This window comes from Eleutherodactylus coqui, chromosome 1, assembly GCF_035609145.1.
Source record: "Eleutherodactylus coqui strain aEleCoq1 chromosome 1, aEleCoq1.hap1, whole genome shotgun sequence".
NCBI classification, from domain to species: Eukaryota; Metazoa; Chordata; class Amphibia; order Anura; family Eleutherodactylidae; genus Eleutherodactylus; species Eleutherodactylus coqui.
Genome location: NC_089837.1, coordinates 331,798,396 through 332,086,753, shown reverse-complemented (window position 1 = coordinate 332,086,753; position 288,358 = coordinate 331,798,396). Strand labels below are relative to the sequence as shown.

Below are 288,358 nucleotides of genomic sequence, written 5' to 3'. Positions count from 1 at the left end.
GGGACCGTCGCCAGAAGGAGGGCTGGTCCCGCCGAAAAGCAAAGAGGGATGCGGACGGGGGGACCGTTGCCAGAAAGAGGGCCGGTCCCTTACGAAAAGCAAGGAGAGATGCGGGGGACCGTCGCCAGAAAGAGGGCCGGTCCCGCCGAAAAGCAAAGAGAGATGCGGGCGGAAACGGAGGACCGTCGCCAGAAAGAGGGCCGGTCCCACCGAAAAGCAAAGAGGGATGCGGGCGGAAGCGGGGGACCGTCGCCAGAAAGAGGGCCGGTCCCGCCGAAAAGCAAAGAGGGATGCGGGCGTAAGCGGGGGACCGTCACCAGAAAGAGGGCCGGTCCCGCCGAAAAGCAAAGAGGGATGCGGGCGGAAGCAGGGGACCGTCGCCAAAAACAGGGTCGGTCCCGCCAAAAAGCAAAGAGGGATGCGGGCGGAAGCAGGGGACCGTCGCCAAAAAGAGGGTCGGTCCCACCGAAAAGCAAAGAGGGATGCGGGCGGAGCGGGGGACCGTCGCCAGAAGGAGGGCCGGTCCCGCCAAAAAGCAAAGAGGGATGCGGGCAGAAGCGGGGGACCGTCGCCAGAAACGGGGCCGGTCCCGCCAAAAAGCAAAGAGGGATGCGGGCGGAAGCGGGGGACCGTCGCCAGAAAAAGGGCCGGTCCCGCCAAAAAGTAAAGAGGGATGCGGGCGGAAGCGGGGGTCCGTCCCAGAAAAAGGGAAGGTCCCGCCAAAAAGCAAAGAGGGATGCGGGCGGAAGCGGGGGACCGTCGGCAGAAAAGGGGCCGGTCCCGCCAAAAAGCAAAGAGGGATGCGGGCGGAAGCGGGGGACCGTCGCCAGAAAAGGGGCCGCTCCCGCCAAAAAGCAAAGAGGGATGCGGGCGGAAGCGGGGGGCCGTCGCCAGAAAAAGGGCCGGTCACGCCAAAAAGCAAAGAGATGCGGGGGACCGTCGCCAAAAAGGGGGCCGGTCCTGCCAAAAAGCAAAGAGGGATGCGGGCGGAAGCGGGGGACCGTCGCCAGAAAAGGGGCCAGTCCCGCCAAAAAGCAAGGAGGGATGCTGGCGGTAGCGGGGGACCGTCGCCAGAAAGAGGGCCGGTCCCGCCAAAAAGCAAAGAGGGATGCGGGCAGAAGCGGGGGACCGTTGCCAGAAAAAGGGCAGGTCCCGCCAAAAAGCAAAGAGGGATGCGGGCGGAAGCGGGGGTCCGTCCCAGAAAAAGGGCCGGTCCCGCCAAAAAGCCAAGAGGGATGCAGGCGGAAGCGGGGGACCGTCGCCAGAAAAAGGGCCGGTCCCGCCAAAAAGCAAAGAGGGATGCGGGCGGAAGCGGGGGACCGTCGCCAGAAAAGGGGCCGGTCCCGCCAAAAAGCAAAGAGGGATGCGGGCGGAAGCGGGGGACCGTCGCCAGAAAGAGGGCCGGTCCCGCCAAAAAGCAAAGAGGGATGCGGGGGACCGTTGCCAGAAAAGGGGCCGGTCCCGACAAAAGCAAAGAGGGATGCGGGCGGAAGCGGGGGACCGTCGCCAGAAAGACGGCCGGTCCCGCCGAAAAGCAAAGAGAGATGCGGGCGGAAACGGGGGACCGTCGCCAGAAAGACGGCCGGTCCCGCCGAAAAGCAAAGAGAGATGCGGGCGGAAACGGGGGACCGTCGCCAGAAAAGGGGCCGGTCCCGCCGAAAAGCAAAGAGGGATGCCGGCGGAAGCGGGGGACCGTCGCCAGAAAGAGGGCCGGTCTTGCTGAAAAGCAAAGAGGGATGCGGGCGGAAGCGGGGGACCGTCGCCAGAAAGAGGGCCGGTCCCACCGAAAAGCAAAGAGGGATGCGGGCGGAGCGGGGGACCGTCGCCAGAAAAGGGGCCGGTCCCGCCAAAAAGCAAAGAGGGATGCGGGCGGAAGCGGGGGACCGTCGCCAGAAAAGGGGCCGGTCCCGCCAAAAAGCAAAGAGGGATGCGGGTGGAAGCGGGGTACCGTCGCCAGAAAAGGGGCCGGTCCCGCCAAAGAGCAAAGAGGGATGCCGGCGGAAGCGGAGGACCGTCGCCAGAAAGAGGGCCGGTCTTGCTGAAAAGCAAAGAGGGATGCGGGCGGAAGCGGGGGACCGTCGCCAGAAAGAGGGCCGGTCCCGCCGAAAAGCAAAGAGGGATGTGGGCGGAAGCGGGGGACCGTCGCCAGAAAGAGGGCCGGTTCCGCCGAAAAGCAAAGAGGGATGCGGGCGGAAGCGGGGGACCGTCGCCAGAAAGAGGGCCGGTCCCGCCGAAAAGCAAAGAGGGATGCGGGCGGAAGCAGGGGACCGTCGCCAAAAAGAGGGTCGGTCCCGCCAAAAAGCAAAGAGGGATGCTGGCGGTAGCGGGGGACCGTCGCCAGAAAGAGGGCCGGTCCCGCCAAAAAGCAAAGAGGGATGCGGGCAGAAGCGGGGGACCGTTGCCAGAAAAAGGGCAGGTCCCGCCAAAAAGCAAAGAGGGATGCAGGCGGAAGCGGGGGTCCGTCCCAGAAAAAGGGCCGGTCCCGCCAAAAAGCAAAGAGGGATGCGGGCGGAAGCGGGGGTCCGTCCCAGAAAAAGGGCCGGTACCGCCAAAAAGCCAAGAGGGATGCGGGCGGAAGCGGGGGTCCGTCCCAGAAAAAGGGCCGGTACCGCCAAAAAGCCAAGAGGGATGCGGGAGGAAGCGGGGGACCGTCGCCAGAAAAAGGGCCGGTCCCGCCAAAAAGCAAAGAGGGATGCGGGCGGAAGCGGGGGACCGTCGGCAGAAAAGGGGCCGGTCCCGCCAAAAAGCAAAGAGGGATGCGGGCGGAAGCGGGGGACCGCCGCCGGAAAAAGGGCCAGTCCCGCCAAAAAGCAAAGAGGGATGCGGGCGGAAGCAGGGGACCGTCGCCAGAAAAAGGGCCGGTCTCGCCAAAAAGCAAAGAGGGCTGAGGGCGGAAGCGGGGGACCGTCGCCAGAAAAGGGGCCGCTCCCGCCAAAAAGCAAAGAGGGATGCGGGGGACCGTCGCCGGAAACAGGGCACGTCCCGCCAAAAAGCAAATAGGGATGCCGGCGGAAGCGGGGGACCGTCGCCAGAAAAAGGATCGGTCCCTCCAAAAAGCAAAGAGGGATGCGGGCGGAAGCGGGGGACCGTCGCCAGAAAAAGGGCCGGTCCCGCCAAAAAGCAAAGAGGGCTGAGGGCGGAGCGGGGGACCGTCGCCAGAAAGAGGGCCGCTCCCGCAAAAAAGCAAAGAGGGATGCGGGCGGGGGGACCGTTGCCAGAAAGAGGGCCGGTCCCGACGAAAAGCAAGGAGAGATGCGGGCGGAAGCGGGGGACCGTCGCCAGAAAGACGGCCGGTCCCGCCGAAAAGCAAAGAGAGATGCGGGCGGAAACGGGGGACCGTCGCCAGAAAGACGGCCGGTCCCGCCGAAAAGCAAAGAGAGATGCGGGCGGAAACGGGGGACCGTCGCCAGAAAAGGGGCCGGTCCCGCCGAAAAGCAAAGAGGGATGCCGGCGGAAGCGGGGGACCGTCGCCAGAAAGAGGGCCGGTCTTGCTGAAAAGCAAAGAGGGATGCGGGCGGAAGCGGGGGACCGTCGCCAGAAAGAGGGCCGGTCCCGCCCAAAAGCAAAGAGGGATGCGGGCGGAAGCAGGGGACCGTCGCCAAAAAGAGGGTCGGTCCCACCGAAAAGCAAAGAGGGATGCGGGCGGAGCGGGGGACCGTCGCCAGAAGGAGGGCCGGTCCCGCCAAAAAGCAAAGAGGGATGCGGGCAGAAGTGGGGGACCGTCGCCAGAAACGGGGCCGGTCCCGCCAAAAAGCAAAGAGGGATGCGGGCGGAAGCGGGGGACCGTCGCCAGAAACGGGGCCGGTCCCGCCAAAAAGCAAAGAGGGATGCGGGCGGAAGCGGGGGACCGTCGCCAGAAAAAGGGCCAGTCCCGCCAAAAAGCAAAGAGGGATGCGGGCGGAAGCGGGGGACCGTCGCCAGAAAAGGGGCCGGTACCGCCAAAAAGCAAAGAGGGATGCAGGCGAAAGCGGGGGGCAGTCGCCAGAAAAAGGGCCGGTCTCGCCAAAAAGCAAAGAGGGATGCGGGCGGAAGCGGGGGACCGTCGCCAGAAAAAGGGCCAGTCCCGCCAAAAAGCAAAGAGGGATACGGGCGGAAGCGGGGACCGTCGCCAGAAAAAGGGCCAGTCCCGCCAAAAAGCAAAGAGGGATGCGGACAGAAGCGGGGGACCGTCGCCAGAAAAAGGGCCGGTCCCGCCAAAAAGCAAAGAGGGATGCGGGCGGAAGCGTGGACCGTCGCCAGAAAAGGGGCCGGTCCTGCCAAAAAGCAAAGAGAGATGCGGGGGACCGTCGCCAGAAAAGGGGCCGGTCCTGCCAAAAAGCAAAGAGGGATGTGGGCGGAAGCGGGGGACCGTCGCCAGAAAAGGGGCCGGTCCCGCCAAAAAGCAAAGAGGGATGCGGGCGGAAGCGGGGGACCGTCGCCAGAAAAGGGGCCGGTCCCGCCAAAAAGCAAAGAGGGATGCGGGCGGAAGCGGGGTACCGTCGCCAGAAAAGGGGCCGGTCCCGCCAAAGAGCAAAGAGGGATGCCGGCGGAAGCGGAGGACCGTCGCCAGAAAGAGGGCCGGTCTTGCTGAAAAGCAAAGAGGGATGCGGGCGGAAGCGGGGGACCGTCGCCAGAAAGAGGGCCGGTCCCGCCGAAAAGCAAAGAGGGATGCGGGCGGAAGCGGGGGACCGTCGCCAGAAAGAGGGCCGGTTCCGCCGAAAAGCAAAGAGGGATGCGGGCGGAAGCGGGGGACCGTCGCCAAAAAGAGGGTCGGTCCCGCCAAAAAGCAAAGAGGGATGCGGGCGGAAGCAGGGGACCGTCGCCAAAAAGAGGGTCGGTCCCACCGAAAAGCAAAGAGGGATGCGGGCGGAGCGGGGGACCGTCGCCAGAAGGAGGGCCGGTCCCGCCAAAAAACAAAGAGGGATGCGGGCAGAAGCGGGGGGACCGTCGCCAGAAAAGGGGCCGCTCCTGCCAAAAAGCAAAGAGGGATGCGGGCGGAAGCGGGGGGCCGTCGCCAGAAAAAGGGCCGGTCACGCCAAAAAGCAAAGAGGGATGCGGGGGACCGTCGCCAAAAAGGGGGCCCGTCCTGCCAAAAAGCAAAGAGGGATGCGGGAGGAAGCGGGGGACCGTCGCCAGAAAAGGGGCCAGTCCCGCCAAAAAGCAAGGAGGGATGCTGGCGGTAGCGGGGGACCGTCGCCAGAAAGAGGGCCGGTCCCGCCAAAAAGCAAAGAGGGATGCGGGCAGAAGCGGAGGACCGTTGCCAGAAAAAGGGCAGGTCCCGCCAAAAAGCAAAGAGGGATGCAGGCGGAAGCGGGGGTCCGTCCCAGAAAAAGGGCCGGTCCCACCAAAAAGCAAAGAGGGATGCGGGCGGAAGCGGGGGTCCGTCCCAGAAAAAGGGCCGGTACCGCCAAAAAGCCAAGAGGGATGCGGGCGGAAGCGAGGGACCGTCGCCAGAAAAAGGGCCGGTCCCGCCAAAAAGCAAAGAGGGATGCGGGCGGAAGCGGGGGACCGTCGCCAGAAAAAGGGCCGGTCCCGCCAAAAAGCAAAGAGGGATGCGGGCGGAAGCGGGGGACCGTCGGCAGAAAAGGGGCCGGTCCCGCCAAAAAGCAAAGAGGGATGCGGGCGGAAGCGGGGGACCGTCGGCAGAAAAAGGGCTGGTCCGGCCAAAAAGCAAAGAGGGATGCGGGCGGAAGCGGGGGACCGTCGCCAGAAAGAGGGCCGGTCCCGCCGAAAAGCAAAGAGGGATGCGGGCGGAAGCGGGGGACCGTCGCCAGAAAGAGGGCCGGTTCCGCCGAAAAGCAAAGAGGGATGCGGGCGGAAGCGGGGGACCGTCGCCAAAAAGAGGGTCGGTCCCGCCAAAAAGCAAAGAGGGATGCGGGCGGAAGCAGGGGACCGTCGCCAAAAAGAGGGTCGGTCCCACCGAAAAGCAAAGAGGGATGCGGGCGGAGCGGGGGACCGTCGCCAGAAGGAGGGCCGGTCCCGCCAAAAAACAAAGAGGGATGCGGTCAGAAGCGGGGGGACCGTCGCCAGAAAAGGGGCCGCTCCTGCCAAAAAGCAAAGAGGGATGCGGGCGGAAGCGGGGGGCCGTCGCCAGAAAAAGGGCCGGTCACGCCAAAAAGCAAAGAGATGCGGGGGACCGTCGCCAAAAAGGGGGCCCGTCCTGCCAAAAAGCAAAGAGGGATGCGGGAGGAAGCGGGGGACCGTCGCCAGAAAAGGGGCCAGTCCCGCCAAAAAGCAAGGAGGGATGCTGGCGGTAGCGGGGGACCGTCGCCAGAAAGAGGGCCGGTCCCGCCAAAAAGCAAAGAGGGATGCGGGCAGAAGCGGAGGACCGTTGCCAGAAAAAGGGCAGGTCCCGCCAAAAAGCAAAGAGGGATGCAGGCGGAAGCGGGGGTCCGTCCCAGAAAAAGGGCCGGTCCCACCAAAAAGCAAAGAGGGATGCGGGCGAAGCGGGGGTCCGTCCCAGAAAAAGGGCCGGTACCGCCAAAAAGCCAAGAGGGATGCGGGCGGAAGCGGGGGACCGTCGCCAGAAAAAGGGCCGGTCCCGCCAAAAAGCAAAGAGGGATGCGGGCGGAAGCGGGGGACCGTCGCCAGAAAAAGGGCCGGTCCCGCCAAAAAGCAAAGAGGGATGCGGGCGGAAGCGGGGGACCGTCGGCAGAAAAGGGGCCGGTCCCGCCAAAAAGCAAAGAGGGATGCGGGCGGAAGCGGGGGACCGTCGGCAGAAAAGGGGCCGGTCCCGCCAAAAAGCAAAGAGCGATGCGGGTGGAAGCGGGGGACCGTCGCCAGAAAAAGGGCTGGTCCGGCCAAAAAGCAAAGAGGGATGCGGGCGGAAGCGGGGGACCGTCGCCAGAAAGAGGGCCGGTTCCGCCAAAAAGCAAAGAGGGATGCGGGCGGAAGCGGGGGACCGTCGCCAGAAAGAGGGCCGGTTCCGCCAAAAAGCAAATAGGGATGCGGGGGACCGTTGCCAGAAAAGGGGCCGGTCCCGACAAAAGCAAAGAGGGATGCGGGCGGAAGCGGGGGACCGTCGCCAGAAAAGGGGCCGCTCCCGCCAAAAAGCAAAGAGGGATGCGGGGGACCGTCGCCAGAAAGAGGGCCGGTCCCGCCGAAAAGCAAAGAGGGATGCGGGCGGAAGCGGGGGACCGTCGCCAGAAGGAGGGCAGGTCCCGCCAAAAAGCAAATAGGGATGCCGGCGGAAGCGGGGGACCGTCGCCAGAAAAAGGGCCGGTCCCCCAAAAAGCAAAGAGGGATGCGGACAGAAGCGGGGGACCGTCGCCAGAAAAAGGATCGGTCCCTCCAAAAAGCAAAGAGGGATGCGGGCGGAAGCGGGGGACTGTCGCCAGAAAAAGGGCCGGTCCCGCCAAAAAGCAAAGAGGGCTGAGGGCGGAAGCGGGGGACCGTCGCCAGAAACAGGGCCGCTCCCGCAAAAAAGCAAAGAGGTTTGCGGGCGGAAGCGGGGGACCGTCGCCAGAAGGAGGGCTGGTCCCGCCGAAAAGCAAAGAGGGATGCGGACGGGGGGACCGTTGCCAGAAAGAGGGCCGGTCCCTTACGAAAAGCAAGGAGAGATGCGGGGGACCGTCGCCAGAAAGAGGGCCGGTCCCGCCGAAAAGCAAAGAGAGATGCGGGCGGAAACGGAGGACCGTCGCCAGAAAGAGGGCCGGTCCCACCGAAAAGCAAAGAGGGATGCGGGCGGAAGCGGGGGACCGTCGCCAGAAAGAGGGCCGGTCCCGCCGAAAAGCAAAGAGGGATGCGGGCGTAAGCGGGGGACCGTCACCAGAAAGAGGGCCGGTCCCGCCGAAAAGCAAAGAGGGATGCGGGCGGAAGCAGGGGACCGTCGCCAAAAACAGGGTCGGTCCCGCCAAAAAGCAAAGAGGGATGCGGGCGGAAGCAGGGGACCGTCGCCAAAAAGAGGGTCGGTCCCACCGAAAAGCAAAGAGGGATGCGGGCGGAGCGGGGGACCGTCGCCAGAAGGAGGGCCGGTCCCGCCAAAAAGCAAAGAGGGATGCGGGCAGAAGCGGGGGACCGTCGCCAGAAACGGGGCCGGTCCCGCCAAAAAGCAAAGAGGGATGCGGGCGGAAGCGGGGGACCGTCGCCAGAAAAAGGGCCGGTCCCGCCAAAAAGTAAAGAGGGATGCGGGCGGAAGCGGGGGTCCGTCCCAGAAAAAGGGAAGGTCCCGCCAAAAAGCAAAGAGGGATGCGGGCGGAAGCGGGGGACCGTCGGCAGAAAAGGGGCCGGTCCCGCCAAAAAGCAAAGAGGGATGCGGGCGGAAGCGGGGGACCGTCGCCAGAAAAGGGGCCGCTCCCGCCAAAAAGCAAAGAGGGATGCGGGCGGAAGCGGGGGGCCGTCGCCAGAAAAAGGGCCGGTCACGCCAAAAAGCAAAGAGATGCGGGGGACCGTCGCCAAAAAGGGGGCCGGTCCTGCCAAAAAGCAAAGAGGGATGCGGGCGGAAGCGGGGGACCGTCGCCAGAAAAGGGGCCAGTCCCGCCAAAAAGCAAGGAGGGATGCTGGCGGTAGCGGGGGACCGTCGCCAGAAAGAGGGCCGGTCCCGCCAAAAAGCAAAGAGGGATGCGGGCAGAAGCGGGGGACCGTTGCCAGAAAAAGGGCAGGTCCCGCCAAAAAGCAAAGAGGGATGCGGGCGGAAGCGGGGGTCCGTCCCAGAAAAAGGGCCGGTCCCGCCAAAAAGCCAAGAGGGATGCAGGCGGAAGCGGGGGACCGTCGCCAGAAAAAGGGCCGGTCCCGCCAAAAAGCAAAGAGGGATGCGGGCGGAAGCGGGGGACCGTCGCCAGAAAAGGGGCCGGTCCCGCCAAAAAGCAAAGAGGGATGCGGGCGGAAGCGGGGGACCGTCGCCAGAAAGAGGGCCGGTCCCGCCAAAAAGCAAAGAGGGATGCGGGGGACCGTTGCCAGAAAAGGGGCCGGTCCCGACAAAAGCAAAGAGGGATGCGGGCGGAAGCGGGGGACCGTCGCCAGAAAAGGGGCCGCTCCCGCCAAAAAGCAAAGAGGGATGCGGGGGACCGTCGCCGGAAAGAGGGCCGGTCCCGCCGAAAAGCAAAGAGGGATGCGGGCGGAAGCGGGGGACCGTCGCCAGAAAAGGGGCCGTCCCGCCAAAAAGCAACGAGGGATGCGGGCGGAAGCGGGGGACCGTCGCCAGAAAGAGGGCCGGTCCCGCCAAAAAGCAAAGAGGGATGCGGGCGGAAGCGGGGGATCGTCGCCAGAAAAGGGGCCGGTCCCGCCAAAAAGCAAAGAGGGATGCGGGCGGAAGCGGGGGTCCGTCGCCAGAAAAAGGGTGGTTCCCGCCAAAAAGCAAAGAGGGATGCGGGGGACCGTCGCCAGAAAGGGGGCCGGTCCCGCCAAAAAGCAAAGAGGGATGCGGGCGGAAGCGGGGGACCGTCGTCAAAAAAGGGGCCAGTCCCGCCAAAAAGCAAGGAGGGATGCGGGCGGAAGCGGGGGACCGTCGCCAGAAAGAGGGCCGGTCCCGCCAAAAAGCAAAGAGGGATGCGGGCGGAAGCGGGGGACCATCGCCAGAAAAAGGGCAGGTCCCGCCAAAAAGCAAAGAGGGATGCGGGCGGAAGCAGGGGACCGTCGCCAGAAAGAGGGCCAGTCCCGCCAAAAAGCAAAGAGGGATGCGGGCGGAAGCGGGGGACCGTCGCCAGAAAAGGGGCCGGTCCCGCCAAAAAGCAAAGAGGGATGCGGGCGGAAGCGGGGGACCGTCGCCAGAAAAGGGGCCGGTCCCGACAAAAAGCAAAGAGGGATGCGGGCGGAAGCGGGTGACCGTCGCCAGAAACAGGGCCGGTCCCGCCAAAAAGCAAAGAGGGATGCGGGGGACCGTCGCCAGAAAGGGGGCCGGTCCCGCCAAAAAGCAAAGAGGGATGCGGGCGGAAGCAGGGGACCGTCGCCAGAAAGAGGGCCAGTCCCGCCAAAAAGCAAAGAGGGATGCGGGCGGAAGCGGGGGACCGTCGCCAGAAAAGGGGCCGGTCCCGCCAAAAAGCAAAGAGGGATGCGGGCGGAAGCGGGGGACCGTCGCCAGAAAATGGTCTGGTCCCGCCAAAAAGCAAAGAGAGATGCGGGCGGAAGCATGGGACAGTCGCCAGAAAAAGGGCCAGTCCCGCCAAAAATCAAAGAGGGATGCGGACAGAAGCGGGGGACCGTCGCCAGAAAAAGGGCCGGTCCCGCCAAAAAGCAAAGAGGGATGCGGGCGGAAGCGTGGACCGTCGCCAGAAAAGGGGCCGGTCCTGCCAAAAAGCAAAGAGAGATGCGGGGGACCGTCGCCAGAAAAGGGTCCGGTCCCGCCAAAAAGCAAAGAGGGATGCGGGCGGAAGCGGGGGACCGTCGCCAGAAAAGGGGCCGGTCCCGCCAAAAAGCAAAGAGGGATGCGGGCGGAAGCGGGGGACCGTCGCCAGAAAAGGGGCCGGTCCCGCCAAAAAGCAAAGAGGGATGCGGGCGGAAGCGGGGGACCGTCGCCAGAAACAGGAACGGTCCCGCCAAAAAGCAAAGAGGGATGCGGGGGACCGTCACCAGAAAGGGGGCCGGTCCCGCCAAAAAGCAAAGAGGGATGCAGGCGGAAGCGGGGGACCGTCGCCAGAAAAGGGGCCGGTCCCGCCAAAAAGCAAAGAGGGATGCGGGCGGAAGCGGGGGACCGTCGCCAGAAAAGGGGCCGGTCCCGCCAAAAAGCAAAGAGGGATGCGGGCGGAAGCGGGGGACCGTCGCCAGAAAAGGGGCCGGTCCCGCCAAAAAGCAAAGAGGGATGCGGGCGGAAGCGGGGGACCGTCGCCAGAAAGAGGGCCGGTTCCGCCAAAAAGCAAAGAGGGATACGGACAGAAGCGGGGGACCGTCGCCAGAAAAAGGGCCGATCCCGCCAAAAGCAAAAAGGTAAGCAGACAGAGGCGGGGACCGTCGCCAGAAAAAAGGGAAGGTCCTGCCAAAAACAAAGAGGGATTCGGACGAAAATAGGGGACCGTCGCTGGAAAGAGGGCAGTCCCACCAAAGACAGAGAGGGTTGCGTATGGAAGTCGGGGACCGTCGCTAGAATATGGACCTTCTGATTTAATATTCAGAGCCAGTGTAGAAAATCCACCTTGAATGCAGGTACTCTTACGTAGCTACAGGCAATATTTTATCAACGACAGCAACAACATTTGTAGAACTGCGATAAAAGCACAAATTCTGGAAAGACGCACAGTTTTTGCCATGTGGTCATTCCTGCTACACCTTCACCGTTTCATGTGTAAATGTGTACCTTAGGCTATATTCACACTGTGTTTTTCTGAAGTGTAGAAGAAAAAAACATGCTTTTTTATTTTAAGAAAACTTTTTAAAAAAACACGTTTTTTTTTTTACTGCAATTTTTTTTACTGCATATCAGAAACGCATGAAACAAGACACAAAAAATGCTCAGTGTGACTGCAGAATAAAGCAATTACTGTACAATCCCCCCATATAAAAGGGCTTCCCATAATATCTAACAATCAGCTGTTCAGTATATAAACATGAAGACACAATTAGTCAAGACAGATGTGAAAAATAAGACGCAGGAAGAAAAACACTTATCTGCGAACATCCACCTAGAGTGTCCAGGAGCTCCTCTCGCCAGGGATGATGTATGCGGCTATCAGCGGCTATATCCACGTAACGTCCACCTAGAGCGTCCAGAAGCTCCTCTCGGACAGGGATGATGTATGCGGCTATCAGCTGTTATATCCACGTAACGTCCACCTAGAGTGTCCAGAAGCTCCTCTCGGACAGGGATGATGTATGCGGCTATCAGCTGTTATATCCACGTAACGTCCACCTACAGTGTCCAGAAGCTCCTCTCGTACGGGGATGATGTACGTGGCTATCAGCTACCGTAGTATCAGCAGTTATATCCACGTAACGTCCACCTAGAGCGTCCAGAAGCTCCTCTCGGACAGGGATGATGTACACAGCTAACGATGAGGAGATGTTAAGGTGTAGCAGAGGCAGCAGAGCTCAGGCGACTGTTGTAGTGCCGATGCTGCAGGAACTGCCTGTGTGGATGGGTTCTATCTGTATCTAGAACTGGAAACCGCTGTGACCTCATAAGGTCTCCATGGAAATAGCTGCACAGTGGGCCTGGACTGTCCGGAGACCCCCCAAAATTTCTATACACATTTTAGGCAAATTTCACACAAATTAAAATTTTGCACTAAAATCCACAACAAATTCTGCACATGATTTTTGTGAGGATTTTGGTGCAGATTTCACTCGTGTTGAGATGAATAAAATACACCCTGAAATATCCACTACATACAGAGCATGCTGGGAATGCGAGAACCGCAGCAAGATGCCAATCCACGGCAGATTTTCCACCCTGTGAGTGAAATCCCCATTCACCAGCATTTTACTGTGCAACCAAATTGATGCAACCAGCACACAATGTGTTAAACCGGACTTCATCCAATATTTGTCTAGAAGTACTAACGAAGTGTTCCATATGTAGACCAGCGTTATGCAATTTATGTCGCCAATTCTGTCAGAATCCTAAAAAACGCAACACTGTGGGGTTTTCACCATTGCAAGATCAGATCCGCATGACAATTCAGGGTAACGCAATCTCATAGGCCAACGCTGCAGGGGGATCACAGCGCAATTTAGCACAAACAGGTGATACATTAAAACAGTGGAGTTTTCGCTTCCGGTGCTACAAGCGTCCTCCACCGCTCTCCTGCCCCCTGATGCCAGCGCTACCAACTTCCTCCACCGCTCTGTTGCCTCCCGATGCCGGCACTACCAAAGTCCTCCACCGCTCTCCTGCACCCTGATGCCGGCACTACCAACGTCCTTTACCGCTCTCTTGTCCCCTGATGCCAGTGCTACCAGTGTCCTCCACCACTCTGCTGTCCCCGATGACGGCGCTGCCAGCATCCTCCACCCTTCTCTGGGATCAAAACTGTCTAAAAGAAACTCTGTCATGGTTGCCCATAGCAACCAATCACAGCACAGTTTTGATTTCTGAAACTGCTCTAGTAAAATGACAGCTGCGCTCTGATTGGTTGCTATGGGCAACAAGGCCTGTTTGTCTTCTAGATATATTACATAAATGAGGCCCTCTGTTCTTCTTGACATGTCCACACCACACGTGACCTCTGCATCCATGCTGTAGTGGTGACATGTTCGTACTACACGAGACCTCTGCATCCATGCTGTAGCCATGGCATGTCTACACCACACGTGCCCTTTGCATCCATGCTGTACCGGTGACATGTCCGTACCACACGTGTCTTCTGCATCCACGCTGTACCGGTGATTTGTCCGTATCACACGTGTCCTCTGCATCCATGCTGTAGCGGTAACATGTCTACACCACACGTGTCCTCTGCATCCATGCTGTAGCGGTGACATGTCCGTACCACACGTGTCCTCGGCATCCATGCTGTAGCAATGGCATGTCTACACCACACATGTCCTCTGCATCCATGCTGTAGTGGTGACATGTCCATACCACACGTGTCCTCCGCATCCCTGCTGTAGTGGTAACATGTCTGCACCACACAAGACCTCTGCATCCATGCTGTAGTGGTGACATGTCTACACCACACGTGTCCTCTGCATCCATGCTGTAGCGGTGACATGTCCGTACCACACGTGTCCTCGGCATCCATGCTGTAGCAATGGCATGTCTACACCACACATGTCCTCTGCATCCATGCTGTAGTGGTGACATGTCCATACCACACGTGTCCTCCGCATCCCTGCTGTAGTGGTAACATGTCTGCACCACACAAGACCTCTGCATCCATGCTGTAGCGGTGACATGTCCGTACCACACGTGACCTCTGCATCCATGCTGTAGCGGTAACATGTCTGCACCACATGTGTCCTCTGCATACATGCTGTAATGGTGACATGTCCACAGCACGCGTGACCTCTGCATGTATGCTGTAAGAGTAATAGAGAACGGCCGGGGACAAGGGACGTATTGGCAGAGGAGCGGCGAGTATTAATCCTCTTGTTATTTTACACCATTGTAGACTGTTCTTTATTCCTGGGATTGAACAACCCGACTATGGTGCCCACATACCCGCATACGATGCGGCGACCCGCAGTAATGGCCAAACCTGCAGGATGCTGCGATTACAAAATAAAGCCTCTGACCCAAGAAACATATGACTAAAGAAGAAAAACCCCAACAGAGGATCCCTGTATTGTTTATGGTGTTCCATACTTCGCTGTTGATCTGCTGCTAACATCCGGCCACAAGGTTTTATGGCAAAAATCACCCAGAAAAACGTCACTGAAAATGCACCTTTATTATGCTGGTGTAAAAGCGTCCTTAACGTGTCTTCACATGTCGCAGTCACAGTGCGGCTGAGAACCACATCAACGACCGCGTGTAGTTTTGCTGTGGTTTCGCGATGTCATCATTTACTTTAGGTTTCACCTGTGAAAATTATGTGGCCAAAACCACGTCTCACATCTGCGGTGAAACTGATGGGATTCTCAGATTTGGTGTGAATATACCCTTACACACAGCGCTCCGCACCACGTACTTTACACTGTATTTACACAGGCGAGTGCGATATAGGTCAGAGAAAATCAAATCTATATCTCAATAGTAAACCTGTGATTTTCAGGCTTCTGTGATACGTTTCCATGTTAGAAATTTGATAATCGCATCACTGCACGTACGTTTTTACGCATGTGAAAAAAAAAAAACAACGTGTTCAAATAGCTAAAATGGGAAAAAAGCATTGCACTCACATGCAAATAACATAGCATGTGAGTGTAATGCTTTTTTTTTCACGCTCCCATAGAAAAGCATGAGCAGTGGAATCGCCCCAAAATAGGACATGCTGAAATTCTTCGATCTGGCACTCAAGTGCACCATGAGGTTTTAACCAGTACATGCGCAATGAGTAACACAAACCTGTCCACGATTACAAAGATACCAAAATTATTATGTTTTGTTTTTCCACTTTTGCATTTTTTTTACCTTGTTGCATTCAGAGTCCCATAACTTTTTTATTTTCCATGGACGGAGGTCTGTGACACGGCTTATTTAGACGACCGTATATTGGCCGGGTATTCACGCTGGCCGAAAAACGGCATCTCTCTCTGCAGGTGGAGGAGGCTGGAAGAGTCGGCAGCAGTGCTCTGAGCTCCCGCCCCCTCTCTACTTCCTCTCTGGGAATTAGCTCCACCCCTGCCCCACCTCCCCTCATTGCAAATACTGCAGAGGGGCGGAGAGGGGGTGGAGAGTTGGCGGAGAGGGGGCGGGAGCTCAGTGCACTGCTCCCAACTCTTCCAGCCTCCTCCCCCTGCAGAGAGGGACGCCGTATATCGGCCGGCGTGAATACGCAGCCGATATACAGTCGTCTGAATAAGCCCACAGCTTGTTTTTTCATTGGTACCATTTTGGGGTCAAACAGCTTTTCTGACCACTTTTACTGTGTTTTTTGGAAGGCAAAAAGAACAAACTAAGCATCTTGCCTCATTTTTTTATGGTTTTTGTACAGGTCATTATGCATATGATGATACCAAATATGTAAAATTTATTTTTTTATGCAAATGGGAAAGTGCGCAAAAAGGCTTTTTTCTGAGTGTTTTTAATCGTTTTTTACATTATTTTTAACTTTTTTTTTTACATATTTTTATGCCCTTGCAGGGAACAAGAGCTATAAAAGCTCTGATCACTATGATAATGCTTTGCAGTACTTGAATAGCAAGCACAGTCCATGAAAGGCCCAGGCACTAGAGTATGGTGTTTGTTTACCAGAGCAACCCATCAGCCCTCCGTTTTCCCACTTTGAACTCTTTAGATGCCACAATGTACATTGATTGTGGCATGCAAGGGTTTGGAGGTTGGGGTTGTGTGGCAAGAGAAGAGACTGGTATTCATAAATTCCTGCTGTAGCAGTGGGAGGCTGGCTATTAGTCACAGCTTGCTGCCACTGTGGTATGGCACGGGATTACTTCTGAACCCGCGCCATCCACAGGACGGGAGCTTACATCCTGTCGCGTTAACTGCCACTCTGTCAGGGTGGAAACTTGGAGTTTTGCCCCCTGTGGTGTTAAGGGGCTAAACTCCAATTACTAAGATATATAACTGTGGAAAACAGAGGACCGTCAATATTATAGAGTTGCTCTTGGATTACTTTACTGAAATGTAATGACAGGTTCCCTTTAAAGGGGTTGTTCCCAGTTCTAGCTGTTTGCTGCAGGAAGCAGACTGCTCCGTACATTGTACAGTGGCCCAGGTAGGTACTGCAGGCTGAGACTCATTCACTTCAATAGGGCTCATCCTGCAGTACCAACTTGGGCCGCTGCACAATGTACAGAGCGGTCTGCTTCCTGCAGCTAAACAGTTAGAAGTGGGCTAACTTTTTTAAGAGTGAAAAGCAGCCTAACCGTACCGAGATGTCAGAGTCTGGTGTATTGCAGGATGTGTCTGTGACTTGGCGTACTTTTATATGGAGCGATTATTAGCTGGAATGAGTGAATGACGACCGAGTTATTTGCTTTCAAACATCTGTTTACAGGCGCAGATCATCGTTAAAATTTTTTTTGTAATTTTCTCGTCATAAATTGTTCAGTCAATTGTTGGTCTTGTCTGGGAAGTCTGGGAATGCACCCGGGCCCAGGAGCTTTAGGGGGCCCATAAGACCTCTCCTCTCCATATAGGGAGCCCAGTACTATGAATAAAGCATTACTGCTACACCTGTCACAGCAGTAGGAGCAGATCCTGATCTCTAGCGGCACTTTCAATAGCACATGCGCAGTAGAGAGAACAACATTTTACAGACAAGGAATGTAATTTTTTCACTTCCCAATGTCATAGAAACGTGAAATTTGGCACGAGCATTGATTATGTCATAAAAAGGAAAAGCTAATGGGTCCCAACTCAATTATTCAATTCTATGCGCAAAGAAATTAGCATCCAAATTTTACGTGCGGAATGTAATTTTCTCACTTTCCGGTGTCATAGAAACGTGACATTTGGCACGAGCATTGATTATGTCATAAATAGGAAAAGCTAATGGGTCCCAACTCGATTGTTCAATTCTATGCGCAAAAGAAATAGCGTCCAAATTTTATGTACGGAATGTAATTTTCTCACTTACCAATGTCATAGAAACGTGAAATTTGGCACAAGCATTGATTATGTCATAAATAGGAAAAGCTAATGGGTCCCAACTCGATTGTTCAATTCTATGTGCAAAAGAATTAGCGTCCAAATTTTACGTATGGAATGTAATTTTCTTACTTTCCGGTGTCATAGAAACTTGAAATTTGGCACGAGCATTGATTATGTCATAAATAAGAAAAGCTAATGGGTCCCAACTCGATTATTCAATTCTATGCGCAAAAGAATTAGTGTCCAAATTTTATGTACGGAATGTAATTTTCTCACTTACCAATGTCATAGAAACCTGAAATTTGGCACGAGCATTGATTATGTCATAAATAGGAAAAGCTAATGGGTCCCAACTCGATTATTCAATTCTATGCACAAAAGAATTAGCGTTCAAATTTTACGTACGGAATGTAATTTTCTCACTTTCCGGTGTCATAGAAACGTGAAATTTGGCACGGGCATTGATTATGTCATAAATAGGAAAAGCTAATGCGTCCCAACTCAATTATTCAATTCTAAGTGCAAAAGAATTAGCGTCCAAATTTTATGTATGAAATCTAATTCTCTCACTTCCTGATGTCATTTTATATAAAGGAAACGTTGCATGGTTACCTCCACGTGGTGTTTCCTGGGTAACGCAGAGAACTATGCAAAATGGTGAACATATGTTTTTCCGGTATCTCTAAAGTAACCACAACTACATAAGATTTTCCGTGTGAACACCAGATAAACACCAGTACCAAATTAACTCGGGCGAAGCCGGGTATATCGGCTAGTACATTATAATAGTTTAGTGACATTTTCCCTTTAAAATAGAAGAAAACTGTTACTCATATACTTACAAGTAAAACAGCTCATCATACACTGGGTGTAAAGTTTTAGCTTTAACTTGTGTTCGTTGACCTTTCACCATTGGGAAAATATGATGGGGACAGAGCTCAATGATGACGAAGGGATCACTAAGACCTATAGAATATTATAGCATTAGACATAGAAATCATCTGCAGATAGTCGATCACATATAGCATATATCTTAAAGAGGCTCCTAGTATACATAGCATATTATCATATGTACATTATATAATGCTGCAGAGATCATTAGAAGTAAACGGCCTTCTTTAAACTCTCGATACACAATTGTTTGTGCCAAACTGTCACTTACAGTACTGCTTTTTTGCAAATGCTGGCTGTAGACACAAATGCAACAGCACCCCCTTTCAAATTTTAAAGGGAACCCGTCACCAGTTTTTGAGATAAACAGGGAGCATGATGGTCTAGCAATTTTTACAAGCATTCTACATATGTAGTTATTAAAATTGCAATTGTCTGATTCAACCCCAAAAACATACCTTCACAGCTGCATGTGCAATCTGTTACTTGGGCCCTCGGAGTCACTGTGGTGGAGCCAACGCCTTCCCAATTGACTGTTTGTACAGGGACCATTCTGCTTACATTGACCCTCCATGTGCTTGTGACATCATACTAGAAGTGCTGCTGTAAAGGTTTTTTGGAGTGAACAGCACACAGACAATTACTTGTCTGTGTCATTGGGTAAAGCTGCTACCGCTAGGGGATGGACACAGAGCAAAATAAGAGTTTGTCCCTCCCACTAGCTATACCCCTCCTGCAGGCACTGAGATACAGTTTACCCCTCCTGCAGGCCCATAGCAGGCGGGCCTTCCTGCTCTCTAGGTCTCTGCGCTTATCCCCTAGCTGGGAGCTGAAATGAAGAAAATAAAGACACGGTGAGTAAACGGGATTCGTAAGTATGGCACTACCACCCCTCACCTCCCTACTTCCATCTCCCCCTCCTCCTAAGCAGATAAATGGAGGTGAACCTCTCACTGGCGCTCCTTTAGGCTCTGACGCTGTGGTTGGCACTGCCTTACCCTGCGACATTACAGTTGCAGATCACTGGTCCTTTCAGGTACCACTAGCACTTTTGGGTCCTGTCATCGCAAAAGTGTAGATTTTTAACCATTTGTAGAGCTGCGCCATTTTATTGCTATGATTGTAAAGGCGGAAATGGCATTATGGACATGTTTTAGATCAGTGGTCCCCAACCTATTTGGCACCAGGGACCGGCTTCAAGCAAGAACATTTTTACAAGGCCCGGCAAGGTTGGGCGGGACATGGGCGGGGCTTTGGTTATATGGGGCAGGGTTATGAAGGGGGTTGGAGTTTAGTGCATTCTTATTTAATTATGACATTTAGAATGTCCTGGCAGTACACACATAGGGCAGTATATAATCTATCCCTCCCCCAGCACACACATAGGGCAACATATAATTTATCCCCCCCCAGCACACACATAGGGCAACATATAATTTATCTCCCCCCTCCCCCCCAGCACACACATAGGGCAGCATATAATTTATCTCCCCCCCCAGCACACACATAGGGCAGCATATAATTTATCTCCCACCCCAGTAATTAGCAGCCCCCCCAGTAATTAGCAGCGCCTCTCCCTGTAATAAAGAGCCCCCCCCCCTCAGTAATAAGCAGCCCCCCCCAGTAATAGGCAGCCCCCTCCCTTAGTAATAGGCAGCCCCCCCAGTAGTAAGCAGACCCCCCAGTAGTAAGCAGACCCCCCCAGTAATAACAGTAATAAGCAGCCCCCCCCAGTTGTAAGCAGCCCCCCCGTAATAAACATCCCCCCCAGTTGTAAGCAGCCCGCCCCCCCCCAGTAACAGGCATCCCCCCCTGTAGTAAGCAGCCCCCACCCCTCAGTAATAACCAGAACCCCCCCCCCCCCTTCAACCCATATACTTACCTCCTCCCCGCTGTCATCGTCGGTCCCTCTCTGCTTGCCCAGACGTCAGTGTGCAGCCCGGCACGCTTCCTCCCCGAGTCCTCTCCTGCGGAACTTATGAGCAGGGAACTTGGGGAGGAGGTTCCTGGTTGCACACGGAGGTCAGTGTGTGCCGGGACCAGCGCTGGTAATCGCCTCAGTGGTCAGCGGTGTCGGCATGCTGCGGGCCACATAGCACAAGGCAGCGGGCCCGATTCTGCCCGCAGGCCTTGTGTTTCGAAGAAAAGTTCCGCGGACCGGCGCTGACCTCCTAACGGCCCGGCCCCGGTCTGCGAACCGGTGGTTGGGGACCCCTGTTTTAGATGACGTGACAGCCGTTTGTCATCAGTATTTGCCTTTTGCGATCTACTGGGCAAATGTTGTCGGCATTTGTCCAATAGAAAATAATTGCAATACTGATGCAAATATGCTGATAGATCGTGAAAAGGCTGCAAACCTTCCACAGCAGAATTGGCTGCAGAAAATCCACAGGATTTTACAGAATCAGCAGTGTGGATGAGACTTCAAGGAATCTCAAGCAAACGCTGCAGTGGAAATCCGTCGCGTAAAATAACCTACAGTGCAGATTTTAATTCTGCATCTTGTCAATCCATGCTGCGGATTCTTAGCGCTGATTTCACCGTTTCATAAATGGAGTTGGTATAATTGGCAATGACCTTTTCTATTCCGTTGTCACCGGCATTTGGTATCTATGCAGTCTTAAAAAGATGTTTGTAATTTTTCAGATTAACAAATGATGAAAGTGATGAAGAAGAGTCGTCTGATGAGGAAGAAGAAGAGGGTAGTAGTGATGCTGCGAAAGGAAGTGATGAAGCCTCTGGAGAGGAGAGTGAGGAGGAGGAGGAGGATGATAAGGCAGCCTGTAGTAAACCTGTTGTTTGGAAAGGAGTCAAAAAGAGACTCAGAGACTGAATTGGGAAAACCATGATCGTCACATCCCTCTGTATGAAATCATATATGTATAGTATTTTGTACTGTAAATGTACATGTTGAGTATTAAAATTAATTTAAATTTTCATTAGTCATCACATATTGGGCACTAATATTGATTTGTTTTAACCTTTGGCTGACAGCTGATGTACATCGGATATGCATGGGGTTTGTATGAAGTGGGCCCTATCTGGCTATTAACAAGTAAAGGCCCGTTTAGACAACGATTATCGCTCAAAAGCCGTCTTTTGAGTGATAATCGTTGTGTCTAATTGCACTGACATTGTCCAGTTTTCGTTAAGCAGTCGCTGAACTTTCAGCATGCTGAAAGATAGCGATCAGTTATCAGGCATTCACAGTGGAATACAGCTGATACTATTGTTTCAGTTGTATCCCGCTCTCTGAAGACAGGCGGGGGATATAAAGAACACAGCTGTCCAGCTGTGTTCATCCCCCGCTCGGAGCGCTTGGCTGTATAACAGCCGGTCGCTCTGAGCAGGTAACAGCTGGATGCAGAAGACATGCAGCCCCGCTTGTCTTCTGCATCCCCTGCTTGGAGCGCAAGGTGATCGCTCAACGTTTGAGCAATCACCTTGCGCTATAAATGGAAACCCGATTATTGCTCAAAAGACATCTTTTGAGTGATAGTAATTGTGTTTAAATGGGCCTTTACTAGATATGAGCAAGCACACTTGGCAAGGTCAGTTACTCGAGCGAGCCTCGCTCATCTCGACTAACTGCCCTCTCCTCCGAGCGTGCGTGCGCGGTGGGGGTGGGGGTGGGGGTGGGGGTGGAAGAGAGAGACATCCCGCTCCCCTCCGCTCTTCCCTGCCGACCCCGCTATCTCACCGAGCACGCTCGGAGAAGAAGGCAGTTACTTGAGATGAGCAAGGCTCGCTCAAGTAACTGACCTTACCGAGCGTGCTCACTTATCTCTAGCCTTTACATCTTGTGGTCAGTACTGGCAGCAGCATTTAAATGGCCCAACAGAAGGGGCTCCCACTGTCTGCCGATCTCTGAGATCTCGGGGTGCCATTCATTGTGGAGGCCTGAGAGCTGCCATGGATTTTCGCCTATAGAATGTCTGCAAAAATACAATATACTGTGATACTGAGAAATTGCAGTATGTTATAAGCATTCAAATGATTGCAAGTTTAAAGTTCCCTGTGGGAACAAACAAAAAAATGTAAAAATTAGAAATCTGTTTACCTTAAGAAAAAAAAGGAAAGTTTCAACCCCCCCCTTCTTATTTTTAACATTGGATTTATTAAAGTCCTATCAATGAATTTGTAAAACAAACAAAAAGATTTATCCCACACAGTGAAAAGAAATACACAACACTAAAATTGTGTTGTTTTTGGTCATCCTGTCTCGAAGAAAAGATTTAAGAAGCATTTAAAGAGTCATGATGTATCTGAAAATAATACCAATAGAAACTGCAGGATGTGCTGCAAACAAATGAGCCCTCCTACAGCCTCATCGACAGAAAAGTAAAGTCACGGGGTTAGAAGATGACAATGAAACTTTTAGTACGTAACTTTTTTTTCTTTACAAAAAATATGGCCGTATCAAATTTATGCTTTATTCGTCCTGACCCACAGAATAAAGTCAGCTGCACCAGGTACGCCGTAAACACAAGATGCCCCCCAAACTAGCACAAGGGTTTTTTCCATTTCATACCACGGAGAAATATTTAAAAGTTTTTCAGTACGATAAGTTGTACCATAGAAAACTACAGCTTGTCCTGCAAAAAACAACACCTCGAGGCAGCTATGTCGATTGAAAAATTAAATTTTTTTTTAAAGCCGGGCAACCGCTTAAATTTTTTTTTCAACAGCTGTCCATGCAATAAAATAATAAAAAATACAAACTGTGACCTCTGATTGGCTGCAGTGGTCACCTGACTTCCACTTTCAGTACAATCAGACCTCACAGGAGCTGCTGCACCGTTATCCAGGGGTAGAAGAAAGTTGTTTTGCGGGAAAACGCCTCAATAGAAATGGTGTCCACGGCATCGGGGATCCTGTTTGCTAAGGACACGGCTCCTACGGAGCAGGAGAGGTTGGTCCTATGGATGAGGAAGCCCAAGGTAACAGTAGTGCCGCATATTTCTTGTGTGACACCCTTGTGCTGGTGACATCGACGACGCCTGGAGTTCTGTGGTGTTCGGACGCAGCGCCTACAGAGTGGAAGGGGTCAGTGATGATTGCAGAAGGCCCATGAAACAAGTGCCTTATGGCCACCAGATCGGGGCGTTGCACATGACATGTATATGCTGGTGAGAGACGCCACATGATGGCAAACGCAGCGTATTATGCAGTGAAAAAATTCCATGGGACTTACCCATAAGTTGTGATTGTGTAAGGAGATGCAGGGTTATGACACAATTCTATACAGCATGTGGAAGCGATGGGTACACATATGTATTTGCCTACTGACAGAGTTATACCCACATGCAGATCCGCGACAGAATAGCCTTGGCATTCTGCTGTGCTTTTACAGCCATGTGAATACAACCTTCGGACATGTTCACATGTTGCAGATTTTCTGCTGCAGAGAAAAATCCACACTAAAATCTGTAATGATGCGCATTTGCCACAGATTTAACCCCCTCATTTGAAGAGTAGAAACTCGCTGTGAAAATTCGCAGCTCAAAAAAAATGTTGCGGATTTAAATTCTGCGTCGCTTGTCATTTTATGCTGCAGGTCTTCCCCACAGCATGCGGACGGCGTTTCTTAAAATCCCATCCACAATTCCTGTACTATAAATGCTGTGGGTGTTTTCCACGTGGGAATGCACCTTAAGGCCACCTTCACACATGGCAGAGTCGCTGCGGCTTTCCGCAGGAAATACACACCACATCCACAGCTAAATGGTGCCCATTTGGCTGCAGTTTTTTATTGCAGATCCTAACCTCTGTAGTTCAAGAATTGAATTCTGTAACATAAATGGACATTCTGCAGATTTGTCGCAGAAAATTTCCGCACCGTGTGAATATTTTTGAAAATTCCTGCCTCTGGATTGTACTGTAAGGCTGGGTTCAGATGGGGCGGAAATTCCGCCGGCAATCTTAAGGCCGAGCTTAAACACCAAAGTGGACAAGATTTGCGCAACATGCAATGTCAGTAGCCCATTGATTTTTATTGGGCCACTCATACTTAGGTGTGTGAAAAAACACATCATTCACGTGAAAGAGAACTGCAGCATGCACTATAATGTTTGGAGATTGGCATCACGCAGCAAACAAACATCACTGTGTAGTTGTTGTGCAGCGCGCCGCTTCTCACGGCCATAATAATGGTGGCCAAAAACAATTGTACTATATTTTTCAGTGTATCCTCCATATATATATGGTGGCAAATTCTGAATATGAATTCACATGAAAAATGCGTCAAACAGACGCGTACTTTGGAGGCAGAATTACCGTGGACATTCACACGTAGTGAAACCAGTGCGGATTTTCCGGAAGGAGAATTTGGACCAAAATCTGCATCAAATTCCATGTAAAAAAACCGCACAATTGGTGTGGACTTCAAAGGGGTGACGTCTGCTGCGGTGCCAAGTCAAAGGGCGAAATCTGTTGCAAATCTGTTTAATAAAATACAAAAAAAAATCAACAATGGTGCAGAATGTGATGTAAATATTCCGCTGTGGAAAACCTGCATCGATTCTGTTACGTGTACCCTATGGCTGGGTTCACACAATCCAGAATTGCCGCAGAATTTCGGTGCAGACTTTCTGCAAGGAAATTCCACTGGCAATTCTAATCCCGGGATGAAGCAGCAAATTGGACGAGATTCGCTAAATTCTAGTCCACATGCTGCGGCCAAGCTGCGCTGAAATTAACATGGCGCACGGAAATCCAAGCCGCAGCATGTCAATATTATTGCAGTTTCCGCTGCGGTCAACTCTCTTCTTAATGGGGAAGAGCTGGCCGCAGAGGAATAAGCCGCTTGAAAACCCGCTGGACTTCAAGCTGCGGAAATCTTGTGGAATTTCCGTGCTGTCCCACTGCGGAAATTCGCGTGAGATTTCCGCGGGATTTCCATCCTGTGTGACCGCAGCCTAAGGTCTCCCTCACACATGCGTTCCGGTAAGCACCGCGATTTAAATCACGGTGGTTTACCGCAATTTTACTTTCGCTTTTAGCCTCAGGGAGCTGCGGCTGACAGCGGAGTTTAACATATCTCACCATTGATGAGGTGCGCTAAACAGGCAAAAATAGAACAGCCACCGCTCGAAAATCACGGCACTGCGATGGAGCTGCTGTATAAGCGGTCTCATTGAAAAAAAATTTTATTACAAAGGAAAAAGGGAGGAGTTCATAGAGATGAGTACTTACGCACCCGAGTACCGCCATTTTCGAGTACTTCAGTACTCGCGCGTAAAGATTCAGGGGGCACCGGGGGGGCGGGGAGAGGCGCGGCGGTGCGGGGGGTAGCAGCGGGGAACAGGGGGGAGCCCTCTCTCTCTCCCTCTCCCCCCCACTCCCCGCCGCAACCCCCCGCGCCGCCACGGCGCCCCCCGAATTTTTTCGCCCGAGTACAGAAGTACTCGAAAATCGCGGTACTCGGGCGAAAAAGGGGCGGGGCCGAGCACGTTCGCTCATCTCTAGGAGTTAATGCAATTTATATGAATAATATCTACAATACATAGGTAAAAAGGATGAAAACGCCTGTGCTTGGTAATTTATGAGAAGAAATTCATCATGAGAAATTAGGGTAATACAATAGTGTTTAATTCATCCATGCATTTTTCCACCTGAACACCATAAGGCATTAAGCCTCAAAAGAGCGGAAAAACTGTATTAAAAACCTCCAGAAAAATGCATGCTGGGTCTTGGCCAAATAGTGCCTATAGTTGAAGAACAGGAAATTGCAAAGAAATTGCAAAACTGAAGCAAAAGATTGTCAGGACAGCACCAGGACTGACGATGAAATGGGTTAACCAGGCGTCCGCCATGTAATGGGACACAGGCAGGATATCATTGCGCAGTACAAGTGTCTCTCCCTCGAGGGTCAGCTGTCTGAGGCTCCACAGTCCATCTTTACGTTGACTTTGGGCAAGAGATTTTGCCAATACTCTAGGACTGCATGATCTTTTCCGAATGTGACTCCCAGGATCTTCATAAAGTCCAGCTGGATGGAGAAAGGGGACGTACTATGGACTCCAACCTCCCGCAGTTGACTTTGGCTCCTGTAGCTTGACCATATTCCTCACAGGTCCGGATAATCACCATCACGAAGTTCATTGTCGAGCAAATACTTGGCCACCTGGTTCTCTGGATTTCTATGAATAGACTCTGTAAGGATAGACTCTGTAAAGAAATTCATGACACAAAAAAAAGAGAAGATGTGAAAGAAGGCAGTTTTATCTGAGCACAAAAGAGACCCAAGGTTATGGACGGAAGCGGGGGACCAGAGCCAGAAAAAGGTCCGGTCCCGCCAAAAAGCAAAGAGGGATGCGGTCGGAAGCAGGGGACCGTCGTGAGAAAAAGCGCCGGTCCCGCCAAAAAGCAAAGTGGGATGCGGGCGGAAGCGGGCGACCGTCGCCAGAAGGAGGGCCGGTCCCGCCAAAAAGCAAAGAGGGATGCGGGCGGAAGCAGGGGACTGTCACCTGAAAGAGGGCCGGTCCCGCCGAAAAGCAAAGAGGGATGCGGGCGGAAGCGGGGGACCGTCGCCAGAAGGAGGGACGGTCCCGCGGAAAAGCAAAGAGGGATGCGGGCGGAAGCGGGGGACCGTCGCCAGAAAGAGGGCCGGTCCCTCCAAAAAGAAAAGAGGGATGCGGGCGGAAGCAGGGGACCGTCGCCAAAAAGAGGGCCGGTCCCGCCGAAAAGCAAAGAGGGATGCGGGCGGAAGCAGGGGACCATCGCCAAAAAGAGGGCCGGTCTCGCCGAATAGGAAAGAGGGATGCGGGCAGAAGCGGGGGACCTTCAGCCGAAAGAGGGCCGGTCCCGCCAAAAAGCAAAGAGGGATGCGGCGGAAGCGGGGGACCATCGCCAGAAGGAGGGCCGATCCCGCCAAAAAGCAAAGAGGGATGCGGCGGAAGCGGGGGACCATCGCCAGAAGGAGGGCCGGTCCCGCCAAAAAGCAAAGAGGGATGCGGGCGGAAGCGGGGGACCGTCGCCAGAAAGAGGGCCGGTCCCGTCAAAAAGCAAAGAGGGATGCGGGCGGAAGCGGGGGACCGTCGCCAGAAAGAGGGCCGGTCCCGCCAAAAAGCAAAGAGGGATGCGGGCGGAAGCAGGGGACCGTCGCCAAAAAGAGGGTCGGTCCCGTCGAAAAGCAAAGAGGGATGCGGGCGGAAGCAGGGGACCGTCACCAAAAAGAGGGCCGGTCCCGCCGAGAAGCAAAGAGGGATGCGGGCGGAAGCGGGGGACCGTCGCCAGAAAGAGGGCCGGTCCCGCCGAAAAGCAAAGAGGGATGCGGGCGGAAGCGGGGGACCGTCGCCAGAAAGAGGGCCGATCCTGCCGAAAAGCAAAGAGGGATGCGGGCGGAAGCAGGGGACCGTCGCCAGAAAGAGGGCCGGTCCCGCCAAAAAGCAAAGAGGGATGCGGGCGGAAGCAGGGGACCGTCGCCAAAAAGAGGGTCCGTTCCGCCGAAAAGCAAAGAGGGAACCGAAAAGCAAAGAGGTATGCGGGCGGAGCGGGGGACCGTCGCCAGAAGGAGGACCGGTCCCGCCGAAAAGCAAAGAGGGATGCGGGCGGAAGCGGGGGACCGTCGCCAGAAGGAGGGCCGGTCCCGCCGAAAAGCAAAGAGGGATGCGGGCGGAAGCGGGGGACCGTCACCAGAAAGAGGGCCGGTCCCTCCAAAAAGCAAAGAGGGATGCGGGCGGAAGCAGGGGACCGTCGCCAAAAAGAGGGCCGGTCCCGCCGAAGAGCAAAGAGGGATGCGGGCGGAAGCAGGGGACCGTCGCCAAAAAGAGGGCCGGTCCCACCGAAAAGCAAAGAGGGATGCGTGCGGAAGCGGGGGACCGTCGCCAGAAAAAGGGCCGGTCCGGCCAAAAAGCAAAGAGGGATGCGGGCGGAAGCGGGGGACCGTCGCCAGAAAGAGGGCCGGTCCCGCCAAAAAGCAAAGAGGGATGCGGGGGACCGTCACCAGAAAGGGGACCGATCCTGCCAAAAAGCAAAGAGGGATGCGGGTGGAAGCGGGGGACCTTCGCCAGAAAAGGGCCAGTCCCGCCAAAAAGCAAGGAGGGATGCGGGGGGAAGCGGGGGACCGTCGCCAGAAAGAGGGCCGATCCCGCCAAAAAGCAAAGAGGGATGCGGGCAGAAGCGGGGGACCGTCGCCAGAAAAAGGGCCGGTCCTGCCAAAAAGCAAAGAGGGATGCGGGCAGAAGCGGGGGACCGTCGCCAGAAAGAGGGCCGGTCCCGCCAAAAAGCAAAGAGGGATGCGGGCGGAAGCGGGGGGCCGTCGCCAGAAAAAGGGCCGGTCCCGCCAAAAAGCAAAGAGGGATGCGGGCGGAAGCGGGGGACCGTCGCCAGAAAAAGGGCCAGACCCGCCAAAAAGCATAGAGGGATGCAGGCGGAAGCGGGGGACCGTCGCCAGAAAAAGGGACAGTCCCGCCAAAAAGCAAAGAGGGATGCGGGCGGAAGCAGAAGACCATCGCCAGAAAAGGGGCCGGTCCCGCCAAAAAGCAAAGAGGGATGCGGGCGGAAGCGGTGGACCGTCGCCAGAAAGAGGGCCGGTCCCGCCAAAAAGCTAAGAGGGATGCGGGGGACCGTCGCCAGAAAGGGGGCCGGTCCTGCCAAAAAGCAAAGAGGGATGCGGGTGGAAGCGGGGGACCTTCGCCAGAAAAGGGGCCAGTCCCTCCAAAAAGAAAAGAGGGATGCGGGTGGAAGCAGGGGACCGTCGCCAAAAAGAGGGCCGGTCCCTCCGAAAAGCAAAGAGGGATGCGGGCGGAAGCAGGGGACCGTCGCCAGAAAGAGGGCCGTTCCCGCCAAAAAGCAAAGTGGGATGCGGGCGGAAGCGGCGGACCGTCGCCAGAAAGAGGGCCGGTCCCGCCGAAAAGCAAAGAGGGATGCGGGCGGAAGCGGGGGACCGTTGCCAGAAAAAGGGTCGATCCCGCCGAAAAGCAAAGAGGGATGCGGGCGGAAGCAGGGGAGTGTCGCCAAAAAGAGGGCCGGTCCCACCGAAAAGCAAAGAGAGATGCAGGCGGAAGCGGGGGACCGTCGCCAGAAGGAGGGCCGGTCCCGCCGAAAAGCAAAGAGGGATGCGGGGGCGGAAGCGGGGGACCGTCGCCAGAAAGAGGGCAGGTCCCGCCGAAAAGCAAAGCGGGATGCGGGCAGAAGCGGGGGACCGTCGCCAGAAGGAGGGCCGGTCCCGCCGAAAAGCAAAGAGGGATGCGGGCGGAAGCGGGGGACCGTCGCCAGAAGGAGTGCCGGTCCCGCCGAAAAGCAAAGAGGGATGCGGGCGGAAGCTGGGAACCGTCGCCAGAAAATGGGCCGGTCCCGCCGAAAAGCAAAGAGGGATGCGGGCAGAAGCGGGGGACCGTCACCCGAAAGAGGGCCGGTCCCGCCAAAAAGCAAAGAGGGATGCGGGCGGAAACGGGGGACCGTCGCCAGAAGGAGGGCCGGTCCCGCCAAAAAGCAAAGAGGGATGCCGGCGGAAGCGGGGGACCGTCGCCAGAAAGAGGTCCGGTCCCGCCGAAAAGCAAAAAGGGATGCGAGGGACCGTCGTCAGAAAAAGGACCAGTCCCGCCAAAAAGCAAAGAGGGATGCGGGCGGAAGCGGGGGACCGTCGCCAGAAAGAGGGCCGATCCCGCCAAAAAGCAAAGAGGGATGCGGGCGGAAGCGGGGGACCGTCGCCAGAAAAAGGGCCAGTCCCGCCAAAAAGCAAAGAGGGATGCGGGCGGAAGCGGGGGACCGTCACCAGAAAGAGGGCCGGTCCCGCCAAAAAGCAAAGAGGGATGCAGGCGGAAGCGGGGGACCGTCGCCAGAAAAAGGGCCAGACCCGCCAAAAAGCATAGAGGGATGCAGGCGGAAGCGGGGGACAGTCGCCAGAAAAGGGCCGGTCCCGCCAAAAAGCAAAGAGGGATGCGGGCGGAAGCGGTGGACCGTCGCCAGAAAGAGGGCCGGTCCCGCCAAAAAGCTAAGAGGGAAGCGGGGGACCGTCGCCAGAAAGGGGGCCGGTCCTGCCAAAAAACAAAGAGGGATGCGGGTGGAAGCGGGGGACCTTCGCCAGAAAAGGGGCCAGTCCCTCCAAAAAGAAAAGAGGGATGCGGGTGGAAGCAGGGGACTATCGCCAAAAAGAGGGCCGGTCCCGCCGAAAAGCAAAGAGGGATGCGGGCGGAAGCAGGGTACCGTCGCCAGAAAGAGGGCCGTTCCCGCCAAAAAGCAAAGTGGGATGCGGGCAGAAGCGGCGGACCGTCGCCAGAAAGAGGGCCGGTCCCGCCGAAAAGCAAAGAGGGATGCGGGCGAAAGCGGGGGACCTTCGCCAGAAAAGGGGCCAGTCCCGCCAAAAAGCAAGGAGGGATGCGGGCGGAAGCGGGGGACCGTCGCCAGAAAGAGGGCCGATCCCGCCAAAAAGCAAAGAGGGATGCGGGCAGAAGCGGGGGACCGTCGCCAAAAAAAGGGCAGGTCCCGCCAAAAAGCAAAGAGAGATGCGGGCGGAAGCGGGGGGCCGTCGCCAGGAGGAGGGCCGGTACCGCCAAAAAGCAAAGAGGGATGCGGGCGGAAGCGGGGGACCGTCGTCAGAAGGAGGGCCGGTCCCGCCAAAAATCAAAGAGGGATGCGGGCGGAAGCGGGGGACCGTCGTCAGAAGGAGGGCCGGTCCCGCCAAAAAGCAAAGAGGGATGCGGGCGGAAGCGGGGGGCCGTCGCCAGAAAGAGGGCCGGTCCCGCCAAAAAGCAAAGAGGGATGCGGGGGACCGTCGCCAGAAAGAGGGCCGGTCCCGCCAAAAAGCAAAGAGGGATGCGAGCGGAAGCGGGGGACCGTCGCCAGAAAGAGGGCCGGTCCCGCCAAAAAGCAAAGAGGGATGCGAGCGGAAGCGGGGGACCGTCGCCAGAGAAGGGGCCGGTCCCGCCAAAAAGCAAAGAGGGATGCGGGGGACCGTCGCCAGAAAAGGGGCCGGTCCCGCCAAAAAGCAAAGAGGGATGCGAGCGGAAGCGGGGGACCGTCGCCAGAGTAGGGGCCGGTCCCGCCAAAAAGCAAAAAGCGATGCGGGCGGAAGCGGGGGACCGTCGCTAGAAGGAGGGCCGGTCCCGCCAAAAAGCAAAGAGAGATGCGGGCGGAAGCGGGGGACCGTCGCTAGAAGGAGGGCCGGTCCCGCCAAAAAGCAAAGAGAGATGCGGGCGGAAGCGGGGGACCGTCGCCAGAAAAGGGGCCGGTCCCGCTAAAAAGCAAAGAGGGATGCGAGCGGAAGCGGGGGACCGTCGCCAGAAAAAGGGCCGGTCCCGCAAAAAAGCAAAGAGGGTTGCGGGCGGAAGCGGGGGACCGTCGCCAGAAGGAGGGCCGGTCCCGCCGAAAAGCAAAGAGGGATGCGGGCGGGGGGACCGTTGCCAGAAAGAGGGCCGGTCCCGACGAAAAGCAAGGAGAGATGCGGGCGGAAGCGGGGGACCGTCGCCAGAAAGAGGGCCGGTCCCGCCGAAAAGCAAAGAGAGATGCGGGCGGAAACAGGGGACCGTCGCCAGAAAGAGTGCCGGTCCCGCCGAAAAGCAAAGAGGGATGCCGGTGGAAGCGGGGGACCGTCGCCAGAAAGAGGGCCGGTCCTGCCAAAAAGCAAAGAGGGATGCGGGCGGAAGCGGGGGACCGTCGCCAGAAAAGGGGCCGGTCCCGCCAAAAAGCAAAGAGGTATGCGGGCGGAAGCGGGGGACCGTCGCCAGAAAAAGGGCCGGTCACGCCAAAAAGCAAAGAGATGCGGGGGACCGTCGCCAAAAAGGGGGCCGGTCCTGCCAAAAAGCAAAGAGGGATGCGGGCGGAAGCGGGGGACCGTCGCCAGAAAAGGGGCCAGTCCCGCCAAAAAGCAAGGAGGGATGCTGGCGGTAGCGGGGGACCGTCGCCAGAGAGAGGGCCGGTCCCGCCAAAAAGCAAAGAGGGATGCGGGCAGAAGCGGGGGACCGTTGCCAGAAAAAGGGCAGGTCCCGCCAAAAAGCAAAGAGGGATGCGGGCGGAAGCGGGGGTCCGTCCCAGAAAAAGGGCCGGTCCCGCCAAAAAGCAAAGAGGGATGCGGGCGGAAGCGGGGGTCCGTCCCAGAAAAAGGGCCGGTCCCGCCAAAAAGCCAAGAGGGATGCGGGCGGAAGCCGGGGACCGTCGCCAGAAAAAGGGCCGGTCCCGCCAAAAAGCAAAGAGGGATGCGGGCGGAAGCGGTGGACCGTCGGCAGAAAAGGGGCCGGTCCCGCCAAAAAGCAAAGAGGGATGCGGGCGGAAGCGGGGGACCGTCGCCAGAAAAAGGGCCGGTCAGCCAAAAAGCAAAGAGGGATGCGGGCGGAAGCGGGGGACCGTCGCCAGAAAAAGGGCCGGTCCCGCCAAAAAGCAAAGAGGGATGCGGGCGGAAGCGGGGGACCGTCGCCAGAAAGAGGGCCGGTCCCGCCAAAAAGCAAATAGGGATGCGGGGGACCGTTGCCAGAAAAGTTGCCGGTCCCGACAAAAGCAAAGAGGGATGCGGGCGGAAGCGGGGGACCGTCGCCAGAAAAGGGGCCGCTCCCGCCAAAAAGCAAAGAGGGATGCGGGGGACCGTCGCCGGAAAGAGGGCCGGTCCCGCCGAAAAGCAAAGAGGGATGCGGGCGGAAGCGGGGGACAGTCGCCAGAAGGAGGGCAGGTACCGCCAAAAAGCAAATAGGGATGCCGGCGGAAGCGGGGGACCGTCGCCAGAAAAAGGGCCGGTCCCCCAAAAAGCAAAGAGGGATGCGGACGGAAGCGGGGGACCGTCGCCAGAAAAAGGATCGGTCCCTCCAAAAAGCAAAGAGGGATGCGGGCGGAAGCGGGGGACCGTCGCCAGAAAAAGGATCGGTCCCTCCAAAAAGCAAAGAGGGATGCGGGCGGAAGCGGGGGACCGTCGCCAGAAAAAGGGCCGGTCACGCCAAAAAGCAAAGAGATGCGGGGGACCGTCGCCAAAAAGGGGGCCGGTCCTGCCAAAAAGCAAAGAGGGATGCGGGCGGAAGCGGGGGACCGTCGCCAGAAAAGGGGCCAGTCCCGCCAAAAAGCAAGGAGGGATGCTGGCGGTAGCGGGGGACCGTCGCCAGAAAGAGGGCCGGTCCCGCCAAAAAGCAAAGAGGGATGCGGGCAGAAGCGGGGGACCGTTGCCAGAAAAAGGGCAGGTCCCGCCAAAAAGCAAAGAGGTATGCGGGCGGAAGCGGGGGTCCGTCCCAGAAAAAGGGCCGGTCCCGCCAAAAAGCAAAGAGGGATGCGGGCGGAAGCGGGGGTCCGTCCCAGAAAAAGGGCCGGTCCCGCCAAAAAGCCAAGAGGGATGTGGGCGGAAGCCGGGGACCGTCGCCAGAAAAAGGGCCGGTCCCGCCAAAAAGCAAAGAGGGATGCGGGCGGAAGCGGGGGACCGTCGGCAGAAAAGGGGCCGGTCCCGCCAAAAAGCAAAGAGGGATGCGGGCGGAAGCGGGGGACCGTCGCCAGAAAAAGGGCCGGTCAGCCAAAAAGCAAAGAGGGATGCGGGCGGAAGCGGGGGACCGTCGCCAGAAAAAGGGCCGGTCCCGCCAAAAAGCAAAGAGGGATGCGGGCGGAAGCGGGGGACCGTCGCCAGAAAGAGGGCCGGTCCCGCCAAAAAGCAAATAGGGATGCGGGGGACCGTTGCCAGAAAAGTTGCCGGTCCCGACAAAAGCAAAGAGGGATGCGGGCGGAAGCGGGGGACCGTCGCCAGAAAAGGGGCCGCTCCCGCCAAAAAGCAAAGAGGGATGCGGGGGACCGTCGCCGGAAAGAGGGCCGGTCCCGCCGAAAAGCAAAGAGGGATGCGGGCGGAAGCGGGGGACAGTCGCCAGAAGGAGGGCAGGTACCGCCAAAAAGCAAATAGGGATGCCGGCGGAAGCGGGGGACCGTCGCCAGAAAAAGGGCCGGTCCCCCAAAAAGCAAAGAGGGATGCGGACGGAAGCGGGGGACCGTCGCCAGAAAAAGGATCGGTCCCTCCAAAAAGCAAAGAGGGATGCGGGCGGAAGCGGGGGACCGTCGCCAGAAAAAGGATCGGTCCCTCCAAAAAGCAAAGAGGGATGCGGGCGGAAGCGGGGGACCGTCGCCAGAAAAAGGGCCGGTCCCGCCAAAAAGCAAAGAGGGCTGAGGGCGGAAGTGGGGGACCGTCGCCAGAAAGAGGGCCGCTCCCGCAAAAAAGCAAAGAGGGTTGCGGGCGGAAGCGCGGGACCGTCGCCAGAAGGAGGGCCGGTCCCGCCGAAAAGCAAAGAGGGATGCGGGCGTGGGGACCGTTGCCAGAAAGAGGGCCGGTCCCGCCGAAAAGCAAGGAGAGATGCGGGCGGAAGCGGGGGACCGTCGCCAGAAAGAGGGCCGGTCTTGCTGAAAAGCAAAGAGGGATGCGGGCGGAAGCGGGGGACCGTCGCCAGAAAGAGGGCCGGTCCCGCCGAAAAGCAAAGAGGGATGCGGGCGGAAGCGGGGGACCGTCGCCAGAAAGAGGGCCGGTCCCGCCGAAAAGCAAAGAGGGATGCGGGCGGAAGCGGGGGACCGTCGCCAAAAAGAGGGTCGGTCCCGCCAAAAAGCAAAGAGGGATGCGGGCGGAAGCAGGGGACCGTCGCCAAAAAGAGGGTCGGTCCCGCCAAAAAGCAAAGAGGGATGCGGGCGGAAGCAGGGGACCGTCGCCAAAAAGAGGGTCGGTCCCACCGAAAAGCAAAGAGGGATGCGGGCGGAGCGGGGGACCGTCGCCAGAAGGAGGGCCGGTCCCGCCAAAAAGCAAAGAGGGATGCGGGCAGAAGCGGGGGACCGTCGCCAGAAACGGGGCCGGTCCCGCCAAAAAGCAAAGAGGGATGCGGGCAGAAGCGGGGGACCGTCACCAGAAAAGGGGCTGCTCCCGCCAAAAAGCAAAGAGGGATGCGGGCGGAAGCGGGGGGCCGTCGCCAGAAAAAGGGCCGGTCACGCCAAAAAGCAAAGAGATGCGGGGGACCGTCGCCAAAAAGGGGGCCGGTCCTGCCAAAAAGCAAAGAGGGATGCGGGCGGAAGCGGGGGACCGTCGCCAGAAAAGGGGCCAGTCCCGCCAAAAAGCAAGGAGGGATGCTGGCGGTAGCGGGGGACCGTCGCCAGAAAGAGGGCTGGTCCCGCCAAAAAGCAAAGAGGGATGCGGGCAGAAGCGGGGGACCGTTGCCAGAAAAAGGGCAGGTCCCGCCAAAAAGCAAAGAGGGATGCGGGCGGAAGCGGGGGTCCGTCCCAGAAAAAGGGCCGGTCCCGCCAAAAAGCAAAGAGGGATGCGGGCGGAAGCGGGGGTCCGTCCCAGAAAAAGGGCCGGTACCGCCAAAAAGCCAAGAGGGATGCGGGTGGAAGCGGGGGACCGTCGCCAGAAAAAGGGCCGGTCCCGCCAAAAAGCAAAGAGGGATGCGGGCGGAAGCGGGGGACCGTCGGCAGAAAAGGGGCCGGTCCCGCCAAAAAGCAAAGAGGGATGCGGGCGGAAGCGGGGGACCGTCGCCAGAAAAAGGGCCGGTCCCGCCAAAAAGCAAAGAGGGATGCGGGCGGAAGCGGGGGACCGTCGCCAGAAAAAGGGCCGGTCCCGCCAAAAAGCAAAGAGGGATGCGGGCGGAAGCGGGGGACCGTCGGCAGAAAAGGGGCCGGTCCCGCCAAAAAGCAAAGAGGGATGCGGGCGGAAGCGGGGGACCGTCGCCAGAAAAAGGGCCGCTCCCGCCAAAAAGCAAAGAGGGATGCGGGCGGAAGTGGGGGACCGTCGCCAGAAGAAGGGCCGGTCCCGCCAAAAAGCAAAGAGGGATGCGGGCGGAAGCGGGGGACCGTCGCCAGAAAGAGGGCCGGTCCCGCCAAAAAGCAAATAGGGATGCGGGGGACCGTTGCCAGGAAAGGGGCCGGTCCCGACAAAAGCAAAGAGGGATGCGGGCGGAAGCGGGGGACCGTCACCAGAAAAGGGGCCGCTCCCGCCAAAAAGCAAAGAGGGATGCGGGGGACCGTCGCCGGAAAGAGGGCCGGTCCCGCCGAAAAGCAAAGAGGGATGCGGGCGGAAGCGGGGGACCGTCGCCAGAAGGAGGGCAGATCCCGCCGAAAAGCAAAGAGGGATGCCGGCGGAAGCGGGGGACCGTCGCCAGAAAAAGGATCGGTCCCTCCAAAAAGCAAAGAGGGATGCGGGCGGAAGCGGGGGACCGTCGCCAGAAAAAGGGCCGGTCCCGCCAAAAAGCAAAGAGGGCTGAGGGCGGAAGCGGGGGACCGTCGCCAGAAAGAGGGCCGCTCCCGCAAAAAAGCAAAGAGGGTTGCGGGCGGAAGCGGGGGACCGTCGCCAGAAAGAGGGCCGGTCCCGCCAAAAAGCAAAGAGGGATGCGGGCGGAAGCGGGGGACCGTCGCCAGAAAAAGGGCCGGTCCCGCCAAAAAGCAAAGAGGGATGCGGGCGGAAGCGGGGGACCGTCGCCAGAAAGAGGGCCGGTCCCGCCAAAAAGCAAATAGGGATGCGGGGGACCGTTGCCAGAAAAGTTGCCGGTCCCGACAAAAGCAAAGAGGGATGCGGGCGGAAGCGGGGGACCGTCGCCAGAAAAGGGGCCGCTCCCGCCAAAAAGCAAAGAGGGATGCGGGGGACCGTCGGCGGAAAGAGGGCCGGTCCCGCCGAAAAGCAAAGAGGGATGCGGGCGGAAGCGGGGGACAGTCGCCAGAAGGAGGGCAGGTCCCGCCAAAAAGCAAATAGGGATGCCGGCGGAAGCGGGGGATCGTCGCCAGAAAAAGGGCCGGTCCCCCAAAAAGCAAAGAGGGATGCTGACGGAAGCGGGGGACCGTCGCCAGAAAAAGGATCGGTCCCTCCAAAAAGCAAAGAGGGATGCGGGCGGAAGCGGGGGACCGTCGCCTGAAAAAGGATCGGTCCCTCCAAAAAGCAAAGAGGGATGCGGGCGGAAGCGGGGGACCGTCGCCAGAAAAAGGGCCGGTCCCGCCAAAAAGCAAAGAGGGCTGAGGGCGGAAGTGGGGGACTGTCGCCAGAAAGAGGGCCGCTCCCGCAAAAAAGCAAAGAGGGTTGCGGGCGGAAGCGGGGGACCGTCGCCAGAAGGAGGGCCGGTCCCGCCGAAAAGCAAAGAGGGATGCGGGCGGGGGGACCGTTGCCAGAAAGAGGGCCGGTCCCGCCGAAAAGCAAGGAGAGATGCGGGCGGAAGCGGGGGACCGTCGCCAGAAAGAGGGCCGGTCCCGCCGAAGAGCAAAGAGGGATGCCGGCGGAAGCGGGGGACCGTCGCCAGAAAGAGGGCCGGTCTTGCTGAAAAGCAAAGAGGGATGCGGGCGGAAGCGGGGGACCGTCGCCAGAAAGAGGGCCGGTCCCGCCGAAAAGCAAAGAGGGATGCGGGCGGAAGCGGGGGACCGTCGCCAGAAAGAGGGCCGGTCCCGCCGAAAAGCAAAGAGGGATGCGGGCGGAAGCGGGGGACCGTCGCCAGAAAGAGGGCCGGTCCCGCCGAAAAGCAAAGAGGGATGCGGGCGGAAGCGGGGGACCGTCGCCAAAAAGAGGGTCGGTCCCGCCGAAAAGCAAAGAGGGATGCGGGCGGAAGCAGGGGACCGTCGCCAAAAAGAGGGTCGGTCCCGCCAAAAAGCAAAGAGGGATGCGGGCGGAAGCAGGGGACCGTCGCCAAAAAGAGGGTCGGTCCCACCGAAAAGCAAAGAGGGATGCGGGCGGAGCGGGGGACCGTCGCCAGAAGGAGGGCCGGTCCCGCCAAAAAGCAAAGAGGGATGCGGGCGGAAGCGGGGGACCGTCGGCAGAAAAGGGGCCGGTCCCGCCAAAAAGCAAAGAGGGATGCGGGCGGAAGCGGGGGACCGTCGCCAGAAAGAGGGCCGGTCCCGCCAAAAAGCAAATAGGGATGCGGGGTACCGTTGCCAGGAAAGGGGCCGGTCCCGACAAAAGCAAAGAGGGATGCGGGCGGAAGCGGGGGACCGTCACCAGAAAAGGGGCCGCTCCCGCCAAAAAGCAAAGAGGGATGCGGGGGACCGTCGCCGGAAAGAGGGCCGGTCCCGCCGAAAAGCAAAGAGGGATGCGGGCGGAAGCGGGGGACCGTCGCCAGAAGGAGGGCAGATCCCGCCGAAAAGCAAAGAGGGATGCCGGCGGAAGCGGGGGACCGTCGCCAGAAAAAGGATCGGTCCCTCCAAAAAGCAAAGAGGGATGCGGGCGGAAGCGGGGGACCGTCGCCAGAAAAAGGGCCGGTCCCGCCAAAAAGCAAAGAGGGCTGAGGGCGGAAGCGGGGGACCGTCGCCAGAAAGAGGGCCGCTCCCGCAAAAAAGCAAAGAGGGTTGCGGGCGGAAGCGGGGGACCGTCGCCAGAAAGAGGGCCGGTCTTGCTGAAAAGCAAAGAGGGATGCGGGCGGAAGCGGGGGACCGTCGCCAGAAAGAGGGCCGGTCCCGCCGAAAAGCAAAGAGGGATGCGGGCGGAAGCAGGGGACCGTCGCCAAAAAGAGGGTCGGTCCCGCCAAAAAGCAAAGAGGGATGCGGGCGGAAGCAGGGAACCGTCGCCAAAAAGAGGGTCGGTCCCACCGAAAAGCAAAGAGGGATGCGGGCGGAGCGGGGGATCGTCGCCAGAAGGAGGGCCGGTCCCGCCAAAAAGCAAAGAGGGATGCGGGCAGAAGCGGGGGACCGTCGCCAGAAACGGGGCCGGTCTCGCCAAAAAGCAAAGAGGGATGCGGGCGGAAGCGGGGGACCGTCGCCAGAAACGGGGCCGGTCCCGCCAAAAAGTAAAGAGGGATGCGGGCGGAAGCGGGGGACCGTCCCAGAAAAAGGGGCGGTCCCGCCAAAAAGCAAAGAGGGATGCGGGCGGAAGCGGGGGACCGTCGCCAGAAAAAGGGCCGGTCCCGCCAAAAAGCAAAGAGGGATGCGGGCGGAAGCGGGGGACCGTCGCCAGAAAAGGGGCCGGTCCCGCCAAAAAGCAAAGAGGGATGCGGGCGGAAGCGGGGGACCGTCGCCAGAAAGAGGGCCGGTCCCGCCGAAAAGCAAAGAGGGATGCGGGCGGAAGCAGGGGAACGTCGCCAAAAAGAGGGTCGGTCCCGCCAAAAAGCAAAGAGGGATGCGGGCGGAAGCAGGGAACCGTCGCCAAAAAGAGGGTCGGTCCCACCGAAAAGCAAAGAGGGATGCGGGCGGAGCGGGGGACCGTCGCCAGAAGGAGGGCCGGTCCCGCCAAAAAGCAAAGAGGGATGCGGGCAGAAGCGGGGGACCGTCGCCAGAAACGGGGCCGGTCTCGCCAAAAAGCAAAGAGGGATGCGGGCGGAAGCGGGGGACCGTCGCCAGAAACGGGGCCGGTCCCGCCAAAAAGTAAAGAGGGATGCGGGCGGAAGCGGGGGTCCGTCCCAGAAAAAGGGGCGGTCCCGCAAAAAAGCAAAGAGGGATGCGGGCGGAAGCGGGGGACCGTCGCCAGAAAAAGGGCCGGTCCCGCCAAAAAGCAAAGAGGGATGCGGGCGGAAGCGGGGGACCGTCGCCAGAAAAGGGGCCGGTCCCGCCAAAAAGCAAAGAGGGATGCTGGCGGTAGCGGGGGACCGTCGCCAGAAAAAGGGCCGGTCACGCCAAAAAGCAAAGAGATGCCGGGGACCGTCGCCAAAAAGGGGACCGGTGCTGCCAAAAAGCAAAGAGGGATGCGGGCGGAAGCGGGGGACCGTCGCCAGAAAAGGGGCCAGTCCCGCCGAAAAGCAAAGAGGGATGCGGGCGGAAGCGGGGGACCGTCGCCAGAAAAGGGGCCAGTCCCGCCAAAAAGCAAGGAGGGATGCTGGCGGTAGCGGGGGACCGTCGCCAGAAAGAGGGCCGGTCCCGCCAAAAAGCAAAGAGGGATGCGGGCGGAGCGGGGGATCGTCGCCAGAAGGAGGGCCGGTCCCGCCAAAAAGCAAAGAGGGATGCGGGCAGAAGCGGGGGACCGTCGCCAGAAACGGGGCCGGTCTCGCCAAAAAGCAAAGAGGGATGCGGGCGGAAGCGGGGGACCGTCGCCAGAAACGGGGCCGGTCCCGCCAAAAAGTAAAGAGGGATGCGGGCGGAAGCGGGGGACCGTCCCAGAAAAAGGGGCGGTCCCGCCAAAAAGCAAAGAGGGATGCGGGCGGAAGCGGGGGACCGTCGCCAGAAAAAGGGCCGGTCCCGCCAAAAAGCAAAGAGGGATGCGGGCGGAAGCGGGGGACCGTCGCCAGAAAAGGGGCCGGTCCCGCCAAAAAGCAAAGAGGGATGCGGGCGGAAGCGGGGGACCGTCGCCAGAAAGAGGGCCGGTCCCGCCGAAAAGCAAAGAGGGATGCGGGCGGAAGCAGGGGAACGTCGCCAAAAAGAGGGTCGGTCCCGCCAAAAAGCAAAGAGGGATGCGGGCGGAAGCAGGGAACCGTCGCCAAAAAGAGGGTCGGTCCCACCGAAAAGCAAAGAGGGATGCGGGCGGAGCGGGGGACCGTCGCCAGAAGGAGGGCCGGTCCCGCCAAAAAGCAAAGAGGGATGCGGGCAGAAGCGGGGGACCGTCGCCAGAAACGGGGCCGGTCTCGCCAAAAAGCAAAGAGGGATGCGGGCGGAAGCGGGGGACCGTCGCCAGAAACGGGGCCGGTCCCGCCAAAAAGTAAAGAGGGATGCGGGCGGAAGCGGGGGTCCGTCCCAGAAAAAGGGGCGGTCCCGCAAAAAAGCAAAGAGGGATGCGGGCGGAAGCGGGGGACCGTCGCCAGAAAAAGGGCCGGTCCCGCCAAAAAGCAAAGAGGGATGCGGGCGGAAGCGGGGGACCGTCGCCAGAAAAGGGGCCGGTCCCGCCAAAAAGCAAAGAGGGATGCTGGCGGTAGCGGGGGACCGTCGCCAGAAAAAGGGCCGGTCACGCCAAAAAGCAAAGAGATGCCGGGGACCGTCGCCAAAAAGGGGACCGGTGCTGCCAAAAAGCAAAGAGGGATGCGGGCGGAAGCGGGGGACCGTCGCCAGAAAAGGGGCCAGTCCCGCCAAAAAGCAAGGAGGGATGCTGGCGGTAGCGGGGGACCGTCGCCAGAAAGAGGGCCGGTCCCGCCAAAAAGCAAAGAGGGATGCGGGCGGAAGCGGGGGACCGTTGCCAGAAAAAGGGCAGGTCCCGCCAAAAAGCAAAGAGGGATGCGGGCGGAAGCGGGGGTCCGTCCCACAAAAAGGGCCGGTCCCGCCAAAAAGCAAAGAGGGATGCGGGCGGAAGCGGGGGTCCGTCCCACAAAAAGGGCCGGTCCCGCCAAAAAGCAAAGAGGGATGCGGGCGGAAGCGGGGGTCCGTCCCAGAAAAAGGGCCGGTACCGCCAAAAAGCCAAGAGGGATGCGGGCGGAAGCGGGGGACCGTCGCCAGAAAAAGGGCCGGTACCGCCAAAAAGCCAAGAGGGATGCGGGCGGAAGCGGGGGACCGTCGCCAGAAAAAGGGCCGGTCCCGCCAAAAAGCCAAGAGGGATGCGGGCGGAAGCGGGGGACCGTCGCCAGAAAAAGGGCCGGTCCCGCCAAAAAGCAAAGAGGGATGCGAGCGGAAGCGGGGGACCGTCGCCAGAAAAAGGGCCGGTCCCGCCAAAAAGCAAAGAGGGATGCGGGCGGAAGCGGGGGACCGTCGCCAGAAAAAGGGCCGGTCCCGCCAAAAAGCAAAGAGGGATGCGGGCGGAAGCGGGGGACCGTCGCCAGAAAAGGGGCCGGTCCCGCCAAAAAGCAAAGAGGGATGCGGGCGGAAGCGGGGGACCGTCGCCAGAAAAAGGGCCGGTCCCGCCAAAAAGCAAAGAGGGATGCGGGCGGAAGCGGGGGACCGTCGCCAGAAAAAGGGCCGGTCCCGCCAAAAAGCAAAGAGGGATGCGGGCGGAAGCGGGGGACCGTCGCCAGAAAGAGGGCCGGTCCCGCCAAAAAGCAAATAGGGATGCGGGGGACCGTTGCCAGAAAAGCGGCCGGTCCCGACAAAAGCAAAGAGGGATGCGGGCGGAAGCGGGGGACCGTCGCCAGAAAAGGGGCCGCTCCCGCCAAAAAGCAAAGAGGGATGCGGGGGACCGTCGCCGGAAAGAGGGCCGGTCCCGCCGAAAAGCAAAGAGGGATGCGGGCGGAAGCGGGGGACCGTCGCCAGAAAGAGGGCCGGTCCCGCCGAAAAGCAAAGAGGGATGCGGGCGGAAGCGGGGGACCGTCGCCAGAAAGGGGGCCGGTCCCGCCAAGAAGCAAAGAGGGATGCGGGCGGAAGCGGAGAACCGTCGCCAGAAAAGGGGCCGTCCCGCCAAAAAGCAAGGAGGGATGCGGGCGGAAGCGGGGGACCGTCGCCAGAAAGAGGGCCGGTCCCGCCAAAAAGCAAAGAGGGATGCGGGCGGAAGCGGGGGTCCGTCGCCAGAAAAAGGGTGGTTCCCGCCAAAAAGCAAAGAGGGATGCGGGGGACCGTCGCCAGAAAGGGGGCCGGTCCTGCCAAAAAGCAAAGAGGGATGCGGGCGGAAGCGGGGGACCGTCGTCAAAAAAGGGGCCAGTCCCGCCAAAAAGCAAGGAGGGATGCGGGCGGAAGCGGGGGACCGTCGCCAGAAAGAGGGCCGGTCCAGCCAAAAAGCAAAGAGGGATGCGGGCGGAAGCGGGGGACCATCGCCAGAAACGGGGCCGGTCCCGCAAAAAAAAGCAAAGAGGGATGCGGGCGGAAGCGGGGGACCATCGCCAGAAAAGGGGTTGGTCCCGCCAAAAAGCAAAGAGGGATGCGGGCGGAAGCGGGGGTCCGTCCCAGAAAAAGGGACGGTCCCGCCAAAAAGCAAAGAAGGATGTGGGCGGAAGCCGGGGACCGTCGCCAGAAATGGGGCCGGTCCCGCCAAAAAGCAAAGAGGGATGCGGGCGGAAGCCGGGGACCGTCGCCAGAAAAGGGGCCGCTCCCGCCAAAAAGCAAAGAGGGATGCGGGGGACCGTCGCCGGAAAGAGGGCCGGTCCCGCCGAAAAGCAAAGAGGGATGCGGGCGGAAGCGGGGGACCGTCACCAGAAGGAGGGCAGGTCCCGCCAAAAAGCAAATAGGGATGCCGGCGGAAGCGGGGGACCGTCGCCAGAAAAAGGGCCGGTCCCCCAAAAAGCAAAGAGGGATGCGGACGGAAGCGGGGGACCGTCGCCAGAAAAAGGATCGGTCCCTCCAAAATGCAAAGAGGGATGCGGGCGGAAGCGGGGGACCGTCGCCAGAAAAAGGGCCGGTCCCGCCAAAAAGCAAAGAGGGCTGAGGGCGGAAGCGGGGGACCGTCGCCAGAAAGAGGGCCGCTCCCGCAAAAAAGCAAAGAGGGTTGCGGGCGGAAGCGGCGGACCGTCGCCAGAAGGAGGGCCGGTCCCGCCGAAAAGCAAAGAGGGATGCGGGCGGGGGGACCGTTGCCAGAAAGAGGGCTGGTCCCGACGAAAAGCAAAGAGGGATGCGGGCGGAAGCGGGGGACCGTCGCCAGAAAAAGGGCCAGTCCAGCCAAAAAGCAAAGAGGGATGCGGGCGGAAGCGGGGGACCGTCGCCAGAAAAGGGGCCGGTCCCGCCAAAAAGCAAAGAAGGATGCGGGCGGAAGCCGGGGACCGTCGCCAGAAAGAGGGCCGGTTCCACCAAGAAGCAAAGAGGGATGCGGGCGGAAGCGGGGGACCGTCGCCAGAAAAAGGGCCAGTCCCACCAAAAAGCAAAGAGGGATGCGGGCGGAAGCGGGGGACTGTCGCCAGAAAGAGGGCCGGTCCCGCCAAAAAGCAAAGAGGGATGCGGGCGGAAGCGGGGGGCCGTCGCCAGAAGAAAGGCCAGTCCCGCCAAAAAGCAAAGAGGGATGCGGGCGGAAGCTGGGGGCCGTCGCCAGAAAGAGGGCCGGTCCTGCCAAAAAGAAAAGAGGGATGCGGGTGGAAGCAGGGGACCGTCGCCAAAAAGAGGGCCGCTCCCGCCGAAAGGCAAAGAGGGATGCGGGCGGAAGCAGGGGACCGTCGCCAAAAAGAGGGCCGGTCCCACCGAAAAGCAAAGAGGGATGCGGGCAGAAGCGGGGGACCGTCGCCAGAAGGAGGGCCGGTCCCGCCGAAAAGCAAAGAGGGATGCGGGCGGAAGCGGGGGACTGTCGCCAGAAGGAGTGCCGGTCCCGCCGAAAAGCAAAGAGGGAAGCGGGCGGAAGCGGGGGACCGTCGCCAGAAAGAGGGCCGGTCCCGCCGAAAAGCAAAGAGGGATGCGGGCGGAAGCGGGGACCGTTGCCAGAAGGAGGGCCGGTCGCGCCGAAAAGCAAAGAGGGATGCGGGCGGAAGCGGGGGACCGTCGCCAGAAAAAGGGCCGATCCCGTCAAAAAGCAAAGAGGGATGCGGTGGTAGCGGGGGACCGTCGCCAGAAAGAGGGCCTGTCCCGCCCAAAAAGCAAAAGAGGGATGCAGGCTGAAGCGGGGGTCCGTCCCAGAAAAAGGGCCGGTCCCGCCAAAAAGCAAAGAGGGATGCGGGCGGAAGCGGGGGTCCGTCCCAGAAAAAGGGCCGGTACCGCCAAAAAGCCAAGAGGGATGCGGGCGGAAGCGGGGGACCGTCGCCAGAAAAAGGGCCGGTCCCGCCAAAAAGCAAAGAGGGATGCGGGCGGAAGCGGGTGTCCGTCCCAGAAAAAGGGCCGGTACCGCCAAAAAGGCAAGAGGGATGCGGGAGGAAGCGGGGGACCGTCGCCAGAAAAAGGGCCGGTCCCGCCAAAAAGCAAAGAGGGATGCGGGCGGAAGCGGGGGACCGTCGGCAGAAAAGGGGCCGGTCCCGCCAAAAAGCAAAGAGGGATGCGGGCGGAAGCGGGGGACCGTCGCCGGAAAAAGGGCCGGTCCCGCCAAAAAGCAAAGAGGGATGCGGGCGGAAGCAGGGGACCGTCGCCAGAAAAAGGGCCGGTCCCGCCAAAAAGCAAAGAGGGCTGAGGGCGGAAGCGGGGGACCGTCGCCAGAAAAGGGGCCGCTCCCGCCAAAAAGCAAAGAGGGATGCGGGGGACCGTCGCCGGAAACAGGGCAGGTCCCGCCAAAAAGCAAATAGGGATGCCGGCGGAAGCGGGGGACCGTCGCCAGAAAAAGGATCGGTCCCTCCAAAAAGCAAAGAGGGATGCGGGCGGAAGCGGGGGACCGTCGCCAGAAAAAGGGCCGGTCCCGCCAAAAAGCAAAGAGGGCTGAGGGCGGAGCGGGGGACCGTCGCCAGAAAGAGGGCCGCTCCCGCAAAAAAGCAAAGAGGGATGCGGGCGGGGGGACCGTTGCCAGAAAGAGGGCCGGTCCCGACGAAAAGCAAGGAGAGATGCGGGCGGAAGCGGGGGACCGTCGCCAGAAAGACGGCCGGTCCCGCCGAAAAGCAAAGAGAGATGCGGGCGGAAACGGGGGACCGTCGCCAGAAAGACGGCCGGTCCCGCCGAAAAGCAAAGAGAGATGCGGGCGGAAACGGGGGACCGTCGCCAGAAAAGGGGCCGGTCCCGCCGAAAAGCAAAGAGGGATGCCGGCGGAAGCGGGGGACCGTCGCCAGAAAGAGGGCCGGTCTTGCTGAAAAGCAAAGAGGGATGCGGGCGGAAGCGGGGGACCGTCGCCAGAAAGAGGGCCGGTCCCACCGAAAAGCAAAGAGGGATGCGGGCGGAGCGGGGGACCGTCGCCAGAAAAGGGGCCGGTCCCGCCAAAAAGCAAAGAGGGATGCGGGCGGAAGCGGGGGACCGTCGCCAGAAAAGGGGCCGGTCCCGCCAAAAAGCAAAGAGGGATGCGGGTGGAAGCGGGGTACCGTCGCCAGAAAAGGGGCCGGTCCCGCCAAAGAGCAAAGAGGGATGCCGGCGGAAGCGGAGGACCGTCGCCAGAAAGAGGGCCGGTCTTGCTGAAAAGCAAAGAGGGATGCGGGCGGAAGCGGGGGACCGTCGCCAGAAAGAGGGCCGGTCCCGCCGAAAAGCAAAGAGGGATGTGGGCGGAAGCGGGGGACCGTCGCCAGAAAGAGGGCCGGTTCCGCCGAAAAGCAAAGAGGGATGCGGGCGGAAGCGGGGGACCGTCGCCAGAAAGAGGGCCGGTCCCGCCGAAAAGCAAAGAGGGATGCGGGCGGAAGCAGGGGACCGTCGCCAAAAAGAGGGTCGGTCCCGCCAAAAAGCAAAGAGGGATGCTGGCGGTAGCGGGGGACCGTCGCCAGAAAGAGGGCCGGTCCCGCCAAAAAGCAAAGAGGGATGCGGGCAGAAGCGGGGGACCGTTGCCAGAAAAAGGGCAGGTCCCGCCAAAAAGCAAAGAGGGATGCAGGCGGAAGCGGGGGTCCGTCCCAGAAAAAGGGCCGGTCCCGCCAAAAAGCAAAGAGGGATGCGGGCGGAAGCGGGGGTCCGTCCCAGAAAAAGGGCCGGTACCGCCAAAAAGCCAAGAGGGATGCGGGCGGAAGCGGGGGTCCGTCCCAGAAAAAGGGCCGGTACCGCCAAAAAGCCAAGAGGGATGCGGGAGGAAGCGGGGGACCGTCGCCAGAAAAAGGGCCGGTCCCGCCAAAAAGCAAAGAGGGATGCGGGCGGAAGCGGGGGACCGTCGGCAGAAAAGGGGCCGGTCCCGCCAAAAAGCAAAGAGGGATGCGGGCGGAAGCGGGGGACCGCCGCCGGAAAAAGGGCCAGTCCCGCCAAAAAGCAAAGAGGGATGCGGGCGGAAGCAGGGGACCGTCGCCAGAAAAAGGGCCGGTCTCGCCAAAAAGCAAAGAGGGCTGAGGGCGGAAGCGGGGGACCGTCGCCAGAAAAGGGGCCGCTCCCGCCAAAAAGCAAAGAGGGATGCGGGGGACCGTCGCCGGAAACAGGGCACGTCCCGCCAAAAAGCAAATAGGGATGCCGGCGGAAGCGGGGGACCGTCGCCAGAAAAAGGATCGGTCCCTCCAAAAAGCAAAGAGGGATGCGGGCGGAAGCGGGGGACCGTCGCCAGAAAAAGGGCCGGTCCCGCCAAAAAGCAAAGAGGGCTGAGGGCGGAGCGGGGGACCGTCGCCAGAAAGAGGGCCGCTCCCGCAAAAAAGCAAAGAGGGATGCGGGCGGGGGGACCGTTGCCAGAAAGAGGGCCGGTCCCGACGAAAAGCAAGGAGAGATGCGGGCGGAAGCGGGGGACCGTCGCCAGAAAGACGGCCGGTCCCGACGAAAAGCAAGGAGAGATGCGGGCGGAAGCGGGGGACCGTCGCCAGAAAGACGGCCGGTCCCGCCGAAAAGCAAAGAGAGATGCGGGCGGAAACGGGGGACCGTCGCCAGAAAGACGGCCGGTCCCGCCGAAAAGCAAAGAGAGATGCGGGCGGAAACGGGGGACCGTCGCCAGAAAAGGGGCCGGTCCCGCCGAAAAGCAAAGAGGGATGCCGGCGGAAGCGGGGGACCGTCGCCAGAAAGAGGGCCGGTCTTGCTGAAAAGCAAAGAGGGATGCGGGCGGAAGCGGGGGACCGTCGCCAGAAAGAGGGCCGGTCCCGCCCAAAAGCAAAGAGGGATGCGGGCGGAAGCAGGGGACCGTCGCCAAAAAGAGGGTCGGTCCCACCGAAAAGCAAAGAGGGATGCGGGCGGAGCGGGGGACCGTCGCCAGAAGGAGGGCCGGTCCCGCCAAAAAGCAAAGAGGGATGCGGGCAGAAGTGGGGGACCGTCGCCAGAAACGGGGCCGGTCCCGCCAAAAAGCAAAGAGGGATGCGGGCAGAAGCGGGGGACCGTCGCCAGAAACGGGGCCGGTCCCGCCAAAAAGCAAAGAGGGATGCGGGCGGAAGCGGGGGACCGTCGCCAGAAAAAGGGCCAGTCCCGCCAAAAAGCAAAGAGGGATGCGGGCGGAAGCGGGGGACCGTCGCCAGAAAAGGGGCCGGTCCCGCCAAAAAGCAAAGAGGGATGCAGGCGAAAGCGGGGGGCAGTCGCCAGAAAAAGGGCCGGTCTCGCCAAAAAGCAAAGAGGGATGCGGGCGGAAGCGGGGGACCGTCGCCAGAAAAAGGGCCAGTCCCGCCAAAAAGCAAAGAGGGATGCGGACAGAAGCGGGGGACCGTCGCCAGAAAAAGGGCCGTTCCCGCCAAAAAGCAAAGAGGGATGCGGGCGGAAGCGTGGACCGTCGCCAGAAAAGGGGCCGGTCCTGCCAAAAAGCAAAGAGAGATGCGGGGGACCGTCGCCAGAAAAGGGGCCGGTCCTGCCAAAAAGCAAAGAGGGATGTGGGCGGAAGCGGGGGACCGTCGCCAGAAAAGGGGCCGGTCCCGCCAAAAAGCAAAGAGGGATGCGGGCGGAAGCGGGGGACCGTCGCCAGAAAAGGGGCCGGTCCCGCCAAAAAGCAAAGAGGGATGCGGGCGGAAGCGGGGTACCGTCGCCAGAAAAGGGGCCGGTCCCGCCAAAGAGCAAAGAGGGATGCCGGCGGAAGCGGAGGACCGTCGCCAGAAAGAGGGCCGGTCTTGCTGAAAAGCAAAGAGGGATGCGGGCGGAAGCGGGGGACCGTCGCCAGAAAGAGGGCCGGTCCCGCCGAAAAGCAAAGAGGGATGCGGGCGGAAGCGGGGGACCGTCGCCAGAAAGAGGGCCGGTTCCGCCGAAAAGCAAAGAGGGATGCGGGCGGAAGCGGGGGACCGTCGCCAAAAAGAGGGTCGGTCCCGCCAAAAAGCAAAGAGGGATGCGGGCGGAAGCAGGGGACCGTCGCCAAAAAGAGGGTCGGTCCCACCGAAAAGCAAAGAGGGATGCGGGCGGAGCGGGGGACCGTCGCCAGAAGGAGGGCCGGTCCCGCCAAAAAACAAAGAGGGATGCGGGCAGAAGCGGGGGGACCGTCGCCAGAAAAGGGGCCGCTCCTGCCAAAAAGCAAAGAGGGATGCGGGCGGAAGCGGGGGGCCGTCGCCAGAAAAAGGGCCGGTCACGCCAAAAAGCAAAGAGATGCGGGGGACCGTCGCCAAAAAGGGGGCCCGTCCTGCCAAAAAGCAAAGAGGGATGCGGGAGGAAGCGGGGGACCGTCGCCAGAAAAGGGGCCAGTCCCGCCAAAAAGCAAGGAGGGATGCTGGCGGTAGCGGGGGACCGTCGCCAGAAAGAGGGCCGGTCCCGCCAAAAAGCAAAGAGGGATGCGGGCAGAAGCGGAGGACCGTTGCCAGAAAAAGGGCAGGTCCCGCCAAAAAGCAAAGAGGGATGCAGGCGGAAGCGGGGGTCCGTCCCAGAAAAAGGGCCGGTCCCACCAAAAAGCAAAGAGGGATGCGGGCGGAAGCGGGGGTCCGTCCCAGAAAAAGGGCCGGTACCGCCAAAAAGCCAAGAGGGATGCGGGCGGAAGCGGGGGACCGTCGCCAGAAAAAGGGCCGGTCCCGCCAAAAAGCAAAGAGGGATGCGGGCGGAAGCGGGGGACCGTCGCCAGAAAAAGGGCCGGTCCCGCCAAAAAGCAAAGAGGGATGCGGGCGGAAGCGGGGGACCGTCGGCAGAAAAGGGGCCGGTCCCGCCAAAAAGCAAAGAGGGATGCGGGCGGAAGCGGGGGACCGTCGGCAGAAAAAGGGCTGGTCCGGCCAAAAAGCAAAGAGGGATGCGGGCGGAAGCGGGGGACCGTCGCCAGAAAGAGGGCCGGTCCCGCCGAAAAGCAAAGAGGGATGCGGGCGGAAGCGGGGGACCGTCGCCAGAAAGAGGGCCGGTTCCGCCGAAAAGCAAAGAGGGATGCGGGCGGAAGCGGGGGACCGTCGCCAAAAAGAGGGTCGGTCCCGCCAAAAAGCAAAGAGGGATGCGGGCGGAAGCAGGGGACCGTCGCCAAAAAGAGGGTCGGTCCCACCGAAAAGCAAAGAGGGATGCGGGCGGAGCGGGGGACCGTCGCCAGAAGGAGGGCCGGTCCCGCCAAAAAACAAAGAGGGATGCGGGCAGAAGCGGGGGGACCGTCGCCAGAAAAGGGGCCGCTCCTGCCAAAAAGCAAAGAGGGATGCGGGCGGAAGCGGGGGGGCCGTCGCCAGAAAAAGGGCCGGTCACGCCAAAAAGCAAAGAGATGCGGGGGACCGTCGCCAAAAAGGGGGCCCGTCCTGCCAAAAAGCAAAGAGGGATGCGGGAGGAAGCGGGGGACCGTCGCCAGAAAAGGGGCCAGTCCCGCCAAAAAGCAAGGAGGGATGCTGGCGGTAGCGGGGGACCGTCGCCAGAAAGAGGGCCGGTCCCGCCAAAAAGCAAAGAGGGATGCGGGCAGAAGCGGAGGACCGTTGCCAGAAAAAGGGCAGGTCCCGCCAAAAAGCAAAGAGGGATGCAGGCGGAAGCGGGGGTCCGTCCCAGAAAAAGGGCCGGTCCCACCAAAAAGCAAAGAGGGATGCGGGCGAAGCGGGGGTCCGTCCCAGAAAAAGGGCCGGTACCGCCAAAAAGCCAAGAGGGATGCGGGCGGAAGCGGGGGACCGTCGCCAGAAAAAGGGCCGGTCCCGCCAAAAAGCAAAGAGGGATGCGGGCGGAAGCGGGGGACCGTCGCCAGAAAAAGGGCCGGTCCCGCCAAAAAGCAAAGAGGGATGCGGGCGGAAGCGGGGGACCGTCGGCAGAAAAGGGGCCGGTCCCGCCAAAAAGCAAAGAGGGATGCGGGCGGAAGCGGGGGACCGTCGGCAGAAAAGGGGCCGGTCCCGCCAAAAAGCAAAGAGCGATGCGGGTGGAAGCGGGGGACCGTCGCCAGAAAAAGGGCTGGTCCGGCCAAAAAGCAAAGAGGGATGCGGGCGGAAGCGGGGGACCGTCGCCAGAAAGAGGGCCGGTTCCGCCAAAAAGCAAAGAGGGATGCGGGCGGAAGCGGGGGACCGTCGCCAGAAAGAGGGCCGGTTCCGCCAAAAAGCAAATAGGGATGCGGGGGACCGTTGCCAGAAAAGGGGCCGGTCCCGACAAAAGCAAAGAGGGATGCGGGCGGAAGCGGGGGACCGTCGCCAGAAAAGGGGCCGCTCCCGCCAAAAAGCAAAGAGGGATGCGGGGGACCGTCGCCAGAAAGAGGGCCGGTCCCGCCGAAAAGCAAAGAGGGATGCGGGCGGAAGCGGGGGACCGTCGCCAGAAGGAGGGCAGGTCCCGCCAAAAAGCAAATAGGGATGCCGGCGGAAGCGGGGGACCGTCGCCAGAAAAAGGGCCGGTCCCCCAAAAAGCAAAGAGGGATGCGGACGGAAGCGGGGGACCGTCGCCAGAAAAAGGATCGGTCCCTCCAAAAAGCAAAGAGGGATGCGGGCGGAAGCGGGGGACTGTCGCCAGAAAAAGGGCCGGTCCCGCCAAAAAGCAAAGAGGGCTGAGGGCGGAAGCGGGGGACCGTCGCCAGAAACAGGGCCGCTCCCGCAAAAAAGCAAAGAGGTTTGCGGGCGAAAGCGGGGGACCGTCGCCAGAAGGAGGGCTGGTCCCGCCGAAAAGCAAAGAGGGATGCGGGCGGGGGGACCGTTGCCAGAAAGAGGGCCGGTCCCTTACGAAAAGCAAGGAGAGATGCGGGGGACCGTCGCCAGAAAGAGGGCCGGTCCCGCCGAAAAGCAAAGAGAGATGCGGGCGGAAACGGAGGACCGTCGCCAGAAAGAGGGCCGGTCCCACCGAAAAGCAAAGAGGGATGCGGGCGGAAGCGGGGGACCGTCGCCAGAAAGAGGGCCGGTCCCGCCGAAAAGCAAAGAGGGATGCGGGCGTAAGCGGGGGACCGTCACCAGAAAGAGGGCCGGTCCCGCCGAAAAGCAAAGAGGGATGCGGGCGGAAGCAGGGGACCGTCGCCAAAAACAGGGTCGGTCCCGCCAAAAAGCAAAGAGGGATGCGGGCGGAAGCAGGGGACCGTCGCCAAAAAGAGGGTCGGTCCCACCGAAAAGCAAAGAGGGATGCGGGCGGAGCGGGGGACCGTCGCCAGAAGGAGGGCCGGTCCCGCCAAAAAGCAAAGAGGGATGCGGGCAGAAGCGGGGGACCGTCGCCAGAAACGGGGCCGGTCCCGCCAAAAAGCAAAGAGGGATGCGGGCGGAAGCGGGGGACCGTCGCCAGAAAAAGGGCCGGTCCCGCCAAAAAGTAAAGAGGGATGCGGGCGGAAGCGGGGGTCCGTCCCAGAAAAAGGGAAGGTCCCGCCAAAAAGCAAAGAGGGATGCGGGCGGAAGCGGGGGACCGTCGGCAGAAAAGGGGCCGCTCCCGCAAAAAAGCAAAGAGGTTTGCGGGCGAAAGCGGGGGACCGTCGCCAGAAGGAGGGCTGGTCCCGCCGAAAAGCAAAGAGGGATGCGGGCGGGGGGACCGTTGCCAGAAAGAGGGCCGGTCCCTTACGAAAAGCAAGGAGAGATGCGGGGGACCGTCGCCAGAAAGAGGGCCGGTCCCGCCGAAAAGCAAAGAGAGATGCGGGCGGAAACGGAGGACCGTCGCCAGAAAGAGGGCCGGTCCCACCGAAAAGCAAAGAGGGATGCGGGCGGAAGCGGGGGACCGTCGCCAGAAAGAGGGCCGGTCCCGCCGAAAAGCAAAGAGGGATGCGGGCGTAAGCGGGGGACCGTCACCAGAAAGAGGGCCGGTCCCGCCGAAAAGCAAAGAGGGATGCGGGCGGAAGCAGGGGACCGTCGCCAAAAACAGGGTCGGTCCCGCCAAAAAGCAAAGAGGGATGCGGGCGGAAGCAGGGGACCGTCGCCAAAAAGAGGGTCGGTCCCACCGAAAAGCAAAGAGGGATGCGGGCGGAGCGGGGGACCGTCGCCAGAAGGAGGGCCGGTCCCGCCAAAAAGCAAAGAGGGATGCGGGCAGAAGCGGGGGACCGTCGCCAGAAACGGGGCCGGTCCCGCCAAAAAGCAAAGAGGGATGCGGGCGGAAGCGGGGGACCGTCGCCAGAAAAAGGGCCGGTCCCGCCAAAAAGTAAAGAGGGATGCGGGCGGAAGCGGGGGTCCGTCCCAGAAAAAGGGAAGGTCCCGCCAAAAAGCAAAGAGGGATGCGGGCGGAAGCGGGGGACCGTCGGCAGAAAAGGGGCCGGTCCCGCCAAAAAGCAAAGAGGGATGCGGGCGGAAGCGGGGGACCGTCGCCAGAAAAGGGGCCGCTCCCGCCAAAAAGCAAAGAGGGATGCGGGCGGAAGCGGGGGGCCGTCGCCAGAAAAAGGGCCGGTCACGCCAAAAAGCAAAGAGATGCGGGGGACCGTCGCCAAAAAGGGGGCCGGTCCTGCCAAAAAGCAAAGAGGGATGCGGGCGGAAGCGGGGGACCGTCGCCAGAAAAGGGGCCAGTCCCGCCAAAAAGCAAGGAGGGATGCTGGCGGTAGCGGGGGACCGTCGCCAGAAAGAGGGCCGGTCCCGCCAAAAAGCAAAGAGGGATGCGGGCAGAAGCGGGGGACCGTTGCCAGAAAAAGGGCAGGTCCCGCCAAAAAGCAAAGAGGGATGCGGGCGGAAGCGGGGGTCCGTCCCAGAAAAAGGGCCGGTCCCGCCAAAAAGCCAAGAGGGATGCGGGCGGAAGCGGGGGACCGTCGCCAGAAAAAGGGCCGGTCCCGCCAAAAAGCAAAGAGGGATGCGGGCGGAAGCGGGGGACCGTCGCCAGAAAAGGGGCCGGTCCCGCCAAAAAGCAAAGAGGGATGCGGGCGGAAGCGGGGGACCGTCGCCAGAAAAAGGGCTGGTCCCGCCAAAAAGCAAAGAGGGATGCGGGCGGAAGCGGGGGACCGTCGCCAGAAAGAGGGCCGGTCCCGCCAAAAAGCAAAGAGGGATGCGGGGGACCGTTGCCAGAAAAGGGGCCGGTCCCGACAAAAGCAAAGAGGGATGCGGGCGGAAGCGGGGGACCGTCGCCAGAAAAGGGGCCGCTCCCGCCAAAAAGCAAAGAGGGATGCGGGGGACCGTCGCCGGAAAGAGGGCCGGTCCCGCCGAAAAGCAAAGAGGGATGCGGGCGGAAGCGGGGGACCGTCGCCAGAAAAGGGGCCGTCCCGCCAAAAAGCAACGAGGGATGCGGGCGGAAGCGGGGGACCGTCGCCAGAAAGAGGGCCGGTCCCGCCAAAAAGCAAAGAGGGATGCGGGCGGAAGCGGGGGATCGTCGCCAGAAAAGGGGCCGGTCCCGCCAAAAAGCAAAGAGGGATGCGGGCGGAAGCGGGGGTCCGTCGCCAGAAAAAGGGTGGTTCCCGCCAAAAAGCAAAGAGGGATGCGGGGGACCGTCGCCAGAAAGGGGGCCGGTCCCGCCAAAAAGCAAAGAGGGATGCGGGCGGAAGCGGGGGACCGTCGTCAAAAAAGGGGCCAGTCCCGCCAAAAAGCAAGGAGGGATGCGGGCGGAAGCGGGGGACCGTCGCCAGAAAGAGGGCCGGTCCCGCCAAAAAGCAAAGAGGGATGCGGGCGGAAGCGGGGGACCATCGCCAGAAAAAGGGCAGGTCCCGCCAAAAAGCAAAGAGGGATGCGGGCGGAAGCAGGGGACCGTCGCCAGAAAGAGGGCCAGTCCCGCCAAAAAGCAAAGAGGGATGCGGGCGGAAGCGGGGGACCGTCGCCAGAAAAGGGGCCGGTCCCGCCAAAAAGCAAAGAGGGATGCGGGCGGAAGCGGGGGACCGTCGCCAGAAAAGGGGCCGGTCCCGACAAAAAGCAAAGAGGGATGCGGGCGGAAGCGGGTGACCGTCGCCAGAAACAGGGCCGGTCCCGCCAAAAAGCAAAGAGGGATGCGGGGGACCGTCGCCAGAAAGGGGGCCGGTCCCGCCAAAAAGCAAAGAGGGATGCGGGCGGAAGCAGGGGACCGTCGCCAGAAAGAGGGCCAGTCCCGCCAAAAAGCAAAGAGGGATGCGGGCGGAAGCGGGGGACCGTCGCCAGAAAAGGGGCCGGTCCCGCCAAAAAGCAAAGAGGGATGCGGGCGGAAGCGGGGGACCGTCGCCAGAAAATGGTCTGGTCCCGCCAAAAAGCAAAGAGAGATGCGGGCGGAAGCATGGGACAGTCGCCAGAAAAAGGGCCAGTCCCGCCAAAAAGCAAAGAGGGATGCGGACAGAAGCGGGGGACCGTCGCCAGAAAAAGGGCCGGTCCCGCCAAAAAGCAAAGAGGGATGCGGGCGGAAGCGTGGACCGTCGCCAGAAAAGGGGCCGGTCCTGCCAAAAAGCAAAGAGAGATGCGGGGGACCGTCGCCAGAAAAGGGTCCGGTCCCGCCAAAAAGCAAAGAGGGATGCGGGCGGAAGCGGGGGACCGTCGGCAGAAAAGGGGCCGGTCCCGCCAAAAAGCAAAGAGGGATGCGGGCGGAAGCGGGGGACCGTCGCCAGAAAAGGGGCCGGTCCCGCCAAAAAGCAAAGAGGGATGCGGGCGGAAGCGGGGGACCGTCGCCAGAAACAGGAACGGTCCCGCCAAAAAGCAAAGAGGGATGCGGGGGACCGTCACCAGAAAGGGGGCCGGTCCCGCCAAAAAGCAAAGAGGGATGCAGGCGGAAGCGGGGGACCGTCGCCAGAAAAGGGGCCGGTCCCGCCAAAAAGCAAAGAGGGATGCGGGCGGAAGCGGGGGACCGTCGCCAGAAAAGGGGCCGGTCCCGCCAAAAAGCAAAGAGGGATGCGGGCGGAAGCGGGGGACCGTCGCCAGAAAAGGGGCCGGTCCCGCCAAAAAGCAAAGAGGGATGCGGGCGGAAGCGGGGGACCGTCGCCAGAAAGAGGGCCGGTTCCGCCAAAAAGCAAAGAGGGATGCAGGCGGAAGCGGGGGGCCGTCCCCAGAAAAAGGACCGGTCCCGCCAAAAAGCAAAGAGGGATACGGACAGAAGCGGGGGACCGTCGCCAGAAAAAGGGCCGATCCCGCCAAAAGCAAAAAGGTAAGCAGACAGAGGCGGGGACCGTCGCCAGAAAAAAGGGAAGGTCCTGCCAAAAACAAAGAGGGATTCGGACGAAAATAGGGGACCGTCGCTGGAAAGAGGGCAGTCCCACCAAAGACAGAGAGGGTTGCGTATGGAAGTCGGGGACCGTCGCTAGAATATGGACCTTCTGATTTAATATTCAGAGCCAGTGTAGAAAATCCACCTTGAATGCAGGTACTCTTACGTAGCTACAGGCAATATTTTATCAACGACAGCAACAACATTTGTAGAACTGCGATAAAAGCACAAATTCTGGAAAGACGCACAGTTTTTGCCATGTGGTCATTCCTGCTACACCTTCACCGTTTCATGTGTAAATGTGTACCTTAGGCTATATTCACACTGTGTTTTTCTGAAGTGTAGAAGAAAAAAACATGCTTTTTTATTTTAAGAAAACTTTTTAAAAAAACACGTTTTTTTTTTTTACTGCAATTTTTTTTACTGCATATCAGAAACGCATGAAACAAGACACAAAAAATGCTCAGTGTGACTGCAGAATAAAGCAATTACTGTACAATCCCCCCATATAAAAGGGCTTCCCATAATATCTAACAATCAGCTGTTCAGTATATAAACATGAAGACACAATTAGTCTAGACAGATGTGAAAAATAAGACGCAGGAAGAAAAACACTTATCTGCGAACGTCCACCTAGAGCGTCCAGGAGCTCCTCTCGCCAGGGATGATGTATGCGGCGATCAGCGGCTATATCCACGTAACGTCCACCTAGAGCGTCCAGAAGCTCCTCTCGGACAGGGATGATGTATGCGGCTATCAGCTGTTATATCCACGTAACGTCCACCTAGAGTGTCCAGAAGCTCCTCTCGGACAGGGATGATGTATGCGGCTATCAGCTGTTATATCCACGTAACGTCCACCTACAGTGTCCAGAAGCTCCTCTCGTACGGGGATGATGTACGTGGCTATCAGCTAGTATCAGCAGTTATATCCACGTAACGTCCACCTAGAGCGTCCAGAAGCTCCTCTCGGACAGGGATGATGTACACAGCTAACGATGAGGAGATGTTAAGGTGTAGCAGAGGCAGCAGAGCTCAGGCGACTGTTGTAGTGCCGATGCTGCAGGAACTGCCTGTGTGGATGGGTTCTATCTGTATCTAGAACTGGAAACCGCTGTGACCTCATAAGGTCTCCATGGAAATAGCTGCACAGTGGGCCTGGACTGTCCGGAGACCCCCCAAAATTTCTATACACATTTTAGGCAAATTTCACACAAATTAAAATTTTGCACTAAAATCCACAACAAATTCTGCACATGATTTTTGTGAGGATTTTGGTGCAGATTTCACTCGTGTTGAGATGAATAAAATACACCCTGAAATATCCACTACATACAGAGCATGCTGGGAATGCGAGAACCGCAGCAAGATGCCAATCCACGGCAGATTTTCCACCCTGTGAGTGAAATCCCCATTCACCAGCATTTTACTGTGCAACCAAATTGATGCAACCAGCACACAATGTGTTAAACCGGACTTCATCCAATATTTGTCTAGAAGTACTAACGAAGTGTTCCTTATGTAGACCAGCGTTATGCAATTTATGTCGCCAATTCTGTCAGAATCCTAAAAAACGCAACACTGTGGGGTTTTCACCATTGCAAGATCAGATCCGCATGACAATTCAGGGTAACGCAATCTCATAGGCCAACGCTGCAGGGGGATCACAGCGCAATTTAGCACAAACAGGTGATACATTAAAACAGTGGAGTTTTCGCTTCCGGTGCTACAAGCGTCCTCCACCGCTCTCCTGCACCCTGATGCCGGCACTACCAACGTCCTTTACCGCTCTCTTGTCCCCTGATGCCAGTGCTACCAGTGTCCTCCACCACTCTGCTGTCCCCGATGACGGCGCTGCCAGCATCCTCCACCCTTCTCTGGGATCAAAACTGTCTAAAAGAAACTCTGTCATGGTTGCCCATAGCAACCAATCACAGCACAGTTTTGATTTCTGAAACTGCTCTAGTAAAATGACAGCTGCGCTCTGATTGGTTGCTATGGGCAGCAAGGCCTGTTTGTCTTCTAGATATATTACATAAATGAGGCCCTCTGTTCTTCTTGACATGTCCACACCACACGTGACCTCTGCATCCATGCTGTAGTGGTGACATGTTCGTACTACACGAGACCTCTGCATCCATGCTGTAGCCATGGCATGTCTACACCACACGTGCCCTTTGCATCCATGCTGTACCGGTGACATGTCCGTACCACACGTGTCTTCTGCATCCACGCTGTACCGGTGATTTGTCCGTATCACACGTGTCCTCTGCATCCATGCTGTAGCGGTAACATGTCTACACCACACGTGTCCTCTGCATCCATGCTGTAGCGGTGACATGTCCGTACCACACGTGTCCTCGGCATCCATGCTGTAGCAATGGCATGTCTACACCACACATGTCCTCTGCATCCATGCTGTAGTGGTGACATGTCCATACCACACGTGTCCTCCGCATCCCTGCTGTAGTGGTAACATGTCTGCACCACACAAGACCTCTGCATCCATGCTGTAGTGGTGACATGTCTACACCACACGTGTCCTCTGCATCCATGCTGTAGCGGTGACATGTCCGTACCACACGTGTCCTCGGCATCCATGCTGTAGCAATGGCATGTCTACACCACACATGTCCTCTGCATCCATGCTGTAGTGGTGACATGTCCATACCACACGTGTCCTCCGCATCCCTGCTGTAGTGGTAACATGTCTGCACCACACAAGACCTCTGCATCCATGCTGTAGCGGTGACATGTCCGTACCACACGTGACCTCTGCATCCATGCTGTAGCGGTAACATGTCTGCACCACATGTGTCCTCTGCATACATGCTGTAATGGTGACATGTCCACAGCACGCGTGACCTCTGCATGTATGCTGTAAGAGTAATAGAGAACGGCCGGGGACAAGGGACGTATTGGCAGAGGAGCGGCGAGTATTAATCCTCTTGTTATTTTACACCATTGTAGACTGTTCTTTATTCCTGGGATTGAACAACCCGACTATGGTGCCCACATACCCACATACGATGCGGCGACCCGCAGTAATGGCCAAACCTGCAGGATGCTGCGATTACAAAATAAAGCCTCTGACCCAAGAAACATATGACTAAAGAAGAAAAACCCCAACAGAGGATCCCTGTATTGTTTATGGTGTTCCATACTTCGCTGTTGATCTGCTGCTAACATCCGGCCACAAGGTTTTATGGCAAAAATCACCCAGAAAAACGTCACTGAAAATGCACCTTTATTATGCTGGTGTAAAAGCGTCCTTAACGTGTCTTCACATGTCGCAGTCACAGTGCGGCTGAGAACCACATCAACGACCGCGTGTAGTTTTGCTGTGGTTTCGCGATGTCATCATTTACTTTAGGTTTCACCTGTGAAAATTATGTGGCCAAAACCACGTCTCACATCTGCGGTGAAACTGATGGGATTCTCAGATTTGGTGTGAATATACCCTTACACACAGCGCTCCGCACCACGTACTTTACACTGTATTTACACAGGCGAGTGCGATATAGGTCAGAGAAAATCAAATCTATATCTCAATAGTAAACCTGTGATTTTCAGGCTTCTGTGATACGTTTCCATGTTAGAAATTTGATAATCGCATCACTGCACGTACGTTTTTACGCATGTGAAAAAAAAAAAACAACGTGTTCAAATAGCTAAAATGGGAAAAAAGCATTGCACTCACATGCAAATAACATAGCATGTGAGTGTAATGCTTTTTTTTTCACGCTCCCATAGAAAAGCATGAGCAGTGGAATCGCCCCAAAATAGGACATGCTGAAATTCTTCGATCTGGCACTCAAGTGCACCATGAGGTTTTAACCAGTACATGCGCAATGAGTAACACAAACCTGTCCACGATTACAAAGATACCAAAATTATTATGTTTTGTTTTTCCACTTTTGCATTTTTTTTACCTTGTTGCATTCAGAGTCCCATAACTTTTTTATTTTCCATGGACGGAGGTCTGTGACACGGCTTATTTAGACGACCGTATATTGGCCGGGTATTCACGCTGGCCGAAAAACGGCATCTCTCTCTGCAGGTGGAGGAGGCTGGAAGAGTCGGCAGCAGTGCTCTGAGCTCCCGCCCCCTCTCTACTTCCTCTCTGGGAATTAGCTCCACCCCTGCCCCACCTCCCCTCATTGCAAATACTGCAGAGGGGCGGAGAGGGGGTGGAGAGTTGGCGGAGAGGGGGCGGGAGCTCAGTGCACTGCTCCCAACTCTTCCAGCCTCCTCCCCCTGCAGAGAGGGACGCCGTATATCGGCCGGCGTGAATACGCAGCCGATATACAGTCGTCTGAATAAGCCCACAGCTTGTTTTTTCATTGGTACCATTTTGGGGTCAAACAGCTTTTCTGACCACTTTTACTGTGTTTTTTGGAAGGCAAAAAGAACAAACTAAGCATCTTGCCTCATTTTTTTATGGTTTTTGTACAGGTCATTATGCATATGATGATACCAAATATGTAAAATTTATTTTTTTATGCAAATGGGAAAGTGCGCAAAAAGGCTTTTTTCTGAGTGTTTTTAATCGTTTTTTACATTATTTTTAACTTTTTTTTTTACATATTTTTATGCCCTTGCAGGGAACAAGAGCTATAAAAGCTCTGATCACTATGATAATGCTTTGCAGTACTTGAATAGCAAGCACAGTCCATGAAAGGCCCAGGCACTAGAGTATGGTGTTTGTTTACCAGAGCAACCCATCAGCCCTCCGTTTTCCCACTTTGAACTCTTTAGATGCCACAATGTACATTGATTGTGGCATGCAAGGGTTTGGAGGTTGGGGTTGTGTGGCAAGAGAAGAGACTGGTATTCATAAATTCCTGCTGTAGCAGTGGGAGGCTGGCTATTAGTCACAGCTTGCTGCCACTGTGGTATGGCACGGGATTACTTCTGAACCCGCGCCATCCACAGGACGGGAGCTTACATCCTGTCGCGTTAACTGCCACTCTGTCAGGGTGGAAACTTGGAGTTTTGCCCCCTGTGGTGTTAAGGGGCTAAACTCCAATTACTAAGATATATAACTGTGGAAAACAGAGGACCGTCAATATTATAGAGTTGCTCTTGGATTACTTTACTGAAATGTAATGACAGGTTCCCTTTAAAGGGGTTGTTCCCAATTCTAGCTGTTTGCTGCAGGAAGCAGACTGCTCCGTACATTGTACAGTGGCCCAGGTAGGTACTGCAGGCTGAGACTCATTCACTTCAATAGGGCTCATCCTGCAGTACCAACTTGGGCCGCTGCACAATGTACAGAGCGGTCTGCTTCCTGCAGCTAAACAGTTAGAAGTGGGCTAACTTTTTTAAGAGTGAAAAGCAGCCTAACCGTACCGAGATGTCAGAGTCTGGTGTATTGCAGGATGTGTCTGTGACTTGGCGTACTTTTATATGGAGCGATTATTAGCTGGAATGAGTGAATGACGACCGAGTTATTTGCTTTCAAACATCTGTTTACAGGCGCAGATCATCGTTAAAATTTTTTTTGTAATTTTCTCGTCATAAATTGTTCAGTCAATTGTTGGTCTTGTCTGGGAAGTCTGGGAATGGCTGAGAATCAGGGGCGTAACTATATAGAGGATGCAGGGGATGCGGTTGCACCCGGGCCCAGGAGCTTTAGGGGGCCCATAAGACCTCTCCTCTCCATATAGGGAGCCCAGTACTATGAATAAAGCATTATAGTTGGGGGCCCTGTTACAGGTTTTGCATCGGGGCCCATGAGCTTCAAGTTACGCCTCTGCTGAGAATGGTCTGGGAACGACTAAATGATAGCCTTTTACACAAAAAGACTGGCAAACGATAAATAATTTGTACGTTTACGTAAAATGAACAATATGTGAACGAATTACGGTTCATTATTCAATTGTTGAACAATAATTGTGCAGTGTAAACACGGACGTTTTCGCATGACTCAACGCTTATTTGAACAATAATCGTTCCATGTGAAAAGGACCCTGATTTGGCGCCCCGTTCATCGGCAAGTCTCTGTGAAGTTGCAGGAAGGCCAAAGCTATGAGACAAGATGTTGCCGGCAGCTCCTCCTCAGCATCTGCTCAATGCTGCTCTGCGCTCTGATGCTGCGGGTAGTAAAGATGGGGGACAAATGACTTATTGTAGTAATAAACTATTGTGGTGACCCGAGCGGGAGGCCCGCCGCAACAACCATGGGGAAACAAGATAGAATGTCACAGGTGGCTCTGCGATCTCTCCCATTAGCGGTGCCAGCTTGGCCTAGCTGTACATAAACGTAGTATTAAAGAATTGAATGTCACGTGACGCCAGCACCTCTTTTAGGGCTGTATTCATACGGTGCAAAATAAAGAGTCCACAGTCCAACAATACGTTTTCCAGAAAATCAACCGGAGGTACATGGTTCTACTTTACTCACAACTTTTCAGCTTGGATTCTCCAACAAGTCGTATTGTATTGTGCAGACATAATCTTCTTTACAGATATTCACTTCTCTTCCACACCTTCAATGTTACAGGCTTTTTAAGAGACACTCTTCCCTCGAAGTTTAGATGTCTTCAGTCTCAGTTATCTGATAGACCATCCGTGGGGTATGCACTCCCGACTCATTAACAGCATTCACTCAAGTTTTCTATTTGGTTCTCAGACTTCTTAAAGGGGTTGTCCGCCGCCGAAACTGATTTTTTTCCCCCCATGAATGCCCTGTAGAGGAGAAGCATCACACACTACAGCTTTACCCATAAAAACTATATTTTGCTCACCTTTTTATTCCTTTCCTTCCCTATATAAAGCTTGCCTGAAGGATTTTTCAAAGATGGTGCCGCTGGGTAGTTCCCATGATGCACTGCTGCCTTTCTCTCCTCAGTGCGCGCTCCCGATGACACCGGTCACATGAGTGTCATGCATGCTTCACTGCTTTGAATGGAGCCGGCCGGCCCCATTCAAAGTAATGATAGGGCAAGGAGAGCAGTGCGATCTGCTCCTACTGTTCTGACAGCAGTAGCAAGAGTTTCCTTCATCTCCCCGGAATGTCCCCTCATCACTGGACACTGTGACAACAGTGTCCCAGTGTCCAGTGATGAGGGGACATGAAGAAATCTCCTGCTACACCTGTCACAGCAGTAGGAGCAGATCCTGATCTCTAGCGGCACTTTCAATAGCAGACGATGGTCTGCTATTGAAAGTGAAAGTAGCACCAAACATGCCCTACACACACACACACACACACACACACACACACATATGCCCACCCCCCTTACAGTGCCCCCTCCACAGTGTCCCCCTCCAGTCCCCCCCCCCCACAGCCCCCCCTTCACAGTGCCCACACACAATGCACCCCCCCACAATGACCTCCCCACAGTGCCACCAGCCCCCCCCCCCCCACTCGGCATCTGACAGCCCGGCCGCCGGCACTACTAGCACCCCCCCCCCCTCCCCCTTTCCCCACTGCATCTGACAGCCCGGCCCCCACCAGCACCCCCCCATCCCCCCAAACCCCCCCTTCAGGTTCTTACCTTACCAAGAAGATCAAGCAGCAGCACGTCCCCTGCAGGCAGACCAGAGCTTCCCAGCCGCTGAAGCTCTACTGCACATGCGCAGTAGAGAGAACAACCAGGAAGCAAGAAGCGCGTTCCCGACGTCCCGTCAAGACATGGAGCCGGCCCGACAAGAAGAACAGAAGACTTGTCGTAACCATGGACGACGGAGGAGCAACACGGGGGGCACCCCTAAAGGTAAGTCAATAACTTCTGTTTGCATCATTTTCCATGCAAAATGTATATTAAAAAGTGCATGGAAATGGGCAAACAGAAGTAATGAGATGTAATGTTTCTGGCCGGACAACCCCTTTAACCTGGAAAGGGGTTTTCCAGGACTGAAAGAAAACATCTAAAGGGCAAGACTGGGAACACTCAATCACTTACCCGCTCACTTACCTAATAAATAACCAATGTCTTACAACTTCTTGCTGAAATTGTGGGGTAGGCCACAGCTTTATTAATTAAACGGTCTCAACGATAACTTAATTTAACGATCGATCACTATCCATGCTGTCCGTGTTAATTCTTACAGTTCGTAAACCGTCCACTGAGGACGTTTGTAAGCCCCGTTCCTTCGGCTTGCAAACCTTCCTCTATTCCTTAACAGCATGGACAAATTCCGGGCCAAAACCAACTGTGACAACTTCCGATGACTGTCCTCTCTAACTAGCCCACCTCCTCTCCCTCCCTGACCTTACGGGCGGGTGGGCGGGTGTCTCTGCTCTGTTCCTCTCTCTTCACCGCTTGACTCCTGACTGAAGCTCCTTCCGCTCCCCCCCCTTCTTTCCTGTCTAAACTCCACCCCTTATGCTCGCTCTGCTTAACCCCTACCGTGCCTGTTCCCAGTCATGTGCCGCCTCCTTAGTTAGCTCGCGGCATTCAGGACTGGGAACACTCAATCACTTACCCGCTCACTTACCTAATAAATAACCAATGTCTTACAACTTCTTGCTGAAATTGTGGGGTAGGCCACAGCTTTATTTATTAAACGGTCTCAACGATAACTTAATTTAACAGTCGATCACTATCCATGCTGTCCGTGTTAATTCTTGCAGTTCGTAAACCGTCCACTGAGGACGTTTGTAAGCCCCATTCCTTCGGCTTGCAAACCTTCCTCTATTCCTTAACAGCATGGACAAATTCCGGGCCACACGGGATGTGCCGCGTTACTGCGGCTCATTCCGTCCCCACCCCACCAACCCGAGCTAGAGCTTTCTCGACCCCATCCTGCAAGCCGGATAGGAACGTATCCAACCCCACCTCGTTGAGGTGAACACCGTCCCTCCTCAATGCCCCCTTCTCCTTCTCTTCCAACTCCCAATGGCGAACCGCCATCCCTCCAATAGACTGAACAAACTGAGCTATTTTCCTGTTCACCAGCCTCCTGGCTCTATCCACCGCTTCCAGGTTTCTTGCTCCATTCCAGTGTCTCCGTGCCACTATGTCTGACCAAACGATGATGCCTCCATTAAAACATTCCCGAAAACGCAACAAATCCTGTTTCATAATGACCAACAGGTCGCGAGTCTTTACTTTCCCGAGATCGTTTCCCCCGGCGTGAACAACCAAAACCACTCTCCGGGGGGTACTTCTGGCAATGTCCACCACCAACTTCCACATGTCGGGCCATATCAGCACCCGGACTCCGTGCCAGGTTACGGATGTTCCGGTCAGGCCTAGCTCCGATCCTAAAGGCTGAACGGCTGCCCTCCTTTCCGCCCAGTAAATGTAGGAGTGACCGATTATATGCACTTTCCACGGCTCAGCTGCTGCAAACAAATGAAAACCAAACGAGGGCAAAAACTTGAAAACACACGAGCCTACCGCTAAAACAGAAAGCGGGATACCAGGTGCTAACTTAAATCTCCCACAGTTAGATCGGGTCGCACATATGACTTATATTTTTGTGACTTCCATCTCCCAAGCCGTTTCACACCATCTTTGTTCATCCCTCCCGCATCTGCCGACGTTGCCGCTCCAATTCTAAAAGAATGGGTCCCGAATTCCTTCGGGTTGAGGCCCATAGTCCTCAAAGACGATTTTAACCCTGCCGAAACTTGAAAACGAGTGAGGGGGAGGCCGGACGCATGGACCAGAAATTGCTCCCCTGCCGGCCTTGATGCCATGTAACTGGCTGCCGTATCTACTGAGCACCATCCTGAGCCTAATCGAGTGATCGGCACCCACTCACCCCTGCCATACACGTCGGTTTTTGATTTTTTAATCCTGACGCGTAAACCGTCATCCACCGCTACCACGTCGTCAACCATTAATCCTCCCGGCATAACAACTTGCTCTTCGGCACTAACTCGCCGATCCTGAGCGCCGCAAAAAACGCCAGTAAGAATGCCGTCCTGAACAGCAACGCCTCGTGGTCGTTGTAACACGTGACTTGTAAAGAGTCCAATAATTTACACAACAACTGATACGTAATCGGGCGACGGGGAATCTGAACCGACCTTTTCTTTCTTCCACCCGCGCACTATCTGGCGAAAAACGAACTCTGTTGTAACGTCCTTAAAACCGTGCAACTTTAATAAAAAATGCCACGCCCGCGAGGTGCTTTTTGCCGAATCTACCGACGCCCGTCTCACCCGCAGAGACGCCAACATATCCAGGGTCGCTGAACGGGCCTTCTTGCCCCCAGCCACAGAACCGTCCACAAAAAAAACAACCATTTTTGCCACACCGCGTTATAATTTTCCAGGTTCCCCACCGCTACGGATGACTCGACAAGCTTCAGCAGCTCTGCTCTACCAGTTACCACAAGAAATGCGGGCAGCGTACCCCCAATGCATCCGCCTGTGGGTGCCGCTCTCTGAACCGCTCCATCTGCGAACGAGAGAGCGCGTCAGCTGCCACGTTTTTATAACCCGGTACATGTTTTGCCAGTAAATATATATTAAGCTGTAAACATCTCAGAACCACATGTCTCACAAGCGCCAACACCGGTGGGAAGATGATGACTGCCGGTTAATAATTTGCACCACTGAAGCATTATCGAACCAAAAAAAACAAAACCTTGTGGTCTTGTAACTCCTTGCCACCACCAACGGGAAAAACCTCCAACAGAGTAATGTTTTGATTCCATCGTTTCTCCAACCAGGATACCGGCCAGGGTTCCCTGCACCAGTGATTCCGGAAAATTACACCAAAAACTTGTTGATCCCGCTGCGTCCGCGGACAGGCTAAGACCTGTATCCGACCACTCCTCTTTGAGGCACACCGCCTGCCCATTAAAGGCTTCCAAGAAGATTTTCCATATGTGTAAATCCCCTCGTATCCCTGGTGTGACTCTAATGAAGTAATGTGGCTCCTTTATAGAGACAATCTTCTAGAAAAACGGGACCCATGAGCCTGCATGTGACGCAACGTAACTTTTTTACATTGTACGACATCGTTTACCGTCTGCCGAAGGCGGGCCATTTTTTCTATCGGTAGTCTAAAAACCATTTCCTCGGTGTCTATCTCGATCCCTAGGAAAATCAGCCTAGTCACCGGGCCCATCGTTTTTTTCTCTGACAATGGGACCCCCGCCTCATGCATCAGCGACCGGAAAGTATGCAACAAAAAACCCCAGGTGCCCGATGATACCGTACCGATAAACAGGAAATCATCCAGGTAATGGGTCACCGATGTGATGCCCGTTTCAAACCTGAGCCTCCATTCCCGGAAGGAACTGAAAAGCTCGAAGTAATAGCATGAAATCGAACAGCCCATCGGCAGGCACATGTCGTAGAAGAACTGGTTATCTACCTTGCATCCCAACAAGTGGAACCCTCAGGATGAATCGGCAGCCGCCTAAAAAAACCGACTCAATGTCGGCTTTAGCTAAATGTGCCCGCTTACCTGCTGCTCTAACCAGAGCGACCGCTTGGTCAAAGGACGCATAAACCACCGATGCTTGTTCTTTTGTAATGCCATCATCTACCGACTCCCCTTTTGGGAAGGATAGATGATGTATCAGTCGAAACTTGCCTGTCTCCTTCTTAGGGACTAACCCCAATGGGGAAACCCGCAAATTCACAAATGGTGGTTCGTCGAAAGGGGCCGGCCAAGCGGCCGGCCGCCACTTCTTTATTCACCTTTTCTTTCACTAGCTCTATATTTTTTTTTTAAAGCCGATTTTAAATTTGCGCACATAATGGAAGCTGCCTAAAAGGAAAACGGGATTAAAAAACCGTAGGTAAAACCCTGTCTAAGGATTCTTGCTTCCTCACCCTTGAAAAGTAGGTTTAGAGGGCGTTGCGCTAAGATGAGTTGCAACCATACGCCGAAACGCGCCGACGAAAGTCCTCGTCATAGCGCCACCACACGACCCACAGGTGAGTCCCGAGGAATCTGAAAACCGTAAACCATCCTTGACCGACTCTTCGCTTCTCCCGCTCGCCACCGCTGACGATTCCGGGGCGCGTGAGTTAAATTACCAACCACGGGAAAATTACCAACCACGGGCGAGCCTCGGCTCCCCGCCACTAAAAAATTGGATCAGAAATCGTAAACCATCTTTTACCGACTCTTCGCTTTTCCCGCTTGCCACCGCTGACGAGTCCCGGGCGCGTGAGTTAAATTACCAACCACGGGCGAGCCTCGACTCCCCGCCACCAAAAATTGGATCAGAAAGCGTAAACCATCTTTTACCGACTCTTCGCTTTTCCCGCTCGCCACCGCTGACGAGTCCTGGGAGCGTGAGCCACATTACCAACCACGGGTGAGTCTCGTCTCCCCGGATGACCATAAGACACTTTTTTTTTTTTTGTATATACGAGTCAACATCACCACTGGCTGCTAAGCCACCACCCTCCCGCCCCGCAGGCGGGCCCGAGCCCCCTGGGGATCCACAGGACACCGATAACACATCACTTTTATCCATTTCATTCAACACCTATTTCAACACCAAAACCAAATCATTTTTCTCCGCTGCCTTAGCGGGATCCATAACATTCTTCCATGCATTTAAACAATGTAACTCACCGGCATGACTGTCCTCCGGCACCGCCAAGGGCAAGGTCCCTGCCATCCTTTCTCCGGGGCTCCTGCCTCTGCTATACGATGGCTGCCACGTACTCACATGCGGAGCTTCTCTCGTTGCAGAACCATTTGCTGTACAAAGGTGGCCCTGCTCCGGCCGTTCTTGTGGTGTATCCCGCCTCGCGTGGCGTATATTGTGCATACTTGCTGTATAAGGTGACGGAGGTGCTGCTTGGCAGTAGGTTTCCTGGTGATACCGCTGACCTGGATCCCTTGCCCCTTCGCCCAGAGCCTCTCCGCTTGGTCTCCTCCTGTTTTCGCTTGCCTCTGCCCCTAATCTAGCAAGCTCGCTTTCGCGCCTTTTCTGGTATCTCCCTCCTGGCTCTCTCTTGCTGTCTACGTTCTGCACCCACACCTTGTCGATTGCCGCTAGCGCGACTGGCGTACCCCTGCGATGAATCCCCCCCCCCCCCCGGAAGATGGGGCCACCACGAAACGTGGATTGACATAGCGGTGCCTATGCGTGCTAGTGCCTGCAATTGCTTGCTGCTGTAAAAAATGATGTCTGCGAGCCACACGGCTACTATGCTCGCGACCCTGGGTGCTGCCTGCGTACCCGGTGCCAGCGGGTGTGATATATGGTACGTGCTGGCTATGGCGCCGCCTATGTGCGGAGTGACCGACATAGGCCCCTATTGGGGGGCCCTCCGTAATGAGTGCCACCCCGGACGTCCCACTACCTCCTGATATCTCCCCACTTTCCCTGCATCCCTGTGCGCTCCCTGCCCTAGTGCCTACACTACTAGCAGAGCTGGTGGCCGGGCTATAATCCCTATCCCCCCCCCCCCTGTGTTTCCCCTCCCGGGCAATGGGTTTAAGGGCCTGGCCACCTGCTCCCCTGGGGCTTCTCCTCCCCCCGTTCTCCCCGGTACCTGACGCTGCCGCATCGCTGTGCCGCCATCTTGAGAGGGCCTGCTTTCCCGCCATGCCTCCACACGTGTCTCGTGCCTCCTCAATTGCTCCGTGCTATGTCCTGCTGCAGCCGTGCGCCCGACTGCGCGCTGGCTCCTGGAAGCGGAGCCTCCGCTTAATGCTGCCGCTGTGCCTCTTCTGCCTTGCGGACTGCCAATCGGCTGTTCCCGCTGCTCCTCCGCGGGCGCTCCAACTGCCGCGCGGTTTGAATCTCCCGCCGCACACCTCGTGGCGCGTCCCGCCGCCGCGACCGCTCCTGCGGCCGACCCTCTTAGCTGCGGGGCTTAGGCTAAGCCTCGCTGGGGGTTTTTTTCTTCTCTTCGGGCGGCCTCGCCCGGCATTCCCCGTTTGCTCCGCTCCTCCGCTTGCCGCCGGAAGCCCTGCAGCCGGCCCGACTGGCCTCCCTGACTCCGAGCCCGATCGGCAACTTGCCATTATTTCCTCCAGCCACTCAGCGCCGTCCCGATGAATCGCCTCCTGGATCTGCGCACGCCGGTCAGCCATCCTCGAATCTTGGGGCTTCTGGATCCCACGGACTTGATGGTGCTCCTTTCTTCCCACTTGCAGGTACTCTTTTCCGCGCCTCCCTTCTTCTCGCTGCTCCTTCTCTCTGTTGCACTCTCGCTGCTTCAAAAATCCTCTTTTTCTCCTTGAAAACTTCTTATGCTGCTGTCTCTGCTCTGTCCTTCTCTCATCACTGCTTGACTCCTGACTCCACCCCTTATGCTCGCTTTGCTTAACCCCTACCGTGCCTGTTCCCAGTCATGTGCTGCCTCCTTAGTTAGCTCGCGGCATTCAGGGAAAGGTGTAAAATAAGTCATGCTCACCTCTTAAATGCCCTCCCTTGTCCAGCGTAATCACCCTGATACCTGTTGCTTTCATTCTGGTAGAAGCTACAGCACTTGTACCATTTAATTGTATGCTTGTCAGCCAATCACAGGCTTCAGCTGCAGCTTTTTCCGGAACTAAAGCGGCAGGGGGGGGCTACGCTGGACGAGGAAAGAAGCATTTAAATGAGAGGCGTATGGCTTTTTTACTTTCCACTATTCCCTGCCCATTATATACTACTATTCAATCCAGGAAAACCTCTGGGTGTGTTTACATGGGGCAAAACGTGCGGCATGTCCACAGCAGAATTGGCTGCAGAAAATCTGCAGCGTACTTTAACATTAAGGGCTCCTGCACACGGTCGGATTTGATTTGTAGAATCTGGGGCCAGTGTCTGTCCCCAGATTCCCCAGCTAATAACGCTAATTGTCTTCTATGAAGAGCCGCTGCTTTCTGCGCATGACCGGAAATTTCCGCTTGTGGCAGGAAAAATGCAGCATGCGATTTTCAGTCCCGCGGCCCTTTTACAGTGAGCACTGCAGTAGAGTCGCGGGATCTGCCTAATCGCCTAGCGACTGCACAGCCTTTTCTCTACTGCCCATGCGTGCCAGCATGACGGCAGACGCTCCTGCAGTACAGACAAAGAAGAACCCGGACGGGCACAGAAGTCCTAAAGTGAATGGTATTTTATGGAATACCATTCACATGTTGCGGAAACAATCCGCAACCGAATTTGTAAAACCGCAGCATGTAAATTTCCGCTGCAGAAATCTGCAGCATATTTTATAAAATGCACCTTCATAGAAGCATCGGGAATCTTGAGGTCCTATCTGTCAGGCCAGCTCAGCAATAGTTGGGGCATTTTAATACATATGTGCTGGGGAAGTCGAGGTGTATAATCCTTGTTTTATGTGCTATAAGACACTGCAGGAGGATTGCACAGTGCATTCGTCATTTTTCCGTTCTGCCGAGCTCGACACGAAACAGTGTGACATTGAGAGTCTAATGAGGCCGGGTTTTCCTCTACATATACAGGGGAATGGTGGGTGATAGGGAATTTAGGGGATAGGAAGGAGAGAAGTAGTAGAGGGGGGTCAGAGGGAGAAAAGGTATAAGCGTGAAGAATAAGGAATGGAGGAGTAGAGAGGGGATGGTGGGTGACAGGGAGTATAGGGGAAATTGGTAGGTGATAGGGATAAGATGGGGGTACTGAGGGAGAGAAGTAGAGGGGAAATGGTGGATGATGGAGTAGAAAAGGAAGAGAGAGGAGGAGTAGAGGGCATAGTGGGTGACTGAGTAGGGGGGGAACAGAGGGAGAGATCGTGGATGATGGGTAGTAGTGGGGGGGATGGTGGGTGACAGAGGTGATAGAAGGAGTAAAGCGGGAGATGGTGGGTGACAGTATGGAGGGGAAGAGTAGAGGGGGGATTATAGGTGTGACTATCCAAAAATGATAAAATATTAAATAAAAAAAAAAAAACCTATACATCATTTAAATTATAGAACAGGTCCCAACATACCACAGGCCAGCCAACAACAATCACAAGAAGGTTGGGGGAGTTTTATCAGAAGAAAGAAGGGATGGTAAATCACAGAGTATGGATTTTGAGCAGCCCGGCCCATCACCCTCTTCAGCCATCCTGCAAAGAAGATCAAGAACACAGCGCCAGCAACCAGTACATCTCATGCCAATTCACGTCCAGAGTCAGGATGACAACAACCTGGGCAGCAGAATGTGGAGGCGGAAGCGCTTTCAACGAACTGTCATGTAAATGAGATGGATTATTGGGATTGTATTGAGATTGAGTTATCTGCCAGAACATCATCAGTGGGCATGAATCCCAGTCCTGTGTTTCGTAATAGACATCTTTTCATTAAACAACCTCAGAGCTGATCCCTTAGATCTAATGGTCCACATATGGAATCGAATTTAGTCTTTAATCTTCTGGAGCTTCCTTTAATTCCTCTATGTAGTCTTTCCCCTCAATTCCTCCATCTTCTTGTCTTTCTTACCTGAACACCCCTTCTGCTACTTCTTTTCAAATCTTGACTTATCTGGCACCATAAGGCCTGTTTTACATGGGTTAAAAAATTGCACGATTTTGTAGCAATGCAACATCACTACAAAACGCATGTATGAGAAGCTCATGGTTTCCAATGAGTTCTTTCAGACTACAAAACATCTCATGTGAAAGAACCCATTGGAAACCATGGGCTTCACATACATGACTTTTGAAGTGATGTCGAATTGCTACAAAATCGTACGATTTTCGTAGCCCGTTTGAACGAGGCCTTAAGGCCTCATGTCCATGGGCGGGCGGATTCCGTATGTAGGAGCCTGCAGCGTAATCCAAACCTGCCCACGGCCGGTGACCCTGCGTACCTATATCTGCAGGCAGCAACCGCGCGGACCTGTATTCTTCTGGAATATCTGTACTGCAGATGGTCCACACAGCTCACTGTTAAAAACGCGCAGTACAAATTTTTTTCCCGCAGATGGGTCGCGAATCGGACTGCTTCCATTGACTTCAATGAAAGCCGTCCATGCGGTAAACGCAGTGAAATGGAACATGCTGCAATTTGTTTTCCGCATCAAAAGATCCGCCAAACAAATCCGCATGCTCTAATTCAGGTGTGGACGCCAATGCTTTTCTATGGGCAGCTTGAATTGCAGATCTTCCGCAAATCAAGTCAACCCATAGACATTGGGCCTTAAGCCAACAAGTGTAATCTCTACCACTACTTCTTCCAGCATCAGCCCTACAAGTACTCAAACTGCCTCTTCTGATTCATCGTCTCACACGGTTTTTAATTTGCAGTAATTTTATTTGCACATGATATAAAAATGTGTGACGAGTATTCCACAAGCTTATTGGACATGACTGTAACCTTCTGCTTGCACATCCTCAGTCTGTAGTAAATCACTAAAGGTACGTTCACATGGGGTGGAAACGCTGTGGAGTGTCCGTTGCAAAAAATTCCACCGCAAATTGGGCAGCTTTTCCAATCTGGAAAATATCCACAGCTGACGTTAGTAGCTACATCGCTCCCCCTCAAAATAGACACTCCAGCACAGACCCCTTGGCAGCCTCTAGTGAGCGCGGACCACCGGTCAGCACCTACGGTGCTCAGCCGCACACAGCAAGGGTGTCACAGGAATGCCTCCATAACATTGTCACACTTCTGTGGTCTTCCTGATTGCCAGATTTATAGCATAGAGAACATGTCTGGGACCATCTGGGACACCAACTTCAACAGCCTATGAGTTTGCACGATCCAGAGGCTCAGTTATAGCAAATGTGGACTGATATGCCGTAGGATACCATAATGAACCTGTATGCCTCCATGCCTGCCCGTAGAGGCGAGCGTATTAGTGCATGAACCATGGGTTTGTTTTTTTTCCCTTTGGACTATTCACACACACATAAGTTTGAAAAAAGATAGTGGGAAGATAGGTCCGGCCTTATCTTTCTCGCAAGTAGTATTAACGCGCAAGAATCCTGATAGTGAAAATGAAACCAGTGAAATTAATGGTTTCATTTCATTCCGTTATGCAGCCATGGTTTTCATAGCTGTATAATGGGACTAAAACACGCTCATCTGTTTAAACCCTAACCTCCATAGAAGCATCTCCCCCTGTACACCCAGATCTGTGCTGGCGAGGGCACTGCCCATTGTAACCTATGGTAATACACATCATATATCTGGATAATGAACACTTATAGAATGGAGCAGATAATGACCCTCACAAGGCTTTATTATTCCTAATATTAGTACAATTTGTGGTTTGTTCCTCCATGGGGACCATTTTAATTGTCACACAACTGCAAGTTTCCTAAAACTTGAGCAGTTTGTGATGAACTATGGGCACTGCTGCCAACCCAGACATGAAGTGCCATCCCTGCCCCATCTACTAATATGTGGCACTAGCAGAACCAGCCATGAATTTCTCATTTTCTCTGGGCACTAGACCATCACTCATGGTGCCCACATTACTATGTATATGGCAGAGCAGGGTACTGGCAAGCTGATGTCAACATCGGCTTCAATGACCTTTGACCTCCACTCGGCCAACTGCCATTTCCTTCCAACTGTCAACGGCAGCGATTGGATAGAAAACTGCAGATTGTGAAAAATGGCGTCCACTGGACACAGAGGATATGGCGAAAAACGTAAACGAGAAGAAGAGAGCGTGAGCGGACTCACAGAGATAAAGAAGAGGAAGAGCGGAGAGGATAGGCTTGAGGATAAGGAGCCAAGACTGGGCACCAGCCAGGACCCTGCGCCATCACACCACAGATTTGACATCAGCTGCTTCACCGCCCTTCAGATATTGGGTAGAGGAAGCTTCAGCAAGGTGAGTTTTATTTTCAGTTACCAGCCATTTAATCCACATAGAGAGGCTCAGGATACATTCACACATTGTGAATTTTGGTGTTTATCTACACCAAAAAAACGCATCCAAATCCGCTCCAATTCCACTACATGTGAACATAACATTAATGTAGTTTTACAGGACGACTATCGAGCACTTAAGCACCCAACAGCCGTCTGAACGATTACTAAATGTAGGTGGAGCGCGCTGGGGATCTCTTCTAGCCATTCAGAGTAAACAGGTAGTCGCTCATAGATGGACAACTCCCTGTTTAAACACACAAAAATATATACATATCTTTCATTAAAGCGTATAATTAGCATATTGTGCCAATGCTATATGCTGTCCTTAGGCTGGTATGACAGTATAAATCAGACAGTGTACATAGTAGTATATATTCATATGTCCATTATTTTGGCTCTTTATGGTGGTTTTTGGCCAATTTAATATCATTTTTGTGAGATCTACATTTCCCATCTTCCTTGACCGTTCTCGCTGGACTTTAAAAAAAAAAAAAGTATTTGAAAGTGGATCTCCCAAATATGATGTGAAATCAGCCTTATTGGGTTATAGAATGCCAATGCTGTTTGCTTGGGATATTATTTCAACAATATCCAGTATGATGATAGTCTTTGCGTGGTATAATAGTATTATTTGAAGGATGTATTGTGGCGTTATTTGAGCAATGGATAGCGCTGTCTTTTCTGCATGGTATGATGGTATTAGTTAACAAAGTATAGCAGTATTACATGGGAACATTGTGGCGGTATTATTTGAACAGCATACGGTACCATTAGGTGAACAGTCTATTTTATTATTACATTTGTATGGGGAAAGTTATTGTAGGTAGCTATGCATTTTGCGCAGTGTAATACCCTTCCCCTTGCACATTTTGAACCTCCCATAGACTTCATATTGTCTTTTACACAGTAATGGAGCTCTTACACAGTAACTAGCCCCCTTTATGGTTTCCGCACAGTAATTAGCCCTCCTTGTTGCCCCCACACAATAAACAATGGCATACTGTAGCTAGAGGGGGCAGGTGGGCATGTGTCCTGGGCGCAGTAAGGACTGAGAAGGGGAGGCACCAGCCAACAGTTTAAGACACCAGCTGATGCTGCGGCTACCTGGCCCTTTTTTTACAGTAAATCAGTCACCTGTAAGGATGAGCAGCAACTACAGTATCAGATGATATCTTAAAACGGTATTACGGAGAGGAAAAGTTTTCAGAATTTTTCACCCATCTGTTACATATAGATAAAAAAGATCAAACAAATGCGCGTGTTTTAGTCCTGTTATGTGGCCATGAAAATCACAGATGCATAATGGGAGGAAACAAAACCATCAATATCAATGGTTTAGTTTCCACTGTGGGGCAGGGATGGCACTTCATGTCTGGTTTGGCAGCGGTGCCCATAGTTCATCACAAACTGCTCAAGTTTTAGAAAACTTGCAGTTGTGTGGAAATTAAAATGATCCCGATGGAGGAACCTTTTACATTAATACTACATGTGAGAAAAATGGTGCAGCACCTATCTTCCCACATTTTTATACCTGCATGCACTAGCGCAGAGTTTGGATAGTCAAAAAAACGTACATTCAGGTTTTGACGCACATTTGCTGTGTGAACCTAGCCTTGAGGCGAGGAATAGCCAGAAGCCCCTACTGATAAATCCCCCATGTAATACATGGATATGATTTCCCCTCTGGCCACTGTCAGTGATCATTTCCTTCTTGCTCTCCTCAGGTGGTCCTGGCATCATTCCCCGAAAGAAACACCTTCATGGCCATCAAGGTTATCAACAAGGAAAGAAGCGAAGAACACATCTTAATGAGAGAGAGACGGATACTCCTGAAGGCCCAAGACTGCCCCTTCATATGCCAACTGTATGCCGCACAGCAGTCTGCCAGCCGAGTCTACTTCATCACGGAGTATCTGTCCGGCGGAAGCCTGGGGGCAATGATCAAGATGTGCGGCTGCTTGGACATCAGCAATGTGAGGTGAGTAAATGACTAATCAGGAGACGGGAGGGAAACTCTGAGGGTGACATGACAGGTCAGACATAGAAGAATGGAGGGCGTACAGGCTGCGACAAACAGCGCCTCCTCTCTTCTAGTGCTGACAGACACTTTGATGGTGACATGATGTCATGGAACTGATATCATGGCATTGATACTACACTCTTCTCTCCGTCAGATTCTACACAGCGGAGATTGTATGCGTCCTCCAGTTCCTGCACCGACGCAGCATCGTCCACCGGTAAGCACAACTTTCCCACATTTCTCTGCTTCCTTGCACAGGTGGAGATAATGGACGCAGCTTTCCCAGAGTCCGGAATTAGGACTGAACTGATTTGCATCTTTTCTTTATTGCAGAGATATAAAGCCAGAGAACATCATGCTGGACAGATCTGGACATATCCGCCTGATTGACTTGGGGCTGGCCCAAGACGGCGTCACCTCGTCTAATAAGATCAACGGAATGACGGGCACATTTCAATATATGGCTCCAGAGGTGCTTCTTGAAGAGGAGTACGACGCAGCAGTCGACTGGTGGAGCCTGGGGATTGTTGTATCCTGGATGGCGGCAGGACAGTCCCCTTTCTACCACGGCCCCATCAGAAGAAAGCTCATCAAATCCGTCACCAGAAAGCAGCCCAAATTTCCATCTTGGCTTGATGCTGATGTGAAGCATCTTCTGGAGAGACTGCTGCGAAAGAATCCTGAGAAGAGGCTGGGTGTCTATAAGAACATCAGAGGTCACCCTTTCTTCAAAACCATAGATTGGGAAGAACTGGAACGGAAGAAAGCCCGCCCGCCATTCAAACCATACAGGAAAGTTCTGGAGAATCGAAACCTGCAGTGGCCGGAAAATAAGACACCCCTTCACCCCATAGACGGATTCTCGTACACTTCACCAAGCTGGACCCGGTAAGATCTTCCTTCTCTAGGGATGATATTCTTCAGTCTGACCTCTGTGTTCATCATCATTGTTCCTCTGGTGTCAGACAGCACAGGAGGTCATATAATAACCTATCTTCATGTCCCCATGTCAGTTCCAGGGTCTTCTCTCCCCTCAGCTTAATTATTATTAACTATGTCTCTGCTTCTTCTTAGGATGATGAGAAGAATCCGATTGTGAAGGAAGCGACAACCATCTGGTAAGTACCTTCTATACACACCTACACATGCATATCTGTACACCTAGACATACCTATACGCATAAGACATCTACCATTATAGCCATACATTGTAACAAAACTTCACATACATTAGAAAGTTTAATATTAAAAAAACGTTTCCTCTAAAATAAGAAAAGGCTTTGGGAAAAATATTAAGACCGGCATTTGAAATGCCGGTCTTGTTATTAGCACTGGTGCTAGATGCTCCTAATATATGAAGAAGCACATCGTTCTTCATATATTAGGTGCCTCTCAGCTCCTCTGTTTTCGTACAGAGAAATGTATGCCAGGTACAATCTGGCATACATTTCTGGCATAATTTACACCAGCTTCTGGTTGACAAGTTATGTGGCCTCAATTATGGCTACCAGAATTACAAAACCCCTAATATCAACTCATAATACAGAAATTCACTCCTATTTATATCAGGTTCAAATCAGATCCTGATATAAGTCGTCATGTTAGAGTAGTTCACTTGTTTATATCCACAGCAGGTAAAAGTAACATTTCTCTCATGTCTTGTAGGCTGAGCCTACGCCAACTGTCTCCTGAACCCAAGACTCTGCTGCTGTAGAAGACCTCGGCTTGCCCAAAACATCCTCTCTCCACCAACTGTATGATGCATACTTCCACCAACCCCTGAATCTTGACATCCTCCGGCTGGCATCGGACATCATCCTCTCCTGAAGACACTCTACACCGCCGGAGCGGCCTGTGCTTGATTGGTAACTGGTGAGTTCAGGAAAAATAGCCAGAGCGGCTATTATCCCTGAACTCCTGGTTGCTAGTAAGACCTCAGCACAGGCCGGGTAAGTAGCCCACACCGCATACATTAGGATTAGACACAAGTATAGACACAAACACATACATAGACACAAACACATACATAGACACAAGTACACACAGATAGGTGTAGATGTCGGCTTTGATCCTGGGACTTGTTCTGATTGCCATATTTGGGGTCAGGAAGGAATTTTTCCAACTTGTGGACAATTGGCTCATACCTCAAGGAGGTTTTTGCCTTCCTCTGGATCAACTCACAGCCTTAAATAGGTATAGCTTTTATTTATAGGGAAGTAGCCACATAAATAACATAATACATACATATAAAAAATAATAAAGAACTTTAGCTTTGTAGTATTTCTAGCTGACATGACATGCACCAGGGAGGTGAGCTGCTGGCGTTTGATCCTGAGATTTATTCTGATTGCCATATTTGGGGTCAGGAAGGAATTTTTTCCCCCTTAAAACAGGATAATTGGCTCTTTCCTAAAGGGGGTTTTCGCCTTCCTCTGGATCAACACAGTCTCTAAGTAGGTTTAGTTCCTACACTTTATAGTTCACACAAACATACAGTAAATAGTAAGAACAGATTATATATTCAAATCCATAACTAGAAAACAATATACTTTAAAAAGTCAAATATCGGCTTTGATCCTGGGACTTGTTCTGATCGCCATATTTGGGGTCAGGAAGGATTTTTTCCCCTAGGGTACGTTCACACGTAACAGAAATGCTGTGGATATTCTGTAGTGGAAAAATATGGAACATTTCTGCATCAAAATCCACATCATTAGGGCTTCGACAGACGACCGTGTTTGCGGAACGTTTTGTGAGCGTGAAATTCACGGCCACAAAATGTGATGAAGCGAAGCCATTGATTTAAATGGTTTTGTTTTCATGAGCGTGTTTCTTGCGCAAGAAAATATAGGACTTACCCTATCTTTCTGGCACATATTTTTTATATATGGGAAAAAAAGATCGATCCTGCCCTATCTCTCTGCTTTTTTTTATGCGTGCAATAGAGCAGAGTTTAAACTGTTAAAATAAAAGGCCGTGGACTTGTTCATGTGCAAATATGCTCCGTATCGGCGAGTGTATTTGCGCATGCACTTTTCTGCTTAAGCCCTTAGTGTGGATTCTGATTCTATTTGAGCTGCAGATCCCCCATTGATTTCAATCTGTAACGCCACCCCTCTCACCTTGGAATACTGAGCTCTTACTACAGTCACATCCTTCACACAGCAACCACTATTGAGCCCGTCGCCACCATCGCCGTTGGTCAGGGAGTGCGCCCACTCCCACATCACCTGACCAGCAGCGCTCAGTAGCGGTTTCTGGGTGAGGAATGTGCATTACGGTGAGGGCTCAGTATTCCGAGGTAAGAGCGGCGGCGTTGCAGACTGAAATCAGCTGCAGATAAAACTGAGTCTAAATTCGCAATGGTGCAGATTTTGCTGATGTGGAAATGCTGCACATTTTTTCATGGATTTTCTGCCAAGGAAAATCCGCCAAATTTCTGCTACGTGTGAACATACCTTTGACAACGATTGGCTCATACCTCAAGGGTTTTTTTTTCCTTCCTCTCGATCAACTCAGCCTCTAAATTCCACATTCTAAAATCTACTATTGCCTATAACTTGAAATAAAATCTTCTTTTCCCCCTTATATCTTTGTGTCCGTGTCTTTATTTCCACTGGAAGTCTATGTAGTTTTCCCATGAATGGGCCAAGCTCCCCGATGGTTTCTACTACAAAAGTCAAGTAATGTTCCCCACAAAACCAGCGCCTCTCCATGGGTCGTGTCCAGTCTGTTCTACAGCTGCTGCTGTCCTGGGCACTGATTCTGTTTAGGGCTTAGACAGATGGCCATGATTTTGTCCCGTTTTGCAGCCATGATAATCACGGCCACATAACGGGGCGAAACGAAACCATTGAGTTCATAGTTTTGTTTTCACTAGCAGTATTCTCGCCCGTTGATATTATGTGTCAGTAATATTGGGCAGGACCTATCTTCACGATTATTTTTCAAACTCGCATAGAATAGTGCAGAGTTCAAAAGGTTAAAAAAACCAAAATATTTCTACTTCTATTCATGCTGAAGCGCACTGTGTAGCAGGGAGCATGAACAAGGTACGCCTGTGTAAAGAAGCCCTTACACCCAGTTTTAGAAATTGAACCCGATTCCTCTTTTTATAGTACATTCGCACAGCATACTTTGGCCAGGAGTTTCTATGTGTTTGTGAAATTGTGGCCAAACTGTGACAAATGTGTGAATGTGCTCTTATTTAGGATGGGTTCATTGTAGTCGTACCTCTACCTCAAGGTGTCTTATAAGTGCTGAAGTAGATGGCTGTGATTTCCTTATGTTTTGGGGAATGAAAATCATGGCCACAAAACATTATGAAATGAAACCATTGATTTCCATGGCTTCATTTTGACTAGTCAGATTCTGGCGTGTTAATACTACGTATAAGGAAAGATGGCACTTGCTCTATCTTTCTCACACGTAGCTCTTATTGCGAGAAAAGACAAGGCCGGACCTATTGTCCTCCTTTTTTTTTACCGTGCACAATAGCGCAAAATTTAAAAACGTTTAAAAAACCAAAGGATTTTACCTTGTTCTGGCGCTAATACCCTCCATAGCGGTGAGCGTATTTGTGCATGCGCCAGTCTGTTTCAGCCCTAAGTGACCAGCTGTAGTTCGGATATTTGTCTGTAGGGATCAGTTCACTCTACACAATGGAGAAGCAGAGCCCAACCTGCAGAATCCAGATGTTCTGGCACTATAACTCTAAGGGCGCCTTCACATGAGCGTATTTGTGCGCCAAAAATATGCCGAGAATAAAACCCATTGATTTCAATAGGTTCATTCTCAATACTCTTTTTTATTACCACAGTATGCTCTATGTTTGTGCACTTTTGCACATCAAAGATCACCATAGAAGTCTATGAGAGGTGCACAATTACGCAATGCGCAATTCCTTGGGAAAAGGAACATATCGGGAACTCGTTAGTCTAATTAGCCTTTAACCCCTTAAGGACCAAGCTGTTTTGTACCTTAAGGGCCAGACACTTTTTATGGATATTACCCATGTGGTGATATTACTGTCCTTTTTTCTTTTAGCTACCAAAATTATTTTTAGTGCGTTTTTTTTTCCATGACATATAGGGCGATTTTTAAAATATCTTTTTCACTTACTTTTTTCCCCATTTTTTAGTTTTATTGGGGGTAAAATGCTAAAAAAAGGATTTTTTTTAACATTTATAGATATTTTTTTCTATTTAGTATATTTATGCTAAAATAAAGTATGGGAACGGGTTCCTCTATTTATTTTGATATATAGTATGAATGGTTTTGGTTTACAGGGCGCATACGGCGATGGTTTTGGTTGGCGTCGGTTTTGGGTTATTTTCTTTCCTATGTATGTATTGTTGTTTTATTCTGTAATATTGTTCTACATATGTATGTAATTGTGTTTTTACTATCTATGTCCCCCATGACGTCATATAAGACCTCTGGGGGACATTATTTTTTTTTTATTTGACACTTTCCCACTGTAGCTGGGGCATCCATAGGAGCCCCAGTTACAGGAGAAAGCAATCCCTGTAGTAACAATAGTCACTGGCAGAGCTGGCCAGGGTCTAGTATGACCGTCCAGCTCTGCTGTAGCTGGGAACCCCTGCGGTCACATGACCCCTTCCACTTTCACTTTCAGTACACAGTGCTCATTGAGCACTGTGTACTCGGGAAAGCAGAAGGCAGAAAGGATTAAAAATCCCTCCTGCCTTCTTCTCTGGGTTATCAGCTGTCCATAGTGACCAGTCAATCCAGGAAGTTCTTATCAGTCCAGAAACACTGACAAATGGACCGGGAAGTTTTCACTATGCTTTTCTGATCTGTTGTCAAACATTTGGGGACCCACTGTGCAGATAGCTTCTTCATGTTCAAATGTTCATGGATAATGACACAAACACGTTTACAAGAAATCCCCATGATGTCTGCTATTCCTCTAGCTGAAATTCAACGATTCTCCGGTATAAGGTTGTGCACAGCATTGACTATCTCCGGAACAACAACCCCTCTCAGTCGTCCAGGATGTTCTTCATCATTGGTGCTGAAGTGGCTCGTTTTAAATTTGGCAACCCAGTTCTTAACTGTAGAATATGAAGGGCATCGATCCCCCAATGTCTACGACATATCACCATGAATATCCTTCGCGGACTTTCCTTGCAGAAACAAGAATTTTATCACTCCTCTGCTCTCAGTTGCTGTGACTATCGCCTTAGACTCCGCCATTTTGTTTTCCCGCATGCCTAGATCACGGTTGCCATAAGCTACAAACACAACATTTTTAAAACATATATTAGACACATAAGGCTTTCATGTGATGTAACATTCGTTACCAGAGAAACAAGAACATAAAGCCAAAGACTTATCAGCAGCCCCTCATAGTAATCACAACAAGAATGAATGAGAGCAGCAATAGGAGTTTTGGCTGTTTCCACAATAAGGAAAGGGTGGATTCTGGAGATATTTTTTAGGAGTCAGTAACACCAGCGTGCAAGTGATTCAATATAAGGAAAAATCTTAGTTGTAAGTAATCCTAAATCTAAAAATTTAGCAAAAATAGGAATACAGAAATACGTATTTGGGATCATGGCATCTGTAGCAACCTGTACAGTGCAAGGCAAATACTGTTAAAAAAACAACAAAATAATATTTTGGTCATTTTGCCTCCCCAAAAAATGCAATAAAGGTTATCAAAATGTCATATGTAACCCAAACTTGTACCAATAAAACCTACAGCTCATCACGCAAAAACAAGCTCACACAGCTACATACATGGAAAAATAAAAGAATGATCAAATAATTTTCCAAAAATAGGCTTCTTACTGCTCAAAAGTAGAAAAGCCAAAATTTTGGTGATGTCATAATTGTACCGACCAGCAGAAAAAAATTTACCATGTCATTTATACTGCATCGGGAAAACCCCACAGAATTGATGTGTGCTTTCAGCCTGCCACCCCATTTGTTTTTATAAAAGTTATACATTATATGTACCCCACAATGGTAGCAATAAAAACGACAAAATTGTTGCGACCTTAAAGGGGTTGTGTCAAAAAATTAACAGCTGGGCATGGGCTAAAACAAGAAAATGACAGCATAGTCACATGTCTTCAGCCACCTGGTACACAGCTGGTCGGCTCCCGTGGCCCGGTCCTCAGCATGGGAATCCGCCAGAAGTCAGGTGAGTGCTGCAGCTAATCAGAGGCCAGAGTGTCACTGTCCTGAACTCAAGCTATCATGGTGCTCAAGATGTGAGCAATGATACCAGCGGTCTGGACGGTGAGGCTGCAGCCTCTGATTGGCCGCATCGGTCACCTAACTTCTGATAGATGTCCATGCTGAGTGCTGCAGATGAGGTTGCGAGAGCTGCTCAATTGTAGGGGTTGGGCATTCAGAAACATTCTGGCAAAATGGTTAGCAAACTCAATGTGATATATACTCATCTGCTATAACAGCAGGAGGCAGAGAATGTGGGGATTGTTTGCACCTTGTCTGCAGAGCTGTCAGCCTGTGAGTGCACAGGAGCAGCCTGTGAAGATAGCCCTTCCCCCATCTCCTAGCATCCCTGTTACTACAGAAGCTCAGTACCTAACAGCAGGCAGTGGATTGCAGAGGAGACCCCTAGTGGAGGCCACTTCAAACTTGATTTACAGTGGTAAAACTAAATGTTTAAAGGAGATGTCCCGCGCCGAAACGGGTTTTTTTTTTTTTTTAAACCCCCCCCCCCGTTCGGCGCGAGACAACCCCGATGCAGGGGTTAAAAAAACCACCCGCACAGCGCTTACCTGAATCCCGGCGGTCCGGCGTCTTCATACTCACCTGCTGAAGATGGCCGCCGGGATCCTCTGTCTTCATGGACCGCAGGGCTTCTGTGCGGTCCATTGCCGATTCCAGCCTCCTGATTGGCTGGAATCGGCACGTGACGGGGCGGAGCTACACGGAGCTACACGGAGCCCCATAGAGAAGAGGAGAAGACCCGGACTGCGCAAGCGCGGCTAATTTGGCCACCGGAGGGCGAAAATTAGTCGGCACCATGGAGACGAGGACGCCAGCAACGAAGCAGGTAAGTATAAAACTTTTTATAACTTCTGTATGGCTCATAATTAATGCACAATGTACATTACAAAGTGCATTATTATGGCCATACAGAAGTGTATAGACCCACTTGCTGCCTCGGGACATCTCCTTTAATAGGAAGCAGTACATTTCAAGATTGATAAGTCACAAACTGGCTATTAGATGAGCAGATATTGGCTAAAACATTAGTGCCCCTTAAAGGCCGGCTGCACACAACAGGGTTTGAATTGGTGAATCTGCGATCATCTCCCCTGCGGATGATCTGCACTGCGCATGTGCGACGGCCGGACCATCCATAGTACAGAAGGCCGCCTGCACACGACAAGAAGTGACAGGTTCGCGCGGTGACCGGCCGGGCACAGGTTTTGGAATCAGACCCGTTCGTGTGCAGCCGGCATAAATGAACAGCAAGAAGGAGCCAGAACTCCTAAACGATTCTGCTCAGTAAACACAGCTGAGCATTCTATCACTACTGCGCAAGTGCATAACGCTGTGGCCAGTGCGCATGTCACAGGGCTGTCAGCCAGAGAACGGTGTGGGGGCGGGGCTAGGATCAGTGTCTAATGATTGGATGGTAAGAGCTGCTCTATGGACGCCTCTGACGCGATCACGTGAACGCAGCGACCGTGCCTATTGGTTGGACTGTCTGGTGGTGACGTAGGAAGTCGGAACGAGGAAGTTTTGACTGTAAGACAACAACAAGAAGGTATTGGCCGGTGGCTGCGCAGTGTCAGTACCGGGCGGTGAGCGGCGGCCATGTTCCGTGGTCTGGGCAGCTGGCTGGGCTTGGACCCAGAGCCAACGGAGGAGGCAGAGGAGGCTCAGCACATCCCGAGAACCGGCGAGGAGGGACCCCCGGATACCGAGAGCGGAAACCCCGGGGCGCCGCCAGCTGAGGAGACGGAGGACACGGAAGACGCGCTGCTTACGCAGGCCAAGGGCTTCGGCAGTAAGTGACGCGCAGCAGCTTATATATGACCTCGGCGGCTATAACCACCTCCGCCACTAGAGGGAGCTGAGAACGCGCTCCTGGCCCCTAGTGTCACTTCCCTGCGATGCGGCTGCCAGTGCCCCCAGGAGGGAGGAAGAGTTTGGCTAGTGTGTGGCTGTGCTATGGGGCTGGCAGGTAGGGGGCGCACCCTCAGGACCTCCAGGTAGTGTCTGGCTGTAGCAGGCCTGTGGTGTGGGTTCCCCACTACAGATCTGTAGAGCTCTACAGTCTGGGTAGTGGAAAAAAACCGTAGCGTGCTGTGATCTGCGCACCTGCTGGGTCTTCAGTGGATTCGCATTACAAATTTTGCTCCTCTGTAATGTAAAGAGTTAAATGAGCAGTAAGGCCTCATGTCCACGGGCAAAAGAAGAATTAAAATCCGCAGCAGATTTTAACTCTTCTCCCGCGCGCGGATCCGCACCCCATAGGGATGCATTGACCACCCGCGGGTAGATAAATACCCGCGGATCGTCAATAAAAGTGATTTTAAAAAAAATGGAGCATGAAAAAATCTGGACCATGCTCCATTTTCATGCGGGTCTCCCGCGGGGACGGCTCCCGCGGGCTTCTATTGAAGCCTATGGAAGCCGTCCGGATCCGCGGGAGACCTAAAATACGAATTTAAAAGCATTTACTCACCCGCAGCGGGCCGGGAAGGTCTTCTCTTCCTTACGGCCGCATCTCCCTTGCTTCGGCTCGGCGGATGTGCCCGGCGCATGCGCGTGGCACATCGACGACGTGCCGCCGGCGTGACGAATTCATCCGCCGGCCGAAGAAAGAAGATCCGGCCGCGACGCAGAGAAGAAACGGAGCGGATGGGAGGTGAGTTTATTCTCATTTATTCTTATTTTCAGCACTCATGTCCGCGGGGCAGGAGGGACCCGCTATGGATTCTACATGGAGAATCCGTAGCGGGCCCGATTTTCCCCGTGGACATGAGACCTAAGTCCACCACATCTGCACGGAACACATGAAGTCCGCAGCAACTTTGGTGCAGACTTCGGGCCAATTTCACAGCAGAGCGTTTTTGTCCGCCTTGTTCTCAAGCACCCGCTATGCAGAGAGTCACAGCGTAATGCCACTTATATGATCCTGGCTGAAGGAAGACGCGGAGTACAGGCTGCTGCATCTATATGGTCATGTTGGATAAAGGTGCCCTTAAGGTCCCTGCACACGGGCCGACTGTAGGACGCATAAGTGCCTGACCGCTGTCCCAGCGACTATCCATCCTGTACTCTTATATAGGGGCGATAAGGTGCCAGATAATGGAGGCGGAGCCTTGGGAGATCTTCCCGCCTCCATTCAGAGACTGAGCGCCTCCTGTGTACCCGAAGCGACAAGCCGCTCAGTAGTCAGTCAGTCACTGAACGGCTGGCAACAGCTGAGTGACTTATCGCTCCGTGCCCTGCCGGGGGCCGTGTGTACACGGGCTGTGATTATTTGGTTGACTATCGTACTGCGTAAAGGTACCTTTATATAAAGTACAGATCCCTTTACCTAAAATGACATTTCTGTGCTGAAAAATTCCTCTAAAGTTCCAGTTATTACCTGTTGTCACATGACTCCCACATTGCCTATAGAAGTCTATGGAGTGGAGAGCAGGAGAAAGAAGACAGAAGCAGGGACCTGCACAGATGCACTGCTGGAGTTAGTGGTTTCTGCCCCTCTGCAGCTGTAATTACATGTGCACTGCTCAGTACTGCTGTATAATCTATATGATCCTTCTGAGGGTGCACTACAGAGAGACAGGAGAGGTTATCTTCTCTATGTACGCAGTGTATAGAAAACCTCACAATGGCTAGTTGCCACCTTCCAGCTCAGAGTGGACTGAAAACAGGAGCCTGTAGAGGGGGAAACTGGTGATAAATCCGAGATACTAATGGCCAGATATAGTGTTGTTTCCTCACATACACACAGGCCAGTTTATTCTGAAAAGTCACATGAAAGTTTGGATATGCTTTAGCCCCATAAAGGGAGCCTGTCAGGCCCCCTAAGCTGCTGGACTATGAGCATCGGGGTATAGTGACAGATATGCCTGTTCCTTCTACTCATTGGTTTAGTGCTTCCACAAATCCTACTTCTGAAATATTGCAGGGCTGCACTGGAGAGGAACCCAATAAAACTCATGGATATTCAAAATCCAATTCCTCATCTGTTGATGATTCTAGTTAGCAGTGTGTTTGAAGTGGTATTATTGTACCTTGATGCCACCGGGTCGCGCGTTGGCAGCGGTGAGGGGGGGGGGGGGGGTCGCGCGTTGGCAGCGGTGAGGGGGGGGGGGGTCGCGCGTTGGCAGCGGTGAGGGGGGGGTCGCGCGTTGGCAGCGGTGAGGGGGGGGTCGCGCGTTGGCAGCGGTGAGGGGGGGGGTCGCGCGTTGGCAGCGGTGAGGGGGGGGGGTCGCGCGTTGGCAGCGGTGAGGGGGGGGGGTCCCGCGCGTTGGCAGCGGTGAGGGGGGGGGGGGGTCCCGCGCGTTGGCAGCGGTGAGGGGGGGGGGGTCCCGCGCGTTGGCAGCGGCGAGGGGGGGGGGGTCCCGCGCGTTGGCAGCGGCGGGGGGGGGGGGTCCCGCGCGTTGGCAGCGGTGAGGGGGGGGTCCCGCGCGTTGGCAGCGGTGAGGGGGTCCCGCGTGTTGGCAGCGGTGAAGGGGTCCCGCGCGTTGGCAGCGGTGAAGGGGGGGGGGGTCCCGCGCGTTGGCAGCGGTGAGGGGGGGGGGTCCCGCGCGTTGGCAGCGGTGGGGGGGGGGGGCGCGGGTTGGCAACGGTGAGGGGGGGTCGCGCGGTGGGGGGGAGCAGCGCTGAGGGATTAGAGAGGCAGCGGTGTCAGCCGGCACGGAGCTGGCGGGAGGCTGCTGGGACACAGCACAGAGGCAGTGGGCGTCTGGCTGTCTCAGCCGCCAGGGCACAAGCGCCACCTGCGGCAGCATTGCAAGCAGTGAGCAGGGGAGTGCATGTCAGGGAGCACAGAGTTTTGGCGGTAGGCACGGAGCTGATAGCCGGCTTCTGGGGCCCAGCACTGAGGCGGCGGGCGGCCCGGAGCTAGGGGCTGCTCCTTCGGTGACACTAATCACTGCAGCGTGTGCATTAATTTGTGCCAGCGTTGCAGCCTTAGGCTGAGTGTGTGTGGTCTTCTGAGGCGTACATTATAAGATGTTAATGCTGCCATGGTACAGCGGTAACATGGCAGCATAATGTACACCTAAGAAGACCACAAACCCTCAGCCTAAGGCTGCAGCGCTGGCACACATCCATCAACACTGTGCTGCTAGGACCTTCCAGCCTTGGCCCTATCCGAAGCTAGGGGTGTGAGAGGGACGTTCCTCCTGTCAAACCCCTAGCTTCCGATGGCGTCAAGGTACAATAATACCGTTTGAAGCTTAGATGACTAGAACATATATTTATGGGACACTTCAAAACTTCCTAAATAAAAATGACTGCAGAAGTGCTGGGGTTGGTATATTGTACTGATTCCAGGTCCACAGCCCCAGTTGCAGCGGATATGTGGAGAATCTGTCCTGGCCCAATCTGAACCTAAAATGCTGCAAGTTCACTGTGAAAGCCTCTGCACCATGTGAAGGGGACTTCTGATGTCTCCACATGGCTTGTTCTGTAGATCTCCATGGCAGAAGTTGTGCAGCATTTCCAGCGTGGGAATCTGGCCTTATCAATAGCAAAGTAGAAATTTGTTACCCCCTCCTGTGAAGGGACTACAACACTCAGAAGCCTTATGGCAGCACATCAAAGTGTCCGGAACTTCAGAAATAAAATAAAAGCAATGCATGCGAACAAGTAGCGCCTGAAAAGTCCCAGCAGCCAGGTAGCCAAAGTGGCTGCTAACTTTTCATGGCCCCTGGTGCGCTGATCTCCATGGGCTGCAGAGAATGCAGCGGTCTCTGGGAGCTCGCAGCGTCTCCCTCTAAGCGCATCTGAATGAATTATCAAAACTGCTGCAAAAGAAAAAGTGGAGCTGTCGCTTCTAGATCAGATTTTCCAGTAATCTCTACTAATGAGAGCTGTGGCCGATTAGTTGTACTACTCTTCCTTCTCATCAGGTTTGATAAATCGCCCCCCACTGTTTTCTTCTGCGGTGACTATGGGATAACAAGTAGCAGAACTTTCCCTATGTTTGTAGGCTCAGGTACGGGTGCATTATGTCTATGCTGGAAGTATTGGTGGGGACGTACAGAGTGATAGGTAACGCCCTGAGCTCCTGATTGGCACCCACCCAGTCTAGTAGCAATCAGGGCACAGAGGATCCAGACCTTCCCTAGGGATGTGGCTTGGCCGGCATCGTTGTCCCCTGCCTGTAGGAGCTGTCCGAGTAGCAGCAGCAGGACTGGCGGAACCACTGTTACAATTTGGATGCAGAGGACTTTGAGCGGCCGCAGCAGGGTGAGTGGCGTAGACCCTTCCAGGACCTGTGGAGGAGAAGTCCCAGTAGCAGCAGGAGTAGGACCGCCGGCAGCAAGACTGGTGAGCCTGTCGGTGTCAGCACGGCAGAGCAGGAGAAGCCAGCCAATGAGCAGAATGCTGGTGCCAGATTAAAAGGTGCAGGGGGCTGGAGATTGACTAAGACAGTCCTCAAAGTGCAGAGATGGGCCGGCAGCATGGATGAGAGTGACAGCGGAGCTGGGAGCCTGCCGGCGGAGTGAGTCACGGCAGGGTCGGGAGTAATGACAGCTGCGGGGTTGGCAGGGGAGATGGCATGACAGCAGTAGGGTCGGCAGGGAAGAGGGGAGCGGAGATCCTTAGCCCATCAACCAATCAGCATCTGTGGGCGTCACCTGGCCGTCCCTCTATTTCAAACCACCTAAGCCATGTCTCCCCCACCCCATATTCCTGGTGGAGACATAATGCACCAGCACCCTAGGCTCACAGGAGAAGTTTGAGTCTTACTGACCCTTCAGTATAAACAGCCTAAACTGGATGGACACGTCTTTGTCTGGTTTAACATACTATGTTGCCCCTTGATGTTGGTGGTCATTCCTCTTGCAGTTGTGGCCATCACAGGAACATGATATGATCTGTGTAGAGTCCTGGCCAGCTGCTGATGATAATTGTCACACTCCACTGCTATAGTTCCAGTGCAGATGGCTATCAGCTGAAAACAGATGATGGTCTTGTACGTTGACTGCAGCGAGAAAATAGATGGCTAAACTGACTTGATGCATTACGTCTTCTGTTGACAACTTGATCCTTTTTTGCTTTGTCATGTGTTAAGCAAGGGAAGGAGCAGCTGAACGCGGCCTGATAAAGAAACCTCTGCACTGCTGGGTCTTCTTTGTATCTAAACCGTGTTTTGTGTTTTACTTCCAGGTTATCTCTTGAACATTGCTTCAGTCGCAACAAAGAAGATTTCTGAATCGGTTACGGAAACTGCTCATACTATCAAGAAGTCTGTGGAAGAAGGAAAGATTGATGGCATCATTGATAAGGTTTGATTTGTTATGTTTTTGGCTCCCATAAGGATATATTCCCTCTCCTCACTTTAGCACCTCTAGTTTAGTCTTCTATGCCTGCAGTCCTGCAAGAATATCATTGTGTGGCGGATCAGTATCCATCCCAACAATCGTAGTCTCATCTCTAACCCTCCTTTGAAGGCCATTGAAAGGGAACCTGTCACCATCGAGCAGCCCCATAAACTAAATTACAGTGCGGTTTGGGAGGTAACGAGGAGTCAGGGTATGTATATTTTATACTTCCTTGTATCCGCCAGTGAAGTCCACCCGCGGTCTGAAAATCCGACTCTTTTTAGACTTCTGTGAGGGCGTGCACACAGCAGTCTCAAAAGATTTACATTTTCGGACCACACAGAATTAACCAGCGGACACCCAAAAGAAAAAAAAAAAGCCTCATCCGGCTCCTCATCACCTCCACGAACAGCACAATTAGTTAGTTTATGGTGCTGTTTGGTGATAGGTCCCCTTTAATGCTGCACTGTGATAGAATCTTAGATATTTGGCCCGTCTCCAAATGACATCAGATCCTTTGATGCATTCCGGATTCTCTCCTTGTAGTTCAGCCTGTTTTTTTATCATCTGAATTTTAGATTTGGTCGGCACTTCCATTGTATCTGCAGCATAAATAGTGATTCACTGCCCTAGCTGGTGCTTATTACATACCTAGTTACATTCTTCTCTGGTAAACACTCTTTCATCAGTCCAGCATGTTTTGTCTGTGGAGTCATTCTTATTACGCACTGCTTTCACAATGAGAAAGGCATATCACTTGACGTTATTGCCTAAAAGACACATTTTGCTGCCCTCTTTTAATCCCATTACAGGCTGTGCACACATTTGGCATATATGTTAGATAATACCGTATGATGTAAACAAGGTGGCGTTCAGCCTTGTAAATTTTGGTATTGGTGAAATCCGTTTTATGTCATCTGTACATGTGGTTCTACTTGGCATGCCAAACAATTTACATAGGGCTTTAAAAAACAAACAAACTATTAGTCCAGGATCCAATATCTGAAAATTTGAACCTTGAGCTTTCTTACAATACAGTCTCAGGGTGCATTCAGAGGAACGTATATCGGCTGGGTTTTCACGCCGGCCGATATACGGCATCTTTCTCTGCAGGGGGAGGAGGCTGGAAGAGCCGAGAGCAGTGCTCTGAACTCCCGCCCCCTCTCCGCCTCCTCTCCACCCCCCGCACTATTTTTAATGAGGAGAGGTGGGACAGGGGTGGAGCTAATTCTCAGAACTTAGCCCCGCCCCGTTCCGCCTCCTCTCATTGCAAATAGTGCAGAGCACGGCTCCCGGCTCTTTCAGCCTCCTCCCCCTGCAGAGAGGGACGCCGTATATCGGCTGGGCGTGAAAACCGAGCTGATATACGGTCGTCTGAATGCGCCCTAAGGCTGCTCTCACACAGGTGTATGTAAAAATGGCGCATTTTAACCTCAACGCTACAGGATGTACTGTTGCGTCCTGCAGGTTCAGAGATTGTATGGAGGGGGATCGAGGGTTGATCCCGTTTGAATACATCGTGGCTGCCGGCTGTTTCTTACAGTCGACACCCGGCGGCAACATCTCCAATAAGCGGCGCCACTGAGTGGAGCTGTTAACCTTCTATCAATTCTGACATTGAAATTTAAATGACCCGATCGATGTTCACGGGTCTCGCACTGCCCCACCCTGATGATATCGCGGGTTGCTGTGCAGTTCTCATGGCAGCTGGAGGCTTTCTGAAAGGACCCAGGGCTTTCATGGCAGATTGCCTATTAAGCTGTGCCTGTAGCATGGCTTCATAGATTGCCTGTCAGATCGCAGTATGATGTGTTGCTCTGGCATTACACCATACTGCAGGAGTGATCAAAGCATCACAAGTTCTTGTTCCCTATGGGGACTAGAAATTAAAAAAATCAAAACAAAAAAAAAACCTTTTGCCATATTTATATAAAAAAATCTAAACAAGAAAACAGATTTGGTATTGCTGCATCCAATCTATCAAAGTAACACATTATTTACCCCGCATGATGAACACCGCCATTAAAAGATAAAGAACGCAAGAATTGTACTTTTTTTGGTCATTCTGTCTTCAAGATAAAATGTAATAAAAAGTGATCTAACAGTTGTATGTACTTCAAAATGGTACCAGTAGAAACTACATGACGTCTCCCAAAAAATGAGCCCTTGTGCAAATATGTAAATGGAAAACTAAAGTTATGGCTGTCGCAAGATTTTGGCAGGAAATTAAAAAGAATTAAATATCTTTATTTAAAAAAAAAACTGTATAAATTTGGTATCGTTATGTCATTTTTTTGGTTGCAGTGTGTACATCATAGAAACAAGACCGACCCACCCCTCCTCAAACATTGTGGATTTTCTGGGGGGGTTTTTTTCCTATTTCACTTCACTTTGAAATTTTTAAAAAGTTTTTCTGTACATTATATGGCATAGTGTATAGTACCATTAAAAAATACAGGTTGTCCTGTAAAAAAAACAAGATATGTCTATGGTTAAATAAAAGTTATGATTTTTTTATTTTTTTTAAAGGGGGAGGAAAAAAAACAAAAATGGGACGTGAGAAAAGGGCTGTGTCTTTAACGGGTTAAACGTGGCATTTTCTAACGTGTTCAACAGCACTTTTTAAAGTACCCCATCATTGCAATGGGTGATGAGGCACATTAAAAAGTGCTGAAACGCATTAAAGGAGAACAGGCAGCATTAGAAATGCCCCACTCTCAGGCTGGATTTAGACGAGCGTATATTGGCTGGGTTTTCACGCCCAGCCGATATACGTCGTCTCTCTCTGCAGGGGGGGGGGGGGAGCCTGGAAGAGCCAGGAGCAGTGCTCTGAGCTCCCGCCCCCTCTCTGCTTCCTCTCCGCCCCTCTGCACTATTTGCAATGAGGAACTTGCAATTCTTGGAACTTTGCCCTGCCCCCGTCCTGCCTCCTTTCATTGCAAATAGTGCAGAGGGGCGGAGAGGAGGCAGAGAGGGGGCGGGAGGTCAGTTCCTGCTCCTGGCTTTTCCATCCCCCCCCCCCCCCTGCAGATGAGGACACCTTATATTGGCTCGGCGTGAAAACCGAGCCGATATACGTTCGTCTGAATCCAGCCTCAGGCTTGTCTGAGCAGCCCCTATTGAAGTCAGTCAAGGCATTTTAGAGTATCTAGTGCGGCGTTTGAAACGCCATGCTAAATGCTGTAAAAAAACTGCCTGCGTGAGAGCGGCCTAAAACTACATTCCCAGGTACAGAAAATGGTGTAGATTTTTGCAGTGGAAAATCTGCACCAAAATCCACATAATTTCCACGTCAAACGCACCATTGCTGTGGATCCGCAGCTGATTTCACCCTTTTTAAAGGAAGGGGTGAAGTTTGTGGCAGATCTGCACCAATAGTCCAGACTTTGAGTTAAAAATTATGTGGATTTTGGTTTAGATTTTCCATTGTGGAAAATCCTCACCACTGTCCGCTACATGTGAACATGCCTAAAATGTCCTGCTTCGGCACTTGGGATCGGTGCCTGTTCTTGGTTATCACATGCAGGTTCTCACAGTAATAGTGGCAGTGTAATGCGGTTCACAGGTTAGTCATTACCCCCATGGAATATCACACTGGGACCCGGTTTCCTGCTGTCTAGATCTGTATGAGCTGAATGTAAATGCTGTTCGCTATATCCTTTGGGAAATAACTCCTTTCATTGTGATTCTCTCTATTAACAGACCATCATTGGTGACTTCCAGAAGGAACAGGAAAAGTTTGTGCAGGAGAAGTCAAATAAAAAGACAGGTATGTTTAGATAGCAGATCATGTAAGCCTCCCATGGCTGACTGCTTCTATATCTCTGACGGGTCACGTTACAGATCTCCGTTCCTTCTAGTTCTGAGTGGCACGCTGCCACGTTTGTCCTGTTCTTCCTGCCTGCTTCTCTTCGTATCCTGTTTACTCCCGCTATCGTCTTTTATTGTTTGCACATTTTTAAAGTGTAAGCTCACCTTTTTAGTATCCCTAAACATGTTCTATATAGCAGTCCTAAGGTTATGGCGCAAACTTTGATTGTCCCCCCCCCCTCCCCCCCCCCCCCACCGTGCTTCTGCCACTACATTACATTAGGGAATGACCAATTATACCACTTCCTAATATATTGCTGTTTACTCTAAAGTATGGAAACATACAAACCTGCTCCATTCCGTAATAGCCAGATCTGAGACAACGGATATCTGCTGTAAAACTTCTTAGATGCATCACATTAGTACAACATCTAAGGAGGGTCCCCCACCCCTCCCAGTAGCCCTAGTTTTAGAATTTAAACTTAACACTAATAAATAAGCCTCTGTTAATACTTTTGTGCCCCCATTGGGAAGACAAGCTATTTAATAATTGTCTGAAACTGAAAAGCCATGCACTATTGGTTTTAGTGGGAATCTGCGCAAATTTTTCCATGCATGGATTTTAAATCTGTATGCAGGAAAAAAGTAAAGTATTACTTAAAGGCAATTCTGTGTCAGGAGTCTGCATTCAGATAATTGGCCGTACAATTACATGGCCACAGTAGTCAGAGCCCACGGGGAAGAATCTGTATCAGATTCCTCAGTGCGAACATATGCACACCTTCTTTAGTTTCTAACGTCTTGGTGTATCAGCTCAGTGCAAATCAAGAATCCCCTACAAAACCATGCCAAAAATGTTACTTTGGAGACCTATTTTTCCCTCTTGTGAAACTGATTCTGTATCTAATTAGTGGCTCCACCATCATGACCCTGTTTTGTTTTGTTCTCTTTAACAGAAGCTGCAGTTCCTCCTTGGGTTGGCTATAATGAGGAGGAAACTATTCAACAGCAAATCCTGGCTCTGTCCGCGGTAAGATTGTGGGATTTCATTCTTCCTGCAGATTTACAATAGAAAGTCAGCCTCTAGGCACACTTAGTGTGAGATATATGTAGGGAATAGTTTCCCATGTGTACATCTAATATATACACAGGGCTCCATTCACCTAATGGAATCCAAAAGTGTCTTTTTGGCCTCTGCTGGGCGGTACATGCCAGCTTATTTCCTTACTTGTCTTCCCCCACCTCCCTTATGCTTGGCATCAGTATAACCTATTCCTTTGCAGTGGTGTAGGTCTGTTAGGGGTATAGGTCAGGAAATTTTCCTGACGTGTACTTCTAAACACAATGGGGCTTATTTACTTAGAACAGTGTTTCACATGCTAGTCTGTATAAATGCTACAAGAGACAAATGTACGAAGAGTGTTTGTCTTGTTTGGCGCCTCCATGCATCAGATGGAAAATGATGCTAGCTATGAAGTGGAGTAGGTCTCTAGTTTAATGTACTGGTGTGCATTATAGTAGATGGAATTGGGCTATACCCAATGCACCTAGGCCTCACCCACTGTTTCAAAAAGTAACATGGTGTGGTTTAAATTCCCTAAAGGTCGCAGTTTTGGTGCATACACTGAAATGGCGACATTTGGAAACCAAAATTTCAACCTCCAGGGCGTAGTAAATAATGGCCCACTTACATGCAACGATTATCACTGAATTTGTTCACACGAGCGAAAGTGAGCGATAATCATTACATTTAAGCATGTGGCTATCATGCACTAATCATTCCGTTGTCGTTTATCACAGAGTTTCGGCATAATAGTCATTAGTTCATTCGCTTGTCGTTAGATATAAACTGCAGTTATTCAGTCTTTCAGAGGACTTGAGGGGAGGGGTGATTGTTTGCCCAGCTAAATACAATGACTCAGGCCACAGTAGACAATGGCTTTTTCTTCCTACTAATTAGAAACCTCCCAGAGATTCCTATACACATATACAGTGTTTACTCAGCTAATGAGGGAAATGGAGAGGATTTCATGTTATCTTTAAGTAAAACACTCAGCATTTTAAAGCAAAAAAGTAAATAGTTCGCTCAAATGACAATCGTTGCGTTAAGATGGGTCTTAAAGCCCCAGAATAATTATTGATTAATCCAAATTATGTTTTGCGCACATGAATGTGCTAATGTTCTTAATTTACTAAATCTACAGTTTCGAAACTCTGGTCCGTATATTGGTTGGACGTTACTAGTTATTGTGGCTTTCCAGAGCATTTCAGCATGGAAACTATGAATCCTTGAGGTTGGTGTTGCATCTTCCGCCACCTCTTCAAAATACAGCGTTTGTTAAATGTCTTGCTGCAAGACCTAAAAAAGCTGGAGAGACCGAAGGAAGTGTAATAATTGCTTTTAACCCTTTCCAATCCAATGTCGGGCCTGCCCTGACATCATCATTTCCCTCCACAGCTCCGATGTCGGGGCAGGCCCGACACTGCAGTGCAGGAGTGCATCTGCACCTGATCATCAGACACATCGGGTGCAGATACACTCCTGCACTGGTCCTCATCGAGGACCCCCGAGGAGAAGGCAGAAAGGGTTTTTAACCCTTTCTGCCTTCTCCTTTACACATTACATAGCACTCAATTAGCGCTATGCAATGCATAGAGATTCCGGCCGGCGATCATGTGACCGCCGGTGTTACCTAACCCCCAGCAGTCACATGAACGCCGAGCCAGGAGCCTGCACCGTGGGGGGACCTGCTTACCTGTCCGGCGTCTTCCGCATTCTCCCTTCGCCTCCCGGCCCGGCGATCATGTGACCGCTGGATGCCACCTGACCCTAGCGGTCACATGATCGCCGAGCCGGGAGGCAGAAGGGAGAATGCGGAAGACGCCGGACAGGTAAGCAGGTCCCTCCATGGTGCAGTGAGCACCTGCACCCTCCTGAACTCTGTCAGTTCAGGAGGGTGCAGGGAAATTTATTTTTTTTCTCATCCATTCTCCGCAGCTCCAATTTATTTGGGGCTGGGGAGAATGGATGAGAAAAAATGGATTGGAAAGGGTTAAAGCAGTAATTTCCAAGTGCATTATCCTGCTACATAAATGGAACCAGTCACATCCCCACAAACTAAGTTATGGTGCTGTTAGGGGACGTGACAAGGAGCCGGGTGATGGATTTATTTTTCTTATATACTGACTGGATCCGGCGCCGTCAACCGGTAAAGATCACGTGGCACGTATGGGAGAGTACACACAGGAATCTGAATAGTCAGCTTTTCATGTCGCATGATCTTCACCAGCTGACAGCGATGTACTGCGGGAGCAGGTCAGTATAAATAATCACCCGGCTACCTGTCACATCCCCTGACAGCACTACAACTTGGAACCCGTCTCGTTCCCACAGCGCCATAAACCATTTAATAGAATATACCTCTCTCCATGTGAATAAGTTTTCCAGTATGTTATAGCGAGGATTTTCCATTGATATGATTTATTTTTGCAGTATTTGTATTACTGTTTGTTTGTTTTTATCTTCTCAAGGACAGGAGAAACTTCCTCAGGGACCCTCCCGCTGGTGTGCATTTTAACTTCGACTTTGAGCAGATGTACCCTGTTGCCCTTGTAATGCTTCAGGAAGATGAGCTGCTGAACCGCATGAGATTTGATCTTGTTCCAAAACTGTGAGTCCTCTGAATGTTTGACAGTTAGTCTGCACAGTGTGTGAGGGAAGCGGTCACATATCCACAAGCCATAATTATCTGCACCAACCAATGAAGGTGGTCTTAGACTGCTACTGTGACTCCCTGTAAGCAGCACTCTGAATAATAATCATCAGAGGGCTGTTCATGCTTCACGTAGATAAGACCAGGCTGTTTGGCTGCTGCTATCTTCACATCATGTTTTTACCATAAGGCCTCTTCCGCACGGGCAATTTCCTCACACTACAAGAGTGCGAGAAATCGCATGTCTGTAGAGCCCATGCTTTCCTAGGGGTTCTTTCACACAAGCGATGTTTTGTAGCGTGCAAGATTACAAAATCGCAGCATGCTCTATACAGCAGCGATTTGCATTTTTGGAGGGGTTTTTTTGTAGCCCATGTTTACCTATGGAGCCTCCTTGTTTATCACATTGCATAACACGAATTTGTGATTTTATTAAATTTTTTTTAAACCATTAGAAAGTCCTATTAATCTTCCCGATACAAAATCGCACGTGCATAGCAGCGATATCGCTGTCGCCCGTGTGGAGGAGGCCTAAAGCTGAGATACATGGTTGTTAATGCTGTCTGCAAAAAAAGAGAAAAGTGTACTACTGAAGCCATATGTCTGCACACCTGGATCCCGGGCCGGTGACTTCTATTGTGCGTAGTTGAAGAAAAGGTATACATCCTACTATACTACGTTCTCCTGTTCTTGTTAATAGGATGTATACTTTGTGTAAAGGGCTCAGGATCCGCCCCCGTGCCGCCCCCTCCCATTGCAAGCTCCGGACTGGAGGAGAGAGGCAGAGAGCCGGTGAGGGGGAGGGAAGCGGGGACTGCTTAGTTGGAAGCGTATATCGGCCGGCCATGAAAACCTGACCGATATGCGTTAGTGGAAATAAGCCCTCAGGCTGTTGGTTTCTGACTGCGGATATTAGTCGTTGAAACCCACGGCAAAACCTGCAGCATTTTAGAAATTGATTCGGCTGCTGCGGATTTTCGGCGTAGTTCTTTTCGACTCACCTGTGGATTGTTGCCAGTGAATACGTCTTGTCTGAAGGCACCCTTATTGTTTTCCCAGCATTCTCTATTCTAGGATCTTTTAAGGGAAAAGGGAGTTGTCCGATGTGAATGAGCCCTGATTGGGGCATTAATCTTGCTGGCGTGTTGATTGCTTGAGCACATATATAAAGTTTGTCTCTCAGCGTTGGGATGTTTCTGTTCCTTTTAGTGTGAAGGAAGATGTGTTTTGGAGGAATTACTTTTATCGGGTGTCTCTGATAAAACAATCTGCCCAGCTGACCGCACTGGCTGCCCAGCAAGCTACTGAGAACTCGGATAAGACCAATGGCAAGTCCAGTGATGGAGGCTTAGAAGGTAAGAAGAATGTTTGTTTGGTTCTGATTGATGGATAAGAACGCATGGCAGACATGATGATTCCATGAAAATTGGTTACACAATATTTTGGATTTTTTTTTGCCCAATTCCCTGAGATCCGGCCCGTTCTCAGTCTTCATGCACCATTGAAATCCACTCCCCAGTTTTCAGTCAATGTCACATTCCTGCACAATAATGAGCTGGTTGTCCATTTATTTTTTTTTGTTTTTCGTGTTTCCATAATTAAGTGTTTTTAGCAAATGGAGCAAAATATTGGTGTAATCAAGGCTGCTCTGAGTGCTTTTTATGGCCTGATGACTTATTGCACGTGCCGCCAAATGTCACACAGGTTTGTAATGGGTTTTGTTTCTTCAAACTCTTCTAGAAACTGTAAGACCAAAGACTCCACCGGTAGCTATCAAGTCCACGCATAAAACTCAGGAGGTAATGATCACCTTTTTTCTTTCATTGACAGATTAGTTGATGTTTAGCCTCTTATAAAGATCATAAGTTTTATTGTGTATTTTACCAGAAGACCGTTATCACACTTGGGCCGGCAGTACGTGGGCAGGTCGGATTCCGCATGTGGGAGCCCATAGTGGAATCCGACCCTGTGCCCGGACCTGCTTTACTTGATCTTTATCTGTACTGCGGATGGTCTGCAGGGCTCACCGTTGGACATGCACATTACAGATTTTAAATTTTTTTTACGCTCCTGCATTTTCTTCAAAGTCTGTAGCCCTTTTGCAATGTCAATTGCGGATGGGTTGCGGGTCAGACTAGTTCCACTGACTGCAGTGGAAGCCCTTCATGCCGGAACCGCAGGAAAATGGAGCGTGCTGCGTTTTATTTATTTTTCTCATCCGCAATTCATTTCTGCTTGTGTGCATGAAGAATATTTTTTTCCATAGCATGCCTTTGGAGGGCTATTGCTGCGGGATCTGGAGGCAAACGTCTGCTCGGATTCCACAGCAAAAATCGGCCCGTGTGCAGTATGAGGCCTTATAGGAACGCACACATAGAAAATTCACAAAAAATACTAATATCCCAGCTATTCCTATTGTCATATTCCAGTCAAAACTGAGAAATACATAATGAAAATGTCTGTCGCAGGAGCTCAGCTCCCCCCTCTTTCCTCTCTGCCCTGTCTGCAGTAGGACACAAGAATTCCTAAGGCCCACAGGTTCCAGATAACGCAGGGGGAAAGGGTTATCTGCAGGATTTATACAAGATTGTTTCAGCGATTTGCAGACTGCGAAGCAGCGTGAACAAGTTAGCTTTCTCACAACCGTTACTGTGTTACCCCGAAAATAACACTTGTCTTATATTAATTTTTGCCCCAAAAGAGGCACAATGTCTTATTTTCAGGGGGTGTCTTATACTTACCTAGCCGACTGCATCCCGGTGCCGTGTCCTCCACGCTGACAGTATTCTCTTCCTGGGAACAGGGCTTTGAATACCCCGTCTCCAGCAAGCGAATGCTGTGATTGGCTGAGCCACGGCGCTCGTGATCCACTCAGAGCCGGTGCTTGATGAACCAATCACAGCCATTTAGTGATGTCATTCACTGGCTGTGAATGATTGGCTGGCACTTGTGATCCAATCACAGCACTTGCTTGCTGGGGGCGGGGTATTTAATGCCCTGTTACCAGGAAGAAAATGCTGTCTGCGCGGAGGGCACGGCAGCCTGTAGCAGCGCCAGAGACCAGAGCGAGGGACCAGGATGCTACTGGCTAGGTGAGTATTGCTGGGTTTTTTCCTAGTATAGCTAGGGCTTATATTTAGGTGGTGAGGTGGCATATATATGTGGTATATCTGCCTGTCAGAATACAGGTTTATGAAATACTATGGTATTGCATTGTACTATATGAGCAATCATATGATCACAAGTTCAAGTCCCCTTGAACTCTTTTTAAACCTGGATGGACTATAAATGTGACTGATGGGAATTTCTCTGTGACTATAATGCAATTTAATTAATTTAAAGGAAGAAGAGGAGATTTCTACAAGTCCTGAAGTGTCAGAATTTGTGAGTGAAGCTTTTGACTCTTGTAACATCAACCAAGAAGACCTGAGGAAAGAAATGGAACAATTTGTTCTGGACAAAAAAGATGACCTCAACACAGCGGATGGTAAATCTATTTATTTCTGTTAAAGGGGAATTCACATAACAGGTTTATTATGTCATATATGCTTCATAGGGGAGGGGCCCAGAGGTGGAACCTGCACCTGTCTGGCTGACCCAAGTCTTAACAGAGGTCTACAATTCCCCTATGAAAGTCAAGCACTTTCCATTGACGTCTGTTGCTGTTTGTGCGCCGTAAACACAAGACGCACTAAAAGATGGCGAAATGTCGTTTTGTTTTTTTTTCATTTTACTCCACTTAGAATTTTTAAAAAGTTTTTCAGTACATTATATGGTACGTTAAATAGCACCATTGAAAAATACAACTCGTCCCGCAAAAAACAAGCCCTCATACAGCGACATCGATGGATAAATAAAGGAGTTACGATTTTTTTGAAGGGGGGAGGAAAAAACGAAAATGGGAAAAGAAAAAAGGGCCGCGTCATTAAGGGGTTAAGGACCAGGCTGTTTTGTACCTTAAGTACAATACAGTTTTTAGGGATTTTAGCCATGCGGTAGTTTTACTGCCCTATTTATTTATTTATTCTTATTTTTTTTATTTTTTTTTTTTCCCTTTAGCGGCCAAAATTATTCTTCCTGCACTTTTTCCGTGACTTATAGGGCTATTTTTTTAAATATCTTTTTCACTGACTTTTTTTTTTCCTTTTAGTTTTTTGGGGGGTAAAAAAAAAGTTGTAGTGTTGTGATTTTTTTTTTTTTTTTTTTTTTTTTTTTTATTAGTATATTTTTAGTAAAATAAAGTATGGGAACAGGTTCCTCATTTTGTTTTGGACGTTTTGATATATAATATGTATGGTTTTGGATTACAGGGCGCATGTAACGACGGTTTTGGTTGGCGTCTGCTTTGGGTTATTTTCTTTCTTATGTATATATTGTTTTGTACTTTTTTTTTTTACTGTATGTAATTATGTTTACTATCTATGTCCCTCATGACGTCATATAATCGTATAAGACCCTTTTTTTTTTTTTGTGTGTTATCATTTGATACTTTCCCACTGTAGCTGGGGCATCCATAGGAGCCCCAGTTACAGGGAAAACTTCCACTGTAGTGACAATAGTCACTGGCAGAGCAGATCAGGGTCTGATAGGACCCTGCAGCTCTGCTGTCCCAGGGGATCCTGGTGGTTACATAACCCCTGGGCTCGCATAGTAGAAGAAGAAAAAAAAAATTTAATTATGTATATATGTATGTGTGTGTATATTTATTATTATTACTTAAAGGGGTTGTCCTACAAAGAATATTATTTACACACTTTATAAATAAACAATCAAGCACCTAGCAGGAGTTGTCATTTTGCTGTGCAACTGTGCATGCAGTTATATCTCAGGCAGATATACAAATGATTAGACTTTTGGCATGATTTAGATGAATGGTCATGCCCCCCGAGGCCCTAAAAGTAGTCATGTAGAGAAATAAAAACATACTTAAATAGTCCACTGGTAAAGATGTGAAGGTTTTATGGTCTCTGAATTAGTGTTAGGGGGTTATCTCTGCTATAGATTTCACAAACACATATGAATCCTCTTAAAGCATTTAACCCTTTGTTGAAAGTGTCAAAAGTTGTTATAAATTTATATTCCCAAATTCTTCTATGGTTTTGTGATTTGGAATTGCCTTTAAGTATAATAACTTTCACGTGTTCTATGTTGTGTCTGTGACTAGAAAAGTGCTCGGCCACAGGGAATTCTGTCTTTCCCTCTCTAATTGAGTGTCGATAAGATCTCATCCTGGCTCTCAGTTTTTGTCCTGTTTCCCCAATATAAAGCCCCCCAACAGGACATTTACTGCACAGGATCTGGTACATAACATTGGATGTGGAACATGTAAGGGTCCACGGAATCTTGTAGCCTGCTGTGTGTTGGGGATTTGTATCCAGTCTGTGCTCTGTATATGTGAGCAGAGGGCAATGCACTCCTGATTTATAAGGTTCCTCAAATTTGGAGGTTGCCTGTAACACAGAAGGAGGGTCCCGGAATATGGTTTTCAGACTGTCATCCTTGTGTAGGATATGATGGAGTTTCTTTGCAGCTTTCCTTAAATACCCCTAGCTGTGAATTGTAGGTCACTACTAGAGGTACACGACCGCTTTCTTCCTTCTCTTTGTATTGGAGTAGTTGATATCTGGGTATCCTGGTGATTTGGTCATCAATTGAGGTGGAATGGTAGCCCTGATTTAAAAGTGCCCTTTTAAGGAGGTATAGATGTTTCTCTCTGTCTGTTGGGTTGGAGCAGATCCGGTTATATCTTATGGCCTGGCTGTAGACAATGGACTTTTTGATATGGTTAGGATAGTAACAGTTCCTTCTGAGGTATGTGGGTCAATCAATTGGTTTGCGGATGTCTGTATTCAGTTGTTTGAAATTTTTATGATGGTGTCCAAAAAGTTGATTTCTGTATACAAGTAGGTTTATGGTGGAGTGGAATGCATTGAATCTCTCATGGAATTTTATTAGTTCTTGTTTGGTGTGGGTCCAGATGATTATGATGTCATCAATGTAGTGGAAGTAGGCCATTGGTTTGTTGGGGCAGGAGGCCAGAAAGTCACTCTCCAGTTTTGCCATGAAAAGGTTGGCATATTGCAGTGCGATCTTCCTGCCCATGGCGGTTCCATTGAGTTGCAGGAATATCTCTTTGCCAAAGGAGAAATAATTGTGTGTGAGGATGAATCTTGTGAGTGTAACAACGACTCAAAGGTAACCCCATTGGCGTCAAGGTGCGCCTGGCAGGCGGTTAGGCCATCTTCGTGTGGGATGTTGGAGTATAAGGACTCCACATCCATGGTGGCCAGGATAGACTGCACTCCTAAACTGTTCAGACCTCACGAGGTGGTGCAGTCTGTCTGCAAAGAAGTTCTCAGTGGTGTCTTGCTGGGAAGCGAAATAATCGGCTACTTCCACATGCAGCCAAAGAGTTGTCTGTATGTTCAGGCCGTGAAGTTGTCCTTCAGATGGGGTACTCTCTGATGGGGATTGGACTGTGTAGAGCATCACCCAAATCTTACCTTTCACCAAGTATCAGTGAAAAAGTGCTTGTATTTAAAGCTGTGGTCGGTGTCTGAGCTTCTGTATAGCAGGCAATAACTATTTTTCTGGGGGAAGCGAGTACTTGATCTGCTGCTCCCCGCTGGGTGATGTGTATTCGCACTAACTGTGAGTTCTGTGTTTCTTCCATCAGAGGAATCAGAAGACTGGATAAAGGAGCTGCAGCAGGTGGTCCAGGAATATGAGGTGGTCTCCGGCACAGACAAAATGAAAGATGAGAACTGGGACAAGGAGATTGAGGAACTTCTTCAGGACAATTAACAGTTTGCTCCAAAGCATATTTGCTGAAATCTAACATTACTCTACTCATTCCTGCACAATGCAAAATACTCTCGACTAAGTGAAGCGATCCTTGGGATTTTAGAATGATCAACTCTAATGGGGATTGCGGTTGAACTTTTCATGTCAGCTGGAAAAGTAATGTGATTTGCATGGACCTTTTTGGGAATTCTTTTCGGTTTTATATGTAAAAAGTGACCATTTAATAACTAAATCGATGATTTCAATGTAAGCGGTATATTTTAAACTGAATTTAGTTTAATTGTAATAAATGTTACACATATATTTTTTCTTTCGTCGAACGTCTTCAGCTATTCCCTCATACCAGATAAGTTTTATATACTTTGGTAACTAAAGAGGTTGTCTAGAATTGAAAAAAAAATGGCACCGTGCCTATCCACTGTCGTCTTTCTGGTATTGTAGTTCAGTTCTATTAAAGTGAGCGGGGCTGAGCTGCGATACCACACATAATCTGTGGCGCTGAAAGAAAGGGTGTGTTTTTACTCCTTCTCTCCTGAACAACCCTTTTAAATGACCTTTTCCATATGGCTGCTCAAATGTTCATAATTACTCCAGCATCCAAAAGCACTGGTGGTATCAAGATCTGCCGCAACCCTTCACTATCATAACAACTGAAGATAGGACTTTGGCATCGATTTGAGTATGGCATTAGCTGCCAAGCTGTGACCTGAGGATATATGAACTTGCACTCCGCAGACTGTATCAGAGATGATTGATTAATTAGATTAGCTGCAATAAGTAAAAAGTTGAAAATCCAACATGAATTATTTTATTGCTTCCCATAGATGCCTCATAAGTAGGATTTAAAAAAGTGGCCATGCCTATGTGTACTGTATATTTGTCCTTCCCCAAACAGTGCCTCATCTGTCCATGGGCAAACTGTTCAGTCCATGGCCTATTTAATGGGAATGACTATCATTCAGTCATTGGCCAAGTTTACATTGCACGATTGTTTGAACGATAATTTGTTTATCGTTTAGATGATTTTTTTGTTTGCATGAAATTTATACAGGACGATTACCTTTCAGCTTCCCATGGCCCTGTTTCAATCTGTGTAACTGCATGCAGCGACTGAACGACGAGACATTCAGTGTAAACAGCAGTTGGTCACTTTTAAACATCTGTCTGCTTTCTGTGAATGACGGCGGGTAGGGGAGGAGAACACTCCCCGGTCCACTCCGCCTCCATTCCTGCGAGCGATGCCAATTATTATACTCGCTCCTGTGTAACAGTACAGTAGCGAGCATCACTGGGACAGGTGTTGGCCATCGTTGGCCCAAAAGCTCATCCCGTGTAAATGTGCCATTAGTTGTTAAGCGGTTTTAGGTTTCTGTAAGTTGGGAAAGGTTATTTATTGGAGATAAGCGAGCACGCTCGGATAAGGCAGTTACTTGAGCGCGCATCGCTCTTCTCGAGTAACTGCATTCTCGTCCGAGCAGGCTCAAGGGGTGCGGCGGGGGGGGCGGGGGGAGCGAGATCTCTCTAAGGCCACCCTTCCTACCCCCTGAGCCTGCTCGGACGAGAATGCAGTTACTCGAGCAGAGCGATGCTCACTCGAGTAACTGCCTTATCCAAGCGTGCTCGCTTATCTCTATTATTTATCCATCCTTGAAAAGAGATAAGACATGGTGCCTTGCACTAGTAGCATTTGTATTCTTTATATAACTTTATTTTGTTGACGCTTTCCTCTTGAGACTGACAAAACTGAAGAATTAGATTGGTAGAATAAACTTAATGACAAAAACAACCAAACCGTTTTAAATAATGCCTGCTGTTTTGTAGATGCCTCCTTTTAATACTGTTAATTTTTTTCAGGAAAAAAAAAAAAACTTGGTTATCGCCGTGTTAACCATTTACATGCAAAGACAATCAAACGATTGAAAGATTGACAGTTTTAGCGATCATTTTGCATAAACTGCTAATGGACGCTAATGTCCATTAGCAGTTTATTACTTTCATTTGTGTATAAATGAGCCTCCAGCAGCTGTTTGCAAATCCCAGCATGTGGTTTGGGCTTTGCACTCAACTGCATTGTCTTCGCATGGGCTGCCAGCTGAATACAATGTAATCGGCTGCTCCCGTAGGAGAACATAGCATGCGGTCCCTGCTATCTCTCTCCGGCTGAACAATGTATTTGAAGCTCACCTAAAAATCATTGTTCAGCCGAAGCGTGAAAGATGGAAGCGCTTTACACGCAATGATTATCACTCAAAAACCATAATTTGATCGAATTTTGAGCGCTAATCATTGCATGTAAATGGGGCTTTAGTAAAAGTCTATAATATGATATTAGTACCACTTTAATCACAGTGGGGGATAACTTACAGGTCCCACAAGCAAAAACTTGATGAAAAAGATTTAGTTATGGTTCTCAGTGTTGTGTTGGAAAGCAATTTGAGAGCTGAAGGGTTTTCTTTTTTTGTAAAATGTAATGATCGATGCAAACTTATGAAAAAGTATGGCTATATTAACTCCTTCCCAACTGCCTAAATCGACTGTTTAAGGACTGCCTTTTTCAATATAAATGTCTATGCAGTCCTTATCTATTAATGTTCCTTAGGGCTTATTCACACGAGCATAGGCGTTTTTACGTGCGGCCATCGGCGCTGTAAAAACGCATGAACGGGCGCACAAATCTGCCGTTTGTGCGCCTGTTCAGACAGCCCAGGTCCGGCGCATATACGCCAATCCCAGATTGCTGGCAGGTGGGTTAAGACAGTTTAGCTTTTCCAAATGCCCTCCCCTTTTCTGCCCCCCTCGCTGGCTTTCGGCAACAGGGCGGGAGCTAGTGTGCTAAGCTCATGCCCCCTCTTCGCTCCGTGTCAGCTGCCTGCAATGGAAGGGGCGGGAGCTTAGCAACTAGCTCCTGCACCATCTTGCCCCCTCCCATTGCAAACAGCCGTCAAGGGGCGGAGGGAAGGGTGTGGGCGTGTCTGCTAAACTCCCCACCTCCCTTCTCTGAAGCTGCCATTGGCTCCGATAGGAGTCTATGGCAGCGGCTGACGTATTTCGGCCAGGAAGATAGTTCTGGAACTATCTTTCCTGTCTTGCGTAAAAGCGCCCAGCCAAAATGTGCTAGTATGCACTATCTTGGTTGGCTGGGCGCTTTAACGTCGTGGTAAAACTTAGACTGGTAGAGTAGGAAGGGACCTCCGGGGTCATCTGGTCCAACCCCCTGCTCAGTGCAGGATCACTAAATCATCCCAGACAGATGTGTCCAGCCTTTGTTTGAGCACTTCCATTGAAGGAGAACTCGCCACCTCCTGTGGCAACCTGTTCCACTCATTGATCACCCTCACTGTCAGATTGATTGGTTTAGTAGGTGTTTTTGGCATGTATGTCTATATAAATGAAGCCTAGCGAGCTGAATCAATGGGGACTAAACCAACAAGTATAGAATCTCTTATTTTATCACTTTCCCAGTCTTTAGAAAAATATACAATTCTTGGAACCCCCCCAGGATACATACAATCCTTACATAGCACAAGCCTGTATCTCAAGGATCTTCCCTCCACATTGAGTTGAGTAGCATAGCCTCAAGGGATTACAAACTGTCAAGTATTTGCTGTAGCTTCTCTCAGGAAGTGCTCCAACAATGAGCTAGTGTGATTGCCAAACCACATAAGTAACTATTTTGTCTCGTCCTCATTGAGAGTTTATTTTATTGGTCTTGCATTTTTGTTCACATATGAATATTTCTCCTTTTGTTGTGCAAGAGCTTATAATATATATATATATATATATATATATATATATATATATATATATATATATATATATATATATATATATATATATATATATATATATATACACACACACACAATAAACTCATTATAATGCTTGCTTAGGTCAAAAACTTATGGGAGTATGTGAGAAACCATTCCTACTCTTGGGATTGGTGTCCGATTTGGGCAGAGAATATATGGAGGTAACCCCATGAAAATATATTGTTTGGTCAGTGTGCCCGGATGGTGAGGATTCTGTGCAGTACAGACAACCTATAACCTGCTCCGCTTTCACATTTACACCAATTCTAGCTATCCTGATCATTCAGAATTTTCCCCATAATTATTTATTAGAATGGGTGCTTTTTAGAGATGAGCGAGCACACTCGTCCGAGCTTGATGCTCGTTCGAGTATTAGGCTACTCGAGATGCTCGGTAGTCGAGCAACATGCGGTGCTCGAGTGACTTTGATTTCTCTTCCCTGCAAGTTTAGTGCCATTTTTTAGCCAATAAACATGCGGGGAAGGCAGTACAACTTCCTGCTGTGACGTACCAGCCTTGTGCTCGACTACAGCAGTGAGTGGCTGGGCTGATCGGGTGCCCGCCGAGTACTTTAACGAAAAAGTCTGAGGGGGTCAGGGAAAAAGCTGCTAACGCGGAGATAGGGAAAGTGCTAGTGTAGGGTGAGGTTAGGCAGGTATCCTGACATCAAGAACCCAACAGTCCTCCTTAGGGCTACTCCTCATTGTGTGCATTACTTTTGTGGCTGGCTGGGAGCAGTAGTGCACCATTTATTTTTTTTAAAACATCTAGGCCTGTGCAGAGCATTTCACTTATACCATTCTCTGTGTGCAATTCATTAGTCAGAGTTCTCATCGCTAAACAGTCTGCTAATTTTTCCTGGGCCTGTCCAGAGCATTTCAGCTATACCGTTCTCTGTGTGCAGTACATTAGGCAGAGTTCTCATTGCTAAACAGTATGCTAATTTTCCTTGGGCCACTGCAGAGCATTTCACCTATACCATTCTCTTGTGTGCAGTGCATTAGGCAGAGTTCTCATTGCTAAACATTACGCTGTTTCCTGGGCCTGTACAGAGCATTTCACATCTACTGTTCGGGATTAAGTAGCCACAGTTATCAGCACTATCCACTGGGTTAGTGGTTCTCTGTCACTCCATACAGCTTCTCTTATCTATAAGTCTCTGTGAGTGGTAAATTAACCCTAGCTATCAGTGCAAGACAGCGGTTTAATTTTTTATGTCACAGAATAGAGCCTCTGTTATCCACAAGTCTCTGTGTGCAGTGAATTAGCTCCAATTCTCAGTGCTATACAGTGGGTTAATTTATTTGGGCCCTGTTTGATCCTTTATCCGACAGGATGAGGAGTAGGGGTAAAGGTCGAGGGCGCGGACGCAGGCGTCCAAATGAGGGTGTGGGCACAGGCCGTGGTCCTGGGCGGGGTGAATCACAGCCTGCTGCAGATGGATTAGGAGAGCGCCGCGCCTCTCCGCTCCCCAGCTTCATATCACAATTTGTGAGTCCGCGTGGCAGACCTTTATTACAAGCACAGCAGTGCGAGCAGGTCCTGTTGTGGATCGCGGATAACGCGTCCAGCAATGTATCGAACACCCAGTCTTCCACGCAGTTCACTTACCGGGCTAGGGACTGCACCTCTGAATCCTCTGGCTGCTCCTCCTTCCTTCCAGCCTCGTCACTCCAGGAAAATGACAGATTCTGAGCAGGCAGACTCTCAGGAACTGTTCTTGGGTCCCTGTCCTGAGTGGGAAAAAACGGTTCCTCAACCACCTGATGAGTTTGTCGTGACCGATGCCTAACATTTGGAAATTTCCCAGAGTCCAGGTGATGAGGCTGGGGACTTCGGGCAAAGAGCTTTTTGTGGATGAGAATGATGAGACACAGTTGTCTGTCAGTGAGGTAGTAGTAAGGGCAGTAAGTCAGAGGGAGGAGCGCACAGAGGATTCATAGGAAGAGCTGCTGGACGGATGAGGTGATTGACCCCACCTGGCTTGCTAAGACTTCTGAAGACAGGGCTTCAGAAGCGGAGGCAAGTGCAACAGCTGGATAGGTTGGAAGAGGCAGTGGGGTGGCCAGGGGGAGAGGCAGGGCCACAGGCAATAATCCCCCAACTGTTTCCCACAGGACCCCCTTGCTGCAAGCCTCCATGCAGAGTGATAGGTGTTCAATGGTGTGGATGTTTTTTAGTGATGACTGACGAACAGTGGTGTGCAACCTGTGCCGCACCAAGATCAGCTGGGGAGCCACCATTACCAGCCTCACCACCACCAGCATGCGCAGGCATATGATGGCCAAGCACCCCACAAGGTGGGACGAAGGCTGTTCACCCCCTCCGGGTCACACCACTGCCTCTTCCCCTGTGCCCCAACCTGCCACACAGATCCCATTCCCCTCCCAGGATGCAGGCACGAGCGCCTCCCGGCCTGCACCCACACCCTCACCTCCACAGTCCTCCACGGCCTCTAGCAATGCCTCCCAGCGCAGCATTCAGCTGTCACCAACACAAGCATTAGAGCGAAAGCGCAAATACGCCGCCACCCACCCGCATGCACAAGCTTTACACGTACACATTGCCAAATTAATCAGCCCGAAGATGCTGCCATACAGGCTTGTGGGAACGGAGGCTTTCAAAAACATGATGGCGGCGAAGGTCCCGCACTACTTGGTCCCCAGTCGCCACTATTTTTCCCGGTGCGCCGTCCCCGCCCTACACCAGCACGTCTCCCGTAACATAAACCATGCCCTCACCAACGCGGTTACTGGGAAGGTCCACTTAACGATGGACAAGTGGACAAGTACTGGCGGGCAGGAACACTATATCTCCATGATGGCACATTGGGTGAAACTTGGTAGGGGCTGGGACCGAGTCAGAGCCTGGGACGGCTCACGTGCTACCCACGCCAAGGATAGCAGTGATGGTTTCTGCGTCGTATTATGCCACTTCCTCCAACCCCCCCTCCTCTTCCGAGAACTCCGCCTCTCAAGAAGTGTGAGCACGTCGCCAGCAGTCAGTAGCGCACGGCAGCAAGTCGTGCTGTAACTAATCAGCCCACGTCTTCAATCTGGTGGTTCAGCGGTTTTTGAAAAACTACCCCCACTTGTCTGACCTGCTTGGCAAGCTGCGCCGCGTGTGCGCACATTTCCGCAAGTCCACCATGAATGCTGCCACGCTCAGCACACTGCAACGTCGGTTTCAGCTGCAAGAGCACCGACTGCTGTGTGACGTGCCCACGTGCTGGAATTCTACGCTGCACTTGTTGGCCAGGCTTTATGAGAGCAATTGTGGAATACCAGCTGCAACATGGCCGGCGGAGTGGTAGTCAGCCTCCTCAGTTCTTTACTGAGGAGTGGGCATGGATGGCAGACATATGCCAGGTCCTTGGAAACTTTGAGGAGTCTACCCAAATGGTGAGTGGCGATGCGGCCATCATTAGCGTTACCATCCCGCTGCTTTGCCTGCTAAGAAGTTCGCTGCTAAGCATAAAGGCCGAAGCTTTGTGGTTAGAACAGGAGACGGGGGATAACAGTATATCGCTTGATAGCCAGACCACCCTCACGTCTATATCTCAGCGCGTTTTGGAGGAGGGGGAGGAGACTGCTGGCCACACTGCAGAGGCTACCCATGCTGCTTGCCTCTCATCTGTTCAGCATGCATGGGTTGAAGAGGAGGAGGATCCTAAAAGTCATCCTCCTAGTGAGGACAGCAATGTGTTTCGTACTGGGACCCAGGCACACATGGCTGACTTCATGTTAGGCTGCCTTTCCCGTGACCCTCGCTTTAGACGCATTTTGGCCAACACGGGTTACTGTGTACACCCTTCTCAACCCACGGTATAAGGAGAACCTTTCCACTCTCATTCCCGAAGAGAAAAGGGGTACGAGAGCGATGCAATACCACAGGGCCCTGGTGGAAAAAGTGATGCTAAAGTTCCCATCTGACAGCACTAGCGGTTGAAGACGCAGTTCAGAGGGCCAACTAGCAGGGGAGGCGCGGGGATCAGGCAGCATGTCTAGCGCAGGCAGGGGAACACTCTCCAAAGCCCTTTTCCAGTTTTATGACTCCCCAGCCTGACTGTGTCACTACTCCCCAGTCAAGGCTGAGTCGGAGGGAGTACTGTAAAAAGATGGTGAGGGAGTACATAGCCGATCGTACCACCGTCCTCTGTGATGCCTCTGCTCCATACAACTATTGGGTGTCAAAGCTGGACACGTGGCACTGACTTGCGCTGTATGCCCTGAAGGTGCTGGCCTGCCCTGCCGCTAGCATCTTGTCAGAGAGGGTGTTTAGTGCAGCTGGGGGGGGGATCATCACAGATAAGCGTACCCGCCTGTCAACTGCCAGTGCCGACATGCTTACACTCATAAAGATGAACAAAGACTGGATTTCCCCAGACTTCTCTTCTCCACCGTTGGAAAGCAGTGGATCCTAAAGATTCTTTTAGCTGCTACAGGAGAAATATGCATCCTCTATCACCCAAAAAAAGAGAAGTAGCTTGGTCTATCCCTCTCGGATATTACTCCTCCTCCTCAAACAGCATGTCATCACACTGAACTGCCAATTTCCCCAGTCGTCTCCACGACAGCACCAATTGAGATTGCCTCCTCCTGATAGGACAGGAACATACTGAGAGGTTAAAAGCTCTCCCCCTTCCCCACTTTCCTCAGTGTCTTCCTGTCCTGATCTCTGAGAGGGGCTGGTGGAGAAGCCAGCCAGAAGCTACTCACAGGCGGATCGGAGGGCAGTGGGTCAGCCTGTCCTCCCTTCCTAGCCAGATGACTCCCGGGACGCCACATGGGGTGGTAGCCCCCAGGCCAGGTTCCTCCCGCGGCGGCCCATGGGGGATACAAAGCAGGAGCCTCAGTCCCCCTCCTCCTCCCTGCAGAGTTACAGCGCGGCGCTCCAGGAAGCCCCTTGACGGCGGGGGCGGGGCATCGCGTCATGTGTCCAGCGCGATGACATCATCGCGGCCGCACCAGGAGGCGCACAGAGTGGGCGGGGCTTAGCGCAGGAGCGCGAAAATTTAAAACAAAGGAACCTGAGAGAAGCCAGAAGGTGGACCAGCACTACAGGTCGCAGGGTGTCTGCAGCACCGGTATAGTAATGAGTGCTCCAGCCCCAGAAATAGCTGAAACCTCTGCGTCAGCGGCCGTAAGTAGCCAGTGCGGCAAAAATACAAATGCAAAATCCAATGTATTGTATATGGAAAAATTGCATATTTACGCGCAAAAAATACTTTCCCTTTTTTGTCAGGGGGATAAAAAAGACATCCCCCCAGAACAAAACTCAAAAAATGCGTGGAGTGCGGGACGAGACTGCCAGCTACGTACCAGAGGCCTCTATGCAAGGCGTGCGTAGCTAGGCTAGTCAAAGAGGAATCGGGGGGATTCATGGAGGACGTTAGGAACCGTTAGAAACCTGGTGAAAGAGGAGGTTCGATCAGCCCTAACGTCACAGCTGGCGCCGCCAGCTAAACGCCAGAAAAAGCCGTATGTTCCCGACGGAGCAAGAGGAACAGGCGGCCGAGGAGTCCTCAGACGATGAGGACTACAAAAGATACCTATTCCATCAGGACGACTTAACGGAATTGATTAAGTCAGTCAGGGCTACACTAAAAATGGAAGAGCCCAGAGAACCACGTACATTAAAAGATGAGATATTTGGGGGACTAGGGGAGAGGCGTAAACATACCTTCCCTGTCCACAAAAATATCATTAAAATTATCCAAAAGGAGTGGAAGAAACCAGACACAGGTTCCTTCTCCGCTAGAGGTGTAAAAAGAAGGTACCCATTCGAGGAGGAAGTTTGCGCAAGCTGGGAGGAGGTACCCAAGGTAGACGTCCCAGTGGCCAAAGTAGCTAGGAGGACGAGCCTGCCCTTTGAGGACGCCACACAATTAATAGATCCCATGGATCGCAAAGCTGAAGGCCTTCTTAAAAATTCATGGGAGGCAGTGGCAAACATACTTAGGCCAGGGATCGCAGCCACTTGCGTGGCGCGCACTCTGGTGGTATGGCTAGAACAGCTGGAGCTACACTTAACCAATAAGACGCCCAAGGGAACAGATCCTAAATTCTCTTCCTATCCTGCGTATGGCAACAAATTTCCTAGCGGATGCTGCGGCCAAAACGGTTAAACTCTCGTCAAAAGCTACAGCCCGATCTAACTCAGCCAGAAGAGTGTTATGGCTAAAATCGTGGTCAGGCGACCTAGCCTCTAAAAATAAGCTATGCACCCTCCCGTTCTACGGTCAGTTTTTGTTCGGACCAGACCTAGACAAGATCCTGGAGAAGGCGGCCAACAAAAAGAGGGGATTCCCGGAAGAAAAGCCGCAGAGAGGGAAGACCTTCTTCCGAACCCCAGTGCAACAGTCCGAGGCCTACCGAGGCAAGGGCAAGACAGGCCGCTGGAGTTACCCCAAGGGGGGCAGAGGAAGAAATATCCTCTTTAATCCCCACCAGGGGGAGCCCAAGCAGAGACCCTGACGCCAGCTCCGTAGGGGCAAGGCTGGGGAACTTTGTGGATCAATGGGCCGCAATTTGCGAAGGCCCATGGATCCCAAAGATCTTACAGCAGGGATACCGGATAGAACTGGTGTCCCTCCCCAGAAGGAAATTCGTTATCACAGGAGGCTCAGGGCAACAGTTACAATTACTAAGGCAAAGCGTTCAGGACCTGCAACATCTAAACGCAATTTCCCCCGTACCGCGAAACGAGGAAACCCAGGGCCATTATTCCAGGCTCTTCCTAGTAAGAAAACCCTGTGGGAAACAGCGGATGATAGTGAATCTGAAACCTCTGAACACCTGCGTCAAGTACAGAAAATTCAAAATGGAGTCCATCTCCTCAACGATAAAGTTGATTCCCAAAGGGGCCTACATGGCATCCATCGATCTGAAGGACACTTATTTCCACGTAACGATCCACGAGGGGTCCCAAAGATACCTAAGGTTCACAGTGGATATGGGCAAAGGAATAGAGCACCACCAATTCAGATGCCTGCCTTTCGGGATCTCCTCAGCATCAAGAATTTTTACCAAAATTATGGCAGAGGTAGCCGCCTACCTGAGGAAAAAGTCGATCCTAATAATACCCTACCTGGACGATATTTTGATAATAGCAGAGTCCAGGAAACTACTAACAAAACACCTAGAGATAGTGCTAGAACTCCTCCAGTCTCTAGGATGGATCATAAACTGGGAAAAATCCAGCTTAGACCCCGACAGGAAGAAGACGTTTTTGGGCATAACGCTCCTGCCTGCCCAAGGAAAAAATACTAAAAATCCGAAGGCTGGTCAAATCCTTCCTACAGAAACGATCATGCACAATTCGGGAAGCCATGTCTCTCCTGGGAAGCCTGACGTCATGCATTCCCGGAGTAGCATGGGTCCAGGCTCACACCAGAGCTCTGCAGGCCTCCGTCCTATCCACGTGGGACAAAAAGCAGTCCTCGCTAGCGACAAAAATGTATATCCCAAACACAGTGAAAACATCCCTGCATTGGTGGACATCCCCAGCGAACCTGCAGAAAGGGGTTCATTGGCTACAAAACCCAGCAACGCACATCACAACGGACGCAAGCGCCTGGGGATGGGGAGCGCATGTGGGGAACCAGTTCTTTCAGGGCCTGTGGTCCCAAAGGATAAAAGAACAATCCTCCAATTACAGAGAGCTACAGGCTGTATGGCGGGTCCTACAGCAGTTAGGAAACTCGCTACGGAACCAGCATATAAAGATACTGTCGGACAATATCACCATGGTCGCCCATATTTGGCTCCAGGGGGGCACAAGGTCTCCTGCCCTGCAAAACATTTTGCAAAAAATTTTCCACTGGGCAGAGGGCTGGATCCTTTCGATCACGGCAACACACTTAAAGGGGACGCTAAACCAAAAAGCGGATTTTCTCAGCAGGAGGCAAATAGACCCAGGAGAATGGTCTCTCTCCCTGGAAGCATTCAGAACCTTGACCAACCGGTGGGGGATCCCACAATTGGACCTGTTTGCAACCAGGGAGAACGCCAAAGTAGGCAATTTCTTCTCCCTCCGGCCAGGAGATCGTCCTAGAGCAATAGACGCCCTAGGCCAGGACTGGGGAGAGGGTCTGGAGTACGCTTTTCCTCCGATACCGCTGATCCCCAGAGTCTTACAACATTTCAGAACCCATGTATGCACGCTAATCCTGGTGACCCCCTCCTGGCCCAAGAGAAGTTGGTTCGGTCTTCTGACAACGTTGAGCGTCCAGGACCCAGTCACCTTTCCTACCTGGACAGATCTGCTATCACAGGGGCCACTGAACCACCCGGACTTAGACAGACTCCACTTAACAGCATGGCTCTTGAGGAATCCTCACTAAGGGGGAAGGGATTCTCAGAGAGAGTGGTAGAAACGTTAATTTCCAGCAGAAAAAAGACGACCCACCTTATCTACCAGAAGGTTTGGAGAAGGTTTTCCTCATGGAGACAGGAAAGGGATTCCGGGGATTCTATCCCTGACATCCCTTTGATCTTAGAGTTCTTGCAGGAGGGCCTACAGATGGGCCTCTCTCCAAGTACCCTGAAGGTCCAGGTCGCAGCCCTTAGCGCCATATGCGACACAAAGTTCGCGGACAATAGATGGGCCAACAGGTTCCTGACAGCAGCAGCTAGATTACGACCTAGACCCATAAACCTTGTTCCAGACTGGAACCTTAATTGGGCCCTAAGGGCCATGACAGCGGAACCATTCGAGCCGATCGAAGCACTACCGATAAAAATGCTTACGATCAAGACCATTTTCCTAGTAGCCATCACGTCCGCAAGGCGGGTTAGCGAGCTTCAGGCTTTGTCCGTTCGCCACCCATTCCTAAAAATCTCGGACACCAAATTAGTATTTAAAACGGACCCTGCCTTCATGCCAAAAGTGGTATCACATTTTCATAGGTCCCAAGACATAATAATTCCCTCATTTTTTAGTAAACCTAAAAACGAGGAAGAAAAAGCCCTAAGCTGCCTGGACATTAGGAGAGCAGTCCTAGGCTACATAGATGCGACAAGCCACTGGAGACGGGACGACAACCTGTTCATCCAGTTCAGTGGCCCAAATAAAGGGAACAAAGCGGCAAAAAACTCCATAGCCAGGTGGATCCGCCTGGCCATCATAGAGTCCTATAAGGCCCTCGGGAAGGAAGTCCCTTTAGCTCTTAAAGCCCATTCTACAAGGGCAGTAGCATCCTCATGGGCCGAACATAGCTCAGCTTCGGTCGAGCAGATATGCAAGGCCGCAGTCTGGAAAAAAACCCACACGTTCAATTAACACTATAGGGTAAAAGTGCAGCAGGACGAGGACATGGCCTTCGGCCGCAAAGTCCTCTCGGCAGCAATCCCACCCTAATAAACTTTAGTTGGTACATCTCAATTGGTGCTGTCGTGGAGACGACTGGGGAAAAAATAGATTATACCTACCCGATAATCGGGTTTCCGAAGTCTCCACGACAGCACCCGTACCTTCCCCCCCTAAGAACAATAGTAAAGAAATTATAGAATATAATTTCCACAAAAAAAAAAATAACTCAGTTAGGGAAAGAATTTAATTTAAGCTCCTACCCCGGCAATTCGTTAGAATCCACTGAGGAAAGTGGGGAAGGGGGGGAGCTTTTAACCTCTCAGTATGTTCCTGTCCTATCAGGAGGAGGCAATCTCAATTGGTGCTGTCGTGGAGAGTCCTGGAAACCCGATTATCGGGTAGGTATAATCTATTTTTTTTCTGCAGGCTAAAAGGCTCTGTTAAAACCAATGTTTTCGGAGGGCTGCCTCCAGGCTCTGTTACAAATTAAGCACCAACGAGCTGTATCTTTAAAAAATGTTTATGGGTTTCACCTGCCCCCAGGGTTAAGCAATTTTTCAGGGGTACACTTGTACTCTTGGTACACCAATTTTTCAGGCCCTCGCCTATACTCTTAAGCAACTAATTTTTCCGGGCTTCGCCCATACTCTTGGTAAACAAATTTTTTCAGGTGTTCGCCTATACTCTTGGTACACTAATGTTTCAGGGGTTCGCCTATCCTCTTGCTACAGAAATGCTTCAGGGGTTCACTTATACTCTTGCTACAGAAATCTTTCAGGGGTCCGCCTATACACTTGCTACTGAAAGGTTTGAGGGGTTCGCCTACACTCTTGCTACAGAAATGCTTCAGGGGTCCGCCTATACACTTGCTACTGAAAGGTTTGAGGGGTTCGCCTACACTCTTGCTACAGAAATGCTTCAGGGGTCCACCTATACACTTGCTACTGAAAGGTTTGAGGGGTTCGCCTACACTCTTGCTACTTAAATGTTTCAGGGGTTTGCCTATACTCTTGCTACAGAAATGCTTCAGGGGTTCGCCTATACTGTGGGTTGCACAAAGGTTTCCCATAGCGGTGTTCAGCTATCTGGCACAAATACATTGTATGACTTGGGTAGGGTGCAGACGGCTTTTCAATTGCATTGTTCAGCTATCTGACACATACACAGAATGAATTGTGTGGGGAAACATGGGTTTCCCATGCTATGTAACTCACGGCACCTTGCGTCACACAAGGTGGAGGCTGGGACCGAGCCTGACCCTGGGCCCGCTTACGTGCTTCCCACACAGAGGATTGCGGGTCCTACCTCGGTCACGGTTTCTCGGGCTTATTATGCCACTTCCTCCTCCTGTTTGGGGTCTGGGGATCAGCGCTGCTCGACATGTATTTACTCTTGTGTTACCAAAGTTATCTGAGACACTGGTTTGGACCAATCGAAAGAAGCATAATTGAATTGAGACGTTCACAGCTGTACTAGCATCCGAGTCCGCTTTATGCTCATGATTGCTGAGGGTTTGGGCAGAGGTCCTGGGGGGATGCAACTGCGCCAGGTTTGACCTGTGGAACTTCTTCATGGTTCACCCAGTCTTTGGAGCGATGAAAGGAACCATAACTGATTTAATGAGATGTTCACAGCAGTACTAGCATCTGAGTCCGCTTTATGTCCATGATTGCTGACAGTGTGGGCAGAGGCAGAGGTCCTGGAGGGGATGCAACTGCGCCAGGTTTGGCCTGTGGAACTTCTTTGTGGTTCATCCAGTCTTTGGAGCGATAAAAGCAACCATGACTGATTTAATGAGACGTTCACAGCAGTACTAGCATTCGAGTCTGCTTTATGCCCACGATTGCTGAGGGTGTGGGCAGAGGTCCTGGGGGGGGGGGGGGGGGGAAGCAACTGCGCCCGGTTTGGCCTGTGGAACCTCTACGGGGTTCATCCAGTCTTTGAAGTGATGAAAGCAACTGTAACTGATTTAATGAGACGTTCACAGCAGTATTAGCATCTAAGTCCGCTTTATGCCTACGATTGCTGAGGGTGTGGGCAGAGGCAAAGGTCCTGGGGGGGGGGGGGGGGGGAAGCAACTGCGCCAGGTTTGACCTGTGGAACTTCTTTGTGGTTCATCAAGTCTTTGGAGCGATGAAAGCAACCGTAACTGATTTAATGAGGCATTCACAGCAGTACTAGCATCTGAGTCTGCTTTATGCTCACGATTGCTGAGGGTGTGGGCAGTGGCAGAGGTCCTGGGGGGATGCAACTGCGCCAGGTTTGGCCTGTGGAACTTCTTCGTGGATCATCCAGTCTTTGGAGCGATGAAAGCAACCATGACTCATTTAATGAGACGTTCACAGCAGTACTAGCATCCGAGTCTGCTTTATGCCTACGATTGCTGAGGGTGTGGGCAGAGGTCCTAGGGGGGGGGGCAATTGCGCCAGGTTTGGCCTGTGGAACTTCTTTGTGGTTCATCCAGTCTTTGGAGCGATGAAAGCAACCGTAACTGATTTAATGAGATGTTCACAGCAGTACTACTGTGTTTCCCCGAAAATAAGACAGTGTCTTATATTATTTTTTGTTTAAAAAGGTTTAACTTTTTTACATGTATAGCTGCCTGGACACTATTTAAATTGACTTTTTTAATTAACTGTTAGCAGGGCTTTATTTTGGAGTAGGGCTTATATTTCAAGCATCCTCAAAAAGCCTGAAAAATCATTTTGCATCCTTAAAAATTCTGGAAAATCATGCTATGTCTTATTTTCAGGGTATGTCTTATTTTCAGGGAAACAGGGTAGCATCCGAGTCTGCTTTATGCGCACGATTGCTGAGGGCGTGGGTAGAGGCAGAGGTCCTGGGGGGGGGGGATTCAACTGCGCCAGGTTTGGCCTGTGGAACTTCTTTGTGGTTCATCAAGTCTTTGGAGCGATGAAAGCAACCATGACTGATTTAATGAGGCATTCACAGTAGTACTAGCATCTGAGTCTGCTTTATGCTCACGATTGCTGAGGGTGTGGGCAATGGCAGAGGTCCTGGGGGGGATGCAACTGCGCCAGGTTTGGCCTGTGGAACTTCTTAGTGGTTCATCCAGTCTTTGGAGCGATGAAAGCAACCATGACTGATTTAATGAGACGTTCACAGCAGTACTAGCATCCGAGTCTGCTTTATGCCTACGATTGCTGAGGGTGTGGGCAGAGGTCCTAGGGGGGAGGGGGGGGGGCAATTGCGCCAGGTTTGGCCTGTGGAACTTATTTGTGGTTCATCCAGTTTTTGGAGCGATGAAAGCAACCGTAACTGATTTAATGAGATGTTCACAGCAGTACTACTGTGTTTCCCCGAAAATAAGACAGTGTCTTATGTTAATTTTTGTTTAAAAAGGTTTAACTGTTTTTACATGTATAGCTGCCTGGACACTATTTAAATTGACTTTTTTAATTAACTGTTAGCAGGGCTTTATTTTGGAGTAGGGCTTATATTTCAAGCATCCTCAAAAAGCCTGAAAAATCATTTTGCATCCTCAAAAATTCTGGAAAATCATGCTATGTCTTATTTTCAGGGTATGTCTTATTTTCAGGGAAACAGGGTAGCATCCGAGTCTGCTTTATGCGCACGATTGCTGAGGGCGTGGGTAGAGGCAGAGATCCTGGGGGGATGCAACTGCGCCAGGTTTGGCCTGTGAAACTTCTTCGTGGTTCATCCAGTCTTTGGAGCGATGAAAGCAACCATAACTGATTTAATGAGACGTTCACAGCAGTACTAGCATCCAAGTCTGTTTTATGCCCACGATTGCTGAGGGTGTGGGCATAGGTCCTGGGAAAGGGGGGGGGGGCAACTGCGCTAGGTTTGGCCTGTGGAACTTCTTTGTGGTTCATCAAGTCTTTGGAGCGATGAAAGCAACCGTAACTGATTTAATGAGGCATTCACAGCAGTACTAGCATCTGAGTCTGCTTTATGCTCACGATTGCTGAGGGTGTGGGCAGTGGCAGAGGTCCTGGGGGGGATGCAACTGCACCAGGTTTGGCCTGTGGAACTTCTTTGTGGTTCATCCAGTCTTTGGAGCGATGAAAGCAACCATGACTCATTTAATGAGACGTTCACAGCAGTACTAGCATCCGAGTCTGCTTTATGCCTACGATTGCTGAGGGTGTGGGCAGAGGTCCTAGGGGGGGGGGGCAATTGCGCCAGGCTTGGCCTGTGAAACTTCTTTGTGGTTCATCCAGTTTTTGGAGCGATGAAAGCAACCGTAACTGATTTAATGAGATGTTCACAGCAGTACTACTGTGTTTCCCCGAAAATAAGACAGTGTCTTATGTTAATTTTTGTTTAAAAAGGTTTAACTTTTTTACATGTATAGCTGCCTGGACACTATTTAAATTGACTTTTTTAATTAACTGTTAGCAGGGCTTTATTTTGGAGTAGGGCTTATATTTCAAGCATCCTCAAAAAGCCTGAAAAATCATTTTGCATCCTCAAAAATTCTGGAAAATCATGCTATGTCTTATTTTCAGGGTATGTCTTATTTTCAGGGAAACAGGGTAGCATCCGAGTCTGCTTTATGCGCACGATTGCTGAGGGCGTGGGTAGAGGCAGAGGTCCTGGGAGGGGGATGCAACTGCGCCAGGTTTGGCCTGTGAAACTTCTTCGTGGTTCATCCAGTCTTTGGAGCGATGAAAGCAACCATAACTGATTTAATGAGACGTTCACAGCAGTACTAGCATCCAAGTCTGTTTTATGCCCACGATTGCTGAGGGTGTGGGCATAGGTCCTGGGGAAGGGGGGGGGGGGGCAACTGCGCCAGGTTTGGCCTGTGGAACTTCTTTGTGGTTCATCAAGTCTTTGGAGCGATGAAAGCAACCGTAACTGATTTAATGAGGCATTCACAGCAGTACTAGCATCTGAGTCTGCTTTATGCTCACGATTGCTGAGGGTGTGGGCAGTGGCAGAGGTCCTGGGGGGGATGCAACTGCGCCAGGTTTGGCCTGTGGAACTTCTTCGTGGTTCATCCAGTCTTTGGAGCGATGAAAGCAACCATGACTCATTTAATGAGACGTTCACAGCAGTACTAGCATCCGAGTCTGCTTTATGCCTACGATTGCTGAGGGTGTGGGCAGAGGTCCTAGGGGGGGGCAATTGCACCAGGTTTGGCCTGTGGAACTTCTTTGTGGTTCATCCAGTCTTTGGAGCGATGAAAGCAACCGTAACTGATTTCATGAGAGATTCACAGCAGTACTAGCATCCGAGTCCACTTTATGCCCACGTTTGCTGAGGGTGTGGGCAGAGGCAGAGGTCCTAGCGGGGGATGCAACTGTACCAGGTTTGGCCTGTGGAACTTCTTCGTGGTTCATCCAGTCTTTGGAGCGATGAAAGCAACCATAACTGATTTAATGAGAAGTTCACAGCAGTACTAGCATCCGAGTCTGCTTTATGCCCACGATTGCTGAGGGTGTGGGCAGAGGTCCTAGGGGGGGCAACTGTGCCAAGTTTGGCCTGTGGAACTTCTTCGTGGTTCATCCAGTCATTGGAGCGATGAAAGCAACCGTAACTGTTATAATGAGCCATTCACAGCAGTACTAGCATCCGAGTCCACTTTATTCCCACGATTGCTGAGGGTGTGGGCAGAGGCAGAGGTCCTGGGTGGATGCAACTGCGCCAGGTTTGGCCTGTGGAACTTCTTCATGGTTCATCCAGTCTTTGGAGCGATGAAAGCAACTGTAACTGATGGCACATTGGGTCAACCAGGTGGAGGCTGGGACCGAGTCTGACCTTGGGCCCGCTCACGTGCTTCGCACACAGAGTATTGTGGCTCCTACCTCGGTCACAGATCCTCGGGCTAATTATGCCACCTCGTCCTCCTCCTTGGGGTCTGGGGACCAGCGCTGGTCAGCATGTATTATCTCTCGTGTTACAAATTACCAAAGTTATCCAATTTATCCAGTTATGCGCTACTGGATTGGAGCGTTCACAGTAAGCGTAACTGATGAGACATTCACAGGGTCACTGTATACCTGTGGTGGCTGCTGTTGCGACACCTCCTGCTTCAAACCAATCTTTGGTGTTAGTATGCACTGCTGCATTGCGGAGATGTGTAGAAGTACTGGCATTCGAGTCCCCTTTATGACCACGTTTGCGGCTCCTGACAATTTTGTGACAGAGGTGGCACGGGATTGGAATTATGATCTACGTCAATTTATCATCAATTCTCATCAGCACTGTGGGCTATCACCCACACTTTCAAAGAGGTTTGCTGCCAGGCCCTGCCAACCCTCTGCAGTGTGTGTCTCCAGTTTCTCCTCATCCAGTACGCACTTATAAATAGATATGAGTGTGGTGTGGCTATCAAGCGAGCATGTGGCATGAGGGCAGCTGAACGCTGCAGAGGGAAAAATTTTTGTGCGCTGTGGACGCAGGCTCGTGCGGGGGGTTGGACAGCAATGCCAGCATGTAACCCAGGAGAAGAGGCAGCGGTGTCACCTGCAGGCGGTGATTGTCCTTCGTTGCACCTAGTGTGGTGCTTAGCTAAGATGTGCCATTACGTGTGCTGTGCTGCTTATGGTCCGCCCCAAGTAAATTGTTAGGGGGGTGACCGCCAGGCTCTTGCCCCCAATTTGGCTTAATAGAGCAACCTGGGAGCCTCAGATGCAGCCATGCATGCTGCCCCTGCCGTTCCCCATCCATTTCTGTGGTGTCTCCATGATTTTCTCGTGTTTTACACAACCCCCCCTATGCAGAGCATCGGTCAGTTCGAAAAATGACTTCAATGGGGTTCGTTACTCTAAACGAGCTCTCGAGCATTACGAAAAGTTCGACTCGAGTGATGAGCACCCGAGCATTTTGGTACTCGCTCATCTCTAGTGCCTTTTTTAATTTAAAAAGAGCTTTTGAGACAGACAATTGAAGATTAAAAAACAAGACTGTATTTTGGCAATTAATTTTAATTAAAAAAAGAAAATGAGTCGTTCTACATACAGCTTATTATTGAGAATGTGATATGTAAAAGGCTGCCCCAACAGTGAAAGAGTACAGACTAGAGCAAGACAGATTGAAAACCTATAAAAGGGCTATGCAGAGTATAGTTCTATTGTACGTAATGATCTCTGCGTTATGAACTATGACACACGGGACTTCTTTCTTTTAACTATATTTTTGGAGAATATTACATGACTTGAACACAGCATGACTCGCTCTGTCCTAATAAACCATTTGTAGCATTATAGGTACAGTCAGCATTAGAAGTACAGCCTTACTATATTTACAGGGCGGATATTTACATTTCCAGCAGGTAATTTTTTTCCTGGTCAGCAAAATTTGGCGAATCGGCCAGGAAAGAATCATGGGCGGCTTCAAGGTCCTTAAGTATCTGGAAAAGCTGTGTAGCGCTGTCCTTTCTTGCAGTATCTGAAATAGAGATTTATTTTTTTTCACTGCAGTGAATTACAGAATGGGGGTTATGAGAATTCCTTGTACCCCAGTACTCGCCAGATAGTGCCCAATGCCAGGCTGATGGGCTACAGTCTGGTAGTTGTGCTACAGTAGGAAGACCTAGGAAGCTGCGGTTCTCTGCGCAGCTGGCATGGAATTCGGGTTCCCTTTAAACTGTCTTTTCTTCCTCACCCCCAGACTCTGAACTTATCAGCTAGAAAATGCTGCCCAAACTGCAGGCATGATGTTATAGAGCAGGAGGAGCGGAGCAGATCAATATATAGTTTTATGTTGAAAGATTTGGTATGATTTGTATTTTATTCACTTATATCTCTGCTCATTTTGAGCTGAACAGTCCAATGAATTCATGAATGGGTGAGTGAGAGCTGCCTCTGATTGGCTGAGGGCTGTGACCAATCAGAGGCAACCCATTCAGCAGGTGGGGATTTTAAATCCCCGCCTGCTGAATACTACAGAAAGCAGTTCAGGAGAAGAGCCGGCTGGACGTGGCTGATCTCCCCGCAGCTGCAAAAAGGTGAGTATATATATTTTTTTTATTTTTTACACTTTTTTGGATGGTTTTTAGGGAAGGGCTTATATTTGAAGCCCTTCCCCGAAAATTAATACAGCGCTTGCCCGCAGCACATTGCAATACAGCCGGCTCCATTGAATTCAATGGGCGAACATCGTTCTCCTCTGCCACAGCTGTGGCAGAGGATACCGGGCAGCGCCCATGTGACTGAGCCCTCTGGTCTGATAAAAACGGCTAGCAGAGGTTTTTTTAGCCATGACTCTGGCCTCTGTCACGCGATTTTTTTTGTGCGCATCTGTTTTGTGCACAAAAAAAAAAAAAAAAATCGCACGAAAAAATGCCCGTGTGACTAAGCCCTTACACAAATAGCACATATCAATGTGTGGTATCCTGCACAGCGGACAGCGCAAGGACTGACTGAACCTTTCCCCATAAAACTATATATCAGTCTGCTTAGCTCCTCCTGCTCTATAACATCATGCCTGCATTTTATACAGTATGTTCTAGCTGACAGATTCCCTCCAATGATCCAGCATAAATATAACACACTGTCTCTAAACTTGGAGGGTCTTTGTCAAGTAAAGTCTTGGCAGCAGTAAACATGAAAATACTGACTGTAGTAAAAAAAAAAAAGACCAAACAACTATATATCTCTCCTCCTCTATTATATGATTCCCTTCAACAAGGCAGCATAAGAAACCTGATTTGTTTTCAATATCCATGTCACTGCTTTGAATTCAGGGCATGCATTTGGTGCTGATGTTTGCCCTATTAGGCCTCAAGTCCACAGGTGGGGCATCCCGCACGGAATCCAGCAGTGCCCGCAGCCAGTGAGCTTTATTTACCTGTTTTCCCTGTCAGTGTCGTCTGCGCGGATCCCTCCACACTCAGGTTCACTGTACTGTGCATGGTCCTCACGGCTCGCCGTCGGACATGCGCAGTATATATTTTAAATTTATTTTTTTTTAATCTCCTGCTTTCCCGTGGGATCCGCGGCACATCTGCAGTGTCAGCTTTGGGTGTGCCGCGGATCAGACAGCTTCCATAGACTACAATAAAAGCCTTCCCTGCGGGATCCACAGACACATGTAGCATGCTACAATTTGTTTTCCTGACCAATAGGTGCGCAAATCAAATCCGCATGTTTAACCCCTTAATGACATGGCCTATTCTGGTGTTGAGGACCAAGCGATTTTTGGTATTTTTCCATCTCCATTTTTCAAAAGCCATAACACTTTTATTTTTCCGTCGACGCGGCCTTATAAGGGCTTGTTTTTTGCGTGGCAAGCTGTAGTTTTTATCGGTGCCACTTTTGGGTACATAGACTATATCGTAAAACTTTTATTATTTTTTTTATGATAACAAGGAGAGAAAATACATCAATTCTGCCATAGATTTTTTTTTTTACAGCTTTAATCATGCAGCATAAATGACACACTAAATTTTTTCTGCGGGTCGGTACGGTTACAACGATACCAAAATTCTTATATTTTGTTTAGGTTTTTACAGTTTTTTGCAATAAAAACCCTTTTTTTGGAAATCTTTTTTTTTTCTCTATAGCTGCATTCAAAGTCCTGTAACTTTTTTATTTTTCTATGTACGTAGCTCTATGAGGGCTTATTTTTTGCGAGACGAGCTGTAGTTTTTGTGTGTTCAATCTTGGGGAAAGTACGGCTTTTTTGATCACTTTTATTGCATTTTTTGGGAGGCAAAATGCTAAAAATTTGTGAACTCTTTCCCTGCCGCGATCTACTTAGATCGCGGCAGGGAAGGGGTTAACAGTGGGGGGCACATATCCGATGTCCCCCCGCTGTTGCAGCGGGACGCCGGCTGTGACTGACAGCCGGCTCCTGCTGCGGGATAGCGCGGGATCATATGTGATCTCGTGCGATCCCCAGAACGTACCGGTACGTCCTGTTGCGGGAAGTACCAGGCTCCCAGGACGTACCGGTACGTCCTGGAGTGGGAAGGGGTTAAATTAATTTGTGGACACCCATACTTCCCTATGGGCGGCTTGATTTGCAGATCTCCCACGCGGTTTGCGTAAATCAAACCCACCCATGGAGATTGGGCCTTAAACTGTTGATGCGATCACAGTGTTCCAGTGGTCTGTTATCAGAATATTACTGTTACATGAAAAAGGACAGGAGATGCATTATTGAAGGGACCTTCTAGTTTTGGGACAAAATTCTGCCAAGAGACTGGAGGGGGGTATAATAAGTTCAATTGGTCTTCTCTGCCATCCTTTAGATCTACCACTTCTGGGTCCTCTTTTTGCCTACCCAAGATGGCCGATATAATCTTTAGATTAGCTAATCTCCACAGTGCGTTGGCAGTGTTAGAATACCAATGCATTATACAAGCTCTGATTGGACAGCCGAAAACATGACCCAAAACTGGCGTATCAGAGGGGCGGCAGAGCACAACTACAGGTAACATACCCCCCTGCTCCCTCCTGCCCTGGGACAGAACTTTGTCCTCCCAAAAGCAGACGCCACTTTAATAAGAGTTGTTGCATTTCCAGAGGCAGACTGCTATGAAAACACCACTTGAAAACGTACCTGCAGTTAGGCGAGATTTGCTATCGTTATGTTGTGTTAGTTCCACGTACTTTTCCCTGCAGATACAAATAATATTTATCTTAATATTATGCTCATTGCATGGTTGATAAGGCCCCGTTCACATATCGGTTTTCTCTTTCTGTCACTAATTTAGTTCAAAAATGGCATAATCTGCTGCGTTTTTGCTCTTAAAAATATTGGAATTCTAACAAAAGTCCACATATGTTGATGGGATCCACCAGTTGTAGCTGCTTCACAAGTGGAATCCTTGACACTAGTATGAACAGAGCTTTAACCCTATTTCCAAATATCCAAAATGGTGACTCACTTGTGTGCATCTACATAAGATAACTGATTGATTTTTCAACCGTTGGTTTGCTAAGGCTGCTTTCACATAGGCGACAAGATCGTGTGATTTTTGTAGCGGCGTTGCTACAAATCGCATGTATGTGAAGCATATGCTCTCCAACGGGTTCCTTCACATTAGCAATGTCTTGTAGGCTGCTACATTGCAAGAAAAAAAAATTGTGGCATGCTCTATACTGCCGCGATTCACAATGTTTTGTAGCCCATGTTTCCCTATGGAGCCTTCCTTTGTGTTGCATCGCACAAAAATGTGGTTTTGAATGGCTATAATTGGTTCATCGAGCGCTACAGTGATTGGCTGAGCCGTGGTGCTCGAGAACCAATCAGAGCCAGTGCTTCCTGGAGGTGGGGTTGTTGAAACCCCTGACCAGGAATTGGTCGCTGAGGACTACAAACACGTGCCGAAGCTTTAGGAAGAGAAATACGGTGGAGTGGACAGCGCCTGTTAGGTAATGTATTGTTTTTTGTTTTGTTTTTTATGCAGATAGGGCTTATTTTTAGGGTAGGGCTTATATTTCAACCCCCCCAAAAATCCTGGTAAAAGAGTGCTACAAAAAGGCAGCGATATTGCACAGAACATAGCTGCGTTATTGCTGCGATATCCTCGCGGTGCTATGTTGCTGCCACCCGTGTGAAAGGGGCCTTAATGCAAAAATGAAACATGATTTCTATATGTCAGTGCATGATCACGTATGGCGGAAGAGGGGTTTTGTAAGAAAGCTGTACAAAATTGGCTAATAATACGTGTTGCAAAAATGCTTAGAATTACCTATTCTGTGATTTTAAAAAAAAGTGCAGGCTTTAACAGTTTCCTAATAAGTCAGAAGATGTGATTAGTGGAGTTTTGTGTCATGACTCCAACGATTTTAAGAACAAAGGGGCTTTGCGTACGACGGTGTCAAAAACTATTCCCTGCGTAAATACACTGTGTACGTGCACAAAACAAAAATGCAGAAGGACCCATTGTTTAAGTGCACAAATACGCAATGAACATGCCTATCTTGGCACTTGAGACGCAAAATAGGACATGCTGCTTATTTTCCGTCACATAAAAACTACAGAAATGTAAATGAACACAGCGTAAATATGGCCGTGTAAAGGAGTCCGAATGTAGGAAGAAACAGATCAATAGTGTCCCTGCTGCATCTGCCATCACAGACAGTGAGAGTAGGACCATGTACAGACCTGAGTGCTGGTGCAAGGTTTACATCCAGGAGTGATCAATTCAGTGCTTGGTATAGGCATTGGACATTTGCCCAGGGACCGGTTAGGATTGGCAGGCACATATAAGGGTGGTAACCTATACCTCCACTTCTCCAATGGTCTGTGCTGTGTGTTGGAACACTAGTTGGGAAGTCACAGGGCAGAAGGTGGAGAATGGACTGCTGGAGGACTATCGGCTCAGTCATGTCAGGCGACATTGATGACAAACACATTTCAGGCAGACTTGTACAGAGCTGGGCTGCTTAAGGAAGAAGGCATGGAGGTCAGATATTTAGATGTGAGGCCTCTGCCACATAGGTAACAGCAAAACCAATGAGTTTCTTCTAAGGGGAAATAATAGAAGAGGCAGTCGATCATCTCTCTCTTAAGGCTCATTCACATGGCCATCAAAAACACACATGAGATAGCTGTGTGGAAAAAGGAAAATAAATCGCAGCTAGCGCTGCAGAAAATCATCTGAGCAGACGATTTTTTACAGCGCTAGTTGTAAGCATGAGGGCTGTTCGCATGGCCGGAGCTGACCGAAAAGATGCGCTGCTGGGGAGAGAGAGATTGAGGGGGTCCCCGGGGAAACCAGTGAAGGGAAGTTATGTCACAGAAGTGCCGGGGTTCCCCTGCAGGGGAGATTAAGGGATTCCACAGCAGCGTGGATGCCGGGGTTCCCCTGCAGGGGAGATTAAGGGATTCCTCAGCAGCGCGGATGCCGGGGTTCCCCTGCAGGAGAGATTAAGGGATTCCCCAGCAGCGCGGATGCCGGGGTTCCTCTGCAGGGGAGATTAAGGGATTCCCCAGCAGCGCGGATGCCGGGGTTCCTCTGCAGTGGAGATTAAGGAATTCCCCAGCAGCGCGGATGCCTGGGTTCCTCTGCAGGGAAGATTAAGGGATTCCCCAGCAGCACAGATGCTGCAGGGTAGATTAAGGGATTCTACAGCAGCACGGATGCCGGGGTTCCCCTGCAGGGGAGATTAAGGGATTCCCCAGCAGCACGGATGCTGCAGGTTAGATTAAGGGATTCTCCAGCAGCACGGATGCCGGGGTTCCCCTGCAGGGGAGATTAAGTGGTTCCCCAGCAGGGGAAATACCGGGATTTCACCTGCAAGGAAGATTAAGTGATTCCTCAGCAGCGCAGATGCTGGGGTTCCCCTGCAGGGGATATGGAGGGATTCCCCAGCAGCGCGGATCCTGGGGTTCTGCGCTACTGGGGAATTCCTTAATCTCTTTTTGCTGGACGCCTTGCATAGTCTCCCATAGGAGCCTATAGCATCTTCTGCGCTTTGCGCACCAAAGATCGGTCAGGCTCTATCTTTTCACGCAGCAGGGAATTTATGTCGCTGATGTCCTGTATATTTAGGTGTGTTATTTTGCGCGCCTAAAGTTCCTTCATCTGAACGTTTCCATAGGGAACCATTTGTTCTAATAGTCACTTTTTTTTTTGCGCATATAAGGTAACTGCGCAAATTCCCCAGTGTGAATGAGCCCTTAGGAACAAAAGCATAAAATGGCTTAAAAACAGGAAGAAACATACGGTGAATACTTTCATAAAAGAAGCATTTCAGAGAGTGACACCGAGCTGAATCTTTGCCCCAGAGGATGGAAAACATATCTATGCTTATACTGTACGGAAGGAGGTTACAGATTGGAAAGCTGTGTTATTGGTAAGTATAAAAAATTTTTTTTATGACAGAACTCCTTTAATAATACATATCATTTTGTACGTTAAATTTCTTAGGTATAAGCAACCCTGGAGAGTGCATAAGCCACACATGTCAAAACACAAGGCCCACCACCTCATTTTATGTGACCCACCGGCTGTGCATTAAACCTTAAAGGGTTTATCCACGCAGCACCCGCGGGGATACACCAGGGTAGGAGCAGAAGCACTGCTCCAACCCCTGTGTAGTGGCCGGCGCTCATAATTGCAGTCGCAGCTCTCACTGAAATAAATGGGAGGTGCGCTTGTAATTGCTGGGGTCTGCTGGACCGAAGCTGCAAGTAGGGTAAGTGTAAAGCCTGTAGGGATGCTGCCCAGCCAGAGGCCAATACAGGGGGGAGGGGGGGGGGGGGTTGCTAATGGCCTCCTAGGACTACTCTGGAGGTCACTATTATTACTGGGACCGATATAGGGGACACTGTTACTACTTGCACCACTGTGGGGGCACTGTTACTACTGCAGCCACTATGGGGGTCACTATTATTAATGTGGTCACTATTACTACTGGGGCCACTATGGGGGTCATTATTTCCACTATTACTACTGGGGCCACTATGGGGGGGGGTCACTATCACTAGTGGGCCACTATGGAGGCACTGCTGCTACTCTGACCACAGTGGTGGTGCTTATTAGTACTGAGCCCGCAATGGGGGTCACTGTTACTACTAGGGCTACTGTGGGGGCCACTATTACGGCTCATTCACACAGGTGTAAGTGAATTTCATTCATAAAAATATGCTGCCTATTTGTGCGACCAAGAATCACTTACGCCCGCATCTTCCCTGCAGCTCTGGTGTGTTTATTTGCACATATTGCATACTTGTGCCCGTCCACTCACTTTAATGGCCTATTGTGGTGTGTAGTATGTACCATATTCTTTCATGCGATTACACATCGTGTGAAGAAATACACTCATGTGAATGAACACATTGAAATCAATGGTTCTATTCATTGTGCAATTATGCTTATGTGAATGAGTCTGTACTATACAGTTATAAATTGGCTCTTTGAATGTAACCATAAGACTGATGTGATCCTTGGTAAAAATAAGTGTGTGACACCCCTGGCATAAGCCGACACTGGTGGCAGCACTAGCACATCTTGAAGGTCAAAGGTTGCAGGTTCAAATGAGAAAAATACCTGTGGATCATGTAAGTCAATGGTTCTCAACCTTTCATACCCTATGGGCGCGGTCACACGAGCGTAGGCGTATTTACGTTCGCACGTGCGCAGCGTTTAATCGCCGGAAAGAACGTTTTTCGGCGATCATGACCAGAGCTAGAAAGCGTATTATCGTTTGTTCCTACTTTGCAAACTATCTTTTCGGCCATCGAATATGCGTTGGCGAGTATTTCGGTCGCATATGTTCCGTTTTTTTTCGGGTTGCCGTTTTTACGCGCCGTAAAATCGCCCGTGCGAACGAATACATTGGAAACCAATGCCTCAGATGGTCACGTTTATACAATTGGGCGCAAAAACGCGCCGTTTATGTGCTCGTGTGAACGCACCCTAAGAGCCACATTCAACATTGAGTGATGGTCAGTAGCCACATTCCACTCAAAGACGGAGGAGATCAGTTTTTAGGCTAGAGCTACACGGCGACTCTGGCTGCATACACTGCATGGCTGAACGTGGTACTACGACTCTGTTACATCGCACCCTACAGTAAGTGAATAAGCTTATGTTGCAACTCACAAGTTGCTGTGGCTAAATCTGATGGCTTCCTGCAATTGTTTGATCTTAGCAACTTGCGAATTGCAACACAACTGCATTGACTTACATTAGGTTGTGATATCGCAGGGCCACAGTGTGCTCTTTGGCTACATGACGTGTTGTGCAGTCACCGTGTAGCCCTAGCCTAAGGGTGCCTACCCACTGGCGATTTTTTTTCCTGCGATGCTAAATTGCGTTTTGCGTTTTTTTCTGAAGAGCAATTAGCATAGAATGTGTTCTTGTCCATTTGGTTTTTTTTTCTCGTTTCGTTGCAATTTTTCACATAGGAACTGTCAGTTGCATATGTCTCCTTATTTTTCTCTTAATGCACCCATGATTGTCAATGGAAATTAACGAAAAACGCCGCGAAAAAGGCGCAAAAAACGCTGCGTTTTTCACGCACGAAAATCGGCAACGCCAGTGGGTAGGCGCCCTAAATGTGAAGAAATAAAAAAATTGTGAAATTGCAAACTTTTGGCGATAAATATTTCAGTGGAAAATTTCCCAGTAGTATGATGTCATCTAACCCAGCACGGTTTGGTTGATAAGCAGTAATAGCAATTGCCAGTATGTTTGGTCATAACTCCCATGGCAAGCTACACAAAAAGTCACGAGCCACATTCTAAAAAAACGACATCAGCATGATTTCTTACTATATGACAAAAACTTCACTCGATGATATATATGTATAATACTGGCATGTACCCATACTTTTATTCCAATGAAAAACAAGAACTGTACCTCATTAACTCTCTGACTCCAATCAAATGTCTGAAAATGAGCTGTGCTTCCAGGTCTGGATTCAATATATCATTCCATTCTTGTAATGTGACTTCATGCCGAGTTTTGTCACAGCCAGCAACTAAAAGTGAAATAAAGAACTTACATGTGCAATACATCGTCCAGTCTGTAGCAATCAGAGGGGCGGTACAAGATTAGAAAGCATACTGTAGCTATTTTCTTCCAAAAACAGCGCCACACCTGTCCACAGGCTATGTGTGATATTGCAGCTCAGCTCCATTAATGTGAATGGGGTTGAGCCGCAATACCACATACAACCTGTGAGCAGGTGTTACTGAAGAAAGCAACCATATTTGTCTAATCCTGCACAACCCCTTTAGTAGGGTAGTAACCTCACCAACATTTGTAGCACATCAACATGTGTGTTTTACACCCATCTCCACAAGGGGAACCACATCTCATCCAGGCAAAGAATAAATTGAGAAATGGATCTATATTAATTTTCATTAACAGTGAAGAAGGCAAAGGATCTGAATTTTATGAACAGGTGCAGAACCCAGGAGGTGGGACCAGCATGTATGAGACATTTATAGCACATTTTGTGGGTGGATATACCATAAATGTTGAGGAAGGGAGTGCCTTTTTAAAAATATTGCTTATTTTAATTAATTTCTCTTTACTAGTAATGCTGCTAACAACAGTTTTTATGTAGGAACAATGGATTAACACGATTGAAGTGATTGTAGTATTTTTGCATTCATTGATCTTTTTGTGCATTTACAATTGGCATTTACTGCTGTACTCAATCAGAAGCAAATCAATTGCTAATGTCCCAGTATAAATGGCTCTTAGAGGAAGAAATAAAGTGAGGAGAATGGTAATTTGTGTTTAGAATAAAGGTGCACTTGCACACAAAAATGATCGATCCAAAGATGGCTTTTGAGCAATCATTTTTGCATAAACTACTATTTGGCATTAATGCCTATTAGTATCAATTAGTAGCGTGTGACCCGCCGGGAGCTGTGTTCAGGGAACAGACCACACGCTGTTCTTTGAATACATTCTCTTTGTTCTGCGATGGAGCTGACAGCTGAGACAATGTAATCAGCGCTCACCGGGCAGAACACAGCATGCGGTCCGTCTTATCAGCTCTTCTGCTGAATGATGGATTTCATACTGAACTGAAATTCATCGTTCGGCAGAAAAGTGAAAGATGGGCACATTTACACTCAACGATTATCGCTCAAAAGATGGCTGCTTGTATCGTGCAGACATAAAAATCAAGCGATCTTTGTAAACAGGCAGTCGTTCATCTATGAATGACTGCCTGTTTACTATGAATAGAGGCACGCGGGCCAGAACGATCCCCAGCTCGCTCCACCCCCATTCATTGAGCGATGATTGATCCTATATGAAAGCATAGGAGTGATTATAACTGGGATGGCTGTCGGGCACTTCTGCACCTGCCAGACGTCCCATGTAAAAGGGATACATGTTCCTTAGTCTTGGGAACACAAGATTATTAAGCTTTTTATAAAAAAAAAGGTTAAGGGAAATAAGTAGCATGCAATACCTCCTTTGTCCTTCTGATGGCAGCAGCTCCATTTCTCTCCTTTGTAGACACCAGGATGGTAGGAAACAAGCATGTCACTGTTGTTAACACAGACCTTTCGCAATGCTGAGAGCCATTGATTTAGTTCATTAACACACTAAAATACAAAGAGAGGCAGGCTTAAAGAAATGCTTTTATGGGCTAGTAATTTTAGACTATAATCAGAATGCTTGGGGTGCATTAAAAGAGGTCTAGCTTATATGATGAGAACATTGGGGCTTATTTACTATTCAAAATAAGACATGCAAGAGTACAAGAAGAGCCTAGGTGCCTTTCTTGAGTGATACAATATTACATGTTATAGTCACTGATTACTTCAGAAGGGCTTGTGACCCGGGGATTATTCGATTACCAGATTTGGGGTCAGTAAGGATTTTTTTCCCTTAAATGAGGAAAATTAGCTTCTACTTCATGGGTTTCTTTACCTTTCTCTGGATCAACACAGGATTCTATGTATACGACTGTATGAGCCTGGCCTAATCCCATAACTGTGGGGAAGTTGCCTAAATGCCCCTCCACATATTCTTAATAGTCTGTGCTATATGCAAGAGTATTCCAATATTATAACTAGAGATGAGCGAACATACTCGATAAGGCAAACTACTCGAGTGAGTAGTGCCTTATTCGAGTACCTACCCGCTCGTCTCTAAAGATTCGGGTGCCGTCGGGGAGCGGCAGGGGAGAGCGGGAAGGAACGGAGGGGAGATCTCTCTCTCCCCCCCGCTCCCCGCCGCAACTCACCTGTCACACGCGCCGGCAGCCGAATCTTTAGAGACGAGCGGGCAGGTACTCGAATAAGGCACTACTCACTCGAGTAGTTTGCCTTATCGAGTATGCTCGCTCATCTCTAATTATAACCCTTTTGGAGACACTGAAATTTTCACTTTTTGGGCTTTATTACTCTCCATATTCAAAAAAAGGGGGCTTGTTTTTTGCAGGATGAGTTGTAGTATTTTTTTTTTAATACTGTAAATTTTTATTTGAGGTTTTCAAATTTTACAATATTGTAATAAACATTTAATTGAAATGCATCACAGTCCCATTAATATATCACAGAAGCTGTTTGTAAATGTATGGATTGGAGGAAAGAGAGAAGAGAGCACAACTAGTAGGCAATCAGTAATCTTCTCTTTTAGTGTCCCGGTCCAATCTGGAAACTAGACTGTTGATTAACAGTAACAGGATACTAACAGCCTGGCCAGGGCCTAACCTAAATTTAGGGGAAATAGGGAAGAAATAGGGAAAGATAGGGAAGGGGGAGGCGTGACTTCTGAGACAGAAGGAGTTTTTGTTCCCATGGGGTGGACGCTGTAGAGGGCAGTTTTGGGCTGTAAAATGATAGTGTAATAGAGATTGATCATTATTATTATTATAGTTCTCGTTTACAGGAAGGTTAGGAATCTATTGTTTTGTGATGGGTAGGAGTAATCTAGCCATGGGGACCATGTGTTTAAGAATTTCTCGTGTCTATCGGCTAGAATAGAGGTCAGCTTTTCATTTATTAGATACCAGTCCATCCTACGCTTGACCTCAGTGAAGTCTAAGGAAGCTTTGGCCACGAATGGGCAATAATTTGTTTTGTGGCCAGAAAAGAAAAGGAGATTAGCTTTCTTGAGTCAGGAGGGATATTGTTTATGCGCTTATTTAACAGTGCTTCCCAAGGGTTTTTGAGTATGTTGTGGCCTATGATTGAGTATATTAGGGAGTAAACTCGAATCCATAGCCTCCTAACCCGGGGACAGGACCACCATATGTGGAGCATATCTCCCGAAATTAGACATCCGCAAAAACAGTTGAGAAAACATCCGGGTATTGCATGGGCTACTCTATCTGGGGTTAAATACCAGTGGAATAAAATTTTAAATGAAGTTTCTAGCATTAATATATTTCTGGCGCTACTGTTGGTAGACTCCCATATCTGAGTCCACTCCTCTTCGGATAGAGTTTCGCCGAGGTCCGTTTCCCAACGCATTATGTACGGCAATTGTGTACGATAGGAGGAATGCACCAAGTCTGAGTAAATCTGCGAAATTAGGGCCTCTTGCATGTGGGTATTTATAACAATATCTCTCAAATGGAGTTCAGGTCAGTGGAGAACTCGTGTTCTTAAGGAGAGAGAATCTAAAATGTTTTAACTGAGGTATCGGAATACTTCCGAAGGCGGTATGTTATATTTTTCCTGTAGAGTAGGAAAAGGGATGAGGCCATTTATTGAGAGCAAATGATATAATTTGATGAGGCCTGACTTCGTCCAATTCCCAAATGACTGAGGTGATTCTATTCCTAGTATAAACATAGGATTTCGCAAGAATGGTGTAAGAGGTAGATGAGGAGATATTAGGTTCCCTGAATATAGAATCCCAGATATGAAGGGAATGGTTAATAACAGGGTTGCTGACTAGGGGTCTGTGTTTAGGTGGTATCCATAAAATGGAATCGATTGTAAGGGGATGTATTTCTGTTGCTTCCAGTGACACCCAAAGAGGGGTGTTAGAGGAGGAGTGCAAGAGAGCTAGTTGAGCCACATGGGCCGCCTGGTAATATTTCGGAGTTGTAGTATTTTAATATACCATATAATGTATTGAAAAACTTTAAAACATTTTGGGAGTAAAATGGGAAAAATAACACAATTGTGACATTTTTGGGAGAATTCTTTTTCCAGAGTACATGTTGTGGTAAAATTGACATGTTCACTTCCTCTTGTGGGGCAGTATGATTAAGGCGAAACCAAATTATTTATAGGTCTGACAATTAAGATACATGGTTTACGTGTTCCGTATTATAAGATGTTGCCTATGTAAAAGAAAAAATGATGCTGATAATTATTATAGACAACAGGAGTAATTAATATAAAACCGTGGTTGAGACATCCCATTGTCAATCGTTATTGGTGGGGCAGAAGATTAACATTTTTCATTATATTGTTGCATATTGTGAATGTTATCAGTACCTTACACTGCAAATATAATGCTTCCAGGCCGCAATTCTCATCTGTATAAATAATTTGCATTACATTTGAATTTCCAAAGCTTTTTTCTTCCACTTTCTCCAGGGCACGGATTCTTGATAGAGGTATAAATGAACTTTTCTGCACAAAACATAACGAAACCACATGAATTAAATACTGCACTATGGGCACAGTGTAATGTCCAAACTGTGTGCAGAATGATCTACTAAGAGGTCATAGTTCTCAAATCAAAGCTATAAAGTGTGTTGTCTATGCTTGGCAACCCTTTTCTATAGGAATTGTAAGGGCATATAGACATATATGGAAGCCCCCTGTATGATGAAGAGCAGCTAGCTGTGAACAAACAGGTATCGTATATTCCGGTGTATAAAAGGTGACGGGGCGTATAAGACGACCCCCCCAACTGATGCCTTATACGCCTGGAATACGGTGTAAAAAAAAAAAAACAGTACTCACCTCCCCCGGCGTTCTGCGGCACTGCTGCAGACTGTCGCTCCCTCCTTGTCCCCGACAGAGCATTGCTTTCTGGATGTGGGGCTTGAAATCCCCGCCTCCAGAAAGCTAATGCTGTGATTGGCTAACACAACACATGCGGCGTAAGCCAATCACAGCCATTCAATGCCATCATTGAATGGCTGTGATTGGCTAACTCACGGGGCGTCAGCCAATCATAGCCATTCAACATTGAACATTGACGCCGTGTGAGTTAGCCAAATATTGTTAAATATTTTTAGGAATTAACTGAAGTCATTCCTATCCTTCAAACCTACCTGGACAACTGTGTGACACATGCTAAGTGAACATGGATATTGAGGGGGCTCGCCGATGCTTGTGGGCTCCTCACTGAAGGAGGTGCCTTTCCTACTTTTATTTACGAATCGCCTATAGTCTTGAAGCGCTGGGGTTTTTGTCAATTTGTTCTTTCTGTCCAGATTAACGTCCCCCTAATGCAGTGGTACAGCGGCTCACATTAACCCCTGGAGAGGAGTGAATTAAATACATATGTGAACACTTATGGCCATTGGTGAATGTACTGTATGTTAATATACAGTTTTTGCAGATTTCATCAATCACCTAAGATGAAGCACTGGCGAAAGTGATGGGTTATTCTCCTTTGCCTTTCCCTTTATCCACATGCACTTTACTATTAATTTATTGATATTTATCAGATATTTGTCAGATATACTTATACTGGGCTAAGTGTGAGTTACACTTACAATATCACTTGAGTTACAGTGATAATATACTTTTTGCGCTTGCTTTGGGTGGGTCTCAAATCTTTTTGTGCTGTCTGCATATTTCTGCTTTTAATGTTTTTTTATAGACTTTTGTATGTTAATAACAATATAAAATACATATACAACAGTGGTGAATTGATTGTTCAGCACATCTAATTACCTGGTGTCTAAAATGTAATGTAGTTATACCATTTTTTTTACCAAAACAAGAGGCGATAGGGCAAAACAGGTGATATTTTTTTGGAATTAAATATACCCCAAAATAGGTCAACCTTACAAACCACTAAATAATTGCACTGTGTAATCATTAACAAGACCAAATAAGGAGTATCAGGAAAAAACATCAGTTTCTGAAACATTTTCTAACCTTGGAAAATTGCGTCTTTGCAAAACTTATTGCATCAACAGTTAATGAGAGGAATAGCTTTTTGAAAGATGATGTCAGCAGGTATCCTTTACATTTAGTCTTGTAGACCATTAGTTGTCCTTCTTTGACTGTTAAGCTCTGATGGTTTAGTTCCTTCTGCAGATCCAGCTCTAAAACAGAAACAATTCTGAGTTCACATGATACGGCATGATACTTTTAGCTTGCAGATATGCCTCGTATTAAATGTCATTATTTTGCAGTCATCACACAGTTGATGTATTTGCATCTGACACTAATTAAAAAACCTCTGTATAGAATTCGAATTTAAAAAGTTGGGTATCTTCGTAAATAGAATGTTGTTACCGGTCTTGTACAGATTCTGAGTTACAGTCTGTACTATAGTCTAAAGCTCACCATTCTGTTGGCTTCAGAGCTACAATCTCATGGCATTTCTGGCTGACTCAATATCTGTACACAGCTCGTTCAGGCCATTTGTATTCTGTAAAGTTATCTGACTTATGCCGTCTTCACACGGGTGACAAAATCATGTGAGATTTGTACGTTGCGAGACACACAAATATGAACCCTATTCTTTGGAATGGGTTCACACACATGAGCAATTTTTCCCTGCATAGCACCACGATGTGATGCTATGCAAGAAACAAATCGCAGCATGTTCTTTCTAGCTGCGAGATCTCACACTGCAGCCCCATAGTCTTCAATGGGGCCGGTGGCAGCAGCTCCAGCCCCATTGAAAACCATGAGAGAACTCTGCGATCCTCTTCTGTGGCTGTGACAGCCGTGGCAGGGATTCCCTTCACCTCCGAAGTGATGCAAGGCTGTTTTCACATTGAAACGCCTCACATTCACGGGACTTTCACATGTTGGCAAGTGTGATACACGGCCTGATATCGCCCTTGCCCATATGAAGCTAGCCCCAGGGAAACTTAAGTATCCCCATGTTTTAGATCAGTTAAACTATTAAGAATGTGTTTGTCGTCTGTGTCCAATGTTCACCAGCAGAACTGTGAATGTAATAATACAAAATAACTAGTGTTCAGATTGAATATGAGCAACTTAAACTGGGGAATCTTTTTCCTTGATTGGCAATGCATTACAAAGTCCATTTCTTATTACTGGCTATTGTCTTAGACCATATCAAGGTGTAAGCTGGAGTCAAGGTGACTGCTGCAGCACAGCTTTGGGGCTGCGGATTCGTTTTCAATTAAGGTATCATGTTTCTCCGAAGCTATAGACTGCAATGTAGTGATATTTTAAGTGACAAGCCCATGATGAGAGCGATACATACTTATGAAATCACACCCTCAAATCATGGCCAGATGTAGCTTACGAAAATGTATTTGTGGTATGAGGGAAAGGATCAATACAGATTCCACCATCAACTAATAAGAAATGATATATTTTCTACAAACTCTGAATCCTACGGTATTTGTACACAGCCACTTAAGACAATCAGTAGTAAAGTGATCTTGACTTCCCCTTCTTACCTTCTTTCTCCTCAATGTGTATAAGTTTGGTGATGAATTCCTTCAGTTGAGAAACTCCTTGCTGAATGGTTGGCTGCAGTGGAGCCATCCAGGACTCCTTGGCTCTGCTTGCTGGAGCATCCATATTACCAACGTTCTGTACAGCCTACAATAACAGTATATGACGGTTTAGAAGAAGTGGCAAATGTGGAACACAGGAACTACCAAGAAAGGGTCTACCAAAATATTACTCATGGATTCAGCTAGTAACAGAATAGACATACAGTATTTAATTAGCACAAGGAATACACTGCAGGTATCCACATCAGCTGATCTTACCTGAGAATCTGTGTCTCATAGATTATATAATGATAGAACAGGAGTGGGTAATAATGCTAGCACGTTACTCCTGTGTTATCAACCCAGACGTTTGCATTTATGTTACCAGCACTAACTTTGTGCTTTTAATTAGGTCATACTTCTGAATATACTTCCACTAAATTGTCGCTTTAAGATTTACAACAGGTAAGTAGTACAAAACAGAAAGAAAACGGATTACATACATGTTGACAAAAGTAGTGGGACACAGGTGATGAAGTTTGACTTTATTCACATTTTTCAATAAGGTGTTGGGCTGCCTTTGGTCTCAATGACTGCAATAACCCTCCTAGGCATGCTTTCCATCAAATTCCAATAGATGTAGAGGGATTTGCCTCCATTCCTCGAGGAGAGCTTCAGATAGTGAAGCAGGAAGTGATGGGTGTATTGGGAGTGCATGGATACTCCTTTTAGTTCATCCCAAAGATGCTTGATGAGATTGAATTCCAGACTCTCAGAAGTTTTCAGACCCTCTGTTTCTCAAACCAAGTCTCAACACTGCTTCCTGTATGACATGGTGCTCGGTCATGTTGGTAGAGACATGGAGCTGTACCAAAGTATTGCCACAGGGTAGGTAATGCCACACGGTCCAGAGTGTCACTATACCCATTGGCATAGAGGGTGGACTTCACTATAACCAATGGCCCTAGTCCTTCCCGGCAGAAACACCTCACATGGCATATCTTCTTCACCTGACAGCACAGGATTGGAGCCCCAATACTTTTGTCAACATAGTGTATATACATGTAAAAATGTTATGTGTACATGGTGATGGGATTGGGTAGGAGCAATGAAAAATATTTTTCTATAGGACCCAACACTGGAAGCTTGAATATTTTTACTGAGGGCAAACAAGGACAAACAGGAACAACTTCAGGTGTGAAAAGTATTGCAAGCTGGAATCTACCGTATGTCAGACATTCCCATTTTCCTCTGCTCCGTGCACACATACCATACATAAAGCTTTGTCACCTTAGCTAAGAGAAGCAGCGTCCGGCTTGTGCGAGCATCGGCATGCTTTTCCCTGAGATGGAAGAGCTTAGGTGACATTATTGCGGGGGAGAAAAACCGAAGGCATAAGAAACTTGTCACTGCAATGAATTTAACATTCTGGAAAACAAACACAGAACAAATAGGTGATTAGTGACATTATTACTGGCATTAGTTTATTAGGGTAATAATTGGAAAAGTGTAGAATGCAGTGCAATGCCCTTCCCTTCATTCATATCCTCTCCCATCCCTTGCTTAAACTTGATGGACAAATGTCTTCTTTCTTCCGTACTATGTAATCATTCTTCATGTGCCGAAGAGGTAATCTGTTTCCAGGTTCCCCTTAATGGATGGTAGTCCGTGCCCTTCGAGGAGAGCAATCAACAGGATCAGCCAATCTTTTACTGTGACTATGCCTTGGAATAATCAGTTCCTCGTTGCTAAAAACCTACATTATGTGTTCCTCGTTTCCTTGAGCCCCACAGTATTAAATAAATGTAGTAAAAAGTAGAAATAAAATGAGAAAAATGAAACAAAGACCAATTTTTATCTATATAGGGGCCCATCCACACAGGCGTATTTTCAGGTAGGGTTGTGTATGCACAACACATGGACCCATAAGACTATGAGCCTAGGGAGGGGTATCATCTCTCCTTAGGGAGAGAACCAAGAAAGTGAGTGAGGAGACTTATCAGTCCATCCATGTTCCTTTGGGTAATATGAAAATAAGGTAGATGAACATTACCTCTGCAGTGCCACCTATTGGATGGCAACATTCCTTTAAATCAATGCTTGACCTTATTAACACCAGAGGGTCACTTTAACTCTAAACATACTACTAAACTGAATGTACTATGCATAAACAGAATAGAGCCCTCTATTAGAATATTCTGTGTGTAACAGTGGGTTCTTGATATACTTTAAACAAACCATGTGTTTATTTTCTGGAAACCGTTCTTCCACTCGCTTGTACAGTTGCCGGAAAGTAGACCGTATGGTTACAGGACAGATCTTCACTGACTTTGCTATTGCTATCAGGAGTTCGGTAAGATAAGACTGGAGGTGCTGGGCGCTCTGGAGGATTATTTCACTCTCGGTCTGGATCCGGTGTAAGCCTGAACACCTGAAAGCGACATTCATAGCATCAATAATGTGCGACCGCCAATGTCACTGTGATTACATTGCACCTAGCAAATCTGCCACTGGATACAATATCAGCACAAGACCTTTTCATGCATTATATTTCCATGGCTAAGCATCCAGAGAAACGCCTCATGGCTAACATCAATTTGAGAAGTATAAACTGTAAAGCACACCACCATTACTCTATGAATTGTCCTTCAGCATTTAGCAGTTTGATGAACTCACCTAAATAGATGAATACCAAGAGAATGAAATAAAGGGTCCCAGAGGTATTTTGTAACATTTGGTCTGGGTGTCTTATTACCAGAGCAAAGTAATATTAATGCTGCAGTATACAGTACAATGACTTTCTACAGTAACAGTGTGGTTCAAAGTGTATTTCCAGGATATGCCATCAGTTTATGGTATATGGGAATCTGAACAGTGGGATCCCAACTGATCCTGAGAATGAAGCGGCCACAGCATATGCTTAGCAATGCATCCTCGTCTGCGTTTTCCCTGCACAGCGACACTCCCAGCTACCCAGCTGTGCAAGGAACACCAGAGGTTATCATAGGATGGTAGAGTTGGAAGGGCCCTCTAGGGTCATCTGGTCCAACCCCCTGCTCAGTGCAAGATCACTAAATCATCCTAGACAGATGCCCGTCCAGCCTCTGTTTGAAGACTTTCATTGAAGGAGAACTCACCACCTCCCGTGGTAACCTGTTCCACTCATTGGTCGCCCTCACTGTCAGAAAGTTTTTTCTAATATTTAATTTGTGTCTCCTCTCTTTCAGTTTCATCCCATTGCTTCTGGTCTTTCCTTGTACAAATAAGAATAGGGCTTATCCCTCTGCACTGTGACAGCCCTTCGGATATTTGTAGACAGCTATTAAGTCTCCTCTCGGCTTTCTTTTTTGCAAGCTAAACATTCCCAGATCCTTTAACCATTCTTCACAGGACATGATTTGCAGGCTGCTTACCATCTTGGTAACTCTTCTCTGAACTTGCTCCAAACTTCCAAATGTCCACTTCCAAACTTCTAAAAGTTAAGAATTGTAGTGACGTTACTACGGATAGTGAAGATACTACTAAGTGTACAACTTCACGCGCCAAACCTCTGTCCTGGCAATGTTCTCCAAGCAGCTAGACCTGGCTAATCCCGACAATCTTCCTGTTTACAGTGTTTCTTTGCTCTTCCCAGAATGCACAGGGATCCAATCAAGATGTCATCACATTACAAGATGGGAACATCCCTTTTCCTGTTTCAACATGACAATCATCCTGTGCAAGGGCCATAACAAATGTTAGGCATTATAGGTAGGGAGATTGTATAGAGGTGGAAAGTATAAGGAAGATTCTTAAAAAGCAAGAATCAAAGATTTTTGTGTGTCAAATTCTGCAGAGATAAGTTGTAGTCAGAAGAAGTCATCATAGTGGTTTGTGCCCAGAAAGAGAAGAAAAGGAGAAAGGCGATGTGGGAAGCAGATCACGGCACATCCTATCTTTGGGTTGACCGGATTCCGCATGCGGGAGGCCGCAGCAGATTCCGTCTGTCCCTGCATACCTTAATTTGCTGAATCACAGAAGAGTGCGGCAGCTCGCAGTTGGTCATGTGCAGTACAGTTTTTTTTTCCCCACGCCGTCGCTTAGTAATGACATAGGGTGCCCACAGCCCATACCCAATGTTAATTGCGTATGGGCTGTGGGCTGGGCGACCTCCGTTAACTTCAATGCAAGCCATCCAATCTGCGGCAAAATAGATAATGCTGTGATTTTTCTTCTGCTCGCTGAATACGCAATTCGTTTCCACAAGTGTAAGCATTAAAGTGAATTTACATGCTTTTCAATGCCGCTGATCTGCAATTGGAATCCACCCGTGTGAATCCGGCCTTATCAACAATTTTCCATATGCAGTTGCACTGGCTTTCTGTGCAGTACAACAATTAGTATTTCACATTCCGGATGGAGGGATACTTCAGCAAAGCCTCCATAAAACCTGCAGTACAGCTGGGGCCAACTCACAGGCTTTTCTTTTGTTTACTATATTAGGGGTCATAAGGTTTTCTTTCCCAGAATAAATCCCTTTATTGAGGGCTATTAATGCCCAATGTCCACGGGCGGGTTTGATTTGCGGAATCCAGGCGATCCGCAAATCAAACCACCCATAGGGATACATGGGCATCTGCATATGAAATAAATAATGCGGATTTGATTTGTGGACCCCCTGGTCCCGAAAAAAAAAATTGCCGCATGCTCCATTTCAGTGCAGATCCCGCATGGACGGCTTCCATTGAAGCCGCTGTGGGGGTCCCACATGCAGAATCTGATCCACCCATGGACATGAGGCCTAAGTGTATTAGTAAGAAGGTGCATACAGAGTTTCTCCATACTCTAGCTCTTACTTACAAGATACATGCAACCTCTTCAGAATATAACTTACAATTACTTAATAATGCAGGCTCTTTTACAGGAAGCTGAAGTGAAACACCGTCCAACAACACTAATACATTTCCTAGCTAAATCATGTTTTATCTATCAAACAAATCTAGCATGAAGTCAGCAGCAGGTTAGAGATTTGTGGGGCAGGTTTAGTAATTTACTGGCAGCATCCATACGTTTTTGTTAATAGTCCAGGATTTACAGGAAATATACTGCTATTTTCTCTTGAATATTCAGTCACAGGAAGTTCAAACATCTAATCTCTTGGTCATTAGTTCACTTTTAAGGTTAACTCCTTAGTGACAAAGCCTGTTCGTACCTTAATGACCAACTAATTTTTCAGTTTTTTTTTCATTATTGCATTCCTAGAGCCGTAACTTAAATTTTTCTGTTGACAGCCACATAAGGGCTTGTTTTTTGCCAGCAGAAGTTGTATTTTTTAATGGCATCATTTTGGGTACATATAATGTATTGTATAATGTTTATTATTTTTTTTAAGGGGGACTGGGAAAATAAAAAGAAATTCAGCGATTTTTTTTTTGGATTTCGTTTTTATGGTGTTGAATGTTGTTATGGAAATAGATCATATTCCAGAAGATTTCAGTGGTTTGCTCCAGATTGGTTATAATGGGAAGCTTCATGCATGAATATATGTATTTGAACTCATGGATGCTATCCGTCAGCCCCCATACCCTTCTGGTTTATTGAAAGGAAGTACAATACAGTTATACTGAATATGACGCCCCAATTACGTGCATATCCCTCCCAACATCATAACAACTCATGATTGGCCTAGTATGTAATGACGCTGATAATTAACATATGTTTACGCCCAAGGTGTATGTTGCTATGTGAACACATAATTCCTATATACCCAAGTAGCGTAGACTTTAATAATATTCCAATCTGGACAAAGAAATCCAAGGAAGGAGATAAGGAGGAGCCCCCCTCTGATAAGCGGTGGGCATCGCAGGTCTTTCTCATAAGAAACACATCTGTAGACCTTGTTAAGTCCTGAGAATTGTGTAGAGGAGTGTTGGAGATACTGCACAAGAATGCACAGTGTACAGTATTGAACCAGTTAACCATTTCACTGCTAGCTATTTTCCATGAAGGTGGATATATGAAAAAAAAATAAATATATATATATATATATATGTTTGCCTACGCTGATATAAGAAACACATTTATATTATTATTACTACAACAGTGTGAAAAATAAATAATGTGATAACATCATCCTCTGGGTCGGCAGGATTCTGGCGATACCAAGTTTAAACAGATTTTTTTAATGTCTTTTTGTACACAAAAAACACTTTTTTAAAGTTTTGTTTTTGTGTCGCCGCATCCCAAGAGCCATATAGGCGAGAGAGGGAACTCTGTCAGCCTTTACATATCGCGCCCTGTAAAGAGCTCAACAGCACCTAGTCTTCACCTAGCAGCATAACAGCAGAAGGCGCCCCAGATGTGTCTTCTCTATAGAACAGTTGCAGACACAACTTTTCTGTTCCCATATTACAATTTATTAATAAGTATCTCTATTATATCACATTTATTTTTAAGAGTCCTGTGTCCTGAATCTGTTCCACCACCCCCATTTGTTTTACTCCTCTCCCTTCCCATTCATATGCCGCCATGACCTGGGAGCTGTGAAGGAGAAGCTGTACTATTCTGCAGATGGCTTCTCTTCTAAGGGTGACTACTCACTACAGTTTTTTTTCACGGCGAAATTCGCAGCATTTTTTTTCTCCAGGTGTCTATGGGACTTGTTAATGTTAAAATCGCAATTTACCGCAAAGTCGCGATTTTGCGCGATCGCGATTTTAACATTACAAGTCCCATAGACCCCTGCAGAAAAAAAACGCTGCAAATTTCGCAGTGAAAAAAAACTGCAGTGGGTAGTCACCCTAACAGTGCTCACTCCCCATCATAGCTGCTGCATTGCCAGGTGCATTTGGATTTTCCCACAAAACTATATATCAATCAGATCAGCTCCTCGAGCTCTGTAACATGCTGCCTATAGGTCACACAGAATTCCCTTTAAGACTACATTCACATGGGTGAGCGCGATATCAGGCTGAAAAACCTCGCCTGATATGGCGCTTGCCAAAGTGCGATTTTCACAGCAAAGTGTTTTAAATCAAAATCGCATTGCATCAAAATTGCGATCTTCACGCACTTGTTTCATGTGCGTGATAAATTCGCAAGTGTTTCCCACTGACTTAAATGGGAAACATCACATCGCACTCACATGCACATCACACAGCATGCTAGCGTCATGCAATGTCTTTTAAGGTCTTATTGAAAACAATGGGCGAGGCATTCGAAGGAAACGCAAAAGATGCGATTTTGTTAATGAATCCATTGAAAAAAATATGACTTCATATTTGTGTGAGTTTTGTGCGCATCGCACAAAACTCGTGCGCGAATATTGTGTGAATAAACCCTTAGGATGAGCAGATAGTGCTGAAGTTGGAGATCAGAGACTGACTAGTCCTATGCAGCAAAATTTATATCAAACATATATTTTTTAAGTGAAAGTTACAAGTTCCCTACATTTAGTGACGATAACATACTTTTGTATAAAACAAATGAAGTTGTGTAAAGTTGCAAGTGACCCTGTTACCACCTCTGCAGGCAATGGCTAGATGTCTGTGCGAAGAAGATGAAACAGGGGTTGCTGTTCTTTTAAATGAATGGAAAATGACTAAACAAAATGCATAGAAAGATAGTTTTGCAATTACAAAGTCACAAGTGTATCCGCTGCCTAAAGGCTTAGCAGGTCATAATCACCTTTACTGACAGCGGCTGTGGTCGGCTGTGACATTACTGGATGGCATAGTAGAGCAAAACATGGTTTCCTGTTTTCTCTTTGGGTAGAAAGATGCTGCATAAGCAACTCTGTAGCTACATGAGCATCACCTGCTGCTGCAATTATATACAAGAGCAGCTTTATAAAGATGTCGCTCCCACTGGGGAGCTGAGAATTTGTTTGGACCTAGCAATTTTCCATACTGAAAAACACTGTTCTGTCTTTGAGGGTGGTTACAGACGGCCATATGCGCAAATATGCTTGCCGGTAAGGAACAAGGTTTCCCCCCCCCCCTGCCGGCTGTTCAAACTCCGCGCCATAGAACAGGAGTTTGAAAAAAAAACATCAGGAAGATAGATCTTATCCTATCTTTCCTGCATGTAGTTAATACTATGTATGGGTAAGATAGGTCCTGTCCTATCTTTTCTTACCTGTACTATTAGACCGGTTTCACACGGGCGACAAAATCATGCTATTTTCTTGCGATGTGACAGTGCTACAAATCGCATGAATGTTAAGCCTTCACTTTCCACTTGATTCCTTCACATTATTAATGTTTTGTAGGCTGCTACACACTGCTACATGCTGAATATTGCCGTGATTTGTGCTGTTTTGTAGCTCATGTTACTCTATGGAGCCTTCATTTGTGTTGCATCACAAAGCATGAAAACATGGTTTTTATGCAGTGCGATGCAACTTTTACAGTAGAAAATCCTACTGATTCCCCTAAAATAGCCCCTAGCTGCAGTAAAACAAAAAAACAATGCTACACCTAACAGGTGCTGTCCACTCTGCCGCATATCTCCTCTGTAGTCTTCAGCCAGAGCTTCCTGGTCAGAGGTTCAAAAACCCCACCTCCAGGAAGCGCTGGCTCTAATTGGTTCTTAAATGCCACGTCTCAGCCAATCACTGTAGCGCTCGATGAACCAATCAAAGCCATTCAATGCGATGACTGCGATTGATTCATCAAGGACTGGCTTTGATTCGCTGAGCCGCAGTACTCGAGAACCAATCAGAGACAGTGCTGGTGGGGTTTTTCGAACCTCTGACCAGGAAGCTCTGGCTGAAAACTACAAGCAAGTGTTCCGGAGCTGTGGAGAGGAAGTGTGCTGCAGAGAACAGCTCCTGATAGGTGTTGTATTGTTTGTTTGTTTTTGTTTAGGTCTTATTTCCAGGGTAGGGCTTATATTACAAGCCCCCCAAAAAATCCCAGAAAAGAGCTCTACAAAGTCGCGCGACTTGTAGTGACACAGAATCGCGATATCATCGCGAGAAAATGCATCAATATCACACAGAACACAGACATGATATTGCTGCAATTTTCCCGCAACGATATCGCTGTCACGCGTGTGAAAAAGACCTTAACAGGCAGGAATCTCGATAGTGATAACGAAACCACTGAAATCCATTAAAATCAGTAGTTTCGTTTTGTCCTGTTACGTGGCTGTGATTATCACGGCTGCATGAGGGGAGAAAACTTGTTTGTGTGTTTAAGCCTTAAATGTGGTCTCTGTACACATAAGAACATTTAGCGCAGGCTCACACGAGCGTAATTTAATTGCGTATTACTCGGTGAAAGGATCCAATAAAGTACACCGATTTTCATTTATCCATTCACATTTGCGTATATACATTGCGTATAATATGCTTGTAAAAAAGAATGCAGCATGTTCTATTTTACTGTATAGTATACACAATAGAGCCCCATTGTTCTCTATGGGCGCGTAATAAAAACTGTACATACGCAATTACATTGCAGTGTTTATATGCACCGTCACTAAGCAACAGAGGGAGAAATTAAAACCAGGAAGACTGCAAATGGCAGCGTGTGTGAGATATGCTGTCATGCGCAGTCCAAAATTGCTGTCATACACAGCGAAACACCGGCTTACACAGCGATAGAACACTGCATTATACACGCAGCCTCGTGTGAGCCGGCCCAAGAATTGATGGGAAAAACTACAACAAGGTACAATTAAATGAATGACTGTCTATCAGACAATTATCATCCGGAACTTCAGGGACAAATGGCGGTGGAACGCATTCTGGCCCCAACAACGCTCGTCCGCTCTTGTTTTCTGTCATTTAAAAAAAAAAAAGGCACAGCAAATCAAAAAACTTACACATGACCACAGTACCAGACTAAGGCCCAATGTCCACGGGTGCATTTTAATGATAAGATCCATGCATGTCTCCCACGTGGGAGATCTGCAGCTCTAGAAGCCCTTAGGGATGCATAAGCATCCGCAGGGCAATTTAATGCATGTGGGTGTGATTTTTCCCCCCCAGGATCCTCCATTTTTTCTGCGGATCCCACAGGGACGGCTTCCATTAAAGTCAATGGAAGCCATCCCCGCCACGGCACAGCAACAGCTGTCATTGTGGGAGAGCAGGAGATTACAAAAAAAATTTGAGCACAGTATGCCGAGCGCATCCGCTGGGCAGAGGAAAGATGATCCGTCCGCTATGGAGGAGAGCTCTGCAGCGTCCGGACAGGTGAGTAAATGTAATTTTTAGCCTCATGGCTGCGGGCACAGGTAGAAACCGCTGCAGGATTCCATACTATGAAACCATGCGTGCCTGTTGACATGAGACCTACGTTCGGGGTCAAATGACTGTATGGTAAAAAGCTGTATTTAAATTGCAGTGTTTTATCGGCATGTGGAGCTGTGTATCACTGCGTTTGTGATTACGTATGCCTGCGAATGCTGTCCTGCACTGGATTCCTGGGTTCTTTTTTTCTTTTTCAACTTTTAAGTCATCTTTCCTAGCAACATGTGTAAAATATGCCGTACATACCCAATGCACTTGCATATGTACAGCATTTTCGTTTGCACCCGTAGAGAACAATAGGGCTCTATCGTGCGTAATACATGGCAAAATAGAACATGCTGCATTTTTTTATGCGTGTATTATGCACAATGTATATACGCAAGTGTGAATGGATCCATGAAAATCAATGTACTTGTACTGACTCCAATCACCGCATATTATGTCCGCGCAATACACAATTAAATTACTCTCCTATGTGTCCAGTTACAATTTACAGTTTCCCACTTTTTTTCCTTGGCGGCACTTACCCTGCTTCTTTTATTTCTACTTTACTGGGGTCAAGTTCAATATATTTTTTCTCTTCAAAGATTCGATTTATGGTTGGCCCAACAACACTATGTAGATACTGCGTTCCTGCCACCTAGGAAACAAATCACATCACAACTTAACAGGAAGGAAACAATTGCTTTATGTACCTTTTACCTTTATGTAAATACCGGCTAAGTTCACAGTAACAGAATGGAGATATCTTATCAGCCAAAGACATCATAGAAATAAAAAGACAAATAAATGAGCAGCTCCTGAGTATAAATCGTATGTAGAGATGAGCAAGCGTACTCGCGAAGGGCAAATACTCGCGAGCATTGCCCTTAGCGAGTACCTGCCCGCTCGTCTCAAAAGAAGATTCGGGATCTCTCTCTCTAACCTCCCCCCCCCCCCCCCCACTACCCCCTGCTCACTCCCGCAACTCACCGCTCACCCCTGCCGGCACCCGAATCTTTTGAGATGAGCGGGCAGGTACTCCCAAAAGGCAATACTCGCTCAAGTATTTGCCCTTAGCGAGTACGCTCGCTCATCTCTAATCGCATGTAAGCAAACCCAAGCAGCAGGTTTGTTCTTTCATTGTGTTTATCATGCATGCCTTCTAAGTTATAACTTTTTTATCTTCCGTAGATATAGCCATATGAAAGTTTGTTTATGCAAGACAAGTTATATTTTTAATGATACTATTTAACGTATGACATAATGTACTGAAGAACGTAAAAAAAAATGTAAGTAAGGCAAAATGGAAAAAAATGGAACTACAGCATTGTTCTTTGGATTTAATGTTTACATCATTCAAGTAAAAATGACTTGTTAACGTTACTCTGCATGGCAGTACAATTACGCCGTACCAATCATATATTAGTTTATATTTATGAAAATCTGTTAATACTTAAAAAAAAAAAAACCTTCTTTTTTTTTTTTCAAGGAATCTGTCAGCAGGTTCGGGCAGCATGAGCCCATGTATGTTTTGTTCTGAAATGTTGCGGCGTTACAGAAAAAAGATACTTTGAACTTTGTACAATATACTGTGTAACCATGTGGCAGGAAAATTAACTGGAGGGAGTGAATATTTCACCTAAGCTGGGTGAAATGAAAAATTCAGGAGAGATGGTTTGCTGAGATGTTATTTAAAGGGGTTGTCCCGCGCCGAAACGGGTTTTTTTTTCCCCAACCCCCCCCCCCCCGTTCGGCGCGAGACAACCCCGATGCAGGGACCTAAAGAAAAATCCGCACAGCGCTTACCTGAATCCCCGCGCTCCGGTGACTTCTTACTTACCGGCTGAAGATGGCCGCCGGCATCTTCTCCCTCGGTGGACCGCAGGGCTTCTGTGCGGTCCATTGCCGATTCCAACCTCCTGATTGGCTGGAATCGGCACGTGACGGGGCGGAGCTACACGGAGCCCCATTGAGAAGATAAGAAGACCTGGACTGCGCAAGCGCGTCTAATTTGGCCATTAGACGGCGAAAATTAGACGGCAACCATGGAGACGAGGACGCCAGCAACAGAACAGGTAAGTGAATAACTTTTGATAACTTCTGTATGGCTCATAATTAATGCACAATGTACATTACAAAGTGCATTAATATGGCCATACAGAAGTGTATAGACCCACTTGCTGCCGCGGGACAACCCCTTTAAGTAAGTTACAGGCTAGATCAGGGGTCCCCAACTCCAGTCTGCGTGGACCACCATCAGGTCATGTTTTCAGGATATCCTATAGTAAGAGCCCCTGTAGGAATGTCTGCAGCACCAACAATAATTACATCATCTGTGCGATACTGAGGAAATCCTGAAAACATGACACTGGCGTCCATGAGGACTGGAGTTTTGCACGCCTGGGCTGCATTTTTATTGGAGTGGTGGGTAGGTTGTTAGTGGGATCCATCAGTCTCTCTCCCAGTCCAGTACAGGATTTGCTTGGTTCCCTAGTCAGCTCACTGAGCTAGTAACTGGGACATAAAAGACTACAAGCCCAGATAGTCAGTCTGGGTCAGAGGCTGGAAGTGAACACAAGTCCACTGTGAGCTTCTGATTGGTTGCTTTATTTCTCTTTATTGCAAAAAGCTGCAAGTGGCTGTTTCTCAACTAATCTTCTGTTACTAACATATAATAAAGTTGGATGGACTTTATATGGACTGTGTGAACGACTGCATCCTTGCTGAACCCCACCCCAACTGCAGACACTGCTACAATTGCAATACTTCATCGTATGTGTATTTAGGTAGGTGGCCAGTTCCCCTAAGTGGTGACTGAAGCGAGTCAGACTTTTACTCATTGTACATACTTTATGTAGGAGATTCGCAGCTTTCTACCAGCAAAAAGAGCTCTGAATACTATTAAAAAAATGTAAGAATTGAATGTTGCACCTACAAACAACATGATAATAGAAAGGAGCAATTCTAATTTGATCACCACTAGCATCATAAATATTTTACACAAGTTTAAAGAGTCACTTGGGTGAATTTTTTTTCATCCATTATGTAGCTAGCCTTCAGTATATATAAGTGGGCTAGAAGCTTCCTAGAGTCCTTTTCTTCAGACGGGTCTCAATTCTGACTAGCTGATATTTACTTGGGTTTATGTGTTCTCAACTTAGTCAATTTTTCAGTCAATTAGTGCTTTGTGATGGATCCTACCACACTAGCTCTTTAGAGGGGGACACAAACTCCAATCACAGTTACTCAAAGTTACAGGGCCTCCTGTCACACTGTTATAATGAAGACAGTTCAGCTCATGGGCTATGTACCTATGGTCTGAAGCTTATTTAGGTGAATATACAGAGTAGTGATAATCAGTATCCTTCCTGCAGGCAAATATGGTACAGGTTCTAGTTGCCCATGCGATGTGGTGCTAATGCACCATGGGACTGAAGGCACAGAATAATGGAAGAGAAAGCAGGATGAAATCTTAACATCAAGATAAGCATCAGACAGGGGATGAACTGCATGGGAGTGACAGCAATATACAAAGGATATTTTCAAAGTGTGACTGACAATCAGGTGAGGGATGCAAGGATGGAAACTGTATTTTTGCAAGAGTAGCCCTTTACGAGAAATAGATTCATACCTTAAGAAATGATTCCATTGACTTAGAGGCCAAAGAATTGCTTCTGAATAATGTGTTTGGTTCATCTATAGTAATTATAAAAAAGTGAAGAAAACATTTCAATGCAATATAGTAGAAAACTTAAAGCGTAAAATTTTTATGACGTGTTATGTACCATAGCTGATAGAAAGAGAGCCAATATAAAGTTTTAGGTTATGTTCACATTGGGCGGACATTCAGTAGCAGCAAACTGGATGACATTTTCAAAATCTCGTCCATATGCTGCATAAAAAAATGTGCACACAACCCTGCAGAAATGAACATATGTTGCAGATTTTAAATCTGCAGCATGTCAATTATGACACCAGATTTATCTTCCTTTATCAGGAAAATTTGCAAAAGAAAACCACTAAAAGCAAACTGTTCCATTTATAGAAACATAAGATTACTTACCGGTAATCAGTTTTCCATGAGCTCATGGCAGCACCAGTGATAGACTGCGTCTCATCCAGACAGGAAATGGGGACCTCCCAAATCTCTTTAAAGGCAAGTACACCCTTTACCTGCTCAGTTCTGTAGCAAAATCCATCCAGGGCCGTTATGCTATAGGCAGAGCCATCAAGGGCTATTATAGCCAGAGCAAACAAAGGCTGTCAGGCCATAGTCAGAGCCATAAAAGGTCATAGGCTGTAGACAAATTATAGACCAGAGGCCATAAGCCCCAAGCAAAGACCATATGGAATATCGATCTGCTTGAGCGCACATATAGCCATCCCCTTACATTTTTCATTGAAGAAGGGTAAAGGCAAAGACAGAATTTAATCCCTTATGCGGGGTAATTCTACTCACTGGACTGGCTGGAGATCCTCTCAGAAAGCGCCCATTTCTTCCGCCACTTCCCCTGCACCACACAGTGGCTACTAGACATCACCCAGAGCAGTACACACCTGAACTCCATCTGGTGATGGAAGCACCACAAACCTCCAGGCCAGGTGACACACAGGGCTAGTATACCACCACCCAAAGGTTCTCCCACAACTGCAGGAGAAGTGTCCGATGAGGTAGAGAGAGGGACTTTCCTACAAAACCTCCAGAGACAGGGGAGCACAGCATCTACTGCAGGAGAAGTATCCAATGAGGTAAAGGGACTTCTCTACAAAACCTCCAGAGACATGGGAACACAGCATCTAATGCAGGAAAAATATCCAATGAGGTAGAGAAAGGGACTTCCCTCCAAAACCTCCAGAGACAGGGGAGCACAGCATCTACTGCAAGAGAAGTATCCCATAAGGTAGAGAAAGGGACTTCCCTCCAAAACCTCCAGAGACACGGGAGCACAGCATCTACTGCAGGAGAAGTATCCCATGAGGTAAAGAAAGGGACTTTATCATTCTTGACTGTAAGGCCGCCTGCACACGGGCGGAAATCCCGCGGCGGTATTTCCCGCGGGATTTCCGCCACTGAAAGTTTGCATAGGAGTGCATTACAATACGCACTCCTATGCAGACGGCCGCGGTTTGGCCGCGCGAAATCTCGCGCGGCAAACAAACCGCGACATGTCCTATTTTTGTGCGGGGCTCGCACTCACCCGGTCGCCGGCTCCGGTCTGCGCATGCGCCGGCTGCGCTGCAGCCGGCACATGAAAGAGCCGGGGCCGCCAGGCGCTGGAGAGTACGCGCTCATCCCTGCAGGCTCTCGGGTCGGGTCCCGCGGCGAGAATTCTCGCTGCCAGATCCGACCCGCTCGTCTGCAGGCGGCCTAAGAACAGTGAGACTATGGAACTCTCTGTCTGAGAACGTGGTGATGGCAAATTTTATAAAAGAGTACAAGAGGAGCCTGGATGCGTCTGATAGAACTATGATTAGAGATGAGCGAGCGTACTCGGAAAAGCACTACTCGCTCGAGTAATTTGCTTTATCCGAGTATCGCTGTGCTCGTCCCTGAAGATTCGGGTGCCGGCACGGAGCGGGGAGCTGCAGGGGAGAGCGGGGAGGAACGGAGGGGAGATCTTTCTCTCCCTCTCTCCCGCCCGCTCTCCCCTGCTCCCCGCTGCGACTCACCTGTCAGCCGCAGCAGCACCCGAATCTTCAGGGACGAGCACAGCGATACTCGGATAAAGCAAATTACTCGAGCGAGTAGTGCTTTTCCGAGTACGCTCGCTCATCTCTAACTATGATCTGTTCACTTGTCCGGCTTTTACAAGCGCAAAATCTTTGCACTTGCAAAAGATTGGACATGCGTGCCGCGGCAAGGTCCTCGCAGCGCAAAAAGATTCCCCGCGGGAGTCCTCTCATCACTGAACACTGTGACAGCACTGTCAGTGTTCATTGATGAGGGGACTTCCTGCGGGGACGAAAAAAATTCCCTGCCACAGCTGTGGCAGAGGATCGTGATGTTCTCCCATTGCTTTCAATGGCGCCTGCAGCCGGCCCGATTGAAAGCAATGGGATGCAGGCAACCAATGAATGGCTGAGCGCTGTGACCAATCATAGGCAGCCCTCAGCTGTCATTCAATGAATGGCTGAGTGCTGCCTTTGATTGCCTCAGCGCTCAGTCAATCAGAACCAGGTCTTTCAGGAGACAGGGATTAAAAACAAAAAGCTTCAAACTGTGTTGGAGAAGCCAGCGAGAAGACGCATTGGAGCTGCACAGCGGCGGAGAGGTGATGTATATATTTTTAACAGCAGCTAGGGATGATTTTCAGGGAAGGGCTTATATTTCAAGCCCTTCCCCGAAAATCACTACGGGGGTTGCCTGCATCACATTGCTTTCAATGGGACCGGCTGCAGTAGCACCGGCCCCATTGAAGGCAATGGGCACGGAGCATTTTTAGCATGTGTGGAGCACATTTTATTTGCGCACATAGGTGCACAAAGAAAAAACACTCGTCTAACTGAGCCCTAAATGGGGAAAATTGGCTTCTACCTCATTAGGGTTTTTTTTATGTTCCTCTGGATCAACATTGGGGGGTGGGGGCAGATGTAATAGGCTGAACTGGATGGACATATATTACTAAGACTTCCCTCGATAACCTCCAGAGACAGGGGAGCAGAGCATCTACTGCAGGAGACAAGAGGATGATTCCAGGCTTACCCGTAGGCTCCAAGTGGAGACTTACACCCAACAGGTAACCTCTCATGCCATGTAGTTTGAAAGTGAGGCCCTGCAGTCTGCCACCTTTAGAAATCTGGAAGATTCCTTGAAAGAGCAGTCAGCCAAGCAGGAAACAGGAACTGAGGAGGTAAATGGTGTGCCCGCCTTCAAAGAGATCTGGGAGTTTCCTACCTGTATAGGAGGCGGTCTCTCACTGGTGCTGTCATGGGCCTAAGGGAAAACAATGTTCCATGTACAAAATCACTGACATGAGGTACGCCATAGTTACAAAAACAAGCTATATAATATTGCCATAGAAAGAATCTAAAAAGTTGGTTACTTTTTCAAGATACTTTGCATTACTTCTCTTATTCAGATACAAGCAGCCTAAACTACATTCACTCTTCTGCAGGCACCAATGCTGAAGACTCCCAACAGTCTTCTGTGGGTGAAGGTCTGATGAGACACTGCTCTGATTGTGTACATTTTTCTTATTTTTAAACCAGGCGCTGTTCAGCATTATAAGAGCTGGTTTAAGCTGTTTGATGTGTGTTCTACAAGCTTGTTGACCACATCTAGTTAAGTAAAATTCTCATCTGCATCAGAAGCTCCATTAAGAGCCTACATCGTAGATTGCATTAAAAAAAACTAGAAAATCCGGTACCATGGCAGAAACAAGATGGACCCCATTATAGTCAATGGTGTCTTTAATGTGAAGTTTCTAGCCATTATTTTCATTTTTTTTGGAATGGAACAGAAATATGAAATAAGTCCAGATGTGATCCTAGCCTATCAATCAGCAGACAACAATACAGGATGTAGCTTATGATCAGAGAATGGTAAATAATGTAAGGTTTTTACAAAAATCACCCAATTTTTAAGTAGATTTTATCTAGCCTTGATTACACATTTCATATTGTTTTGTGTTTGCAGCTTCTATGCACATCTATGAACATGGTTAACATCTCCATGGTTAAAATAGGTTATAAAGAAGCCCTTTGTAGTTTGGTCCTTCAGTTATACTCCCTTTAATTAATCCTCTAATTTTTGGTAACCTATAGAAGTAGCAAACATTAACTTGACACTTAAAGGGGTTGTCTCACGCTGAAACGTTTTTTTTTTTTATTCAATAGGCCCCCCGTTCGGCGCGAGACAAACCCAAGGGATGGGTTAAAAAAAAAAAAGTTTATTACTTACCCGAATCCCCACGCTGCGGCGACTTCTTTCTTCCTTTACCAAGATGGCCACCGGGATCTTCACCCACGATGCACTGCGGGTCTTCTCCCATGGTGCACCGTGGGCTCTGTGCGGTCCATTGCCGATTCCAGCCTCCTGATTGGCTGGAATCGGCACACGTGACGGGGTGGAGCTACGAGGACCAGCTCTCCGGCACGAGCGGCCCCATTCACCAGGAGAAGACCGGACTGCGCAGGCGCGTCTAAAAACGCCAGAAGACAGAGAATTTAGACGGATCCATGGCGACGGGGACGCTAGCAACGGAGCAGGTAAGTGAATAACTTCTGTATGGCTCATAATTAATGCATGATGTATATTACAAAGTGCATTAATATGGCCATACAGAAGTGCTGAACCCCACTTGATTTCACGAGACAACCCCTTTAATGCGTTATGATAAGTTGAGTCAACACAATGCACCAGTTACATTAACATCTATTCACTGAAAAAGCCAAAAATACCTGAAAGTCTGCAAAGCAGACACGGTCGCCATAGGCACGATCGCCATAAGGCAGGCACAATCGCCACCGGCACAATCGCCGTAGGGCAGGCGCAATGGCCTTAAGCCCTGAAAATATGTAGTCAGCCAGACAATAATGTGTGGAGGAGCAGATGTCTATGGCTGACATCTTTGGTATCGTTCACATGTGCAGGCTATTAGTATATGCAGTCACTCCTCCCCAAACTGGGCTGGGTTGAGTGGGTGACTGCATATTAGCCTGCCAGGAACAAGCTGCTCCTCCACACATTATTGTCTGGCTGACTACATATTTTCAGGGCTTAAGGCCATTGCGCCTGCCCTACGACGATTGTGCCGGTGGCGATTGTGCCTGCCTTATGGCGATCGTGCCTATGGCGACCGTGTCTGCTTTGCAGACTTTCAGGTATTTTTGGCTTTTTCAGTGAATATGTGTTTTTTCCTTTTCCTCACCTCTGTGATTTTATGTAATTTATTGTGAGTTAGCGTAGGTACTGACGGAAGCGGTGTGACCTCGACGCGGTCCGTCAGCCTATGCGTTTTGGCCAAAATGCAGTACTAACACCCGCATTTTATTAGTATGCATTAGTATCTTTGTATGTAGTTTGCTAGTTGGTGGGGGAGCCCAAGATGTCAGCCAGTGTGGCCCACCTTGGAGATACAGGGCAACCCGCTGTCATATCAGCCAGGGTTGATATCCTGTATGGTGGGTCACCACCCATCTATGGCTGACATCTTTGGTATCGTTCACATGTGCAGGCTATTAGTATATGCAGTCACTCCTCCCCAAACTGGGCTGGGTTGAGTGGGTGACTGCATATTAGCCTGCCAGGAACAAGCTGCTCCTCCACACATTATTGTCTGGCTGACTACATATTTTCAGGGCTTAAGGCCATTGCGCCTGCCCTACGGCGATTGTGCCGGTGGCGATTGTGCCTGCCTTATGGCGATCGTGCCTATGGCGACCGTGTCTGCTTTGCAGACTTTCAGGTATTTTTGGCTTTTTCAGTGAATATGTGTTTTTTCTTTTTCCTCACCTCTGTGATTTTAGTTACATTAACATCTGTACAAATTAGTAGACTGCAAGAAATATGGTAAAACTGTAAGGGGTGGTATGAATATACACTGACATCAGTATCAATCTGTGACTTTCGATCTGCACCAGTTCTCCAAATGAAGTACCTCAAGTATGTAAACCCCTGTGCCACATATGAAATCTGTCACAATATCTACAAAAGTGCACCATTACAATAAATTCCACTTACTTGTGTTATCAAGTTCTAGTCGGAAGAGCAGATCCAAGAATTCCTTTGCTAGCCCTTGTCCCAAAAAGATTTTTACAAGGTTGGCCGCCACTTCCTGTCTACACTCAGCTGATGTAGTCTCATCGATCAGTGTTATTAAATGTCCGATTTTTTGCTATTTAGAATAAATATCATGCCATGAATATGGGTAAATCATAGCATGCAGTAAACAATTGTATATCAATACAGTGTATAACTAGCAGTTCAGAACAGAGATTCAGAACCGCCTCCTTTATTGTGCATTAGACAACCACATTAAAACCAATCAGCTGACAATCTAATATGCATGGGGGGCCCCTTGACATTTAGGAAAAAAAAGGAATAGGCATGTTGGATTTCACTATGCCTGATCCTTTCTCAGATTCCAGAAGTGGCTTATTTCCCTATCCTTGAAATAAGAATGCCCCCTTGGCTGAGCGTGCATATAAATGGTGGAATTGGGAGAATAGCAGTCAATCGTTATTTCATGTGTATAGTCACCTTTAGCCACTATAGAAGCATTCTCATGTACAATTCTAAGAGCTTTGCTCTTCAGAGCATAAAGGTGGCCATACACATTAGATAGAAGGCAATGGTTCCACGGACACAACAATACACATTATATTGGTTCTTGCAGTTGCCCATATATTTTCAATGACACCAGGCTAAGAGCAAAAGCTATCTCTGGAAATATTCTTTCAAAGAAAGATCTTTCGTTGATGAAAAAAAAAATCTTTCTTTAAAATGAAAGATCTGTCATTCAACCATTGGATGGAAACTTTAAACATATCCAACTTCATTACAGGTGATAAATGTCCATCAGTCAGCTCAAACAATCATGTGTTAAATTTCCTCCTGTCGAACGATCGTTTCGGTTGAAATAGTCCATTTTCATCAACTTCAGTCTGTGTATGGCTACCTGGTGTTAGTAGTGCAATGGTTTGAACCTCGCAGTGGTGGGGTTCCAGGTTCAAAACCCCATCAAGGCCAGATTGAAACCTAGTACTCCAGTAGTGCTAAGCCAACACACCTGAAAGCAGAGAGCACTTTTTGGGGGGCCTTGTGTAGCACAGAGTGTTAAGACAGCAGAATGCACTCCTAAGCTCTTACTCACGACCTGAAAGTTGTAAATTCAATCCCTGCAAGGTTCAAGTAGTCGGCTCAAGGCTGACTCAGCCTTCCATCCTTCCGAGGTCAGTAATATCAGTACTAGAGATGAGCGAGCACCAAAATGCTCGAGTGCTCATTACTCGAGTCGAACTTTCAGTGATGCTCGAGAGTTCGTTTCGAGTAACGAACCCCATTGAAGTCAATGGGCGACTCGAGCATTTTTGTATATCGCCGATGCTCGCTAAGGTTTTCATTGGTGAAAATCTGCAAAACCCAAGAAAGTGCTGGAAACGACACAGAAACTGATAGGGCAGGCGAGGGGCAACATGCTGGGCTGCATTTCAGGTTCCCAGGTCCCACTATTCAGCCACAATCGCGGCAAGAGTGAGACCCCCCCCCCCCGCACTGTCAGCATAAAGATCGTTCTCTTCTGCCACAGCTGTAACAGCTGTGGCAGAGAAGAACGATGTTAGCCCATTGAATTCAATGGAGCCGGCAATACAGCCGGCTCCATTGAAAGCAATGGGCTGCCGGCGAGCGCGGGATGAATTTTCGGGAAGGGCTTAAAAATATAAGCCCTTCCCTGAAATTCATCCAGAAATGTGTAAAAACAAAAAAAAATATATACTCACCCGGTCCTGGCAGACGGAGTGCAGCCGCGGCCAGCGGCAGTTCTCCTGAACTGCTCTCTGTAGTATTCAGCAGCCGGGGATTTAAAATCCCCGCCTGCTGAATGAGCTGCCTCTGATTGCTCACAGCCTGACCAATCAGAGGCAGCTCTCACTCACACCCATTCATGAATTCATGAATGGGTGAGTGAGTGCTGCCTCTGATTGGCTCAGCGCAGGGACCAATCAGGGGCAGCTCTCAGCTGTCATTCATGAATGGGTGTGATTGAGAGCTGCCTCTGATTGGTCAGGCTGTGACCAATCAGAGGCAGCTCATTCAGCAGGCGAGGATTTAAAATCCCCGGCTGCTGAATACTACTGAGAGCAGTTCAGGAGAACTGCTGCCGGCCGCGGCTGAACTCCGTCTGCCGGGATCGGGTGAGTATATATATTTTCTTTTTGTTTTTACACATTTCTGGATGAATTTCAGGGAAGGGCTTATATTTTTAAGCCCTTCCCGAAAATTCATCCCACGCTCGCCGGCAGCCCATTGCTTTCAATGGAGCCGGCTGTATTGCTGGCTCCATTGAATTCAATGGTCAGTGCTCGTTTAATCGAGATGAGTACCGTGTGGTGCTCGTCTCTAGTAACGAGCATCTCGAGCACCCTAATACTTGAACGAGCATCAAGCTCGGACGAGTATGCTCGCTCATCTCTAATCAGTACCCAACTTGCTGGGGGGTAATAAACAAATTACCTGAAAGTACTGCAGAATCAGTTGGCGCTATACAAATAACAAGTCCCTTTCCCCTTTCCCTTTGAGGTCCCCATAGATATTACATTTAAGTTGATGAAAAAGAACGATTTTACCTAAAACGATCGGTCATCTGGTTGGTTTAGCCACAAATGATCATGTTAGACGACCAATGGTAAACTGTTATCATCTGGAAATAGGTTGGCCACGCTTGAATTTTACAGCCAGTAGTGAATGAAAATTGTTTGTGAAAATTAATGTTCTTGTGTCCACAAACAATCTTTTGTTCAAAGAATGTTCTCAGGAAGATCATTCGTCTGTCACCCAGTGTCACATGGCTAGAGTGGACTAAGGCCCCCTGTCCACGGACGTGTATTCACCGGTGGTAAACCACAGGTGAATCACGCCGGCCGACGCTTTCCATAGCATTGCTAGCCCCAAGTTCTATTTGCCCGGATGCAATCACACGGGATGCAAAACATTAGTCCGGCAAACTTACAGCCCATTGGCAGTGGGAGGCAATGTTCTATACTGCATTAATTGGTAACCAAAAGGAAATATTGGGTAGTGTGCATGGCCTAGAAAAAATTAGATAATACAAGAGTTTTCATTTAGGATCTCTAAGGCAAGAACTCTGCAATGTGACCGGGTTCCTAAACAAATAAAAGAATCATTGAAGCTCCGTGGGTGAGGCACTGATTCTATTTTCAATACAGTAAAATCTGGTCCAAACATTCAAGTAATAGAAATTCTAGAAAATTGTGGAGATAGATATCGCACTACATGTAAAAAAGATCATACGTTCCGGCAAGCAAATTCTTTTATCCAAAGTTTAACTTTATGTGTGATCTGTAAATTATTTAATGCATATGGTCAGCATGAATCCATACTGAGATTGCACATGTAGGATATCATTGTACAAGCTTAGTGAATAAACCATAATCATCATTACATTTTCTTTATTTAAAAACATAGCACCCATTGTTTAATAAGTCATTGATACTGTTTTTATGTGGAGAGGGTAGCACATTAGCTAAATGAATGGATCAGATAGCATTGCTTAATACAGGTATCAGATGGCAAAGTGACCTAATTAATAGATTCTGTGAGTGACAATCCTGGGAATGCTGATTACTTGTCTAACTCACACGGGACGGTTATCCCAAGTTTAGATTAGGTATTCCTTGTTAATTTATTATTCTTTATCATCTTTTATTTCATCAGATGTAAATTAAAAAAACTTACATAAACCAGAATCCGCATCAACTTACATTAATAACACGTAGTGTAGCAGATGTCCTACTAAGACATCATAAAGCATTGCATTTGCTCTTTCTATTGTATTACCTTATGAGATGCTTTAACATCCTGGCACAGCAACTGCACCAGAGGCTTGTAGTAATCTGAAGGTAAAACAGTCTCATCACGGAGACGCACTTGCAGCTGTAGAGAACCAAGGTTTCCCCTAAACAGAAGAGACATCAATCAATGTTTGTGAAGACTGCATTTGGGTATATTGTATGCCATCTATTTAACATGGTGTTGCTGAGAGCCTTCATTTAATGTTTTTCTCTATGGCAAAAAGCACTACATGTATAGTTCCAGGTAAATAAAATAAAAAATAAATCTTGTATAGCACCAACTTATTCTGCAGTGCTTTCAAGTAATTTATTTATTATGCCCCCAGCAAGCTGGGTATTCATTTTACCGATCTCTGAAGAATGGAAGGCTGAGTCAACCCTGAGCCGGCTGCCTGAACCCTGTGGGGATTGAACCCACAACCTTCAAGTTGTGAGTGAGAGCTTAGGACTGCATTTCTGCTGCCTTAACACTCTGCGCCATACAAGGCTCTGACCTTCATATCTGTGAAGCAAGGCTAGGGGGCTGCCAATCCTGGGTCCCATTATCGCCTATTAAAGCCAAATACAGGAGAGGTAGCCTAAATAGGAGTTAGGCCAGATCCACATATTTCAAAATTATGGTGGATTTGCAATCAAATAATTTGCCATTACCTTAAGAGATAGGAATACCCAAGGATGTTGCAGGGAAGTGTATGGAGCTTACACTGTACATACAGCGGCTGATGACTGGTTTACAGCTGACACCCTCCTGCAACAGCTAAGATTGGACCCAGGTGGTTTAATCTCTTAGATGCTAAAGTGAATAATGGCCACAGCATCAAAGCAGTTACTGATGGGTTGCTGTGACGACTTGTGGCCTAACTTTTGCCTCCAAATTTGCCACCTTAGTACACTTACTACACCAAAAAAAAATAACAGAATTGTTTTGCAGTCTCCTCGACTTCCCCCCAAATACTGAATTAAAAAGGATCGAAAAGACATGTGCCTCAAAATGGTACTAATCAGAACAGCTTGCCCCTGCAAAAAACAAGCCCTTAAAACAGCTCTATCCATGCAAGAGGTTTGAAAAAAAGTTGTGGGTAACAGAATATTGCAACACAAGGCATTTTTTAAGAGATTCTTTGTTTTTTAGTTATGCAAAAGTTGCAAAACATTACAATAACCATATCAATTCTGTATCACTGGAATCATACTGAACTGCACACTAGCCCCAGGATGTAAATGCACATCTTGGCTGGGAGGCAGTTCCTGTGAATGGACATACATTTACATCCTATGGATGGTGCCGGCTCAGAAGCTGAGCCTGCGCCATCTGCAATGGGAGCCGGCAATCAATGTTGATTGTGGCATGTAAAGTGTTCATAGAGGGAGGGCGCTCCCTCTGTAATGTCATCGGATAGCGTACAGACAGGATGTCCATGTGTTGTGCAATCCGAATAGCAGCCAAGAATTTGAGACGCAACTCATTTATTGCCTGCGCGCGTTATCAAGGGGAGTGATAATAATATATGGCCACTTTGATGTTTTAGGTGGAACACCTCTTTGTTGATAAATTGTGTGTTGTTTGAATGTATTGAGTTCTCCTGTAAAGTGTATAAAGTCAGTGCCTTTCTGATCCTATTACTGACTAACACAATAAGGGCCCATTTACACGCAACTATTATCGCTCAAAATTCATTCAAACAACTGCAAATAAGCGTTAATTGTTGCGTGTAAACGCTACTATTGTGCACATTTTGTCTGAACGATGATTATAGGGTGAACTTAAAATCCATCATTCAGCCGCAGAGAGATAAAGTATCTCTCAAAAGACAGCATGCAGTGTTCTCAGCGGGAGCTGGGAGATTACATTATATTCTATCAGCAGCCCAACGAGAACAATGCAGCTGCAAACAGCTCCTGGAGGCCCTCTTACATGCAAATGAAGATGGTAAAGTGTTAGTGGACATAAGTGTCCATTAACACTTTATGCAAAATGATTGCTAAAACTTTCAATCGTTTGAAAGATTTTTGCTGCGTGTAAAATGGCCTTTAAGCTATAGTTACTACTTTCTTAGCCATTGCCAGCGAAAACTTTATTTTTTCAATGCCATTCCATCAAAGCTTAGTGTGTATATTTGGGTGCCAGTCACAAAGAGGATGCAAAACAGGGACACAGCTGGAGTTTTCCTGAACTACAGAAACTAAAATAGATCTCCTATTTTATAGTTCTCATAGCCTGCAATGTCACAGAACATCACACCATAATCAATTTAACTAAAAGTCTAAATATCTCATACTAAGAGGATTAACATATTTTAAGAATCAATCTTCTCTACTGGATTCAGCATTGCTTTGTTATAAAAAGTACAGAATATGTAACGCAGGTTCTAAATATAAAAAAAACCTATTTCCTCTAAATACCTTTTTTGTTAGAAAGTAGACAAATATGCTATAAAAAGAACCTAATGTAAGGATTTTGAATGCTTTCTGAACCAGTTAAGTGCTACTTAAGGTTTTCTAAAGGTCTGACATTTTCTTGGCTGAACTTTTCAAAGACTTTGTGACTCATTAAACAGTTTCACTTAATATGTATTTATAAGCCAAAGGGGGAAAAAATAGTTTTAAATACAGAACAAAATTTGAAACACATCACAGAATGACAGTCATGACAAAAAACACCAAAAAACAATATGCTGACATCAACTTACTCGTCCACACTAGCTTTGGATTTTCCAGGACTTAGTCTGAACCATCCCTCTTCCTGAAAATCTTGTTGAAGTCCATTTAAGTTGATCATTACCTAAAATAATGATGCTTATTTATGTTTTGTGTTTCACAAAAAGAATTACAGGGTGGTGATTGTTCAAAATGGGGAAAAACAATCAGCAAAAATTTGCAAAATATATAATCTGCACATTCATAAAATTTGTGTGTTTTTCTCCCAGTGAACTCAGAGTGGAACAGCCCAAAATATGTGGTTTGAGGTCATAAAGGATTTGCAGCCCATGAAGCCAAAACGACTACAGTTGGTCTTTTGTAGTTTGTAATTAAACCCCCAAATCTGTTCCTTCTTTTTGAATAAGCCTGTATTTTTCTTCAACCCAAATAAGACTGTTCCGTTCACATTAAATTTGGAAAATGGGCTTGAAACCAATGTTTGAAGAGGGCTACCGTATGAATTCTCAACAGGTGTGCAACTGTAGCTCTATACAGTAGCATAAATTGGCCATTAACTCCTATTGTTTAAAAATTAACATTTAATTACAGGTTCCCTTGTACTGAAAAGTATGCTTTCAATTCAGATATTGACATAAATTGGGCAAAGAAATGCTAATAGTAAGACCTTTTGTTTTCTTATTAAAATCTATGGGAAATAGTATATACATCAGATCCTAACTATGTAAAACCCGACTTACCAGCAAAATCTAACTGCTGTAGTTAGGTTATGTATATGGCCAGGCCACTCTACACTGCAAGGTACGAAATAGGTCTAAAGGTGCACTAATCCATTAGAAGCAAAACGTGTTTCTAAATATAAAACAGAAACAACAAAAAAAAGAAAAAAATGGGGAAAAGGCTACAAAAATTGGGACCAATAATATATAATAGGATACAAGATACAAGCCTTTTTGATATAAGTCTGGCTATCCTTTACATTTCAGTTAGATTAGCTTATTTAGTTAACGTATTTAAAAAAAAATACAGTAGGAAAATGAAGCTTGTCAAACAAAGAAACATTTATTTATGTACAAGAAAATGTGTTAAAAAATACACAGCTACTAGAAACAAAAATATTTCTTACGTCAAAGAATGGCCTGTACTTTCATAATAGTCTGACTATCAGCAAACCTACCAAACCAATGGAAGAAGTCCAGCACAAAACAATAAAAAGTTTATTTAGACTTTGTTGCTTTTACATAGGAGCAATCATCATCTGCTGGTGTAGTGGGCCGCAGATAGTTGCTGCCCACCTGCTTCTGTTTACAGTAAACAGGCAATCATTCATAGATGAACAACTGCCTGTTTACACGGGCCGATCATCATTCAGTTTTTATACAAGCATAAACAGAAAGATAATGCTAAGCGGATATCATTTGTCATTCAGCCAGTGCATACATTTACATTGAAACACAATTGTTCAGATTCTTTCACCATTGAAATTGCAGCAACGGATGCTCGCCGATTTTCATGACAATACTGTGCAACAATTTTCTGTCTTGGGCATAATTTTGCTTTTGATGAGCGGCCTGCTTTCTCTCCAACAGCAGTTGAACCCGTTTTTATATTTTTCAAAACTATATCTTGAGTTGTCATGCAATGTATACCCATTGTTTTGGAAATTGTATATTGAGATTTTCCCTTTTCATGTAATTTTATAATTGGTTACCTCTGTAGGTCGTTACTGGTTTGCCAAAAGCCATTTTTATAAGAATTTTATGAAAAAGCTTTGCGACTGAAATACACTGTACTGTATAATTTGCCTGTCTTAACCCGTTGCAGTCCAATTTTGGATTCAGGATTTCCTAGGGGGCTTTCTCTTTCTGCCATTATCCAAAGGAGCCATCTGCTGGCCAGTATTGTGGTATGGGACATGCTGGAGAGGCCCCCAACAACAGAGCAGCCAGTAATCTACAGTAAGAATACCCTGCCGGACATCTTCCGACATCGGAGCTGTACAGCCTTCAATTAGAATGTCTTCAGACGTCAGACAGTGGATTGGAAAGGGTTAAAGAGGAGGGACAGAGTGCAAAGTTCTTCAAATTAATCAACTTTATTAAGCAATCTGCAAACAATAGTTGGACTATTATGACAGTTCCTTGGAAGGAGGGAGGGAGATGGACTATTATGCAACATAGGTTGATGTTGAAGAACTTGTTTAACTTTTCTGTAAATCATATTGTTTGAATTCCAAAGCTTTCATTGTATAAAGGAATGATTATAGTGTAAGAAAATGTAAAGTTTGATTAACAAATGAAAAATGTATGACGATTTTACTAAAACACATGCCTTAAAAACAAATGGTAGCTAGACTGTTATGAAAAGGGGTAGTACAGTAAAAAGGAAATTTTGTAAAGGTGGCCAACACAAAGAAAAGTGACCTTTCCTACAAAGAAAGTCAGTTCAATGCAAATTGTAAACCTTGAGGTAGTCTCTGGAGTTTAGGGACCATTTGTGACTTATTAGTTATATATTCAACCCAATCTACTATGCTAGCTAAATGACTTTACATTTATCAGCCTACAACTAATTATTACAATTTTCTATCCACGGCTGAGTATTATAAAATCGGCCTGTACAATGGTCCTATTCAGTATCAGACACAAACGTACACTGAACAGGGGACAGAAAATAGCAATATTACTGGATAGACACGTCTAATAATAGCAACTTATTTTCTCTAGCTAGCAGAGCAATACGGAACAACTAACCCCCTGCCAGTAATGCACAAAAGCAGCCGCACCGCATTGTGAAAATTTCCCTTTTCTAATCATTTTTAATTTCTCTTGGTGTGCTACAGGAACAAAACATTGTTAAACAGCCAATTATTTTTCCGTAGTTCTCCATCTATATCTGTAGTGTTTCTGGAAAGAAGGTGATTTAATGAAGCCTGATTAACACTTGTGATGCTATCTTTAGCCTCTGGGTTACTTACATGCACACGTTTAATTTCTGGTAAGGATGTCTGAAAAATAGGTTGTATAGCTTCATCACACAGATATGCTATTTTCCACATTGAGTCAACTTTCTAATGTCAACATCATCCAGGTACACTCGACTATACATAAAACCAGGATATATTTAATCTCACACTGAGCATCAGAAAAAAAAATATATATTTTTTCCCTCCTTTATATGTTTGGGATAACCAAGTGATCGAGTCTTAACAGTTCGTGACTAAAGGGCCTTCTACAAAGGCAGATAACTGCCATGTTTGTACCTTGTGCATATATTTATCCAATTTGGGACATTAAAACTTACACTTCTGTACGATAAGCCCAGCACAGACGTAACAAGGTCATCAATAGTTGATCAGTTGGGGTTCGTTGCGCCAAAATGGAACGGAAGCAGATAGCTCTGACCACGGTATACTGGCCGTTGCTGGAAATTACAGGCACAGCTCCCATTTAAATTAATGAGAGCTGTGCCTGCAATTACCAATGCTGGCTACTACACGGTGGCATTGTATACTGTGGTTTAGCACTGACAGTGGGAGTCCAAACAGCTATTCGGCCATTGTCTCAATTAGGAGACACCAGATAATCAACTACTGATGACCTATGCTGAGACTAGCCCATCAATAGCCAAGAAAGCCCCTTTAAACAACGATGGGAGATTTTTTTCTTTTTTTTGAATATTGGATACTAAAGGACACACTAGTCTCTCCCAAAGGACAGCATGTTCCCAATCCCAAGTGTTTTTTTCCAACACTTTTCTAAGCAGAAAGGGCTTGGAATGCAACATTCTGATAGATGAGCATTGGCGAGAGCGGCTGAGAGCAAAGAAGTGCATATCTGTTCAGTTACAGGTCGAGCAGTGACTAAAGATCTCCTCATAGTCTCCCAAATGGTGTCAGTGGTTTTAACTTCACATGCAAAGTTGCTGTAGGAAGAACACCTAGGAAACAGAATCTGCTGCTCTAACAAGTAAAATGTGGTGCAGCCTAAGAGAATAGAGAAATGCATGAGCAAATGGAAAGAGTTATTATTAACCCTTTCCAATCCACTGTCTGACGTCTGAAGAAATTCTGATTGAACCCTGTACAGCTCCGATGTCGTAAGATGTCCGGCAGGGTATTCTTACTCTATATTACCGGCCGCTTTGTTGTCAGGGGTCTCTCCAGTATGTCCCATACTGCAGCACTGGCTCTAGCCAGCAGATGGCGCCATGGTAAAATGGCAGAAAGAGAAAGCCCCCTAGGATACCCTGAATCCAAAACTGGATTGCAAAGGGTTAAATCTGTGATGCATTTTATCTATCTTACCTTTCCCAGAAAATCATTTTTACTGACAAGGTCCCAGTCCCAAACCTCTATTGTTAACTTTTCATTGAAAGATTCATCCAAATCGAACTCAAACGTTTCGTTCCATCGGGGATAGCATGACTTCTTCACAACCTATAAAAATGAGATTAAACATGACAGGAAAACAGGACTTGGTAAAATACATGTTTGAAATGAGAAATAATAACTAAATGTTGTAATAATGTAACAATTATTCATGGTAAATCATTACTGAAGTCTAGTGATAACTTTCTTGTATGGGCATCTTGATTCATTATCAGAATAAATTCTGTTCCTGGAGTTCATCATTCTTTATGTCATCAATAGCTGATCAGTGAGAGTCCGCCCTACCAGGCAAAGCACTATACATGGTATACTTGGTATTGCAGCTCTAGTTCGGTCTAATTGACCTGAATGAGACTGAGTAGCTCTCAGGCCAGGTGACTGAGGTACTTGACATCACCGGCCTGAGAACAGGCCACGGCACTCACCCAAGTAAATAAATAAATTATCTGAAAGTGCTGTGGATTTTCAATGCTATAACATCCTCATGATCTTTTAGCAGCAAGTCTAAAACAAAGTGTAAAGTATGGGAGAAACCAAGTAACCTTGGTTTTTGGTTTCTCTTACTGAGAACAATTACACTTTGCTCTATTGGCTAACATGGTACCAAACTTTTTTTTGTTTTAAGTATGGGAGAGGGACAGAGCAGTGGTTTGAGCTTCTGATAGGACATGAGCTCAGTTTCAGGCTTTCAGAGCAACAGATTTTACACCCACCTGCTGTGGTTTAGTAATTTGGACACATGAGTACATACAAACACAACAAATAATTATATAATGTTATATACGTACCGTGCTCTCTTGGATTTTGCTATTGTAACGCACTCTGACAAATGGGTCTGAGGCTCCATTCCGATCTTTTCTTGCTAAATCTCTGCAAAGCAAATTAAAAATTAGGCATTTATGCATGGTGGTAGTCAAAAATTATTGTGATAAAGCATCTCCTAATGAGAATATTGTTTGCAGAAATCCATAACATCCGTAGATCTCTATACTGTGTAAAGAAAAGTACACCAAGTGCCTTCCCAGATTGCATATAAGAATAGAATGGAGGAATGCTCTTAAAGGGGTTGTCCCGCGCCGAAACTTTTTTTTTTTTTTTTTTTTTTAACCCCCCCCCCGTTCGGCACGAGACAACCCCGATGCAGGGGTTAAAAAAAACAAACGGAGAGTGCTTACCTGAATCCCGGCGGTCCGGCGTCTTCATACTTACCTGCTGAAGATGGCCGCCGGGGTCTGCTCCCTCCGTGGACCGCAGCTCTTCTGTGCGGTCCATTGCCGATTCCAGCCTCCTGATTGGCTGGAATCGGCACGTGACGGGGCGGAGCTACACGGAGTCGGCATTCTGCACGAGCAGCTCCATTGAAGAGAGCAGAAGACCCGGACTGCGCAAGCGCGGCTAATTTGGCCATCGGAGGGCGAAAATTAGTCGGCTCCATGGGAACGAGGACGCCAGCAACGGAGCAGGTAAGTAAAAACCTTTTTATAACTTCTGTATGGCTCATAATTAATGCACAATGTACATTACAAAGTGCATTAATATGGCCATACAGAAGTGTATAGACCCACTTGCTGCCGCGGGACAACCCCTTTAAAACGAGAACACTAAAAGAGAAGAGCCTACAGGCTTGCAAACAACCATGTGGTATAACTGGATATTAGGATGCAATAGATTGTTAGCAGAACAAGCACTTTTTGTCTATCCAAAGAATATTTTGTGAATACAAGAGCAGATGTCTCATCCATCCATATCAAACTACAACTTCCAGTCTTGTACTTTTTTATATTTTACTGAAGGTAGAATTTTGTGCTTACAACCCTGTTACTCAAATAAGGAAGATAGAACAATACCTCTGCAGCGCCACCTATTGGATGGCAGCGTTCCCTCAAATCAATGTCAGACTCTTTATACAAGTCTTTATAACAATGATTGGGAATAGGAAACCATGCCAGAACCCATACACAGACAGCTGTTTCAGGGTGTTTGCCTCTCAGCAGTGTGCACTAGGTTTCTGGCTTAGCTGGTGAGAGGCCTATGATGGTTAAGAGACGACACCCCTCTTGACGAACTCTTTTACTTTCACATCATCTCAGTAATAACTAGTGAGATGTTGCAGCTCTGATGCATTATGCTACTGAGGGCAGTTATGATGCCCTGCTAGGCATGTCGGGAACCTCTTGAATGAAAGTTTGAGAGTTGATTCATTTGTATAATCTATTTGATAAATATGAGGGTATGTTTCCACATGTTGGAAATGTTGCGGATTCTTCGTCACAAATCTGCAGTGGAAAATCTGTACCAAATCAAGTGGTGCCAATTTTGACAGAGATTTTGTTGCAGATTTCACCACATCATTTGAATAGATGGAATCTGCACTGAAAACATGTACCACAAATTGACATGCTGCATATTTAAAATCTGTTTCGCATGTTCATTTTGCTGTGGATTTTCTGCTAAATTTTCCCTTGTGAAAAATACCCTAAGGGCTTCTTTACAATGGCGAGAAAATTGTGCAAGATTTGTGCGTTACGAGAAACACAAATCTTGCACAAATATGTAACCCATTCTTTTGAATGGGTTCATTCACTTGTGAGATTTACTAGCATTTAAGGCTAAAATTAGTTATGTCACTAAGGGGTTAAAAATGCACGTTAGATTACTGAGTTCTGTGTCAAATGTACTTACATGAGACAAAAATTCAAAATCTACAATAAAAAAGTGATATTTTCACGAGGATTTTTTAAAGTTAAATGTGACTGTTGGGGTGTTAAATCTTCACTACAACTAGGTAGTTAACCGTAATTCTTCTGCACATTAGTGGAGAACACAGTCTAGGTTAGTGATGACGAACCTTTTAGAGACTGAGTGCCCAAACTGCAACCCAAAACCCACTTATTTATCTCAAAGTGCCAACAGGTCAGGGGGCAGGGCTTATCACAATGTATGATTTAACCTCCGTCATTATAAAAAGGACAGGGCCGATTCCAAATAGACCGGGTGCAGAATTTGACTGCTTTTTGAATGCAGTAATGCTGCAGAATTTGCCACGGAAATTTCCACTGAGGGCATTCTGCAGCATTTCCGCCACGTGTAAACATGCTTCAGCAATGACAGTGACCCCCAGAGCGGCCCCAGCAGTGGAAGTGACCCCCCACACAGTAGCTTCAGCAGTAACAGTGAACTTCCCCACAGCGTCCCCAGCAGTAATAGTGGCATCCGACAGTGGCCCCAGCAGTAATAGTGACATCCTTCAGTGGCCCCAGCAGTAATAGTGACATCCCTCAGTGGCCCCAGCATTAATAGTGACATCCTACAGTGGCCGCAGTAGCAATAGTGCCCCTCTGAGACCCATATAATTACCCCCTCCTCATGGAAGCACCACTGCTCCTCTGCTTGGCGCCGATCCCAGGTGCACACTCTAACGTCAATGTGTGCTGTTGGACACCTCCTCCCCCTGCTCTCACGGAACCATGGAGGAGACGTCAGGGGAGGGGAGAGGAGGATCACAGCTGCACACTGACGTCACAGTGTGCACTAGGATCAGCGCCGCTGAGTGAATACTGGCAGGGGAGCCGCGGCACCACTGACCGTATTCACTAACGTGGTGAGCGGTTGACGGTGGAGCGGGCCAGCAGGAAGGGCTCTGCGTGCCGCCTCTGGCATGCGTGCCATAGGTTCACCACCACTAGGTGGATGCTCTACACCTGATGAACCAATACTCTTTTCTTGGTGTTTTTGTCTGTTAGATGTGCTGCTTAAAATAAAAATGGAAAAACGTGTAGGGCCAAGCAGAAATCTTAGATACCCTACAGTAGTATTACACACAAATACGTTTTCATGAGATCAAATTTGCAACAAAATCTGATCAATAATATATAAAAGTGTTTTATCTCTAGATTCAGGTCATGCACACCAACTAAAAGTTCATTTGACTTTAAGTAAAGTTCTTCTCCACTTTTACTTTAGACTTTAAAAACATCTATAAATATTGGTTGATCAGACAGGCCCTTTCAAGCAACAGCATTAAGGAATATATCTCTATGAATCACCATGCAAGTAAATAGTTACAACATAATGGAAATTATGGAACAGTAACATTTGATATTTGATAGCTTTTAAAAAGATAAACGTCAATGTAATTCACTTGGGTATTAAATGGCATTAAAGGTCTGATTTGACTTGTCTTCATTGTTTTCCCTGACATTTAGTCTAAGGTGACCTCTGTGCTACCGTGGCCTGATGAATTAAATGCTCCCTCAAGGGTGCTTCACCAAATGATATAATCTTATTTTCTAGGTCACAACAGAAAACACGACAGTTTCCAATTTCACTGAAAGATCCTATACAAGCATCATATTTAGTAAGTGGTATTACGGTATTTATAGAGAAGCCTACCAGTAAAAGAATAAGCTCATGTGGAGGCCTGGCACATATATTATACATACAGAATGGCCCCCAGCCCTTTATGAATGTAATAAGAGCTTTGCCTAAACACCACAATTTGCTGGATTGTTACATGACTCACCCTCTGTAAGTGCCGTTTACGGAATTTTATGTATTCTCACTAAAATGTTAGCACAAAACCATTTCATAGCAAATTACTTTTTTCCTTCTCTAGTTATAATACATATTAAGTTAATAAATAGTGCATGCATCCTGCTTGGCAGAGCCGCTGTAATAACTTGCTTCATGCTAATACACTCCCCCGAAGAGTTACTATGTCACTTTATTAAGACTGTTTTATCTATTTAGATTTTCTGAATTAAAGGGGTTGTCTCGCGAAAGCAAGTGGGGTTCAGCACTTCTGTATGGCCATATTAATGCACTTTGTAATATACATCGTGCATTAAATATGAGCCATACAGAAGTTATACACTTACCTGCTCCGGTGCTGGCGTCCTCGTCTCCATGGCTCCGTCTAACTTCAGCGTCTAATCGCCCGATTAGACGCGCTTGCGCAGAAGGGTCTTCTGCCTTCGGCTCGGTTTGGCAGCATCAGGAGGCTGGAATCGGCATGCGTGAAGGGGCGGAGCTACGTGATGACACATAGAAGGGGCGGGGCCAGAACGCCGCTGCTGCCGGGCCGAGCCAAAGGCAGAAGACCCTTCTGCGCAAGCGCGTCTAATCGGGCGATTAGACGCTGAAGTTAGACGGAGCCATGGAGACGGGGACGCCAGCACCGGAGGGGGTAAGTGAATAACTTCTGTATGGCTCATATTTAATGCACGATGTATATTACAAAGTGCATTAATATGGCCATACAGAAGTGTATAACCCCACTTGCTTTCGCGAGACAACCCCTTTAATTAAAAGGGAACTTGTCCGGACCCCTAAGCTGCCTGGGCTGCAGAGTATAGTGACATACATCCTGATTTCAGCGGTCTCTCACACCAATCGGTTTAGTGGTTTTTCAAATCTTGTTCTTGAAACTTTGCAGGACTGCAGATGAGTCCAATAAAGCTGATGTATATTCATGTATGCACGGCTCCTCCTGCCCCTACTCCCTCCAGATGCTGATTGCCAGGTCCTCTGTGTGCAAAGTACGACCCAATGCCGTGTTTGCACTGCATGATCCAGAGCTCCGAATCTTGTAGCCAATACAACCCATAGGACATGCATTGAAAAATGCATTTCCGTGCCCACGAGCAGAAATCAACTGCGATACTCTGCTCGCGGGATGGAAATCGCGGCATGCCCTATTTCAGTGCGAATCCGACCCGGCCGTCAACATTCGGCCTCACATAGAGGGACCTGTCAATCAACATTTAGAGGAAAAACGAAAGTGAGGAGAGTGTGCATATATGAATATGCATGAGGTTCTTTGGACTCATCTCCAGTCCAACCCTGCATAGTTACAAATGTCAAATTTATAAAACTACTAAACCAATTGGTAGAAGTGTCAGACGGCTAAAATCAGTGTGTCTGGCAGTATATTATGCTGCCTGCAGCCTGGGAAGCTTAGGGAACTTGACAGGTTCCCTTTAATATATGTCCCAGTTCAAAGTAACATGTGATTTTATTTTTGTTTTATGGCATATCCCATCAAAGATCAACAAAAACATATTTAAAGAAGACTTGTCAGTTCTCCTCACATAGCTGCTTTAGTACATACTTGTATTCTCCATGAAGTAACAAATCTGGAGAACCTTGTCTTAGAACTCTGCATTGCATTGTGTTGTTCTTCCTTCTAGAAAATTATGAAAAAAATTGACAGCTAGCTGTTACCATCCACCTTAGCAAAAGGCCGAGTCCCTGCATAGTCTGCCAATGATTGGACAATGTCATAGTGTGAATTGATATAACCCCGAGCTGGTAACAACCAGTTGTCAATTTATTCATAAATTTCTAAAAATTAACAGAATGGAAGATAGGGGATGCGCCACAAGGTCCGTTTCTCACTTCTTTACACACCAATCTCCAATCCCTTGTAATTAGGGAGAGCTGCAGGATAAACAAAGGGTATCTCTTGCATAGAGAACCCCCAAAGAGAAAAACAATAAACTGTTAACGAAAAAAGCCCCTGCGCTACCGGAAATGGTAATGAGTTTCAATTTCATTCCATGAATAGTTATTCACTATAAAACAGACACTTACTTAGTAGGAGGGGGGTATAGTGTCCAGAATCCCCCTCCTTGAAGTGATGACTCCAAATGGTTTTCTCCAAACCAGTACACCGATAGTAGGTTTTAGGTAATGTATGTATATATGTAAGTGTATTGTTGAGAAAGGTACCACTACATACCGAAACGCGTTGTCTATCTTTTGCATGCTACATAATAAATTACCTAAAACCTACTATCGGTGTACTGGTTTGGAGAAAACTATTTGGAGTCATCACTGCAAGGAGGGGGATTCTGGATACCATACCCCCTCCTACTAAGTAAGTGTCTGTTTGATAGTGAATAACTATTCATGGAATGAAATTGAAACTCATTACCATTTCCGGTAGCGCAGGGGCTTTTTTTGTTAACAGTTTATTGTTAAAAATTAACAGAGGTACAACATGGAGTTCTAACAAAATTTGCTCTAGAATTGGTATTTTATGGGAAATACAAGTATTTACTAAAAAACAGGTTTGGAGTAATAACAATTCCTAATCAATCAACAACTTGCAATAAAGTTATTACATTTCTGAATGGCCAGTACTAGCTGGCATCTAGGTAGTAACATTACCTGCCGAACTGGAATAGATCTAGCCCTTTTACTACTTGTACTTGTTGGCTGCTTCAGATTTGGGATAGCAGATAATATAGGGAGGTCGGAACCGGAGCCAGCAGGGCAATAGGTGGAGGCGGACATGACGGGGTTAACGGGGAGGAAGGGGTTAATACTTTTAGAAGTAAACAGGAGAGTATGATGTTAAAAGGGGAGGGGCTAAAAAGGGGGCTGTGAAGGATTATGGGTAAGAAAGAGCGCAAAAAGAGGGGGTGGAGTCATTCCAGGTGGAGCAGAGGAAGAAGAAGGACCTGGAGCCGGACAGAAAGAAGAGGGAAGACCAGAGGCAAGGGAAGAGAAGAAGACCAGCGGGAGAAGAGAGAAGGGCAGCAGGAGAAGACCGGAGGAAGAAGAATTACAGGAGAAGACCAGAGGGAGAAGAATTACAGGAGAAGACCAGAGGAAGAAGACTTCCAGGAGAAGACCAGAGCGAGAAGGGAGTAGGAAGAGCCTGAAGAGGATGGTACCTGGGTAGAATGGAGACTTTGCTGGAGAGGATCCGGGCGGCGGCGGCGGAGAGAGGCATCGGGTGGCTGGAGAGGATGGCAAGTGAGGGTGAGGAGGGAGCGGCGGCAGTTCCGGAGAGAGAGAGGAGGCCGCGTTGGGCGCGTGCGCTGGAGAGGCTTAGCCCCGAGCACGCGCCTGTGCGCCGGCGCCGCACAAGGAGCCCAGCAATGGTCCCTCCAGCCGTGTTGCCCCCCGCAACGGCGGGCGGGGGGAGCAGGGCTGGGAGGAATCCTGCCCGGCGGCGTAGCGCAGTGTGCAGCTCAGGTGCCCGTGCTGGAAGGGGGACGGGGCCTGCGGCTGCACAGTCGGCTCCAGGAGCAGTGAGAGGGGGAGGCCGTTCCAGCATCGTGGGTAGCAGAGAGGAGCGCCCCTGCCCCAGCTCGTCGGGAGGATCTGGAGAAGTAGTTAGCAGGGGGTCCAGAGCTGCAGGTGAGGAGCAGTGTGGACACAGTGGGGGGGCCGGCCAGGAGGCCAGGGAGCGTGGGGAGCAGAGGATGGAGCACAGAGGGGGACAGCGTCAGGCTGGTCCAGGAGATGTGCCTAATGCCGGTCTTTTGAGTTTCAGCGGGGCGGCTGCGCGCGCAGCAGAGAGGCGGCAGTCGGCAGAGGAATTAGATGGACCGAGCAGGACGTGGATGGATTCCAGGACGAGACGCCAGGAAGACGGATCGGTGGCTGGTGGGCCCACAGCACCTATGCAGCTCGGTGAGTTACCCATTCTACAAAACACTTGCAATGTGGTTACTAGATCTGTGCCCGCCGGGGAGAATTTGGGGGTAGGCAGTGTCGGCGTCGTTTTTTCCGGGGCGCGTGGAGGGGACAGTGAGATGAGGGCATTGTTAGGTTGTATGTGGGAATTTTTGCGGAGCCAGGAAATGGGGCCTGCCGGATTGCCTGTTTCGGCGTATAGCACGCTGTGTAGTGCGTCGTCCGGAAGGGGGGTCTCAGTGACGGGTGCCGCTGCCGGGGGGACTGGGGGAGAACAGGCAAGAGGTATTGGGGGGCCAGGCATTGGACAGTCGCCGGTTGCGGCTTGGAGTAGCTCGCTGCCAGCATCATCCAGTAGGGTAAGTACTCTGGGTGGGAGCTCGGTAGGGGTAGAGGAGTCGGCGTCGGGGGTTTGCGGTAGCGGTACAATTGGACGATAGGGCAAAGGGTGAAGTGCATGTGTGCTTCGAGGGCCCCTTAGGGGCCCATTTAAAAAAGGAGGTTAGGGAGAAGATATGGAGGGACGAATATGTGGAAATATTCTCCCTCCTGCCTTTGGAAAAATTCAATTTGGAAAAAGGCAAAAGAACGGAGTACAAAAAGGAGGAGGAAGAAAAACGCAGGTGGCGTTTAATTCCTCAGACTTTCAATAACTGGTTGCAGGCTTTTGCAATCTTGGCAAGTGTCATAGGAGAGAAGGCGCCGGGTAACTGCTCGGGCCTTTTCTGCTATTTAGACTCAATAGGCGAAGCGTATCGAGTGTATGGGGGTCAAACCTGGCTAAGATACGATGAGCAGTTTAGGCAAAGGAAGGCGATAAGGCCGTCAATCCGATTGGGCCAGAAGGACATCGGTTTATGGCTACGGGTTATGGCGCCAAGTCGCTATGGGCAGTCCTTTCACGGGGGAGCCGGGCCATCAGGCCTGGCCTCTACCTCTCAAGGAGGAAACCAAGGGGGACAGTCAGGGGGTAACAGGGTTGGTTTGTGTTGGCAATTTAATGAGGGCCAATGCAAATTTGGGCAAGGTTGCAGATTTAAGCATATCTGCTCCCATTGCAATGCCGGGTCGCACGGAGCATCTAAATGCTTCAAGAAGGGGAAAGGAAAAGCCCCAGGGGGGTTTGGAAAAAGGGACGACGCCGGTGAAACTGGAAGGGATGGTCAGGTTCCTAAATAGGTATCCTGACAGAGAAAAGGCCAAATTACTATTGGAGGGTTTTCGGGATGGTTTTCACATTCCGACTCCGTTGCACGACATTCCTTTCTCGACGAGGAACTTGCTTTCGGCCATGAGGAATCCGGAGGTGGTTTCGGAAAAACTTTCGAAAGAAATTAGTTTAGGTAGGATGGCGGGTCCTTTTCAGGAGCCTCCCTTGCCGTATTTTGTGGTGTCTCCTCTTGGGGTAGTGCCCAAGAGGGAACCGAACAAGTTTCGGTTAATACACCATCTTTCTTATCCAAAAGGGGCATCAGTGAGCGATGGCATAGACCCTGAGCTTTGTTCGGTGGTTTACACATCGTTCGACGCGGCGGTACGCTGGGTGAGAAGGTACGGGAGAGGGGCGCTGTTAGCGAAGGCTGACATTGAGTCAGCATTTCGCCTTTTGCCAGTGGCCCCGGACAGCATTCGCTTACTGGGCTGCTTTTGGGAAGGAAAGTACTTCGCTGATAGGTGTTTGCCCATGGGATGCTCAATCTCGTGTGCATACTTTGAAGCCTTCAGCACATTTCTGGAATGGGTAGTGAAGGACACGGCAGAGTTGCAGTCAGTAATTCACTACCTTGATGATTTCTTGTGTATTGGACCAGGGTAGTCGCCAGTGTGTGCGACTTTGCTGGGAACATTACAGTGGGTGGCTGAGCGCTTTGGGGTGCCATTGGCCCCGGGTAAGACGGAGGGACCTACGACTTCCCTTCAGTTTTTGGGTATCTTGATTGATACAGAGGCAATGGTGTGCCAGTTACCCGAGGATAAGTTGAAGGACTTAAAAAGCGAGGTGGAAAGAGCCCGGGGATTGCAGAAAATTACACTGAAAGGGCTCCAGTCATTATTGGGCAAGTTGAATTTCGCTTGCAGGATAATGCCTATGGGGCGGATTTTTTTGTCGTAGAATGGCGTCCGCAACAGCAGGGGTTCGAGCCCCGCATCACTACATTAGATTGGCGAGGAATGTAAAAGGGGATTTGGCAGTGTGGTCGTCATTTTTAAAGAAATACAATGGGAGATCCATGATCATCTCTGAGGTGAGTGACAATGTAGATTATGAGCTTTTTACGGATGCGGTGGGGAGTGCAGGATTCGGGGCATATTGCCGAGGGCAATGGTGCGCTGGGGAATAGCCAGAGAAATGAAAGGTGTAGGGTATGACAAAGAATCTTGTGCTGTTGGAATTGTTTCCAATAGTGGTGGCTATTGCGCTTTGGGGCGCTCGTCTCCAGAATATGAAGGTGAGGTTCCATTGCGACAATATGGGGGTGGTACAGGTGATTAATTCCCTGACTGCTTCCTCCCCCCCTGTGGTGAATTTGCTACGCCACCTGGTATTCGAGGGCTTGAAGCTGAATATTTGGATAGTGGCGGTGCACGTTCCAGGCATTAAAAATTCAATCGCGGATGCTCTTTCTCGGTTTCAGTGGGAGCGATTCAGGACCCTGGCCCCAGAAGCGGAGGAGCAGGGGAGGACGTGCCCGTCTCATCTCTGGAGTGTGGTAAGAGAGCAGTGGGGCACCTGATTGAGAGGTCACTGGCTCAGGGTACCAGAGCTGCTTATATCGCAGCATGGCGGGAGTGGGAAGGTTGGTTAGGACATCTTAGGTCAGGAGAGTCGGAGGAGGATAGAATGGTGGTGTTGTTGAGTTGGTTGGGAAAGGTAGAGCAGGACAACATTTCGGTGTCGTGCGTTAATCGCTTTATGGCAGGGGTGGCGTTCGGGTGCAAATTAAGGGGTCTGGGGGACATTACTAAGAACTTTTTAGTTAAGCAAGCGGTAAAGGGTTTTAAGAAGGGAAAGGAAAGGGTTGATTCCCGTAGGCCAGTTTCGTTTGAATTATTAGAAAAGATTGGGTTGGTGCTGGAAGGCATTTGTGGTGAATTATTTGAAAGATTGTTATTTAGGTTAGCATTTTCATTAGCCTTTTTTGGGGCATTAAGGGTGGGGGAGTTGGTTTCACCCAGTAAATTGACTGGGGGAGGGTTGCAGATGGCGGATGTAAGAGAAGTCGATGACCATCTAGAGTTGTTTATTCGGCGATCAAAAACAGATCAGGCAGGGCGGGGACAGTTGGTCAGGTTGGGGAAGATTCATGGTGCGATAATGTGCCCCGTGAAGGCGTGGAAAAATTATATTAGACTAGCGGGTGAGAGATTGGGCCCTTTACTGCAGCACGAGGGGGGTCAGTTTTTGTCACGTTTCCAGTTTGCAGCAGTCTTTAAGAAGGCGCTGCTATGGATGGCTCACAATTTGGGACTCACTCGTTCAGAGTGGGGGCAGCTACGGAGGCAAGGGTTCAAGGGTTACCGGGAGAGGCGATTAGGAGGATAGGCAGGTGGCAATCAGGGTGGTATAAATTGTATGTGCGCCCTCAGTTATTGTAAAAGTCTTGTGGGGGAGGAGGAGGGTAGCAGTTTATAAATGGGGAGTCGTTCAATATTGTTCTCTTTTATTGCAGGTCCACAATCGGCGTTAGTGTGGATTATGGGGCACTCGTATGTTTATTGGGGGGCAGAGAGAGCTAGTGTTAGGCAAGACGGGAGGTAGTTGAGGTTCCCTAGGTCTGAGGCGGTGTTGAGGTGGATGGGAATTGGAGGGATGTCATGGTGCAAGGTCTTGCATGAATTTGAGAGGATGGTGAGCCTGGACAGGGTCCGGGACATAGTCGTGGTGCACGCCGGGGGTAAGGATTTGGGTAAGAGGCCATTCAGGGACTTGTCGAGAGATATTAGGTACGATATCTTAAGACTATTGGCGTCGCATCGTAAAATGGTAGTTGTTTGGTCAGAGATAGTGCCAAGAAGGATTTGGAAGTTCGTACGGTCAGCAAAAGGTTTGGATAAGGCGAGAATCAAACTTAACAGAGAGGTTTCTCGCTTTGTCGGTTGGAATGGGGGAGTGGCAGTGCGACACATAGACTTTGGGGCTGGCACTGGGAATTATTGGAGGCAGGATGGGGTTCATCTGAATGAAATTAGGCTGGATTTGTGGCTGGAGGCAGTGCAGGAGGGAATTGAGCGCGCCTTGGTCTTGTGGAGGGCGGCGCAGGCTTGAGGGCTCAAGCCGTGCTGGCTGTGGCGGTTAGGGAGGGGTCCTTGGAGTCAATATAGGAGGGGGTGGGGGGGGAGGCAGGGGTAGTAGAGTTACCTCCTCCCCCCTCCGGTTCAGATTAAGTAGTAGGTGGGTCTGTCGCCTCTTGGTTTGATAGGGGGTTCCCTGCAAAAGTGGTTGTTGTTGCTAGCCGGGGTATGGCTAGATAGCCCCGGGGTCGGGAGGTAGGCGACTTGAGGCGAAGTGGCGAGTCTCCTGAGTCAGGTGATTAGAGACGGGAGGCGTCGTTTAGGAAAATAGGGTCTCCCGAGTCAGGTTTTAGGAGACGGGAGACAGTTACACCTATTTTTCTTTGGTTGGTGAGGCGACAGATAGTTTTAGTTTGGAGCTCCAAGGATCTGTTTTAGTTTGGAGCTCCAAGGATCTCTCCAAAATAGTTTCGGAATAGGGTTAAAAGTGTATTTATGTTATATTATTATTTTGTAATAAATTGTCTGCTGTGGCCAAAAAATTAATCCAAAAAGAAGTTGTCAGTGGTCATTTTAGATAAGTGGGAAAAGGGGGGGTAATGGGCTACAGCAGACGACTCCGTTGTACCAAGTCATGTTGCCATAAGAAGAATCAGAGCAAGTCAACTGATTTACAATAATCATAATAGAGTATATACTTATAGTATGCTAAAGAACAATGTCAACTTGTCTTTGGCAAGTTTTAAAGCATAAGATACTGTGGGATGTGATGGTACAGTGAACAACACAGCAGTCAAACTACTAACGGCCACTTGTGCGTTTGTATGTATGTATGTATATGTGTTTGTGTGCTTCTAATGCTCTCCCCCTGGTGACGTCATCGCTCCGCCCCCTGGTGATGTCATCACAGGTCCTACAGTATATATAAAACACAGAGCCTGACCGACAGAAGAACAAATTTAGTGATCTTAGAAGGGAGGACAAAAACAGCACAATGAGAATACAACTAAGCAGTGCTGTGTCTGTGACATGCATGTCATGTAGCAAAACGGTGTCTGTGACATGCATGTCATGTAGCAAAACGGTGTCTGTGACGTGCATGTCATGTAGCAGAGCTGTATCTGTCAGGCACATGACATGTAGTACAGCTGTGTGTGTCTGTCACATACATGCCCATGTACCACAGCTGTGTGTGTGACATGCATGTAGCAAAGCTGCTTATGTGTGACGTGCATGTAGCAGAGCTGTGTGGCGCATTGTGCCACCAGCAACACTGGTACTATAATTTTCTAATAATTACTAGTACTATATATACACAAGATTAATGGAAATGGACATGAAAGAAGCAGTATTTCTGAAAATATATAGGTATTCACAAGGTAAAATGTATTTTACAAATACACTTTCTGCCTATAAAGGGCATATTTACCATGGTATAGGTTGATCATGGTCTAAAGTTTTTCCATTTTCCAAAAGGAAATGTATCTCTTATATTCCGGTTTTCTAATATGTAGTTTGCTTTTATTTTCTGATTGTAGATTTTCTTCATTCTATTGTTTGTACATGAGGATGTGGACTACCATCTTTCCTCAGCTGAAGTCAACAGCATTCAGAGATTTGCTTTGTGGCAACCTCATAGGCTATACACACAAGGGGCAGAGGGGGACTTCTATGGAATAATATTCTAGACATGCTCTATGACATGTGTGGAATTGTGCAGAGAGGTGGAGTAGAAGAGCTGTGACCCTCACCAGTGGATCATTGGTTACCTATATATAAAGTATTACCTTTCACTGTAATCCTGCCTGTGATGACATGGTAATGAGATAACTGGTGGAAAGTGTTCTCTACAGAGCAGGAGGTATCTTACGATTTTTAGTCTTAAATATGGGTAACATGAAAACTTGATTAATACAACAGATCTTTTTTGATGCCCCATTGTATTTAAAAGGGACTGTCTGACATTACAGCTCCCCCCACCAGCTACCTTTAAGAAACAATGCAACTCTGCAAAGGCTGTGTTTAGTATTGCAGCTCCTTAAGTGAACACACAGACAAGAGTGAGTCTGTTCCTGTAAATATACAGACCTTTTTCCTATCTCAAACAACTCCATTAATTGAAATATTCACTAATCCGCCAAGACAAAGTATATTTGGTTTTGAAATCTACTTGACTTAAGCTTATAATAAGTAATAGAAAAACAAATCAGAACACATAATAAATACCTCTATCTAACTACCTTACCTTGCCTCAAACACTGTACAGCGCAGTTTTTTCAACAAATCACTGCCAAATATTTCAATCTTAAGATGGATTTCCCCTTGAACTTCTTCATCAGGATCAATTTCTGTTAGATTCTGCCATCCATTAAATCCTACGGAAAAATGTTATGAGTTTATTACAGCATTTATGTCATAGTCGTATAAATTCTAATATTTCTTGTAATGATATATACTAATAAAGTAGAACTAGCTTTTGTACTTTTCCTAGAAAGTACCCCCTAATATTTAAGCCATACGCCATGGTGTAAATTCTCTCAAGTTTTAAGTCATTCTTTTTAACTCAATCATTTTTGAGAGTTTTGAGATTTTTTCCAAATATAAACTTACATTTCTAACCACCTTCCCCCCTCCCCCCCTCTCGCATTCCCAACAGTTAAATCGGCATGTAACACCATATTCATTAAACATATTAGATGAAAATGATTTCAGTCTATACATAATGTCCTTCCGCCGGCCCCATTGAAAACAGTGGGCGTTAGCGCAGATTTTTCTTAGCGCTGCAAGCCTTGAGTAAAAAAAACATTGCAAATGAGAATGAAACTATTGAAAATCATTGGTTTCAAAACCATGCGTTTTCATTCACTGGCAGGAAAGTCTATCGCCAGTGGGTAAGAGCCCGAAGATATCTATATTAGATAGGAGATGTCCAAAGTGTGAAAGGCAATGAGATGATGATGAAAAATTGTGTTTTCACTGGAGTAACCCTTTTGATTCCAGAATGATCCGTACTTGATAGTAAAGGCTCCATAGAAACATATCAACATGCTGCCATTTAATCAATAGATATACTATAGGTTGTATCCACAAAGAGGACCATCCTCCTCACACACGGCAGAAAAAAAGCTTTCCACACTTACACAATTGCATCGTTAAGGCAACTCTCAATAGAGGTTTCGCTCACTCTCGCATCGTAGGAAAGTCTATCGCCAGTGGCTAAGAGCCCTTAGCCTGATGTAATAAGGTTTGTTATCAAAACAACTCTGCCCTCAAATGTATGCATTATGTATCACTACACACTATGTCTCACACTCACTCATCATCACCATAGCGTCTACAACAAACTTCTAGCCTTAGGGTGCTTTTACATGGGTCAAGCTGTCTGGCAAATGATGCCCGACCGCTCATCTCAGTGATAATCGTTCCTGTGCTTTTGCACTGACTGCACTGAGTTAATAATTGTTCAGTTCCAAAGCACCCTTACATCATCTACATTACACAAGCGGTGCAAAGCTTGCCCTTTTTAATCAAACACACAAGCTTGCATCATGAAATGTAAACTTTTTCATGAATCATTTGCTTAAGTTCCATGAAGTGGCAAAATGTTGCTTTAATCATTTCAAACTTAAATCTGGTAAAATCATGGTACATCTTCGGATATCTTAGTGCAAAAAGGAGCGCCAGCTGCACAAGCATAGAGAGTGAGACAACGAAGAGACCTCCGCGTTGGTTTGCTCTGGGTATTTCATGTATTTGAAATAGCTGATACCTTTACATTATAACGATTATTTCTAATAATAATAATTTTACTGAGCATGGAGATTTATATAGATTGCAGTCGCTGTCCTGGGACAGGCTTTGTACTAGTGTATATTATTCTCACTTCCATGCAGTCAGCCTCCTAACGCATAATTACAAGCCACTATCTTGATTTTTAGACTTCTCCCCCCTTTCTCTTTCTCTATGCTATGCTAGCAATCCCATGATGCATCAGCACAGCATCACATGACCAGCTAGAGCCTGTATCATCTCTGCAGGCTGGGAGAACAGTATGATTATTATTACCCTGTATATTTACCTAAATAACCTAAAGACTATAAGTATGCAGCCTTCATTGTAACAGTGTGATAGGAGCCTCTAATCATCGTCAGTAACCATGATAGGAGTTCCTATGCTTCCCCTCACCTGCCCCCCTGTGAAGAGCCTGTGTAGTACAGTCCATGTAATTTCATCATACAGGAATTCTGGTGACTGAAATAGTGTCTTCTTCAGAAAACAGAGAGACAAGAAATTCTCAGGTGGTCACAATAAGTTCACGGTATTAGTGTATCTTGACGCCACCAGAAGTACAGGTGGAGCCAAGATACTAGGAGTTTGACAGGGGGTTGACGCTCCCTGTTACTGACAGGCTGTCCTGCATTCTCCCAGTCCTCGCTCTCACAGGTCCTGCAGCCACCACCGGAGTATATGATGCGGGCCTGCTGTGCCTCTCCCTGGCTACAGTTTCCCACCTTCTGCTGCTCTGATTATTCCCGGCGGATTCATGCCGCAGCTGCTGTGCCTCTGGCCGGCGGCATGGTCCCAGCTCCATGCACCACGCAGCTGTGATTGCAGGCGGGCATGTTTTGCCTCTCCCTGACGCCAGTCTCCCAGATTACAAGCATGCCGTTGGTTCGCCGCTTCCTCCTGCTGGCGTCCTGACCCCGGCGGTGTTAGCAGTCCTGCTGCTGTGCACAGCGGCAGTCTGAGCGAGGGAGGTAGCAGCACGGCAGCCGAGAGCAGAGGAGCACACTGTCAGTGCTGCTCTGCGGCCCACCCTGGTGTGTCCATTCAGTGGAGGAGCGGCGGTGATGACTGGAGATGGTCTCTTTCCATCCGGGCCGCCAGTCACCGCTCCCTCGCACAGCAGCGCTGCAGAGTGCAGACCAACCGGTCTCACCTTCCTGTACCGCCTCGTCCGCTGTCCAACAGAGTGCAGACCGACCAGTCTCACCTTCCTGCACCGTCTGATCCGCTGGCCAGCACCGCTGAGAAGTCCCAAGCACTGCCTCTCACTTTCCTCCACGGCGGCCGGCGGTGGCTACAGGACCTGTGAGGACGAGGACGGGGAGAATGCAGGACAGCCAATAAGTAACAGGGGGTGTCAACACCCTGTCAAACTCCTATTATCTTGGCTCCACCTGTACTTCTGGTGGCATCAAGATACACTTATACCTAAGTTCACATAACCCAACCGAAGAGAAATTTTAGATAGGTAATACTTACTGACATATATACATGGGAGCTCTAACTCCAATTCTATCCATTCAGTTGTGTCCGAATCTTAAGAATTTATAGGTTAGTCCTCTCCATGTTTCTCTATTCTCTACTGCTGCTTTCAATTGCCTGATGTCATTTTCAGTGTCCATCTTGATGGTGTCCAGCTAACAGTTCCCTGCTTCCTTTTACCACTGACCATTTTAAGTAGCATATGATTTTTCAGCGAATTCACCCTCATCACGTGTCCAAAAGTACGTCAGTCTCAGTCTCATGATCTTGCCTTCCAGGGAGTTCATACGGTCCAGGACAGCTTCCAGGATGCTTGAACATCAGGACGTTCCTGGTCAAGGATACTGCCTAAGTACTTCTGGATGATTTTCAGAAGCACCTTGCTGGCTTGGGAAATCAGAGTGATTGTTCTATCGTTTCCACAGTCCTTGACATTGGCCTTCTTTGGCAGTGGGAGGAAAACTGATCTTGCCTCATCACCCACTCCACTTCACTTTTCAGCAGGTCTGGTTTCAAATAATTTTGGTCCCCATGTTCCTCTGGGTGGTCACTGCTGGCACCAGTGTATAGCTCTTCTGCTGATTTAATTCCCATCATGATCCTTGATAGCTGCTTGGCAGGCGAAGAAAGGCTTCTTCACCTGTTTCACAATGGCAAATAATTCCCTGGTGTGACCCTTCTTATAGGTTAATTCAAGGCTTATGGGCGTTCAGGAAGTTGTTCTGGTCTTTTCTGGCTTCTCATTGGAATTTGGCATTGAGTTGCCTCACTTCATCCAGCCTTCCCTTAGCCACTTTCCTATTATTAGCAATCTGGATTTTTTTTCATTTATTATGTAACTAACAGGGAACTAATAAATTCACTAGAATGGACTTTTAATGATGCTATTTTTTATGCATTCCCTTATGGTGAGCTTGTGTTATGATAATTTTTAATTCTATCTGAGACTTGCAGCACATTGACACATCTGTAGTTATGAGTCTTATGAGTGACCAATTATAGTGCTATAATTATGTTTTCCTTCCCAAGCAATTTAAACCAGTAAAATATATATGTTATATAATCTCCATTCTGCTGCTACATATTCTGTACATACCCAGTTTGTCCCTCCCTGGCTGCATTGACACTTTTCAGCATCCTGATGGTTGTTATGACTGTGGTCAGCTGATCGCAGGTCCTAGACAACAGAAACACCTCAGTCATGATTGGACACCTGCTCTGAAGTGCAGGAATATGCTGGGTGACGCACATTACATGATCATTCAAGCAGCGGTCTCAGTGTAGGATTTGATGCAGTCTGCATAATATGTATGCATTTTTCTAATGTACTATCCTGAACCACAGGTTAGTTTTTGAACTCAGGTAGATTCACTTGATGAAAGATCATGAATATTCTTGTAAAAGGGTAGGGGTTGTTCTTTGATTGTATAATCATTGCATGGTTTTGCTATATAACTCTTTGCCAAGAAACATCAAACAACTTGTTAGGGTTCACTGATGGGATCTGTTGTAGTACATAGGTTTTCAGAAGCACAGCTTCACAGGTGAGGTTGATTAAGCTGTCTGAGTGTGGATTGCTCCAGCCAGCCAATCCCCAAGGTCTGCTTCTAATACATACCAGCTCCTTTGCTAGAGGCTGCTAGCCTTTTTTTCTGTTTGTTCAGTGTCATGCTCCTGCATGTCTGTGCATGTGGCTGGACATGAGGTAGACAGCATTCAGGATGTTAAGTGTGAACAGAGTCATGTTCCTGCGTGTCGTGGCTCATGGTACGTGTGTTGTGAACCGTGTCTTCTTGTGGATCCTTTATCATCTAGAATGAGGTAGGTCCCTAGGTTTCATCACCCCACATTACAGGCAGGTTTCCTGGGGTTAGTTATTACGTTAGTGTAGGGCCCCACAAGACATAGAGGACCCTTGAAGTGGGCTTGCGGGCTTAAATATCTTGGCATAAATATGAACTAATACCACATATTGTATCTATTCTATCTGTTTATACATGTGGGTATGCTTGGTGCGTGTTTTGAGTGTTTATCAGCCTTTGGTTTGTGTCTGTCCACGAGCATGAAGTCTATTTTGCAATTCTGCTGTTTGGTCTGGTTTCGCGAGTTTGTGAGTGTGAATGGCATAACGTTTATATCTGTTTTTCAGTCATGTCCAAGAATGACGTTACCCTAGCATGCAGTTACATCTCAGGCAGATATGCAAATGATTAGAGTTGAAGCAACATTAGATGCAAAGTCTTGTCATCTGAGACCCTAAAGCTGGTTCCACCATTGGCCTATAAAAGGGCTCTCAGAGGCTACTTGTGTGTAGTAGACTTCTTTTTCATCTTCTGTAGAGCTTCTTGACCACTAGACATGCCTTTACAACAAATCGAAGAGATTTCACCTACTTAACAGAGTTTGAAAAGGGGACACATTACTGGAATGCAAGGAGCTGGATGGTTGTATTGACGAACTGCCCGCTACCTGTGCAGTTGTGACCCTATTGTTAGGAGGTGTTGGGATCAGTAGATGCATGAAGACATGCACACAAGGCAACCGGGCTCAGAACATCCTCGACAGACCACTAGTAGAGAGGACTGTCAGATTATCTGATAAGCATGAACAGCTCCAACTGTTTTGTTGTCCGCCATTCAGAGACAGGTTGCACCATCGTCACAGACCCCTGTGTCTGTTGGAATCATTTCCAGGTACTTGGCTGAAGGACATTTGGTCTCATGGTACCCATTACATGTACCACCCACTATTACCTCCATCTGCAGTGGTTTCATTACCAATGAAACTGGACTGCTACAAAGTGGAACCAGCTTGTCTTCAGTGAGAAATCCAGGTTTAGTTTGGGCACTGACAACAACTGTGTTCATGTCTAGAGACCAAAGGGTGAGCTCCTCAATCCTGCCTTTTCTCTGGATCAGCACACTACCCCCATTGCTGGTGTGATGGTATGGGGGCCAATGCATATGACAATCGGTCACCTCTAGTAGTGGTACGAGGCACAATGACAGCTCAGCGATATGTTCAGGACATCCTGCAGCCACATGTGTTCCTCTCATGGCGGCTTCCAAGAAGCATTTTCCAGCAGGATAATGTTTGGCTGCACACAACAAGGGTGTCACAGGAATGTCTCCACAACATTGTCACACTTCCATGGCCTGCCCGGTTACCAAATTGATTGCCACTAAAATATGTGAGGGAACATATTGGATGCCAACTTCGACAGCCTGTATGCCTCCTTATATGCCCCTATCGCATCTTGCATCCAAGCTAGAGTTGGCCCAACAGAGTACTAGAGCCTCATTTCAATTATTCAGTTTTCTGTGATAAAGTATCTTTTTGCTTTGATATTGTAATCACTTATTTATATCAACATTACAATCACACATAGAAAGTTTCATTTGATTCAGACAACTGCTTCTAGGTGCTTGATTTTTTTGACAGTGAATGTATACCTTGAATGTATTTATTGTTTACTGCTCACCAAAGACCTCTATAGTTTTGAAATGTTGTTATTTTTGTAACGAAAGAATAAAGTGTTTTGTTTTATTACTAATGCTCTTTGAATGCTGTCATATATTGGTGGAATCCTTTAAATTACCCTGAGACATAAGAAACGTACTACTATTTTCTCGATAACTTTAATTCCAACATATACAGAACAAAAGAATCCATGCCAAAAGAAAACAACCACCTTCACTCTAAAGGCCCATTTAGACACAACGAATATTTTGAGCGACTTTTGAGCGATAATCGTTGTGTCATTTACAGCGCAAGATGATCGCTCAAACGTTGAGCGATCAACTTGCGCTCCAAGCGGAGGATGCAGAAGACAAGCGGGGCTGCTTGTCGTCTGCATCCAGCTGTTGCCTGCTCAGAGTGCCCGGCTGTTATACAGCCGAGTACTGGTAGCAGAGGATGCAGAAGACAAGTGGAGTGTCCTCGCTTGTCTTCTGCATCCAGCTGTTAAACGCTCCGAGCGCCCGGCTGTTATACAGCAGAGCGTTCTAAGCGGAAGATGCAGAAGACAAGTCTCGTGGCCCCGCTTGTCTTCTGCATCCAGCTGTTCTCTGCTCGGTGCGCCCGGCTGTTATACAGCTGAGCGTTCCGTGCGGGGTATGGAGAGCAGAGCTGGACCGCTCTGTTCTTCATACCCAGCCTGTCATCAGGGAGCGGTATACAGCTGAAACAATAGTATCAGCTGTATCCCCCTGTGAATCCCTGATAATACTCATCGTTGTCTTTCAGCATGCTAAAAAACAACGATGAGCGACGGCATAACGAAAACTGCACGATGTCAGTGCCGTTATACACAACGATTATCACTCAAAAGACGGCTTTTGAGCGAATTTTGAGCGATAATCGTTGTGTCTAATTGGGCCTTTATTCTGAGCATGACTAAAAGTCATTCAATTCAGTAAAACATTTTTTTGTGTTTCTAATGTGGACTTTTTCTTCCCTCTCGCTGGATTTCTTATCTACACGTAGAGCATTATGGACATAATGTGCTAGACAAATGGACTTTTAGTGAGCATGCCAGATGGTAAATAGTGCAAAAGTGCTCTACCTGCAGTTCTCTGTTAATCTAGAAACCTGCCACCAAAACTAATGTATGTGTTCAACACACTCCACTGTACAGCATCCCAAGCACAGAAAATGACAAGTATAAGTAAGGAACGAAAAAAAAACAGCTACATTTTGAGAAAATTATACTCTCCAGGCCTACATCTGCATAAAGTTTAAAATAAAGGGCCTTACATACTGACTCATCTATTTTGGCATTGTGGCAAGGGGGTTTCCTGCCTGTGGATCGCCAGCCTCTCCATCCGGGAAACGGCGCACCTCACGTGTAAGCAGGCTCCAGGAGACTTGAATTTCTTTTAAAAACTGGCGCCAGCCAGCATTTATTCCACAGCAACAAAACTTGTACAGCATACAACATAGTCTATATATAATCCGGGGTTCACAACCCACTAGGTCACCATCACCAACTCCGCCTGGGGCTTCTGGAGGGCATCCTCCGTCAGACCAGGTGACAGGCTCAAACAGCTCCAGAGTCTCGGTCTATCAGCCCTTTCAGCTCCACTGAGATATCATTTTTTTCCCTTGAGTGTGACTGGAACTGGCTTTTATCTAATTCCTGCTACATTCAATGTGTTAACTAGAGATGAGCGAGCGTACTCGGAAAAGCACTACTCGCTCGAGTAATTTGCTTTATCCGAGTATCGCTGTGCTCGTCCCTGAAGATTCGGATGCCGGCACGGAGCGGGGAGCTGCAGGGGAGAGCGGGGAGGAACGGAGGGGAGATCTTTCTCTCCCTCTCTCCCGCCCGCTCTCCCCTGCTCCCCGCTGCGACTCACCTGTCAGCCGCAGCGGCACCCGAATCTTCAGGGACGAGCACAGCGATACTCGGATAAAGCAAATTACTCGAGCGAGTAGTGCTTTTCCGAGTACGCTCGCTCATCTCTAGTGTTAACCCTTTGTTTCTTTTTTTCAGGTAACAGAAAGCCTGTCTAGCACCCTCTGTAGGCCATTCTGATACTGCACTCCCACAGCATCCAGCTCTCAAATCATTTCTCTATTACTCTGGGTCTAAACAAAAAGGTCCATTTCAGTCTGTTTAGATGTGTGTTTGTTCCTGCTCCTTTTGGATTCTCCTAGGCTCGTTTTTCTGACCATCTCTTGTCCCAATGCGAAAGCCCATATCTCTTTGAAGGAGTTAAAGGTGGAGAACACAAAATCCTTTAGACTTCATTCACTGTGTCGCTTTTATGTGGTAATAATGTTGGAATACTTTTCCTTTTCCTAGTGATGCTGGGAGTGCTTCATTTGTGACACATTGTGTTTTATATTCCAGGTAAATTTTGGTTATTATGTTTTGTATTGATTTAACCCCTTAAGGACCAGACACTTTTGAGATATATATTTTCATCGGTTTACTCTATTCTGGAGGCACATTGGAAAAACTTCAGCTTTTTTTAACCATTTAGAAGATATACAAATTTAACATTGATTATTAACATTTTGTTTTCCTACACCAAGCCAAGACTGCCAAGTCTCATGGGTGTCAGAATGATAGATACCCCCACAAATGACCCCATTTTAAAAGAACACATTTTAATGTATTCACTGAGCGGTGCCATGCAATTTAGAGGAGAAAAAAATTCACATTTTTGCAAATATGTCATTTTAAAAAGACAGTTTTTTTTTCTGTAGTGCACATGATAATGAGCATTTGCACCCAAAAGGGATACCCCTGTTTGTTTGTTCATCTAGGGGTGTACTGCGTATTTTGACCCGACGGTTTTTGAATGAATCTAAGCAAAGCAGAAGGAAAAAATTATGATTTTTATTTTTTGGCAATTGTGTCATTTTAAAAACAGGTTTTTTTGTACAGCACACATATGAATGAAGAATTGCACCCCAAAATGGATACCCCTGTTTGTCTTGTACTCAGAAACATACCTATTGTGGCCCTAAACTTATGTCTGCATGCACAATGGGGGCAAACCGAAAGAAGCAACCGGTTGCTTTCAGAATAGACATTTTGCTTGAAGGTGTTTTAGGCCCCATAGCACAATTGTTGAGTCCTTCAGTGACCAAAATGATAGAGAACCTCCACAAATAACCCCATTTTGAAAACTAGACCCCTTAACGCATTCATCTAGGGGTATACTGCATATTTTTATCCCACAGTTTTTGAATGAATCTGAGCAAAGCAGAAGGACAAAATTACAATTTTCATTTTTTTGGCAATTGTGTCAATTTAAAAACAGTTTTTTTTGTATAGCACTCATACGAATGAAGACTTTCACCCCAAAATGGATACCCCCCCATTTGTCCCGTGTTCAGAAACATACCCATTGTGGCCCTAATATTATGTCCATATGCACAACAGGCTCAAACAGAAAGGAGCATTAAATATCAACTTTGTTTTAACTTTAATGTAATCGCCATTATCCATTGGATAATGGCAATCACGTGACTAGGGATTGCTCACCGCAGCCCTTGGTCAGTGCTCTAGGCTTTCAGCTACCTTTAGTAGCCAGGAATTTCCAGGGGCCTCCCCAGCTTCAGCACTTGATTCTGCTATTTTGCTGATGGGCTCATGCGCCAAAGTTGGGGAAAGGTCTGCGGATAAGGATCCTATCCGGGGACATCGCTGGAGGCCTTAGGTAAGTGACTTCACTTCCCCTCACAGATCGGATCCGTGTTGGGAGGTGAAACTTTAACTTTTTTTTTACTTTTACGTGATTGCCGTTTTTCTGTTTTACTGCAGTTCCCATGAAATCTCCAGACTCTTGGCTACATCTGATAGCCAGGAGCAGGGAGATTTTGAATTACCCTGGCAATTCACAGCTTTTGTACATGTGTCCCCCACTTTGGCGGCGGCGCGTGCGCAGAAACCGTGGTGAGCTCTGCACATAAATCCGGGGGCCTTAGGTTTGTAATTTTATCTCCCCTCACGGATATGATTCGTGAGGGGAGACGAAACTTAAACTTTTATTAAACTTTTTTTTATTTTACATGATCGCTGTTATCCATTGGATAACAGTGATCATGAGACCGGGAACCATATACAGCGGCTCCTGGTGATATGCTTTGGGCTACATATGCTAGCTGGGAGCCAGAGAGATTTTAAATTTCCAGGGCCGCACACCGTTCTGTGCACGTGCCCAACGTATGACGTCTGATGTGCTTGCACAGAAGGCGCTGCCAGACCGGGAGGCCAGAACGCCTAGGGACATCTCGGAGGATGGGGATGAGTACTTTTATTTTTATCCACTTTTATTTACTTTTCACTGAGTTTCATATGAGTTGTCATGTCTACAGCTTGCAGGGTTTTAATACCCGCAGGGAGCGTGTTTTTACATCCTTGGGATTAAGGCCTAGCAAGCCAGGGCGTAAAAACACTATGGGGTCCTCACTAAGAGGGTAAATTACTAGGTATGCAAAAGAAATGCTTTTTCTTATAAAATGTAGATTATGCAAGGTTAAATTAAACACACTGCATGTGCCTTTTGATCTACATTAGTTTTATAGCATCTGGCAAAGTTGTACTGCCATGAGAGACTTTTGCTTAAAACAAAAATTGAACACAGAAAATAAAAAATAATTTACCCATCACCTATGACCAAATTGTCTATGCACTTTCATAAAGAATGTATTGATCACTGTATATGTACATAATACCAGATCCACTGTATATTATATGTTATTGTGAAGGAATAGTATATCAAACCCATGTGTACTCTCCGTTGTGCATATCCGATATAATGTATACAAAACAGCTGTATACTTTATACGATTGAAATATTGTTATTTGTCAATATTGGTCGACGACCCAAATTATGAGGAAGTCTGAGGCAGTATTTACATGGCCGATATTCTCGTGCAAGTCTTTTGCAATGAGTGTATATACACATGTACAATTTTTCTCTTGCAGCAAAGCTAGAAATGTTGCATGTCCTGTTTTTCTGTGATTCTGCAGAAAACCTTACCATTATTTTCTATGGGCAAATTTAAAAAATTGCATCTCACTCGCATGTATACTATTGGTCAAAAGTTTTAGAACAACTCAATTTCCCAGTTATCTTTAATTCCAATAAGTCTTGAGATGACAGGTTACACATAGCGATAATAAAATTTTACAGCTTGTGTTCAAGGTGCGAACCCAACCATCAATCTTTCCTTTTTACAAAACATACATAAACAATAAAACCAGGATGAAATAAGAATTAGGGTAGTAGGGCGGGGGTGCAAGGGAGTAGGGATATAGGAACATCTCTAGAACCTACACATTCCAAGACCAAAAATGAATCATTCTTTTCATACCTATATATTATTAATTCTAGGATATGATATCTTAATAATCATCCTTTATTAAGCTAATCCTTTGGTATTGCCATCTAACCAAGGTTGCCAGGTTTCTTCATAGCTTTGCATTCTGTCCTGTCTTAAGGCATATAGTTTTTCAAATGAGCAGTGCTCCGAGGTCATATTAATTAAAGTTTGGATTAATGGTACATTAGGGATTTCCACTCTCTGGCTATCAACAGTTTCACATTAAGTAGTATATGTGCAATAATTTTCCTGCAATGTGCAGGAAATTCCTCTACCCCCAGCAACAAAATTGCCAGTTGTGGTTTTGGCTTAATTATTTAAATTCTTGATTTTAGAGGTTAATACGAATACCGAGTTCCACAAGGAGAGAATAGCTGGGCACTTCCAGAATATGTGAAGAAGGGAGCCTATTTCCCTACAGCCTCTCCAGCATGTACTGGGGGTTCCAAGAAAGAGTCTAGCCAATCTTATAGTGGAATACCATCTGGTTAGAGATGGCGAGCGTACTCGTTAAGGGAAATTACAGAAGCGAGTATCGCCATTTTCGAGTACATGCCTGCTTGCCCGAAAAGATTTGGGGGCCGGCGGGGGGGAGCAGGGGCCGCTCACCCCCGCCGGCCCCGAATCTTTTTGGACAAGCAGGCATGTACTTATTAATGGCGATACTCGCACGAGTAATTTGCCTTAATGAGTATGCTCTCTCATCTCTACATCTGGTTATCACTTTGCAGTGTAACCAAATTTATAATCCTCCTTGTTTCCTCCCACGCTTGTCGACCCTGAACGAAACCCACCTGGTCGCTATGAACCAACAATGGAATGATTTTCAGTAATCGTTGGGCTAAAATTTTGGGGTATATCTTTGTGTCACTGTTTAACAAGGATATGGGCTTGAAGTTTGCCCGGGAGGAGGTATCTTTATCCGGCTTAGGAATTGCCACTATTGTGGCCTAAAGCATTTCTGTAGGAAGGTTCCCCCTGCACATTGCTTCATTAAATATTTTATTTAGGTTTGGGGTCAGTTCCTTTCCAAACGTTTGGTAATATTCATTTGAGTACCCATTTGGTCCTGGGGCTTTGTCTTTTTTAAGGGCTTTTAATATTTTTGAAATTTCCTGCTTAGTAATAGAGGTGTTGCGTTTTTCTAGGTGTTCTGTGATTGTTCTCAGCAAGAGAAACCACATAATCTTGTAGATATGATACCTTTTAATGGCTAACAAAAATACATGATGTAATAATAGTGAGCTTCCGAACCAACGCAGGATTCTTCTTCAGGCTTATGAATTGGATCCAAAGAGGCATGGATATTTATACACACTTATAACATACATACATACTTATGACAAGGCACAGATATGGATGGGATTGGTTCGCACTCTAGGTGTTCTTGATTACTGTCAGGAGATTAATGCTGTTTAAGAATTCGTGTATGTTATTCTCATTGGGTTGTATTATCTGAGGGAGTTTTGCATAGAATCGTTTAAAAACTTCTGCTATTTCCCTTGAGTTACTAATCTTAAAATTTGCTCCTGATTCATATACGAATGGAATTTTAGATTTCATTCTTTTTTGTTTTACTCTCCGGGCCATGAGACTACTGAAATTGCTATTAGCCATGTAATAAGTAGCTTTGTAGGATTTCAGTTGTTTTTGGTGTTCCAGAAGCAGATGATCTCTCAGTTTTTGTCTTGCGCCTAATAACGCTCTATGTGATATGTCTGATGGAGCAGTTTGTACTATTTGTTCTAGATTTTTTAACTAATTAATAGGGAGTTTAGGTATCTAGTTTTTCCTTTTTTTGCGTCGGGAACCTTGTTGGATCATTATGCCTCTAATAACCTGTTTATGAGCGTTCCGCACTGTAAATGGGTTCATTTTCGGTAGGTCATTTTTAAAAAAATACTCTTGAATGGCTGTTTGTATTTTTTATTTATAAGGGTCGACTTTCATTAAGAAGGTGTCATTGCGCCAAACCTTTGGAATGTGTATTCTGAAGTTGGCAGAATTCTGTATATTCTGAGAATGCAAGACCTGTTGCTGATACGTAGCAATTTTGTGTTTCGGTTCTTTGGAAAGAAAATTAGGTGACAAGGTGTTCATCCAGAGTAGAGGTATCAATGAGCGGGATTCACCCTGTGGGGAAAGAACAGAACTTGGGGAGAACAAAACATCAGTCTCCTTCATCAAGACATTTGAATGTCATGTGGAAGGAATATCTTTGGGGGGGGAACAGTCTGCCGTTTTTAAGAATAAGGCCTTCTATAGACTTGAAATTAGGAGGAGAGGGATTTTTAATAGAGATGAGCGAGCACCAAAATGCTCGGGTGCTCGTTACTCGAGTCGAACTTTCAGTGATGCTCGAGAGTTAGTTTCGAGTAACGAACCCCATTGAAGTCAATGGGCGACTCGAGCATTTTTGTATTGGTGGTCCCACTGAGCCAATCAGAAGCAGCAGTCACACACCCATTCATAAATTCATGAATGGGTGTGTGAGTGGAATCTGCCTCTGATTGGTCAGGCTGTGACCAATTAGAGGCAGCTCATTCAGTAGGCGGGGATTTTAAATCCCCGGCTGCTGAATACTACTCACAGCTGTTCAGAGCAGTTCAGGAGGACTGCCGCTGGCCGCGCTGAACTCCGTCTGCCGGGACCAGGTGAATTGCTTGGAAGGGCTTATATATTTAACCCCTTCCCGACAATTCATCCCGCGATCGCCGACAGCCCATTGCTTTTAATAGAGCCGGCTGTATTGCCGGCTCCATTGAATTCAATGGGCTAACATCGTTCTGCCGGGACAAGGTGAGTATATATATATATATTTTTTTTACACATTTCTGGATGAATTGGAGGGAAGGGCTTATATATTTAAGCCCTTCCCGACAATTCATCCCGCACTCGCCGGCAGGCCATTGCTTTCAATGGAGCCGGCTGTATTGCCGGCTCCATTGAATTCAATGGTCAGTGCTCGTTTAATCGAGACGAGTACTGCGTGGTGCTCGTCTCGAGTAACGAGCATCTCGAGCACCCTAATACTCGAGCGAGCATCAAGCTCGGACGAGTATGCTCGCTCATCTCTAATTTTTAACAACGTAGGTGACAGTTTCTCCTTTAGGCGAAAAATGAATAAGTGATCAAAGAACTTTCCATTTTAATCTAGTGTTCAGCAGTTAGATTTTAGTGCCCAATCTGGTGTCAAACTTGTCAAAGATTTCTGACTATTTATTCGGATATTCCAATTTTTTAGAAGCTTCTCTCCCTCTCTGGGTTTTGTATAATATAAACTTTGTCGTCTTTAGACACAATCAATTTTGGCAGAAAGCCCCAATTGTACTGGATCTTGTTATCTCTCAGTGCTAAAGTGATATTCCGAAACTTTTTTCCGGTTTGTATAGTCACTTGAGATAGACCCGTGTATAGTTTAATTTGCTCATATGGTGCAGGAAGTGTTGCATTTTTCCTAACAGCATACATCATAGCTTCCTTGATGTGGAAAAAAATGGATTCTCACCATCACATCTCTGGGAAAGTGCTCTGGTACTGTTCTAGGATGGGGTAATCTATGCGCTGTGTCTATTATTCTTTCTTCTAGTGTAGACTCTGAAAGTAGGTTTTATTAATTCCTGAATGTGTGCTGTTAGGGCAGACTGGGGGAACGACTCTGCTATTCCTCGTATCTTTATATTGTTGCGCCTATTTCTATCCTCTATGTCTGCGACTTTACTCCTGAGAGATTCCAACTCATCCACCACATTGTAGTGCGTATCTATTAGCTCGTTATGCGATGTCATGACTTCTTTAATTTTACTTTCAATGTGGTTCACTCTGTTCCCTATTTCTGCCATGGATGTGTTCAATGAGGCTGAGAAAACTGATATATCTCTCTGAAGAGATCCCCTTAGAGCTAGGGTCATTTCCTTGATAGTTCTGATGCTGCTTGCTCTTAACAGTGGATATTCTGTAAAGAGTCCTCAGCTTCCTCATTCATAGGAACTATATTATTAATCCTAGTTTCTTTATCTGGGGAATGAGACCTTTGTGGGAGCCCTTGTTGGTCTTCTGCTGAAGTGCTTTTTGCAGCTGAATGGTTCAAGAATCTCTGCTGGGAGAGAGTGCAGGCACCATCTTGTATGCCCCTGAGTGTGACAACCTGCTACTCTGCTACTCTTGGACTCCCTACTGCTGTTAGGTGAGCTGACACTGGGCTCTGGGATTGAAGGGACAGGAAAGGCTCTCTTGTTTAGAATTGTCCTCCTGGGCTGCTGCTCCGGCTTGTCTCAGCTCCGTGCAGCACATGCCAGCTGCCTGCTCCTCCTTCTCTCCTCTACTTGTACAGGCCATGAAGACGATTGTGAGCTGCTGGGGACCCGTTTTAGTCTTTTTTCTTGTTGCCATCATTCTGGTCAGTCTCCTCTCTGGCATCTTGTGCTCGTTCCCGACCTCCTGATGCTTTTAAAAGTGTTTATAAGGCCTCTTCTTGCTGGAGGAAACCCTTACAGGAAGAGGTCTGGCAGACTAAAGGCCACTACAAAATCAGATGACAAGTTTTTGAGCATTAACAGTTTGTATGATCGGCAATTCACAGCACAAAATCTTCAAGCACAGCTTAATACAGCAAAAAAATAAAAAAAGGTTTCAGGTCAACTGTGAAGAGAAGATTTCTACCTGCAGGTGTAGACAGGTAGAGTATCAGTAAAAAAAAAGCCCCTTCTAAGATTGCAAAATGAAAACAATGACTTTCCTGGGCCAAACAACACCTCCAGTTGACTACCGAAGAACGGAAGAAGGTCTTATGGATTAATGACTCAAAATCTGACATCTTTGCATGCTATCAAGTACATGAAAGGATGGTTCCTAAGTATGAGACACCAACTGTCAAACCTGGAGGAAGAAGTATCATGGTCTGGAACTCTTTTGCTAGGTCCAAAGTTGGCAACTTGGACTGGCACACTGGACAAAAAGAGCATTTTAATTCACTATGCAACACCCTCTAGTGTACGCCTAATTGTTTAGGGGTTCATAGTACAGAAAGTCAATGATCCAAAACCTACTTCTAGGTGATGTTAGGGCTACTTCAGAATACATAAAGAAGCCGGTAGGCTTCAAAGAATGGAGTGGCCTGCACAATCTGCATTGAACTTGTTTGGAATGAAGTGGACAGAAGGGTGAAAGCAAAGCAACCTACAAGTGCAGCACATTTGTGGGAACTTCTGCAACAATGCTGGGAGGAAATTTCTGAACAATATCTGAATATAAATGTAGAAAAAATGCCTTGATTGTGTAAAGCTGTTATATCAGCTAGAGAGGGCTAGTTGGAAGAGTCAAAAATCTAGATTTAATTTGCGGAAAAAAAGTTAATCCATTATTTATTTTTATTCACCTTAACTTGTTTAATTTGTTCCATGCTTTCTTTTCTAGGTACATTTAAGACATTAATTTGTGTAAATATCAATATAAACGGGAAAAATTGAGGTGTTCTAAAACTTTTGACCAGTAGCGTATGTGCGAGTTTCATGAGAGTGTAATGCGATTTTTACATTTTTCTATTGAAAGAACCTGTGATCCTCAGGCATGGGAAAAACATATTACACTTGCAGGCTAAATCGCGGGTTTCAGAGACTGTATTATCAGTCCAAATTCTTCAGACTTATATTGCATTTGCCCGTGTAAATGTAGCCTGAAGATGTGTTTTCTGGTTGAAGCATTTTATGTATTTGATCAGTATTCCGATATGAAAAGCAGACTATAGCAGCTGCATACTGGCTAGATAAAGAAATCGGTGGACTCAACAAAGGATGTAACATAGGGGCTTATGTCAATTAGTATGTCTGGCAGATAAAATTATGTTTTGTGCCATTAAATTCAATTAATGCCTTAATGTACATAGACAAATCAACACCTTTCGGTGTTTCTCCTTTGTCATTGTAAGGTTTCTACTAGATTTTGCTATATGGCTACAGGCAGTTGCATCCATTCGGCCACAAGATCAATATATCACTACTGATGTTGATCATAAGACGTGGTTCACAGTAAGGAATCCAGTTTTCGTAGGCAATTCCAGTTCTTACACATCCAACCTTGCTTTGCACAAGAAGGGCATTGTCACACTGAAGAGTAAGAGTTTCCAAATCGCTCTAGCATTATGATTTTTCTTTCCTGGAACTAAGTGCACGTTGCTAAATCATGGCTAACTTCCTCCATCAAACTTTACAATTAGTACTGTAGTGCCAGGCAGGAAGAATCTGCATATGTTACAGATTAGTCCTATAAACAGCAAGATGGTGAAGCATGTTTCATCATGTCAGAGAATGTCTACGGTCCAGTCCGATGACAGTTCTTTACACCTCCACAGCCAATATTCGGAACTGTGCATCATATTGTCAGGCTTGTATATAGATACTTGGTATGGAAACGTAATTCACAAAGCAAGTTCTTGTGCTTTCAGAAACTGTTTGGAATACTATCTTGTTAAAAAATGAAGATGATTTTTATTGCTTGCTTCCAGCACTTGGCAGTCCCGGTCTGTAAACTTGTGTGGCCTACTGTTTAGCAGCAAATGCCGATGTTGCTCCTAGACATTTAGCTTCACAGTAACAGCATTCATTCACCGTCCAAAAAGCAGCTCTTGCGAACATATGTTTTATCTTTGGACTCCCAGACTTATGGTATGTTGATTTTTGACACTTTTTTCTTTACTGAATTGGCCATCCAACGTGAGGGTTTATTCAATGAGGAGTACACTGAGGCTCGTTGGGCATTTACCTCTCTATCAAAGTCACCCATCATAACCTCCCACAGCATGTGCCTCAAATCGTAGAGGAGTCTATGTGTGTCTTCAGAGGGATGTGGTTGTAGCTGTATTTTTTTAGTCTGGATTTGTGAGAGAAGGTTGTCTACTTTAGCTGTTTTCTTCTTTTTTTTTAAATTAGCTCCCAGCTTTATGAGCACCCCACTCATGTAGGCCTTGTGGGCCCTCCACAAGATTAGCGGGTTTATATCTGGTGTGTCGTTAAGTTCAAAGAACTTTTTAGTACTTGTTGGATAATTCCTTTGTATTTAGGTAGGTTCTTCAAGTATGTGTTATTTCTCCATACTCTATGTGGTGGGTGGCTGCCCTCCATGGACAGGGTCACCATTATGGGAGAGTGATCCGACCATGATGAGGTGCCTATTCCTGAACTCTTTACTGAGGCCAGGAGTCCTCTATCTGCTGGCAAAGGTCAATTTGGGAGAATGACCTGTGTCTTGGAGAGTAATAAGAGTACTCTCTCGCTGAGGCATTAAGGCATCGAAATGTATCATATAGTACTTCCTTTTGTAGTCAAGTCCCTAGGGTGGGACTCTCTCTTTGTGATCACCCTGTGGTGTCTATAGATCTGTCAGGAGCTACGTTTAAGTCCCCATAAACAATTAACGCCCTTTTGCTATATGCTTAACTTCCTTCATAACCTTACTTAGAATTTGAATTTTCTTTGAGTTGGGAGCATAGATATTAGCTAATGCCATATTTATTTCCCACGGGGTTGGTATGTCATGAAGGTCAGAACATGTCTCAGAGGACCCGGCATCACAGGAAGATGGACCTGAAAATGGAAAATTAGGAAATGAAAAGCTAATTCTGCTTGCATATCCGAGTGTGGGAGGGGGGTAATAAGTTCGGTCAGGTGCAGCATACACTCCGAATCTTGTCGTTGTATGTTTTTAAAGGTGACTTGGTGTGACAAAGAGACACATTTCTCCTATTCCGGTGTCTTTGGTCATTAATATTTGGGTACCCAATGTCATTTTGGTCTAGCATCTGTGTGGGTTTGTCTTGGGGGCTGGAGCTTGATGCCCCACCCTTTCAGCTTTTTTTTTGCTTCCGCGGAATTGTTAAATGTGTGGTTAGTATTTTCTTTTCTTGCTATTATTTTATTAGGGAAGCCCCATTTATACAGGATATCTGCATGTCTAACATATCTTCTGCAATGCTCCTCCTTGCCTCCATGGTAGCCTGTGAGAGGTCTATATACAGGTGCACATCTGCGTATGGACTTGGGAGTGTTTGTAATTTCCTTGCGGCTGACATGGGGGATTCTTTAATGTTAGAGTAGCGAATGTGAACTATAATATCTCTTGGGCTGGATTCATTGAGAAATGAAGTCCACGACAATCTGTGAGCTCTGTCAATTTTCAAATCTTGTTCAGAGATTTCAGGAGAATTTTACGCATAAGCTGTGTCAGGGACCCTGGATTTCCGCTGTGGAGACAGATTTAGGGATGCCACGAAACTATGATCCATTCTACTGCTGATCTCTAGGAAAGATACATTGACATTGGAGGATAAGCCTTTGCAAACTGCTTGTACGGTATCGCTCAAGGCCATTATAGATGCTTCAATAAAAGATTCTGTAGCTGGTTTGTCTGTAGATGATAAGTTTACTATCCCATCCTCTGTGGCTCTTTCATGGTTTAAATTATCTCGTAAACTCTCATTGTCAGACATTCTCTGGCTCTGTTTCTCAGGGATGCCTGTGGGGGGGGGGGGGGGGGCTGTTGCTGCCATGAGACTGTGCAGTCAGCGCCATCTTGGATGTTTTATGCAGTTCTTTATCAGCTTTTCTCAGGTCTGCTCTATTCTCTTCTAGTGCTCCCTACCCAGGAAGATCCCTTACGTGCATTTCTCTATTGAAGCGGGACTCACAGCATCTCCTTGTACCCTCAGGCAATCTCTCTTCAGCGCTGTGCGGTTCGTCTGACGGGGATCCGGAAGTAGGCGTGCAATAAGCGGCCCTTGCTGAAGAAGGCCCGCGTGCTGAGAAGCACTCCTCAAGTCTCCTGGGATTCGCTTTAGATGGCCTCCTCCTTATCATCCCTGCTTCCTGGGTATGTAGTGAAGCGGTAGCTTCTTTTCTGTCACCTGTAGCGCTGTGCTTGTTGCTAATAGAGTGATGGTGCCGAGCGGAGCTCACTTTGTTGCTGCCGTCTCGGTTCCTCTCCAAGCAACCTTGCCAACATATATTTTGAAGACCTTTTTCCGGCATCCCGTGCTCTATAGTATGACCAGATCTACCAGTAATGCTCATTTATGCATATGGCTTAAAATACATTTTTGTACCCACTGAAAAAAGATGCAGTACCCTTTCAAAAAATACAACATGTATTTTTATGTTAAGAATATTAGAAAATTGAAGTTTTGAGTGTTCCATATACTACTTGGTCAATAGTATGTCGCCACTTCTAATTAGTGGCTATACATACCAGTAGGATAATATGAAGCCTTTTTATATTGCTTATATAATGCATCATGTCCACCTGTGCCCACTGCCATGGACATCTTCTCACCAGTCCGGATGCGGTGCGGGTCCTCTTTTCTTCTCCACTGCAGAGTGTTCGGGTGCGCTGGCCAGCGTGCCGCCCGCATGCCCAGTGCGTTTTTTTTTTCAAATCTCCTGCTTTTCTGCGGATCTGCACGCCGGGATAAAATGATATCCACAGGTATTTAATTACCTGCGGATGCCCAATGGTTGTCTATGGGCATATTGAGCTGCGGATCGTTCACGCGGGTGACTAGCGGGGGTTACGCAATTCAATTTTCCCAGTAGACATGAGGCCTAAACTGATCCATCAGTCGTCATTGCTGAATGAATAAGGAAAGCCTATGAGCTACTGTGAACAGTGTCCAACATGTGAACTGATTTAGAGCTCGTTCACGCGGGCGTGCTTTTCATGCTCTAATAGCATCACACAAAAAAAAAGGGCATAACGCTCGGGAGACAATAGCATGAACGGGAGACAATAGCATGAACGGGTGATTTCCAGCTATTAAGTCTTGAGCTTAATTAGCAGTAAAATTGTGTGATGCGTGTTATCCATCTCCCATAGGAGTCTATGCAGAGTCCTGCACAGCTCGCACCACAGATAGGTCAGGTCCTATCTTTTCTCGCAGCACGGACCTTAGATGCGAGCTTTGCACACACATGTCCTATCTTCGTTAGGTGCAAACTTTTTGTGCAACTAAAATTCCTTCATCTTAAAATTTCCATAGGAAACCATTGTTTCTATTAGACACGATTTTTTCACGCGCCTATATTGCGCTAAAACCACAATCATGTGAACGAGCCCTAACTGTTATTATACGTTAACCTGTTAGCAACTGTATAATGTAAATTTAAGTCATACATTCACTGCTGCTTGAAACAGATGACACTCCTTCTGCAACAACTTGTCCAAGTCCCCATCTTGTCATAACAAATAACATTTAAAAAATTGGTATCGCCACGTTCGTAAAAGTGCAAAGTATTTAAATGTCACATCATACCTGATAAGAAAAAATTAAGACAATGTCAGAATTCCTTTTTTGGGCACCCCGTCTTCTAAAAAAAAATTTGACAGTAGGTCATATTGACCTAAAATAAGCCTTTACCCAGCCTTCTCAATGGAAAAATAAAAAAGTTATGGATTTCAAAAATATGGCAACAGAGAGTAATTTTTCTGAAATGTTTTTAAAAATTTTTAAAGTAGTAAAACAAAAAAAGAAAAAAAGAAATGAAGAGTGTGGATTTTGTATTACCGCAATCATACTGACCCACAGAATGAAGTTAACACGTAATTTTTACTGCATCATGAACACTGTAGAAACAAAACTGATATTTCAACGGTGCAATTGCATTTTTCCTATTTCACCCCACTAAAAAGTAGTTTTTTTTAAAGTTCTATAACATATTAAGGCTGGTTGCACACGACCGAATTTGAATTGCGGAATCTGCCATCATCAGCAGCGCGGATGATCCGCGATATTCTGCACCCATTGAAAGTATAGAACATTTGTATGTGCGGTCACATAAGTGGATAGCGATTGTGATTTCTGCAGGCAGATGTAAAAATCGCAGCATGTTCTATTTTTCAGCGGGATCCGCACAGATAGCTTCCCTTGAAGTCAACGGAAGCCATCTGACTTGCAGCCCATCTGTAATTGACATTACAGACGGGTCGCAGGTACCCACGCCATCGCCTAGCGCCGCTGCGGTTAAAACAAAGATTTAGAAAAAACCCTGCACTGTGCATGACTGACGTCGAGCTGCTGCAGTCCTCCACAATATAGGAGATAGTAGATACGCAGGGTCGCCGGGCCGCGGCATGTTCAATAATACCAGTCGATGGATGAAAGATCTTTCTGGGAACATTCAAAAATGTTCTCAATATGCAACTGCAGGCATAAGAGCACATTCACACAATCGAATTTTCACTGCATAATACACACACACGGCCGCGTGACAGGCGGTGAATGGAGTCAATGAAAGTAAATGGATTTTCATTGAACCCTTCACATTAGCGTGTAAACTCTGTGTGTAGACATGCCTGAGAAAAACATGGCAACATGCTCTATTTCTCCGTGTACCACGCAGTGTTAGCCCTATACTTTTCTATGGGCAGCATGTACAACGCTATCCATACGCTATACAATGCATATTATCGGCGCTGCATACGCAACCCCGTTGAAACAGAGGGGGGAATTAAAAAAACTCAAAGTCACACCACGCATGACCGTGTGCGTGAGGTATGTGGTCATGCGCAATGCACTCACTGTAATACGTGGCGGTAGCAGCTCTCTGTAGGCAACACACAGACCTTTAAAATGCAGCGGTCATGTGGATAAGCCCATATACTGCGTTTTTCATGCAGGTTTCTATGCCACCAAGAGAGGAAAAAAAGTTGGGACATCATTAGCTTGCTTGCCTGTGTTACTGCGCAAAAAGTGCAGCTCTGCACGAAGAATGCAGCGTTTTTACATACGCTTGTGTGACAGTGGCCGCAGAGCTCTTACATAACTATATTTGTTTTTTTCTCCTCAAATGTGTTCTCTAAGGCCTCTCTCACACAAACGCTTTTTACAGCGATTAACGCGGCATTTTGAATGCTGTGGTAATCGCAGTATAACGCTCCCATTGATTTCAATGAAGCCTCGTAGACATGCGTTTGATTGTGGTGCTGGACAGCGCTTTCCAGCGCCACTATTTTGGAGGGCTATCTGCTCTATTTTTCGATGTTTAGCGCACCTCCTCACCCATCACAGGACCCATCACAGGGAGCTGCGGCCGAAAACAAAAGTAAAATTGCGACAAAGTGCCACAATTGAAATTGCGGCACTTTGCTGCGTCCTTGTGTGAGAGGACCCTTAGAATTTACAAAGTAAAGTGCCTTAACCCCTTAATGACATGGCCTATTTTGGCGTTGAGGACCAAGCGATTTTTTGGTATTTTTCCATCTCCATTTTTCAAAAGCCATAACTTTTTTATTTTTCCGTGGACGCGGCCATATAAGGGCTTGTTTTTTGCGTGGCGAGCTGTAGTTTTTATCGGTGCCACTTTTGGGTACATAGACAATATCGTAAAATTAAAAAAAAATTTTTTTATGATAACAGGGAGAGAAAACGCATCAATTCTGCCATAGATTTCTTTTTCTTTTTTTTACAGCGTTAATCATGCAGCATAAATGACACACTAAATTTTTTCTGCGGGTCGGTACGGTAACAACGATACCAAAATTGTTATATTTTTTTTAGGTTTTTACACTTTTTTGCAATAAAACCCCCTTTTTTTGGAAATCTTTTTTTTTTTCTCTATAGCTGCATTCAAAGACCCGCTGTGGGGTAGCGCGGGATCTTATGTGATCTCGCGCTATCCCCAGGACGTACCGGTACGTCCCGTTGCGGGAAGTACCAGGCTCCCAGGACGTACCGGTACGTCCTGGAGCGGGAAGGGGTTAAAGACAAGTTTTATTATGCTATCATCTGTACTTGCTAAAATACAGAAAATTAAAATAAAAAAATCTCCTTGCAGTTGTATGGTCATAAATTGTAATTACACAAACCAAAACACACAGCAAACCTTATTACTTCCAGGCACCCCAACCTTATTAGCCTGTTAACCCTTCTTACCAATCCACTTCACACCTCCATCAGATTTGTACTATCTCCAGCAACTGACTGCTTCCGCCTGAGCCATAGTTCGCTAATAGCAGAAATGAAACAAATGTCATGCAGTGATCCGCTAGTCACTTCCTATCTGAAATGACTTGTTCTGCGCTTCCTCTACAAAAAAGTGACTAATGAAAACAGAAACACGAACAATCCTTCAGCTGATATTAAAATGAAGACTGGAAAAGTCAGAAATAACTATATGCAATGACTCATAGGGAACCAACAAAAGACAGTTTTAGTTCCCCCAATTCTAGTTATTCCTTAACTATGTTCATCATCATTAGTTCACAATAATAAAATCAACACAACAAATAGATTGATAGTATATAGTAGATTTTAAACCAAAGCTTACATTCCTACAAAAACATAAAAACACTCTGAGATACAATGTATTTCCTGCCGCGGCCCCCAGTCAGATCTGACATGTTTCACTTCATGTATAATCATTTTGGAATGCTTTGAAGGAGCACCTTGTGGATTTCAGCGTCTCCCATTTATTCGGACATTCCAGGCACTATTTCAGGCGTGTTCAGACGGCGGAATTTGACACAAATTTTTTTGTGTGGATTCCACCTCTAAAACCGCAGCAGAAATTCATGGCTAAGGCGCATATTTCTGTCGCAGATTCGCACACGTATCTAGCCCTGTCAATGGGTTCTAGGGGGATTCACTGAAGGGACATTTTGAAATGTGCTTGCGGAGATAGAGACGAACTGACTGCCTGGATGTTTTTAGTCAATGGGCAGTCCTGAGGGTGTTAAAAGGGTGTGTCATCTGGAACACGCTGTGAAAACTGCAAGCAGCAGGTTATAGAGCAGCAGAAGCTGAGCAGTTTGATACATAGCTTTGTGGGAATAGGCTCAGTATGACTTATGTTTCATTCTGTTACATCTCCGCTCGTTCTGAACTTAGAGTTCGAGTGGGTGATCTTAGCAGTGATTGACAGCTCTATGTACGGGTATTAGTACAATATGTGAACACCAAACGTATGGGTGGAGACTTTGGCAGGAATGCCCACAGCTACTGATTTGCTGGCCGAAACACACCTTCACAGAGCCAAGCCCACAGCACCTACCTACTATGGTTGTAGACAACATACAGGCCATCATCCCCACCCCAGAAGCCGGCATGGGCTGAGCATGTCCACAGCAGCAGCTGCTGGCTCAGCGCTCCCTCACCTCAGGCAGCAGCATGGCATCTCTCCAGCCACCAGCCTCTGTCTGCAGCATCCTGACTGCTCGCTGACGGCGGCCGTCAGGAAGGAAGGTGCACAGCCGTTGTCCGCCAACAATGGCTTCTGCATTGGCTCTGCTGCCGCCGCCAGTATGACGGGAGGTGATGACAGGAGCAGCCGGGCACAACTACGCCCTCGCTGCTGGCAGCGAAATGAAGAACGTCGGTGAGTGTAGCTTCCAGTCCCAAGTACCCCCCTCACTGCATTAGACATATCCTCCTCTCATGGGGAAAGTAAGCAGGGAGCTGAAGTACTACAGCAGTTAGCATACTGTAGACTCTTGAAGTTGTGTGTCCGCCCACCCAATCAGCAGCTGTGGGCGTTCCCTGTAATTCATCCATGCCAACCCATGTCTGCACCCATACTTCCGGTGGAGACATGGTACACTAATACCCTATGTATGCGCCTTCATACACAGATAACTGTCAATCACTGATAGGACCGCCCATTGGACCTTTAAGTTTATAAAGAGCAGAGATTTAAATGAATGAAGTCGTACTGAATCTATACATCAATCTGCTCAGCTCTTCCTGCTCTATAACATGCTGCCTGCAGTTTGAACAGCATGCTCAATCTGACAGGTTCCCTGAAGAGAGCGGGTAAGCCCGCAGAAACACGTAGCAAAAGAACGAATAAATTATTTAAAGTTATCTACGGACAGTGTGTCCTTTATCTCTGCTGGAACCCACGAGCGCGGGGGAAATTTTTCTATTTGATACGAGAGGTTCCCTTTTAGGGGAGTTATAAAAAAAATCCTAAACTCTCAATATCTTGAAGCTAGACAAATAATTTGATGTCTATTGTAAAGACAACTGAGAGGCAATATGAATTTTCAAAGTAAGGGTGACTACCCACTAGCGTTTGCAAATGTGCAGCATTTTTTTTCCAGGTGTCTATTGGGCTTTCTAATGTTAAAAACACATTGCAGCAAAATCGCAATTTACCGCAAAATCACGATTTTGTGCGATGCGATTTTAACATTGACAAGTCCCATAGACCCTTAGAGAAAAAAAAACGCTGCGAATTTCGCAGTGAAAAAGAACTTTAGTGGGTAGTCACCATTAAGGAGGTATTCTGAGACTTTCACATTTTTTCTATTGATGACCAACGGGTCAACCATAAATGATGGGTGAGGATACGCTGCTCAGGATCCTCACCGATCAGCTGATTCACGGGGGTTCTGCTGTCAGTGTAGGAAGCAGAAAGCACTGAACATAGCTCGGTGGCTTGGATTAGTACTGCAATTGCAATTCACTTTGAATTTTGTGTCTGCAGTACCAACCCTGGGACTAAATTTTGTCCAGTGACTGGAGGGTCACTTTAAAGATTCTAGCAATGTCCCTGACTGTCTGGCACACTATGTCCAGACTCTAGACAGTGTTAGGATCTTCTTTGTGGAACACAAAGTCAATAACAGGAATTTCAGCAATGTGGCACTCAAAAATTAACCCATTAAGGACCAAGCACAGTAAATTTATGGTGCTTGGTCCTGGGCTTCAAACCCAGCCGATGGGGGGGAAAGTCACTGAAAAAGATCTAAAAAATAGCCTTATATGTCACGGAAAAAAACGCTGCAAAAATAATTTTGGTAACTGAAGGAAAAAAAAATATGGCAGTTAAACCACCACATGGGTAAAATCCCTAAAAAGTATCTGATCCTTAGGGCACACAGGCGTATTTTTCATCAGTGGAGAGAAAGTATAATGAAAAGATTTGCATTTCTTCCGTATTTTGGACCCTCTCCTGTTTTTGGCTCACAAAATACTGATGAAAAATACGTCCATGTGAATAAAGCCTTAGGCCTCTCTCACACAGATGTTTTTGTACAGCGTTTAGCGCTGTGTTTTCAGCCCTGTGCTAAACGCTGTACAACGCTCCCATTCATTTAAATGGGGCTGAAAACGCTGCTTTGAAAAACGCTGCATTTCGAAAGCGCTGAATGTTCTATTCTTGGCCGTTTTCAGCTGAGTCTCCCATTGAAATGAATGGGCAGCGCAGCTGAAAACACTGTAAATGCAGCATTGAAAAACGCAGCGTTTTTGTAAACGCCCTCTGTGAGAGAGGCAGATACAAAACAGCCCGGTCCTTAGGCTTTTTTCCCACGACCGTATATTAGCCGGCCATTTTCACAGCTGGCCGATATAGGCTGTGATCTGCTGCATTGGATTCCATTTTATTCAAAGGGGCAGTAGTCTATAAGTCATAGAATAAGTATAGACTCTTCTCTAAAATTATATTTATTGATACTTTCTTAAAAACTTATAGCACACCTAACAAAAAACACAAAACAAAAAACCATATGGGCAGCGAACAGAGGTTGTTGGCAATCACAGTATGTGTTTTGAAAGAAATGCCAACAATAATCTGTATCCTAGAGTATGTTGCTCGGATACTGTATCCAAAATAGAACTAAATATGGGAGGCTCAAATAAAGGAAAACCGCCTCTCTTGGTACAACAGGATCAAAGAAGGTACTAGGGCGGCATGGATCTTCTAGATTTATAAAATTACTGCTCCATATAGGAAACTGTTGCACGTAACGATGCTTATAGCAACTTGGAACTTAAGTATCCTTAGATATGCAGCTTGGATACTATATCTAATGTGGGATCAGATACAGGAGGCTTAAAGGGGTTGTCCCGCGAAAGCAAGTGGGGTTCAGCACTTCTGTATGGCCATATTAATGCACTTTGTAATATACATCGTGCATTAATTATGAGCCATACAGAAGTTATTCACTTACCTGTTCCGTTGCTAGCGTCCTCGTCTCCATGGAGCCGTCTAATTTCAGCGTCTAATCACCCGATTAGACGCGCTTGCGCAGTCCGGTCTTCTCCCTTCTGAATGGGGCCGCTCGTGCCGGAGAGCTGCTCCTCGTAGCTCCGCCCCGTCACGTGTGCCGATTCCAGCCATTCAGGAGGCTGGAATCGGCAATGGAACGCACAGAGCCCACGGTGCACCATGGGAGAAGACCTGCGGTCCACCGAGGGTGAAGATCCCGGCGGCCATCTTCACAAGGTAAGTAAGAAGTCACCGGAGCGCAGGGATTCGGGTAAGCACTATCCAGTTTTTTTTTTTAAACCCCTGCATCGGGTTTGTCTCGCGCCGAACGGGGGGGCTATTGAAAAAAAAACAAAAAACGTTTCGGCGCGGGACAACCCCTTTAATGATGGACTAAGTTGTAAGGAGAATTTATGTGTTTATCAAAGAGAAGATGATCCCAGATCTCGTGCAGACGTCTGGACCCAGGAGAAATACATATCACACCAGCCTCGCATATTTACCGCATATTTTATCATCAACTATCAAAACTCACAGGGTCGCGTTGATCATTGCAATTTAGGGGATCACTGCTCTTTGTGTAGATTTATATGTATATTTCCACTTATTGTGACTTAAGACTTCAACGCGTTTCACCGTGGATACCACGGATCATCAGGAAGTAATTGTCTGTGAAATGTCCAGGACTCATTTAGCTGCCCAAGCTAATAAAGATTCATAAACCATCTGCCAGCTAGTGTAATTTACAAAGAGCTGTAACTCGATGAAAATACTGATAAAAATACGCCCATGTGAATAAAGCCTTATGGTACAAAACAGCCCGGTTCTTAGGCTTTTTTCCCAGTACCGTATATCAGCCGGCCGTTTTAATGGCCAATATAGCGCCGGACGTTTTTACTCCTATGGGAGCCCATGGCAGCGGCCGCAGATAGGGTGTAGTTTAGCAGCGTGGCTGCTAAACACTCTTCCTCTGCTCTCCTCCCCCATCCTGTGCAGGCTCACCTGTCCTCTCCTCCCCGCTAGCTCTCTGCAATGGGATGGGGTGGGGGCGGGGCTAAGCACGGTTCCATCCCGCCTCCTCCAATTGCTGGCTGTGGACAAGGGGTGGGATGTGGGCGGAGCTAAGCTCACGCCCTCTCCCCGCCCCTTGTCCGTAGCCATCAATGAGAGGAGGCAGGATGGGCCAGCACTTAGCTCCGTCCCATCTCATTGCAGAAAACGAGCGAGGAGGGAGGGGAAAGGGCCGACGGCATGGTAGTCTCGGCATATATATGCACCGGGACCCATGCCGTCTGAACGGGCACACAAACGCTTGATTTGTGCACCTGTTCACCAGTTTTAGCTCTCGCAACGTAGCGTATATCGGTGAGCCGTGAAAACGGCCGGCCGATATATGCTCATGGGAAAGAAGCCTTAAGGGGTTAAATGGACTAAGAAACACCCAATCCTGTTAAGAAATTTGTGATCTGGTGTCTGGTCTGTGAATTAAGGGGTGTAGAATCTAGTACTTAAGGTTTCAGGTTTGAGGTCTAATAAATTATAATTTCAGGGTCTAAATCAATCTGGAGATTTGATAATTTTGGTTCTGGGGTCTGATCTAGGGTTTGAATGTATTTAGGAGTTTGTTCTGGGATAACAGCAGGATTTAGCTTCTTCTTACATTATTCCTAAACTTGTAAAGACGCATTTTGCTGCCTACGGCTAGGTGTCACCCACCTGGTATGCAGCGGGCTCGGCTACAGGGCCAGCTCCATACACCCCCAAGCATACTCTTGCATGAAGGAGTTAATTCCAGTCTCCGGCTGAGTTCACACAGGGCGGATTTGCCGCGCAAATTCTGTACGGGATTTTGCTGCGGCAAATCCGCCCGCGGCTGCTAATTTGTCAACAGTGTCATCCACACGGGACGGCCAATCTGTCGAGACAAAGCCAGCAGAAGCCGGCGCTGCGGCGCAGATTCCCCAGCCGCAGAATGTTTTTTTTTCTTTTCTGTTACTGCACTTTATGGGAATGCCGGCCGCAACGGAAAAGTATGCATCCAAGCCGCAGCAAAACCGAGAGATTTCCGGAGGGATTACGCCCTGTGAGAACCCAGCCTTACTGTACTGTACAATACCTTTGTTTGCTATGTAGATGCTAGCTACTCCTCCCTATTACAACGCGCTGCTGTTTATTCTGTTGTGTTTTTGTTTTACATTTCTCATGGAGCTTGTAAGTTCATAATGCAAAACACCATCAAACATAGAAAAAACAGGCATTAAATAATATCTGTATATTGTACTCCTGCACTCATATCATACACCGCGCAAATACAAATAGCATTCTTTTGGAGTGTTGAAGGGGAAATATGCTCCACACAATGTCCCTTTACTTGACTAACCACCACGACACCACAAAGACAACACACAGACTATAGTTTTTGGAAAACAAAACACATTTTTATTCACAGGCGATATAGTGGGAAGCCTGATGTCAATCACAGCATTTTGATCCCTACAGAATGACCGATTACACGCCTGCTACCTGGCTCTAAGGCGCTGGGCAACACCTGCCTCTCAACTTTTGGGCACACTGTAAAAACGCACGCCGCATCACCAGCTTGTTAGCTTAACATAGAACCCGCTGAGACCCACCATCATTCTGACATGGCCTCTTCCAGGCAGTAGGTGGCTTAACATGTACCATTAATTGCCATATTACCAGCCTTTCCGCCAGCTTAATATCATCCCATTGCCTCATCATCAGCTTGGTTACTAGCTTAATATCAGCCCATTGCCGCATCACAAGCCATCCTGCTGGCTTAACATCAGCCCATTGCCGCATCACAAGCCATCCCACTGGCTTAACATCAGCACATTGCCGCATCACAAGCCATCCCACTGGCTTAACATCAGCCCATTGACGCATTACCAGCTTGGTTTTTGGCTTAACGTTAACCTAATGAGCCCTGCCTGAAAGTCTGTGTAGCCCCCTCCCAAGCAATAGCTGTTGTAGGATCTTTTGATCTTTTGCCTAATCCTGGGACAAGAGCTGCAATTCCCCAGCACTGCCCTACTTTTCTGCCATCAGCATCACTCATGTATTGACTCCCTCCATATTTACAGACTCTCCTGCAGGGAGTTATTGGAAATACCCAGTCCCACCTCTGACAGGTGTATCCCATCATGCCAGTCTAATCTTCACAACTAAATTAGGCCTAATATTGTGTTATCCCTTCCTGCGATCTCCGTCTCAAAAGACTGCCTAGCAAGCAAAAAAGAGCAACTCTTTATCTTGCCTTGGGGACCTTGTCTATTTCGGCCTCTCTTCGAATCTGACAGCTCCTTGCTCACCTCTCGTAGTTCTAACAAAGGGCCATATAAATAAGCCTCACCACAGCAGCTGGCTACCTATGACATCTTGGCTCACTATCATTTCCCTGCATGTAAAATACAAATAACTAGCATACTCGTAGCCTGACTTGTCTCCCCCATGTCCTCTTTTCCAATGAGCCCACAGTGACCCTGTTATGGCTCCTCATTCCCATTTATTCTTGTCCCTCCTCACTCTTGTTGTTCACACTTATAAAAGTTCGGTTTTCTATTGCATCTTCTGGAAAATATACAAATTGATTTTTCATTCTCTCTGACCGGGATCCATTCAAAATTGCATAGAATAGAAATGGAGCAACAAAATGTTAGTTCAAACATGGCCTTATAGAAGCATAAAACGTAGACAACACATACCTTTGGGGTATTCAGCCAGAACATTACGGGTTAAACAGACCTTCCCAATGACGTCATCACGGCTACAAGAAGAAAAATAGAAGCACTTGTTTGAGGTTGAACTATACTCCTATTTGTATTATCAGCAGGCTGCTTTAGGAAAATGAACAATAGAGCTGGGGGCCTCTTTACTGTGACAAAGGGCTTTATACCCACTCTGTAGAGTCATTTTATTACATCATCTGTACTTGTTATCGTATTTGATGAAGCAAAGATAATGAAAAGAAGATTAATGGATAATAGTAGATTAATAAAGCCAGAACTGTTGTGTCTGACTCCATTGGGACAAATCAGCCACATTCAAACTGCTGGTAAATCCAGAACAAGACAAAAAAAATCTAATAATGTGTTATGCATTCCATTGTGAACCCATCCTGTGCATAGTGCTATCAAAAATATTTGTCCCTTACCCGATTTATTTTAATTTTTACTAATTTGTTACATTTAAAATAGTTCGGCTCCTCCAGCTAATCGTAATATAAGATAAATATAACAATAGTAAACACAAAATGCAGCTTTAAAATGATCATTCAATGTCAAAGTGCTATCGACTACTTGTCCGTGAGTGAGTGCTTCACATGCTCCGCCCCTGATCATATGACAGTGACGTCATCACAGGTGCTTTATCTCGTGACGTAGACTGACAGAAGAACAAAGTTAGGGCTCTTAGAAGGGGAGGACAAAAATAACAAAATGAGAATACAATTAAGCCGTTAATACCTCAGACACAAGTTAGCGGTCCTGACAGGAGACACCGATCTACCACCACCACTAAGATCCGATGGGCTGAAGGACCTGAGGTGACGGCACTCCCACGTGACCAGCACTGCTGTGGGAGGAGCCATTCTGGAGTTTGGTAAAAAGTATTGTATTCTGGATAAGCACCAACCCAAAGAGCCACCTACAGAACTGGACAGCAGCTGTCAGGACTTGTGATGACGTCATCGTCATGTGATCAATCACGTGTGAGTGGGGTCAGGGATCACATGACCAGGGTCTGATAAGTGTATGCCACACACAACTCTGCTACACGCATGTCACACGCACAGCTCTACTACGCACACATCATACACACACACAGCTCTGCTACCTGCATGTCATACACACGCACACAGCTCTGCTGCATGATCACACATAAAGCTCTGATACATGCACATCACACACAAAGCTCTGCTACATGCACATCACACACAGCTCTACTACACGCACGTCACACAAACAGCTCTGCTACACACACGTCACACACACAGCTCTGCTACACACACGTCACACACACAGCTCTGCTACACGCACATCAAACACACACAGCTTTGCTACATGCACGTCACGTACACAGCTCTGCTACATGCACATTAAATGACTCCCCAGATTAGGTATAAAACCTTTGTCACAGTGATCAATGATTTAATAATGAGCAGGAAAGAACTAACACATCAAGGGCTACAGAGACCTAGGAACGGCATAAAGCCCAAATTAAAAAAGACAAAGGAAGAGCCAGAGCATCAAGGGCGATTCAGGAATTATAGAACAGCATGTTGCCCAACTTCAAGTATTTAAACATTTTAAATAGAGATGAGTGAGCATACTCACTAAGGACAATTGCTTGAGTGAGCATTGTCCTTAGCGAGTACCTGCCCGCACGGGAGAAAAGGTTCAGGTGGCGGCGGGGGGCGGAGAGCGGCGGAGGAGAGCAGGGAGGAACGGAGGGGAGATCTCTCTCTCTCCCTCTCTCCCCCCTGCTTCCCCCTGCTCATTCCCGCAACTCACCTGTCACCCGCGCCAGCACCCGAACCTTTTCTTCAGAGCAGGCAGGTACTAACTAAGGACAATGCTCGATCGAGTAATTGTCCTTAGCGAGTATGCTCGCTCATCTCTAATTTTAAACCTATATCACCCATGTCAAAAATTAATTCCCACCAATAATGTAATAACTGGTTGTGCAACCTCTGGCAAAAGCAATTGCAATTAAACAATAATGATAACTTGCGATGAGTCTTTTGCATTGCAGCAGAGGAATTATGGCCAACTCTTTGCAGAATTGCTATAATTCAGGGATGGTGGAAGGTGCGCATAAACTACCTGCCTAAGGTCCTGCCTCAACATCCTAATGGTATTTAAGTTAAGACTTTGACTCAGCAATTTCAAAACTTGGAAGAGGTTTTCTCATTAAAGGCCCTTTTAGACACAACGATAATCGCTCAAAAGATGTCGCTCAAGCGACTTTTGAGGGATCATCGTTGTGTCATTTACAGTGCAAGATGATCGCTCAAGATGAGCAATCACCGTGGGCTGCCAGCCGAGGATGCAGAAGACAAGCGGGGTGTCCCCGCTTGTCTTCTGCATACAACTGTTATACAGCCGAGCGCTGGGAGCGGAGGATACAGAAGACAGGCGGAGTGTCCCCGCTTGTCTTCTGCATCCAGATGTTTTCTGCACGGAGAGCCTGGCTGTTATACAGCTGAGCGCTCCGTACCAGGTATGGAGAACAGAGCTGGACTGCGCTGTTCTTCATACTGAGCCTGTTATCAGGTACAGGATACAGCTGAAACAATAGTATCAGCTGTATCCCACTGTGAATCCCTGATAAGGCTCATCGTTGTCTTTCAGCACGCTGAAAGACAACGATGAGCGACGGCTTAACGAAATCTGCACGGTGGGCGAACATTTACACACAACGATTATTGCTCAAGAGACAGCTTTTGAGCGAATTTTGAGAGATAATCGTTGTGTCTAAATGGGCCTTAACAAGAGTAACCACAATAGTTTATGAATCGCCTAATCTATTGAAGACAATCCTAAAAGGCTGATTTTGTTTTAGCCTACAGGCCTAATTTTTTGTATTTTTCATCTCTCCATCGAAACTCATTCTTCTGCATTGTATGACCTGTTTTGCTCCCGATTTACTCTCCTGTGATTTACTACATAGAGCAGGAGATCTCAGCTGCTGTTATTCAAAGCTCTACAGCTCCTTTACCATGAAGTTACAAAGTACAGGAGCTATATGAGCCATGAATTGAACTAGATGTGCTAGCCTTCACTCCACCGCCACATGCACTTTTGGTGTCCATGATCCTATTACCAGCTGTTTTTCCTTGGATTACTTCTGGTAGGTATTAACTACTACATGCTGGGAGAAATCCGTAAAACCTGCTGTTTTCGACATGCACTGACCCAGTCATCCAGCCATCATAATCCTTTGTTTGCCTGTTTTTCATATGTCCAACACATCATCCATAAGAGTTGATTGTTTACTTGCTGCCTTATATATCTCCTCCTTGACAGGTACCATTGTCACCAGATAATCGATGATATAAACGTCACCTATAAGCGATTCTATTGCTATCGATGTGTATATTAACCCTTTCCAATGCAATTTTGGATTTAGGGTTTTCTAAAAGGCTTTCTCTTTTTGCTGTTACACAACAGTGCCATCTGCTGGTTAAAGCCATTGTGTGTGCGCCAGAGAGGCTCCGACAACGGAGTGGCTGGCAATAGATGGTAAGAATACCCTGTTGGACGTCTTTTGACATTGGAGCTGTACAAGCTTCAATCAGAATGTAGGAAGACGTCAGACAGTGGATTGGAAAGGGTTAAACACATACAGGACATATATATTTATTATAATGAATGCTAAAAAAAATAGAGATTTCTGTCCATTGTGCACAAATTACCTGAGTGCATCTTCATCCATAACATAGAAGGATACTGAATGGAAATTAGGTGGTAGGTGGACTTTGTACTCTTCACCCCAAAATGGTGAAAGGGTTTTCCAAACAGTTGCTGTCCTGAGAAAAAAAAACAAATGGATTTACTGTAATCCGCAAAATTAAGTCACTGGAGTGTGCTTGAACAGTAAAAACAAGAGAAATACAGAATATGTATATTGTAAATCCTTTATCATTTTGTGGGCTTTTGTTTACAAAATCTCATAGCAAGGAAATACTTCTTCAACTAACATAACTATTAAAAAAGAAACTTCATTGCCTCAAATTGCTAATTCTTTTTCAAACTAAGAAATTTAAACTTCATGAGCATGAAGAGCAATGCGATGCATCCTTATGTAAAAAATGTTCAAAAACAATTATATATAATGGTACCATTTTGAAGTACATATGACTTTTTGATTTTTTTATTACATTTTTTTCTTGCGGACTGGGTGACCCAAAAAAAGCACAGTAAGGGCGCCTACCCACTTGCGTTGCCGATTTTAGCGCGTGAAAAACGCGGCGTTTTCGCGTGTTTTTTGAGCGTTTTTTGCAGCCCTCCATTGACAATCATGGGTGCATTAAAAGAAAAATAAGGACACATATGCAACTGACAGTTCCTATGTGAAAAAAACCCACGAAACGGAAAAAAAACCCCAGATGGACAAGAACACATTCTATACTAATTGCTCTTGAGAAAAAACGCAAAACATCACAGGAAAAAAAATCGCAGGTGGGTAGGCACCCTTATGGAGATGTGTTATTTTATTTTCTGCCAACATTCTCCATGCGGTATAAATAATCCATTATTGTGATAGATTGGACTTTTACGGACGAGGCGGAAGCCAAAATATATAGGGTATATTTTTTTGTTTTGATCTTTTTTTATCATGAATATGGGTAAAGTTTTTTTGTTAACTTTTATTATTTTTTATGATAATTATTTTCCATTCATTTTTATTTTGTAAGTCCCCATAGGGGACTTGAACTTTTGCATTTGTTTGATTGCTTACACCATATTACTTCAGTATTGCAATACATGGTATTTCTGCCAGCATACTTTTAGGACAATTCACAGGCTTGTCCTGATAGGCAAAAATACATCGCAACTTTGGGGGTCTTCAGAAGGCCCTGGGCTGCCATGACAAACATACAGCACCTTGCAATCTCATAGGGAGGCGTTTGAAGGGCTAACTGCCACGATCAGCATCTGCGCCGATCACAGCTGTTGCTAGTAGGTGTCAGCTGTATAAGACAGCCAGTACCTGCTGTGTATGGAGCCGGATTGGCTTCTGATTCCACTGCATACAAACCCCAACAGTGAAGTGTTAGCACGTAAGCCCAAAAGAGTACATACAGTACCATATATGCAACCCAGGCAGCTGCACAGGGGCTCTGCAGGCAAAGGGGCTCTGCAGGCAAAGGGCTCACTATTGACTTAAAAATAATAGTGTTATCTGTTCTCTTTTAGATCACTTTTAAAAGGCTACACATCTTCTTAGGGCCCTTTTAAATGAGATAATTGCTCCTGTGAATTGTGGCTTCAGTACAGTTGGTGATCTAGGGATTTATTCTGATTGCAAAATTGGCACCAGGAAGGAATCCCCCACCCCCCCTTCAAATGAGGAAAATCGGCTTTTACCACCTGGGGTCTTTTGCCTTCCTTTGGATCAATAATGGGAGGTAATAAGTTGATTTAAATGAAGGGGTTTAGCACCCTGCTGTCATCAAATTAGAAATTGGGAAATCAAAGAGCCCATATACTGTTTTTGTACAGGGGTCCCCTGTTTCTTCTTCCCTTGGGCAGTCTGCTGTGACATCACAGGTGGGGATTAGTCAGCTGGAACTCTATTATTGGTGTCTGCCAATAAGTAACTTTATTGATCTTTTAACAGCTGTTACCATACAAAAAATCTCAGTGTATGCTTAGCGTTAACAGTAGAGATGAGCGAGCGTACTCGCTACGGCAAACTGCTCGAGCGAGTAGTGCCTTATGCGAGTAACTGCCCGGGTGCCGGCGGGTAGGAATGGGGGGAGATCTCTCTCACTCTCTCCCCCCGCTCCTCCCTGTTCACTTGCTCCTCCCTGCTCACTCCCGCAACTCACCGCTCTCCCCCGCCGGCACCCGAATCTTTAGAGACGATCAGGCAGGTACTCGCATAAGGCACTACTCGCTTGAGCAGTTTGCCTTAGTGTGTATGCTCACTCATCTCTAGTTAACAGGCAAACACAATACACAGCAGTATGACAAATTCAATTTATTTTGAGCTATGGGATTATAATATCTATATATAACTTTTTTTGTTATGTTTCTAATGACACTCTTATAAACGTTTTCTGTTTTATTAATCCCAAGTGGACACAAGTAGGGGAGTTTGCAGCACTTGTTATACTGTGAGCAATGTAGCTTTATACCAAGAGCCAAATGTTAGGATTGGAAGGCAGCCATTAACATTGTCTGAAGCATTTGGCAAATGTCAAATCTGAAGTCTCATTATATATGTTCATAAATACTAAAAAAGTCAAAGCTGCAAATAGAGAAGGAGAAAATAAAGAGTATATTTACCTGATAATTGTCTCATCATCAATCTTCACAATGCAGTATGGATCACTGCTGCCTGTTCTAAACAACAGAAAGTCAATCAGTCATAAACTGTACCTGAAAACTCAACAGAACGCACAGAACACACAACAGCCTTGTATAAAGTACTGTAGATTCACAACTGGCAATTGCTTACTCTCATTAATTAGGCTTAAGGGTATGTTCATTTAAGGAAAATCACTGTATTAGGCTGCATTCCCACGAACGTATATCGGCTCGGTTTTCACGCCGAGCCGATATACGTCGTCCTCATCTGCGGGGGGGGGGGAGGATGGAAGAGCCAGGAGCAGGAACTGAGCTCCCGCCCCCTCTCTGCCTCCTCTCCAAAAAGAATTTAAAATTAACACCAGAAATCGCCTTATTATCAATGTTTCCAGGCTCTCTTTCACAGGCCAAGAAGTCACTATTACGTTTTTTTATTATAGCAGTCCGACAGATAATCCCCAGGAAGTGGAAATCCACTTCGCCACCCACCAGACTGATGTGGCTGGAAGCGCTTGACAGCATTCAACACTTAGAAGAACTATGCGCAGAGGACGAGATGAGGCACAGCAGCTGCCTAGCAACCTGGTCCATATGGACCATACACCGCAGCGCGCCCGAAACATTAGCGTGGGTGGCGAATGGCACCACTCCGCCTCAACAAACTCCACCCATCATACCGTGAGTAAAACACAAACCAAGCAGACGACACTTAATCGGCAAAAGGTCAGACTATCCCCTTCCCCACACACAACCCACCCCCCTCCTCTCCTTTCCCTCCTCAATGCACCCTAATATTCCCCCCCTATTTTTCTTTAAATTTCTATCTTGTCTCTCTATAGTTCGTAGTTTTTGCAAGAATTATTGTTAGCAACATTCAAGATTTAAGCATACACAAGCATACTAAGACAAGTTCGTTTCCTTTTCTATTAAGTTTATTGCATAGATAAATAGAATATTTACGAGATGTTGACATGTTAACACTTGATAAGATTAGATGGTATAAATTACTGACTTTAACCCTGTAAAACGAATAAACACATTTTGAACCATAAAGTATAACTCTACAGACCACATGCTGTGTTCACAGCGGGGCTCGGGAGATTACATTGTATTCTGCTGCCAGCCTATGCGAGAACAATGCAGCTATGTGCGGCACTGCAAACAGCTCCAGGAGGCCCTTTTACGTGCAAATGAAGATGATAAAGTATTAATGGCAATTAGTGTCCATTAACACTTTATGCAAAATGATCGCTAAAACTTTCAATCGTTTGAAAGATTATCTTTGCATGTAAATGGGCCTTAAGACATGATGCCAGGGGTGATGCATAGAGCAAAAGCACTCTGTTTCTCACTCTCCACTCATCTGCTTCACAGCTGTAGCAGTCTGGTAGTTGGACAGAAAGAAGAGCATTTCACGAAGAAACCATGCCCCAGACCATTTAGGGGGACACGGGGAGTGGAATAAAAGTTGATTTTATGAGTCATGGTGATACCAGCATCTTACACAGGTATGTTTTAAGGGCCATTTTGGTGACTCTTATTTATTTATTGTGTAACTATCCCTCAGTATATATCTTTCATTTATTCATTATGTAGCTATCCCTCAGTATATATAAGTGAGCTAGTGTTACCTTGGTTAGTTATTTCTGTCTGAATCTCCCAGCCTCAGATGGTCATGAGATCTCAATACTGACCAGCTCAGATCTGCTTGGGTTTATGGATTCATTTTCTAATCAAATTCTCAGTCTGTGTAAGGGCTAATGCCCACGGCTGAATTTCCACCGCATTCCGCGGCGATTCACCGCAGCTATTAGATTGTAGGCAATGGAAGCCGGCTGTCACACTATACTTCTGCTGTAGCACAGTGGAAGTATAGCGTGAATACGCTTCCCCGATCACCACTGGCACGTCACATGACACTGCTGGCCGCGTCATGCGGGACTCGCACAGCGGATCTGGAGGTCGGTATGGAATCTTTGGGGGGGCGCTGTAATGGACTCCGCTGTGGTATTTCACTTGCAGAGCTTGTCATGGCCATGAGCATGAGACCTAATGCTGTTACATGATCCTACTGCAGAAACTATCTAGAGTAGGACACAGGCCCCGCCTTTCTAGTTACTGCTGATAGTCACACATCTTCTGTCATATAGCTATAATAGAAGAGATCACAGCTCATCCTCCTGACTTTTATTTACTTATGCTCTGCAGTTTATTTAGGTGAATATAGAAAGTAATGATAATTAAACTGTCTCTCCCAGCAGGCAAAAATGGTACAGCCTCAGGCACCCTAAATAGCTGATTTGTGGGGTCCAACCCCAGCAATTCCTTGACAAGTATCTTGTTGTTTTTTTATTTTATTGAAATTTGAAAATTACATATGTGAAACAAAGCTAGAATAAGGTACTTTGTAGTTACATTGTATCAGAACATTGTGTTGTTCATAATAGCAAAAGTAAGAAAGAGAAAACAAAAGAACCACAATGAATGATTTACTAGATGAGCAAATCTTTTATACCTTGTATGAACATTTCTAAATGGTTATTAGAAAAGTAAATTAAAATATCGGCCTGGCCAGGTCCAAACGTCTAATAAACAACAGGAGGAGGGAGGTGGGCAAAGATAAGGGAAGGGGGGGGGGGGGGGTGAGGTACCTGAGACAGAGAAACTTCTCCTGCGGGGTTGATATCAGGAAAGGAAGTATAGGGTTGTATCACAGGGTTTAGAGAGGCATTATTATTAAAGGGAGGCTAGAGGTCGTATCTTGTGGGGTAGAGCCTAATTTAACCATGGCATCCAGACCCTCAAAAAACTCTCATGTCAATCAGCCAGCATTGATGTGAATTTTTCATTTATTGGTTACCAATTCATTTGGCACTTGACCTCAGAGAAGTCAAGGGAGGCTTTGCGCCACAAATTGGCAATAGTATGTTTTGTAGCTAGAAATAGGAAGGAGATTAGTTTGCTGGCATCAGAAGGGCCTCCCAGGGGTTTTGGTTTTACATTCCTAGTGTGAAGGTCATCTTGATTCTTTCTATTACACAATTCAAAGATAACTTGGAGATTTTCTTAGACAAGTAAAGAAAATATTTGTTGATTTAGCCAATAGCAAATACATGAGGCCAGAAGGCCATCAATTACAGGTTTATACCAGATATATTACCTGACTATATTTTTCATTATATATACCTAATGTACTTCCTCCTGGCTATATGATGTAGCCACTGATGTACTCACATAAAGACCTTCTAGACCAGTGCTTCCCTGGATTAGGGGTTCATAGAACACAGCAAGATCAATCACTTTTACAATAAGGAAGCCAAACTGAGTTCTGCCAGTTTAAAGATGCTTTGCAAAGCAGTAAAGATACCAAAGCCAAAATATAGCCAATTATATACTATCACGGTACAATGAGTGGCGTGACTGCGTCACATTTGATTGACAGTAATTGGTGGGGAATCACCCATTGACATATTTCAAATGCCCACAGCTGAATGGTTGTTTGTGGGCAATGGCTGAAAAGCTATGCAGCCAGCCCTGCTAACATAAGGAAATCTTCTAATAAATGTAAGTACAAGCTAGTTTTTGCCTTTTTAAATTCTGACATTGAAAATGAATAACATTGAATAAGCATAATCATGGAAAAAAACAGGAGTTGCTAAAACATTATTAAAAGATACCATGTGTGACAATACAACCTATGGGTCTGAAAGACAGTCTACAGTGAGAAAAATAGACATTTACAACTAATTATCCAAACTGGGCATCTGCAATGTGGAGCACTGGCCACAGAGATAGATCTGATTAAGGCCTCCTTCACACAGGCGACAAAGTAGCACGATTTTCTCACATGCTTTCCTATGGGTTACTTCACGTTCGCGATGTTTTGTAGCATGTGACATTGCTAGTCAGAAACCTCGCGGGTTTCACAATATGCATGCAACTCGTGAGGTTTTGTAGTCCATGTTTTCCTATAGAGCCTTCCTCTCTGCTGCATTGTATGAAAACACGATTTTCGTAAGTGTGATTCAACTTTGACAGTAGGAAATCCTACTGTCAAAAGTCCTAAACTAAGCCCTAGCTGCTGGGAAAAATTTAAAAAAAACACATCACTTTAGAAGCGCTGTCCGGCTCCGCTGCATCTTCTCCCCGATACTGTTTTTCATCATCTCTTCTGGCCAGGGATTAAAAAATCTGCAACTCCTGGAAGCGCTGCCTCTGATTGGCTGAGGGTTGTGATGCTTCCAGGAGGCGGGGATTTTTTAATCCCCGGCCAAAAGAGATGATGAAGAACAGTGTCGGGAACCGGGAAGAAGATGCAGCGGAACCGGACAGCACTTCTAGGTGATGTATTCTTTTTTTTATTTTTTTCCTGTAGCTAGGGCTTCTTTTCGGGTTAGGGCTTAAATTTCCAGCCCCCCACCCCAACCCTCCCAAAAAATCCTCACAAGTGGTGTCATAACCATATATATATATATATATATATATATATATATATATACACATATATATATATATATACACACATATAAATATATATATATAGCGCCAGAAAATCACGGTATTGCGGCAAGAAAAGGCAGCGATATTGCACGGACCACTGATGCGATATGGCTGTGATTTTCTCAAAGTGATATCATGTACCGCGTGTGAAGGAGGCCTAAGACCTCTTTCACACAGGCTACCAAATCTTGCTACAAATTTATCACTACAAAACTATGTATGTGAAGCTCATGGTTTTTCAATGGGATCTTCCACATGAGATGTTGTGTAGCCTGAACGAACCCATTGGGAACCCTGGGCTTCACATACATGTGTGCAATGATTTTGTAGCAAGCTCTTGTAGCCCATGTGATAGTGGCCTAATTGCATATAGCGTCAAATACTTAGGTTTTGGAATATTGCCAGAATGGGTTACAGATGGGTCTTCCCTTCATATATAGCACTCCACATACTTATTTGGCTGACGGCTAGTAAGGGTTTATGGGTAGAGCACCTTAAAGCATTGCTCAGTTTTCGGCCAGGTTCTTAATGGCATCTGTCTGATACAGGTTAGAAAAAGAAAAAGTCCTTATATATTGACCCCAAATAGGAAGTAAACAAACTGGTTAATGTTTAGTAAGCGGAAATCCGTTCTTCTAGCATGAGCATAAATAAAAATATACAAGCTTTGGTCATAAAAATCATGAAAGGTGTTATCTTAATCCACGTTTACACGTAACACGGCATACTGATGTACACAAACTAACATTCAGGCAGTCACCCAAAAAATATGTTTACACTAGTTAAGAAAGCTGCAAAATGCCCATTTGGCTCCAGTTATTATTTATTTGAAAAGGAAAGTCTTGTGATTTCCCAGCTGAGTGCTCGCAATCTCGGTTAAATTCATTTCCACTCATTAATTTTCTCTGATGCAGAAATAGCATGGATGCATCTGTTTCCTGGATGTCTGGGGTTTTGAAAAAAATATTTTTCATAATAAGCGCTTCTCTTTCGCTATAGTTTATGGAAGAGTGTAACATGCTATAAAAGGTCATATGTGCTCCAACCGTCGAAATCTGTAATACAGAATCCTGAAAATTCATTGTTCACATACTCTCATCCAAATACATCCACAGTGGGCCATGCAGGGATCCTATCTACAGTGATGAAACCTCCAATTCCAAACAATCTTAGGGGACCAACTCCAGGATAAGCTGTATGAAGGTTCCAGTAAAGTTATCCTCACAAATACACAGGGTACTGTTGTATCTTGACGCCACTGGAAGCTATGGGGTGACTGCCCTTTGCTGTAGTGTACGCCCCCTGTCAGGCCCCTAGCTTCCCATTGGCTGATGCTGTTCGTAGTCCACAGGTGTTCTGCCCCCACACATACAGCTATGGGCGCAGCAGAACACAGCAGGATGGGGAGCTGACATTGCTCCCACCCTGCCGAATACAGTGGGATGGGTATGTCTGCTTTTGCTCGCTTTGATTGCCTGAATCCCACCACCCCCGTCACTATGAGCAGCGCTCTGACTCCCTGCAATCCCCAGTACCACTCACCCCACCCCCCGGTCACTGTCAGCAGCACTCTCCGTGCGCTCCTGTAAGGAGGCCACCGCCGCTGCCAACTCTGACAGTGTGGCAACCGCAGCGGACCTGCTAGCCACACTTGCTTCATGCTGTGGTGCAAGCGGCGACACTGGCTTCGCCGCTGTTGGCAGCTCCTCAGGGTCCCTCTAGGCCTCTGCACAGTGCTCTGTGTTTCACCGCTGCTGCAAGCAGCAGCCTCCTGGGGGTCCATCTCGGTCTCTGAGCTGTGCTAGCCCAGCTGCAAGTATGTTCTCCGGCCAAATTATCTTCCCAGCCGGACAACAATGCAGCCAATCGGGAGCAAGGGGTGTGAACGGGGCGTTCCTCCATTTAAGGGATGTCAAACCCCTAGCTTCCGGTGGCATCAAGATTAAACAGTACCAATACTCAGTTATAATGAAGACATGAAAATAAAGATTAGAACCCAGCCATAATCTATATTTCTCCACTACATTGGCCGGTGACAAACATGGCTGCATCCATAATACAGCTGAGTGTCCGGTCCAAGCATGGGTCTCATGACCCAAACTCCGAGCATCATGGGAAGAATATATAAAGTAACTTTCAAATATCAACAATGCAATAATACTCATTATCATCAGGTCAATGAAATATACAGTTTTCTTTTTACAATAATATAAACCTATTCCTGAATCATATAAGACCTGATATATCACTGGAGGGCAAGATGACCGGACTCAGACTCATGTATTTTGACCATGTAATGCGAGCAGAGTCGCTAGAAAAATCTATAATGCTTGGACAGATCAGTGGCAAAAGACAACCTGGCGCCAAAGGACACGATGGCTGATACTGTTAGAGCTGATACTGACATTGATATCACACAATTGAAAGAAGCAGTGCAAAACCGAAAAACATGGAGGGAGCTGTCTTTTAGGGTCACCGAGGGTCATGAACGACTAAACGGCTAACAACAACTATATTATTAGAAAATAGAAAAAGCGAGCACCCACAAATAGTGATACAAAAACAATTACATTTTTTTATTGACCTGTCCGCCAAAGAACATGATGGCTTGATATTGTCAAAGCTGATACTGGCATGGATATCACACAATTGAAAGAAGCAGTGCAAAACCGAAAAACATGGAGGGAGAGAGAGCCTTTAGGGTTGCCAAGGGTCGTGAATGACTAAGGCCCCCTGAATACGGGGGGAAATTCCGCTGTGGGATTTCCCACAGAATTTCCACCCGTTGCCGCTGCTATAGGATTGCATTAGAAAATGCAATCCTAGGCAGACAGCCGCAATTCGTCTGCGTGAAATCACGTGCGGAAAACAAATCGAGGCATGCTCTATTTCAGAAATGTCACTCCTCGGCCGATGGCTCTGGTCTGCACATATGCTGGTTGGCCGGCAGCCGGCACATCAAAGAGCTGGAGCCGCAGGAGAGGCGAGTGCCGCGCTGGTCAATGCAGGAGCTCGGGTCTGGTCCCGCTGCAAGAATTCTCGCAGCGGGATCCGACCCGGCCGTCTGCAGGCGGCCTAAACAGCTAACAACAACAAACCTGTTTCTCAATATTGTGTATGTGTTTGGTTGCAAAATGTTGAACTAATAAATGTTAACTTCAGCCAAGATAAGAACAAATGTTCTTTACAGCACAACATAGCATGTTGGAAGTATAAAAACAGTGGGGATGAGGATGACTGAAATTAAAACAAGTCGTTTAAATTAAACAGATCAGCGGTGACCACATTCATCTCACAGGCCTATTACAAGAAAATTGCTATTTCTTAATGCCTGGATTCTCTCCACAATCCTAGAACACAACTCTCCTATGATCCCTACGTCTTCTGTGGCGCTGATCACTACGTAGGTATTTTCCTTCTCCACCACAAGGCATAGAAGTTAAAAATATTAGACAGCCTGAGGTTATAACTGGAGTAAGTTTTGGATGTGGTGCCATTGTAATAAGTGGTGGAATACCATGTGAAAAGCTTTCTGTGGCACGTGCTCCTAAGCTTCTTCGGTAATTGGAGTTACTGGATAATTGCTAGCCACTATTCTTGCTCTCAAGAGACCACTAACAGGCCCTCCTAAAATATATGTTCAATATACTCAAATAATCTTTGTCCTGTACTGATGTACAAGGCATGAAGGTACTGAAAATAAGTAGCTAAAAGGGATTGTCTCATCAGCATCTGGGCCAGCTACGTCCTTCGCTGTGACCACTGCAGGAGAAATGTAGTAAGGTCCAATGTCCATGGGCGGGTTTGATTTGCGGAATCTGCGTGGGTGACCCAGATCCGCAAATCAAGCTGCCCATAGGAGATCATGGGCGTCCGCAAATTAAATAAAGTATGCGGATTTGATATGCAGACATTTTGGTATGGAAAACAACTCACAGCATGCTCCATTTCAGTGCGGATGCCACACTGACGGCTTCTATTGAAGTCAATGGAAGCCGTCTGATCCGCGGCCTGTCTGCAATTAAACTGTAGATTGGCCGTGGATTCCATGGGAAAGCAGGAGTTTAAAAAAAAAAAAGTACTGTGCATGCGCGCTGGATGATGCTTCTGTACGCATCTGCAGACCAGGAAATAGAAGACCCGGACAGTACGCAGAAGACCCGGACAGGTAATGCAGGGTCCTCGGCTGCGGGCAGAGTCAGATTCCGCTGCGGGCTCCCACAATCGGAATCCGATCTGCCCGTGGACATTAGACCTAAGTGTGGTGGCCATTATTTACATGACATTTGGAGTGCATGGGCTGGCTAACACCAGGATTAGCGGCCGCAGGTGGATTTGCCGCAGCGAAATACCGCAGGGAAATTCCGCAGCAAATCTGCCCTCTGTGAACCCAGCCTTAGGGAGAGCCAGCCGCAACGGAAAAGGATGCGGCAAGGCCACTCCAAAACCCGCAGCCAAGTGCTGCAAGTTTTGAAGCTGCGCTAATCCCACGGAAATCTTGCAGTTTTTCGCTGTGGCAAAACCGCGAGATTTCCATGGTGAAAGCGTCCTGTGGGAACCCAGCATAAAAGTAAACAAGAAAAACAATCACAAAAAAGTATCCAGCCTAGAGATTAATCTTAATGAAAATATCACTGGTTTTAAATGTCATGACTTGATGTATTGGCTTTATATATCACTATTGTAATAAGATAATACTGGCATGGGGTGAAGTTCCTCTTTGCACACCTACTAAAACTAGTGAATGGTCCTATTGTGATATGTTGGAAATGAAGAGAAGTGGATTTTCACAGCCTGAGCCAAGTTTATACGGATTTAGGTTTTGAGCCAATGTTATCAGCAAAACCAGATGGCTTTGTGGATAATCACATTCTAAATTATTCTCCATGAAGCATATGTTGAACAATTGCAGTTAGTATTGGAAAATAACTCTATCATCTGAAAGGTAATAATGGTAATGCTAAAGGAACAGACAAAAATAACATCCAGCTAAATAAATGCTGTAACTATATTCAGATGATGCACACACATCACATATTCATGAGTGCCTGCTTAAAGGAGAATGGAATATCTGCTGCTTCACAGCAAAGTATACAGTATGTGCATTCATAGCATACAACACAAAGAGGACGCATTAATATTTAAGTGACCCTGAGGTCTTTGAAAATGTGCAAGAAACTGCATTTTAAACTTCAATGGCTCCATTTCCTATTTCATCTCTGTTAGTAATGTGTATTTAAAGGGGCTCTGTCATTAGAAAACCAAAATTTTATACTTACCTATTCCTCTCTTGTCAGTCTGCTTATCACACCTTCTCTCCACTGATCTTCTACTTGTTCCTCCAGTCCCCCGGGTCAACTCACCGCAAGCTGGACGATTCTTCTTCTTCTGGTGAGAAAGCGTCTATTCTCTGCAGTCTCCTTCCTGCAGGGTAATCTACCCAGTCACTAGTGACGCAGCGTTCATAGTCCAAGACTGTGCATGCGCAGTGTCTATCTGCAATAGTATACACTCTCATGGTGAGACAGTGCGCATGCGCAGTGTCCTCATTCCTTCTTAGACAGTGAACGCTATGTCACTGTCAGGACCAGCGGCTCGCGGGGCCACCGTGCCCATACCGCCGGCTCCTTTACCAGGACTGCAGCAGTGCGGCGCAGAGGAGCCCCAGTTCTGGTGACCTCCCCTGGCCGTTGGAATCCTACTCTCCCCCGGGTTACTAAGGACGCGGCGGGTGCCGCCCTGGCCGCGTCTCCATCCCCCTTTGTGACCAGGTGCGCGTCCTTGGTCTCACTATCTCCAGTTAGGTTGGGGGTGATTTCCCCAGTGCCTTGGTGATTGAGTTGCTGCTGTCAGGCTCCCCGCCCCAATCAGCTGTTGGGGCGGGAGTTCTGACAGCATTTAAATGTTTCTTTCCAGCATTGCCAGTGTTAGTTTGGTCTCCTGCTACACTCACGTCCTTGTACTTTCCCGAATCTCTGTTTTGACATATTGTTTTTGACCCTGACTTTGCCTTCGTCTGATCCCTGGTACCTTGTAATCTCCTGTTGCCGACCCGAACTTCCTGACTTGCCTCTGTGTTTGTTTGTCACTGTTTCTGTTTGTAAGTCTGACCCCTTGCCCGGCTTCCCTAATGAGTATAGGGAACGTCACCCAGTTGTCGCCCTGGGGCCTAGCCCAGGGGGCCAAGTAGGTAAGGACAGGGGTTGCGGGCAGCTGTTAGGGACCACCAGTACCTGACCCCAGTCCCGTGACAGTCACTAGTGACGTAACCTACACTGACCTGCAGGAAGAAGAATGCCAAGAATGGACACCCCATAACAAGAAGAGGAGGATCCGGCTGGTGGGAGGTGAGGTGACCCGGGGGACTGGAGGAGATCAGCAAGGAAAAGATACGGTAAGAATAAGTAAATATAGTTTTTTTTTATGACAAAACCCTTTTAAGGCTATGTTCACATGACATTTGGCTTATGTCTAACATAAACATAAAAAAATAGATTTTCAAATGTGTACTGTAATGGGGCCAACATATGCAAAAAGCGAGCTTTTGACATACACTTGACAAATTAATGTACGAATGACATTCTTAAGGCACCGAAGAATGTAGCTGTCTACACTGCCAAAAAAGTAGAACTTTCATCTTGCTTTTACTATAGAACTAACTTGGCAGACTGATCAATATATAGGGTATACATTAGCATAAATCTGCATGGCTTACAAGTGGATAAATTACAGATTTGTTTGTTGAACATACAATGGATATAAAAAGTCTACACACCCCTCTTAAAATGCCATGTTTTTGTCATTATTTCTACCTTTCCGTTAAAAAACAAATGGAAATCTTTTAGGGTGAAAAAATAAAAATAACAAAACTAAAATATTGTGGTTGTATAAGCATGAACACCCTCTTATATTTGGGGATGTGGTTGTGTTCAGAATTAGCCAATCACATTTAAACTTATGTTAAAAAGTAGTCAGTACATGGCTGCCATTATTTACAGTGATTCTGATTATTTACAGGATTTTCCTGACATTTTCTTAGTTGCATTTTTCACCAAATCCATGATCCGTAAAGAGCTTTCAACACATCAAAGGGATCCAATTGTTGAAAAGTATCAGTCAGGAGAAGGGGAACAAAATTTTCCTAGGCATTACATATACCATGATACATAATGAAGATGATCATCAAGAAGTGGATTAAATTTGGCACAACAGTGACATTTCCAAGAACTGGACGTTCCTTAAAAATTGATGAAAAGACCAGAAGAAAATTGGTCCGAGAGGATGCCAAGAGGCCTACAGCAACATTAAAGGAGATGCAGGAATTTCTTGCAAGTACTGGTTGTGTAGTGCATGTGACAACCATCTCCTGTATTCTTCATATGTCTGGGCTGTGGGGTAGGGTGGCAGGACGGAAGCCTTTTCTAACAAAGAAAAACATCCAAGCCCAGCTGTGTTTGCAAAACCAACATTAAGTCTGCCAAAAATAAGTGGGAGAACACGTTGTGGTCTAATGAGACCAAGGTTGAACATTTTGGCCATAATCCAAAAGGTATGTTTAGTATAAAGCCAATACTGCACATTACCCAAACAACACCATACCTGTAGTGAAGCATGATGGAGGCATTATGCTGTGGGACTGTTTTTCTGCTGATGAAACTGGGGCTTGAGTTAAGGTAGAGGGAACTATGAACAGTTCCAAATATCAGTCCATTTTGGTACAAAAGCTTCAGCATTCTGCTAAAAAGCTGAAGATGAATTTCACCTTTGAGCATCACAATGACCCAAAGCATACCAAGCCAACAAAAGGATGGCTTCGTCAAAAGAAGATCAAAGTTTTGGAATGGCCCAGCCAGAGCCCAGACTGGAATCCCACTGAAAACCTGTGGGCTGACCTGAAGAAGGTGGTACACATGAGATGCCCTCACAATCTGATATATTTGGAGCACTTTGGAAAGGAAGAGTTCGCAAAGATTGCCAAGTCAAGATGTGCCATACAGATAGTCAAAGGGCACATTAACAAAATTTTAGTTTTAGGATGTGTATATTTATGCAAATATATTATTTTAAGGGTTTTTTTCCACCCTAAAAGATTGCAGTGTGTTTTTCAAGGGAATTGTATAGATAATGGGTCGGCCAAAGTATCACCGACTGTCCGCTGTCTCTAATACTATGTCCTCCCTTTTTCTTAAACTTAACATATCTAAAACTGACCTTGTAGCCTTTCCGCCTCCCAACTGACCTCCCCTCAACATCTCCATCCCAGTGTCTGGCACCACCATAACACCAGTCAGTATGCCCACTGCCTTGGGGTCACACTGGTCTCTGACCTCTCCTTTAACCCCCTTTACCTGCTAAGCTGCCTCACCCTTTCCACCTCCTCGCCAGCAAGGGGAGGGGGCAGGAGTTAGTGTGCTAAGCCTGTCCAGCCCCCTCCCATTGCAAACAGCCTGCAAGGGGCGGAGAGGAGGAGGAAGGGCGTGGGAGTTTAGCAGACACGCTTCTAAACTCCCTCCCACCTCCGTTCTTCGGCAGCTACCATAGGCTTCCATAGGAGTCTATGGGAGCTAGCGCCGTATTACGGCCGGAAGATAGTTCCTGAACTAGCATTCCTGGCCGGTGTAAAAGCACTCGACCGAAATTAATGCCGTATGTGCTATCTTGGCAGGCCGGGCACTTTTACGCAGCGGCAAAATGCCCATCTGAACTGATGCACTGTAAACCAATGCATCAAATGGGCAGCGTATAATGGCCGCCCGTAAAAAGGGGGCTGATATACACTCGTGTGAATGAAGCCTCAGACTGCCTGGTCTAAGCCTTAGCTGCCTAATTAATTGGGTGCATTTACACAGGTGATGCAAGTTGCCCCCGAGATTGCAGGAGCTTTAAACCCATGCCGTTATTTTACTATGGCATGATATTAAAGCCCAGGGCCATGTGCACTATATTTATGACACTTTGTCCTTAAATGGGTTAAAGCTATACAGTTGTGTCCTTCTATAACCTGTCCTTAAACCGGACAGATGTATGGCGTATGTTCAGTTGGTCCTCCTACGATCATCATTTATCAGGAAAACCCAATTTAACCATATATGGTGGATGTGCACAGGGTTTGTATGGAGTAAACAGGTTTGCTCCACAAAAAACAAGCCCTCACCCAGCTCCATCAACAGAAAAATAAGGTTATGAGTGTTGGAATATGGTAGAGCAATTTAATAACACATCTTTTTTATGGCCTTCTGCAGATGGCCGGGTCGGATGCGGGCCGTGCCCCTGCAGTGACCCGCCGCTCACCTCCTCCCGGCGTCTCGCTCTGTGCCGGCTGTCGCACAGCCGTCCATGCGCAGACCAGAGCTGGCGCATCACCAGTGACGTTCCTTTGCGAGCCTCTGCGAGGCTCACACAGAAATAGGACATGCAGCGATTTCTTTACCGTGCGGGTTTTCACACGGTCAAATCGCGGCTGTCTGCATAGGACTGCACTATCTAATGCAATCCTATGGCTGTGGGCATGGGCGGAAATTCTGTGGGAAATCCCGCTGCGGAATTTCCGCCCGTGTGCATTTGGCCTAAATCAGTACAAAAAAAACATATAAATTTGGTGTTGCTGTAATTGTTCCGACTCACAGAATGGAATTAGCATGTAACTTGTATTGCAATATGCACTTTATGAAAACAACTCCCTCAATAAAAAGGCACATTTTACCCCATTTTAGAAATACATTATATGGTACCACAAAAAGTACAACTTGTCCTGCAAAAGCAAAGCCCTATGTTAAAGGGAAAGATTAAAAAAAAGTTAATATTTTATGAAAATGGGAAGAAACAACAAAAATTAGAGAAAAAAATAGCTGTGTTCTGAAAGGGCTAAAGGCATTATGAAAGCCCAAATTTGAATACATTGTACCCTCTGGAATATGGTTGATTCGGAAAAAATTAATTCTATAGGAGCCCCAAGCTGAAAACTATAAACACCAAGATGTACATACAAGGCGAAGTTCACATAAGAGTTAATGTTTTCTGTTATTTGACTTCATCACTGCTTGCTAGCTAAAGGTGCTCAACAGGAATTCTGTATCTTCAGTTAGCGAATAGCGACAGTGCTCGGACGAACACTTTAGCTGGCTTGTTTTCATGGTTTTTTTATGACCCAGGGTCTGCATGAAAAACTCACAGCATGTCCTATTCCTGTCTGTTCCATGAACAAGATATAATATATGCGAACCTGTAAATGGGTGTATCAAACAGGGCATGTGTAGTGGCCCAGAGTTAATAGGGTCCCCTCCAGAATGTTCAATGTGTGTCTCATGTCACTATCTTGTCAGTATCTTGTTTGTGGAGTGTATTAGGTTTATGTGTATTGGATGTTTGCAGGACTGAAAGGGTTAAAGGGGTTGTCTCGCGAAAGCAAGTGGGGTTATACACTTCTGTATGGCCATATTAATGCACTTTGTAATATACATCGTGCATTAAATATGAGCCATACAGAAGTTATTCACTTACCTGCTCCGTTGCTGGCGTCCCCGTCTCCATGGCTCCGTCTAATTTCGCTGGCTTCTTGCTTTTTTAGACGCGCTTGCGCTGTGTGGTCTTCTGCCTGGTGAATGGGGCCGCTCGTGCCGGAGAGCTGCTCACCGCGTCGTCATCGTAGCTCTGCCCCGTCACGTGTGCCGATTCCAGCCAATCAGGAGGCTGGAATCGGCAATGGAACGCAAGGAAGGAGAAGAAAATCCACGGTGCACCATGGGAGAAGACCCGCGGTCCACCGTGGGAGAAGACCAGCGGCGCCATCTTTAAAAGAAGAATAGAAGAAGCTGCAGAACGCTGATGCAGGTAAGTGCAATGTGCTTTTTAAAAACTAACCTATGCTTTCTTTTTAACAGGGCAGAATGCGGGGGTAAGTGAAAAAAATTTTTTTTCGCTTTCGCCGCGAGACAACCCCTTTAATGTCTGGTATGTTCTGCCCTGGCTGGAAAGTGTATCATTTTGTGTGTATAGTTTGTGGTCATGTGATGGTGCTAGATATAGGTGTTTGCAAAATGCACTGCAAGAGAGTGAGAGTTGGAGAGTAGCGCAGTCAAGTAGGGGAGAAGCTCAAACCAGAATAGAGAATGAAGTGAGGAGTGAATTTCTGAGAGAGAAGAGCTGGAGGATTGGAAATGGAGGAGTCTGAGAGGTGGTCCATTGTTCCCACCTGGGCCTAGCCTTGTAAAGAAATTCCCCTTAGCATCTATCTCTAAAAGAAGTGAATGTACCCGGACTGGAAGAAGCGTGTGCAAACCGCATGAGTCCAGAGAGGGAGAAAGGAGCCGCTAGCAAGTGAGAGAAGTGCGAGTGGCTGACAGGAGAAAGAGAGTTACCGAGAGAGTTATTACCTACAGATAACTGGGACTGTAGAGATACAAATCCTCCCTGCATCATCACTGTAGGAAGTGTTGGACTTTTATCATTTATACATGTTTAAGTAAACAAGCAGAATAGAACATTCCTGGTTCCTGTTCAGAAAAGTGTATTTTGTGCGTGGACTGCTAGTGGACGGAACGTTGGCGTCACGAGTGACAAGTTGGACTACAGGTAACCATGGTTACTGTTCCTGTAATTTCCCCCTGTAGTAAGATGGTTGGGTCCCAAGCAACCCTTAGGGAGGAGAAGGTAGAGCCCTATGACAAGGTTATCTCTCTACCCCGCTGTCTCCTTGGCTAAGGGTCTGCTCCTTGGACGCTGCATTGGTATTCTTGTGCTGTCTGATGCAAGTTGTGCAAGAATCCCCTGGTTGCAACTTAAGCTGGTGGCACACGACGGGATTTGAAGTCAATGGAAATCATCTGACCCGCAGCCTGTCCACAATTGACATTGCGGATAGGTGACGGGTACCTGCTTCGCGACGGCGCAGAAAAAACAAAGATTTTTTAAAAATCTGTACTGTGCATGACCAACAGCGAGCCACCACGGTCATCCACAATATAGAGAAGACCAGGTGTGCAGAGTCGTCAGCCAGGGACAGAGCCAGTAACCGCATGTGGAATCCGACCTGCCCACAGCGGAATCTGGGTATGACCGTGGCTGGGAACCCCACGTACCTTTAATTTCTTTACCATGGATGCCCGCGGACGCTCACCAGATGGGCTACAGGTCGGACGGCTTCCATTGACTTCAATGGAAGCTTTCCATGCGGAATCGGCACAACAATAGAGCATGCTGCGATTTTAATTGAGCTCGTGAAAATCGCTATCCGCTGATCTGAGTGTGTACCTAACGTTATGTATTCAGTGCACTAGTGTTTTTTTTTCTCCTTGTGGAGTCCGATTAAAAAACGGACTCCACACAAACAGCTTATGGACCCATATTATTTAGTTTGGCAATACATACCAAAGTTTTTTAACCCCTTAGTGACGGCTGTATCGTAAAACTACGTCCTGCTGTTGCAGGACGTGTATGGAGGGAGGTAGCGGCGCTATCTCCCTCCATACAGCGCGGGCATCAGCTGTTTATTACAGCTGACACCCGCGGGCAATAGCTGCGCTCGGCCGTTCGGCTGATCGCGGCTATTAACCCTTTAAATGCCGCTGTCAATTCTGACAGCGGCATTTAAATCCCCCGAACAGTCCCGCACGGCCCCCCCACGGTGAGATCGGGGGAGCCGTGCAGGTGTCATGGCAGCCGGGGGCCTAATGAATGGCCCCAGGGCTGCCTTAGCAGACTGCTATCAAGCCATCCACACAGGGTGGCTTGATAGACTGCCTGTCAAAAAAGCAGTATGACGTAATGCTATAGCATTACGTCATACTGCAGGAGCGATCAAAGCATCGCAAGTTAAAGTCCCCTAGGGGGACTTCAAAGTAAAGTAAAAAAAATAATCAATAAAGTTTTTTTAATTGTTAAAAAAAAAGTTATAAAAGTTTCAATCACCCCCCTTTTGCCATATCTATTATTAAAAAATCGAAATCATAAAATAAAAATATGTATTTGATATCGCTGCATCTGTAAAAGTCAGATCTATCAAAGTAGTGCATTATTTTTCCCACACGGTGAACGTCGTCTGAAAACAAAATAAAGAACGCCAGAAATACACTTTTTTAGTTACCCTGTCTCCCAGCAAAAACGCAATAAAAAGCGATCAAAAAGTCGTATGTATTCCAAATTGATACTATCGGAAACTTCAGGACATCCCGCAAAAAATGAGCCCTTGCTCAACTACGTCGACGAAAAAAAAAAAAGGTATTGCGCGCACAAAATGACCACAGAAAATAATTGAAAAAAATTAAATATCTTAAAAAAAAATAAAAGTACTACAGCAAAAAAAAATACCATATCGTAGTAATCGTACTGACCCATAGAACAAAAATATCAGGTCGTTTTTGTTGCAATTTGTGTGCTGTAGAAACAGGACGCACCGAAAGATGGTGGAATGTCGTTTTTTTTTCCATTTCTCTCTGCTTTTAAAAGTTTTTCAGTAAATTATATGGTATAATAAATAGTGCCATTGAAAAATACAACTCATCCCGCAAAAAACAAGCCCTCATACAGCGACGTCGATGGATAAATTAAGGAGCTACGATTTTTAAAAAGGGAGTAGGAAAAAACAAAAAAGGAAAAAAGCAAAAAAGCTCCGTCACTAAGGGGTTAACATAAAGACTGTGTGAAAAACTCATGGCATACACTATTCTGATCCCATTACAGACACGACACACATTCAAGTCAATGGGGATACAAAAAAATGGGCAGTACTCAGATGCCATTGTGTGCTATCCAAGATAGAAAAAATTTGGGTCCATTTCAGTTTTTTTTTAAGTTCTGCAAAAGTCATATTTTTGCAAGTAAAAAACGGCCACACAGACCCCATATGAATGACACACAGAACTGCACACAGATGGAAAAATGTCTTTTTTTTTTTGCGGACGTAACACAAACGATTTTTTAATGTAAATGTGCACCTAGCCTTAAATGGAGGAATTAGTCAAGGCACTTGCACCAGTTTTCTGGTACAAAAAAGCTGTAAATTTTGCAATACACCTTTTTTTAGCTTTTGGGTTGCACTCGCCATTTTTACATAAGGTAAAAGGGATTAGCGTAAGGGGGTGCGGCCTGCCACATCCCGTCAGATGTACTTTATTCTATGCCAGAAACTGGTGTAAATTATGACACAAATCGGTTCCAGCTAACAGCTGGCTTAGAGTTGATGTCCTGACACATGGACTTCCAAAAGATGTGCCAAATTTATTAAGAGACATGCATCTCCAACGCAATTTATATTATGACAGGCGTAGGGCCCAGATTTATTAAGACAGGAGTTTTTTAAATTCATAACTATTAATAAACTGGTGAATTATGTATCAGCACCTGCCTCTGAGCTGGAAATAATCAGTATTATGAAATTAATGACGAAGTATTCTGACATTTAGGGCTTCTTCACATGGGGGTGTTTAAAGAGGTTGTCCCGCGCCGAAACGTTTTTTTTTTTTTTTTCAACAGCCCCCCCGTTCGGCGCGAGACAAACCCGATGCAGGGACTTAAAAAAAAACCGCACAGCGCTTACCTGAATCCCTGCGCTCCGGTGACTTCTTACTTACCTGGTGAAGATGGCCGCCGGGATCTTCTCCCTCGGTGGACCGCAGGGCTTCTGTGCGGTCCATTGCCGATTCCAGCCTCCTGATTGGCTGGAATCGGCACACGTGACGGGGCGGAGCTACACGGAGCCGCTCTCCCGCACGAGCGGCCCCATTGAGAAAAGAAGAAGACCGGACTGCGCAAGCGCGTCTAATCCGGCGATTAGACGCTGAAAATTAGACGGCACCATGGAGACGAGGACGCCAGCAACGGAACAGGTAAGTGAATAACTTCTGTATGGCTCATAATTAATGCACAATGTACATTACAAAGTGCATTAATATGGCCATACAGAAGTGTATAGACCCACTTGCTTTCGCGGGACAACCCCTTTAAGTCCCGTTATGCGGTCGTGATAATCACAGCTGCATAATGGCACGAGACTAAACCATTGACTTCAATGGTCTAGTTTTCCTTAGCGGTATTTTCGCCCATTAAGGGCGCCTACCCACTGGCGTTTGCGATTTTTGTGCGTGAAAAAAGCAGCGTTTTCCGTGCGTTTTTGGCGCGTTTTGCACGGCATTTTCGCGCCTTTTCCGTTAATTTCCATTGACATTCATGGGTGCATTAAGAGAAAAATAAGGACACATATGCAACTGACAGTTCCTATGTTAAAAATTGCAACGGACCGGAAAAAAAAACGCAAGTGGACAAGAACACATTCTATCCTAATTGCTCTTCAGAAAAAACGCAAAGGAAAAAAAAAAATCGCAAGTGGGTAGGCGCCCTAATTGTGTGGTTGAGAAAAGATAGGACTTGCCCTACCTTTGCCACATGTAGTTAATGCTACATGTGAGAAAGATAGGGCAGGACCGATCTTCCCGCAGTTTTTTTTTAAACTCGCACACACTAGCGCAGAGTTTTAAAAGTCAGAGATTGAGAAAAAAACCTTGTTCATGAGCAACTACACTCCGTAGCGGCGAGCGTAGTTGCGCATACGGCCATGTGTTTTTGCCCTTCCAGGTGATAGCTTTGTTCACTTATGTCAGTTCTGTTTGGGGCATAGTTCTGCAGACCTGTTTTAGCGTCTATTCACATGGCTAAGTGCGATGTAGGTCAGATTTTCATGGACCTGCATCATACTTGATTCTTCTGCAATTTTTCAAAACTTGCAATAAGTTTTTAATGTCAAAACGCATCCCATCACTGTGCATGTGATTTTTAATGCACGTGAAAACAACAAAAACGCATGTGCTTGCAATAGTTAGAATGGCCAAAAAACCGCATCTCACTTGCATGCAAAATTGCATGGCATGTGAGCGCAATGCGATTTTTTTTTTTGCTCCCTAGGATTTATTGGTCGATTCTAGAACAAGCAACACCCAAAAATAGGGCATTTTTGTGATTTTTTTTTTTCTTTAATCTCTTATTTTTGTGATTTTTTTTTTAGAGTTTTGGTCCGACAGAAATATGGCTCATGTGAATCAACCTATTGAAATTAATGGGTTCTTTTCACGTGCGAGTTCTATCCTTTTCACAATCAAATAGTACTCATGCATGAAAATAGTTTGCGAGAATACACCCTTATTTGGGTAGAGTTAACCCAATTTTTTTACTGTCTTGAGAAAGGACATAAGTCATGTGTGACAGAGATTTGATAAGGTGTAAGATTTACCTGGCACCAGAGCATGCTTTCTCTTGTAAGCTGCTCATGCTACTTACACCTGAACAATAGCGTGTGCGCTGTGTAAATGCTACATTTGGCAAGGCTGCAAGATTCGCATTGTTTGGCTTTAAAAAACAACAGCGCGGATTAAATGAGAATGCTTGGAAAAGGGCAGCAGCTGAGAATACAGCTCAGGACCTGGGGAAGTAACTGATTCTTCACTACCTGTCACTGTGTTCAGTTTCTGCCTGGCTACAAGGTAAATTTAAAGGGGTTTTCCGGGACAAGGATATTGAAGACCGAGGCCATTCTCACACAGGCGTTTGTAAAAGCGCTGCGTTTACAGCGTTTTAGAACAGTGTTTTTAAACGTGTTCAACGTTTTTAATGCACCCCATCATTTGAATAGGTGCGTTTAAAAGTGCTGCAACACAAAAGTAGAACATACATCATTCAATTGAGCGCGCATTATTAACACTGTTCTAAAACATTTGTCTGTGATGCCTCATTGAAATCAGTGGAGGTTCAGTACAGTGTTTATAGCGGGCATTTCAAATGCCCGCAAAACAATGTAAGAAAACACCTGTGTGAGAGAGGCCTGATTCTTAGGATAGATCAATATCAGATCAGTGGGGATCCCTGCAGATCATCTGTTTAAGGGTGGCTACCCACTAGCGATATTTTTTCCTGCAGTGAGAGAGTGAGTAAAAAAATTACATGATTATGAAACCAATGATTTTCAATGAATGGCTGAGCGCTGCCTGTGATTGGCTGAGCGATGTGACCAATCACAGGCAGCGCTCATCTGCCATTCAATGGCTGAGCGCTGCCTGTGATTGGCTGAGCGCTCAGCCAATGACACAAAGTGCTTTCTGGGGGTGGAGATTTTTCAATCCCCGACCTCCAGTACACAGAAGACGACTGCCATGCCAGAGAGAAGAACCGGATGGCGAGTATAATTTTTTTTTTTGCAGCTAGGGCTAATTTTCAGGGAAGGACTTATGTTTCAAGCCCTTCCCCGAAAATCATCGCTGCGGGGGTTGCCTGCAACCCACTGCTTTTAATGGGGCCACAGCATTGCCGACCCCATTGAAAGCAATGGGATAGCATCACGGGCTTCTACCACAGCTGTGACAGCTTTGGGAGAGTATTCCTTCACCCCCGCGGGGATGAAGGAATCCTCTGCCATAGCTGCCACAGCTGTGGCAGACGTCCGCGATGTATTCCCTATGTTTTTAATGGGGCTGGGGCTGGCGCTGCTGCCGCCGGCCCCATTGAAAACAGTGTGCGATATCGCAGAGTTTTCTCTGTGCTGCGATGCACTTGCTCTCGCAGTGCAAGAAAAAGTATTGCTAGTGGGTAGCCACCCTAAAGAGGCCACAGCACTTGGGTGACCGCTGCAGCTTCCTCACTGCATACCAGACACAGTGTTGTTCATTTCATAGAGTCTCTGCCTGGTATAGCATCTCAATCCCATTAACTTGAATGGAACTGGGCTGCATATGTGCCACATGACAAATGAATGTCACTAACCAAAGAAGAGGCCGTGGTGCTTACCCGAGCACCACAGCTTCTTCAAACAGCTGACTGACAAGGGCTCCAAGAGGCAGGATAAGTCATCAATAGTAAAATCTTGGAAAACGTCTTTAAAGGGGTTGTACAAAAATAGACTTATCCCCTATCCATAGGGTAGGTGATAAATGCCGGATTGGTGGCCGAGGCTCCCACTGATCCCGAGAATGCGGATCCCGTGGTCCTCTCTCATTGTCACTGCTGGCTTGCTGCACCCACAGTGATGTGAAGAATGAATGGAGCGCTGGTCACACATGCACCTTGCCACTCCATTCATTTCAGTTGGACTGACCAAAATAGACAAGTACAAGCTCTCCGCTATTTCTGGCAATTCCAGATGTATGGAGCGGCACATGCATGCACTGCTACATTTAATCTTCTTCTTACTGGGGAAGGGGTGCAGTTAGCCCACAGTAAGGGGGAGAGGGGGACATGGGATTTAAAAGTCTATTTCGATACAAACTCTTTAAGGTTAGCTAGCACAAATTACAATTTTTAGCAGCTAAAATCAAGCTAGAATCATTTGTCAAATCAGAACAAATTCAATTAAAATGTCCCTAATAACGTAGCAGTAATGTACCATGGTAATAAATGTCCTCTTTGTTATTCTGCAAGATTTATAACAGATGACAGGTTGGAGGATTAAAGTGGTGTTGTTCTAAATCAACCCATTCACCATACTTGGCAAGCAAGTCTAAACGTCATAAGCATGGATTCACACACAGCATTCAGGTCAGGACTTTTATTTGTGGTGGGTCTTCACATTTTTTGTACCTGAATGATGTTTAGTAGTATCCCGTACATCATAATGTACTTTGTTTGCAAACTGATAACTGCACTCTCTACCACTTCTGAACCGTAGTGGGTATAGAGAAATATGAATAATATGAGATGAGAGGAAAACTGAAACGCTTATCAATTCTTTCCTGGATGTCATGCACAGAAGCACACATACGGGGATTTATCCCCCTACCAAATGCTTCGGACAGATGATACAATAAGTTAAAGGTTTTTTTTAGAGAAATACTATTGATGACCTATCAACATAGGTCATCAACAGTTGATCGGCCGGGGTCCGTCACTCGGGACACCGACCAATCAGCTGAGAGGGCACTTGCTGTCAGTTCCGCAATAACACAGAAGTCGAAGCGGAAGTCAGAGCCCAAGAACCAAAGATGGCGTCTTACTATCTAGTGTAAAATTCTGATAGGAGCCAGAACAGGTCTCCATCTCATATACTCACCCTTACGGTACCGTCCAGGTCCCATCTTGTTTTCCGTCCCCATACAGTTCTCTGCATGGAGGACGGAACCAGCACTGGATTCACATAATGTATGTGAATGTCTCACTTCCTTTGTAGAGATTGTTTTAGGTGGAATTGAGGTTGTCCAACTCAGTAGCTTCTCAGAGGATGATGCCCTGAGATAAGGCCCGTTTACACGCACTGATTATTGCTCAAAATTCGCTCAAACTATGTCTTTTGAGCAATAATCGCTGTGTGTAAATGCTACCATCGTTTACTTTTCATCTGAACGATCATTTGTGGGTGAGCATAAAATCCATCATTTGGCTGGAGAGCTGAACGCTGTGTTCTCCACGGGAGCACTGATTACATTGTATTCAGCTTGTAGCCCTGTGGCAGAACAAAGGAGCTGTATGCAGATAACAGAACACTTGTTGTTTTCTGCATACAACGCGCAGAGGCTCATTTACATGCAAATTAAGGTAATAAGCAAAATGATCACTAAAACTGTCAATCTCCCTATCTTTTGAAGGCATTTTGAGCAATCATCTTTGCATGTAAATGGGCCTTTAAGGCCCAAAGGCTCATTTACATGTAAAGACAATCTTTCAAACGATTGAAAGATTGACAATTTTAGCAGTTAATTACCTTCATTTGAGTGTAAATGAGTCTCCAGCTCCAGCTGTTTGCAAATCCCAGTTGCATTATCTTCGCACGGGCTGCGGCGGACTGTAAGCTGAATACAATGGAATCAGCTGCTCCCTTGGAGAACACAGCATGTAGCCCCTGCTATTTCTCTCCGGCTGAACGATGGATTTTAAGCTCACCTAAAAATCATCATTTAGCCAAAGATATAAAAAATTTATCCAAAATAGCGCTTCACGGGATGAAGGAAAAAATGTATTCTTTCACCAAATAGGTGAGGTTTATTGCAACGCGTTTCTGCCCGCTAAGGGCCTTTTTCAAAGCCACCAGACCTTTGTTTAAAATCCACTAACAAACCAGCTGCACTTATGGCGCCTGTCACTTACGGAGAGGGATTTAGCAGGCGGAACACAGTGAGTGTCAGGGAAAAATAATTGTAAGGTGACCACCAAGGCCCCCGACATTCTATCAGCGAGGGGATATGGTGTCAGGAGTCCGCAGAGACGCCCGCTTGCTTTATGCCTGCCTTCTAAATTTGATCAGGGTATTGCACTAGTTAGCAATTTTCCGCCACTTTCATAAATCTTGCAAGAAACCGCGGGGCGCAGGGGAATAGTTCAAGAGGCACCGTGTTTGCTGTGGCAGGGGTCAGCCAAGGGGGGCTGTTCAACCAGCTCGATTAAACTAAATTGTGTTTTGTTATTGTGGAAGTTTGTTTCATATTTTCGAAGTGGCCACCGGTCAAGATTTAATCAGAATCAGCTAAGTAGGGGGTTGTACAACTTATTTTCAGTGCCGCAAAGCAGCCATGTTGTGCCTTTCTGCAACAACCCTTAGGGCCCCCTTTACACGGGCGTATTCGTGCAAGCAAAGTTTGCATGCAACGTATGCAGAAAATAGAGCCCATGGGTTTAATCGCGTGCACATATTTTTCCTATGTCTTTCGGTCACACACAAAAAAAAAAAAAACGCAGCATGCGCTACTTTCAAAAGTCCACATAGAAGTCAACGAAGGGTGCGCCAATGCTCATGCAATAAGCTAGGAGATGTGTAATGCCACTGGAAAAAGAACACATCTGGAACTCATTGGACTAATTAGCCATTTCAATCGCTGCATCTTTGTGTGCTGCGCAAATGAGCAAGTGCAGTAAAAACCGCCGTTCAGTACGCAAATACGTTGCGTTCGTGTGAAGGGGCCTTAATGTCATGGTTAACAGAATCAAAGGTATAAAAAAGTTATCCAAAATAGCGCTTCACCTATTTGGTGAAAGAATACATTTTTTCCTTCATCCCGTGAAGCGCTATTTTGGATAACTTTTTTATACCTTGGATTTGTATCTACCCTGGGTTCCCTATCATTAGGGACCCCAGATATCTGAGCAGCTCTCCGGCCAGGATTGGGAAGGACAAACTATTTTATAGGCTATCCAGGATTTGGAGGTACTAGTGAGTCATCCCACAGTGCCGGGTAGGTTTCAAATTTTACATTATTTAATTTCTAAAATTCCATCCAATACTGAAGGAGCGCTATTTTGATCCCAGTACCACTGTTATTCATTTAGTGAAAGATGGAAGCATTTACACACAAAGATTATTGCTCACAAGCCATCGTTTTAACGAATTTTGAACGATAATCACTGTGTGTAAATGGGGCTTTAGTCTGGTCCTTCACTGCAGGACTCATGTGAGACCTACAGGATTGGTCTTCCTCTCAAAGCCATGGGTAAAGAGGAAGTACATCTTTTCACTCAGAGCATTCTTTTAAGTGAGTGAGTGAGTAAGCTCATCAGAGCAGTTTGCTTGGAGAATCGCAAATCAAGGCTTTTATATCTTGACCAGGATTCCTCTAGCATGTCAAAGGCCTTCACTAAGTGAAAAGAAGCCATGACCTTGGAATGATAGATATCTGAGAGACAATGTATTATAGGTAGCAGGTTTAATTCTGGAGAACAGGAGGAATGGGTATTCCCCCAAACGTTGTTGCAGACATAGACATTTGTCTGTCTGACCCAATGGACCGAATAGCAGTCTGCATCCCGAGAAGAGGTTACATGGCCAGTGTAGACCAGTGTACAGTCTGTTCAGCCTATGCAGATTTAACAAGGTACCAAGATTTTGACTCATCTATCTGCAAGACAACATTCAGAAAGGAATCCATAGAAGACCCACTGATATTGGTCAAATCCAAGCCATGGGTAGTAAACTGGCAGACATCACGTAGGACAGTGTACAGTAGTATTGAGCAGTGCAGATGTGAATAAACAGCAGCAAAAGCTTGATTAGCTCCAGAAGGACATCTGTGTATAAGTGTCTTTCAGTCCCCCCCCCCCCTCTGATCTCATAGATTTCAATGAGCATGATGATTTATCCCCCTCTTCAATGTACTGTTCTGCCATTGTGCCATTTCCAGTAACACACTTGAAATCACGCAGTGGTCTGCTAGAGGGCGGCTTCAGACGACCGTATATCGGCCAGGTTTTAACGCCCGGCCGATATACGCTATCCCTCTCTGCAGAGGGAGGAGGCTGGAAGAGCTGTGAGCAGTGCACTGAGCTCCTGCCTCCTCTCTGCCCCTCGCCACTATTTGCAATGGGAGGGAGTGGGATGGGGGCAGAGCTTATTTCCAAAACTTAGCTCCGCCCCCGTCCTGCCAATTCCAATTGCAAATAGTGGCGAGGGCGGAGAGGGGGTGGGAGCTCAGTGCACTGCTCCTGGCTCATCCGACCTCCTCCCCATGTAGAGAGGGACACCATATATCGGCTGGGCATTAAAACCCAGCCAATACATGGTCGTCTGAATAAGCCCAGAAGGTAGGGAGATCCTTAGTGACTAGAGCTTTAGTGTTAGCAGTTTTGCAAGTCATCATTCTAGCTATTGTTAAACACAAGATGTTTGAAAAATGTGTGACCATTTAATATAATTTATGTCTAGTTTTCAATATCTTACATACATTCCCTATTATTGATGTCATGTAGCTCTTCCATAGTTTCCAGTGCTGCACAAACTGGGGGTTCACAATTTAATTTCTCTATCGTATGCTAGTAAATTCTAGAACCAACTTCCTAGGAAACAATCTAAACACGGAGATAGTTTGATGGGACTGGAGAAGCCAAGAAAACCTATATAGACCCATGTACACAATCCATGGTTAGATCTGAACACAGGAGCCACTACTATTAGGGAGAATTATTCTGCATTCCGACACCCAGATTCCACACCCAAATCTGCATGTGGAATTGAAAAGGCTTAGATCAGCCTGCAATTCTGCATCAAAATCCGCAATAAAGACTTGTGGGTTTGGTGCGCAATTTGAAAAAAAGCTGGAAAAAAAGCTGTGGATTTGAGTGCATAATGCAAAATAATTAAGCCCCGTGTGAAAGCTCCCTTAGGCAACAGTGCTAACAGCTGAGCCAACATGCTGACACAGTACCCACTGAGCAAACTGCTTTACAACCAACACATATAACAAGTCCAGCACCAAGATATAGCCATCATTATGCATAAATGTATATCTTTATTACTAATTAACTGTATCAGTGCATTCAATAACAGCATACAGCCTTTAAAATAAAACATTCTTGTTTTGTTAAAGAGATGTTCAGTGCCACAATGTCCATCCATGGCAAAGCAGACGTTTTAGAGTCATTGTTATTCAGGTCACTATACAGCACAATCAATTACAGTTCGCCGATAACCTGAATCTCTTGGTGCAGAAAATCTGTAAATTGTAAGCATGTGATCTGCAACTGGGAAAAAGCTGAGGACATGCTGAATGCATCTGTGGGCGCCGGGCTCTTGGTTTAGGTTTAACACAAACAGGCAAATAGTCAGCAGAGCATAAAGTCACATACAGCTACTTTCTGGAAGCTGTAGAATAGTGGCTGAAAGACTACTGCAGAATGTATATTCTGTATATTCATACCAAGTGTTAGAAACAAACAGAAGAAAATGTATTTACTATGGCAACTTTGTGCTTATTTTTATTTATGTATTTATAAACAAATGAAGTCCATGGACAGATGGATTCAGAAGAATTGGATACATTTGCAAATGTTCAAGATTTGGATCTGTCTAGTAGAGATGTATTGTTCATTTTAAGGCAAAGGTAGAAAGAGATAATAGAAGTGTAAAGTATGAAGAACAAAAACTTCTCTTTTTGTATCCATTGCTTGTTTTTGGTAAACTCAGCAACTTTCAATTATTCTCATAAAATGTCATGCTCATGGAAGAGCTGAGTGCATAAACCCTCTAATATACATTCACAAAAAGTAGTAAATAAAATGCCGGACTGTATCATTAGGCAAAATTATACCCATCAATATAAAATGTGTTGTCTTAATTCTTTCCATGTAATTGTCCCTAATCCGTTTATAGTCCAGCTCCTATTGATTTCAATGGATATTCCGCTTTCCTGTTTATAAGACATGGATTTCTGCACTGCAGATTATTAATCCACATTACAATAAAGGGAAAAAAAGGGACTTGTCACTTCTTAACCTGGACAATACACCAATTTTTCTCACTGAAATCAATGGGAGAAAGAAATTTTATGCCGTATTAGCGTCCATCTGTAAATTTGAAAGCCACAAAAAATCTGTAATAATAATTAAAAAAAATCCACAATTCTGGAGTTATCTAATTTCTATAATTAGTTTTTTTAATAAAATGAGTAAAAAAGAGGGAGTTGAATTTTTCACATAGTTTTTTTTCTAACTTTTTAGAAAATAAGAAAATGTTTCACTATTTTGCTTCAATGAATAAAATAGGTGATATTTTCCTTTAAAAATAAAGGGCTTTCCAGGCAAAAACTACTGATGACCTATCCTCAGGATAGGTTATAAATAGTTAATAGCTGGAGATCTGTCGCATGGATGCTTGGCAAGCACCTGATCGCCCATCCCACAATTGGTGCAATGGGCCAGACGCGAGTCATAGGAGACAGGAGTGGAAATACCCTAGCCAGCTTCACTTCTACTGAAATCAATGGGAGCTGAAGCAGCTATTATAAACTTCTGTGTCCATCCCTGGTGTCAGAGCCAGAAGTGCCAGAAATGTGATAGCCGTTTCGGCTCCCATTGATGAAAATCTGGTCTGATGCACTGACAGCAGGCCGGGTGATCAGGTGATCGCTAGGTATCCCATGTGGCGGGTCGCTGGCAATTACCTATTGATGACCTATAATGAGGATCGGTCATCAATCGTTTTTTGCCAGAAAGCCACTTTAATTAGTGCAGATAATTCATAATGACAAAATATAAAAAGGACAATCAACAATTGCCAACATGTCATAAACCACAAAAAACATGATATTGCTTCAGGTTGCTATGTCCCATAATTCCTCTATTGTGTGCTGTATGAACACAATTACATATGAACTACCCCTTGATTTTAAAGGGAATAAGTCACCATTAGAGATGAGCGAACTTACTTGGTTCGGGTGTTTTTGGACCCGAGCACCGCTTTTTCCGAGTAACTGACTACTCGGACGAAAAGATTCGGGGGGCGTCCGGGGTGCACGGGGGGTTGCAGAGGGGAGTGGGGGGAGAGCTTACCCCTGTTCCCCACTGCTACCCCCCGCTCCACCACGCCACCCCCCCGGCGGCCCCCGAATCTTTTCGTCCGAGTAGTCAGTTACTCGGAAAAAGTGGTGCTCGGGTCCAAAAACACCCGAACCGAGTAAGTTCGCTCATCTCTAGCCACCATCTTTCTGCAGCCCACTCTGAGACCAACGCAAGCTGGAGAATGACAACAGAAGAGCACTAGTCAGGGGCATCCACCTCATCCCAAATGAGCAGAACCATAAAGATTTCTTTTTAATACCACCACCCAGCAATGATAAATACACTTTTTAATGCATGACAAATACCTGAAAACTGCTCAAAGGTAAAATGAGAACCATGTTAACTCGGAGGAGTCAATTGACATCCTATGACTTGTGCAGGTTGTATAAAATACATTGACATCTCTTGAGCATAGAAAGAATTCACATACAATGAATTCTTTTTCACTGTCTTTGAAGGCCAATTTACACGCAACAATTATCGTTTGAGTAATAATCGTTGTGTGTAAATGCTTCCCTTTTTCACTCATTGGCTGAACGATGACTTTTAGGTGAGCATAAAATACATCATTCAGCCGGAGAGAAGGTAACACAGACCACATGCAGTGTTTGCTGTCCATGGTATTGTATTCTCCACAGAGCGCTGATTACATTGTATACAGCAGAAAGACCCTGGTAGCCCCTGGCAGAACAAAGGAGCTGAATGAGGAGAGTAGACCACCTGCTGTTCTCAGCATACAGCTGGAGGAGGCTCATTTACATGCAAATGAAGGTGATAAACTGCTAATGGACAGAAGTGTCCATTAGCAGTTTATGCAAAACAATCACTCAAAACCTATCTTTTGAACGATTATTTTTGCACGTAAATGAACCTTAAATCACATAAGCCCTTTTCAGATGTAAAAATGTTAATTATGTCCCATTATAAACACACAACAAATACAGTGGTCCCTCATCATACAATATTGGTTCTGGAATGACCATTGTACATATTGAAAACATAACTCTATGGAAAACCAGTAATTGGTTCCAAAGTCCCCAAAATGTCAAACAAAAGTAATACAAAATGAAAATAAAAGAAAATTAAGCATATAATGGGCTACTTAGGAAGTTGGACATCAGACAATGTCCATGGACAAGAGCAAAGCTGTTTTGGTAAAAAGACAAGGGAAAACCTCCAAGCTTTTAGGATTTTCCACGATATAATATTGCTGACCTATCCATGCCAGAAAACCCCATAAACATATAAACTGTTAATTCAGCATAGAAAAAGTACAGCCTGATTTTTCTGGACAATATACGCCTTACAGAGGCAGCCTGTAAGGCATCTAAGGCTGTCCTGAACGTGGGGCCCTTTTGGCACATGTGGCATATAAACCACAGTATGCAGGAATTCCCACCTTCGGAAGGACACAACTTAGAAAGGGAACGTGGCTAAAGTGTGACACCATTCATTCTTGGGAAGAGTGGGTTGGATGAACAAGCATCGAGCCTTCTTACCACAGGATGGGCAGTATGATGACATAGATAAGCACCATCAAGTAGCGCGATGGAACTACAGATATAGTAATCATTAACATGATTGGCGCTCTTGACAACTACAATGCTAGAAATACAGTTATCATAATGCATTACATATCAAGTTAACATTTGCTACATGTGTAAATACACTCTTGTATGCTGCTATAAAGCAATGCAGAAACACCCCAGTATCTGACATCCAGCAGTAAACAATACATTTGTGATTATGTGCCTGCCAGGCTTATTTGGACTGCAGCTATTTCCCTGAACATTCTGTGCCGAGATAACAGGCAATTACAGGTAATGGTCTTATACTATTCCAAATCATATCTTTCTAGTGCGATTAGCACTTCCAGTACCTTTTCCAGAAGCTGAAAGCTACACAACCTCATCCTGTTTTTCACATGATTAGAATTGTTTGTTTTAAAAGAATCACAAAATCACATCTTGTGTTACAGCCGGCTACACACGGAAATATCTGCTGTCCGGAAATAGAGAGATGCCCAGATTCTACAATGAAATAATTGTTCCATGCTGATCACGGCGATCAAAGGCTTCAAGCTAACGTTTCCCTGCTGTCCTCACATGTAGGCAGTAATTGATTTCTGCAAATATCGTAATATTCCCCTGACCAGAATAGTTAGCCTCCATTACAACACCCAACATCAGCAATACATCTATAGTGTACCTTCATGTATACAACTGCAACAAGAATGACTCAACCCCCAATACAAATCAAGTGTATTTACCAAATGTACAAACTTTCAGCTGTTTGCAAAACAAAAAACAATTAAACAACAAATTAAATATCTCAAGACAACTAATATAAGTTGATTCTCCAAATTTGATGGCCACTCCAGAAACTTCCAAGACTTTTGAAACCAAATTCTGTTGGAAGGTCCAATGACGCCCAATCTTTAGCCATCTCACAGAAGGCATGATATTTTCTCCTTAGAATTCCTGATACTTGATAGAATCCATCTTTTCTTTCTAGACCACACTCTTGACTTTTTCGGCTATCTACTTAATATACTGTCTGATATCTGCTGATATGAAGTACATATTGGTACCTTACTTAAGTGTCTCTGCTTCTCCAATGTTTAGATATTGGTCCTGAATTGCGCTACGCACTAGATGCAGATTGCCGGTGGACCATCCAATGGGCGGTCTACCCTTGCTGGCAGTCTGGCTCAATGGAGAAGCAGAGACAAAAAGTAAAGGTACTATTATGTACTTCATATCGGCAGACATTAGCCAGTATATTCATCAGTTAGCCAAAAAAGTAGCAGCAGACTGCCTTCAAGGTACCTTTACACCGTACAACTGTCCCAGTGACTATCATTGCTTGCTTTCACAGAGGAGAGATAGTCTGACAGTAAATGGAGGCGGAGCGGGCTGTAGATCTCTCTCCAGCTGCCTGCCTCTATTAACTACACATAGACAGACATTCTAAGATTGAATGACTCCTCTGTTTACATGGAGCGAGAAGTCACTCAGTAGTCATTCCATTGCAGGTCACTTGTTTTGAGTGATTATTTTGGTGGCTATTGTCCCATGTAAGGCCTCTTTCATATGACCATATGCATTTTTACAGTTGCCCGAATGCGCTTTAAAAAATAAATAAATAAAAAAAAATAGCACGAATGAAGAATAACTGCGACCAAGTCCTGATCTTTAGCCGCGTATTTTCTGCCATTCACACAGGCAGCTGCAGTGTATCGGTGAATAAAAAAAACGCTGCTGCATGGAAATCCTTCGGTCAGCAGAAATCCTCGGGATGACTACTAACGCTTAAATAGAGGCAGCTGTCTTCTTTTCCAAGCGTTAGACGCAGATAAACTCCCTCCCTCTCCCTTTTTTTAAGCTCCCATAGGAGTCTACGGGAGCTTCCAGTGTATTTCAGCCAAAGATAGGGAAAGACCTATTTTGGACGTGGCGTATAAAATCGGCAACCAAAAGCGGGCACTGATGTTCTATTTTTGATGGCACACTTTTTTACGTGGCTAAACATCGCTCATCTGAATGAATACATTGGAATCTGAAGCTTCAGATAGTCACAATATAGGCCCAATTTTTGGATCGTTCGTGTGAATAAGGCCTAAAGCTACCTTTAGCCATATTTCTAACATGCAATCAAATATCACAGTCAACAAAGTCTTAGCCAGTCCAGGTATTTAATTTGCTTTATCTCAAGCACACCTGATGCAACTAATAAAGCCATTGATGAATCACATCAGGTGTGCTTGAAACAACACCTGATTTTCAAATGTGTGCTCTGATGGATTCTATTCATGAGGGTTCAATAATTCTGAAACTGCAGTATCTGTTAAGGCCTCCTTCACACGGGCGACACCGCATTACTGCGAGAAAATCGCAGCGATATTGCATCGCTGCACCGTATGATATCGCTGCGATTTTCTCGTATAATACCACAATTTTGTAGCGCTACAAAGTTGCATGTGACGCTACAAATCACGTGACTTTGTAGCATCTGCTACTGTCAAAGTTGCATCGCATGCAAACCGTGTTTTTGTGCGATGCGATGCAACAAATAGGAAGGCTCCATAGAGAAACATGGGCTACAAAACCTAGCATGTCGTGGGCATATCGCCGGACCTGCGAGGTTTGTGTGTTGTTTTGTAGCATGCTACAAAACATCTCATGTGTGAGGGAACCCATAGGAAAGCATGGGCTTCTCATACATGCGATTTGTAGCATTGTAGCAATGCTACAAAATCGCGCGACTTTGTCGCGCGTGTGAAGGAGGCCTAACAGTCATAATTTGTGTTAAATGTTGAGAAACCACTTGATACATTAGTTGGAATAAGCTATTTAAAAATTGTTCTTGTTTGATTGACTGTTTTTTGTAATGTACGGTATCTCTCCTGGAGAGCACTGCTGGGGGTGGAGCTGTGGAGGACTATACTATCACTCATTTGCATGGATCCTAGATAAAAAACGACTCCAGCTCATGTAACCTGTTGTATCTATACATCTGTGGTGTATCATAGTAAATATAGCAGAATGAAGTGAGAATGATGAGATTACAATCTTTGCAGAGTTCATGCTACAGAAGTACCAGAAACTAAGAAAGTAAAACTTGTGGGTTATCTGTCACCACTTTTTTAATATATACCATTGGACGCTATCTTGCAGGCTATTGTCGCACTTATACAACCTGAATAATATATTATATTGATGTTTCGAAGAATTAAAAAAAAGTTTAAGAAATAAAGTTTTGTTTTTTTTTACACATATGTATTGGTGATATTTGTGAAATGAATTAAAAAAGTGATGATAATAACCCAAAATGAACCGAAAAACTATTTTCCTTTAAAATCTTGTGCCTGATTTTGTCCCTTTATGTGCCGTGATAATCATGACCGCATAACAGAATGCAAAAAAATACATTGGCGTGGAGTCTGAATGACCCGAAAAAATAAACACAAAAACCCCCAGCTCATACGCAACTGCAGTCCGTAGCAGCGAGCATAGTTGCGCATATGCCCATGTGTTTTTGCCCTAATAAATATATTTTTGGTGCGATATCCTGTGACCTGACCCTGCAATATATCTCTAGCATTCATTTATACATATAAAGAACTGAGATTGTGATCTGCATTGGGAATAGAGACTGATGTGATCATTAGCACTAGATAGATAACGGATAAAAAATTTCTCCTTTGGTATCATGACTTCTTACATTTGCCCTGCATGAGCGATAATTGTTACATGTAAATGCTGCCATCATACACTTTTTGATTTTAAAGGAGATGTCCCGCGGCAGCAAGTGGGTCTATACACTTCTGTATGGCCATAATAATGCACTTTGTAATGTACATTGTGCATTAATTATGAGCCATACAGAAGTTATAAAAAGTTTTTTACTTACCTGCTCCGTTGCTGGCGTCCTCGTCTCCATGGAGCCGACTAATTTTTGGCCTCCGATGGCCAAATTAGCCGCGCTTGCGCAGTCCGGGTCTTCAGCAGTCTTCTATGGAGCCGCTCGTGCCAGAGAGCGGCTCCGTGTAGCTCCGCCCCGTCACGTGCCGATTCCAGCCAATCAGGAGGCTGGAATCGGCAGTGGACCGCACAGAAGAGCTGCGGTCCACGAAGACGGAGGATCCCGGCGGCCATCTTCAGCAGGTGAGTATGAAGACGCCGGACCGCCGGGATTCAGGTAAGCGCTGTGCGGGTGGTTTTTTTAACCCCTGCATCGGGGTTGTCTCGCGCCGAACGGGGGGGGGGGGGTAAAAAAAAAAAAAACCCGTTTCGGCGCGGGACATCTCCTTTAAGGTGAACTTAAGACTAGGGATGAGCGAACGTACTCGGTAAGGGCGATTTCGCAATCGAGCACCGCGATTTTCGAGTACTTCACTACTCGGGTGAAAAGTACTCGGGTGCGCTGTGGGGCAGGGGGTTGCAGAGGGGAGTGGGGGGTAGCAGCGGGGAACAGGGGGGAGCCCTCTCTCTCCCTCTCCCGGCTGCAACCCCCCGCTCACCCACGGCGCCCCCGAGTACTTTTCACCCGAGTAGTAAAGTACTCGAAAATCGCGGTGCTCGACTGCGAAATCGCCCTTACTGAGTACGTTCGCTCATCTCTACTTAAGACCCATTTACACGCAAAGATAATCTTTCAAATGATTGAAAGATTTTGCGATCTATTTGCTTAAAGTGTTAATGGACATTAACAGGTTATCATCTTCATTTACATGCAAATAGACCTCCAGGAGCTGTTTGCAGAGCCCAATGTGTGATTAATCACACACCAAGCTGTGCAAACAGTTGCATTGTTCTCCTCAGGGTTGCCAGCAGGTTATAATGTTATCTGCTGACTCCCGTGGAGATAACAGCTCGTGGTTTATTGAGAGATACTTTTTTCTCTCACTAGCTGAGCAATGGATTTTAACTTCACCTTAAAATCATCGTTCAAATGAAACCTGCACAATGCCAGCATTTACATGTAACGATTATCGCTCATTTTCGGTCGTTTGAACGAAGTTTAAGCGATAATCGTTACGTGTAAATGGGCCTATAACCCCTTAACACCACAGGGAGTCAGTGTATGTCGTGGCTGTGGGGTACTTAACGCAACACGACATATACTTATGCCCTGTGGATAGCGTGAGATCAGAAAAGATCCCGCGCTATCTGACTGCCTGTCACCGATAGCCGGCCTCCAGCTGCAACAGCAGGGGTGCATCGGGACAGCCGTGGAAATAGGACGCTAGATACAGGCGTCCTGCTTTGCCAGTGCCTATGATAGCTATAACAAGCGATAAGGCATTGCAGGACGAAAGTCCTGCAATGCTTTATCATAGCGATTACAGGTGTTGTGGTACAAGTTCCCTACAAGGACATAAATGCGTTTTTAAAAAAAAGCTAAAAATTTTGTCAAAATTTAAAAAAATGTAAAAATAAAATGTAAAAAACAAAACATCTTTTTTTTGCATTTAGTATTAAAAAAAATTTTTAAAAGTAATTTCCCACATATTTGGCATTGTTATATTCATAACGACTCATACAAAAAAACTGAACACACTGTTTATCCTGCACGGCAAAAAGCATTAAAAAAACTCTTTTGCCTCTCAAAAAAACGCAATAAAAATGATCAAAAAAGCCATATGTACCCCAAAATGGCACCCATAAAAACTACAGCTCCTCACGCAAAAAAAAAAAGCGCTAACAAAGCTCCATCCATGGAAAAATGAAAAAGTTATAAGACTTTGAATGCTGCTATTTAGAAAAAAATAATTTCCAAAAAGAGTGTTTTTATTGCGGGAAAAAAAAGTTGGTATTGTTGCAATCATACCGACCCACAAAATAAAAATGTATTGTGCCATTTGTGCTGCATGATTAACGCTGGAAAAAAATGCCAGAATTGATGTGTTTTCTCTCCCTGCTATTTTAAAAAAATGATAAACGTTCTACAATTTAGTCTATGTACCCAAAAAGGGCACCAATAAAAACTACAGTTTGCCACGCAAAAAGCAGGCCACATACGGCCGTGTCGACGGAAAAATAGTTATTGCTTTTGAAAAGTGGAGATGTAAATCCCACTTTTGCGTCCTTATGCCGAAATAATCTATGACCGTAAGGGGTTAAAATTGATCAGTTGGGCTAGTGAGAGATAAAGTATCTCTGAATAGACTGCATCTGTTATCTCTACAGGAGTCAGCAGATAACATTTTAACCTGCGGACAAGCCATGAGGGGAACAATGCAGCTGTTTGCACAGCAGGGCATGTGATTAATCACACACTGGGCTCTGCAAAAAGCTCCAGGAGGTCATTTTACATGCAAATAACGATGAAAAAGTGTTAATGGCCATTAACAGTTTCAGCAAATAGATTGCAAAATCTTTTAATCTTACAATCATTTGAAAGATTATCTTTGCGTGTAAAGGCCCATTTAGACACAACAATTATTGCTCAAAAGATGTCTTTTGAGCGACTTTTAAACGATAATCATTGTGTCATTTACATTGCAAGATGATTGCTCAAACGTTAAGCGATCACCTTGCGCTCCGAAGGATGCAGAGAACAAGCGGGGGGACGCTTGTCAGCTGAGCGCTCCCAGTTGAGGATGCAGAAGAAAAGCAGGGTGCCCCCATTTGCCTTCTGCATCCAGCTGTTCCTTGCTCCGAGTGGTCAGCTGTTATACAGCCGAGAACTCTGAGCGGAGGATGCAGAAAACAAGCGGCGTGTCCCCGCTTGTCTTCTGCATCCAGCTGTTCCCCGCTCCGAGTGCCCAGCTATTATACAGCCGAGTGCTCTGAGCGGAGGATGCAGAAGACAAGCGGGGTGGCCCCGCTTATTTTCTGCATCCAGATGTTTTCTGCACAGAGCGCCCGGCTGTTATACAGCCATGTGCTCCGTGCAGGGTATAGATTACAGAGCTGGACCGCTCTGTTCTTCATACCCCGCCTGTCATCAGGGAGCGGGATACAGCTGAAACAATAATCGTTGTGTCTAAATTGGCCTTAAATTGGCCTTTAATCTGGATTTTTTGCTGAAGACAACCTACTCCATAGCAGTCCAATTTCATTGTTCATGACACCACTGCAAAAAGAGTCTCTGGATGGTGGACAGCAAAACAGTTGGAGCTGCTGGTGCTTGTCGGATAATCAGATGATCCTCTCTACTGGTGGTCTGCTGAGGGTGTGCTGAGCCCAGTCACCTAGCGTGCGTGCCCTCACATATCCACTGGTCCCAACACCTCCTAACAGTCTGGTCAGAATAGCCCAGGAGACGGGAAATGTGCACAGATAACCATTCAGCATTTCTGTGCAAAATCTCTTTGATTGCATCGTAAAGGCGTCTAGTGGCCAACAAGCTCTACACAAGAAGAAAAAGAGGTCCCTACACACAAGGAGCCTCTGAGCCATTTACAGACCAAGGGTGGAACCACTTTTAGGGTCTAAGGTGGCAAGACTGTTCATCTAATCACACCACAACTCTAATCATTTGTATATCTGCCTGAGATGGAACTGCATGCCAGGTTTTGTAGCAAAACAACAACTCCTGCTAGGTGCTTGATTTTTTTTTTTTTACAAGGAGTGAATATATATATATACATATATACATATATATGCCTTTGTATGGAATAGTATAGTTGACTATATTACTTTGTCCCACAAAAAAGCTACACTGACATCTAGCAGCCCGATGAAGGGCAGGAGGATAGTCCCTTGGCCTCTATTGGGTAAATGGAGTCCTATGGATACACTGGGAGATTTTTTAAAAATTCTATAGCAAACCTTGGGCTTAAAGAGGTTTTCCAATCTCAGCAAGTTACGCCCTATGCACAGTATAGAGGGTAATATGCTGATGGGTGGGGATCCGACCGAGATACTGCCTCCGATTCATCCTGAAATGAATTGAGTGGAGCGGTGGCGTACATGCACGTCCACCACTGTCAAAATTATTACTGCTTATACGGAGTGGGCGTGAAAACGTAAAAACACTGTCACTATTTATGCGCTCGTGTGAAAGAAGCCTTATCTTTTTGCCAGTGACTAGTCTCAAGTGTATTGTATGGTAGCATTACAGTATTATATAGATGCCAGTGACAATTATATGGCAGTATTACATAGATGCCAGTGACTATTAAATGGCAGTATTATATAGATGCCAGTGACAATTATATGGCAGTATTACATAGATGCCAGTGACTATTAAATGGCAGTATTATATAGATGCCAGTGACAATTATATGGCAGTATTACATAGATGCCAGTGACTATTAAATGGCAGTATTATATAGATGCCAGTGACAATTATATGGCAGTATTACATAGATGCCAGTGACTATTAAATGGCAGTATTATATAGATGCCAGTGACAATTATATGGCAGTATTATATAGATGCCAGTGACAATTATATGGCAGTATTATATAGATGCCAGTGACAATTATATGGCAGTATTATATAGATGCCAGTGACAATTATATGGCAGTATTATAAAGATACCAGTGACAATTATATGGCAGTATTATATAGATGCCAGTGACTATTATATGGCAGTATTACATAGATGGCAGTGACTATTAAATGGCAGTATTATATAGATGCCAGTGACAATTATATGGCAGTATTATATAGATGCCAGTGACAATTATATGGCAGTATTACATAGATGCCAGTGACTATTATATGGCAGTATTATATAGATACCAGTGACTATTAAATGGCAGTATTATATAGATGCCAGTGACTATTATATGGCAGTATTATATAGATGCCAGTGACTATTATATGGCAGTATTATATAGATGCCAGTGACTATTATATGGCAGTATTATATAGATGCCAGTGACAATTATATGGCAGTATTATAAAGATACCAGTGACAATTATATGGCAGTATTATATAGATGCCAGTGACTATTATATGGCAGTATTACATAGATGGCAGTGACTATTAAATGGCAGTATTATATAGATGCCAGTGACAATTATATGGCAGTATTATATAGATGCCAGTGACAATTATATGGCAGTATTACATAGATGCCAGTGACTATTATATGGCAGTATTATATAGATACCAGTGACTATTAAATGGCAGTATTATATAGATGCCAGTGACTATTATATGGCAGTATTATATAGATGCCAGTGACTATTATATGGCAGTATTATATAGATGCCAGTGACTATTATATGGCAGTATTACATAGATACCAGTGACTATTAAATGGCAGTATTATATAGATGCCAGTGACTATTATATGGCAGTATTATATAGATGCCAGTGACTATTATATGGCAGTATTATATAGATGCCAGTGACTATTATATGGCAGTATTACATAGATGCCAGTGACTATTAAATGGCAGTATTATATAGATGCCAGTGACTATTATATGGCAGTATTATATAGATGCCAGTGACTATTATATGGCAGTATTATATAGATGCCAGTGACTATTATATGGCAGTATTACATAGATGCCAGTGACTATTAAATGGCAGTATTATATAGATGCCAGTGACTATTATATGGCAGTATTATATAGATGCCAGTGACAATTATATGGCAGTATTATATAGATGCCAGTGACAATTATATGGCAGTATTATATAGATGCCAGTGACAATTATATGGCAGTATTATATAGATGCCAGTGACAATTATATGGCAGTATTATATAGATGCCAGTGACAATTATATGGCAGTATTATATAGATACCAGTAACAATTATATGGCAGTATTATATAGATGCCACTGACTATTAAATGGCAGTATTACATAGATGCCAGTGACTATTAAATGGCAGTATTATATAGATGCCAGTGACAATTATATGGCAGTATTACATAGATGCCACTGACTATTAAATGGCAGTATTATATAGATGCCAGTGACAATTATATGGCAGTATTATATAGATGCCAGTGACAATTATATGGCAGTATTACATAGATGCCAGTGACAATTATATGGCAGTATTACATAGATGCCAGTGACAATTATATGGCAGTATTATATAGATACCAGTGACAATTATATGGCAGTATTACATAGATGCCAGTGACTATTATATGGCAGTATTACATAGATGCCAGTGACTATTAAATGGCAGTATTATATAGATGCCAGTGACTATTATATGGCAGTATTATATAGATGCCAGTGACTATTATATGGCAGTATTATATAGATGCCAGTGACAATTATATGGCAGTATTATATAGATGCCAGTGATTATTATATGGCAGTATTATATAGATGCCAGTGACTATTATATGGCAGTATTATATAGATGCCAGTGACTATTATATGGCAGTATTACATAGATGCCAGTGACTATTAAATGGCAGTATTATATAAATGCCAGTGACTATTAAATGGCAGTATTATATAGATGCCAGTGACTATTATATGGCAGTATTACATAGATGCCAGTGACTATTAAATGGCAGTATTATATAGATGCCAGGGACAATTATATGGCAGTATTATATAGATGCCAGTGACTATTATATGGCAGTATTACATAGATGCCAGTGACTATTAAATGGCAGTATTATATAGATACCAGTGACAATTATATGGCAGTATTATATAGATGCCAGTGACAATTATATGGCAGTATTATAGCATTATCTTGATGCCAGTGACTAGTCTCAGGTGTATTATATGGTAGCATTACAGTATTATATAGATGCCAGTGACTATTATATAGGAGTATTATAGCATTATCTTGATGCCAGTGACTAGTCACAATCACCCCCTTAGATAGTCTTTAGTGAACTTCAGTGCCTGACCCCGGCAGTCACCAGCCGCCTGATGTTCCCAGCTGCAGTGATGACCCAGAGCTGACAGATGGTCCGCACCACCGCGGCTACTTACATGTCCTTGGCTGGTAAGTTCTTCCCTTCCACTACCCGAATGAAGAGGGAGCTGCGCCTGGCCATGGCTGAGGGCAGAGGTTCAGCTGCCCGCTCCGGCGCCCGCTTGCCTCCACATTAGCGCTCAGCGCTCAGTCTAGCAGTTTCTGCTGGCAGCAGAGAATTATCAGTAGACGTCGAGCAGTAGCGAAGGAGCGGGGGGCGGGGCCTGCACTGTGGGGGCGGGGCCAGCACAGCGGGAAGCTCCTTCGGCTCTCCGTGTTGCGGCCGGAGTTACAGCTCGTGACGTCATGGTGTCGTGACGTCTTGTCACCCTGCAGAGTGTGGAAGGAGCCGCTGAGGTGTGCGGCGGGGGCTGCAGTCTGTAGGGCGCCTGTCAGCAGCATACACCAACCAGGGGAGCCAGGTGTGCTTAGCTCACTCACTGCCAGTCATGTAGGCAAAGTGAAGCTAGGGTCCAGTGGTGCTATTATGTGCTAAAATGCTCGTCACTACAGGGCGTATTAGCGCATGACCTGTTTTTTGTTTTTTTTTGACTATTCAAACTCTGCGCTACTGTGTGCAAATTTGAAAAAAAAAGGCAGTCAATTGTGCGCATAGGGAAACTGTGAGAAAGGTAGGGTAGGGCAACTAACGCGCGAGAACCCCCACAGTGGGAACCAAACCATTAAAATCAATGCTTTGCTTTGCCTCGTTATGCGAACATGACGTTCATGGGCGCATAATGGGAAAAAAACACGCCCGGCTTCACACAAGCAGAAGCGTATTTGCCTGTACCTCGGTGCTGTGTTTTTGCGGAATGCAGGTGCTTTTTTGTGTGCGCATCAGCGTTTTTTTATCCTTGCAAGGCATGTTCATTTTTGCACGGCAAACAGGCGCACCGATTGAAATGGCTAATTAGTTCCAAATGTGTTCTTTTTCTAGCGGAATTACACAATGCTTTACACATCTCCTTGCGTATTGCGTGCAAATTGACTTCTACGAGGACATTCGGTACGCAAATATCCAGAAAAATAGAACACGTTCCAATTTATTTTGCATAACTAAAATGCGCGCAAAATAAGAAAGTTCAAAATGAATCCCTTGAAATCAATAGGTTTTCTGCATATTGCATGCGCAAATACGCCTGTGTGAAGCCGGCCTAATGGGCCTTTTACACGGGATGAGCTGTTGGGCAAACGATGGTCCTCGTACCAGTGATGCTCGCTGCTGTGCTGTTATACAGGAGCGAGTACCGCTGGCATCACTCACAGCGCTGCTGACATGGAGGCGGAGCGTTCTCCCCCCCCCCGCCTCCATTTACAGTAAGCAGACAGTCGTTCAGATGTGACTAACTGCTGTTCACACTGAGCAACTTGTCCAGTTTTCTGAATGCAGACACTGAACGAGTCCCGTTCAGTCGCTGCATGCGTTTACATGGGACAACAATTGCCCAGATCCTCGCGGGAACACGGGAATCTGAACAATTTTGGATGATAATCGTTTCGTGTAAAAGGGCCATAAAAGTTGCAGCTCTAATAATTCACGGCTTAAACAGACTGGCGCATGCGCAAATTTGCTCACCGCTACAGAGCGTATTAGCACATGAACCAGTCAAAATCCTTTTTGGTGTTGACAGTTCAAATTTTGCGCAGGTTAAAAAAAAAAAACTGCAAGAAAGATAGGGCAAGTCCTACCTTCTGGTGCATAGTAATAATTGCTAGTCAAAACTAAACCATTGAAATCGATGGCGCGATTCTCACACCCGCAAAACCTGATAAAATCACGGTCATCTATTTAAGCCCTCAGAAGTAGAGAACAGAGTAGTAACAACAGCACAGCAGGTAGTCACATCCCACCATTGTGCTCACACTATATATACAAGGTGAGGAGTGCAGAGCCGCGCTGTCTCTCACGTAGCATCAGAGGGTGCAGTTATTGTTACTCCTGCACGTCCGGACTGACGGGCAGCAAACTGTAGGTGCGAGAGGCAGAACACAGGAACTGCTTCCCCTAAAGTATAGAGGAATTGCATGGCATATGGTTCGAAAGTGCCACCTGTGGGACCCCCGCTGGTCTATGATGAAGTTGCTTTCTTATTCACAATAAATTTATTTTTGTTTTTTCCTTGTGTATTAATTTTAATAAAAGGTGCAGGGAGGTGAACACAGCCGAAAATGATATAAAAAATGGGCATTAGGGCTTATTCCAACAAGCGTATATTGGATGGGTTTTCACGCCCAGCCAATATACGTTGTCCCTCTCTGCAGGGGGAGGAGGCGGGCAAGCCAGAAGCAGTGCACTGAGCTCCCGCCCCTCGCCACTGTTTGCAGTGGGAGGGATGGGGCGGGGCTAAGTTCCACCCCTCCCATTGCAAATAGTTGCAAGGGGCATAGAGGGGGCGGGAGCTCAGTGCACTGCTCCCTGCCCGCCTCCTCCCCCTGCAGAGAGAGACAGCACATATCGGCCAGGCGTGAAAACCCGTCCGATATACACACGCCGGAATATGCCCTTAATGTGGGTTAAATGAGTTTGGGAAACTGAACTAGAAGTGTCAGCACACAGAAGATGATGCCCGGCATATAGTTGAGTTCCGCCTGCCCAAAGTGGTTCTGAGCATGAAAGCTGTCATCAAAGTGGGCAGATAGACATTTTTGCTGGTTTAAGTAAGTGGTGTTTTCGAAGGGTTAAGTGGGTTTGGGCCACTGAACTAGCACTGACAGCACACAGAAGGTGATGCCTGTTTATTATTGCCAGGAGCATCTCTGGAGCATGTGCTCTGGCTGTTCATCATTTCTGTTGCACATTCGAGAGAGCATACCCAGAGTGTGCTAGCTGTGCTCCATCCAAAAGTAGGGTTGAAAGTAGAGCATCAACATGGCTCCACCCAGTGCAATAGCTCTGATCCCATTAATCCTGCACAGGCAGTTGTGCAGCATTGAAATGGATGCAGTAGCAGCACAGATGTTGCAGTCAGAAGCCATCTCTCTGTCTGATGATTACTTAGAAGCATAGTAGACTGGTGATGAACACATGAAGTTGTATTTTATTAGTTAGAACATTAATTTTCAGCTTGTTGCTACCATGGTTCCCCCGAAAATAAGTCCCCGTCTTATATTAATTTTTGCCCTAAAAGAGGTACAAAGTGTTATTTTAAGGGGATGTCTTATTATACTTACCTAACCGGCTCAGTCCAGGTCCCTCCCGCTGCTCTCCGGAGCTCCGACGCGCTTCTTGCAGACCTCAGCCGCCCACAGAAGATCACTTCCTGGTTACAGGATTCATAAATCCCGCCTCCAGGAAGCGATGGCTCTAATTGGCTAAGCAGCGCTCAAGAACCAATTAATGCAGCGCTCATTAAACCAATGCGATGGTTGTGATTAGTTTATTGAGCGCTGCATTGATTGGCTGAGCAGCAGTCAAAGAACCAATCACAGCCGTTACGTTGTGGGGGCGGGATTTATAAATTGGCTGAGCCGCGACATTGATTGGGCAATTCTTTTTTTTATGTAAGCTAGGGCTTATTTTAGGGATATGGCTTATATTTCAAGCCTCCCCGAAAATTCCGAAAAATCAGGGTAGGGCTTATTTTCAGGAAAACAGGGTAATAATGGACCAATAATTTACAATAACTAGGTTACATCTGTTTCACACTTCTGGTCCTATGATGTGTGATCTGGCTGCTGATGCTTGATTTATTCATCATTGCATGTGCTGGTGCATGAAACACTCTGCACTCAAGTAAGTCACATGAGTCACTGTTTGATGTCACAGATTACTTTGGGAGTAATCCAAGAGTGTAATGATGACTTTCCTATTGAAGTTTAACTTAGAAGGGCACTTTGAATCACAGGGACAGGGTCGTAAATACACTGCAACCTGGAATTCCGCACTGCTAAAGTCTCTCACCCTCACTTCCCCTCCCCTTTCCGGTTGATCATTGCAATATAAGCTCCCATAGAAGCCTATAGGAGCTGTTGGCAAAGGGATGGGGAGGGACTTTAGCAGTGCTTGCAATGTTAAATTCTCGCGAGCCACTGCTAAACACCCTCCCCCTCCCTTTTCTGACAGCTCTCATAGGCTCCCATAAGAGTCTATGGGAACGGCCTACGTATTCCAGAAAAAAAGGGACAAGACCTATAATTTCCAGCTGTGCGTACAAGTGACTGTCCGAAATCCGCAGTGTATGTGCTATCTTTTCTGTCCAGCCATTTTTATGCGCCGAAAAATCAACCATCTGAATGAATGCATTGGAATCCAATGCTTCAGATGGTCGCAATTTTCGGACATTTTTACACAGCTAAATAGCCAATCACGGTGCTCGATAAGCCAATCACAGCCATTCAGTGAAGTTATTCATTGAATGGCTGTGAATAGAGATGAGCGAGTATACTCGCTAAAGGCAATTGCTCGAGCGAGCATTGCCTTTAGCGAGTACCTGCCCGCTTGAGACTGAAGGTTCGGGTGTCGGCGGCGGGCAAAGAGCTGCAGGGGAGAGCGGGGAGGAACGGAGGGGAGATCTCTCTCCCCCCCCCCCCCCCCTGCTCCCTCCTGCTACTCACTGCTCCCCCGTGCCGGCACCCGACCCTTCAGTCTCGAGCGGGCAGGTACTCGCTAAGGGCAATGCTTGCTCGAGCAATTGCCTTTAGCGAGTATACTCGCTCATCTCTAGCGGTGAATGATCGAGCGCCAACTGGCGGATATTTAACAAGGAGAGAGCCTGAGGCCATGATACCGGCCATTAATACCAGACCTACATCAAATCTTCTAGGTCTGGTACTAAATAGGTTTTTTGTCTGTAGCTTGTTATGCTAGGATGATAGTTTGGTATTAGAGTCAAAGATCTTAAGAGGCAGCGTCAATAATAATTTAAAGCTAAAACTGAACATGTTTTGTCTTTATGCAGATGGAAGATGGACCTCAGAATCAATTCCTTTGATGGAACCCTTGCACCCCTGTCCGACACTGATATCACTGGGCATTCTACTTGAATTATTACCTGTGTTTTTATCTTGCGCTTTTTTTTATTTTGAATATTTCATTTTAGTTCAGGGGTTGTCCAAGAAGTTAAGAAAATGAATAAACATTACAAGTTAATTATTGCACCTTTCCAACACTGATGCTCTACTGGTCCCCATCAGTTTTTATTTTCCTGTTGTAAATACACATGACCACTGCTGTCAATTATTAGCCGCAGTGGTGATGATAGCATGTACAGCGCATGACTGCGTAGGCCAGTTATATGCTTCTGTGGTCATGTGGATATATGGCATTGTCATTGCTCCAGAAAAATAAACGGCCCGACAGGGACCTTTGGAGCATTGGCTCTGGTGTTGCCGTTGATTTAAAGGATACCTGTTCCTACATTTTTAGCTACTAATGAACCATGTCATTATATTTCTGGAGAATAGCTGGCCTGATTGATTTCTCACAGACTTGAGTATGTCATTATAAACCAGCTTCAGTGCCATCTACCTCATGTGCTATGAAACAACGTGTATTTGCCTCTGACTCACTGCACATATACCAGATGCTGCCAGAGCTGGCTTGTAATGCTTATGGGACATCAATACCTACACAGAGCACACACATGCCATCAGTTATAATAATCAATACATTTTATTATCTGAAATAAACATAATATAAAATGTCGAGATTAAAAAGGCACTAGACAGAAAAAACATTATATTTAATTAGAAATTCATGTCCAACAGAGCAAATATGTTACAGTAATCTACCCTGGATACGTCAGCCCGGGTTGCCCTGGGTCTTACCTGCAACCCCTGTCCCTGCCTACTTGCCTCCACTCCTGGCTAACCCGAGGCGGGCAACTGAGCGGTGGTCCCTACGCTATCTAGGGACCAAGAAGGAGAATGGGTAGACTACCAACAGGACAGGCAGATGTAAAAGAACCAACACGAAACAATACTAGATAGGACTGAGGCAGATGGAACAACCTTGTAGATGGTAACCAAATAGCAGACAAGCTGACAGAGGAAGGAGACCTACAGATGGAGACTAGCTATCAACCTGAAGGAAACCAATAACTGGCAGTGAATGCACCTCACTGCCAGCCTTATAAACAGAAGCCTCTGCCCATGGGGCGGAGAGAGGGAGGCACTACCTCCCAGCAGGATCCAGTATACAGGAGCTCATGAACGGATCCATAATCACAGGTGCGCGGGACGCCGCCCGGACCCACAAGTGCATGCACCGCGCCGACCAGCTGATCGTGCCCCCGACAGCCGGACAACAAGCCTAGGGGAAGCGCCCTGACTGCGGGACCCACGCCCGGCCGCCACATGGTAACAAAATATTTCCCGAGCCCAGATACGCGTTTTGCATGTCGGGCCTGGCATATATTTGGTCTGTATAAGTTCCTCATGTCCCTCCTGTTTTTGCTTTGTTTCCGCATTATAATATAGTCAGGCTGCATTTCTACTTTACACAGTAAAGTGATTGATCATGCAACTGATATTTGTTTGGAAGAGTTGGACATGGAATTTAAAAAAAAAATTGTGTTTTTTCTGTGATTGTCTTGTGCCTTTTTAATATACACATTTTATATTGTGGTTATTTGAAATAATGAAAACGATTTATTATTATAAATGAATGCGTATGTGTCCTTTCTGTAGGTAGTGATACTGTTGCTGTCTAGGAGAGGTTTTAATCGGGATTGCCCACATGACTCTTTGCAGGTAATTTAGATATAGCGCACACTGTATAAGAAATTCTTTTTATTCATTATGTTAAAACTGATACTTTTCTATAAAATACCTAGGGGTTCAGATCCCGGCAGATCTGTCTCTGATATATGACCTAAATTATAAACACTTGTTTTCTTCTCTTGGAAGGAATCTAGAGGGTTGGGGCGGGATTGCTTTATGTTTTCCAAACCGCACCGTGCTGTCCACCGGGGTTTTTCTTTAATAGACTGTGTGGCCTAATACTCAAATTCATATGGAAGGGAGAGTTCAAGAGGCTTAGCTATAAAAGTTTGACCAAACAGAAAGAAAAAGGTGGAGTGGGTGTCCCCGACCTTTGATTATACCATATGGCTGCGGTAGTAACATGCATATTGATATTGGATCTGTTCCACCATGGGTCCGACAAACTATGGGTGTCCATAAAAAGGGAGAGCAACCCCTTCGAGACGCGTGGGGATTTTTGGATCCTGTGGAAGGTCAACTGCGAAAAGATGGGGGCCTCAGTTATGATGGTCACTTTGCTCAGGGCCTGAAGGGGGGGGGGGTGCAGAATGGTGGTCACGGGATACCTCACCATTTTAATTGGAACCCACAGTTTCACGGTCTGGGGTTCCTGCTGGAGGGAATGGAAGCCAGGGTGGTGGACTTGATGGGCTCGGAGGGTTTGCGACCTCTGACTGATTTGTGTGGAGTGGGGGGGAGATGACCCCGGTCTCTTGGATGCATTACCTTCAGCTACGTAGTTATCTGAGGAAAATAAAACCTGAACAGAGCTGGAACATGGAGCGTACCACCTTCGAGAGGCTGTGCCGTGCCTCCGAGAAACCACAGTAGACATATGGTCATGTTACTTTATAACCAATTACGAGAGGAGCGCCTGGACAGTCACCTCCCAAGATGTATGCAGGCATGGGAGGAGGCTTTAGGTAGGTCCTTCATCAGGAGCTCTGGAAAGGCAGCATAAACCTTTTCCTTCAACCTCAGATGTCTGCTGGCAGTGCTGGGATGGAGTTGTCTTCTCTTGGAAGGGATCTAGAGGGTGGGACTGACCCATGGTATTATCCTTATAGCAGGATGTGACACGTCTATTTAGGAGGGTGAGCAGAGAGTCAGTGGTCCTGACACCGGAATTAGTGGTGCTGTCCATCTCTCCTGGCACCCCCTCATCACTCAAAACGGGCTTATTGAGATTTTTCATCAGGGCCACAAGACAGGTAATAACTAGAGATGAGCGAACGCGTTCGTCCGAGCTTGATATTCGTGCGAATATTAGGGTGTTCGGGATGTTCGTTATTCGTAACGAACACCATGCGGTGTTCTGGTTACTTTCACTTCCTTCCCTGAGACGTTAGCGCGCTTTTCTGGCCAATTGAAAGACAGGGAAGGCATTACAACTTCCCCCTGCAACGTTTAAGCCCTATACCACCCCCCTGCTGTGAGTGGCTGGCGAGATCAGGTGTTCGCCTAATATAAAAGTCGGCCCCTCCCGCGGCTCGCCTCAGATGCCTGGTGAGTTAGATGAGGGACAGTGCTGTTTATACCGGAGCTGCTGTAGGGAAAGAATTGGTAGTTAGTGTAGGCTTCAAGACCCCCCAAAGGTCCTTATTAGGGCCACTGATAGCTGTGTGTTGGCTGCTGTTAGCAGTGGCATTTTTTTTTTCTCAAAATCGGCTCTGCAGAGCGTTGCACCTGGCATTAGGGACAGAAGTGCTGCATAGGCAGGGAGAGTGTTAGGAGTGAGTGTAGCCTTCAAGAACCTCAACGGTCCTTTCTAGGGCCATATTTATCCGTGTGCAGTACTGTCCAGGCTGCTGTTAGCTGTGCTGCATTTTTTTGGGGCTTCTCAAAATCGCCTCTGCAGAGCATTCCACCCTCCATTGATACTGCAGGGAAAGAATTGTATAGGCAGGGCCACAACACAGTTATTATTCATAGAATATACGCAGTGCTGCCTTTTGGTGGAAAAACAAGTGGAAACAAATCTATTTGTCCAGCCTCTGTCCGTCCTTACGGGCGGTGGACACGTGTGAGCTGCGTGAAAAACATTGCTAAATCATACGCACCCAGCTACGCTTTACTGCTGGCTTCGCCATTTGCTTTCCTTAATTGGGAAAAAAAATACCTGCTCTGCCAGAGTTATAATAACTCTGCTACCCTCACGTTCTGTGACACATTAGCAGGGACACAGCACAGTTATTAAACTTCTCATGTTCATTGAATATACGCAGTGCTGCCTTTTGGTGGAAAAACAAGTGGAAACAAATCTATTTGTCCAGCCTCTGTCCGTCCTTACGGGCGGTGGACACGTGTGAGCTGCGTGAAAAACATTGCTAAATCATACGCACCCAGCTACGCTTTACTGCTGGCTTCGCCATTTGCTTTCCTTAATTGGGAAAAAAAATACCTGCTCTGCCAGAGTTATAATAACTCTGCTACCCTCACGTTCTGTGACACATTAGCAGGGACACAGCACAGTTATTAAACTTCTCATGTTCATTGAATATACGCAGTGCTGCCTTTTGGTGGAAAAACAAGTGGAAACAAATCTATTTGTCCAGCCTCTGTCCGTCCTTACGGGCGGTGGACACGTGTGAGCTGCGTGAAAAACATTGCTAAATCATACGCACCCAGCTACGCTTTACTGCTGGCTTCGCCATTTGCTTTCCTTAATTGGGAAAAAAAATACCTGCTCTGCCAGAGTTATAATAACTCTGCTACCCTCACGTTCTGTGACACATTAGCAGGGACACAGCACAGTTATTAAACTTCTCATGTTCATTGAATATACGCAGTGCTGCCTTTTGGTGGAAAAACAAGTGGAAACAAATCTATTTGTCCAGCCTCTGTCCGTCCTTACGGGCGGTGGACACGTGTGAGCTGCGTGAAAAACATTGCTAAATCATACGCACCCAGCTACGCTTTACTGCTGGCTTCGCCATTTGCTTTCCTTAATTGGGAAAAAAAATACCTGCTCTGCCAGAGTTATAATAACTCTGCTACCCTCACGTTCTGTGACACATTAGCAGGGACACAGCACAGTTATTAAACTTCTCATGTTCATTGAATATACGCAGTGCTGCCTTTTGGTGGAAAAACAAGTGGAAACAAATCTATTTGTCCAGCCTCTGTCCGTCCTTACGGGCGGTGGACACGTGTGAGCTGCGTGAAAAACATTGCTAAATCATACGCACCCAGCTACGCTTTACTGCTGGCTTCGCCATTTGCTTTCCTTAATTGGGAAAAAAAATACCTGCTCTGCCAGAGTTATAATAACTCTGCTACCCTCACGTTCTGTGACACATTAGCAGGGACACAGCACAGTTATTAAACTTCTCATGTTCATTGAATATACGCAGTGCTGCCTTTTGGTGGAAAAACAAGTGGAAACAAATCTATTTGTCCAGCCTCTGTCCGTCCTTACGGGCGGTGGACACGTGTGAGCTGCGTGAAAAACATTGCTAAATCATACGCACCCAGCTACGCTTTACTGCTGGCTTCGCCATTTGCTTTCCTTAATTGGGAAAAAAAATACCTGCTCTGCCAGAGTTATAATAACTCTGCTACCCTCACGTTCTGTGACACATTAGCAGGGACACAGCACAGTTATTAAACTTCTCATGTTCATTGAATATACGCAGTGCTGCCTTTTGGTGGAAAAACAAGTGGAAACAAATCTATTTGTCCAGCCTCTGTCCGTCCTTACGGGCGGTGGACACGTGTGAGCTGCGTGAAAAACATTGCTAAATCATACGCACCCAGCTACGCTTTACTGCTGGCTTCGCCATTTGCTTTCCTTAATTGGGAAAAAAAATACCTGCTCTGCCAGAGTTATAATAACTCTGCTACCCTCACGTTCTGTGACACATTAGCAGGGACACAGCACAGTTATTAAACTTCTCATGTTCATTGAATATACGCAGTGCTGCCTTTTGGTGGAAAAACAAGTGGAAACAAATCTATTTGTCCAGCCTCTGTCCGTCCTTACGGGCGGTGGACACGTGTGAGCTGCGTGAAAAACATTGCTAAATCATACGCACCCAGCTACGCTTTACTGCTGGCTTCGCCATTTGCTTTCCTTAATTGGGAAAAAAAATACCTGCTCTGCCAGAGTTATAATAACTCTGCTACCCTCACGTTCTGTGACACATTAGCAGGGACACAGCACAGTTATTAAACTTAGATTATTCATTCACTAGAGGCAGTGGGGCCTTTCGTTTTCCAAAAAGGGAAAAAATTATGTTTGGCCTGCAGTCTTGCGCCAATTTATTTCCTGCCTGTGAAATCAAATCACTGGTAATACAGCATGCTGAGGGGTAGGGGTAGGCCTAGAGGACGTGGACGCGGCCGAGGACGCGGAGGGCCAAGTCAGGGTGTGGGCACAGGCCGAGCTCCTGATCCCGGTGTGTCGCAGCCGACTGCTGCGCGATTAGGAGAGAGGCACGTTTCTGGCGTCCCCACATTCATCGCCCAATTAATGGGTCCACGCGGGAGACGGTTACTAGAAAATGAGCAGTGTGAGCAGGTCCTGTCCTGGATGGCAGAAAGTGCTTCGAGCAACCTATCGTCAACACGCAGTTCTGCGCCGTCCACTGCTGCAAATCCGAATCCTCTGTCTGCTGCTCCTCCTTCCTCCCAGCCTCCTCACTCCACTACAATGACACCTGCTCAGGAGCGGGAACACTCCCAGGAACTGTTCTCGGGCCCCTGCTTAGATTGGGCAGCAGCGGTTCCTCTCCCACCAGAGGAGTTTATCGTCACTGATGCCCAACCATTCGAAAGTTCCCGGGGTCCGAGGGAAGAGGCTGGGGACTTCCGCCAACTGTCTCAACAACTTTCTGTGGGTGAGGAGGACGATGACGATCAGACACAGTTGTCTTGCAGTGAGGTAGTAGTAAGGGCAGTAAGTCCAAGGGAGCAGCGCACAGAGGATTCGGAGGAAGAGCAGCAGGACGATGAGGTGACTGACCCCACCTGGTGTGCAACGCTTACTCAGGAGGACAGGTCTTCAGAGGGGGAGTCAATGGCATCAGCAGGGCAGGTTGCAAGAGGCAGTGCGGTGGCCAGGGCCAGGGGTAGAGGCAGGGCCAGACCGAATAATCCACCAAGTGTTTCCCAAAGCGCCCCCTCGCGCCATGCCACCCTGCAGAGGCCGAGGTGCTCTAAGGTCTGGCAGTTTTTCACAGAGACGCCTGACGACCGACGAACAGTGGTGTGCAACCTTTGTTGCGCAAAGCTCAGCCGGGGAGCCAACACCAACAGCCTCACCACCACCACCATGCGCAGACATATGATGGCCAAGCACCCCACAAGGTGGGACGAAGGCCGTTCACCGCCTCCGGTTTGCACCCCTGCCTCTCCCCCTGTGCCCCAACCTGCCACTGAGATGCAACCCCCCTCTCAGGACACAGGCACTACCGCCTCATGGCCTGCACCCACACCCTCATCTCCGCTGTCCTCGGCCCCATCCAGCAGTGTAGTTCAGCGCACCATTCAGCCGTCGCTTGCGCAAGTGTTCGAGCGCAAGCGCAAGTACGCCGCCACGCACCCGCACGCTCAAACGTTAACCGTCCGCATAGCAAAATTCATCAGCCTTGAGATGCTGCCGTATAGGGTTGTGGAAACTGAGTCCTTCAAAAGTATCATGGAGGCGGCGGCCCCGCGCTACTCAGTTCCCAGTCACCACTACTTTTCCCGATGTGCCGTCCCAGCCCTGCACGACCACGTCTCCCGCAACATTGTGCGCGCCCTCACCAACGCGGTTACTGCCACGGTCCACTTAACTACGGACACGTGGACAAGCACAGGCGGGCAGGGCCACTACATCTCCCTGACGGCACATTGGGTGAATTTAGTGGAGGCTGGGACAGAGTCAGAGCCTGGGACCGCTCACGTCCTACCCACCCCCAGAATTGCGGGCCCCAGCTCGGTGGTGGTATCTGCGGAGGTGTATGCTTCCTCCACTAAAGCACCCTCCTCCTCCTCCTCCTCCTCCTCCTCTGTCTCGCAATCAAGATGTGTTAGCAGCAGCATGTCGCCAGCAGTCGGTGTCGCGCGGTGTGGCAGCACAGCGGTGGGCAAGCGTCAGCAGGCCGTGCTGAAACTACTCAGCTTAGGCGATAAGAGGCACACGGCCCACGAACTGCTGCAGGGTCTGACAGAGCAGACCGACCGCTGGCTTGCGCCGCTGAGCCTCCAACCGGGGGATGGTCGTGTGTGACAACGGGCGTAACCTGGTGGCGGCTCTGCAGCTTGGCAGCCTCACGCACGTGCCATGCCTGGCCCACGTCTTTAATTTGGTGGTTCAGCGCTTTCTGAAAAGCTACCCACGCTTGTCAGACCTGCTCGTAAAGGCGCGCCGGCTCTGCGCACATTTCCGCAAGTCCCACACGGACGCTGCCACCCTGCGCACCCTGCAACATCACTTTAAGCTGCCAGTGCACCGACTGCTGTGCGACGTGCCCACACGGTGGAACTCTACGCTCCACATGTTGGCCAGGCTCTATGAACAACGTAGAGCTATAGTCGAATACCAACTCCAACATGGGCGGCGCAGTGGGAGTCAGCCTCCTCAATTCCTTTCAGAAGAGTGGGCCTGGTTGGCAGACATCTGCCATGTCCTTGGTAATTTTGAGGAGTCTACCCAGGTGGTGAGCGGCGATGCTACAATCATTAGCGTCACCATTCCTCTGCTATGCATCTTGAGAAATTCCCTGCAAACCATAAAGGCAGCTGCTTTGCGCTCGGAAACGGGGGCGGGGGAAGACAGTATGCCGCTGGATAGTCAGGGCACCCTCCTGTCTATTTCTCAGCGCGTACAGGAGGAGGAGGAGGAGCATGAGGAGGATGAGGAGGAGGGGGAAGAGACAGCTTGGGCCGCTGCTGACGGTACACCGGCTGATTGCCTGTCATCCTTTCAGCGTGTATGGCCTGAGGAGGAGGAGGAGGAGGATCCTGAAAGTGATCTTCCTAGTGAAGACAGCCATGTGTTGCGTACAGGTACCCTGGCACACATGGCTGACTTCATGTTAGGATGCCTTTCTCGTGACCCTCGCGTTGCACGCATTCTGGCCACTACGGATTACTGGGTGTACACACTGCTCGATCCACGGTATAAGGAGAACCTGCCCACTCTGATTCCCGAAGAGGAAAGGGGTTCGAGAGTGTTGCTATACCACAGGACCCTTGCGGACAAGCTGATGGTAAAATTCCCAGCCGACAGCGCTAGTGGCAGAAGGCGCAGTACCGAGGGCAAGGTAGCAGGGGATGTGCGTAGATCGAGCAGCATGTACATCCCAGGCAGTGCAACAGTCTTTAAGGGCCTGGCCAGCTTTATGGCTCCCCACCAAGACTGTGTCACCGCTCCCCAGTCACGGCTGAGTCGGCGGGAGCACTGTAAAAGGATGGTGAGGGAGTACGTAGCGGATCGCACGACCATCCTTGGTGACGCCTCTGCCCCCTACAACTACTGGGTGTCGAAGCTGGACATGTGGCCTGAACTAGCGCTGTATGCCCTGGAGGTGCTTGCTTGTCCTGCGGCTAGCGTGTTGTCGGAGAGGGTGTTTAGTGCGGCTGGGGGAATCATCACAGATAAGCGTAGCCGCTTGTCAACCGACAGTGCCGACAGGCTAACACTCATCAAGATGAACAAAGGCTGGATTTCCCCAGACTTCTGTTCTCCACCAGCGGACAGCAGCGATACGTAAGCAATACGTAGGCTGCACCCGCGGATGGAAGCTACGTTCTCTCTCACCATCCAAAATGGGGACATTTCTGCTTCATCAATCTGTGTCTAATATTCCTCCTCCTCCTCCTCCTGCTCCTCCTCCTGAAACCTCACGTAATCACGCTGAACGGGCAATTTTTCTTAGGGCCACAAGGCTCACTCAAATAATTTTTCAGAACAATTTTTATAAGTTTCAATGCGCTTAAAAGCATTGGAACTTTAACTTGAACCAATTTTTCGTTACACTGGGCTGCCTCCAGGCCTAGTTACCACTTAAGCCACATTAACCAAAGCGATTAATGGGTTTCACCTGCCCTCTTGGCTGGCCATGGCCAATTTTTGGGATGTACATTAGTACTGTTGATACAGCAATTTTTGTGGGCCCTCGCCTACAGTGTAATCAAATTAATTTTTAGCCCACCTGCATTACAGCTGACGTTACCTCAGCTGTGTTGGGCAATGCAATGGGATATTTTTATGTACCGCCGGTGGGTTCCAGGGAGCCACCCATGCTGTAGGTGCACACTGAGTTTTTAATACATCTGTACACTTCTAAAGAACCCGTCTGACTGGGGCATGCAGTGTGGGCCGAAGCCCACCTGTATTACGCACGACATTACTACCTCAGCTGTGTTGGGCAATGCAATGGGATATTTCTATGTACCGCCGGTGGCTTCCTGGCACCCACCCAGGCAGTGGGTCCACAGGGAGTTTAACCTACATGTGTCCACTTGTAAAGAACCCCAGTCTGACTGGGGCATGCAGTGTGGGCCGAAGCCCACCTGCATTAAGCACGACATTACTACCTCAGCTGTGTTGGGCAATGCAATGGGATATTTTTGTGTACCGCCGGTGGGTTCCAGGGAGCCACCCATGCTGTAGGTGCACACTGAGTTTTTAATACATCTGTACACTTCTAAAGAACCCGTCTGACTGGGGCATGCAGTGTGGGCCGAAGCCCACCTGTATTACGCACGACATTACTACCTCAGCTGTGTTGGGCAATGCAATGGGATATTTCTATGTACCGCCGGTGGCTTCCTGGCACCCACCCAGGCAGTGGGTCCACAGGGAGTTTAACCTACATGTGTCCACTTGTAAAGAACCCCAGTCTGACTGGGGCATGCAGTGTGGGCCGAAGCCCACCTGCATTAAGCACGACATTACTACCTCAGCTGTGTTGGGCAATGCAATGGGATATTTTTGTGTACCGCCGGTGGGTTCCAGGGAGCCACCCATGCTGTAGGTGCACACTGAGTTTTTAATACATCTGTACACTTCTAAAGAACCCGTCTGACTGGGGCATGCAGTGTGGGCCGAAGCCCACCTGTATTACGCACGACATTACTACCTCAGCTGTGTTGGGCAATGCAATGGGATATTTCTATGTACCGCCGGTGGCTTCCTGGCACCCACCCAGGCAGTGGGTCCACAGGGAGTTTAACCTACATGTGTCCACTTGTAAAGAACCCCAGTCTGACTGGGGCATGCAGTGTGGGCCGAAACCCACCTGCATTAACCCTTTCCAGTCCACTGTGTGACCTGTGAAGACATTAGGGTTTAAGGCTGTACAGCTCCGTTGTTGGTAGACGTCCGTCGGGGTTCTCTTACTGTATATTGCCAGCCTCTCTGCTGTCGGAGCCTATCCTACGTGTCAGCTCATGCAGTACTGGCTTTAGCCAGCATATAGCGCCGTTGTATAACAGCAGAAAAATAGTAAGCCCCCTAGGAAAACCATATACAAATTGGATTGGAAAGGGTTAAGCACAACATTACTACCTCAGCTGTGTTGGGCAATGCAATGGGATATTTCTATGTACCGCCGGTGGCTTCCTGGCACCCACCCATGCTGTAGGTGCACACGGAGTTTTTACTACATCTGTACACTTATAAAGAACCCCAGTCAGACTGGGGCATGCAGTGTGGGCCGAAGCCCACCTGCATTAAGCACGACATTACTACCTCAGCTGTGTTGGGCAATGCAATGGGATATTTCTGTGTACCGCCGGTGGGTTCCAGGGAGCCACCCATGCTGTGGGTCGACAGGGCCTTCACAATAGGGAGTTGTACCTGCCTGTGTCTATGAATTAAAAAGCCCGGTCTGACTGGGGCATGCAGACACCTTGACAGAATGAATAGTGTGTGGCACATAGGTTCCCCATTGCTATGCCCACGTGTGCAGCTCCTGATGGCGGTGGCACAGGATTCTATTTCTCATTGCTTCTGTACAGCATTGTGGGCTATCGCTCCGCCACTTTTAAAGAGGGTCGCTGCCTAGCCGTGCCAACCTCTGCAGTGTGTGCCTGCGGTCCCTCGTCATGGCAGACGCAATTCTAAATAGACATGAGCGTGGTGTGGCATGAGGGCAGCTGAAGGCTGCCCAGGGACACTTTGGTGTGCGCTGTGGGGGGGGAGGGGGGGCGGTTGGGCAGCATGTAACCCAGGAGAAGTGTCAGTGGAGTGTCATGCAGGCAGTGATTGTGCTTTGTTGGAGGTAGTGTGGTGCTTAGCAAAGGTATGCCATGCTAATGAGGGCTTTTCAGAAGTAAAAGTTGTTGGGAGGGGGGGGGCCCACTCTTGCCGGTATTGTGGCTTAATAGTGGGACCTGTGAACTTGAGATGCAGCCCAACACGTAGCCCCTCGCCTGCCCTATCCGTCACTGTGTCATTCCCATCACTTTCCTGAATTGCCCAGATTTTCACACATGAAAACCTTAGCGAGCATCGGCGAAATACAAAAATGTTCTGGTCGCCCATTGACTTCAATGGGGTTCGTTGTTCGAAACGAACCCTCGAGCATCACGGGAAGTTCGTTCCGAATAACGAACACCCGAACATTTTGGTGTTCGCTCATCTCTAGTAATAACCAGATATTAGAAACATGCTATAGAAGTGCCCTGGAGTGCGTAGGTGGAGGCGATAGATGAGATCAAACACCTAGAAGGGCTCAGACTCGGGGACTCCGAGGTGGGTGTCGAGGGCTTCTACCATACGTGGACGGTATGGACAGATATCCAGAACACCTCTACCTTCACCAGATGGCTACAGGATGGTGCCTGTGAGTCATGGGATTAAACACCACACAGAGATGGATACTCAGGGGTTTATACCCGGATCTTCCCCTCCGCCCCCCCCCCCCCCACCTCCCCCTCTTGTGTCTCCCCTGACTCCCTTGTCTCCTCATGTATGTGGTTTACGTGTTATAGCTTATCATGGCAATGGTCTGTTATAATATACTTTATATCTTCAGCCCGGGTGTCGAGCTTATATCTTTGTTTGGCAAAAGTTATTCCATTAGTTCTATATTGCCATTGATATGACGTCATTAATACTGTCAAAAGACTCTATACTGTAGATGATGTTAACAGTTTGTAAAGTCAATAAAAATGTATTGAACACAAAATTGATACTTTTGCGGGAGCATATCTAGAAGGCTAATCCCTACCATTACAACAACATGGTGTTAGAGGCTAAAGTTTGTGACAGCTTTCATCTAACAGGCAAGTAATGTTTAGTTTTTATTCTTTAACATTTCCTGCAGTTAATTTTATTTCTTAAACTCTCAGACAATCCTTTTAAGTTTCGAGCATAAATATTCCAGGAAGAAGAAATATGTTTTTCCATTTTCACTTAAATTTCCCAAAGCAAGCAGAACAGGGGGCAAAGCACACTTTATCTCAGACACATAATGTGCTATGTTAAATGCAGTTTAATAGAAACGTAAGTATCTGTTTTAGGCCTAATGCACATGGGTGTATTTGGACTGCGGGATCTGGAGCTCTGGATACAACCCCATAAAACATGCATTGAAAAATGCATTTCCATGCCCATGAGTGGAAATAAACTGTAATATTCTGCTTGCAGGGTGGAAATTGTGACATGTCCTAATTCAGTGCGAGCTTCGCACGGCCATGTCCTCTATGACAAGCCATCTCTGCACCGCGCATGTACGGCTGTGGGCCAGCCGGCACATCCACAGCGCAGAGTGAAGGAGCCGCATAGGTAAGCTGGGGGTCTCTGCAGGGGCACAGGGTCACATCCCGCTGTGAGGATCTCGCAGTCGGAATCCGACCCGGCCGTCTGCATTCGCCCTTTAGATAAGAGTAAAATAAAGATGTCTGTGTTTTTCTTTGTTGAAAAAGCAAGTCAAAGGACAATGAAACTTGTGAGCTTCATTAAAGGGGTTGTCCCGCGGCAGCAAGTGGGGTTATACACTTCTGTATGGCCATATTAATGCACTTTGTAATATACATCGTGCATTAAATATGAGCCATACAGAAGTTATTCACTTACCTGCTCCGTTGCTAGCGTCCACGTCTCCATGGCTCCGTCTAATTTCGCTGGCTTCTTGCTTTTTTAGATGCGCTTGCGCTGTGCGGTCTTCTGCCTGGTGAATGGGGCCGCTCGTGCCGGAGAGCTGCTCACCGCGTCGTCATCATAGCTCCCCCCCGTCACGTGTGCCGATTCCAGCCAATCGGGAGGCTGGAATCGGCAATGGAACGCAAGGAAGGAGAAGAAAATCCATGGTGCACCATGGGAGAAGACCCGCGGTCCACCGTGGGAGAAGATCAGCGGCGCCATCTTTAAAAGAAGACTAGAAGAAGCTGCAGAACGCTGATGCAGGTAAGTGCAATGTGCTTTTTAAAAACTAACCTATGCTTTCTTTTTAACAGGGCAGAATTTTTTTTCGCTTTCGCCGCGAGACAACCCCTTTAAGCCTTACATTCAAGGTGGAAGCATATGTTACTGAATACGTGATATAACATGAGACATAAATCTAAATAGTCTTTAGATGGTATACTTACAGAACAATTTCTCAGCCTACACATGCATCTCTGTCAGCAAAATAGCCCAGTGAGAACTATTTAATATGTTATAACTTAGGAAGTATTGTGTGGAGGGAATTTCGGTTTACTCTACCCCGCTGCTATCCTGGAAATTCTAAATGCCATAGAGTAGTTCATTCTTTCCAAACACTTGTTTCTTTTTTCTGAAACAAAATAACCCTGCGAAGGGAACAGATTATGTGCATTCTTCATTATGTTCATTCTTTCATGGTTTTCTATTTTTATTCATCAAAATTAAAGAACATTTACAAACAAGGCAGACTCTCCACATTTCACTCCTGGTGGGACCCTTGAATACAACATTTTCCCATATAAATGAACACATTTTTCCCCAACATCTAT

General features: G+C 47.6%; 3 protein-coding genes and 1 long non-coding RNA gene across 5 annotated transcripts; 3 read left to right on the top strand and 1 right to left on the bottom strand.

Annotated features, from left to right (window-relative positions):
* The first annotated feature begins 18,682 nt into the window (after positions 1 to 18,682).
* On the top strand, positions 18,683 to 20,904 carry LOC136612175 (uncharacterized). Its single transcript, XR_010790361.1, has 2 exons — positions 18,683 to 18,807; positions 20,600 to 20,904. It is a non-coding gene; the product is annotated as an uncharacterized lncRNA (long non-coding RNA).
* Positions 20,905 to 75,806: 54,902 nt separating this feature from the next.
* Positions 75,807 to 78,322, top strand: LOC136612168 (protein kinase C theta type-like). The gene is made up of 5 exons (XM_066592338.1): positions 75,807 to 76,059; positions 76,256 to 76,318; positions 76,435 to 76,989; positions 77,176 to 77,219; positions 77,766 to 78,322. The coding sequence occupies exons 1-4, from the start codon at positions 75,842 to 75,844 to the stop codon at positions 77,198 to 77,200; spliced, it is 861 nt and encodes a 286-aa protein (XP_066448435.1). The 5' UTR covers positions 75,807 to 75,841; the 3' UTR covers positions 77,201 to 77,219; positions 77,766 to 78,322.
* Positions 78,323 to 84,824: 6,502 nt separating this feature from the next.
* On the top strand, positions 84,825 to 105,252 carry SYAP1 (synapse associated protein 1). Its single transcript, XM_066575395.1, has 9 exons — positions 84,825 to 85,116; positions 90,468 to 90,586; positions 94,325 to 94,391; positions 95,389 to 95,462; positions 97,964 to 98,103; positions 99,355 to 99,500; positions 99,886 to 99,944; positions 101,488 to 101,632; positions 104,822 to 105,252. The coding sequence occupies exons 1-9, from the start codon at positions 84,924 to 84,926 to the stop codon at positions 104,947 to 104,949; spliced, it is 1,071 nt and encodes a 356-aa protein (XP_066431492.1). The 5' UTR covers positions 84,825 to 84,923; the 3' UTR covers positions 104,950 to 105,252.
* A 19,719-nt stretch (positions 105,253 to 124,971) lies between these two features.
* On the bottom strand, positions 124,972 to 268,924 carry LOC136576244 (ras GTPase-activating protein 4-like). Of its 2 annotated transcripts, XM_066575369.1 has the most exons (21): positions 268,762 to 268,924; positions 226,631 to 226,687; positions 224,032 to 224,145; positions 220,322 to 220,383; positions 187,760 to 187,889; positions 173,643 to 173,724; positions 172,771 to 172,902; positions 168,497 to 168,588; positions 165,793 to 165,910; positions 161,956 to 162,109; positions 155,905 to 155,969; positions 152,819 to 152,931; positions 144,293 to 144,485; positions 143,345 to 143,482; positions 142,016 to 142,160; positions 140,508 to 140,677; positions 138,885 to 139,022; positions 135,896 to 136,031; positions 134,323 to 134,443; positions 128,568 to 128,623; positions 124,972 to 125,450 (listed from the first exon to the last, which is right to left on the bottom strand). In XM_066575369.1, the coding sequence occupies exons 1-21, from the start codon at positions 268,824 to 268,826 to the stop codon at positions 125,320 to 125,322; spliced, it is 2,412 nt and encodes an 803-aa protein (XP_066431466.1). In that variant the 5' UTR covers positions 268,827 to 268,924; the 3' UTR covers positions 124,972 to 125,319. The 2 variants fall into 2 exon arrangements, with proteins under 2 accessions (XP_066431466.1, XP_066431477.1); XM_066575380.1 differs by lacking the exon at positions 128,568 to 128,623.
* Positions 268,925 to 288,358: the final 19,434 nt, after the last annotated feature.

Bases quoted from the DNA above. Each gene is read 5' to 3' on its own strand.
- LOC136612168 (XM_066592338.1), top strand. From the start codon at position 75,842: ATGGCCATCAAGGTTATCAACAAGGAAAGAAGCGAAGAACACATCTTA. The intron at 76,060-76,255 runs GTGAGTAAATGA...TCTCTCCGTCAG, and splicing joins TTGGACATCAGCAATGTGAG to ATTCTACACAGCGGAGATTG. The intron at 76,319-76,434 runs GTAAGCACAACT...TCTTTATTGCAG, and splicing joins CGACGCAGCATCGTCCACCG to AGATATAAAGCCAGAGAACA.
- SYAP1 (XM_066575395.1), top strand. From the start codon at position 84,924: ATGTTCCGTGGTCTGGGCAGCTGGCTGGGCTTGGACCCAGAGCCAACG. The intron at 94,392-95,388 runs GTATGTTTAGAT...TCTCTTTAACAG, and splicing joins GAAGTCAAATAAAAAGACAG to AAGCTGCAGTTCCTCCTTGG. The intron at 95,463-97,963 runs GTAAGATTGTGG...TATCTTCTCAAG, and splicing joins AAATCCTGGCTCTGTCCGCG to GACAGGAGAAACTTCCTCAG.
- LOC136576244 (XM_066575369.1), bottom strand. From the start codon at position 268,826: ATGGCCAGGCGCAGCTCCCTCTTCATTCGGGTAGTGGAAGGGAAGAAC. The intron at 162,110-165,792 runs GTAATACAATAG...TATTCTAAATAG, and splicing joins ATGTTAAAGCATCTCATAAG to CAAAAAATCGGACATTTAAT. The intron at 139,023-140,507 runs GTTAGAAAATGT...TGTTTTGTGCAG, and splicing joins CAAAGACGCAATTTTCCAAG to AAAAGTTCATTTATACCTCT.